This window comes from Phyllostomus discolor, chromosome 2, assembly GCF_004126475.2.
Source record: "Phyllostomus discolor isolate MPI-MPIP mPhyDis1 chromosome 2, mPhyDis1.pri.v3, whole genome shotgun sequence".
NCBI lineage: Eukaryota > Metazoa > Chordata > Mammalia > Chiroptera > Phyllostomidae > Phyllostomus > Phyllostomus discolor.
Genome location: NC_040904.2, coordinates 15,205,127 through 15,493,484, shown reverse-complemented (window position 1 = coordinate 15,493,484; position 288,358 = coordinate 15,205,127). Strand labels below are relative to the sequence as shown.

Here is a 288,358-nt window from a genome sequence, read left to right as displayed (position 1 = left end):
AAATTTTTATTTACTTTTCAATTGTGGTTTACATTCAATATTATTTTGTATGAATTTCAGGTGTACAGCATAGCAGATGGACAACCACACACTTCCCAAATTGTTCTTATCATATTTCAAGTGTCTGGCACTGTGCATGATATTTCCTTATTACCGACTATATCACATATGCTGTACTTCATATTCCTGTGCCTATTTTGTGAATATTAATTTGTAGTTCTTTGATGCCACCGACTGAGCTATTGAAGGGTGCATCCAATTTGTAGTTCTTAATCTCTTCACCTTTATCACCCAGCCTTTCAAATGCCTCCTCCTCCTGACAACCGTTAATCTGATATCTGTATTTACGAGTTTGTTTCTATTCTCTTCACTTATTTTGCTCTATAGATTCTATATAGAAATGAAATCATGTGGTATTTACCTTTCTTTGTCAAACTTATTTTACTTAGCTTATAACCTCTAAGTCCATCTATGCTGTTACAAATGGTAAGTGTTCATTCTTTTCTATGGATATACATATATCCATAGACTATATATATAGTTTTTTAATGAAGACACTGTCCCAATTGGGATAACAATCAAACACTAGATCATTGACATTCTCCTGTGGAACTGGAGCTATAGACACTGTGATTGGCTTTGATAAAGGTAATTTGCATCTCAAGACCCACAAAATGGAGGCAACTATCACAAATTTAAACTTAACTCAGCATGCACCTGTTAACAATTCCTAGCATACACCAATCACAAACCTCCAACTCAAGGTTAGCTAGCTCACCTTACCCTAGAAATAGTTCCTGCTAGTCCCATAGGGAAATCTCCAACCTTCTAGCCAATCATGCTCTATCTCTGATAGGTCTCATAATGCTCTATGAAACTGTTTCTTGTCCAAAATCCCTTGGGGGAAATGTGCTCCATTGTTTGTGAAGCACTGTACTCCCCCAACCCATGATTGCTTTCCCATGAGTAAAGGATATCCAACTTGGTACTAAATTGCATTATTTTTTTGTCATCTGACAGATAGTAGATAGAACAGAATAGAAATGGTTAACCACAGAACCGGTTCAAACTGGCCCTATCCTGTTGCTCACCCAGAACCTAAGTTTACACCATTCATGAGATACATTTGTGAATCCTTAACTGCTCTCCACCATGGGACAAAAGTCCCAAACATGAACAGAATCCCAACACCAGAATCCTTTCAGAAACAAGGGTCCCTTATCCAGGAAAATTCAATGCCAAAACCCCTTAAATCTCACCCCAAACCTTAGATCCAGGAGACAGATTTGGGCTTTGCCTCTTGTCTCCTTTGCTGGCCAGACTCACAAATAGACACTGGTTCTTTTCTCACAAGAAAGTTGATTTATCAATATTTGAGGGTTTATACTTATATTTATTATGCAGAACCTCTTTCTACTCTGGGGTACAGATTTGGAACAATTAATTTATATTAACTTTAAATTAGCCATCCCTCCTATATTAAAGACTGTATACTATTAAAATATTCCATTCACTATTAAAAAACTAGAACATTTCCAAATACATAAGCATTCAATAAATATTTGATAAGTGTGTTGTTTTCTAGTTACAAATTTCAGCACATGTAATTACATCTTCTTATTAGAGAAATGTTGATTGCAATCCAAAAGCTGAAAAATTTCCTTTGGTTTACAAAATGCATGGCATTTCAAGCTACATTATGATTTGCCTGAATGCTTTTATTACATTCTGTCCTGTCTAATTCTTGTGCCCTTATCAAATGAATGATAGAAACAATACTGCTTATAAGAAATAATGCCTTCATATATGAAGAGACTTGTACTGTTTATGTCAATGAGAATGACATTTAAACATTCATTATGATCAAATTTTTAAAATCCTTTAAAATTATCTACTAGTCAGTTAAATGAGTAGAAACAAAATACAAAAGGAAAAATTAATAATGCTTTCTAATAGTGGCATTAAACATTTATAAAATACAGTCTAGAAAATTACACTCACACTGTAAAAACTAAGAAAGTTCAGACATCCAGAATCAGTGATAAAAGTTATGCTATTCATATTGAAAGGAACATACTTCATTTATTAAAAGGAAATCTGCATAGGTAATATGTTTAGAAAAACAAGGATCTGTTATATTTCTACAACATTCCTAGAAACATGTCTTCCAGGCAGTGCTGAGAGGGGCAATGCTTGTGCCCATCCAGACATACAACTTGATCAACAGGGGCATGACTCTCGAATTAATCAACTCAAAGTAAGCAGCATACACAGACCTGCAGGAACATTTTTAATTTTTTTGTGGAGGAGCTAAAATAATATTTATTTATTTAATATTTACTTATTATATTTAATCTTTATTGCATTTTTTTATTAGCATTTAGTCCCCTTATACTCCCCTTGCCCCAGAAATTGCCACACTGTTGTCTGTGTCTGTGAGTCCTTTCTCCTTTTTGCTCAATCCCTCCACTCCCTAATCCCCCTTCCGAGTTGTCATCCTGTTCTCTATGAGTCTGTCCCCATTTTCCCTGAAAGTTCAGTTTGCTCATTAGATTCCACATTTTTTAAAGAATTACTAACTTTGCCAAAATTGGGCACATTAATAAACGTTTTGGGAAACGATGCATTGACTAGACTACACGTTTTTATCAAACTGTTCAATGCAATTACACCACAGATGTGACTTGGTCACTGGGGCAATTTGAATATAACCAGTTTATCACAGAGTATGTGATCATAGAGGAAAAAGTGGGAAAATAGTTAGCCCAAGATGTTGTATTATACAGTCAATAAAATTAAGTACATAAATATATTTTAATATCATGGATATTTGCTAATAGTACACTATTCTATAATACACCATCAGAAGCAATTTTACCTGAGGTTCATTTTTAATAATGTTTTGGGAGTTGGAATTGATATTTACATCACAACAGGATATTTTCCTTGAGAATTTCCTCAAGGAATACCAGTCAACAAATAATAAATAATTTTTTAAATGTGAAAAGGCAGTCGCCCAACTCTAACTAATAAATTCAGATCTCTTTATCATTCACCACTCACAACGGATACTGCTTGGACTCCCAGTAACTGGCCATCATTGAGTCACAAGCAGAGAGACTGGAAGATGATGGACTTGGAAATCGTATTTATTTTCTATATGGAAATAACACATAAAGTATCCACTGTGTCCCGACACATACTGTGCCCAATGGCCAGTGTTTGTTGTGACTTATTTTGTCACCTTCATTGGTCTCAATAAGAAAATGCAGCCAATGAACATAAGAGTTTCACCACCCTCTCCAACTGTTAAATCGCTTTCCTTTGGGTGGAAGGAGGAAAAGTTGAAGAAAAGGCTCAGTGTTCTCTAGCAAGCATTTCCCCCATAGAGTAGAAGTTCTGGCAGGTAGTCCCCTGCTACACATATGCTCAAGTTTTCAGTCATGTTTGTTCTAGAATTGCAGTTCATTTTTAAAACATTGAAAAATAAAATCATATATTGACAACAAATAGCCTGTCATTGAGCAGGCTTTAAAACAATGAGTGGTTGTGAGCTACTTCTTTATCTTGTACTGTGTTTTTCAAATTTTATACACTGAGCATGTATTGCAGTAAAATTTAGGGGGAAAAGATGGGAGAAAGCAAGTTTCCTGGTCAATAAACTTGTCAGTACCACAGGCAGGGCGGCTTTTCTGTCAACTGTTCTGTGATTGCCAGTTATTTGAATTCTCCAAACAATTACCTTAAAATCACTCTTAAAGATGCAGCTTTTGAGAAACAAAGAATATTATTTATTTTGCATACAAATAAATGTCTATAAAATAGACATATAAATAATTGATGATAGTTTTTTTATTCTCATTTATCTCTATCATCAAAAATCCACAATTGATATATACATACATGGATCTTTAACTCCAACATATTTATATAATTTTTTATAATATAAGGAAACTAAGAAAGTAAAAGTTGAATGTTTTTCTCATGCTTTCTCTTAAGGAGGCTGGTGACAAAGTTCTTTTTTATTTTTGTCTCATTTGTGTATGTGTATGAGTGTATGAGTGTGTGTGTGTGAGCACACACAGGTTTTTTAATCTGTTTTATTATTTTAGATTAAAATACATTGAAAACTACATTTTGAGTTTCTTTATTTTAATTTTGGTAGAATAACAAACTCAAGGAGTAACTGGTAGAAACATTTTTGATTGAGAATTTTTAAATGATGTTTGGAAAATAAACAAGATTTGTACAGTCAAGGTAATTCCCACCACCAAGGGAATACTTTGGGTGGAAAAGAGAGATTCCCAAGGGCAAATTTTATGACATCAAGGAAAATCTCCAGTTGGGAATTTAAGAAGAAAATTAGGCTTAATTAAATTATGTATAGGTTATGCAAAGATGGCAATTTTCTTGCTGATTACCATTGCAGTTTGGAATTGTAGCAACCTATCTTTCTACTGCAGTTGAAGATGAATTGGAAGTATGTCTTAATCATTTCCACATTTGAAAGGCCTTATTCCCCCCTCATCCTGGCAGGTCTACCTTGATGGGTAATACCTCTCTCTGTCCAGATGCACAGTATGCGGTCCCATGTATTTCATTGATCAACACAGAGTAATTGGCATGCCAGTTGTCTTTCCTTTTTCCTGGCTCTCAGCTGTGTTATTCACTACCATTCTGCTTGTTATTTTTAGTTTTTCATATTAATGCCAGAAACTGGTCATTTTTTCTTTAGTTACTAGGATAATGACACGTAAAAGCTTAAATAGAGAGCAGATATGAAAATAATCCCAATCCACAAATAATACTCCTTTTGTCCTAGATTAACAAGTGTTCATCTTTTAATGGATTATTTAACAATCCATTATCAGCCCTGGCTGGTGTGGCTCAGTGGTTGAGTGCTGGTCTGTGAATCAAAGGGTCGCCAGTTCAATTCCCAGGCTAGGGCACATGTCTGGGTTTAGGGCCATGTCCCTGGTAGGGGGCATGCAAGAGGTAACCACAATGATGATTCCCCCATCTCTCCCTCCCTTCCCCTCTCTAAATAAATAAATAAATAATTTTAAAACTCCGTTTTCAGGATTTAATGTGTACTTATCAGTACACATTGGCCAGTAAATGTTGTCAAAAGTGCATTTAACAATATATGGGAGAAACCTCATGCACATGTGCTCCAACAGGTTCCATGCCACATTTCCTCAAAGTACAATGATACTACAGAGGTGTATGTGGAATTCGTCTACAGATCCTTCTATCCCAGGGTTTTCTTTCTGTACATACCAATCACTTAGGGAAGATTATGCTGTGGAAGGGGAGAGTGGAAATACAAATGGCCAAGTGGGAAGGTCAGGTTGTCATTTCCTAGGAAGTGTGGATCCAAGCCAGCTCCACAACAGCACTGAGACAGGTGACAAGACTCACGCTGCCTGGCAGTTCTCTTGGCCTCAGACATTGGACTTAGACACTGGTGACGGTACCGAAAGAGTTTCGTCCACTGGGCCATGTGATTCACTGTGACAAGCAATAAGCTTTAACTGGAGAGGTTCAATGAATGGGACTTGAAAGTAGATTTCAACTGATTTAAAGAAAAAAGTGACGTTTCCTATCACATGATTCTCATCTGACAAATTCCCATTTGCTAAAAAATAATTGCAATGCATTCACCATTCTAAGTTCACTCATTTAACTTACAAAATGGTCCTTTTAGACTTTAGTGCATGTGTATATATATGCAAATATAAAAACTATTTAAATTATTAATATTTAAAAATGTATATGATGAATTAATGATTAGACATTATTAAACTAACACTTTAGAACCTGAAATTTATAAATTCCTAACCTATGTTCATTTTTTTAAAGATATTTATGTGTATTTTAGGTAGGGAATAAAGAGATTTTCGTGACAAATGTGATTGATTTTAATTTTAGTTTTTAATTGTTTAATGAAATTTAAAAGAAATGTTAAATGACAATTTTTTATTAATAACTCTTTCCCTCCATTTATAGTTTTCTTCTCCTGCCTGAGAGTCAAGAACTTGAAGTGGAGTTTCTGTTGACCATTCCAATGACCACATTTCTGCAAAACACAGAAACAATTAATGAAACTCCTAATAGAACAAATATCTTCTCTGAAATAAGGCATAATAGGATATTTTAAAAGAAGGGAAGTGTGCTACTAAATACACATAAAACCATGCATACACATGTGCATGTGTGTGCATATACATATGCTATGTTTAATTATTATTATGTACATGTAACATGCACTAATTTATTTAGCCTTGAGATAAATTCTCTTGTCAATGTTCTTATATATAAACTTGTCCAGTGTCACAGATTAGTAGGTTCTGGAAGAGATTACAACCTACAAACTTTGGCTCGGGACCACCTGCTCTTTACTAAGTTCTGTTTATTCCAAACAACAAAAAATCTCCCAAAATTTAGCAACTGCTTTATTTTTTCCTTGCCTCTTAAATAAGTTGTTTGAGAAATAATGTTCATAAGCTATTTTGATGCTTATATTCTTCAAGCTGAATGACTTTGAAAAAATAGAAGTGAATGATGTGGGCATTTAAAAGACACTGAGACTGTGTGAGGACAGAGACAAATCGGAAAACAAAGTAACCCTCCTCCACCACTTTGTATACTTGGGAAAATTTTCTAACAGCATATTACTTGCTGGACTTTTGCTAAAATCACTTTTTCTAAGTATGTTGAAGTTTTACAGTATTGTTCTGTCTATAAAGCATAAAATAGAGTTGTATAATACTTATTTATACTCTTTAATTTTATCATCAATAAAACTGTACATTATCTTAACATGGATCACTATTCATATAGAGAAAACAAATTTACTCAAAAATTTCTGCTGGTAACATTTTTGAGGCCATATTTCATACTTGGATATGTAATTAATGTTTCATCATTGAAGTCAGACTAGACTACTTCTCCTTGAAATATGAAATTCACTTAAAATAAATAACACAGATAAAGAAGTATAATATTGAGGTGGCATTATCAGTAGGTTTTTATCCAAAAGCTATAAATCATGTTTCACCTAAATGTATTTAACATATTCCAGTGCTCCCATTATGTTTGAATAATGGAGCAAAATCACATATATCCACTGATTTATTTCTCTTTTGGAAGGTGACAAACTTGAAAGATTACCCAGTGCATCATACGTACAATTTTATGCAAATATATAATTTAGTCATATAGGATATACCTTCAGCTGAGTCAAAATAGTTCAATAGAAAACATCATTGAGGATGCTGCCCTGCAGAGGTGTGACAGGTGAGCCATTTTAGTTTTTATTAATCCATCATGCTTATGAATTTAAACATTATTAAGTTTGTTTTTCACATGCACTTACTAAACTGTTATATTTTATCATAAGACCATCAAATTAAGACTAAGCAACATTATATTAATAATATTTTAAAAACCTCTTTGATATACCTAGTTTACTTTTTCTAATCCATGACTATGCAAACTAGAGTGGTGAAAATCTAGATAATTCAAGCTAAACTAGCTCTATTTGAAACATACAAATAAAGTCTAACAAAGAGTATTAGCTTCAATTGTTAATTTTCTCAATTTCCATATATTTCCTTGTTAATAACAGTTTTAGTGGGTATAGACATATATTTAAAAATACATGGTACATTAGAAGGTGCTAAGGTTAGCTGTAATAAGAGGCAATTATTACATAGGCATGGAGAAGAGTATTTGCAATTTTAAATACAATCATAAGGGAATGCTATCTGAGAAGCTTATTCTTGTTCAAAAATGGGAAGTGAATGAAGGAGTGAGCCACATGGTCACTCAGTAGAAGTAAGGCCCAGGCTGAGAGGGGGAGCATACACAGAGCCTGGGATGGAATTGGCCCCAAATTTTGCAGAGAGGGCTTCCAAGGAAGAGCAAGAAGGAGAGGCCTAAGATACGTGATTAGAATGGCAGTATGGGTCTAAATAGCACAGGGTGCTGTTGGCCTAACAAAGACGTTAGCAATGATTAAGACAATGAAGAATTTTCAACACAACCAAGCTTATATATTAATAAGTTCACACTGGATGCTGGTTTGAGAACAGAATATGGAAGAACAAGAGTAGAAAAAAAGCAGACCAGTTATAAGGCTGTTGCAATAGTTTAGGAAGGGAGGTATAGGGATATCAATAACCACCATGTTGCTACTTTGTTTTTAGTCTTCATCTTACTATACTCTTTAACATAATTGATTACTCGCTGCTCCATAGAATGTTTTAAAGTAATAATGCATAGCCTCTATGCCACCACCTTTACCTGGTTTCTTTCCTCAAAGTCTAGGCTAGTAATTCTCACCAGGGGGCTGTCCAACTCAGGACATTGGCAATTTCTAGAGAATCCTCCAGTTGTCATACCTGGGAAAGAAATGTGTTACTGGTAATTACTAGATAAGGGCTAATGATGCAGTTAAACATCCTACAATGTACAGGGCCATTTCCCACAACACTGAGTTATCTCGCCAGAACTGTCAATAGTACTGATGTTGAGAAATCCTGGTCTGCCTCCTTTGACTGATTCCTCTTCACTTCCTGGACATTGAACTGTTGACATGCCCCTGTGCTCAATCATCAAACTCCTCCTCTCTCCATATCCACCCATTTTCCAGGGCATCTCATTCATTCTCATAGTTTAAACATATTAAATATATTCTATAGTCAGAAGATCCCAACTGTCGACTTCTAATATGAACAACGTCCCATATATTCAACTGCCTATTCAACCCATCTGATACGTGAATGTTCCTCAGTCCTGGAAAATGAACATCACAAATTGAACTCCTAATTTTTTCTTTCTTTTCCAAAAAAACTTCTTCCATATTCTCCCCTATCTGTATACATAAAACATTCATTTTTAAAGTTACTTTAACCAAAATTACAGGAGTCACCATTTTTTTTCTTACTTCCTTCATTGAGTCTTTTAGTAAATTCTGTCTATGCTACTTTCAAAATGTGTCAACAATTTAATCATTTCTCACCAGGGCTACTATTCTTATGCTGGTTTAGTCCTGATCATTTTGTATTTGTAATATTGAACTAATTTCCTCACTAATTCCCTCAACCTTTGCTCCTGTACCTAATGGTCAATTACTTATTTACACAGCCATCAAAGGAATAACTGAAAGTATAGTTTAGAAATTCCCAAAATACTTCAATGGCTTCCCTTCCTACTAACAATAACGGGCACTTAAAGGTGACATTGACTCTTGCAAATCAGCTTGGTTCCAAGGCCTGAGGTACAGAATCTAGGATTTACCAGCCATGATAACAACCCTCAATATTCTCCAACACATAAGGAGTTGTTGATTAAACAGTGTGAGGAGAATATTTTTTAAAAAATATATAAATCTGTAGATCCATAAGGTCTTGTAAAAATAAAAGAAAAAAAGAGAGAGATAGGCAAGGATTTTACCCCAGTCTACCATGACTCTCTTCTCTGCACTCAAGGCAGAAAGTATAAATATAACCCAATACACTCCGGATCTCTAATGCTTCTAATGGAATCTCCCTGTAAAGTTTTCTCCATAGCTCTCTGGCCCTCAGGAAGCATCACCTCGTGCTCTGCATCCTCACTTGTCAACATAAGTTCATTTTCATTTAGAACATAACTACATTCTTTCAAATTACAAACAGCAATGGTTAAACCATCATGTTAATAAACTTTTGACAAGTTATGGAAAGACAAAGTATGCTTTCACCCCGTTGCAAAAAGGTGGCTTTCTTCATACATATCGGGTTGAAAATTTTCAGATGTACTAATGATCCAAACTGGGAAATACATTTTTGAAATATTTGGAGAAGATCAGGAAAAATTTAAACATTAACAAGGTGATATTTTTTATGAGGTAAACGTTCTAATGTGCAACTATTTAAAGACAAAACACCTGCTTAGTTTTGTTACCAAATATATTATTTGAAAAAATCTGATTTATTTTACATATGAAGCTATACTGCAAATAAGTATTTTATTAAGTAGTCATCTTAGCCTTAGATGAAATACATTTATGATGATCAACTGTATGATTACATTATATGTGTAAGTGACATGAAGTCTTAAGTTACAATGCAGATGTAGCCTAAATAAGCTCATCTAACAAAATACTTTCAGCAATATATCTCTTTCTTTGATTGTATATTTTTAAATATATATATATTTGTTATGCACCCAAGAATCTCAGTATATAGACATGTATTCCATGAGAGTAACATATAAAGATTATTGTGGTTTCCATAGCTTTGATTGTGAACTACTTTACAATGGAATAAGTCAAAATAAGCACACTGCATTTCTCTTTTGTTGCACAATAGATTAATTACTTTTGCACTACCCTGTTTATAACATCTTTAGGAGAGATGAAACATTGGAAAAAAATGAAAAGGGTCCTAATGAAGGCAATCATGTCAGTATTTAATTTAACTAATAGTAAAAAGTAGGACCCAAATAAGGCAATAACAGGTATCTACAAATGTCTTTAATACAATATGGTGTGTCCTTGATTAGTAAGCCTTGCAAAATTGTTTATATTTAATTAAGACAGACTGGGCAGAAATGCTTTCTCTTTCCCATGATGGCTTTTTAAAAAACACTATTCTTCTCCACATTATTTTTAATAAAAGCTGTTATAATGAACACCGATGTGTTTTGGAGTTTTCAAGTACTTTAACATAAAATATTCCATTGGTGATAAAGTCAAAGCCATGTCTCTACCAACAGTCAGGTTAACTTCTTTAAAAAAATACTCCAAACAAAAATTTCTTTTTTTGTAGGGCATATGGTTTATTCAAAACATCCATTTACTTACTGGAAGTGGTCACAGTAGTAAAGGTAATAAACTTTTTCCTCTTTTTAAAAATAGTAGCTATGTTCTCTTATCCATAAGCTCCATTACACCAAAGAACAAAGCGGACTTAACATTTAGTTTAATTAAGCACTATCTGTTTTTAAAGAAATACTAAAGATTTCTTTATGAAATGAAATTGAAAAATATACTGGTGTTCAAAACACTCTGATAAATTATATGATTGCAGGTTAGTCATCAAAATTTTATATACACACATTTCAGTTCATCATACTTTATTATATTTATGCAGTAATTTATAACTTGTAGATTTATTTTAATTTTCATTTTAATTTAATAGGTTGCATTCCTTTATTCTGTGCATAATCTTTTATATAAAGATTATAACCAGAATAGCATTCCACAGACACTCTTACATTATTTTGGCATTACAGACTAGTTCTTTCCTAATACATAAAATACTGACATATGATTGAATACCATTTTAAAATAATAATGAAAAATTCAAACAAAATAGCTATAAACTTAAGTATTATCAGGAGACCAAATGAATATTACCAGTAAATGTGTAATATTATAGTTAAAACTTAGAGTTTGGTTACTTCATATTTACTATTGTCCTTTAATCATGAGTGATATTAATTGTTCCTAACAATGTCTTATGTATTACCAATTTATGTCATTTATTCACAATGGTTTATTACAAGAAAAATGACTATTCACTATATATTTACTTTTCAGATTTTTATGTCAGTATGATTTTGCAGAAAATATGAATTTATCCAATAAGAGTGACTTACACGATGAGGATAGTTCTCTCTCGTATTTGGGCCAGAGCGTACACAGGCTAAGAGCACATGTTGCAACTTGCACAGTACCAGGAACACATTCCCATGGTGGCTGACAGTATTCACATTAGGTCTTGCAAACCACGTACTTTATAGGTTTGTGCAGTGGTAAGCTATGCAAATAACATGCAAATCTTATTAGTAATTTGGGACTAGGCAGCTGCAAATTTCTTGCTCAATAACAAGAGGGCAAGTTCAAGCCCTCTCATCCTTCCGGTCTACTTAACATCATCCCTGTGTATTCTCTCTGGATAGCTGCAGCAGATCAAAGCACCTCACTATTCCCCACACTAGCCAAGAGCAGAAATGGAAGGGGCTGGTCCCCTCATTTGCTTTGCTCTTTAAATGAAAGAAAAAAAATTGTTGAAGCACTGCTACAAAGTTTCACTTGCCTCTCATTGGCCAGAGGTGTGCATACACATTCTCTAGACCAATGATTAAACATAAAGGGATACAATTATAATGATATGCTTGGGGTAGACACTTGGCTGTAGAAACAAAATTGCACTTCCTAAAAATAAGAGAAGTGACTGTCTGGTGGGGTTCTAAAAGGATCCACCACATGCATCTCCATTTTTTATCAAATAATACCATCCCAGATGCTCTACTGATTTAATTCAAAATTTTTAAAATGTTGCATTCATTTATAAGAAATGTAATTTCAAAGAAAAGCTAAAAAAAAGGAGTTTCAAATTTACCAGAGTATATTTTTATGCATTTATTAAATTAAGCTGTCTGGAAAAGAGTAATTATACTCACTATATGCAAATAAAAATGCAGTTTGAAAAACCTGAAAGCGATAATATATGGTGAACAACTTTAAAGGAGGATATAAGAGCACCTGTTTTTGCTTGTGTTAAGAGAAATTGGAGACTTTATTCCCTAGGAAGTTATTATTTTTTATGGATCTGTTGTTTTCAAACAAGTATAAACACAATAAACACTGATGGAAAAGAAAACCACAAATATGTCCTTATTTTTTGGTTAGACAAAGCACAACTTTTTTCTGAATAATGAAGGTAAGAAAGCTATTTTGCAGTGGGACAAGTGTGCAATTTTCACTTCTTGTGATGTGCAAACAGAGGCAACAAGAGGACATTTGTAAGGCCTGAAGTGGGTCATATATCAATAAAAAAATAAAAATAAATAAAAAATTAGAAAACAACCTTGAATCACATTTCCACCAACATTCTCTATTGTGCAAAGTGATTGTTCTCACAGCAGAAACATTGGGCATTAGGCTTTTCTTGTTAGGAAAAAAAAGAGATGAAGGGCAGGAAACAAATAATGTCCACCGTATTCCATTTTTTCATTGTCCAACATCTACACACAGTTCTTCACATTTATGTATTCCAAAATTCCACTTGGCAGCCTCACATCACATGACTTCACTTATTTCTAGTCACAGCTTCCAAACCAGCACCATTTCAAGGGACATGGACACAGCAGCCAAGTTCACTGGAACTGGGGCTACCATGGTAAGGTGGTGGGTTTTGGAGCTGGACCTGAGACTGTGTTTGGGAGCCTCATCACTGATTATGCCAGGAACCTTTCTCTGAAGCAACAGGTCATCCCCTGTGCCACTCTGGACTTTGCCTTCTCAGAGGCCATAGGGATTTTTTTGCCTGATGGTGGCCTGTCTCATCCTCTTTGCCATGGCAAGGAGCCGTCACCACGTCCCATAGTTCTTGTCTGCCCTGTATGTTCCTGTTCCGTACCTCCCTAGGCAGCCTGGGGAAAGTTGTTGGCTCAGGGTTGGATAGAAGGAAGACAAATAAATACTGTATTATTAAGAAGAAAAGAAAATTTATTGATAGGAATCTGTATATAAGCTGGTGGGGTATGAAAATTTTTAGAAAATGGAAAATTTATGCACATGCTCAGACATACAAGTACATTACTATACTTCTCTTAGTATAGATGTACTTCAAGTACATCTCTTACTCTAAGGAAGAGAATGTGAGTACAGGCTACGCTTTTTATATATTTGTATACCACCTGAGACTGTTTTTCATGAACTCCACTCTAATAACCCACTCCATATTTACTGTGGTTTTACCCAGCGTATCAGATGATTCTATAGGACATTTACTTAGTAACAAGGAAGACCCAGGTTTGATTTCAAGGACCTTTGTTGCTTGCTTCAGTGTCATTTTCAACCATCTTCTGTAACTATGACGCTGGCGTGTTAGGAAAGAAAGTTTATCAATGCAACCCCAGACTACAGTCGGGACTCATGTCTGACACTATCTTGTAGCTTTAACTTTCTTTTACCTCTCTCATGTAATGCCCATTTACCTCAAATAATTAGATTAATGCTCAGCTTCCCTTTCAGTGCCTCCTTCATTTTCACCAGGTGCAAACACTGTTATTTGGATAATCTACATTTCTAAACAAGAGGAAAGACTCATTTTTAACAGAAGTTAACAACTATCATTAGAGCATCATTAAGTCAGCAGCACTGATCATTATCACTTTACCTCACCCTTGGTGCTTTCCTGCGTTGGGTATGTGTTTATCTTGTATGTCTTCCAATACATGTGTGCTCTCATTTTTCTCTACTTACTTGAAGCCTTCATTACCTTCTAATTATTTCATTTTCTTTCTTTTCATTTTTATTGAATTTATTGGGGAGATACTGATTAACAAAATTGTAGAGGTTTTAGGTGCACAATTCCACAATAACCATATGTACACTGCATTGTGTGTTCACCACCCAAAGGGAAGTCTCCTTCCATCGCCATTGATCCCTTCTGTGCCCTCCACCACCTCTTCCCAACCCCCCTCCCCAGCAATCACCACACTGTTGTCCATCACTGTGAGGGGTTTTTTTTTTGGCTCTTTCTTTTTTTCTTTACTTTTTGCTCTATTCTTCCACTGACCACCTAGTCCCCTTATTTTTATTATTTATAAAACATAGAATGAACATATTTATCAACTTGGTTTTTAATATAAACACATTCATTGGTCCATTTGAGCACACATATGCATAAATGAAATGTTATATTTCCATTTCAATCTATAATTCTGGGAGAAGAAGGCTCTCAATATTTTAATATCTCTCACTCAATCTAATAATGCATTTTCCAATTTCTGAAATTATTCTGATTTATATAAATAAATGCAATACACACAAATATGAAACAGATCACAGCATCAAGTGATGCAAAGTGGTAAGCAGGATAGAAGATTTATTAATATGCTGTTTCTATATGTATTTGGAAGTTAAAAGAAAAACAGTCCTCATGTTCAACTTGAAATTTGGTTCTTAAATATAGATAAGGAAAAGCTCATTAAAGTAATATTATAGCTTCTTGAGTTTTAGTCTAAGTGAAAGAGAAGCACCCTTAAAGTTCTCACTTGATAAATAATTTTTTCCTGTTACATTTTCAAGGTCAACACATTTACAATGTTGAAATGGAATTTAAAATGCTTTCCTGCAAACCTCACAAATATGAGAATTTATAATAGAGATTTGCTTAGGGCAGCAATACAGAATAATTATGTAAATGTATAATATTTGGCCTTTCACAGGACAAAATACTAATGAGATTCTTTGTCATATTTTGGACTGCAACAAATTTATAGAACATTTTGGGGTGGCTTAATTTTATAGTTTTGCTATAATAAGGAAAATGCACATAATCTTAAAAAATGAAAGGCCCAAACATGAGTTAGATGATCTTGATAATGATTTTTATTGTAACAATATATAAATTTACTTTTCATAAATATATCTTAATCTAGCAAAAATATTGTGTAATATATATTAATACCTAGAATTTGTACTTCCCAAAAATATCTTTGAAAATAGGTGGGCATATAAAAATTATCCTACACAATATAATTGTGATACAACATTTTTAAATTTAGGAAATAAATTGGGGTTTTAAAAACATGAAATGCTCTAAGTAGAGATCTAGCAGAATGTATATTTTTTAATTTATTCAAAATTGAATCTCACATTGTTTTCCAAATAAATGAATTTTGTTTAAAAGACATCTACATAAGCTATTATTATAATCACACATTTTCACAGGTATTTTTTCAAGTGTGATTTTTTTCTTTTTTACTAGAATGATAAGTTTATTTTTTGTTTTTTTTTTAAAGATTTTACTTGGTGGGTGGGCTGGAACGGGAGTAAATGGGAGAAAACTGTACTTGAACAATGATTAAAATAAAACTTAAAAAAATTTAAAAAATTTAAAAAAATATTTTACTTATTATTTTTAGAGAGGGAAAGGAGGGAGAAAGAGAGAGAGAGAGAAACATTAATGTGCGGTTGCTGGGAGCCATGGCCTGCAACCGAGGCATGTACCCTGACTGGGAATCGAACCTGCGATGCTTTGGTTCGCAACCCGCGCTCAATCCACTGATCTACACCAGCCAGGGAACAGATGTTTACGTTTTAAATTATTCTTTATTGTATTTTTCCATTATGACTCTGTCCTTTTATAGGCCCCTCCCTCCCACAATCTCCACACTGTCATCCATGTCCATGAGTCCTTTTTTTATGTTCAATCCCTCCACCCCCTCACCTCCCACCAACTAGCTATCACCTGCTTTCCATCTCTGAGTCTGTCTCCCTTTTCCTTGTTCAGTTTATTCATCAGATTGCACATATGAGAGAAATCATATGGTATTTGTCTTTCTCTGGTGAGCTCATCTCACTTAGCATGACGTTCTCCAGATCCATCTATTCCAGAATGTCAAACTCACTTTCACCAGGGGCCACATCAGCCTCACAGTTGCCTTCAAAAGGCCAAATGTAGAGCTCCTTGCCCCTAGATAAGGGGTCAGTACATTTACACAGTCCTAAAATTACACTCGGCCCTTTGAAGGCAACCATGAGGCTGGTGTGGCCCCCAGTGAAAATGAGTTTGACATACTTGATCTATTCTGTCACAAAGGGTAAAATTGTCTTCTTTTTTTACAGCAGAGCAAGATTCCATTATGTAGGTGTCCCGTAGTAGTTTTACCCACTCATTTTTTGATGGGCACTTGGGCAGCTTCTATATCTTGGCAATTGTAAATAACTCTGCAATGAACATAGGGATGCTAATGTTCTTTTAAATTAGCATTTTGGGTTCCTTTGGATCTATTTCCAGAAGTGGAATAGCTGGGTTATAGGGTAGATACATACAAAATCTGTGCTTCCCACAGTCGCTCCACCAGTCTGTATTCCCACCAGCTAGAAATACTTTAGGTGAAAAATTTTAAAAAGTGTTCTATAATTTCTTTGAGAGAAATCAGTGTTCCTAAAAATTTCCTACTCTCCAAAATACCTATAGTTGATCAATATACTGCAGGAGACACAGGAGATATTTTATGGCTAAAAGAATAAAAATGAAATATTATAATAAACTAAATCACTAACAATTATTTCAACCATATTTATTGTAAAACAATTCAGACTTATGACTGTCTTCACATACAAACTTAAAGACATTCACACAGAATGATTAATTCCTCTAGGAAGAAAAAATTATGAAGCACAAAATAAATATTTTAATGATTTTATAACTTTGTTCTGGTCAGTGAGTTTGTGTAATGACTAATATTTTATGCTTATGTGAAAATAAACTGACTATTTTAATAACCTGGTGTTCATACTAAGAAAAATCTCTGTACCTTTTCAACCCTTTATAAAATTTCTAATATGATTAAAATGAACCTACATAAAAGATATTTTCACTTTAGTGAATTTGAACAACAAAATTTATAATATGAAAATAACATTTAAATGCAGAATGAGTAGAAACCATAGACATGTACAGTCATGTAAGAATGATGGAGAATCAAAATTTAATTATACTTTAAGGTTTCAAATTAAATCATTGTGCAGGCAGTTTTTCTTATTTTTAATAGAATTAAGGTTATTTCTAATTATTGATGCTAAAGAAAACCAGAGGAAACATTCAAAGTAGTGGTATTTAATCATATTTTCTTAGGAAGAGTCCAACACATTGTTTAAATTAAATGTGCTCTACATTCACAGACTTATCCCTAACTCCTGAGCATTGCAATGCCATACACTCCAAAAGTAAAGATTAAGATACTAAATTGTGTTGAAAGAAAAGCATAAGGCAGTTAAGAGCAAGGGACAGTGTCAGCAAATATATCTGTACATCAACAGTTAAATCACCATTTTATTTGGGTTTTCTAGTCATAAAAATGATTCCCACTTGTGGATAATATCATTACTAGGTGCATAGAAGTTCCATTTATAAAATGTTATATTTTTGTGAGTTTGCATTTGTTCACAAAAACTGGAATTCTTATATAGATATTTTTTTTCTTGGTAACACTATGTTATATATTTTTTTTCAAGTATTCATCTAACATGTATCAGGTCTTAAATGGGTTTATTGTTGCTTTTCTTTTTAGAATTGCATTTAGTCAGCAGTTTAGAGTATACATTTCATCACCATTAAAATATTTTCAATGAAAATAATCTATTGCCATTGTCTATTAGCAATGCAATTGTGTAAATGTTTATAAATATACATGTATATATATACTTTCATGAATTTTTTAATTAACTTTTATCCTGAGAGAAAAACCCACATCTAAAAATGTTTGTCTTTTTTCCACAAAAAACAACAAAATGATTAAAAAATTCTCTACCTGACCTTGATTTTGAACTCTGTTGTACAGTAGAGTGACATGATTAAACTAAATCACTTTTTTTGTTAATGACACCTTCAAATATCTTATCCCCCAAATTCCATAAAAATAGGTTGTACAATAGAAAAGTAATTATCAAAATTGAAATATTCTAGCATAAACTATGATAATATATTAAAAACATGTAAATTCCTAGCACAAAATGAAAATAAAGAACATAGTTAAAATTGAAGCTATTAAAATTTCTTCCTCCCAGGACATCCAATAAAATAATGCACAGACATGAGGAATATGGGCAGTAGCTGTAACAACTACCAGGCAGCCAGCAATGTATATGAAAAAGCTACATGGAAAAGAGCCACAGCAGAGAAAATGAGAAACACTGTAAAGCCGTGCAATTTAAATATAGTATATATTTAACAGTCTTCTTGAGAAATAATTCAAAATTATATTTAATAGTGAAACAAATTTTGGAAACGAAATTACAGCACATTGCATGCCTATTAAGATTTTCTCCATTCTGACCAATGAAGTGGGCAGAAGTGCTTTGAATGGTTTTTCACTTTCTTCATCTTGCCTGAGCTCCAGCATATTGAGCTGAGCTCTGATTACCACCTCTCAAGAAATTCATTGCCCATTGCATTATTTTTTCCTCCTTCTGTGTTCTATTTGCCAGTTAAGTGGAGTTATTCTACAGAAAATGGTGCGAACCTAAGAAAGTGCACATTTTCCTCTCACGCTGCGGTACTGAGAATTAAAAAGCATGGTGGTAATTTGCATTTTTGGTCTTATTATAATGTGACTAATTCTGGCCTTTATTTATTGAAAAGAATTGTACATTTAAAAATTGACATGTGAAGCAGATTGCAAAAAAGTGTTTTCTGCAATCTGTGGGAACCCAGGCCCAAGTTCTGAGTACCTAACAAGTTATTTTTGTTCTTTTATTCAGATCCTTTTAAGAATATTTTCCTTTTAAGTTGTAGAGATTAATAGAACAAATTATGTTTATTACTTGATTCGGACCCTGGCCCACCGGGTCTGTATGTTGTGGCTGCAATGAACAAAGTCACATGGACTATAGAAGTCCTGTGGAGAAAAAGGGATGGCATGGCTGCTCTCTGAGAGAGAGGGTCCTGACCCTTGTCTGGACAGGCTTTCATTGCTTTTCTGGGCACATTACATTGAGGATGGCCCTCATTTACTATGCACAGGTTCGCTGTAGGCGATTACCTTGCATAGATAACACAGGAAAGAATGTTGCTAATTACTTCAAAGAGAAGGATGTTGCAGATCAAGGGGAAAAGTGGTTGAGCTGGGCTACATTTCCCATACCAAGCAGAATGGTTCCCTATAATTACTGATAGCTGTACTAAATAATTCTGATATCAAAAAATGTGTAATTGGAATATTATAGATCAAGTTAATTACTTTAGTTTTAAAAGGTCTTATAACTTCAACTTTAAATTTATATTTGTACTTTATTTTTCACATTTATCAAACCAATAATCAGTGAGATTGTTACTTTTAAAATAACTAGAGTTTTGGGGATTTGTGTGGACCATATTCATAATTTTACTGCAAATTTACTTTATGAAAGGTAATTAAAATAACCTCAAACTTCATACCTTAGATATAAACACCTATAATATTTTGTTCCGTCTGGCATTAAAAAAGAGTTCCTATACTCTTTATTCTGTTTTTTACTGAAAAATTAAAAATGCATAATGTATTTTCCTTTTGCCAAAATTTCTGTAGCATGCTTACAACAAATATGATATATTGAGTGTTAAGGATGAGTCAGAAACTGTTCTTGGCCATGACTTGTATTATTACACTTAATAGTTACAGCCACCTTACGGGATAGTTGGATATGGATATTTTCATCAGTCATTGCCTTTTACTCAGGAAGATAGAGAGTTGCAGACACATTAAGAAACTGGCCTCCCATCACCATATATTTGATCCCCTCTACCCTCTTTATATTCCCCACTCTCATCCTCATCCCCTTATAAAATATGATGACAGAGACTAGACTTTGCGTAGTATATGCACAACAAAATGTACAGAAATTTATTATAGAATTGTGTACCTGAAATTTACATAAAGTCATTAACCAACGTTGCCCCAATAAATTTCATGCAAAAAATAACTTGGTTTTGGACTCACAGTAAATGTGAAAATGAGGATTTAAAGCTAGGCCATTTGAATCCTGAGCCTGCAAAGTCGAAGCCGTGACTATTTCAGGTGGTCCTATATTTGATCATAGACCTAAAGTATAATTTATTTAACTCAAATCTTATATAAGTATAGTTGTACAATACTTTTATTTAAAAATAAAAGTATTTTGAATATAACTAAACATTTTGCTATCACAAAATATTAATTTTTTTAATTATATAAAATACATATTTTCAATTTTAATTTAATTTTCACTTGTTGAATTACAAGTTAGCTAAACTTTTAATGCAATCTTATTGGTAAATTTACTTGTTCTTTGAATATATTTTACAAATTTGAGTGGTATACCAGACATGGTAACAATATTAATTTTTCTCATCCATTTATCTGTATGTTCTTCAATTTTGTTTATGTGTTGTATCACATTTATTGATTTGTTATTGTTTCACATCCCCAGATTAAGAACCACTTGATCATGCTGTATAATCTTTATAATGTATTGCTGGGCTTGGTTTGTTAGTATTTTGTTGAGGATTTTTTTCATCTATGTTCATCAGGGAAATTGGCCTATATATGTATTTTTTTCTTTATAGGGTCTTTCTCTTGTTTTGGGATTAAGATAATCCCATAAAATAAGTTTGGAAGTCTTTCTTTCCTCTTAAATATTTTTGGAGTAGTTTGAGAAGGGTAGGTGTTAGTTCTTGGAGTGTTTGGTAAAGTTTACATCCAAAACTATCCAGTGCAGGAGTTTTGTTTGCTAGTGAAAAGTACTTTTTTCTTTTTTTTTTAATATTATTTTTGCAACTTGTAAATTTTTTGTAAAGATTTATTTATTTATTTTTAGAGAGGGAAGGGAGGGAAAAAGAGAGAAAGAAAGAAACATCAATGTGCAGTTGCTGGGGGTTATGGCCTATAACCCAGGCATGTGCCCTGACTGGGAATTGAACCTGCAGCACTTTGGTTCGCAGCCCGCTCTCAATCCACTGAGCTACGCCAGCCACAGCACGAAAAGTATTTCTTAATGAAGAGGTGCAAACAAAAACATGAAAGGACACCGACACTTATGTATCCTTTTGTCACATAATACAAACCATACCCAATATAGACAAAGTAGGTAGAAAGAAACACCTTTTACAGTTTGGAAGGTCATACAAATTGTTTTGAGGAGCCCTGGTCACCCAGAGAGAGGAAGACATCCCAGTGCTGACCTTGGGTGTTGGAGCCAAATGAAGAGCAGCCCATGCTGAGGGCAGAGCCCCAGCATGAGAGCTGGGGTTGCTGACAGCACCAAAGTTCCAGAGCCCAAGCAAGGAGAAAGGAAGCTGAGTTATTTCTTCAACCATTGCTTCTTGGGAAGAAGCATACATCAATCAGTCTTGTTTCAAACCTTTCTCAAATGCAGGAGTCACATATCTAGATGTTATCTAAATATTCCAAAAATGATAGTGTCTTTTATATTGCAGACCCTGTTGGGAACTAAACAGGAACGAAGATATTGGTCTTATCTTCTTAAAAATATCTAGTTTTACAAGCGGCTCTCTTAGAGCCAGCTTCTCCTCGGCTGAACCAGGAAAGGAAGGAAAGTCTTTCCCATGTTTTAAAGCTCTGAAGAGCTTTCTGTTTCCTTAAGGACAATGACGGAACCCTGTTCCCAGATCTTTGCTCACTTCCTCCTCTCAGGGCACTTCATACATTTTGGGAAGATTTAGAGTGTTGAGGCAATAGCTGGTAGTAGCAATGGAATTTCTTTTTTTTTTTCCAAATTTTTGGTAAATCCTTAGTTTATATGTGTCCCAGTCGTTTTCAGCTCACTTATAATGAGCAGTAGGTGCCAGCAACTTTCTGCAACTTTGGCTCCTAATTAATAATTTCTTAAATACAGAGTAACATAAATTTAACAACCCATTATTTACTGATCTTATTTCTATTATTTCTGAAGTACTAGATGTAGTGACATTAGCCATAGAGACTTTAAGGAAGAGGAGTTAGCACCAAGTGAAACGCAGGCTGCAGAGCAGAAGCGGGGACCTTGGCAACTGAGAACAGTCACCGTATATTTGCTTGTTCACCGTCTTGCCTGTGCTTGCGACCTGAGAATCGGTTTCCTGGCTTCTCAGTCTCCTTAATCCCGGCCTTGTTTACTTCTAACTTTGATATGAGCATGCCACCAGATGACTGCCAAATGTCTCCAAACCAAACATCACCTGATGCCCCGCTGCCCTCTGACACTTTGTGTGAGTGGACCCTACAAGGAAGCTGAATAAACCAAACCTCAGGAGAGTGCTTTTAATTCATGACTAAAGCCATTATATGTACCAAAAAGTTGGTTTCCACAAGAGGAAACATTTTCTTCCTAAGTTACACTCCCCAGTGACTGGTTACAATGATTTAAGAACAAAGCACAGTAGTATGAGAGTGAAAGAATAATTTTCTGTTCCTGTTCCCATTTTGACCCTGACAAGGGTACCTATGATATACTCAGTCATACAGCTCTGGTATATACACATATTGATTTTAACTAATGTAAAGAATTAAGATTAATTAGACATTGAAAAAAGTGTTTAGCACACAGTAACACATTTCAGATAGACAGGATTAGAGACATGAAGAAAATATTAACTGTCCATAAAAACTTTTTTTCTTTAAATAGAGAAAATATATATTTTGTTATTGTTTGGGGGTCATGCTGGAGTACACAGAACACAAAATAATGTAGCTTCAGGTTTGTATTTTTTAATTCTTTTTTTTTTTTAGATTTTATTTTTATTTATTTTTAGAGAGGGAAGGGAGGGAGAGAGAGAGAGAGAAACATCAATCTGCGGTTGCTGGGGGCCATGATCTGCAACCCAGGCATGTGCCCTGGCTGGGAATCGAACCTGCGATGCTTTGGTTCGCAGCCTGCGCTCAATCCACTGAGCTACGCCAGCCAGGGCAGATTCAGGTTTTTAATATTGTTTCTATCTGAAATTATATACAAACAGTTCTCAATTTGCATGGTGCTAATGTTTACAAATTCCAGTTACCATTGTTAGCTCATTAAAAGCTGTTCCCCAAAATAGTATATGGTTCAAGTTTATTACCTATGTGTATTAATTATGATGAATTGCATACAGTGCAAACTTCACAACTATTTCTTCTGTGCACAGATCATTACATAAGTATCCTGTTCATCAGGGGCAGCAACAACCTTGTACTTCAAAGTCTGATAGTGGTTGGTCACTGGCCTTTGTTGTTGTTGTTCAGTCCATGCAAGCAGCAAATATCCGTTGTGTTGTTTCCTTGTCTCTCAATAATAAACTCAAGTCACATTGTACAAAAATAAGTAATTGAAAAACAAATTGGCCAACAGAGATAAATATTCAGCCATGGAAATGAAAGCCATAACCCTGGAAGTGAAATTCAAATGCAATATAAATAGCATTTAAAAGAAATAAATAGCTAACAATGGGAACACTGACCTAGCCACTCTTCCAGCCACTCAAGGTAAGCCATCAGAGAACCCTGGAGAAGGCAATCTTACCAACCGTAATGAGGGGTGTGACTGTGGGGGGAAAGGAAGATGTACCAGAGGGAGCGAGGCCAGTCGAAATTTCATTAGAGGTATTCCCAAAGTTTTTGACAACTGTGAACTCTCAGAAGAGAAAAACATTGGAAGTTTTAGAAAGGACTGTGGCCATTTGCAAAATCACAGAAAAGGTGCTCACTTTACAGTGTAAATTATACAATGAGAAGAAGAGAGCAAGGCTGCTTAAACTACTCCTATATATCTGCTGATAAATATATTTGTATATATTTAACTAATAAATGTTGCCATGATCAATGCTTATATAGAGAATATAATCTAACACAGTAAATGAATAGTGGGAATTTTTCATTAAATGATATAAAATAAAAAAAAAAAACAATTGGATCTTGTGCCTCCCCCTTAATGCACATGCAGGATGACAAACTGAGAATCAGGTGAAAGCGGTAAGAACCAGACCTTCAGCCACACTGAATGCAGTAGCATAAATGAACAGAGCATGGCCATGCAATGACCTATGAGTTTTTCCAAAGTAATCTCCAAACAGTAGTAAGTAACCAATTTTAAATTTTATAACTTTTTAAAGCTTCTATAGAGAAATTCTGTTTAATGAGGAAAGTCTATCATATTTTCAGTTAATTTACTTGATTTGATTTCAAAATGCTGTGAACATGGCAACTTTTATTTTAGGGTGTACGGACTTAAAATAGAAGACAACTAAACCTAAGTTATTTTCATTACATGGAATTCCTCCCGCCAGCCCTGTCATTCCCCTTTCTATAATAAACAAGTTACAGAGTTTTAAAGGAGAAGATATCTGATGAGTCTGATGAAATGTTTTTACAGATAAACTTTACCAAATAATTAGATATTTACCATTGAAACTCACTTGGGCCCTGGCTGGCGTAGCTCAGTGGATTGAGTGCGGGCTGCAAACCAAAGTGTCTCAGGTTCGATTCCCAGTCAGGGTATATGCCTGGGTTTCAGGCCATGACCCCCAGCAACCACACATTGATGCTTCTCTCTCTCTCTCCCTCCCATCCCTCTCTGAAAATAAATAAATAAAATTCTTAAAAAAAAGAAACTCACTTGGTTGTCCAATTCAAATATACTTATTATTCTTCATTAGGATAAATTGACAAAAAGTAAGAGTAACTAATGGTCAGGCTTTCTGAGGTTCACAATTTTGTGTGGATTATTTTATGTGTGAATAAAAATATGGGTTTAGAATAACTTTTAATTACATTGAGTAATAAATAAATGATTTTAATACATTGAAAAAATCACTGATGAACATGAAAAATAAAAAGATAAGATCTGCTGAAAAAGATCTACTCTGTTTCATGAGCTGGCTGCAAAATGAGACCAAGAAAATAATTTATGCTTTGCATACTGTGAAACTTTCCGTTCCTGGCAGTCAGAAAAAAATGCAGATCTTCCTGCTCATTGCAGCATTGCATGTGAAATAGTACGTTCACTAAAGCAACATACACAGGGATAAAAGACAAGAAGATAGGTTCATTCAAACTTAGAGAAATATAGGGTAATTAGCTGTTTTATAAAGATAACGTGTGAAGTCAAATAACTATAGAAACTGACTTTTGATTGAGGAGAAATATTATTTTCTTATCAACAAATTAATTTTCAATGCCCACATATGTACTCTGTCTAATATAAATGAGAGATAAGTAAATTGTATCTAAGAAGAAAATATTAGTTTGAATTAGATATTTTACTTATAGTTCAGAAATATTTTGGACCTTTGACAAATATCATAATGTTCGAGAACTTTAGGTCTGAAGGCCATCAGGTGCCTAGATGCAATTTTATATGATAGTTAAAAAATTACAATTAGAATAAAATTGTCCTAAATTAACCTAATCTGCATTTCACTTCCTATCCCCCTTTGAGAGTCTTACTAGAAGACATAGGGAATGGGGTGAAAGCATTTAGTTTCGTTGTATTTGGAAGAATACCAGCTCCCTGCATTTTAATGAAATGTCAGTCCTAGAGCTATTTCCACCATGGGAATGGCTTTCTATCCATTTATAATGGCAGCAGGGAACCCAAGTGTGGCCATTGAGACACATGCCACTATTTCAGTGAGAAACAGAATACTACAAAATGACTGCTCCCCACTGATTTTTTTGATATAGTTTTAATATCCTTGGGGAAGGATATTATCTTCCTAAAACTGGCTTGCTAACCTGAAACAATTCAGAAATTCATGGAAAGCCAAAATGTAAAATTTGAGGCAAGTTGTTCCACTGGGTTAACCCGGAAAATGTACAACAAGCAGCTTGTGATAGGTTGCTTCTATAGTTAGAGCTTGAATGAGCAAATAAATTTTTACATGGCCTTGGAAATTTAATAGCATGTGTATTTTCATAATTTTTCAGACCTGAGTTCACATTCAATTGAGCAAAAAAATTATTAAATAAACATAACCTTTAATTTTTCTTAATTTATAGTATTTATGGCCACTTGCAGTTTTGCAAAATTATATAGTGACTTTTAATGTCACATAGCTTTTCTCATGGGTTATGCACAGTGGTTACTGTCTCCTGGCTGTGTGAATGTACATTCATTATTTATTCTTTCCAATAATAACTATGTTTCTTTCTCTTTACAAATATGTCCTATGCAACACCACAAACTTAAACTTAGATACTCTGGTCTAGAAAATACAACATTAAATGTTTGTGAGAATATTTCAAATAACTGTTGATTAAAATAGTAAGAAAACAGGTTCTGATTTACACTTTACACAATTTGGTATCTACTTGTCTATCTACTCATTCATCAAAAATAAATGAAATTATTTTAATTAGTAAGTCAAGGCAAATTTTCAGGCACTGTGAAGAGTTTAAGTGACAGTTTCAAACATTTAGAATAAAACACCCACTAAAACCTGTGAAAATTTTATTTAGACAAAGACTTTACAAAAAGAGAGAGAGAGAGAATGACAGGCAAGGACAGGTATAAATACAATCTTATTCTTCACACTATTGAAGATATTTCTTATGATCTATAATATATAGTACAATTATATGGATTTACTTTTTTAAGATTTTATTTATTTATTTTTAGAGAGGGAAGGGAGGAAGACAGAGAGAGAGACAGAAACATCAATGTGCGGTTGCTGGGGGTCATGGCCTGCAACCCAGGCATGTACCCTGACTGGGAATCGAACCTGTGACACTTTTGTTTGCAACCCACACTCAGTCCACTGGGCTATGCCAGCCAGGGCTATACAGATTTACTTTGACACACCGTTATTGCACAGAGAAATAGAAGAGACAGCCAAGTCACAGATTAAAGATATTCAGGTAAGAGACTTCTGACGTATTTGATATACTAAATTTTACGTTTTTACATGCATTGATACTGATGACAACAGAATGAGGAAGAGAGGGGGTCAAGGCCAGCTGGTAGATGCACATGCAGGGGCATCCTGTGTGGCCAGGACTCTGTGACTAGAAACTGCCACTCATAATACATGGATTGATCTTTCCATCAGTAACTGATCATGAAATACAAGTGAATGATTTTAGTTATTTATTCATGTTACACTCTTTTGGGAAACATACTGGTAAGTTCTCAAAACTAACTTTATAATTAGTAATTTATAAGCACATATGAACATATTTTTTGAACAGTTAAAAAATTCTTTTGTTTTTTCATTGTCATTTACCTCCCCATATCCTTTTCCACCTCTACCCCCCACAATCATGACACTGTTGCATATTGAAATATATATTTATTGTGTAATATATTGTATAATTGTAATATATTTATTGTGTAATATTGTATACACACACAGGCGCATACACACACAATTCTTACTTTAACAGACTTCTCAAACAACCCCCATCACTTTTCAAGCAGTTTAGGACATTAGCCAGTGTAAATAATGAAGCTAACGAGGGGTTTCCCGAAGTGTTAATATCATGAAGGGAAGTAGAATGTGCCACGCCCACATGTGCTTCGTAGGAATAAGGGTCATTTTGTGCTGACTTGTGTTGAGAGACAGAGGGGATGTGGAAACAGAGCAGGAGTTACACTTCTGTAAGGAAAACTTACATTATAGAGGAAATGTCCATTCGTAAGTGCATTCCCCTCTCTGAAACAGGAGAAGGAAGATGATTCTAAATCACAACAGAATCTTACCAATAAAAAAGGCACGGACTTAAGTCCGTGGAAAAACATTGCCCTTGTCCACCTTTCCTTTCCGGGTGCTGCTCTCCTAGTAACTGGCCTCCTCCGCACCCTATGTCTTTTGGCTTGAGCTGAAGATGGTATTTAAGCTGGTGCTCAGGCCATCTCAGGAAGTTACTCAGTTTTTCCTGGTCATCTGCAATGTATGTGTGTAACATGTATGAGGTGTACATGAAACACATATGGGGTATACATGTTAACAAACTTCTTTTTTCTCTTGTTAATCTGTATTGATTACAGGGGTTTCAGCCATGAACTCAGAAAGGTAGAAGTAAAATTATATTTCTTCATTTACAATTATTAAATAACAAAATAAGAAAGTGCTTTTTAATTTACAGTGTTTGTAGCACAGGAGCCCCAAACCAGGGAGCTTCTTAAGCGCTCATGATGCTGAAAAAAAAAAATCACCCGGTGGATTAGCCAGTGTGGACATGCTGTTTACTACAGTACACGGTGCAAGAGAGGCCACGCCTCTTTCAGTCTGAGGCTGATTACAACAGGGCCCAGACAAAGGCAGCAGGGGTACAGGTGGTAGAAACATGCTTGTGACTAGAGCTACGCTACCTCAGTGTGTACCTGCAGCAAGAAGTAGTCACAGGACAAGGCACCACTCCCAAAAGGAGATAGGGAGGGAGTTACAGTCTATTCCCCAAACAGTACCCATTCGCTCTGGCCAGGGGGCCCCTGCCAGCCCTCATCATGGGTGGTGGCAGGGGCCATGTCTTGAACTACCCCACAGTGTTCTTTCAAATATACTATTAATATTTTTCACATTCTAGTATTATCTATTTACCTTGAACTTTGGGCCCAGTGCATGTGTGTGTCTATATGTGTGTGCATATGGATATATGTGTAGACACACACATACACATATATAGTTAATTATGCTTCAAGAAACAATATAGCAGGTAATTCCTGTTTACAGGAAAGAATTGAACTTATTTATATCATTTACTTGTCGATCTTTTTCTTTTAAAACGCAAGTATAAACCTGAAATAGAATTTTGAACATACCAAGCAAGCAATTAGTAATTCTGTTCATATTTCCACTATATTTATCGATCGTTTTGTAAAAGATCCCTATGTACTTCACTGAAATGTAAACAATGAAATATTATTTTTCTTATGGTGTAAATGTTTTAAATAAAACTTTTAAGTATGATGTTTCCTTTCTTTCTATGACTTTTACACTATGTCCATGTATATGTTTAAATCTTCTTTATTAGAAAGGTGTCAACTTTTAGTATAAGGTTCTGTGAAGTGCAGTTGTAATGTATGGTAATGTTGATCTGTACCGTTTGTCAGGTTAGCTTAATGCCACATGAATGTGGCTGATTTACTTACATACTGAGGGAATATTTACTGCAAATGAAATTGTAATATTTCTATTTAAAATTACGTGTTTTTCTATTGACTTCCACTTATGTGTTTAAACTTCTATGAGGAATAATATAAACAGTTTTTTAAAAGTCCAAAACCATTTAAAAATATATAAAGAGTTGTCTATGTTTACCTAACACACTTCTTTTGCATAATATTTTTACATTAAATTTAATGATGTAATTTTCTATAATTATGTGTAAATTTAAAAGCACTGTGTGGGGTTTTCTACGAGAGTACATTAAAATGCTAACACTGACTACAATCTATGTATTGCATATCTTTAATTTTTAGTGCAATAGCATTTGCATTTGAGCAATGAAAACAATCAACTCAATTTGCCCTCCTAGAGAGCCTGGAAGTGGCTTTGATTAGAGTATTGAACGCTTGTGTTGTTCCCCTTAAGTTTGGATGCAGGGGGTAGGATTGCCAACACCCGTGCATCTCAGCAGGGAATAGGGGTGTCAGGGGCGACAGTTGACTATATTGAAAACAAAGGAGAAGGTCGTTGACTGGGAACACGCAGCTGCCTCTGCCTTCTGGAAATAATTTATTTATGCCATTTTGTTGTAATCACTAACACACATGTTTTCCTCACTGTTTACTTGAATATTTTTGCAAATGGCCACCCAAAGATGTAAAATAAACAATGCCGCAACAATTTTCTCACCAGCTATGCTGAAAAATGTCAGAATTCACAGGTAGTACTGTTAGCACAAGTAGCTAGATAGTAACGGTGCAAAAAGAACAAGACATCAGGCGTAATAAACTAGGGAGCTGAATCCCACGGCGGGCTTGTCTCACCAGGAAGTCTCCATGTTCATAGGCACCCGTGGGGATTGCAGTGTTGCTCCAGTAAGGGGATTAGCACCACTCCCTCCTCCTCGTAGGACGGAAAGGATGGCTTTTCAGTCTCCACGGGACGTAAGGATTATTTCAGGCAGATCATTTTAAGAAACAGAAGACTCAGAAAGGTTTTGTTGTTGTTGTTGTTGCTGTCTCTTTTTTTGTGCCTGTCTCCTAAGTGCCTCAAACATTTAGATAGAGGGCCTATTGCAAGGATGGAGCTATCACCAGAGATACCTATTAGGAGTGTGATCTAGGTGTGATAGACTGGGGAGACTCAGCGAGGCCTGTTTGTTCATTTTGTTTTCTGTGTACCTTTGTGTTTGTATGGCACGGCAAACATGTGTTTACTAAACTTTTCCTCTTCCCATTTTCCCGTGAACTATTTTTTTTCCTTTTTCAGTCACCCACCTCTACTATTGTCCTTAGCTCAGGTTGACAGATAAGCCTAACCTGCCTGAATGCTGGGGAGCCTTTTACCTATGGGGTACCTGTATATATGAAATTATCTTCATTTTTCTCCTATTAATCTACCTTATGTTAATACAATTATTTAATCAGGAAGACAAACTTAGAAGTATAGAGGAAAATTCCCCCCTACACACACAAGCATTATGTTTACATATATTAACATATAGATAGATGAAGAACTAATAATATATCTATTAGTATATATTTTTATTTCAAAAACATGGATTCTTTATGTGAGTAAGTCTAGTAACAGTGACAAACCTATAACAATGAACACACTGAAATCTTATAATGTGGTTGCTAAATACCATTCTACAACAAGAGCAACCAGAAATCTGATTTTAGAACTGAATAACAGGAACTTTTAAATCCAGAGTGTAAAATTTGAAACTAATCATAAGCGAGGAACTTTATGACTAATACTGACTCACAGAAATAAGTATCTTTGTAAAGAAGGTCACTGTAAATGTAGCAGTCCTCATAGTTTACATAATACTGTAGAGTTCACTGTTACATTGCATTATTTAGAGACCTAACCATCTGGAGTTAGGTAAAGGAAAGGAGAGTACCCCAAAATTCAGGTCACCTGGATTGCATGGGGCATTAAGTAGGACACTAGGTAATCAAATATTCACATTTTTCTAATAGTATTTTAAGTACTGGGATTTCCTTTCAAGCAGTAATGCATACAGGTAGACTTGAAAAGAAATAGTACAAATAAGACATGGATACTTGGTTGCACTTATTAATTGAAATGTTCAATAGAAAACAAACAAAAAAACAACTCAGTAGTAACCACTAGTACCCAAAGCCTATGTCTCAATGCTCTCATGTCAGTAATTTAGAATTCTTCAGCACAGACAATGTGTCATTGTGTATTAATTTGATCTCCAACGTGGATGAGTTATTTTCCTTATTCAGTAATTCATACTCCAAGGGTGAGCAGCTTGTACTGAATTAAAAAGTTACTTTCTGGGAGGTGGCTATAGGCGAGTGTCGTATATCTTTTTTTATGATCATCTCCATCGATTTTCTAATTTGTAAAATTAAATTTAGATGTGGGTTTTCTTTCATGGAATTGGTGACTACAAAGATATGTGGACTGGCTGAGATATTGTAGGTATGTTCTTTCCCCTTCCGTATGGAAGGATGAAGACACTGAGGGCTTCTGTGTTACCTTTGAAGAGTTGTGCTTTCATCCTGGTCTTTCAATGGTCTTATCTCTAAAAGACAATGAACCAATCCCTGTGCCTACAGTCAACGTGGCAACATTCACCTCCAGTAAAATGACTCAAAGTTGTGTGTGTGTGTGTGTGTGTGTGTGTGTTCATCAGAATACCCTAAAGCACAGCAAGATGCATATTCACCAAGTATAGACAGACAAGAAATTACAAGGCAGTTTTGTGCCCACTTGTTAATAAATGTCCACAAACATGGCAGGCATGGGGTTATTTTAACCTGGTAACAAGGTGCAGCAGAATATACAATCCTCAGTATCTTCTACATGTTGGTTATTGCCAATGTCTAGCAAAAATACAATACTTGTAAAGAAAAGCAATGGCTGGCTTGCATTCACAATAAACAATTGAATCAGTTTATACTTATTAATCTTCATTTTTCCTTTTATAGGTATATGTGTCTGTGTGTATTTTTCTAACATGCCTTAGAACATTTCCCTCCTTTCATTACTGTTTACATCATTGGATATTGTATAATCTTTGTTTCATTAAATTTACAATAAACTGAATAATCATTCTTTTGATTGAAATAATAAAGCAGTGCCATAGTGTGATTCATTATCTTTCTTCTAGAACTCTTTTACCTTAAGATTAGCCTCTGCAGTTCCCTATGATCTCTGTTTTCCCTATGCTACAAATTAAGCCCATTGGCAATTTCATCTGCTTCAACGTAAATGATTTTCTTTCAAGCAACACTTCTATTCAACAGCCTCTTACCTCTCATAGTCTTTCTAAGTGCTCAGGTCTCCATAAAAAGAAGTCCAATTGTGATTTCCTTCCATAATATCACAAAAATACACAATGGTTCTTGTTATTTAATCATTTATAATCAACTCTATAAAATATCAATAGCTCGTCTTTTTTTTTTTACTAAATTTTATTTTAATCATTGTTCAAGTACAGTTTTCTGTCCTTTACTCGCATCCCAGCCCACCCACCCTCCCTCCCATTTCCATCCCCTCCGCTAGTTTTTGTCCATTTCAGGGGAATTTCAGGGGAGAAAGGGAAGGGTTTACAGGAACAAATATAATAGCTCAAGTCTTTCTTTGAGTGGGTCACTGTATGTCTTCAGTGCATGTTTCAGGTTTGGACATACCCAAAGCAAGCAAAGTAACTATTCTGCACATACATCAAGATACAGGGACTCTCGTTTGGTATATTTTGAATGATTTTCTATCATATACCTAAATTGTCCTAAAATCTCTCATGTTTTTTATTTAAACCTGTAGACATACCATCTTTGTTTAAAATTCTTACTAAACATACAAATCAAATCTTCTCTTACATTATTTTCTGCCATGATGGTAAAAACCAATTTTTAAGCATTCTTTATTTTCCAGGTATTGAGCCTAGTCCTTTTTTTACAATTTTTTTCTGCTACATAGATTCTATTCCTAAGTCTACTCCCCAGGTTCTTCCTTTAAATACTGTATATTCATGGTGCCACTACGCAAGTAATGAAACTATTGTCTCTATTTTACGTTCAACTCTTCCATCACATCTTGCATATTGATACCGTAATGTGCAAAGAGAAAGGTAGTGTTGCTCTCACAATTGAGTTTTAGTTTTTTCAATGTGTGACTAAGATAATATTCACAAATCCACACAAACCCATACTAAATAATTTTGGCATTCCTGGACATACATATTTTTAATGATCCTTTGTCACGCACTGCCAAATAAATGCTTGAAGTGAAACCCCTGACCCATGGAGGTGGACTGGAGGCAGAAATGATTTTCAGAAGTTGGAACAGGCTTTGAGGTGGAAGAAAGGCTGTGATTTTAATATCACTCTTACTGCTGCTATGTTCTTTGTTTTTATTTCCCTTAATGTACATCAAAAAAGTAATAAAATATTAAAACTGCCCTCAACTTCCAAATAGAAAATTCAACCCTTCTATAGTAAGAAAGCAAAAAAAAATGCATTGGTTTTGTACCTGATTATTATCAGGGTTTTTGTTATTTTGTTTTTTATTTCATTGGCACACTTCAAAAACTTTTGGTCTTCCCAAATGCCTATAACTCAAAGAAAACTAAACAGACTCTCATTTTAATAATATTTTAGTCCCACATTTTAAATGAATTTCATTATCACAGAAGTTCTCAGGCTGACAGTTGCTCCTTCAGGCCAAAATGTCCGTGTCCAGGATCAAAAGGGAAAAATCAATGAACTATTTCCTGTTCATCTTATCTTATCTGAACAATCCTATGCCACTTCTTTCCAGGAAACTGTGGAAGTGTGTAGACTGAGCATTTTTAGGTAAATCAATGACCACAATTTTTATTTCACTGTAACAGCTAAATTCCATTATAAGACCAGATGACTCCCAACCCTGGGATCTGTGTTAATCACATTATGACACAGAAACACTATAAATGTCTAGTCCCTTATCACCTAACCATCTTCTCAGCCTGTCTCTGAGTCCTGCACTATGAGAGGAGAAAAGAAAAATAAATTGTAGTAAAGATTTGAGAAGTGTGTTCAAGCAACACACCCCCTGGCTAGAACATACAGAGTTGTACACAGTCACTGTGTGTCCAGCCCAGGAGAATTTTCTGAGAGTGAAGGAATAAGAAGGAAAGACCCTCTTTTCTTCTGCTAAATTAGAGGGTACATTGATTTGGCACTTGCGGAGTGCAGGAAAGAAAATAAAAGAAATAAAAAATTAAGAACTAATTTAAAATCATTAATCCCAGAAGGCAGACAAACAAATAAAAGCTGTGCTGTTAGCTACCATTGTTTTCGCTAAGTGGTAGGTACTCAAGTTTGAGAAAGTAGTTAGCTCGATCCAGGGAGAAACAAATGGGTCTTGAAAATTCTGTAAAAACTCCATCAGACTGGATGAGAGGCCCATTTGCAGAGGCGACTAATAGCATCCTTTTCACTGCGGATGAATTATTATTGATGACAATAGTAAGAAAGAACAAACATCAAGCCAAAGGCTGACTTTATTTTAAAATTACTTTGATTTGAAGTTGGAATGACATGATTTCAATTATGGTTTTAGTTTAATCCTTGTTAGAATAGCTTAATAACAATACAGAGTAATTTTAGATGCTCAAAACAATGTAATGTCATTGATATAAAATCTATTTCATATAGATAAATAGATCTATGTTGTTTGTGTATGTGCATTGAAGGCAAAAGCTCATTACCAAATTGTTGATTCTATACAATAATGAATTGCTTGTGTGCATGCACTGTACAATATAAACATAATCAGTAACTTTTATTCATTTATTGCATTATCTTTATTTTTGTAAGGTATAAAATATTATCATTCCTTGGGGATAAGTGCATTGGAATCATCATTAATGAACAGGATCCAACACAAATAACACCCCTTTTCTATTACAAAATCTCTTATTATAAAATCCTAAGCATGCAACTCTATAACATAACAACATCACACTGAAGAATACTATATGACATCTTAGATGAAATGTTCAAATTATAACCATAAATTATTATACTCATATTATTACCCTGCCAACCACACTCAGGTGGGCATTACTTCTGCTGGACCCTACAGAAGAAACCATCAAGATCAAAGTTAAAATAGGTAGTTATTTTTATATTTATAGCCTATATTTATAGCCTAAATATAGGCTATAGCCAGCTAGCTCAGGTAGTTAGAGCCCTGAGACTGGGATGGAATCAGGGTCCAATCCCTGGTCAGGACACCTCCTCATACAAGAAACGACCAATGAATACATAAATAAATGAAACCGCAAAGTGATCTTTCTCTCTCTCTCTCCCCTCCATCCATCTCCTCTCTCTCTGAAACTAATATATTAAAAAATGAAACAAAAAAATCATAAAAAGAAATCAGGTGTCTTTAATTTGGAAGAATTAAAATATTATTATTAGATGGTTTCAGGCATGCAAGCTTCAATAGCAATATAAATATTGTTTCATTATTTCAATGAAATAATATGAAAATTACTTAGGTTAACCTTTAAAAGACTAATGATTTGACCAATGTTTTTAATGAAGTCAAATAAATGTACATTTTTATAGTTCTCATACCAAATGGACAGTACTGGAATGATTTCTAAGTTGGTGGCACATGTCATATACAATCTTACTTCTACCAGGGACATCATGGCAGCGTGTTCACAACTGGTTAAAAAAGAAGGCTGTGATGTAATGGCTGTATCACTTAAGCATGAATGCAGCTAATTAACCACATTGAAACTACTACACTCCACTATTATTGTGTTCATCTTATGTGCTTACTTTCCATATGCTTTCATGGTCACAGAAGTGTTGTTTCTTGCTGGCATGCTGGCTGTTGTGTTTCTTATCCACCTGCTGTGTCTTGACTGCTATATTAGGATGTTGTGACTGTCATTCTCTTTTATGTTCAAGAATATTATAATTAAAGTCTATTATCTAAGTGAAATTCTGCTCCAAAAAGCAATTAAAAATGTTCCATCCCTCCTGATGTAAAAAGTGGAAACAATTAGAAGAATGCATTCACCAATTGCCTTTGAGTTATGTGTTATATTCTGACAATTGAGATTAGGTTATATTATGTACCTAAAACTTCCATTCCCTTTAATAATTTTCTGGCTTATCTTTGTTACCACCTGTTAATATTCAGGGCAAATAAACTTAGAAATAAAAATAAATAAGTGGAGATGGAAATAATTGTATTTTTTTGCCTTAATCATGACCAATTCTGTATCTCTTTAAATATATCATTTTTTTTTCTTTAGGATATCAGCTCAACTTTGCTTATTTTTTTCATCCTATCTGCAAAAGTCCAAGCAAATGTTTTGTTTCATGGAAATAACTATTTTAATACATTATAACATCATTTGATCCATATTGTAAAGATGTATCAACTAGAACACTAGAAGTCCTGCATTGTAACTCTGAATGACATTAAAAGTTTGACTAAAAGAAATGGATAAAAGGGGTAAGGGTTTTTAGGAACATCTCTAAAGGACACATGAACAAAACCAAAAGGAGGAAGGATCAAGGGTGGGAAGTGGGGATGGATGGCTGGGGTGGGGAGGTGTGGTGGGGGAAATGGAGAAAACTGTACTTGAACAACAGTAAAAAAAAGTTGAAAAATAAATGGATAAATTTCTAGAGACATACAGACTACCAAGACTGAATAATGATGGAGTAGAAAATTTGAACGGACAGATTACTAGTAAGAGGATTGAATTAGTAATCGACCACTCACCCCCAACACAGAGGTCAGGACCAGATGACTTCACTATTGAGGTCTACAGAACACTCAAAGAAGAATGAATCCAGTCTTTCATAAACTCTTCTGAGAAGAAGAAGGAATGCTCTAAACTCATTATATGAGGCCAGCATTATGTTGATTTCAAAACCAGACAAGGGTACCATGAGGAATAAGAAAAAAATGACACTCCAATATCCCTGTTGAACACAAATGCAAAAGTCATCAAAAAAATTTTAGCAAACTGAAGTTGACAATACATTAAAGGGTCACATGCCATTACTAAGTAGAATTTATTCCATGAATGCAAGGATTGCTCAACAACTACAAATCAGTCAATGTGACACACCACATTAACAAAATTAAGTATAAAAATCTCATATTATCATATTGATACATACAAAAAAGATATAGGACAAGGCTCATCCATTTATTATAAAACCCTTAACAATGGGTATAAAGGGACTCATTTGAATATAATAAAGGTCATACCTAACAAACCTACAACTGACATCATACTCGATGGTGAAAAGATGATAGCTTTTTATCTAAGAGTAATAATAAGGGTGCCAACTTTTGCCACTTCTACTCAATATTGTATTGGAGGTCCTAACCAGAGCAATTGGGTAAATGCATGTATATGATATCCAAATTGGAAAGAGGGAAGTGAAATTCTTATTATTTGCAGAAAACATGGTATTATGTATAGAAAACCCTAAAGAGGTGAACAAAAAACTGTTAGAGCTAATAAAATAACTTAGTAAAGTTGTAGGCTACATGCTCTACCTTGGTCTATTCTCTGCTTAAAGCAGTGCTTTTCAACCTTGACTACACAATAAAACTACATAGGAGGGCAGTGGAATAGAAATGCATATTTTACTTCTTTTAGTGCACATGAGTAGTTTTAAACCAAGCAAGAAAAATTATATATGCTTTCAATTAAAAAATTAAAATTCAAATATTGTAACATGTATAAAGAACAGGTAAACACTATATTTTATGTGCAAAATTCTCTGCTTTATACACTCACATAGTTTTCTCAATTTTTCTCACTTGTTTAAAGAATGTCTGTTATCATTAAAATACAATAAAAACATAATGAGAAGTCCTCATGCTAAGCACTTCACATTGTTAAATATTTAAGTTTAGAATTAATGTCCTTAATGTAATATAGTCAGCACATAAATGTTTATCCTACTTCTGTAAACTTTCAGAGTTAACATACATAGTAGTGGTGTTCAATAGCACTAGCATGTAGAAAAGTAAAAACTACTCAGTATATTTCATAGCCAGTGGTTTGAGTTTCCAAAACTCTTATGAGATCTACTTTATGGGGGAAATCTACCTACTTACTTTCCCCATTAAAATTTTTCCTACTCAACTTCCAATAGATGTAGATATATATACATAAATATATATGACTGTGTGTGTGTGTGTGTGTGTGTGTGTGTGTGTGTATAAACAACAAAATGAACAGTAAAATCCAGAACAGGCAGGAATAATTCTTAAAACAATTACTCACTGAACAAAGTATCAACTGCATGTAGTTTTAGACTCCATACATATGCTATAGAGATAGATACAATGCCATAATAGGAAATTAGATTGTCATCCACTGAACATTGTTTAATTAAATCAGAAGTTCAAACATCAGCAGAGGGCTGTGTCTTGGTGTCAAACTTAGAAATGTCATTGTCCCTTCATCTCACTGCAGGGTTCAAAAATCAGTAGTCCATTTTCACCATTGGGTGAGCTGCCTTACTGTAAATCCTCAAGAAACCACTTTTAGGTTCTCTAAGTTCCTAGAGTGATGTTAGATCTGCGAATTTGGATGATGCCCTATATTACTTTCGTATTAGCAGATGACAAATATCTAAAACAACATATGTTGTTTATTTGAACATGAGTTATTTAACAACAAACGAGAGTGGAAATAGGGGATTTTTCTTGCTCATTCCTCTGGCTCTTGTGTAGTAAATAAAGCATTAAATCTGTGCTGATGCATAGATTTCTGTTGTGACACTTCTCAGCCATCTCAACTTTGCATTTGAAGAAATGCAAAAGCAAACACTGTTGGTGAAAGCTGTTTCTTAAACCATCTGAGAGTAATTTATGCTCCTGAGAAAATAGTGTTCCAACAAAATTGTTAGGTTTATGATTAAAAGATATGTGCAACTTAATAAGGTTTGTAGGTCAGTGAGTTGGCTTCCGGATTTCAGGCAGGAAGGAAAATAGATTGAAAACAGCAGATCATAAAAAGTATAATAACAAAAAGAGGAAACCGTGACAAAAAATTGAACACTAAAACCGAATTGTTTCCTCAAGAATAAAATATAACATCATGATGATCACAATTTCCAATAAAATATAAAATAGCGACCGAGGATTTATGGTACATTATCATTGTCACATAGGATTTTTCAAGTTGTTATGTCATTAGAACCTCGTTCTATTTTCTACAATGCCAATAAAATATGGGTCTATAATTCTGGTTTATTGGTTTGTTTTTAATGAGATTTTCCCAAGTTTATGCAATTACAAGATCATATGAAAAGCACAGGCATTCACATCTAAGTTTTTGCTTTTGTGTGTGTTCTCTTTTGAGAACTGTTCACAGAAACACTTAATATAATAATAATTTATTAATTATAGCTAGCATTTTTGAGTCCTAGACACATTAATTGTCAGTGTGCATGCAGACTTAGAGTTAGAACATTAATATCAACCAATGTATAGCGAAACTTTAGGTGAATAAATAAGCATTCATACTATGAGTAATATTAAATAAATGTGGTCAAAATGAGCATTCAAACTAATTTTCCTGAACTATTTTATTTGTTGAACCTAGACTCCCAGTCAACTCTAACTCTAAACGTCCAGTTTCTCACCTGGAATTTGAACATGCCCCTATGATGTCTAAGGGGCAAGAGCCCACTGGTGCCCTGCCATCTGGACTTGTGGTTATTATTCATTTTCTAAATGTCCTCTGGTTGGAAGTGTGATGATTCTGCCCGTGTCAGTTCCATGCTTTTAACACAGAAGGTTTGCTAGAGCTGAGTGCTCATGCATCAGATCTCGATCTTCCCTAAGCCACTTTTTTCCCCTCTGAAGACTCTTGTCCTTAAGAAAAATAGTGTTGCTTTGGAATCAAAAGGGGTGTTAAGAATTCTCCTGTATTGGCTGATGGAAAAAATTGGTCCTCACCTATAATCTTGCTCTGTCATTTGCTTTCCCTCATAATAAGAATTCTTGAATGATTGTAATTAATAAAAGATACTAGAGACTTTGACTATAAAGCATATTTTCTAAGACAATATAAAAATAATAATAAAAGGTCATACTACATCTTAAAATATCTTGGAGAATTTAGAGGTATAGTCTCTTAGAAGAAATATATAAACAAATGTCATATTTCAAGAGGCATTTTGCCTTATATGAAGTGTGTGTTCTCTGGGCTTTTCTGGCAAACATAGCATACTCAATTCTCTGAGACTTCTAAGTACTTTTACAAAGGAGTTCTGTCACTTCCAGTTCAGGACATCAGGGTGTGGTAGAGTGCAACTGTCAAGGGACCAGACCAGACGAGCCTCACAGAACTGGCTCCACGTGTCCTGTGTATCACTGGTAGAGTTTTAAATCCTGAGACATTCACAGGGGCTCCCAAGACTGTATGTCAATTAATTATCTCTTATGTAGCTTTATAATCTGCTCCTTCTGATTTGGCATACTTAATATATGCTTTCATACATTTTATATCATTCTTATCAGTATGTATTATTATACTTGGGGTAGCAACTGTTTCAGGGAATAAGTGATTTTCACCTGGAGCAAAACAGAATTCTATCAGTGTTTACTGATACCTGACCACAGTTATTGGTCTAGATGTAGTAAAGTAAGCTGGGGAAGATCTTGAGAAATGCAGCCATCATCTAGGAACACCCACCCCAGTGCGGTCTGTACTATCTCCAAGCAAGGAGATAGCTGTGTTCTCTGGATCAGAAGTTTTAGAATCTGGGGTTGTAAGATTGTCTAATGCATCCTCACAGATTTCCCATCCCCAATATTAGGTTTCCTCTCTTTCCACATCAGTACATTGGCTCTAGAGTAGGTGATGCCTCAACATTATATATTCAGTTACCTGTTTTACTTTTCTGTTGTTATGGTTAATTCCAGGGTCTAATTTCTGACATTATTTGTCTGGCTGCCTTAGAAGATAAGAACTTTTTAAATTGCAATATGGAAGATTGCACTGTCCTCTCAGTTGATAATTGCCCAAGATGAATCTGTCACTTCACGTTTCTTTCAGACCAATGTCACAATTTTTATATGACTACCACATCTTACTGACCATGTGCTAGGGTTACTACTTAACCCAAAGGTTTCCCTTCACTTGAATGTAATCACCTTGGTAGAAAGTGAAATTATTAGTAGTGATGATCCTGCAATACATTGTGTTGTCACTGATCCATGTACCAGAAATGGAGTTTTTATTGACATCAGTCTAATGAATGATCAGTCATGGAATATCTTACTAAGGGTTTGGTATCTAGTTCTTTCAACGCTAAGAGCATTAGGTTGAGTTTACTAAAAGCAGAAACAGTGACAAGAATTTGAATAAAAACTTTTTTTTAAATTTGGAAAATGATGCAAGCTATAGAAATGAGGGACCAGAGGAGTGAGACAAAGAAGGATTAAAAGTCAGTACATGGTGTGTTTATTCAGCTGATTATGTGTCAGTGGCTGTCAGTCCCATTGGACACCCACCAAGGAACTGTGTGAAATGCATCCTGAGAATACGTCCCTTGGAGGCCAGGAGACTGTGATGTTTACTTAGTGACTTCTGTCACACATTGGCTGAGGACTGGTTCTGAGATATTATATACCCCACAATCCTAGGTAGCATCTGTGTGCCTTGTGAGAATGTTGCTGTGACTTGAGAGAAAGCTCTCAAACAGAAAAGCATAAAATATAGTGTAGTAGGTTCTCAATACAGGAAGCAGTAAACTTGCAAAGTACCATCCACCAAAAAATAATAAACATTTATTTACTATTAAACATATCAATAAATATATATTTAATAAATAAATATAATGTGAAAATATAATATGCAAATAAAACAAAAAGTTAAATATTACTTTTTCTAACTCCAAGAAATTTACATAGGTAACAAAACAATGTTTTTTAATATCGAGGCTTTTGTATTAATGCACCAAGAAATTAACAAAAATATCTACGGGTTCTTCAAATCCATCTGACCTACAAAAACAGCTTCATCTTAATTAAAAACATATTATAAATGTGTTCTTATTTACTTTATAAGATAACACCATAATCTTTATTGATAATTTTATTATGAAAATTTAAAATTACTTATTCAAATCAAAATATGTCTATTTAATGTACATTAAATATGTCTAATTGTACAACATATGTGTATTTAATGTATTGTATTTTGCTACACATAAATACACTTTAATATACTCCTGTCAATGTCATTGCAGTAATGGGTTTTACTAAATATTAAATAATCTGTCATTTTGAACAGAAATAAATTTACACTTATTTTATTGAAGGCCAGTTCCACTAAGACACTCTAAGATAATTGCCTTCTCTGATTTCTAGTGCATGTATAGGCATGCATCAGTAGTGTTGTTGCCTTTGTTTTTAAAACAATTTTGAGCCAGGTTTTCTGTTATTTGAAACTAAAAAAAAAAATCAGCTTTATTTTAAATCTCAGCTTCTCTGTTTTTGAAGATGTTTAATTTGAATTAGAAAAAAACATTTTCCATCTCCTTAAACATAGATAACAAATCATAAAATGTATGTTTTCTTTTCAATTTGATTAAAATCTCTTGGTAAATTTGATAGACCACTCATAAGTCTCTTTGGATAGACTGCTACGGGTTCTTACATGTTAGTTATGAAATGACAAATCTGCCTGGAATTTCAAGTTCTGTGGACTTGGAGCTATAAAACCTTGTGTGACCTTCGACAACTCTCTTATCTAATTTCTTTTTGAAAATGTGAGCATAGCAGAACCCTGGACCGAAGTCAATTAGTATCATGTTCTAACTTCTCAGAAGGCAAAAATGGGATTTCTTCCAAATGGTTTATTTATGACACTTGAGGAAAAGCAGCATATATTAGGGGAAGGAGGATATGGTATTTCCTTTAGATGTTTCTTCTAGTTTTCTCTAGAAGAAGCCATGAATATACCTGTTTTTTTCAGAGTTTGTCTAATACACCCCCCAAAAAACAAAACTTTTGAAAACTGTGTGTGTACCTATCCTTGTTTCCATGTCCTTACATTGACTCATAAAGAAAATATTGCCATCATTTGCCAACACTTTCTCCCTCCCTATGTGAGGCTTCCAATTCTCCATTTACTACTTCCTTGCCCTGTCCAAAGCACAGGACATCCAGTCTTATGAGAACAAATTTGGTTTGTGAATGTGGTCATCTTACCTTTTATCTAAGGAATACCCTGTGCCTGCCTGTTCAACCACTGTTTCATGAACCTCTAAGGAGGGCACTGTATTAACCTCTCCTTTAAAGATTCTCTTTATGAGTTTCAGGACAGAAATGCAGGGAGCCCCTTATAAGTGTTCTTCATATAATTAGGAGTAAAAAGCTGTTGCTGAAACCGAGGTGTCCTTAATTTTGAAGATATTTCAGATAGTATTCCTTGGACTAGAAGAATATTGGTATGGCCACTTAATGTGTCACTACTTGCTTCTAATTCAAGAAACAGTGAACCATGACCTTGACATAATCAGTTATGTGCAAAGCATTTTATATTTTGTATAAATTCTTAGAGCCTTTGCTATGAGTTTGAAAAAGAATCCTACATTCTGACAAATATTTTTTTCTGTTTTTATTCACTGTTTTTTTTTCCTTTGTGAAGTAGATGTTATGAGGATGTTTCTAATTAAATTTAAGGAATCTATTATTCACAAAATTTATGTAGTAGAAGACTGACGATTGAGAGAATACATGAACGATAAATGAACTACAGAGAAGATAGCTGATACCAATAAAATCCCTAAAAACATATTTTATGCCAGGAAAAAAATCATTATATACCACAGTATTTTAGAAAATATCAAGAATGAGAGCACAATTGTACTTTCAATATTTCTGTTTTAGGCTAACATAATTTTGAGTTACTTTTTTTATAGACTTGAAAGGTTAATAAATTCAGTTCAAATCTTTCAAAATTATACCTAAGAATAGGACTAAAACACTGAAAATTTGAGTGTAAACAATCATAATTTTAAGTTGATAATAATACACCAAGAGAATAAATTAAAATTTATTTTTTTCTATTTAAAAATAAATCCAATGGACAAAAAAATAATATTTAAAAATATATTAACTGGACAAAACATGCTATAAAATATAATTTATCTCAATAATATTTAATAGACCCCAATATTTTATATGGTTATTTTTTAAAAACTACTTTTCTTACTAACTGAAAATAGAAATTACATTTCCTTTTAAATACATAATTAGAAATACTTAGTTTGATTTTTTTAATTTTTGTTATTTAGTTTGTAAGCAAAAAATTTAGGGTTAAATATTTAATTGAAATAGTTTTAAAAATCTTAGTGCCGAGGAAAACCAAAATTTTCTTACTTTAAGACAATCTGGCAAATACAAATAACACCAACACATATCAGATGCAGAACTGATCTCGACTCATGATCTTGGGCACTTTTCCAGGAAAGATGTTATGTCTGTCGTCTCTCTCTTACAGGATGCTTCACAGGTGATGCAGAACACCGCGAATCAAATGCTGAAAATTAAAGCAACTTATCTGATAAGTTGAATTTGATAAAATGGGAATAACATGAAATACTTTTGCTTATCCTATTCATAACACATTTGTGTGTTGATGCTTATTATAAAAGTAATAAAGCTAGTAACTATTTTCAAATATACTTTATTTTAATTTGAAATGTGTATATGAATAGCTATGTCAGGATTTTGCCAATCTCCATTTCAATATTTATATTGTTATTTTTATTTCAGGAAGAGAGGATATTTTCCCATTTTTAAAAAAATATTTAAAATTTTAGTAAAATTATATTTAATTGATGTCAGTAACTTAATGATTGAAGACTTAATATCAGTTAAGATTCCAAATATTGAAAGCAGACTCCTGAAATGAATATAACATGTGTATGCTCAGGATATAAACCAATATTAATAGTACTTTATATGTAAATTACAGCAATTAGGAGTGACTTTGTGCATGAGGGGGATAATTAAACATGAACACTCTGTATTAATGCTTTGCTTTTCTCCTATGGCTCCTTCTTTATGGTCATCAAGTGTCTAAGCAATAGAAAGGACAAGGAAAAGCCACAAAGGTAGTATTTTTTATAATTAAATAATAACGTTTCTACAGTTCCATTTACTGGAACTACAGTAAATGGGTTACTACAGTAAATGGGTTACTGGTTACTACAGTTCCAAATTTCTATCAAATTTGAAATTTGATATTTCAAATAAGTCACCATGATAATGAGTTTACACCCATTTCACCCAATCCCTGTTTAGGATTTCCTCTAGGGTGAGAGGTAATGCATAAAAACAATAGGACTTAGACATTCACTTACATGCACTGTCATCACCTGTACTCTGAACACTTTAAGTAGAAGAAACTACTGAAACATGGAAACTTTCAAGCACACAGGCCTATTTAGCCCTTATCTAAAAGATTAACAACTTCTTTGTCTCTAGCATGAAATGTTTTTTGCTCCAAAACATCTGTGTACATTTTCCCTAAAATTTACCCCACACCGACTTTGGACCACATTTGCTTCACTGACATCTTCTAATTTATTTTATTGTAAGTTTACTAAAGTAAGGATCTCATGACCTACAAAACCCGGAGGGGCACATTCTTCTTTCAGAGCCCACTTTAGTTGATTAAATCTCTCTTTCTGTAATTAAATTAATTGGGATGACATTGGTTATCAGATTATATAGGTTTCAAGTGCACATTTCCGTGATACATGATCTGTGTATTTTATTGCAATGTGTGCCCAGCACCCAAAGTCTAATCATCTTCCATCACCATATAATTGGTCCCTCTTCATCCTTTACTACCTGCACCCCCTTCCCTCTGGTAACCCCTATACTGTTCTTCGTGCCTATGAGCTGCAGTTTTATGTTCCACATGTGAGTGAAATCATACCATGTTTAGTTTTTTGTGACTGATTTATTTTGCTTGGCATAATATTCTCAAGGTCCGTCCATGTTGTTGCAAATAGCAATATTCCATTCTTTTTAGGTCTTATTAATATTCCATAGTATATATGCACCACATCTTTTTTGTCCACTCCACTATCAAAACACACTTTGGTTTTCTCTGTGTGTTGGCCACTATAAACAATGTTGCAATGGACATAGGAGTGCATATATATTTGTGAATAAATGTTTTCAAGTTTTTTTGTTTTGTTTTGTTTGAGGGGGGTAGATACCCAGAAGAAAGATTGCTGGGTCATAGGGTAATTCTATTCTTAATTTTTTTGAGAAACTGCCATACCATTTTTCATTGTGGCTGTACCAGTTTACTTTTGCACCGGCAGTGAATAGGTGTTCTTTTTTCTTTACAACCCCTCAACACTTGTTTTACATGTCTTGTTGATAATAGCCATTCTAATAAGTGTGAGATGGTATCTGGTTGTAGTTTTGTCTTGCATTTCCCTAACAGCTAGAGAGGTTAAACATCTTTTCATATATCTGTTGGCCAACTGTATGTATTCTTGGGAGAGGTGTCTGCTCATGTCCTTTGCCCATTTTTTAATCAGACTGTTTATTTCTTTGGTGTTGACTTGTATGATATATTTTGGAATTGCTTGTTAGAGCTGTTGTTTAGAGATATCCTTTCCAGTTCAGTTGGTATCTTTATGTTTTTTTGTCATTTTCAGTGGTGTCTTGTACTGCATATGTTATTAATTTTAATATAATTTAACTATTGTCCCTTCCTTCTATGACTAATAAATTTCATACAAGGAAGGTATGAAAAAATGCCTTCCTTTATTTTTTCATTTTGTTAAAAAATATTTGTCTACTCTGAGGACATTAAGCTTTTCTTTAGTTTTCACAAAAGTCTTTATTGTTTTATTTTAAACACTTAGATCTGCTTTAGATCTGCTATCTTACTAGTATTCTGAGTGTTTATATGTTACTGGGTGTGTAGAGAGAGAGGGGAGAGAGAGAAATAAACTGAAAGAAAGGGAATTCTATCAGTGTGAACTTTAGGTTATCACATATGGTTTATAAAAATTACATGTGTATAATTAAGATACATTATTATATGAAGTTAGAAGGCATTAATGGGTATGGTGTAATCTTATCCTTGTTAATATATGAAAATATGTACATATTTGATCAATGTATCATTCAAAAGTTTGTTAGTAGGATGATAGCTAAGTTAAATGAATAGATCACCACCAGTTTTATAACCATTAAGTTTATTTAAAATATACACATCAATATTGCTGCTCAGTGTTTCTTTGGAAACATACACATTCTAATGGACTGCTTACTAAGCTGACTGTAACTTAATATTTTGAAATATGGGAGAATACATATTGGGAAACATTGGTTTGTAGTTTCATTTATTTCATTACTTTGAATATTAATATTTTTTAAGAAAGCAAAAACAAATGCAAAGCACTGATGATACAAGGGTGGGCAAAGCAATTTTATAGTTGTGAGTAGGCAAAACACAGAGTTAATTCCTGTATTAATATTTAGTAATTGTTATATTAGTTTCCATATGAACAACTGTAAACTTACTTTTGACCACCTTGTCTACTGAAATGATGAAATAAATTGAAAACGATGCTAAAAAATTTAAGAGAACACAGACACACAGATAAGTACAACAGGCTGTTCCTAGAATGAATGCTGAATCAGTTTCATAGGCTTGTAGTCTCCAATCACACATGGCTATTGACCACATTTTGAAAATATCAGCAGCACTTGTCCCTATCATTATTTATATGGAAACTGCAACAGTGACTATGGTTTCCTTTTTTCCTATATGATCAATAAAAGTAGTTCAGTACAGTGTAGGCCACTAAAGCTTCTAAACTAGCTGGTTTTTTTTTTTTTTTTTAGCAACAATATGCCTTTTCTAAGTATTCAAAAAAGAAGATAAAGCAAAATTTCAGTTCTAAATAAATCTAAACTATTTTATCAAATACTTACAATTCAGATTTAAATGAGCATTTAACTTGGGAAGCCTGTGGTCCCTCTCACACCCTGTCTTCAGTAGTCAGGAGGGAGGGGGCTGCCCGTGAAATAACATTGGTCCAATCACAGATCACACCATAGCTTTCTCACTATGTAGACTGTTATGACTTTAAAATCATACCACGACCTCAGTGATGCACATCAATCAAGAAAAATACAATACGAAATACTATAAAATGAAACATCACACTTTTTCTTAACAGTTCCATAAAAGAGATGCTCTCTGTTTGTACCTTATGTCACATGCTTTGGTTACAGCTAGGTTCTCCTGTCCAAGTTTTAAACAAATGACCCTTATAGCAATTTTTAGAACATCGGAATCTTAATGAACTCTTTACTGAATCTATCAAAGTATTCAATTCCCTTATTGTTAAATGTGCTAGATAAAAATATAATATGCACAAATTCCAATGCTAACCTTGTCCAGACATATCACTACAGCATCGGGCAGTAGATGAGGTAAACTGTGGCAAAAGAAGGCAGAGTTAGCATGAGAAACCAATAATGACAAGGAGAACTGATTACATTGTCATGGCACTGGATCTAGCCACACCTAAGGACATGCACACATGTACACACAAATCAAAGGCCTGTGGATTTCTTTCTCTTTCCCTTTAATTTTGTAAGACAAGTAAATTTAGTCAAGATTTATTCGTCTATTTCGAATTCTTAGTTTGAGTTGCTTATAGCCCAAAGAGATCAAATTAATATAGATATTGATACATGGCAAAGGATTTTTGCAAGTGAGAAACCTTAAAATATGTAATTAGCTCTGTTGAAGCAGGATCAGGAATGTAGACTGGACATTGTCTCTCCCCAAATTTCATGAATCATTCCATTGCTGTCCTTTGTGATTCAGACTCTCTCACCTAGGACTTCAAGGAACAGGATGCAAAACTGTCCACATGTTTGCGTATTTTGTCTATTTTTTGTGATTTTCTGTATATGATGAAAAGGACAAGCCTGATTGTACAAAGCAGCATTTGGTCACGCACACATTTACAACAGACAATAATAAGTGACATTATTGTCGCACACACAGAGTGGGAAGCATGCTTGTCACCATGCCACAGCCTCCACTTGTCTCAACCTTCCCTCCTTTCAACACGACACAGAAGACTCTCGTGTAGTTATGATTTCAGTGCCTAGAAAATTAACATTCACAGAATATATACTTCCTGAAGTATAACATTACAGAATTAACTTCTTTAAGTGGTAAAAATGCAAAGTTCATTTATTTAAGTATAAAAAATGTATCTTTATCTCACAGGGAAAATACAGTTCAATGACTAGATAGAAGTAATTATGAATGCTTACATTTCTTCAGTACAAAGTAAGGTGGTATTGGACTAAGTTCAACCAGAACCCAGGAAACACCTTTGTTACGACCATATTTATAACATAGCACTTTTGCAAGAATTTTTCAGTGATGTCTTCCCACTGACTGGTAACAGAATGTAGCCTTCTTAATGGACATACGAATTTAGGTCCTTTTGTGAGGAAGTGATGGATGGTCTTATTTCTTTTTGCTTTATTGTTCAGTATATCTCTTTGAGTACATGCTGAAGACTATAATAAATCCCCATTATATTTCCAGAAACTCTCCTTTATACTGAAGGTTGTTTGGATATGAGCTTGCCAGTACTTTCCAATCAAACTCCACTGTCAATGTCAATTAAAGTAAAATTCATCAAACAGCTTGTCTAAAAGCCAGATTAATGGTGATTTTGCCCAAAAATAGATGTTAAATTTCATGTGTAGTTTAAAAAATAAATTAAGAATTACTGCATTAGAAAGAATGTATTAATAATTTTCACGATTTTTTTTTCTCTAAAAGCTTTCAGCATAGCAAAATAAGAAACCCACCTTATTTACTCTAAAGTGAAATGTTTTTTTAAGTAGTAATGTAGTAAACAATAATTGAGATCCTGTCAGGTTAAAAATTATGTACTACTTTATCACTATCTAAATATAAATATGGACATGAATATAGGAATAGATATATAGAAATAGGTGATAGAGAAGATACGAAAGAAATTGTAAGTTTTCTGAATTCTTGCATCCTGGAAGTATTCTGCTGTTACAGTTTTGTCTGTCAGCAAAGCCAGAACAGTATGACCACATTGCTAGAGCAGATTCTGGTATTGCAACAGACTTTGAGCCTTGACTGTGCCACCAAACAGCTCTATGTCCTCCGACAAGCTGTGGGACTTCCATAAACCTCACTTTCTTTCTTCTAAATAATAGAAATATAACAGTTTCCTGTAGGGAGGAATTGAGATAAATTAGTTAAAGCTGTTGGAAAAAAACATTGCTTATCTAACAAACACCCATAAATGTTTGTTGGTTGTGTTGTTACCATTCTGATTCTCTCTATTGTTGTCATTGAATTGAATATCACTTAGGTGTACATCCAGAAGTCTATATAATTCAAGGATGTGGCTAGTGATTTTCAGTTATAACAAAATCACATGTTTACCTATTGATAATTCATCAAAGCCCTACATAGTTTATGGGTTGCACATTTATGTCGCTCTGTGAAATTAAGGTTGAATGCCCCAGTGAAATTTCAATACTCATGGACACATGTTTCTTTATATATAGGCATGCAGAATAGTATATAAGACCAAAGATTTCGGAGTTCTGTCAAATCGGATGGGAGTGCTGTCCCTGCTACTGCTTGGTTGTCAGAACTTAGGTATGCATATATCTTTGTTAAATCAAAGCCTCCTCAGTGCAGCCTTGGTTATTGCAAATCTGTCTTTATGGTATACAATTTCACACAAACTGTGACTTTCTACATTCATATATTTATATTTTTATTAAAAATCTCTACTGATAAAAACTGGAAATTTTTAGAATTATAAATGTTTAAAATAAAAAAAAAATTACTAATTCTTCCCACTAGTGATAACACTTGGGACCCACATAGTTCAGAAATAAGAAAGTGACTCATTCAATGTGAAACCAGGCATGCAGGAAGTCAGTGTTTGTATCACTCAAAAGTTATAAATGATTTCCAACTAAAAAAATTGCATTGCATTATTTAAAATTTCTGCTGCTCCTTTCCACATGCCACAGCTCCTTGAAGATTCATATTGCTGTACCTCCTCCAAAACCTTCTCCTTTGTTTACATATTATGTTTTTTTGTGTTTTTGTTTTGTTTTGTTTTTCTGTCTTCTCTCTTTCCACTCCTGAAATTTGTACCTTCTTGAGGCACATTGGATACATTTTCTTCTACTCCTGCCAAAAAGGACATACCATTGACCTTAAGTGTAGTGTTTCCCTCACAAAATCTGCTGTTTTGTCCTCTCACTTAGTCAAAAATCAGTGAAATTTTATATTTTTATTGAATTTTACATTGTGGGATGTTGCCTAATCAACCCAAATCATAAAAATAATCAGCAAAAACTAGCTACAAGATTCAAATGTGCTGAGTTTATGGGTAATATTTATCTGAATTTTCCAAATTTTCTAAAATTATTATGCATTGAATTTATAACCAGTAAACATATGCTTCAAAAATAAAGGTCAGAAATGTCAATATCCTTTTAACTAGCAAATTATCTTAGAAAAAATTGTTTCAAGAAGAAAAATATCAGAGATGCACACCATATTTCTGATCAAGGATGTTTCTATGGAAACCATCCAGCCCCACGATAAGTCAGTTCATAGGAAAGACAAAGTGACCCATATCAGCTTTATTTAAAACAAACAAACAAACAAACAAAGTCTTTGAATTTTAATCAAGAAGAAAGTTGCAAGAAGTTTTCTATAAATCAGCCTGTTAGCTCAGCATGCAATTCCTTAGAATGTTAACAGATTTTTTTTTCAAATTTTAATACACTTTAATATATATTTGTAAAAATAAAGCAAGTATATGAGTTGTGCAGAGCATTTGTAATTTTCATTTGCCAGGGAAACTGTAATTCAAGAAAATTAATGACCAAGGCTAGCATTGTGCCTTTTGCTCTATGTAAAGTTGACTGAAGAACAATGAAATAGCCACCCAAGGACATGGAGGACAGAAGGTGGTCCCACTTTTTCACAATGGGGCTAATTAATCATATCAGCAAAGTGGCTAAGTCATGAGGCTGAAGTCATCTTCTAAAACGTCAAAAAGAAAAGCTCAAGCCCTGGCTGGCGTAGCTCAGTGGATTGAGTGCGGGCTGGGAACCAAAGTGTCCCAGGTTCGATTCCCAGCCAGGGTACATTCCTGGGTTGCAGGCCATAACCCCCGGCAACCGCACACTGATGTTTCTCTCTCTCTCTATCTCCCTCTATTCCCTCTCTAAAAATAAACAAATAAAATCTTAAAAAAAAGAAAACATCAAAATCAAATCAAAGTGAAAGCAAACACAGTCATAATTGATAAGCATGTACAAGACTCCTGAAGCATTGAAAATATAACTGGAAAACTGAGGACTCGTTAATGAAATCCTTAAATTTGAATTTCCCTCCCAGCAGCTCTAGCTCTTTAGCTGTTTTTCTGAAATCAAATTAACAATATTCATTGGCTCAGAAATCATGCAAAAGCTAGGCCAAGAGGTGACATAACTATTAAGAAAGAAACTATTAAGCTGAGTCTGGAAATGTGATTTCTCAGTCCCTACTCTAAACATTAGTATTCATCTTTAAAATGAGAGTGTTCAGTTTGATGTCATCTAGAGTCCTGACTAGCCCAAAGGTTTCTATCATCTCTTTTTAATTTTTAAAAAGATTTTATTTATTTATTTACTTATAGAGAGAGGGGGAGGGAGAGAGAAAGAAAGGGAGGGGATCATCAATGTGTGGTTGCCCCTCTCACGCTCCTTACTGGGGACCTGGTCTGCAACCCAGGCATGTGTCCTAGACAGGGAATCCAACCCAGAATAAAATCTGTCACTCCTGGAACTTGAACGTAACATTTGCACACATCCAGGAGCCATATGTATGTTATTATAAGACAAGAAGAATGAAGAGAAAAAAGACATTACAAAATTATTTGCCTTAATATAACAGAACCTTGAAACAGATGTCAGCAGCTTCCTCTCTGGAATTTTATTATGTGAAATAATAAAACCTACACTTTAAAACTGTTAGTGGGATTTATTTTACATGTAGCCTAATCACACCTGTATCTTCTAATTAACAAAAAATATGTCATGAACTGAAGAAGCTGTATTTTTATTGATCTCAGAATATACCTGGAAATGTTAATATTTTACTAGTGAAATATAGAATAGTTTTGGTGTATTTCAGAACTGCTTAATGGAAATTAAAATTTTGAATTTGTCAAGAATTAGGTTGCAAAGCAGTTGAAGTAAGAGTCTCACATTTAAAATTCATTGTTAAACTTCTGAGATCACTCAAAATCAAACTTTTTTTATCTCATCAATCCTTTCTCCATGATAGGTCTTTGCAATTAATTATTAAGATTCAGCAAATATTTAAAGATATAATTGATGAAAGAATGTACAAAAGAATGGTGAGTTGGTGGATCATTAAATGAATGGATGGGTATTTAAACTGCTTTTGTTTGAGAGATGTCAGCAAAATAGTTCAGTAATAGAAGTGTGGTTGGTTGAAAGATAACATTAAATTAAAATAATCTAAAATAAAGTAGGTAGAATGCTCCCTTTAACCCGATTTACATTTTTATTGAAATGCATTATTCATACTTGTTTCATAGCCATACATTTAATAACCTGTTAATGTGGGTTCTGCCTTGGATATCTTAATAGGTATATTTAAGGAGGGTTTGGCTTGACAAAAACTCAATGCAATTGTCCCTTTTCCAATAGTATGGCATGTATGTTTTTTTGTTGTTTTTTTTTTTTTGAAAACTACTACAGTTCTACTGTGTGTTGTGATAATGGATGTTCAGATAATGAAAAGGAGTGGTTTGAAGGATAAGAGAACAAAGAGAGCAATGTTATTGTACTACCATATTGTTATATATATATATATATATATATATATATATATATATATATATATCTCTCTCTCTATATATAAATAATCTTTTCTTTCTTATTCTTTATATGTGTCACTTAGTATTTGTATGCTGGTACATCCATACCAATTCACATTTACTCTCCTCCCTAGTGCAGCTTCTAACACATGAATTAGAGAGAGAGAGGGAGGGAGGAAGGGAGAGAGAGAGAGGAAATATTGATTAGGACTGAGGACTTCTCAATTTTTCCAATAGGATTATTACAACAGAGAGGAGGAAACCCAGTGTGATTCCTATTGGCTTTTCAGTTTTAGGTAATGATGCTTCTGGCAATTTTCAATTGCATGATCAGCTCCACTGTAGTTTCTGTCTTACTTTAACTAAGCAAAACTCTATTAAATATTTGGGATGCATACTTTGAGTCCAGTTTCCATTCTGTTTTTTCTTCCTTTCTTCTTCTTCTTCTTCTTCTTCTTCTTCTTCTTCTTCTTCTTCTTCTTCTTCCTTCTCCTTCCTTCTCCTCCTCTTCCTCCTTCCTTTTCCTTTTCCTCTTCTTCCTCTTTTCCTTCTCCTCCACCTCCCCCTTCTCCCCCTTCCCTCCCTTCTTCCTCTTCCCCTTCTCCTCTTTCCCCTTCTTATTTCTTCTTTATTCTTTCTTTTTCATCTCCTCCTTGCTCTTCTTCTACTTCCTCTTCTCTTCCTCTTCTTTATTACTTCTCTTCTTCTTCCTTTCTCTTTCTTCCTCTTCTCGTTTTCATCCTCTTCTCTTTTTCTACCTTTTGTTCTCTATCATTTTATAATATATACCTTATTTATATCACTACACATTTGCTTAGAATATATGGATGATTCCTACTTCAGCTCCAAATTTATTCTGAATCTATAAATCCATGTCTCAAAATACTGCCAAAATTTAACATAAATATGATGCTAAACTATAATTCAACTTGTTAAATACTGAGCATATTGCCTTCTTCTCAAAATAAATTTGTCTTTTCATTTTTAATGTGACATTAACTTGGCTCATTATGTAATGATTTTCCAAAGCATTCAAGCCAAAACATTTAATATAATTTTCTAGTCATTTTTCCTTTATGATTATTATTTTCTCAATCATAAAGATATCTTAGTCTCTGAAATGTCACACTGAATTCTAAACCCCTTATAGCTTCTACTGCTAATATTGCAAATTCTGTGTATGTCTTTAGCATTCCTCACCAGGATAATTACAATAATTTCTTAACTGTTTTCTCTATATACTTGAAAATTAGCCTTGCTACTTTACTCTTAATACTGCTGGCAAATCTAATTAGCCTGCATGCATATTTAGAATTTCTATTGCTTATGAAGTATAGACTGGATTTCTGATGCAAGTCATTTTTCTGTTGAGCTAAATTAATACTATCTATGTATGAAGTATATCTCTCAACGGCTTACACATATATGTTCTTTTAACTTTTCATAATCATTGAGTCTAAACCATATGGAATTGTTTATTTATTTAAAATAAGTATTGCTGCCCTGGCTGGTGTAGCTCAGTGGATTGAGCATAGGTTGAGAAACAAAGGGTCGCTGGTTGGATTCCCAGTCAGGGCACATGCCTAGATTAAGAGCCAGGTCTCCAGTAGGTGCCACGTGAGTGGCAACCACACTTGATGTTTCTCTCCCTCTCTTTCTCCCTCCATTTTCCTCTCTCTAAAAATAAAATATTAAAAAAATAAAAATAAAATAAGAATTGCTTTTTACATATGCAATATTCTGAATACCTATGTTCCCCCAAGTGCATGTAATGAAACTTAATCTCCACTGTGATGATATTTGGGGGCAGAGTCTTTGGGAAGTGATGAGGTCATGAGGTTAAAGCCTTGATGAATAGCATTAGTATCCTTTAAAAAAAAAAACACTCCAGAGAGCTCTCTCATCTGTTCTGCCACATGAGGACACAGAACAAAGACATTTGTTTATGAAGCAGGAAGCAGTCCCTTACCTGACACTGATTCTGTGGGTGCCTTAGTCATAGACTTCCCACTCTCCATGACTGTGAAAAATAAATTTCTGTTATTTATAAGTAATCAGCCTATAAAATTATGTTGTAACAGCCTAGCCAAACTAAGAAAAATATACGTCACTTTCTTATAATTTGGCAAATCTTAAAGTTTTTATATTGGCACATTATAAAATTTATATTAGAATTTCTAAAGCTAGTTTATAAATCAGTGCTTTAGTACATTTTACTCAAAACATCTTATCTAATATTTTTCAATTCAAAATACTCTTTTCTTGCCCTGGCTGGTGTAGCTCAGTGGATTGAGCGCGGGCTGCGAACCAAAGTGTCGCAGGTTTGATTCCCAGTCAGGGCACATGCCTGGGTTGCAAGCCATGACCCCCAGCAACCGCACATTGATGTTTCTCTCTCTCTCTCTCTCTCTAAAAGTAAATAAATAAAATCTTAAAAAAAAAGATCATCTTAAAAAAATACTCTTTTCTTTTCAGGTTTAAAATGGCCTTGAGTCACATTGATTCTTAGAATGTGAGTTCAAATATAAACGATCTAACAAATCCAGGCTACAGACTTACAAAAATGTTACAAGATCGCCATAACGGGTCAGAAACTCTGGGAGTTTTAATCCTGGTTTTGTCACAAACCTGCTGCGTGACTTTGGCAAGTTAATCTATGTCTGTGTGTTTTCACAGAACAGGTCACTGCTGTGCCCAGACGCTTTGATAAACATGTCAACGCAACACAGGGTAGTAGCGCACAAGGAAACCCGCAGATTTGCTGAGTGCATAGTCTGATAGAGAACAGGATGGGGTATCCTGCTGATACTTTTAACCTCGACCAGTGCTACGCATACACCACTAGTCACAACATGTCAAATTTAATGCCAACTGTGGCTGGAGTCCCAGGCAAGGGGCATCTATTTTAAAATTTAAATTTAAAAAATTCAATAAAAATTATTTCCTGCACATTTTGATCATTAATTATTAAGTTTATTGAAATTATATTGTTTGGTATTTTTAAACATCATTTTATATGCATTCAATAAACATCTTTTTATATACTTGAAGATGGATTGTTAAGTTCATAGTTCTTCAATTTTTTCTTCCAGCATTTGGTTTCATTCCTTCCATCTTTGTATTTTTTCCTAATAACATCTAAGACTTGCTTCCTTTCACACTAGAACCCCAACCACAAAAGTACTGAATTATATATGACTACAACAAACTTGCTGAGTTCAGGAAAACTTATATTTTGCTCTCAGATATGTAGACTTTGAAGAAATTAAATCTTAGCGCAGTCTTATTTGGCTTAGATTCATATAGCCTCTTCCACTATACAGTATTCTTAAAAATGTGGCTTTGATCAATCGAATGTTATTTATCAACTACTGTACATATATTTTCTTTATCATTTTATAACACACAGCTTTATCTTAAACATTTTAAACATCCATTTAATTATAAGAAATATTGTAATATAGTAGAATTAATTAACTTTGAGAGAAGTACTAAGCCAATGGGGGAAAAATTGTTATGGGCGATAAACACCTAATTCCTGCTAAATTTGTTTGGCATTTGAAAATTGAACATTACAGCATTTTGTATTTATAAGAGAATGGTAACATTTGTAATAATCTTGGTTTTAAAGCTGCACTATTTGTGATAATATATATTTTGAATATAAGAATTTAGAGAACTACGCTAACTTACCAAACCTTCGCTACAAAGAAGTCACATTCATGAAATTCTTGGTATTATGTCATTTTGGAGACCTTATATACTACTTACAAGTTCACTAATACAACCTGCTAGAATCAACTTCAGCAAAGTATAACACATATGCAATAAGATGTATCTATTTTAGGTGATTAGTTCATTAAATTTGGACAAATGTATTCATTTTAAGGAATAGTCCTCTAAAGTTTCAGAATATTTAATAGACAATTGTCTCTTGCTCTGTTTATAGGCAATGCCTCACCCGTCCCTGCTCTAGGCAATCACTGATTTATTTTGTATCAGTCTAGATCAGCAATATTCAAGGCTTTTTATCTCATGGCACTCGTGAACTAATTACTAAACTTTGTGGAACATTTAAATATACATTTTTTCTAATCTGTCAAAAATATGTAGGTAGCATTTTGATTCATTCACACCAGATGTCTATTGGTGTTTTGGCTGTTGTCATTTTTTATTTGACAATCTAAGAGAAGAGAGGTCAGAGCCCCTGACTAAATAGTCAGATCTGCATGTTTTAGAAATTCTTGTAGCACAGCAGTTGAAAAATCACTAGTCTCGGTTAGTTTTTCCTGTGTTAGCATTTCATTAGCTTGTTGGATCTGCGAGTTTGTGATTTTAACCTAGTGAGGAATTTTAGTTGCCAATTGTCAGTACTTCAGTTTCATTTTATAGATGAGGATGTGATCACATCCAATGTTTCAGTAGTTTGGCTGCGATTCTATTACTGGTTAGAATCAAAGTCAATGTTAATAGATAATTCTTCCAATTCCTTGACCAGGGATTTTTCATCTTCATAACTTCAGATGCACTACAAAAAAGTGAAAAACACAACACACAAAAAAATTTTAAGTAATGATTTCTTCCTATACTATACTGCTTATTCAGGAAATAAAATAAAACTATATCTGCTTCCATTTATATTTTAAGAAAAATTTGAATATACTGAATTTACATTTCCATAGAGGCTGAGATTTCAAATATTATTTTGAAACATTTTAATTCTACCAATTTGAATTGTATTTGGAGTTACTCATGATTAACATGAAACTTTTCTTTAGTGATGTTACAAGAATAGCCACTAATCCATTTTCATGAAAATCGTCACTTATTTTTTAACCAGTCAAAGGATACCTGCCTTTCGTTTACATGATTTTAAAATGGATCAAATAATGACTTCTTCGCTAAATTGACTCTTCACTTAAAAAGAGTAGACAAATAATGAGATATGTTTTTTTACTTTGCTCTTACTTATCCTAAGTATGTTCCAGGTAGTGGCTTTCTCCAGACCTACATCTGCAGAAGTATTAACTACATGGTCAAGGGTTCCACTCCACTTCCAGAAAAATGGGCCCACACACGGAAATGACAATCCGAAGTAAGCATGCTTATCTGGTGCTTAGAGAAGATTCATGGTAAAAAAGAAACAAATTTGAAAATTAACCTCTAATTTGTATCAGAGGTCATAGAAATTATAGGAGTGCTTAAAATGTGAGATTTTAGCATGTGAAACAAACAACACTCAGTCCTTGGCCCTAAGGAACTTTACTAGTTAAAGGAGAGACAGAGTAGCAGAGGCCAGCTAAGGCATCTGAGAGAGAGGTGGCAGCGATGTGGGAGAAAAGCCGGTAGCAGTAGTGTGAATGGGAAATAAAAAAAGAACAGACATGCATGTTTAAAAAGTAAAAGTGAGCAACTCTGTGCAATGCTGTGGGAGGAAAAATGAAACAAAAAGAGCAAAATATGTATTATTCTTAGAAACTTGAAATTCTAAAAAATGTTAATAAGGGCAGTTCTGTGTAGGTGATATACACCAAATCAAGATTAGAGTAGATGGAGAGAGAGATAGAGACAAGGTGACAAAGGAGACACATGCTGGCGGGGCGGGGGGGGTGGGGGGGGGGGGCGGGACACAGCTCTGCCAGGCAGTCTATATGTTGGGGAAATACACACATGGAAAAAGGTGGCATAGTGCTAGGACAGTTTTAATTTGCTTCAGGAAGGGAGATCCTCTGGTGTGTCTAAACCCTGACAGATCGATCCCAAGGAAAGGAGGGTTGCATGTGTACACACAGGAGGGAATAATCGATGAAAATCATTTCTGAAAAATGAAGAAAGAGCGTAAGTGGAGGTTTTGATCTTGTACAAGAGGAGAAAGGAAGCAATGGAGAATTAAAGCAAAGCCATAGCTTTTCTGGTGGGATAAGCAGTGGTTATTGCTGGATGAAGGGTATTTACAGTGTGAAACATGAGAAAAAGTCATTCACTGAGGACAAAAGTAAATTTGGCAATTTTCAGTGAGAAGGTATGAAATCTACAGCAGTAAAGAGTAGTTTGTTTTTTCTTCAACCGTGCTACAACCTGGGACTTTCACGTTTCATGTATTAATAACAGCCCATTATTATTTGGCCTTCAATATGGTGTATGATGAAGACATTAAAATGAATGTAGGGAGCTAACTTCAGATACATACTCTCCTTCCCAAAGCCAAATAATGACAGAATCATCCAATGTCAGTCTAGGCATTTGAGTCTCATGCCATCTTTTCCTCTGGTTCCTTTGGAATTCTGCAGCAGAGATGTAAATGCAGGTACACACACAATGTAGGAGGACCATTGCACAGAGCCAGAGAATTTCCATAAGACTAATGATGTTATGCAGAACTGGGCAGCTAGTTATTCCTCATCCACTATAAAAATAAAGGTAATTTTTATATTGACTACCTCATACCCTTGAATCCTTATTCTTAAAGCGACTTACAGTTTTTACACCCATGGATTTGTGCTTTTTGAATCCAAACTGTCCCTTTCAAAACAAGACAGCGTGCAGGACCTTGTAATATCCCATTGGTGTTCTGTGTTGTTTCATCAGCTGTTCATTGGCCTGATTCATGGGTATTTCTGACCTAAAAAGAATGAACAGGTGGTGTGGAGGTAAGAAGTCATGTGGATGTTAATGTGGCATCACTTTATGTGGACCAAGAGAGAACATTTCCGAATTCTGGGCTGCCAATCTACTTCACTGGCACTTGCGGTGTAAACTGGAGCACTGTTTTGAGAACAGGCATGTTGCCACCATAACAGATGGCTATGGATATTGACAGCCAAGTGATCATGTATGTACATCGGTTGTGGGTGTTGAAAGCAAGATGCTCATTTAAGAAGGTCAAATAGCAGGCTGCCCAGAGCTTCCATAATAATATTAATTGGGATAGCTGTCTATTTCTTCTATTGTATTGATTATGTTCTTATGCTTTCATACGATTATTTAGATAACTCAGGCTGAGAATTTTATTGCAATCAATAGAACTCATAGCATATGCCCTACATCCGGAATAAGTAAAATGATTTATTTTGTAGGCACAAAACCTGAAAAGGCTTATATGTCACACAAAATGAGTGGGAATTGTAGGTAAATTGCATGTAGTATATTCTTTTTAAGTAGGTTTCTTGGTCTAGTAAATTAATTCACAAGCAGCTCTCAAGATTCTGCTAAACTACTCCGGCTTACTGTTTATTCATTTTTGAAAATAAGCACACAATTGCAACCCTATAAAAAGTCTATATTGCCTTGGCTGGTGTGGTTCAGTGGATTGCCAAAGGGTTGCCGGTTCGGTTCCCAGTCAGGGCACATGCCTGGGTTGCAGGCCAGGTCCTCAGTAGGGGCTGTGCGAGAAGCAACTACACATTGATGTTTCTCTCCTTCTCTATCCCCCTCCCTTCCCCTTTCTCTAAAAATAAATAAATAAAATCTTTAGAAAATAAATTAAAAAGAAAAGCCTATAGAGCATCATTTCTGTAATTTTTCCTTAAATAAGCTAAATTCATGTACTACCGATCTACTGTGGCATATTAATCATTCAATTTAAAATTAATCATCAAAAATATCACAAGTTGTACTAAAAATATGCTCTCTAATAACATATATTCAAGTTTTGTACACCAACATTATTTTTATAAAGGAACAAATGAATGCATGCTAGTATGTATGGGAGACAGATTCTGAATTGCCTTCACTCCAAGTATCATCATCTCCTGGCATCTATGACCTTGTGGGATTTCATCTTTTTGAGCACTGGAAGCACCTGTAACTTATTCTAACCAATAGAACAAGGCAAAGTGGATGTCACTTCATTTCCATTATTGCTCTGTATAACACTATAACTTCTGTATTGTTAGTGGACTCGGCTTTATTGCGTTTTGGTTTTGCCTGTTTTGAGAAAGCAAATGGCCATAGTGCAGAAGTCCATGTGGTAAAGAATCAAGACTCATGTCTGTCCAACAGCCCTCTAGGATGTGAGGGGGACCTCTGGCTAATAGCTAGCAAAATAATGAAGCTATTCCAGACTCCTACTCCAGAAGATGGTGAGGAACTGAATCCTTCCAAGGGTGGGAAGTTGGAAGCGGATCCCTCTCCAGTCTAATCTTTGGCAGACTCCTGCTTTTCCTGCTTCCTTGACCGCAGACTGGCCAGAGATCCTAAAGCCAAGTGCAGAGCTGATTCAAACTCAGATTCCAGACTTCAGAGACTGCAGTAACAAACATGTTGAGTTAAGCCACTAAATTTGTGATAATCTGTTACACAGATGTTAATTAATAATGAATATAATATGTTCATTAATAAGTTAATGAACAATGGGCTAGCAATTCAGGGAGTTGCATAAAAAAAGATAGTCTTCCAAATGACAGAATTAGTATTTTTTTGTAATCTAGAAGACAGAAGGAAGTGTGATTCATAAAGAAAATATGAATGCTAGAGAGAATGCTGATATCAGGGTAAAATAAAGATCTCTTCCCCAAAGGACCCCACATTTTATATATTTTTTAACCTTTGAATTCACAGAGATGTGTAAAGTGACTGGTGTGTAGTAGATTTTCACTAAATTTTATAAATAACTTCTAAATGATGAAAAATTGGTAGTATAAGTGAATATATGATAGAAAACAATAATACTGAACTGCTGGATATACTTGGTGAATAATTGATTATAAGAATGACTACTTTGGGGTAATAATTAGTGCAAGAGGAGCTGACATTTACTTTGTATTGCTTATGGGTGTGTAATAAGCAAGTACCAAAATTTTTTCGGACTGTAAGACGCACCAGACCATAAGACGCATCTAGGGTTTAGAGGAGGAAAATAGGAAAAATGATTTTGAAGCCAAAACTGTGGTAAAATATTTAATAACATAAATAGCATAAGCTGCCACCCTCCTCCCCCCCACAGTGAGCCAGGTTAGCTACATTTGGACTACAAGATGCACCCCCACTTTTCCTCCCAAATTTGGGGGGAAATGGTGTGTCTTAGAGTCCAAAAATACAGTATTTAATAAACATCATTATATTTGATACTCACAAGTTTAACAGTTAGCCATTGTTTGATTTCAATGTACATATTAACAAAGCTTAGATATGTTAACTAATGGTGCCATGTCTCTAACTCTTGTAAGATGGCGAGCTAAGTTTTAATCTCAGGGTTTCCTGATTTCAAAGACCATGTTCCTACTCACTACAATAGGCTAGACAAATAATGAAAGGCAAAGCTGGGTAATACAGTTTTAAATTAGCAATGAAATAAAATTAAGAATAAGGAACACATACCCGGGTTATAATCATGGCCCCATCACTATAGAATTATGAAGTTTAAAAAACATACTTTCATCTCTAAATTGAGAAATGTTCAATAAACTGTTCAAAATCTATTTCCACATTAAAAGGCAATAATTGTAGAAGAGTATGTGAGGTTCATTTTGAGATCTTTGAGTTAGAAATTATTACATACAAAACTTTCTTAGATTTTGAATTAAAGTTTACACTGCAGGTTTGTATTCTAGCTTGTTATTTAATTTGATAATCAGAAGGTAAATTTTAACAATTTTTTTCAAGTTCAGTAAAAATAAAGGATCTTATGGTCTAAGCAAGGAGAAGTGACTACAAGTGGTCCCTAAAAGAAGGGGATTGGATGGATCACAGTGCAGATGGAAATGTCGTACCTTATTCAAAGGAATGCTTGCCTCCTTGTTGTGGAAGAAGAAAAGAGAGTTAAAATGATCAAATTGAATGTTTGGGAAGTTACTATCTCATGGGTTTTATTTGCTTTCCCATATGAAGTAAGTACATCAGGTTAAAGGGAAGAAAGGAAAGGGAAAAACAAAGATCTAGTCTAAAATGACTTAAAATAATTATGAATAGTGAATAAAGAACCAAGTTCTTGATTGGAAAAAAATAATCTGAGAATACCAACTTGTTTTCATTATTGACTATAAATGTATAGTAAAGTAATATGTATTTGATTTTATTCATTAGCATTTAATTGTATGGGACAGGTTTAGGGAAGTTACATAGAGATATTTTATACATGAATAGGTACTGCTTGATAAGTTACAAAATGATAGAAAGGCAAGGAAGTTAAAATAACTAAAAAGAAATGGTCCACAAATTGCAGTTGTATATAAAGAAAGACATAGCCTATGAATAAAAAGTTATGCTTAGAAATTAGGATACTTAACACTGAAACTTCAAGGATCTTTTGCTTCCCAATGATCCAGCATGTGATCATAGGAAGGTATCAAAACTATAATAAAGTTATTTATAGAAGATGATAATTTTTATCAAGAACATGAAGACAGCCTAATAGATTGAGGAGTAATTCTGTAGATCAGATAAGATGATAGATAAATGAAGATAATATCCATAAAAGAGGACCATTACAGAATAAAGAACTGTAGAGAGAAGTATATCAAGATGGCACAATCAATAGTGAATTTTGCAAGAGGCTAGGAGAGAAATAGTTTTGAAATGAGGATCAGAGTAATCTTATATTTCAACATGAGTTATAATGGAATACGAAAGAATAAAAAGCCTCCATTTGAGGGCATTGAAAAAGAAGTAATGTACTCATTTAAGAAATAAAGTTAGAAAGAACTTTCAGACAAGAAAATTTAAGACTACAATTTAAGATTTTGACATTGGAACCAAAGATCCATTGTTCATAGCAGCCATGTTCGAGGATGGGGGAATGGAGAAGAAAGCTCATTAGTAAAAGGAAATTTAGAAGTGTGCTAAAGAGATAAGAATAAACTATAAACATACTTGTAAGAAACGTACATGTTGTGCACTGACCAAAAACAACAGTGATAAGTAGTATAATTGATTCAGTCTTGACATTTTCTTGCACAACAGACAGAACATTTACATCTAATGAAATACAGCAGAAACTTGGATGAGACTGCCCAGAAGTTATAGCATGGAGCTGGGCATTATTTTTCCTGAGTTAGTACGGTGCAGGATGTCACCGAGATACAAATATCTTGCAGGTGGGAATGGACACTGGCTCTATTTAGCCATTACTCAGTATAGCCTTGTTGGGGCAACACTCTGCCACATTGAATATATCGGTTCACCTGGTTTGCCATTTGTCAAGGTATTGCCTTATTTGCGAGAGATGCCACATCGATTATAAAATTAGCATTCAGTAAATAAGAATGATAATAATAATGGCAGCATGTAGGAGAGATATGCAGAAATGCACAGAAAAATCCTAAGGCTGAAGAAAGATTTGTGTACCATATGCTTCTGCTACTGAAGAAGTGGTGTGAATCTGGTTCTAACAGCCTAACCAAAAATGGAGGCATAACAAAAACAGTAAGCACAAAAGAAACAAAATATTTGTAAAACAATACATAGTCTGATATCAAAAGCTGATATTTTTGTTCTTAAAAATTGAGCTTTCTTTAAAAGAAGCTCATGGAAAAAAGTAAATGTATCCCCTATTATCCCTACAAATGAAAGAAAATGTTTTTTAAGTTTTTTTAAAAAATGCCTTATTTTCTTTCCATGCATTAATTTACTTATCAGTAAAAAAATGTATAATTATAATAGTACATACATTAGGGGATCATTGTAAGAAATAAACAATTTTTTTCACTAGATTAACTTTGGATCTGGCACATAAAAATTGGCCATTTTTATTGGTATCATAGACATTTTTCCTTCTCATTTACCATCCGTTAGAGTTCAAATGTAAAATATTCTATCACATGATTGTAGGTCAATTGAGATACATAACAAACACAGAACTAACATTTATAAGGTACTGATATGAAAAGACTGCTTTAGGAGAACTATACAGTGCCAGATTATAACTCTAAATATTTAGTACACATATACACCTTTATAGTTATTAGCAATGATATCTGCTATATGCATTTGAATATGTATACAGGAGATAAGCTTTAAACCGCTGTTTAATGGAATTTGAAAGTCTGTTTCACTGAATTTGAAATGCCCTCAGGTATATTTCCAATAAATAGCTGTACATATCAGTATTCTTCGTTTTTGACAATGTGTTTCCTTGCAGAGCATGTGGACATCCCTGCAGCAACCAGACCCTCCTCCCTTGGCACTCACACACCATCAGTCCCTGGCTGCTTTCCATGTGGAACAGTGTTTTTCCTCTTTAGATCCACAGGACACTCTTTGCTGGGTCCTGTGAGATCCCTACGCATGCTTAGTTCAGAATGGACTTCACACAACTACTCCTCTTGGAGCTACTTATTTCTTAAGGAATGGTAGGTAGCAACTGGGCAACACTGGCTACATAAATGGGTAATGATTTAATAGATATATAAGCTTAGATTCACTAATGCTATGGCAATTAAGAGACAGTGGAAGCACAGTACATGACCAAGTTAAGATATTATTTTTGCGAAAGGAAATTCTCAACATGAATATAACAGCTGATCAATAAATGAGTACTAACGTTGTCACACAGATTTGTTGAAAATAATACCTACAACAAAATGTGAAGAAATACAGAAAGATGTGAATATTTTGATAACTGCCCGATCAGGTTTAAATATTAAATGGTGCTAAATCTAAACCTCATTACATTTTTTTTTACCTTAGTTCTAACCTTTTCTAATATTCAACACTTCAAGAATTATGCCTGGCTGGTGTAGCTCAGTGGATTGAGTGTGGGCTGCGAACTAAAGGATTGCTGGTTCGACTCCCAGTCAGGGCACATGCCTGGACTGCAGGCCAGATCCCGAATGGGGGACATGTGAGAGGCAACCACACACTGATGTTTCTCTCCTTCTCTTTCTCCTTTCCTTCTCCTCTCTCTAAAAAAATAAACAAAATCTTTGAAAATAAAATAAAACCAATAAGCATGTCCTCAGGGGAGGATAAAATAATATTCAACACTTCCAGAATTAATGTTAATATTTGACTAAAATTATTAGGTGGGATTATGAGTCATCATATTAATGGTTATTTTACCTTTTATATATTAACATACAGCACTTCAGCACAATTTTAGAAAACAGAATGCCAATGCTTTAGAGAGATATAAAATAGTTTTTAGGAAATTCTGTCTCTAACATTTTAGCGTAATTTCTACAAGTTCAAATATAAAATTTGTATCAATCTTATTTAAAGTTAGCATGCATTTCTTTATACTAGGTGAGTTAATCAATTTTCTATTTTCACTTGTGATTATAAAATCATTTTAAAAAGTGTTTTTTAAAATAAAATAATGTGTAAGGTAATCTAATGATAACTCAGAATATAATTTTGCACTAAAATATTAAAATAAACTTTAATGAAAGTGAGACCATTTTAGTGAAAAATACACACATTTGAGGTGTGTGTATGTGTGTGTGTGTGTGTGTTCTTCCTAAATAATCTGAAATACTAGACTGGAAGTTTATTATTCATATAAACTTGAGGCATGACATTCTCCTTTATTCTTTTCCTCATCCTCTTTCATTTGTATTGTTGCTAAGAATGATTGTGCTAAGTACTATAAGTATATGAAGCCTTCTGATGGGAGAATTCAACACTGGGAAAATTTTGGTTTCTGATAATAGTTAATAAGCCTCATAGTTAACACATGTGGAAAGCTATTGTTTCAGGAACTACAGATACGGTCCATCCGACTCCAGGAGAGCACAAATGATTGAACTTTGTGTGTTCCAGAAGAGACCATAAGCAATCAAGGTGGTATCTGAGTCACTGTGTCCCTGGGAGAGACAGAAGGCTGCCCAGGACACAGATTAAAAAAACTGCCAAGGGCACAGGACACTGGACCCGGATAAAGGAAATCATGGATCAGCAGATGGAAGGATGTTAAGGAAATTGCCAGTCTGCAGCTTTTATCTGATTAGCCTCTTTCCTGAGTTCAAAATCCCTTGCCTACACTTTTTCCCCCTTATAAAAAGGGTGTTTTGAAAGGAAAGGTAAGATGGTCTGTTAGGGTACAAACTTTGTCTTCTCAGATGGCTGGCCATCTGAATAAAGTGTCCATAAAAATGTAATCCCTGTCTGCCTATTGGGTCTGGCAGGTGACAGGCAGCCCTAACTCCGGCTTTTCTGGTTTCACATCCATCCCTCACAATCTCACAAGTTAGGTGATACTATCATTAGCAGTTTAGAGGAAGAGAGTGACTTGCTGGAGATCCTACTTGTGATGATCAGAGCGGCTAAGATTTAAACCCTGGTCATTTGGGCCAGAGTCCCTGTGTCTCACACATACCCCTTTAAGTGCCATGGAAAACTAAAGACTAAGCTCTGGCAATGAATCTACAAAGAGTGAAACCTCATTTGTTCTCAAAGGAAAGATATGGTAGAAATGAGAATCACTGTACATGTTTTTTTAAGTCACAGAAACTATATGTAATCATAAAACTATAAAACTCCTAGAAGAAAACACAGGAGAAAACCTACATAAAATTGAATGTGGTGATGACTTTTTAGCTACAACACCAAAGGCAGGACAGATGAAAGAATCGAGAAGTGGATATCATTAAAATTAAAAACGTCTACTCTGATAAAACAACATAAGAAGACAAATCACAGACTGGGAGAAAATATGTGCCAAAGACACATCGGATAAAGAACAGCTACCCAAAATAAACAAAGACTCCTAAACCTCTGCAGGTGCCTTATCCCAACTTGAAAAGTACATCCTGCCATAAAATAAACAACATGCTCTTTTTTCCCCCTTAGAAGAAACCATTGGCTAGCACAAGTGGTCACTCAGGTGAGTTTAGAATTAACTCTTTGTCACATATGATACTGTAGGGTCCTTTACTAGAGAGCTAGTTGTTTATCTTGACAGCATGTATATAATGGGTTGATCTGCTTGGCTCATCAAAGGGTTTTTTCTCTTTCCTTGCAGCCCCTTAGAGGGTTACCTGAGATGCAAATCACATTCTAGCTTAATACTTATTCAAAAATAAAATGTTTATTTTTATTCTCCCTTTGTAGAGAGGCATTGTGGTTGATTAGGAGATTTTGTTTTTAATTATATTTTTTGCAACACTTACAATTACTAATTACTTTAAGTTATTGACATTATGACATAATAATGGTGAGTTAGTTTCTATTTTTTTAATTTCCTGGATTTGTTCCTTATGGAAACTTCCAGAGTCTCAAATATTTCCAAAACATGACTTTTAAACATCGAACTATTAGAATTTGTATATGCATCAGCCTAAGTAAGGTGCCTGACTTTCTATTTAGTACATTGTATCATGGAATCAAAACAATGTCCTGGAGGAAAAACATAAAATATCTTAATAGTAACAATGTAATAATTCACAGTGTAATGGGGTAAATCAGAGGAGAGCTTGCTGGAAAGCAGGGGAGGCAACTAATCCTGGGAACCCCTGGATTCCCAGGATTTGCACCCAGCAAATCCAGCAGAAATTTTCTCCTTCTACCAAGAAAAGGTGGGGGCAGGGAAAACTGCAGAGGCTGCAGATGAAGAGCACTTCTCTGAAGCAGGGAGAAGCCACCCAGAGCAAGAAAGCACAGCATAACAAAGGCAGGTGTCAACTGTAGAGGAGCCAGCTTGCTGACAGCCCTGCAACCTGTGTCTTTCCCACAGGGAGGGGCCTTGGGAGGAGACTTTGCTCCTTACTCAGCTGGAGGTGGAGCAAACGCAAATACGGCCGACACTGGTTCTCACTGGTTGGAAGGTCGGACACTCCCTCTGGCTTTTAGAGTGCAAGTAATTTGTGGAGAAAAAACTTCTTAATCAGGAGACGGGGAGAAGCTCTGTATCGTGGCTCTCTCGGAGCTCTAGGATCTTGCTTTGGTGCTTGGTTAGTGGTGCTTTGGCTTGGAACTTTTGGTCATAGCTGTGCTTGGATGCTCTGGGTCCCTGGCCCATGCCTCCTGCACAGACAGGAGCGCTTGTGGGATCAGGCAGATGTGGTGCCCACCAGGGGCTTAGGCCCCATGTCGTTAGAAGCCCACTCCTCGAGATTGGGTCCCGCACTGAGCGTCCTGCCTTGCCAGGCTCCAGCCTCTGGGGCACTAAGATCCAGTGCAGCATGGTACATGGGTCCTGAACTGCAACATGGAGGCTGAGACCAGGGCACCCCAGATCTTGAAAGAGAGAGCTGCTGCGAGAAGATGGCAACTGAAACCCAGGAGTGCACACTCCAGAGAGGGTAGGAAACTGTTTGTGTGGCTGGCTGAAGAACAAATAAGGAAATGGAAAACTTCTGGGTCTGACGGTTTTAGCCTGTAATCTTTGGGGTAGCGAGAGAAGTTCTGGGTCTCATGGGAGAGAAGGGCTCAAAGCAGGAGTGCTTTTGTTACAGAACAGAACCTGGCGGGGGTGGGGGGGTGAATGATATACTATTACCGAATAGACACCCCTTCTGTTCTGGGGGTGCCCCCCCATACTAGGTTCACCTTGCCCACCACTGGGGGAAGATATCTCTCAATGCCAGACACTGGTGAAAAGGAAAGGAATTATTTATTGAAAGAGTTATACATACTTAGAGTAATGACTTAATATCTTCATTAAAATACCAAAGTCCTTTAGAATACACACAAATGCAAATGGTCCTTCCTTCTCCCTCTGCCCAGTCCAGGGTACAGTATCTCAGGAAAAGAGGTAGAAGTCCATGGCTCAGGTAGCCCCTGCTGGTGGTTCCCGGCACCATCAGCTGGGTTGCCACTGCATCTCCAGTTAATCCAAAACCATGTGGCACCTTTCTCATGGCCCACCAGCAAGAGTCCTTTCACCCCTTTTCTTCCAGGCAAAGTCTCTCCTGCGTCCTAAGCCATGTGGCAAAAGAGATCACCCTAAAGCTGCGTGGTCCCGACTCTCACCAAAGTCTTGTGCTCCCCACTTACTCCAAAGTCCTATGGGCCCCAACCTTCTTTTTTTTCTCTCTCATGCAGGCACTATAACCAGAGGGAGTTGCCTCCCAGTTCCAGGATGAAGTCACTTCCATCCCCCAGTCTCAAAGCCTGCCCATAGCTATTGAACATATCTACAAAACCAGTTAAAGGTTACACATATGTTAAATGACCATGCCAGGGGTTAGCTACAAAACTGTTGCTATGCAAAACAACTAACAATGGCCCTGCTCCAAGTGTCCCATCCCCCAGTCCACACTTGTGGGGATGAGGACATCCTATATTTTAATATTTCCTGGACACCCTGAGTTCTGGACCCCATTACAAATCCCTGTTTGGGGCCTTCATTGGCTGTACCCTGTTACACTTTCAGCTCCCCTCAGATTTGGAATCTTATTAATAAAACCTGTTTCCGTCCTTACAAATCTTTGGGTCATGTGTGCAAAAGACAACAAGTAGCTGGACCCTATGCTGCAGGGTTACAACAGGACCTCTAGGAAAATATTGTTTTCTCTTAATAGCTAGGTAATAATGAGATATTCTAATTTATATTTGTTTTCTGTATCATTGTTAACAGTAGTGTGCACAGTTAACCAAGGCATCAGGTGTGATGTCCTCCTAAAAGAAAAAGTAAAATCACTTGAGACATGACTTTCCATTGTAATCATTTGTCATTTTTATTATTATGTTTGAGATAATATTACGAAGGTTTAAAATGAATGTTCACAGACAAAAGGTGAGGAACCATGGTGACAATAAAAAATATAAAATTTTTAAAACAAAAAAAAGCCAAAGTACAAGACTTTGGATAATAACTAATTGTGAAATCTAAACACATTTTGCTATGATCACAGACTTAAGAATTTGGTAATTGCATAATTAGAACTTCATGGATTTAAAAAATACTTCCTAATTATAGAGATTGTGTTACTGAGTTTTAGATGTAAAACCAATAATATATACAAATAATCAATATTATTTTTCATGTGTGAGTGGAATATATGTTATAAAGGAAACATGCATTTTACTTTATTAAATAGCTAGAATGTTAAAATTAATATAATTTATTTTACTATTTTCATTGTAAATAACTGTGTTTGTAGTAGAAAGATGTTCAGTCACAGTTCTCTCCCTCCAAATCTCTCCCTTTATCTTTAAACAAGTAAATCAAGGAAGTATTCAAGGTTCAAGGACAGGGATTTTAATGGGCATTTCTCTTCACAGCCTTTTAGCAATGTTGCATTTATTGTTGAAATAGTAAAATACATATGTATAAAAATCTTTTTTAAGTTTTATTTACTAAATGTACTTATCACCTAAGACATTCTTGTTATTGATGTCTATATTTTGTGGGTCACTAATGCTCTCAAACAGATCAATGTTAGTTGTTATTTGATGAAACTAAACATGACAGGAATGTATTTCTAAATTTGATTTCATGAACATTTACAATATGGTAAGTAAAAAATCTTGCGACAAATCATTTCCGATAAAATAATAAATGGATCATATAGGCTGTAAACCTAATAACCAGTAATGACTAAGTCAATTAATTTGCCAAGGGGATCATAAATAATGACACCTGGTAAAAAAAATGAAATATTTTAATTATACATTCTTATTTTGGAAAACAAATGACTGAGTGAAATAGTTTATAGTTGATAAGGTCAGTTTATTAACTGTGACTTATTTTTGTAGATTGATATAGGAACCCAAAATAAGAGTGGCTTGAACTTGATACTTGAGTTATCTCATTAATCTAAGTATGGAGATTCCAGGACTTTTATGGAGGGGACAGTACACAAGGCTGACCAGGGACCACACTCCTGCTCTGGGTTTGCTGTCACCCCTAGAAAGTTTCACACATCTGGCTAGTCAAGGTTACCTCAGTTGTAGCAGTCTCATGTAGTAAGGTATAGAAAGGTGAGGGAAGCACTGAATCTTCCTAAGGGAAATGCCAGAAAGTGAACCATAGTACTATCTCTTGATACCACTGGCCAGGTCCTAGTCACAGCGCCACATCTAACAACTAAAACAAGAGACAGTGTGGAGCAAAATCTTACTTTTCCCAACGGTAGTGTGACTAGTACCTCCCAATTCCAAATCTAAATAACAATACAGAAGAATGCATAATAAAAAATAAGCAAATAAAATGCAAGCCTTGATATAAGAAACACAAAGAGGGAAAGTAAAAGTGAGGGAACCTGAGCAATCTTTGAGACATCAAAACCAGCAGAGAAAATTCTAAAGCAAGTTGCATGTAATGCATATGAAAATTCAACAGAATTAGTTTAATATCAAGTACTGGCTTATACTACTAAGCCATCATTATGTATTTTCCTTTCAATCAAAAATACTAAAAGTAATCCTAATGTGCCTCTTACTTTGGAAATTACAAATATTGTGAAATATGTTATAATAATACATCTTTGTCACAGAGAATTAGAAGATGTTAGAGGGATAAGATTTTAGAAATAATAAACTTGAAAAATGCAGCTAATATGGTTGTTCAAGGTGACAAAATGAGTCAGTATGAGTCTCAAAATTATGACAATTTTTCTAAACTGATCCTAAAAAATGACTCAAATAGTATACAACTGATTATCATATGAAGCATTACAAAATATAGTTATGTTGTTTTTATTTCTTAAGTATATTTTATTGATTATGCTATTACAGTTGTCTCATTTTTTTTCTCCCCTTTATCCCCTTCTCCCTGGTACCCCCATTCCCTCCAGTGTTCCCACCCCTTAATTCATGCCCATGGGTTATGCATATAAGTTTTGGGCTTCTCTATTTCCTATACTATTGTTAACCTCCCCCTGTCTATTTTGTACCTAAAAATTATGCTTCTTATCGCCTGTAATTTTTCTCCCATCCTCCCCCTGCTTCCCTGCTGATAACCCTCCATGTGATCTCCATTTCTGTGATTCTGTGAATGTGGGACTGCCCACTCAGTCAGCCTCCGCCTCACCCAGCAGGTCCGCCAGCCACTGCCCTGCTGCTCATCCTCTCCAACCCCACTGCCTGTCTCTGCCCCTCCTGCTGCTCTGGATGAGTGTTTCTTCTTTAACTCCTTGGTTGTTGGACTTCCATGGAGTTCAGTTTTTTTGTGGTTCTGGTTGCTTTTTGTTTTTAAATTGGTTTCTTATCCTTCTTTTGGTTGTGCAAGGAAGCGAAGCATATCTACTTATGCCTCCATCTTGCCTGGAACTAGAGTTATGTTTTAACATAAATGGAATAAAAGCATCAAAATAAAATCTAAAAGTAGATTTTATATGATGTGTTTATTAATTAGTCAGCTTTATACTAAAGTTATGATTTCATCTCCTGACTAGAGGAAATATGAAATAAATATGAAATAAATATGCAGATGTGCACGGTCTAATTCTTCACCATAGCCTAGCAAAGACACCTGCAAAACCCATGCTAAGTTCTAAGTAGTTATATGAAAGTTATCACCAAATCAAGGTAACTTTTCCTATGGTGATGTTTGGGGAAAAAAGAAATTTTTAGGGTGAAACATTATGTATCTTGATGATAAGGTTTTATATATACCTCAAATGTCATCCAACTTTACACAAAAAATCTATCCATTATATATACATATCCATTATATATATATATATATATATATATATATATATACACACACACACACACACATATATATATATATATATAAATGTGGTGTTGCAGTGTAGGGAAATCTTTAAAAGGTATATTTTGTATTTTGCCTTTGAAATTTTGTTGACTAGAAAAGTAGGAATCTCAGATAGCAGAGAGATTTATTTAATAAAGGTAATAAAACTTTGCTATATATGATATTATAAAGGATTTTAATGTAATCATATTTCCCCTTCATGGTTATAGAGAATTTTTTATTGAATCAATAATCCTTTTAAAATGTTCAAAACTGTTTTTACTTGGTTTTAATATTTATAATGGAATGTAATGAAAACAATATTTTATAAACTGGGCCTTTATAAAAATCCTGTCTTTGAAAGTTCATTTCATGGATTTACCATGTAGGTGAAGGTAAACTGTAATGAGGTCCTCTGATAATTTCTGGAGCTAATCCCTTCTGGAGAGTCACCGGATAAACTGACCTTATGCAGAAATAGTCTCTATACTGCACTGCTTGTTACCGCTATTGATGTTTCATCACCAACAGAAATCACATCAAAGAAGAATAAAGCATAAATTTTAGGTCCCTATTATTTTTTACTTTCCATAGCTCAACATTTTTCAGATGTACATTTGTCACTTTGGACAGAAATACAGATGGAAGCTCACATCTAATTAACATACCATTAAGTACTGTATCTTTCATTTGCCCATTCAATATATTTAAATTTCAGTAAGAATGAGACAATATTCTGGATTCTGTGAGCAGACCAAAAACAAAAGTATATTTCCTGTCTTCATAGATCTAAATGCTTGAGAGGGAACCAATCAATTAAAATAAATACAAATTAAATATGCAATTCAATGTTTAAGTGCTACGAAGAAAAATAAAAATGATTAAAAATATCGGGGAGAATTAGAGGTATTATTTGTGAAAATGTCTCTAATTAACATGAGAAAGAAGGCATGCAGATATCTATATTATCCTGTTATACAACAGAATTAGACCAAGCATTCAATCTTCTGTGATTCAGAAAGTACAGGGTCTTTTGACCTTAGTAAAGACTTTGTATTTCATTTTGAGTGGCATATGAAATTATAATAGATTTTGAAGCTGTCCCATGAGATCTCTCTTCCTCTAAATTGGCCCACATATTGTCTCCTGGGTGAATACACTAACTAGTTCCTACTACTCATTTCTATTTGAGTGTTCCCTATACTTGCAGTCACCTAAAATCATGTTTATCTTTATGCTTTTATGTCCGAATAGAACTTTAGACTACAGCAAGCCTGTTGTGAAGTCACTGAATCTTTTTTATTTTTTTAAAGATTTTATTTATTTATTTTTAGAGAGGGAAAGGAGGGAGATAGAGAGAGAGAGAGAGAAACATCAATGTGAGGTTGCTGGGAGTTACGGCCTGCAACCCAGGCATGTACCCTGGCTGGAAATCGAACCTGGGACACTTTGGTTCCCAGCCCGAGCTCAATCCACTGAGCTACACCAGCCAGGGCTTAAGTCACTAAATCTTGAATGAAGAATGTTAATGTACCTGCTGACACCAAGTACAGGACTTCCTTTCCCACCTTTTCTAAAGAAGGACATCTCCTCTACCAACATATGGTTTCCAAGGCACATGCTGAGGAGGGGTAAACTCTTTCCTGGGATACAATTCCACCCTTCAACTCTCTGAAATCCCGCTGTCCTAGGCTCCAAGAACAAGGAGCCTGGTTCTAGAAACCTAAGTCACAGAAACATGATGTAGACAATCTTATCAGTACAATAAACTTCAGAAAACGAACAGAATACAGTGGATTTGATTGCTATCCTAAAGTTAGAATGTGATTAAATGTTTTAAATCTGTTATGTTAGATTTTTAAAAAAGGACTTTAAAGAATGGAAGTAATGAACAAGGTATGTTGGCAAATTGATTTTTTTCTCTTAAAAAAAATACCTGGATTCTTATTGCCTGGAAATTTTTGTTCCCCAATGGCTCTGTTAGTTGCACTACTTCATGTCTATGACACAGAGACCACAGTATTTTACATTTGTAGAAATTTTGGTACATTAACAAAATTATATTATTAGCCAGTGAGTGATGAGTCCAACGTTTTGGTCATGTGTGACAGCCCACATATCCCCTCCCAATGCAGCAACTTCGCTTCACAAAAACAAACACTGTAAAAAGTACAGTTCTATATATATTGAAAGAATCAAGGCTACATGTGACACAATTTATTTTCAGCAGTAAGCATTTGAACATTTTCTACCTACAAAAAGTCTAGTGAGAGAAATTAAATTATTGACCCTGAGCACTTGTTTTTAAATAGAAGAGTGAATTTACTTTCCTAACCATTAATCAAAGAGAAGTGGGAAGAACTTTTAAAGAAACGCATTTCCAAAGCAAACCTGCAGATTGAAGTTCTCCCAGCTCTCTGATATAAAAATAAAAACGGCCTTGCCTGTGTGTAGTCTGCCTTCGATACCAGATCCAACAAACTACTTCGGCAAGGCCATCGTCATAAACACTGACAGTAGGAAATGTGATTCTTCATCTTCTCTCCAGATTATTTTGCTGAGACAACCCAGTGTCATAGGATGGCATATTTCATCTCATGGGTGAAGAATGAATGGGAAAGTTTTCTCTCTTTTGCCCACATCAGAGCCTCTTAAAAAATAAATAAGTGAAAAAGATAGAGACAAAGAAAAAAAAGAGGAGCTAAGAAGGAAAATGGAAAGGTAAAAGGAGAAAATAAAAATAAAGAAATGAAAGCTAAAGAGTAAAAGAAAACTTAGAACTAAGATATCTATTGATAAGTGTTATTTGAAAAAAGTTCTTAACTTTATATGCAGGGATCATATGTTTAAATATAATTAAATGGTATACAATAAAGTATTGAATGTGGGTCAAAATATGCAAGTTAAAAATAAACAAATATGATAGAAAACATATTGTCATATAAAACTGCAATAATGAAAGAGTCTGATAGAATTCTCAGTTTTATGATTTCTTGAATTCAGAGTCACTTTCCCAGAAGTTTCTGACTTGCACAAGGAAGAGGTCTTTATCCCAAATTGGAATACCACTGATCATTCTCATTCTATGTGTACTTTAAACAAGTGAAACATTTTATTATTTCTATTCTCTCTGTCCTGCCTTTTTCTTATTCATTGTCTGATTCTTGTGTTCTAGTTCTCTTTCTGTCTTTTTTTCTGCTTTATGTCAAATTCTTTCCCAATAATCATGAGAAACAGGATCAAATTTGGACAACGGGGAACCTAGGACGTGATGGGATATTAAGGTTGTCATGATAATCATGTCAAATGTACAGACTAGATAACGCTTTCCTAGTGAATATTGATATGGCTCATTATTAAGAGATTAGGAGATTAGGATGATCAAATCAAAAGCAAAAGTTAGGAAAATTTTCATTTAGTTACAGTATTATACTAAAAATTATGAACGGTATGATTAAATATATTAGTAAAGAGGAAATGTTAAGTTATTGATACTCATATAAAAATTTCATACACATCAAATACACACAAATGCACTTCAGCATATTCAACTATATGCCATAAATATTTAACAATAAGTAATTATTCAAATTCTGTTGGCATAGACCCAATTCTTGACATCGTGTTTAAGAAATTGAATGTGACCATTAGGATTAAAATAATATAATAAGCTTAGTATAATAACTGTAATGCATAGAATGTAGAAAGAGAGATGATAAGAAAGTAATATCTATTTTTGAATAGTTGTTTTTTATTTTTAGTTATTTTATTCAAATTTAATTTTTAAAATTTTTTATTGTTTATGCTATTACAGTTGTCCCAATTTTTCCCTCCCCACCACCACCTAGACCTCCCTCCACTCCCACAGTCAACCCCACACCATTGTCCAAGTCCATGGGCCATGCATTCATGTAAGTTCTTTGACTAATCCCTTCACCTCCTTTTATCCAGTCCCCATCAACCCCACCCACGTACAGTTCTCAGTTGGTTTCATGTTTACATGCCTCTGGTTCTATATTGCTTTTTAGTTTATATTGTTCATTAGTTTGCTCTTATAAGTGAGGTTACATGGTATTTGTCTTTCACTGACTAACTTATTTCACTTAGCATAATATTCTCCAGTTCCATCCATGCTGTCACAAAAGGTAGGAGCTCCTTCTCTTTTTCTGCTGTGTAGTATTCTATTGTGTAAATGTACCACAGTATGTTTTATTTTAATTCACTCATCGACTGATGAGTACTTAGGCTATTTATAAATTTTGCCTTCTGCAAATAGCACTGCTATGAACCTAGGGGTGTATATATTCTTTTGCATTAGTGTTTCAGGATTCTTATAATATATTACCAACTGTAGGATCACTGTGTCAAAAGGCAGGTCCACTTTTAATTTTTTGAGGAAACCCCATACTGTTTTCCACAAACTGTACCAGTTTGCATTCCCACCAACAGGGCTCTAGGGTTCCCTTTTCTCCACATCCTTGCCCCATGTTGTTAATTTATTAAGGATAGCCATTTTGGCAGGTGTGAGGTGGATATCTCCTTGTAATTTTGATTTGCATCTCTCTGATGGCTAGTGATGCTGAACATCTTTCATATGTCTATGGATGTCCATGTATGTATGTCCTCCTTGGAGAAGTGTCCATTGAGGTCTTTTGCCCATTTTTTGATTGGATTGTTTGTCTTCCTGGATGTTGAGTCACACAAATTCTTTATATATTTTGGAGATTAAACTCTTGTCTGATGTGTCAATAGCAAATATGTTCTCCTATACAGTGGGTTTCCTTTTCATTTGGATAACAGTTTCTTTAGCTGTACAGAAGCTTTTAAATTGATATAGTCCCATTTGTTTATTTTTTTCTTTGTTGTCCATGCCTTAGGAGATATATTGGAAAAACTATTGCTGTGTGAGATATCTGCAATTTTACTGTCTATGCTTTCCAGTAGGATTTTTATGATGTTACATACTTATATTTGAGTCTGTCTGAGTTTATTCTGGTGTATGGTATAAGTTGGTAGTCTAAGTTCACTTTTTTTACATGTACCTGTCCAGTTCCCCCAGCACCATTTACTGATGAGGCTGTCTTTACTCCATTGTGTGCTCTTAACTCCTTTGTCATACATTAATTGACCATGAAGATGTGTGTTTATTTCTGGGCTCTCTCTGTTCTGTTCCATTGATCTATGTGTCTATTCTTATGCTCATTTCAGATTGTTTTCATTAAAGTTATCTAACAGTGTAATTTTGAAAGAATGAGTGAGCTACTTAGGGTAACATATTACCATTTGATAATGAGCATAATAGGAGTCAGACATAAAGACAGATAAACCATTTAAATTATTAAATCTCACTGATTATCATAATTGCAATCTACCACCATTTGTTTCATGATATGTAATATCTATGAAGTCAAAATGTGTAGCTTAATTTCAGCTTTTCCATCAAAACCATTTTTCATTGTTCAGCATTTGCACAAACTTTGAGCTAATGAGGTAGGTGTTACAGTGTTGCGGCCTTGACAGGAAGGAGTGAACAAGTTATCCACTGGTTTTACAATTTCTGTAAAAGATAATTCATGAGTTGAGTCATTCATTTAGGTTACCCCATTCTGTTTTGTTTCCTAGAGAGTGTCCACTGACTTATAGAAACTACAAGGGTTCTCTTGTTTCAGTCCTGTCCAAGAATTGCTTCATGTAGCCTTTGCTTTGATTTTCTAATGGCTGTCCCAAAACTTTCCAATCAATTATTTTGCTAAAGATAAAGATGGCCTGATATGTTTATATAGCTTATAAACAAATGATTAAAAAAAACATAGACAATGATTATTAGTTTTCATTGATTTAAGTACTGTTAAAAGAGTTGTCATCACAGTTCTGTATAAGCAGTTTGCTTGGGGAAATCAATGTAGTGTTTTGCCTCAGGCATAAAATCAAGTTAAAGGGAAGCAGGTGGGAAAGTGAAAGATCTTTTTATCCTTAAAATTATGATGATAAACAAACAATCAATTTTCTTGTCACATTACTATACAAGACCATTTCTATAAATCTATTATTTTACTGACATAAATTATCTTATAGAATACAACAATAAGACACAGCTACAAATACAATCTGTGAGCTCTTGGGTGGTAAAAATAAATACCAGATAATATTTGTACCTAATACTTTCCACTCTCTCCTCAAGCCTTCAACATTTCCTCACCTTTCTTCATTCCTAACAAGCAACCTTATTTTTTTTTTAATTTTACTGTGAAAATAAAACAGAAGGTCATTACAAGCTCCCATTAGTCCATTTACCCACCTACACATATCTGTCCCTGTGTATACTAAATTTCCTTCTGTTGCTTTGGTATGACTATCTACATTCTTTTGTTCCTGCATTCGAGCTCAGAACATCTCATGTCATTAAGACTATTGCCAGGCCATTTTTTTTTTCACTGTAGTTGCAGCGACAACTTCTCTCTCTCTATTTCTCTTTCCAACAGTAAGCATGCCATTATTTTCCCGTCTTAAAACAACAACAACGACATTCACTTGACTTCATGTGCCCCTTTAATTACTAATTTATGTATTTACATCCCTTTACAGAAAATAGGTGGCTTTACTTGCTAGTCACTATTGCTTTGCTTCAGTTCTCTCCTGAACCAACTCTGCTTGGACTTTGGGCCGAGGCACTCCACCAGAACTGTTCATTCATGTCGATGTCACCAATGACTGCCTGTTTCTGACACTTGCTAGTCAGTGCTCCATCCTCTTCATTTTATCCTATCGGCAGAATTTAACGCACATCATCCGTCTCTCCTTATCTATGCATTTTGTTCCCCCATCTCAGGAGGACCCTCCTCTTTCATGAGCAGCTCCTTTTAGTCCCTTTTATTTTTAGCTTCATCTCATTGCTTCAATTTCTTCATGTTTGCAAGTCTCCAAGGCTGAGTCCTTGCATCCTTTATTGTTCTATATACACTCTTTTTTGTGATATCAACTGGTTTCACAGTTCTTAAAAATAATTTGTACTTAGATGATGCCCAAAAGTTACCCCTTGTATGGAACCTTCCCGGACTTCCAATCAGCATGACCAGTTGCTTTTTGTGCTTTTGCACTTGAGCGTCTAATAGACATATCAACCTCAAATGACAAAACTTCACTATGAACTTTCTCCAAAACCTTCTTATTCTGCAGTCTTCCCCACTTTATTTAATAGTAACTCTTACTTTTATTCTTACTTTTCAAAATTTCAGAGACATAATAGTCTCATCTTCCTCTCACATCCCATATTTTATATTAGTGTGATGATTCACCTGAAGTTTTCTATATTTTCCTACTTCATCTGCTATTGGTCAGGTCCAAGATTTCAAAATGTCTATATTAACTCAATATTTTCCTAATTAGTCTTCTTACCTCTATCTACCTTCTTTTTTTCTTCTCAAAAAAAGTGACCATAGGCTGCCCTAGCCAGGTAGCTCAGTTGGTGAGCATGGCTTTCCAACTATGCACAGGTTGTGAGTTTGATTCCCAGTCAGGCACATACAAGAATCAACTAATGAATACATAAGTGAGTGGAACAACAAAGACCGATGTTCCTTCTCTCTCATTCTCTCTCTCAAATCAAAATAATTTAAAAATGTGAACATATAAACCTGTTAAGGCATACAGTGTGTCAGAATTCTTAGTAAGCAGATTCTAAAATGATTCATTATGTAGTATGATTATTATGGAGTACTTTTTTGCATTAATACCTCTTGGTGGGAGAGGAAAGAAACAGAATGGGCAGAGGGAGAAAGCAAGATGTCGGGAGATACAATGACAGACAGCCAACTCCACTGAGAGCTTTGTTCCTGGAAGTTCTTTTTAAGATCTGTCCCGAATTGCCCCGAGCTGAGCCCAGCGGCCCATCCCTGTGGGCCGTACCCTGAGAGAACACAGACGTGGGCGAGGACACTCTGCAGCTGTGGAAAACTCTGAAGTACCTGAAAGGCAAAGGCTGCCTGTGTGTCACCAGTATCCCAGTAGCCGGAGCACCAATATCGTCTTCATTAAATGTAATATGGTCTGCACATCACAGTGCTCCCCTTATTTGAACGTGTCACATTGTTGCTCAGAACTCTCTAAGAATTTTTTTTTTTTCTTCAGATTTAAAGCCATAAGATTCACAGTGGCTTTAAATAGTTTACAAAATCTGGACCTGCCTCAGACCCTGGTATTCTCTGTCATCGTTCACCAGGTCTTTCAGGCCACTCCATTTGTCATCCTCTGTGCCCTTTTTGCAAATATGCCAAACACACTGCTGCTTCGTGGACTGTGCAAGTCCTCTTTCTGCTGCCCTGCTTGAACTGCTCCTCCGTTTTCTCATGTCTTTCATGGCTTTACTTATTAATTAAGCTGATGCTATTAAAGATTTTGACCACCCAGGTCTAACTTTCCCTGTACCATATTTTATTTCTTTATATACACACTCACACATGTATGCTCTTTTGTAAACTGTCTTCTCATTATACTAGAGAATAAACTCTAGGAGGGCACATTTTTTTTTTTCCAGTCACTGCAACAGTGGTTAGCAGAAATTTATTATGCGCTGAATACACACTAATTTTTTTTTTTAAATACCATGAAAAACTAGTCCAAAGCCCTGGCTGGTGTAGCTCAGTGGATTGAGCACAGGCTACGAACCAAAGTGTTGCAGGTTCAATTCCCAGCCAGGGTACATGCTTGGGTTGCAGGCTATAACCCCCAGCAACTGCACATTGATGTTTCTCTCTCTCTCTCTGTCTGCCTCCCTTCCCTCTCTAAAAATAAATAAACAAAATCTTTGAAGAAAGTCTTTAAATAAAAAAAACTAGTCCAAAATATAATAAATACAGTGTAAATGGAAATGTGAGATGAGATTTTCTATTTCCCATGCAGAAGCTCATCCATTCCTTGAATTCATTTAGATGAACTAATTTGTCAGATATATTAATACTTGATTGTCTTTGTAATTTTGTTAGAAAATATCATCTTAACATTAATTAATTTAATGAATTTTTTAAATTTTTACTATGAGAAAGTTACTTTGTCAGAAACAAGAACTAAAGGCTATTACTGCCTGTTGTGTCTTTATCATCAATGATCGTGTTTATAACATGGGGGTAGGGAGCATATGTTATAAGTTCATAATGCTGAGAAGTTTATTACAAGAGGATTTGGTTGACAGATGGATGAATGGAGAGACAGGTGAAGAAATGGAAGGATGAATAGACAGATAGATTGATAGATAATGAATAAAGGAAATAGATATGTGTAGTTAAAAGATTTTTCATCTGAGTTTTTACCATAAATTAATTATATTCTCATGTTCCTCCAAAGTGAATAATAATTCATTCCTTGAGAATGAATAATGGCTGGATAATGAAGACAAATGTTAAAGATTCCTATAAAGCTATAATAATCTAGTTTCATGTTAAATACTGACCAAATATATGGTTAGATGATATAATATGAGTTTCAGGTTATAAATGGCAATTACTACTAGTAGCTAGAAAATATTATTCCAATGACTACTAAAATTTACAAATACTTTAAATTAGACAAAAACTTGCAACACAACACACACACACTCAAGTTTACATTTGATCTATGCATAGACTCTAGGATGTAGTTTAATTAACTACAAAATCGAAACACTTAAAAAAAATTAAACTTTACCATAGCTACATTTTTAAAAACAGAGCAAATCAAGAAACTTCCAGGATGTACAAAACCTCTCTGTCATCTTTTGAATTAGAGACTCCTGTGCTAAAGTACTCAAAAAAAATTATATAGCTATCATTCCGATGCGGGAGCTTCTTTTTGAAGTGACTAGAATATGTTGAGCTCACTTCCTATGACAAATTGCTATGTAATGGCTCTCACACCTCTGGTATTGGTAAAGAAAATTGTGTAGCCCCGTTCTGAATGGATAAATATTTTTCACATGGAGATGTGAGAACGGCTTGGCTGCTGAGCTTAACAAGGACAAGCAGTCATTAAAATAACTCTAACTCCATAAACGTGTTACATACTAAACTATGATTAATTATTTATTTACATTTTAATTCCTTTGCTTTATGACTAAACTTTGGCTGTCAATAAGGTAGAACCATGCAGCAATGGAAACAGATTAAGTTGTACTGTTTAAAAGCATAAAACCTGGAGAAAGGCATCTTGTTCTAAATCCTGATTGCATCCCTACCTTGTATGAATTAAAAAAAAATAATAAGTTAGCATCCTGGTAATACATATTCCCACCTGTGATATATGTATAATAATTATACATAACACATTGAGGTATCAGGAAGATTAAAGATATTAATAACAGTAAATTGCTTTTAGTTTCAAATAATTCATAAGCTCTCCTCAAGTTGATGTTTCAAGTATAAGATTCCTGAGGGGTAAAAAAGATCCCTCCTCAATTAAGCAGACCTCTTCAAGGAAGTATAATAGATCCTATGGACAATCGTGTTCTGTCACAATCACTGACCAGCAGTGACCACAGAACACTGTGGATGGCTCATCAACACATGAGAAAAACATACACAGAGACAGCCAGGTCCTGTGGGGAAGTAGGAATGGAATGACGACTCTCTCTGGTGGGGAGAGCGCCCCGTTCCCCTCCAGAGAGGCTTTTTACTGGTTTCGTTTGCATAAGAATTCAGGTAAAGCTCATTACTCATTGCTGAGCAGTAAGGATCAAACAATAGATAACAAGGAAGTCTGAGGGCCTATTTTGAGTCAGGGTCAAAGAGCTGTAAAACTTTGAGGAACAAACTTACTTCTTCCTTGAACCCTTATCATTCAACTGAGAGCATTCTAAACAAAGCAGGTTTCACAGGATTTTACATATTAGGCCTGATCACCGGGGAACCCACCCTTTTCAGCACAGAGCTGCACCACCCTGTCATTGTTTCAGGCTTAGGTGGAGCAAGGGAACTAAGGCAACCAAGAGATAAGGAGATTTTCTCCCAGATGATGAGGACTCAGGCTATGTCAAAGCCTAGGAGCAAGGGTCCATCACCCCCTTTTGCTGTAGCCCCAAAGTCCTTTCTTGGGGGCCTCCCACGAGATCATGCCTGTTTTAGATTGTTCCCCCCTTGGGGAATCTTACCCGTCGTTGGCTAACCAACCAAGCAGTGGGGGTCAGTTATGAATGAAGCAGAAGAAGCAGCGCTCCTGCCAGGGAGATAAGCTTTTGTCTCCTTGCTGGCTTACAGTCCAAGACCACTCCCTTAGCCCTAGCCTAGGTGGGGGTTACAGCTTCAGATACCAGGAAGGGAGGTCCCCAACAGTGTTCCAGTTCCAGAACCAAGATGGTGATTTTAGAAGTGTTCATACAGAGGAGAGTAGGAGGACCTGGTGGGGAAAATGACTCACTACTTGGCAGGACTGGGAGAAGAGAACATGAGAATTTCAAGGTGCCCCCAAAGAATCTGACTGACTGTTAGGAACAGAAATGACAATGGCAAGGTGAGTGGTGTGACGTAAGGTTGGAGAAGTAAGCAGCAGGCAGATCAGAGCCAATGATGCTGGAGCAACTCTTGGAGCAGCCCTTTTTCTCTCCACCAGCATTTAATCCACCTGACTCTGAGCCAGTTATATGAGTTTTCTTCAGGAAAACTCAAGTTCCCAAGCTTATTCCTGCACCTGGGTATTGACATCTGCTGTTGATATCTGCTGTTGCCGTTTGCTCAAAGCCCTTCCCTTAAGGTCAGGGGTCCCTAGAATGGCTACTTCTTGTCAGTCAGGTCTCAACTTGAACTCTTTACTTGTCACTGACTGTTGCGCGTGGGTCACCGGCCAGCAGTGACCATGGAACGCTGTGGGTGGCTCGCTGAAAAACACGCGAGAAACAAAACACACACATACACAGAGACTAGTTTCTGTGGGGAAGTAGGGACAGAATGGCCACCCCCCCTAGTGGGGAGGGCCCTGATTTACTGTCCATACCTGCTTTTATTGGGCTCATTTTGCATAATAATTCAGGTAAAGTACAGTACTCATTAGGGGGAAGTAAGGAACTATAGAAAACAAGGAACTCTGCTGGTCTATTGAGTCGGGGTCAAAGAGCTGTAAGACTTTGAGGAACAAACTTCCTCCTTGGACCCCTCTCATTCAACTGAGAGCATTCTAAACAAAGAAGGTTTCACAGTAATTTACATATTCTTTCTTAGGCCTGATCACCCGGGGAATCCGCCCCTTTTCAGCACAGAGCTGCACCACCCTGTCATTGTTTCAGGCTTAGCACAGGAACTAAGGCAATAAGGAGATTTTCTCCCAGATGATGAGAACTCAGGCTATGTCAAAGCCGAGGAGCGAGGGTCCATCACCCCCTATTGCTGCAGCCCCCCAAGTCCTTCTTTTGGGGGGCCTCCCAAAGTGATCGTGCCTGGCTTAGGTCGTTCCCCCCGTGGGGAATCTTACCCGTCTTTGGCTAACCGACCAAGCTTTTTGGGGTTCAGTTATGAATAAAGCAGCAGAAACAGCATTCCTGCCAGGGAGACAAGCCCTTGTCTCCTTGCTAGCTTATGGTTCCAAGGGCGTTCCCTTAGCCTTAGCCTAGGCGGGGGTTTCAGCTTCTGATACCAGTCAGGGCGGTTCCCAGCAACTGACTTTGGCTATGTTTGACCTCACCACGTAAGTTTGCCTGCCTTTGTCACTATCATTGCATTCTGCTGCAGTTTTTCCTTTTAATTAGCCACTCTTTGAACTTTTTAAAAATAATTGGAAAAAGTGTATAGCCAGCACACAACATAGTATAAGTTGTTAGTTTGTGATAAGAGGGTAATTTTTGATGCCTCATTTCAAGGCAAATTTGGAACAAGCTGTCCTAAACCAACGGTGTACTCTGTGTGATTGGAATGTTACAGACTGCCTGAATGTGTCATGATCTTTTTGTGAAATCAGTCTGCTCAATGAGCTTATGAGTTTTTTCAGGATTCTATTTAAAATACCATTGTTATTACTCTCATCATCATTATCTTCATTATTACCGTCACTATCATTACCATCAACATCATCATTTCTATAGCGGCCCCTCCTTCTACATTACATTGACATCAGCTTTTCCTATCAATCTTTTGTCCCATTCATAATAAAACATAGGCTTCCTTTTTGATCCCTTGTTAATACCATTCTCTGTTTTCTGAGTGTCAATGAGGTACTTTAAGGAAGTTAATGTAAGCATACTTACCCAGCCTATAATCCTGAACTGGATTCTCTATGATTTGGGACTATTAGCTGTTCTTTCTATACTCATTAGTCTTTTAAACCATTCTTTCCTGTGTTTTTTTCTCACTAAGTGGAATTATATTTTCTTTCTGTTTTCAACTCTAACTTGTTAAACTATCACAATATTTCTAGATATAAACCATATATATAGTGTGAAAGGTGAATTACTTGTAATATTTGAACTTCAGCACATTGTCCTCAATCACCATTATGCTACTCAAATTAGTCTCCAGTATACATCTTTTATTGCTAGAATATATTCAAGTGGATTAGCATGTTCTGTAAGGAAGCAATTCCATCTGTTAAAGAGCACCAATAACTTCAAAAATTCTGAACAACAAAAGGGATAAAGGGAGAGCATGCCCAATGAGGCAGTGACATTTAATACAAACATGCATTGCTTAAGACTCTGTGACAGAGGTATGGGTCAGATAGAAGTTTTATCGCCTCCCCAAGTATTTTAATACACATAATAATGCACATACATGCACTTGTTGTGACTTCAAATCACATTTCAAGAAACGTGACTGCTTTAAAGAAAAACATAAGTGATCTAGGGAAACTGGTTAAGTGTTGGAAGAAATCCCACATTAATTCAGTGTCATGAGATAAAGCAACATCTTCTTCCATGGCCCCTGGATGTCTCCCCTCAAATAGTGAAGCCATGAAGTGTCTCACCAGCTGACACTTCACCTTCCTGACCTCTGGCTGCCTAGCCCCTTGCTGATGTGCACATTTGCCAGGTATTCAGCATCTAAAAGCAGCATGGTTTTCACACCATCTAGACTGTAAAGCTCTGCATCTTATGACTTAGCCTATTTAGTCATGCTCCCTTCCTATACCAGAGATTCGCTGTCCCTCTCCTGAACTGAGCCCGTCTATCTCGCCGGTTCAAGTCTGGTCTCCTTGAGATGCCCAGAGTCTTGGGAAACACCAGGATATTAGAATCCTGATGGGCCTACGCTTGTCAATTTTTTCTTTTCATTTTATTTTTTTCCTTTTTTTGGAACTTGCAACATGTCATTTGTGGAGTTCAGCCTCACCCTTGCTTGATATCAATTATTTTAGAATGTGTAACAAAGTTATTTCAAATAGTGTAAGAGCTATTAAGCAAAGAAGGACAAATTATATTTTAATGATACAAAACTGTAATTATTTTATAAGCACAAAATCAAAGAAAAATAGCAATTTCATTTTTTAAACAAAACTACATGCTCTATAATAAAACACATTAAAATAACGCTGCATCTCTAAATGTATCACTAAAAATACTAAGAGATACAAGACTCACAGGAAAAGTACTTACGATGTAACTAACTGTGGTCATTTTTACCATTTTAGGTCAAATAATTCTTACTAGTGATGAGTAAAGGATATAGAGATATAGCAAATTGATGACAAAACAAATAGCTTACCTGGCCCCTTGCTCTCTCAATGCTATACAGCATGAAAATCAGAGGCAAGACTAGAATTCCAATAACTCTGCCAATTATTTAGTCTTGCAAAAGCACAAAGTATGAAAAAAAATGTTCAGTTTTTAACAGAATGAATGCTCTTTTGGGTCTATAAAATAACTGAAGTACTTGAGTCTAACATTCATTTTTGGTTGTTTTCTGCATGCAATGATGAGCTACTGTAAGTTCTTATTGCCCCAGTAGCTTTGGAAAAACCTTGCTGTGTATTGGCACACAGTATGTGGTCAAGGCTCTTGGCTTTGAGGTTCAAAAGAAGAAATAACAAAATTGGAGTTTGAGCCAGTTTCACTTGAATCTCATAGTAGTTTATTTCAACATTGGGGAACAGTATTATATGAATAGTAATAGTACTAGAAGAGATTTTAGTTCTTTTGCTTTCCTGTATTTTCCAAAATTTCAACATTGTTCAATTTCTAACTGGAATAAAATATATTGCTATTTAAAAAATAGCAAACACGTCATTTTCCCAAGTTCAAAATGAAGCATGCAAATGTAAAGTGATTTATATGGTTTAAATGGAATTAATATGGAGAATTTACTAACACTAATTAAGTAATTATAATAAAGAATTTAAAATGCCTTCAATATAAGAGTATTATTTACAAGAGATAATATTTTAATGGTATACTGTTGGGAGCCGACCAACAGCTGACCTTTGACATAGTCGGGTTGGGTGAGACGCATCTGCACAGCAGAGGCGACTGTGGCCGGATCTCCTGTCTGTCTCCTCCTGTATGCCTGTCCCTGCTAGCGATAGGGGGTGGGGTTTTTAGATACCTGTGTGTTATAACAAAAAATCTGCACAATGCCTCTGATTCTGCCCGAAATGACTTGCTGACCACAGAATTAGAGACCCCTAGCAACCCTAACGTTGCCTGCTTCCCCCACCTGGGAAGTTACGGACAAAATTAAACTATGGGCAGACCAACTGCCAGAACGCTGAAGGAAGCTATTGCTAGGAATGTTTCTTAGGGAGTCACCACTTAAAAGCTAAAGATTTATTAGAGCCACTACCCTTCGCATACTCTAGACAGGAGTGTATAGAAGCAAGGAGTTCTAGTTGAGAATAATAATCTCAATACATGGAAATGAACACAAAACATGCTGCCCCCCAAGGTGTATAAATCAAAAAACCTAGGCAAAAGACCAGTTACCTAACTGAGATAAATTTAACCTTAACGGATAATAGTTGATTACTATATACCTACAAATCACCTCTTGCACCCTTTTAATTTAGACCAATCCCTAGAATCTTAATAGACACCTAGTTACTAATTGACACCTGAAAGTTTGTGCCCATACAGCTTCGTTGACTATCTGATTAATGACCCTCTTGGTCAAAATAACCTTTCTTTAATACAGTTGATCTGTGGGACCTCCTGTACTTTTCGGTTATTTCTTTGCTTAACATGACTGATCTGTAAAACCTTCTGTGTTTTTAGAAATTATTTCTGTGGTAACCATTTTTGTTTTAACAATCACACTATGCATTGAATGTTGTATAACCTCCCTTATAAAAATAAAGATTGATTTTTCGCGGTGAGTCAGTCGGGCCCCAAAAGCCTGGCTGTCCTCCGGCACCCCACCGGGTGTCTCGCTTCAATCACTTCACCTTAGCCGTACATCCTTCGGGGACCCTGAGACCCCGCCGAGGCTGGACCCTGGCAGTATACAGAAGTACCAGCTCAATGGAATTTTCAAAACCTATTGTTATGATGATGCATTGTAATTACAGGTATCATTAGAAAATGGAAAACATAAAAGATGTCAGAATTGCATATTTTAGAACTAAAAGCACAGTTGTTGGGTTTTCATTGTAGCCTTCCTTTTACATATGTTTGTGGATCTTTTATTATTATGTTTTGAAAAAATAAACAGTTGTTTTCATTTGATTATTTGGAATTTGGACTTCCAACAGAGGGGAACTGTAAAACACTCATTTCTGTTTCTAAAATTGCATTTTACTTATCTCTTAAACTTTTCCCAGTAAAAAAGAACTTTCAAAAACTGTATTCTGTAGAATTTTATTTCATCACAACCCCGCAGGCCCAACCCTGAATCACAGATGATAGATTTTGTAGACAAGTGTCTGCATTGGAATACCCCTTTCTTTCATCACTCCTGAGGATATCTAAATATGGGAGAAATGAAACCATTTTACTATTTTTGCTGCTTCTTTCAATAAAAGTATTTTGCTTTATAAATGCATTAAAAGCACAGTTATAAATATATAGCAGATGAAACTAACAATTTTCCCTCCTTAACGATTCAATTGTGTCTGCTTTTCCCTCAGCACTTCAGTTTCCATGGTGTGGACAGTCTCTTCCTTCATGGTCTCTCAGGATATTTTATTCTCTGGGGTCCAAAGACCAAAGGCCTTAGTTCTGTGCCTCTCTCCATCTCTTATGGGAAATCACATTGAGTTTCATCCTGCCCAGGTGACAGTACCTACATTATTAAGAAACCTATTGTTTATACCTAAGGATTTAGCAAGGGGAAAGAGGTAAGAAAAACAACCGGCTTGCTTTTGGCTATTTATTTTTACTCCTCCAATTCCAAAGAATTTGCCTCATCTCATTTACCAAGGAAAAGATTGGCTCTATGTCTAGGACCTTTAGGAGTCTTACCCCATCGATCCAAACCCCTAGCTTACTCACTGTTAGGGGATAAATCAACTTATCCACATGAATACAGGCATCTGTTTACCCTTTTTACATAATATATAATGTATTAAATATAGATAGAAAATATGAATACATATCACACATTGATTTAAAGGCAATTTTAAAACTTCTGAAAAATTAATCATTTCTGAACTGGCAGTATATATAATTGAATAATTCCAGGGCATTAAACATTATGGAAGTCCCAACAAAGTCTCACTATACTATACAGGTGGCATCAAGCACATTTCAAAAACATAACTGGCACTAAAGAAGAGTTGTAAATAAATAGGTTTATGCATGAACGAATGAATAAATGAATGAGTAATAATCATAATAAAAAGTTAATGGCAGAAAGAAAAATCAACATATAAAAATGATTTTCTCCAACATTGGCATTGCATTTTTTTCCCTCTTTTTTAACTGATATTTTGGAACTCTTAGACTATATTCTTTTATATCCCTATAATTAAAGCTTCAGTGTTTTATTCTATTCGTACTAACTTCATGGAAAGACAGTCAGATTATAGTGAAGCATAAATTGTATTGGCAGAATAAGTGTGTTAAAGCAAATCAAATTTTCTTGGATTGGGTTGAACCTGTATTTATGATAATGGTTTGGATGTTTTATGTGCCAGCTAGAAAACAACTTTATGGAAAGCCGTTTTTTAATTTTCTGAAAATTGATTTGTTTTCTTTATCTGATATTTTCAAACTTTGAAATAAAAAATATATATATATTGTTAATCTTAAATTTGTTTAAAGAGTAACCTATATAAATGGCTTTGGTACTTTAGTACATTTAATAAAATATTTTGTAAAAAATGTTTTGCAAAATTATGCCACCAAAATATGTTTGTATTGTTTTGTTGACTTTGTAATAATAAGCACCTGTAATACATCAATAGAATATGTTTAAAATTATTGCTGAATTTTCAGTCTACTCATTTTGTGGGTAATTAATATCACACTAACAAATATTCAACACATGAACATTATAATTAATATTGTAATACTCCAGAGTTTTATTTATTTGTTTGTTTGTTTGTTTTTAGAGAGAGAAGAGGGAGAGAGAAAGAGAGGGAAAGAAACATCAATGTGTGGTTGCCTCTCGTATACGGCCTACTGGGGATCTGACCCACAACCCAGGCCCAGACTGAGAATTGAACTGGTGACCCTTTGGTTTGCAGGCCCACATTCAATCCACTGAGCTACATACCAGCCAGAGCCAGAGTTTTAATATTTATTTATTTATTTATTTATTTATTTATTTATTTAAAGATTTTATTTATTTACTTTTAGGGAGGGTAACGGAGAGAGAAAGAGAGAGACAGAAACATCAATGTGTGGTTGCCTCTCACGTGGCATCCACTGGGGACCTGGCCCACAACCTAGGCATGTGCCGTGACTGGGAATCAAACCTGCAACCCTTTGTTTCACAGTCTGCACTCAATCCACAGAGCTATGCCAGCCAGGTCCAGAGTTTTAATTTTTAAATGAATCAGAAAATATAATTATGATTTGTAGAAACCTACAGTTGGAGCATTTGCATGATAGATGTATGTTACAAGTAATGTGGTTCTTTTCCTATGTGAAAATTACCATCTATTCCTACATGCTGCACTGTTCTTATCTGGGAGCAACACATTCTTTTAGAAATGTTGACAACACGTCTCATGTGATTACCAAGCTGTTTTTATATCTTGATCTATGCAACTGTTCTTGCATCTAGAAAGTGACTTTTGTGTTTTGTTCAGATTTCATAGTCTACAACCGAAATAGCTTGAACTCCTGCCTGTGAAACTTGGTCAATCACTTAAACCCTTTGTGCTTTTATTTCCTTATAAGAACAAAGATCAGAATTAGGATAATACCAACATTATTGTATTAGTATGAGGAATGGATAAAATAATATGCACAAAGCATTTAGAACCCAGAATTTGGTGAATAATGCACAATTGATATTGTTATTCTCTAAGTCACTATTCTTGGCTATGCCCTTATCATGTTTTACTGAAGGTGCTGTAGTTATTTCTTCGGGGACCGCTATGCTTCCAGTATTGAAATGGTCTGTTACTGAAACAGCTCACAATTTAATATTTTCTAAATTAAAATTCAAGTGCTTTGCTTAAATACAAACAAGTGATTAAAGCTTTAATTAGTATATTTACAAAACTAACTAGGTTTTCTTTAACAACCTAGAACAATGCCTTATAATTAAATGTCAAAAATTAAAATGGAAAATACAAGAGTGTGGTTTTGTGTTATGATACCAGTGTGTTAGTACCTGTTTTTAACTAAATGGTGATTAGCCCATAACAAATTATTTCAATTTCCTAAAGAAAACTGCATCCTGTAAGAATGGAGGGTAAAAGCTTAGCTCTCAGATTTATAAATATTAATAAAATTATGTATTTTTAAAGTAAAACGGAGCAACTTACCTTTTAGGCAACAGTCAATGACTTTAAGTAATTATTATTATTGTTATACTTGTAGCTTTATTACATCTGGTATACATTTCATCAAATAATATGTGAACGTTTTCAAGTCTTGTTTGTTTATGTAGTCATTTAACAAGAGGTTGCTGTGTTGCACAACCACACTGCACTGTGATATTTCATAAGTAACAGCACTTTCATGAGAGTTTATATATATATATATATATATTTATATAATATGCATATGTTTTACACATGTGCTTTTGGAAAAATAATTGCATTTTTTCCAGTCTGTAGTCCCACCAACAGTGAGAAGGTGTTTCCTGTTCTTCACAATCTTGCCACACTTGTTTTTTGTTATTTTATTGATGATAGTCAATCTGCCAGATGTGAGATTATATCTTTAAATTTATTCTTTTTAAAAGATTTTATTTGTTTATTTTTAGAGAGAGGGGAAGAGAGGAAGACAAATAAAGATCAATGTGTGGTTGCCATTCATGCACTCCCTAACCAGGTACCCAGCCGCAACCCAGGCATGTGCCCTGACTGGGAATCAAACTGTCAACCCTTTGGTTCATAGGCTGGAACTCAATCCACTGAGCCACACCAGCCAAGACTAAATTTATTCTTAATGAATGTAGAATGTTGTAACAATTTTATGTGTGTGGCACATGATACAATTTGTTGTATAGTGAAGATCTTATAAGAATTGTTTAAAAGTAATTTCCTTTATATGCTACACTTGGAGCAGTCCTTCTAATATCTCTTAGTGTAATGACCAATACACACTGAGCTGAAGAAGGCACCTAAAATCTAACTTACTCCTGAGTACTGTTGACACTGATCTAAAAGGTAAAACTCCAGTACTCTACGTGTTTCTGCACTGATTACTACCAATTATTGCCAATATTAGCTTATTCATAATATATATAAGAAGGGAAGTACAACATCATAACATTGACTTATTTTTACAAAATAAAAAGAAAACAAACACAGAAGCAAAATTTACATTTTTACAACAGTATGAACACTTTCCAGTACATCTTCTGTTTTGAGGGTGAGCTTTGAAACTCAACAATGTGATCAGGTTCAAGTAGTAAATTTAACTTTCTATCTCTTTTGAGAATTAGAATCTCAATATTTATTTTAACTTCCATCTAAAAGTGTTCACTAACTAGTATCTCTGAAGTCAGCACAGAATTTGTGAAAAAAAAATTCATTGTCTAACTTCTTGTGACCTGAGTGCAGAATTAACTTCCTAATGAGTCATTATTCTGATGCTGACAGTGAAACCAACTTTGCTGAACAAATCTTCCCTAAATCTAATAATCCTGATTGCCCAGAGAGGAAGAATCTGAGGGGTTTTGTTTTTTTATGGTTGTTGTTTGGTTTGTGCCAAGTGCTAGGCATTACATCATTTATTTGATTGTGTCCTAGAGGTTTATAGTGAAATTGGGAAAGATCTGAGGTGAGATAAGTTATGATCAACAACACACAAAGACAGAGACTGTAGCTCTCATCTGGTCACTCCTACTGTCACCAAAGGAATGGAAGTGGCTTCTCAGAAAAGAGCTGGACGGGAATGGGATAGAACAGTCCTATTATAGCACAGCCCTCATGGGCATGGCTAATTCATTCTTTTCACAGTGATCCCTGTGCATTGTTACGTTTAGGTCTAACAACAGTTATGTGAGTTTCGACAGTGTGGTCCCAAATGAGCCCTGCCTCCTGGTATTCTAAGCCTGAAGTGGTCCCCTAAGAGTTAGAATCTGCCCATATAAATAATAGATGTTGAAAATAATGACATGAAACTTCCAAGGCCAAGGTATGAAAGATACCTCTGCTTTGAATTAACTTGGGGCACTCACTCTGGGGAAATCAGTTATCATGCGAACACTTCAGCAGCCTGTTAAGAAACCCATTTCCATAGTCAGTAATTGAGGAACCTGACAAATAGCCACCATCAAGTTGCCAAACATGCAAGTGAACTATCCTGAAATGGACTTTCCAGTCCTAGACAGTCCTTTAGATGGGAGAAGCCTCAGTCAATATCATGAATGAAGCCCAGGAGAAAACTGGGTTTAGTTAGGCTGCACCTTAATTACTACCCAGAGCTTTTTGTTTTAAGCCACTAAATAACAGGTGGCAAACACAAGGCCTACCGCCTTGTTTCTACCCAGGAGCAATGCCAAGCTCTTGCTTAACTGTTAGGGAGTAATTACATTTATACAGCCCTAAAGTTACATTCGACCCTTTGAAGGCAACTTCAAGGCTGCTGTGGTCCCCAGGGAAAATGTGTTTGTCACTCCTGCACTAAATGTTTAGGTTATTTATTACACAGTTATAGAAAACAAATGCAGGTTGAAAAAAAGATGGCCATTTCATTTTTTTTCAGATGACTAAACTAGGGTCTGACATGTTAAATCATTCTAATATAGAATTAGTTTGTATAGGACTGGGATTGGAGCAGAGAGACAAATTTTCTTAGGCAAAAAAAGTTTTACAAATACACAATTGGAGAAAATTACCTCTGAAGTGACACTATGTTGCTTTAATTGCACGCTCCTTATGTTCCCCACAGTCATGAAAGGGTTATCTAGAGAGATTCTCCATCTTCCCTAACGCTACACTTCGGCACTTAAGAATTAATCAACCCTAAACAGCTTTCTACAGAAAGGTAGTTAATCTCATACCTAACTCTAATACACCCTCACCAACTTCATACTGAAGAAGACACATAAATTACTAATATCATAATTTTAATTGTACCAGAGAGTTGTGAGAGAAACAAGGGGTTGATGATCAAAAATTCCAGAGACATGAATATGTTTCTGAAGTTAGCTAATAATCTAATGTCATTTCCTCTACTGAGTTCATCAACACAGACGTGATGAAAATATACAGATTCCTGGGTAAATATGAAAAAATGAGACAACTTTTTTACAAAAGACTGAAAATTGTAGCCTAACTACAATGGACCTGGGGTTGGGTTGAAAAGTGGATCCTGTGTAGTGCAAACACCTGATTCTCAGAATGTGGAGAGTCAGAATATGACAGTCCAGAATTAAGGAAGCACATCAAACAAAAAGGAATACTGTTATACGCATATTCAGATGCTAGATATTCAGATATTAGGAGACAAGCACAGATATTTCCCTTCCTCCAGCCCCGCCTCCTCTGCTCTTCTGTACTTACAACTTCTTACCTTGGTTTCCGGCCTGCCTCACAATTCTACAGGTAGGAAGAGACCTGTAGGATGTTAATCCAATCCACGCTTAGAGGAAAGTTCCAGATAAAGGGTTGTTAATGGAGCAGGGAAAGGAATAGGTTGTGCACATTGCTTTTTCCAGTGTTGAGTAAAATCCCTGCCCATGTCCCCAAATTAGTTGAGTAAACACTTTCTCCTGGGTAGCTGTATCCTGACATAAATCCAGGGTTTGTTGTGATATATTATGTCAATTTGATACAATATCAACAAAGCACATAAGGATTAATAGTTTTGGAAGTCAATGATTTCTCTGTGAAAAATATAGTTTTCCATATATTGAATATATGTGTGTATGGGAAAGTGTGTATATACATATACACATTTTTGTAAATCTACCACATAACTAAATATAGGCATATTTTCACTTATGGTTATATATCATATATGTGCCAAATAACCATTAAAATGAAAACATAATTATAACTGAATGCTGAACAGATCTGGACATAATTAAGTTAAATTTTTTGTTGTTAAGTAGGATATTTTAGTGGTGTTTTTGTATGTACATTTCTTTTTGTTTTCCCTACATTTATTGATCCAAAGATAAGTCTCAGGTTAAAATCTATTTTCCCTGTGTAAAAAAATAAAAATTGTAATAATAGTAACTCAAAAATAATGTTATGCTCAAAATCAAAAAAAGTTAAGAGAAAGTAAAAAAGAAAAAAATAGTTATTAAAATAAAGTGTATCTCATTCTTCAATAAAATGTAATTTGTAATGTATTAAAATATGTTTAGAATGACATATTTTATTTTCAATGTTAATTTATTCATATAGTTGAGCACACCATCTAAATATTAGGAGATAATTCCTCATTTTATGCTTTATATATGGTGTGTAATATTAAAGGTCACTTAATATGCATATGCATGTTACTATTTCCTCTTAAAAATCTCTTCATTCATAAACTTCCTTCTCCAAAATTTCCACCAACCAACCAGAAACATTACCACTAACATCACACTACCATTACCACTGCCAACCAGAAAGGAAGACAAGTCCAGAAAATAAAGTTTATATTGTTTAGGTTTCAAGAGGTCCAGGATTTGACATATACTGTAGATTTGGGGAAAAATATGGAATTTTACAATTTTTCCGCAACAACTTTATTTTCAACACACACACACATACACACATGCACACCTGTCTGTGGTGGATGGGGAGTTTAAAAGAAACTCCAAAAAAAATGGTAGGACATAGTGTGTGTGGGTTTTGCATCTTGTTTGCTGGCCTTCACCCCTATTTACATGTGAGCAGGGAGCAGCGTATACATATGTTTCTAGGCCAGGAGCTAGACTATTTAAGAAAGACTATTACTATCTCATACCATGGTGAGATAGCGGAGTACAATGCTGATGGATTCTGTTCCATCAGAGTTTGCTGAGAGTGGATTATTCTTCAGCCACCATGCCTCCAGAGTGTGAGGCTAGAGATGGCTTTCAGGAGTTAGTCTACGGATAGAAGAAGGGCATTTTAAGGAGGACCTTCCAGTGCCCAGTTTGGGCAGTTCTAAAGCCCCAACTGAATGAATAAAAACTTAAACATGAGAAAGGTTCTTTTTATTTGAGAAAAATAGAAAAATTCCTTTTTGTTTTGTACATGTTTTAGGAAATATTTTTTCTTTTTTTAAAATTATTTTTATTGATTATGCTATTACAGTTTTCCCAATTTTCCCCTTTATCCCCACCTCCACCCTGCCTTCCAGCCTCCAGCATGCCCCTGCTTAGTTCATGTCCATGGGTTGTACATATAAGTTCGAGTCCTCAGTTTCCTATACCATTTTTATGTTTCCCCATCTATTTTATGCCTAATAATTATGCTGCTTCTTCCCTGTACCTTTCCCCCCTGTTCCTCCCTCCCCCCTCCCCACTGAACTCCCTCTGTGTGATGTCCATTTCTCTGATTCTGTTCCTGTTCGGGCTGTTTGCTTAGTTTTTGGTTTCATTGTTTTTCTTTTCTTTTAGGGTTATTTGCTGATAGTTATGAGTTTGTTAGTTACCCAAGATTAAAGACAAAGAGAAAATCCTAAGGGCAGCAAGAGAAAAGAAGACAGTTACCTACAAACAAGCTCCCATAAGGCTATCAACTGATTTCTCAAAAGAAATGTTACAGGCAGGAAGGGGCTGGAAAGAAGTATTTGAAGTCATGAAAGGCAAGGACCTACATCCAAGATTACTATATCCAGCAAAGCTTTCATTTAGAATGGAAGGGCAGATAAAGTGCTTCCCAGATAAGGTCAAGTTAAAGGAGTTCATCATCACCAAGCCCTTACTATATGAAACATTAAAGGGACTTATCTAAGAAAAAAGATAAAAAATATGAACAATAAAATGACAACAAAATCATATCTATCAACAATTGAACCTAAAAGGAGTTTTTTTTGCAATAATTCATTGGGAGGCTTATTTATGATTATTTGTTTCATCTAAAATATAGATATTATCTTTGCTTATTTAATCTTAGTAGTAAAGTCATTTTGGATAATAGTTTTCTATCATTTGGTTTAATGAAAACTATTTTCTCTCCAAACCTGTCTAAAATGTGTGCTACTTTGTTACTATCCAACAAGTCAAATGCTTCACACTCTTATACTTTAAATCTATGTTATTCATCATGTATCTGGGCATTTTAGTGCTATAACTTATATTTTAAAGTGAGATTGACCTTACACCTACACTCCAGTAAATGTGTGTGCAGAGAAGCAGTGTTTTTATTATAGTGAAGTGAAACAGAAAGTTTATTTCCTCCTAACACTCATTATTTAAAATGCTGCTATTGATTTATTTACACAAAGTATTTTGGTTTATAAGTTTACTATGGATGTTGAACTTCAGTTACTGCATTTTTAATTTATTTTTCTACCTAGAGTATCATGTTTATTCCAGTATGATTTCAACAGTTATGCCAGAAAATTTTTCATCATCTATAAGTATTAGGCCACAAAACTACCTTAAATGTCTTGTTAGATTAAGAACATAGTTCAGTGAATGTCATTATGTCAGGGAAGTGAGTGAATTTTAAAAGTTAGATTTTAGAAACAAAAATTAATCTATCTTTTATTGCTTGGGTTTGGAAACCATTGGCCTCACTGTGTCTTACAAATTAGGTATTATCTATCCTTAAACATAAACGTGCTTGGGATCAAAAGAATTAAAGTGAGATGTAATGTGCAAAACGTGAGAACATCATGGAAGATGTATAAAGCTCCACATTTTAGTGGTTCTATAAACTGAGCAAGTCAGTTAGTCTTCATGCTTGTTTTATAAGGTCTTTGAGAATCAGGTTTTGTGAGTCAGGAGGTCCTTTGCAAAGGAATACACCCTGCAGCCTGGTGAAGCCTCAGGGCCCCTCTGTGCTCCTCCTGAGGGTCCCATGGAGTCAAGTGAGACAGGTTGACTTCTCTGAGTCTGAAGGTTAGTAACAGCCACCACTAGACAAGGGATACTTGATAGGAGAATTGATGCTGAGCAAGTCTTTTCCTTCACAGACTATACCTAGAACCTAAATACACTAGGGTTTCTTTTAATATATCTTAATTCTGTGGGTATTTGATGAAGGAATCGTGATATTCAGGCCACTGGACTTTTCTGCCACACAGGGAGTCAGTGTAGAGTGACCTAAGCAATTGATCTTACGAGAAGAGAAGACCCCTTTAAACTCAAGTAATTTTTTATCAACTTGCTTAATTATTGCAGCAAGAAACATATGTAAAAATGAAATGATCTTTCTTTTTAGTGTTTAAGTGCCCTACTAGTCACGTTATCTCATAATAAAATACGACACCTTGCCCTGTTCCACGAGAAATTGTTTTCTTTAAGCTGGTTTCTAAATGTCATAATTAAGTGGATGTGTTTGGTTATTTTGAGGAAAGCAGTGTTACTTTTTAAATGATAATGTATTTCTTTTCTCTTTTGATAGCTCTATTTATATGTATGCTTTACGCATAGACATCTTTTCTTGAGTTTTGCATTGTGTGATGTCAAAATTGTATTCATTTAATTCACTTACAGATGAAAACCATGAAGTAGACTCTGTAAATATATCCCTGTAAAATATTTTAAATATAAAAAGAAAAATTAGCATATCTAAATATACATTATTTTAGTAAGAATATATATTTTTCCACATAAAAGTTTTAAGTTCTCACTTCCGAAACACCTGTTCTGGCTGTTGTTTCCAGTTTAATGAGTTTGGGGAGGTTTATATCTCTGAACTGGGAGTAGTTCTATCATTTTGACATTTAATTTTGTTTCTCTTTTATAAATGTCTTGTAAAAAGAGAATCATTTAGAATCTGTTTTGTCATCTACCAACATCTGTCTCAGTTATCCTGTAACAAAATGTACATACTTCTTAAATCACAGATTGATCCAACTTTTCAAATAAACTTCATAATATTACATGTTTTTAGGAAAGTATTAATATAATACTATAAAAATAAATATTTTTCTCTCATTATATACTTAATTAGAGAGAGACATAAAACATTTCTTTTGGTAGTAAAATATGCAGGTAGGGCAAAAGTAGGTTTATTTTCGTGAGTACATGAAACACAGAGTTTATTCTTATTATTTGTTAATATTGTGTTATTTTTCATATGAACAAATGTAAACCCATGTTTGCCCCTCTCTGTGTATGATTGATATACATAAAATTCTGGATCTACATAGAGAAATTATTTAGAGATTTGAATCAATTTTAGGAGACATCCTTTGAAAAATAAAATCGGAATTGCACATATTTCAGCAGTGAATTGTTTGCATGCCAAGGTAAGGCTCATGCTGTAAAATTCCGTGGAAGGCATTTAGAAGTATGAAACCATTACACTAACTTGTTTCCTAAGTGAGGTTCTCAAAAAAATTCACCATCTATAAAACGCATTTAACTTTTATTAAGCCAAATATTCATAATGAGCTAAGCACCTTCATTCAGACTTATTTATATGAGGCCCTGATCGGAAGCGAGCAAATTAGAAAGAAAGCTCTAAGGAGAAGGGAATTAGTTTTTGGCTAAGTCAAGCTGCATCTAAATTTCAGGAGCAGCTGTGGTTTCAGTTCTGGCACAGAAGGGGCACCCGTGAGGCAGGCCAGCAGCGCCGGCCATGGCCGCGCTGCCTCTAGCGCTCAGTGAGATACAGGCACTCACAGCCCTTCCTTCTCAGGCAATTGTTTTCTTCTTCCATCACGTTGTTCAGCTTTGAGGCTTGTTCTCTGGCCCAATAAACAATTTTGGGAGTTGCTTTATTTTTAATGAACAATTTTTCTGCTTGATTAGCAGAGCCACTGCCTTTGGCTACAATTAAAGTATTAAAATTCTGAGGAATGTGGAAGAAATAAACAATGAACAGGTAGATATGTAATGTATTGTCAGTGTTCATATGTGTTATGAAAAATATATCAGGAAAAAAAAGTGGTGGGGACTACAGTTTCAAATAGGGTTTCCAGGGCAGGTTAGACCTAGAAATTTTTTTAATCATGTTTCCGATACTTCAGTGAGAAATAAGAAGGCAGTATTTCAAAAGATTTGATTGAATTCCAGAAATAAGTCCTAAAGAATCTGAGAAAATACCTTCTATATCCAACTAATGGAAATGGAAGTCCCTGAAGTAGAAATGCCATTCTCATGCATGAAAGGGTACACATTGTTCAGAATAGTTTTCAAATTATAAGACATTATAAAACCATTATAATGATGTATATATTTAGTGTAATATTAATCTGTTCAGTTAAAAATTGTAATGTTCTGCCCTGGCTGGTGTGGCACAGTGGACTGAGCACCAGACTGCAAAGCAAAGGGTTTCCTGTTCAATTCCCAGTCAGGGCACACTCCTGGGTTGCCAGCCAGGGCCCAGCGAGGAGTGTGTGAGAGGCAGCCACACATTGATGTTTCTCTCCCTCTTTCTCTCTCCCTTCTCTCTAAAAATAAATGAGTGAAACATTTAAAAAATAAATAAAAATCACAATGTTCTATGCAATAGATACTGCCTCTGAAAAATAACAAAGCTAAAGAAGAAATTTAAAAGAATTAGCACCATGTTTAGTGTAAAATTTATGTTACTGTTTATTTTAGAACACAAATACCTTTGACTTGTTTTTGATTATAGAATAATTAGTGTTTGCTAATATTTTTATATTTTTGAAACTAATTCTATTTTGGACCTGATTTACTTATAGATTTATAGAATGTAATAATCATGCTAAATATTAAAATACAGAGTTATGCATTCATTTTAAGTGGTTCAGAACATATTTTAACAATATTTTAAAATGTAAGTGTTACCAATCTTATCATAAAAAGTGACTCATGGTATTTTATTTATAAGTTGAAAGATGTTATTTTCAAATATTGCTTATGACTAAAGAAATATTGGGCACAAATGAAGAAGATTTCAGAGGGTGAGATATAGAAATGGAGAAAAGATAAATAGATGATAGATAGAATTACATATTGATTTGTCATATTTAACAGTTAATAAAATCTGGTGAATTTCCAGTTTTAACTAGTTTTAAAAATAGCGCCCTGGCTGGTGTAGCTCAGTGGATTGAGCGCGGGCTGGGAACCAAAGTGTCCCAGGTTCGATTCCCAGCCAGGGCACATTCCTGGGTTGCAGGCCATAACCCCCAGCAACCGCACATTGATGTTTCTCTCTCTCTTTCTGTCTCTCTCTCTATCTCTCTATCTCCCTTCCCTCCCTAAAAATAAATAAAAATAAAATCTTTAAAAAAAATAGCAAAAGGTACAATTCAATACAAAATGATGGATATTGTAACGATGGTACATGGAGAGTTCAGGGGGCTTCACAAACCGTGGGAGGATTCTCTCCTAGCCTTAAACCCACTGTCACTGCCGGTGCTGCTGCAGCAGCTGAGGCCACAGCAAAACAGTAACTATACTGCATAGATATATTTCGCTTTTCATGTTCAGAAAAACATAAAAAACATAATCTTCTAACTCTGAGAAAGTCCTCATTTACCTGACTTCTGCTGCCTGGCAATCGTTTGTACATGTTCTTCCATAGCCACAGCTGCTGAGCTTCTGTCTTTCCAAATCGCTACACAGAGACAACTTGCATGCTCATTAGCATTACACTTACATACCCATCCTTTTGAAAATGTAATAATACTGGCCAGAATGAAGTTGATGCAAACTCATACAAACAAGTTGTACATTAAATGTATTTCATGGCATTCACATTTAGGATTTCTTATGTTCAAATATAAAATTTTAATATGTGCTTTTACTCCATTATACATCAGAACTTGCAGAAAACAGGAAGAAGTGAAATGAGTCCAACTAGCCACATTAATTTATTTGAAGGGGATTTTTTTATTGAGATAACACTAACACTTAACATATATTATATTAGTTTAATTATACTATTGTCCAAAACCTATGGAATGTACCCTTGGTGAACCCTAATGTAAACTATGGACTTTTCTGTGATTGTGACGTGTCAGCGTACCTTTGTGAATTGTTACAAATGTACTACTGTCAGGATGGGGCAGGCTCTACATGTGTGTGGGCAGCGGGTATATGGGATATCTCTCTATCCTCAGTGGTATTTGCTTTCAATCTAAAATTGCTCAAGAAAGTCTATAAAAAATAGAGGCAAAATAAAGACTTTTTCAGGCTAAAAAGTAAATTAAAAATTGTGGGAACCCTAAGTAACAAAAGTGTAAGGTTGTTTTAACCCATGAAAAAAAATTGTTAAGTATTACCTGGCTATTGCAAACCTTGTGATTGTGAATTGGTATTAGTTGTTTTCTTGGCCCTTAAGTAAATATGATTATCTTCAACATTCTATACTTTATTATTAATGTCTATAAGAATAAGAAACATGTATTATAAAATTATATTTTAAGTGTAATGCTCTCTTCATTGAAGCATTTAATTAAATAACATAGTAGAGTTTTCAATATCTTGTGATTTCTGCTTAATATGAAAGAAAATAAACACAGTTTTGATAGAACTAAAGAAACATTTCTCTCAACATTCAAAAACTACTTCTTTGATTAACTCTTATTTTTGCAGCCATAGTTTCACAAAAACATTTTCAGCTATATGCATGATAATAATTGTGAATATCTAAGTAAAGTTTTTACCTAATAATATTATTTAAGATACCTGTATAATAATTACTACACTAAAAATTTTTTTAGATTTATTTTTATGAATGAGAATTCCCTTTTAAACAAGTAATTCTAAGTAAGTCTTCTGAAAATTTTGCTGTGTCTTTGTAATAAAACAGAAAACAACTTCCTATTTTGTTTTACATATTAATGCATCTTTAAGTGTCTAAATGATTGCAAATGCCTTAAGCTTTGACTTTGTGAATATGATGGATGAATTTTGTGGGGATAGTCAAGGATATTTTTTTCTTTTTTAGTATTGTTTGCAGATTGTCTCGGCAATAAAATATGATGTAGAAGACAGTTGGAAAAATAAATAAGTAAGTATGCTTCACTGAAGTAAGAAAAGTATTCTCATTGTCAGGCATCAAATACATTCCTTGATTACCAAGAAAATGCACTTATTTTTCTGACAGTGTTGTCAGAAGTTGTTCTTTTTTTTCCATTTTTCCCCAATGTCCTGATTTTCTCAAGAAAATTTAGAAATATATATTAAATACATCTCTATAATAGATTTATAATATTTTGAAAAGATGTTTCTAGTAACATGAAATTTTATTTACTTTATAATTGTAAACATAAGAGACGTTAGAAAAATATTTTAAAATGTCAATATGCCTGTATGTCTATCACAATTCTACATCCTATCATTTTTTCCTAACATAAGTTACAGACTGATGTTTGTTTGATCTTTACTGTATTTTTTCCATTACCATTTAGTCCCCTCATACCTGCCTCTTCCCAGTGATCACCACACTGTTGTTCATGTCTATGAGTCCTTTCTCCTCTTTGCTCAATCCCCCTTGATTTCAATTTCAATCTAAATAAATATTTCTCTCTTTTTTTTTTTTAAGCTTTGGTGAGGGAATCGAGAGATTCCATTCTTTTTAAAAAAAATATTTTATTTATTTATTTTTAGAGAGGGAAGGAGAAAGAGAGAGAGAGAGAAACATCAATGTGTGGTTGCTGGGGGCCGTGCCCTGCAACCCAGGCATGTGCCCTGACTGGGAATCGAACCTGCAATGCTTTGGTTTGCAGCCCACACTCACTCCACTGAGCTATGCCAACCAGGTCAATCTGAATATTTCTTTGTTCTACAGAACAGGAACTGTACAAGAAAGGTTTTATATTGTATCAAGTTAAACTAAAAATTGAGAACTGTACAAATGTATTATATAATCTCAAAAGAAATGGGTAGCGTATAATGTAAATAATAAAGGTGGAAAACTAACTTAGGTAATTGACATATTAAATAAAGTAAGAAAATAAACTCTGCTTAACTCTAGCCATTGAAGAGGACTATTCTTTGGTTTTGAAAAGAAGTGTGCATTTCTCAAAAAAAAAAAATCTCAAAATGGTACTTGTGTCTTAAAACCTGAACTTGTATACTTTTTATTTATTAAAATATGCATATTTGTCCATATTTTAAATGGCATTGCTCATTTATACATATTTTCAATTGAAAAATATATATTTTTTTAAAGAATTTTATTTATTTATTTTTAGGGAGAGAAGGGAGAGAGAGAGAGAGAGAGAGAGAGAGAGAGAAACATCAATGTGCGGTTGCTGGGGGTTATGGCCTGCAACCCAGGAATGTACCCTGGCTGGGAATCAAACCTGGGACACTTTGGTTCCCAGCCCGAGCTCCATCCACTGAGCTACGCCAGCCAGGTGAAAAATGTTTTTCCACAATTATAACTGGTTATTGCAATGTAATTAATAACTATTTGGTGGTATAGCTTAAAGCAATAAATACATTTTGAGAAATATATATTAAAATAATTTGTTTTTTCTTCCTGAGAAATTAGAAAAATTTTATTTCTACCTCTGTCATATATATTCTTGAAAGTAAGTGATAGTTATAAAAGTTTCAATCTTATTACAAAGGCAGAAGAAGGCATTTATCATTGTTTGTATTCTATGTAAAGTCACAATAAGAACAGAATTATTTCCATGAACATAGCATATACATGTTCATTGACAGGAACTAATATCATTAAAATATCCATACTACCCAAAGCAATTTATAGATTCAAAGATAATTTTATCAAAATACCAATGGGATACTTCACAGAACTAGAACGAATATATAAAAAAATTCTACAAAACTACAAAAGACCTCACATAGCCACAGCAATCTTGAGAAAGAAAAACGAAGTTGGAGGACCCATGTGACTGGATAGCAAACTATATCACAAGGCCGTGGTAATCAAAAGAGCGATGTACCGGCATAAAAACTGACGCAGATCAATGGGACAGAATAGAGCCCAGAAAGCAACCTGTACCTCTATGGTCAATTGTATTTGACAAAGGAGGCAAAAAACATATAATGGGTTAAGGACAGTCTTACTCAATAAGTGGTGTTGGGGAAGCTGAACAGATAGATGCAAGGAAAAAAATAAACCAGACAATTTTCTCACACTACACACAAGAATAAACTCAAAATGGATTAAAGACAAATGTTAAACTCAAAATCATAAAAATCCCAGAAGAATGCATAGACAGTAAAATCTGAAACATTTCTCATAGGAATATATTTTCTGATACGTGGTTTCTTGAGAGGAAAAGAAAAGAAAACATTAACATATAAAACTACATCAAACTAAAAAGGTTTTCGACAACAAAGAAAGCCATCAACAAAATGAAGAGACAACCTACTGAATAGGGGAACATATTTGCCAATACATCTGATAAGGGGTTAATATCCAAAATTTATAAAGAACTTATGCACCTGAACATCAAAAAAACAAACATTCCATTTAAAGAACGGGCAAAGGGCCTGAATAGACTCCTGGCTGATGAGGACATAAGATGACCAATACATATATGTAAAGATGCTCAACATCGCTAATTACCAGAGAAATGAAAATTAAAATCACAGTGAAATATTCCCTCACACCTGTTAGAATGCCTAGCATTGATAAATCAACAAACAAGTGCTGGTGAGCATGTAGAGAAAAGGGAACCCTAGTGCACTGTTGGTGAGAATGCAGATTGGTGCAATCACTGTGTAAAGCAGTATGGAATTTCCTCAAAAAAATTAAAAATGGAATGGCCTTATGATCCAGTAATTCCACTTCTGGGAATTAACAAAAAAAACACAAAACCCTCATTTGAAAGAATATATGCACCCCTATGTTCATTGCAGTGTTATGCACAATAGCCAAGATTTCGTAAACAACCCAAAAGTTCATCAGTAGATCAGTAGATAAAAAAAGCTGTGGTACATTTACACAATAGAATACTACTTGGATGTAAAAAAAGAAAAATTTTTGTCACAGCATGGCTAGAACTGGAGAATATTATGCTAAATGAAATAGGCCAGTCATGGAAAGACAAGTGCCCTATGATTTCACTTATAAGTGGAATCTAATGAACAAAATAAACTAACAACATAGATACTCACAGATGTCGAGAAGAGACTGACAGATGTCAGAGGGGAGGAGAATTGGGGCCTGAGTGAAAAAGGCAAAGGGATTAAGCAAAGAAAAAAAAAAAACACCTCAGGGACACAGCTCACAGTATGGTGATTACCAGAGGGGAAGTTGGGGGAGGAGGGAGGTAGAAGAGCATAAGGAGGGATAAGTAATGAAAGGAGATTTGACTTGGGGTGGTGAACACAAAATGTATTGTACAGGCAATGTTTTATAGGATTGTATATCAGAAACCTATGAAATTCATTGACAGACGTTGTCCCAATAAATTCAATAAATATTAGGAAAAAAGAATACAATCATTTCCCTCCATAGAATTAGATACCTTTGAAAGATGGTTAGTCAGTTAAATAAATGCCTGTGGCCATTTGAAGAATTGAGAATCTCATTGATCCTCTCTCAATCTGAAATAAATATTAATAATTTTATTTTCAAATTTCTTTTTTTTTTGTTTTTGTTATCCTATATGCTCATGGCCAAAAATACATGTGACGTGACTACAAAAATCACTTAATTTTTTTACTTCATATATAGCTAGCACGAAGCAATGCCATCTCCATTCCACTCTAAGTGGGCTAAATGATCTCCATCATATAAAGAAAAAAGAGAATAGGACATCAAGCTAGACACCACATCTATTAGCATTCACGTTGCTTTAGTTAATAAATATACTCAGTTTTACATATTATTTCAATATGCTTTGTGTGATGTTTCTCCCCAAGAGGAAAACTGTAATGCACATTCAGTTCTTGGCACACCTTGTTTCCTAAAACTCATCTAAAGAAAAGAATGGTAGTGGCAGTGCATTTATTTGACAAGCTAATTGAAATTGCACAATAAGTCAGTCTGATTTCCAAAGACAGGAAGGTTAATGGAGTGTGTTTCTCCATTCTTGTATAATAGCTGAATTTTCTTTACTAAAATAACTGTGATTTCCTATATCAGTAGTTACATTATTCAAGAAGCAAAGACATATTTGAAAGGGAATTGTAATCATTATAAAATATACTCATTTTAGAATATGCAATTCACAAACTTTCTCTGAACACATAATGTTATGTCCTTGTCAAATAATACAAAACATATTTTTTTATTTTTCCTGTTAAAAACTGTTGTGATTTCAACTTTGATGTATTTAGTTGGACAATACAACCAGAGAGCATTTTAGACAAGTGGTTTTTATTCTATTACCTTGCTGCCATAAGCTAGAAACATGAGCTTTTTTGTATACAATTCCATTTTAGTTTAAAATAAAGGAAAAGTATTTATGTCAATGATAAATTTTCTACATGTGGATAATGTTTAAGAACCAGGTGGCCAGAAAGTTCCTTTGAGAATTAAAGCAGAGTTAGGAAAGGACAATATATTATCTAGGAACTCACTCTAACCTTTTTTAGTGTAGTGGTTTTCATGTTGAAATAAGAAGCCAACTAGAAAATTAAAAAAAAAAATTGAGAGGAGAGCAAAAGCCTTTCGTTTCTGTAATCAGTTTAGTAATGTTTCATGTAAGTTTAAGTGTATTTGTAATGTCTGTGAAGATTACATCATGAGGTTTTATACAAACATTTAAACATATTATTTACTATATTCACATTACAAAAACAAAACGGTTCAATCACTATTTATCACTTACAAACATTTTCTAGGCTCTGCTACAGGACAGGCACAGCTGTAGACCATGAAGGTACATCAGTGGGCAAAATAGAAAAAAAACTTCTCCTCTTGTAATTTGTAGAGAGACTTTTAAGTAAGAGAAATAGCATACTAAACATCAGTAAGGACATAGTAACTGCTAACAAGAACAAACAAAGGAAGAAAGAAAGCAGGCTGGGTCGGAACTGGAGAGGGAGTTGTTAGGTAAGTATGGAGTTCCATAGTGAGGACTTCAGAACATAACAGAAATGGTTAGGAAAATAGCTTTCAAAATCCCCCAATTATATTTTATTCACTGTGTATATTTTTGAATTCTCTTATTTGATTTTCAGTATACACATGACACTTCACAGGATGAAAATCATACCTTACATGCAGTGGTTTTTGAAGAATTTTATTGAAAATATTCCCAGCATTTCATTGTCTACATGCACGTTTAAAGGTTTTATCAAATAATAAACTTTTTCTTTATTTCTTTTTGATTAAAATGTATGTTATGTTGATTTGTTTATATGTTACTTTTAGTAAAATTTTCACCCCTGAAATTATTTTCTTCTATTGTTTTCTAGAGTTCTTTTTCTAATTTGTTGCTTTTTAAAAGCTGTCATCAATTTTTAAAATCTTTTTAAAGATATTTTGCAATACTATGTTATAGTTTCAATCTGTTTTACAACCATACATTTAAGGTATGTTTTTATTTTTTATAGAATGCCATTTTCTGCTCATTTCCTTTTTTAATACCTGTTTTATAGTCATAACTTTAAGGTATACTTTTACTTTTTATAGAATGTTATCTTTATGTTTATTTCTTTTTTAAATATCAACTTTGCTTAGACTTCACCTTTCTATTTTATCCTTTATGCTATTACAGTTGTCTCAAGTTTTTTCCTCTTTGCCTCCATACCTTCAGGCAGTCCCCATGCCATTGTCCATGCATACTTGTTCTTTGACTAATCCCTTCACCTTCTTTCAGCCAGCCTCCATCTCTTCACTTCCCTTTTATGGCTGTCAGTCTGTTCCATGTTTCTATGCCTCTGATTCTATTTTGCTCCTTAGTTTATTGTGTTCATCACATTCTACATATAAGTAAGATCATATGAAGGAAAAAGTCACCCAAGTACAGGAAGCACAGAGTCCCAGTCAAGATGAACCCAATGAGACCCACATTAAGACACACCATAATTAAAATGGCAAAGCTTAAAGACAGAGAGACTCTTACTGTCAGGAGGAGGGAAACAATTATTTACATACAAAGTACAAGTGAGTTCCCATAAGTCTGTCAGCTGAATTTACAACAGAAACACTTCAGGTCAGAATATATTGAAATGAAATATTCAAAGTAATAGAAAACAAGGACCTGCAACCAAGACTATTCTATGTAATAAGGCTGTCATCTAAAATTAAAGGTGAAATAAACACCTTCTCAGGAAAACAAACAAATAAACAAACAAACAAATGCTAAAGGAGTTTGTTACCACCAAACCAGTGTTGCAGGAGATGTAAAAGGGATTGCGTTAGGAAGAAGAAGAAATAGAGAAAGGGGCATAGGTATAAAGAAACAAAAGGCAATAGAAAAGTACCTCTCAACAATACCCTTATATGTAAGTGAATTAAAAGCTCCAATCATAAGACACATGATAGCTGAATGGATAAGAAAACATGACCCACACATATGCTGTTTACAAGAGAGTCACCTTGATATTTTTAACAGTTCCCTCCAATTTTTTTATCCTCACCCAAAGGCAGGCCCACTGACTTTAGAGAGAAGGGAAGAGAGGGAAGGTGAGAAATAGTATGTTAGACAGAAACCTTGATAGGCTGCCTCTCATATGCACTCCCACTGGGGACCAAACCTGCCTGTGTGCTCACCAGGAATTGAACCCATGACCTTTCAGTTTACAAGATGATGTTCCAACTAACTAAGCCATACTGGCAAGGGCCTGTTTTTTTAAAAAAAATTACCTGAAATTAGCTTTCTTAAATTCTAGATTTCTAGAAGACATGCAAGCTAAGGTAGCCATTCTAACTACAGAGCTCCAGGAGTTCTTACATTTCTAGCTTTGTGAAGAGCTCAAAGTATTAGTTTAATTTTTTTTTAACTCTCCTGAACTGGTTTGTTCACAGTTGTATCTGGGCCACCTTTATATTTTGGCTCCATTAACTGTTTTCTGCTCAATTTTTATTTTTTTTTCTTAGACTTATTCATCACTGAGAGCCTTTGTCCTGAAGAAGGCTTTGGTTTATAAGAAATCATGGGGTCCAGATGTTGGCTTATACAGAAATCATGGGGTCCAGATATTATGTCCTTTCAGCCTTCATGTGAATTACTTGCAATCATCTGTGAGTGTTCACACAAGTTCAGAAAAGCACTGATACAGTTTCCAACACTGTAAATTAGTTTGGTCTATTCTAAAAGTTATACAAACAGAATGATACTTAGCTTGCAACTTAGGTTGTAGAAAATTAAAAAAACACACACAAAACTTTGCTTGAATGCCAATAGGTTAATTGGATTAATAGTAAATATATCTGAGAAGGAAGAGAAAATAATTCTAAAATATTGTAGAAACTGAGATTTTCTTTTAAACTAGTAACAGAATTCCTGACAACAGTTCCTGAAAACATAAAATTAATAATTTTAGCTTCTCTGTCTTTTATGTCATAAAATGATTCTGTATTATATTGCAGGCATTCCACCTCACCTTAGGTATTTTCAGAAAGTAATGAGAACTGTCATTCAAGGGTGTTTGAAGAACTAGAGATCAGAGAGCAAACAGCCCTTTGATCTTTCCCTGAGTAAAGGAGATATCGAATTGGAAATGTTACTATAAAACACAATAGCAATCCCATTAAATGAAAAAAAATTATATATTGGCATGATGCTCAGTAGCAAAAAAAAGAATTTATTATCATATAACCTTAATAACAATACAACCTCTATAAGGAAACTAAAAATTGACTGGATTATAGTCTTTCAAGTCACTGAAGACTGTAACTTCTCTTTACTCATTGCTTTAAAGTTGTGCTAAAAGATTCATGAAAATTTTAAAAAATTAAAATAATCAATAATATTTTGTGTAGTTTAGCAACAGTCATTTGACATTAATTGATAATAACAGTATTGGAACAACAATGATAGTTAATCAAAAACGCTCAAACCCCTTAGTAGCTCCCAGTGTGACAATAGCTGAGAAGATTAGCATATTTCCAAATAAATAGGCAGTAATGATGTTAGTCTCTAATTCTGCTTTTTTGTATTTCAAAATAACAGTTTATTTTTTAGCACTAACAACATATCTTAGTATACTCTAGTCAAACTTCAGATGAGTTTTACCCTGCAAAAAATTCATATTTTCATTCATTCAGCACATATTCTTTGAGTTTTTATTAGCTTCCTTGCAACATTTTTCAATACTTCTCTCAGAGATACCTAAAAGGAGACAGACAAAAATCTCTACCTTATGGAAACTATATTTTTATATTAGGATCAGACAATAAAAATTACAAAATTATATAGAGTATAGAGGCATGACATTTAAAGAAATTATTCTGGAATTGGAAATTGGCCACACCTAATGAGTTAATAAAAGCTGAATAACAGCTTTTTTTCCTAAGTTATATATATTTATTTTCAGATAATTCCATAAACAATATGACAGTATAGAAAATTAACCACAATGAGACATCACTTCACACTGGTGAGAATGGCCATTATAAACAAATCAACAAACAACAATATTGGGAAGGTTGTGGAGAAAAGGGAACCCTAGTGCACTGTTGGTGGGAATACAGATTGGTGCAGCTACTTTAGAAAAAAGTATGGAATTTCCTCAGAAAACTAAAAATGGAACTGCCTTTTAACCCGGCAATTCCACTGCTGGGATTATGCCCTAAGAACCCTGAAACACTAGTTCAATAGAATCTATGCACCCTAACATTCATAGCAGCACAATTTACAATCACCAAGTGCTGGAAGCAACTGAATCCATAAATGAATGGATTAAAAAACCATGGTACATATACACAATGGAATACTACACAACAGAAAGAAAGAAGGAGCTCCTACCCTTTGAGACATCATGGATGGAACTGCAGAGTATTATGCTAAGTAAAACAAGCCAGGCAGTAAAAGATAAATACCATATGATTTCATCTATAAGTGGAACCTAATCAACAAAACAAACAAGTAAGCAAAACATAACCAGAGACTTTGAAATTAAGAACGAATGGGACTTCCGGCCAAGATGGACGTATAGGTGGACACACTGTGCCTCCTCGCACAACCAAGACAGAGACAACAACAATTTAGAAATAGAATAACAACCAAAGCTGACAGAAAATTGATCTGAATGAAAGTCGGACACCCAAGAAAATAGATGCATTCATCCAGACCTGTAGGAGGGAAGGAGTTGGGCAGCCGGGTGCGGGTTGTGGCTCAGAGAGCAGACAGCTTGGGACTGGGTGCATGAGGCATATGGGGGCGAGCAAAACTATAGCGGGTGGACCCTGAATGTACAGGAGGCAGCTGGCAGACCCCGGATAAGGGGTGGCAAATGGCAGACCCAGCGAGGCAGCGATTGTGAAGCAAGGCACTATGAGCAACCCATGATTACAGCGCTGGGAAATAGAGCCTCGGGGCACTGATTGAAAACACCTGTGGGGGTTGAGGTTCAGGGAGGGACTCCCAGCCTCTCAGGAGAGGTCCTTGGAGGGTCCCATAGTATGCAAAAGCCCACCCACACGGGAATTGGCACCAGAGGGGCCCAGTTTGCTGGGGGGAAGCAGTGGAAGAGACTGAGGTCCCACAAAAAGTGGAGCAAGCACCATTGTTCCCTCTCAGATCCCACCCCCACATACAATGTCACAACCCAGGGACTGGGGTGTCCCGCCCTGGTGAACACCTAAGGCTCTGCCCCTCATATGTAACAGGCACTACCAGACCAAAGAGGGGGGGAGGGAAGGTGGCTCAAACAGAAGTGAAAGCTCTGCAAGTAGTACTTTTAAGTGACCAAGAGATAGCCAACCTATCAGATGCACAGTTCAAAGCACTGCTGATCAGGATGCTCACAGAATTGGTTGATTTTGGTCACAAATTAGATGAACAAATGCAGACTACGATAAGAGAAATGAAGGAAAATGCACAGGGAACCAATAGTGATGGGATGAAAGCTGGGTCTCACATCACTGGAGTGGACCAGAAGGAAGAAAAAAACAAAAAACCAGAAAAGAATGAAGAAATAAGAATTTTAAAAAATGAGGAGAGGCTTAGGAACCTCCAGGACATCTTTAAACGATCCAACATCTGAATTATAGGGGTACCAGAAGGAGAAGAGGAAGAGCAACAAGTGGAAAACTTATTTGAACAAATAATAAAGGAGAACTTCCCCATTCTGGCAAAGGAAATAGATGTCCAGGAAGTCCAGGAAGCTCAGAGAGTCCCAAAGAAGTTGGACCCAAGAAGAAACACACCAAGGCACATCATAATTACATTAGCCAAGGTAAAAATGAAGGAGAGAATCCTAGAAGCAGCAAGAGATAAGGAGACAGTAACCTACAAAGGAGTTCCCATCAAACTGTCAGCTGATTTTTCAAAAGAGACCTTACAGGCAAGAAGGGGCTGGAAAGAAGTATTCCAAGTCAAGGCAAGGACCTACACCCCAGATTGCTCTATCCAGCAAAGCTTTCATTTAGAATGGAAGGGCAGATAAGGTCCTTCTCAGATAAGGTCAAGTTAAAGGAGTTCATCACCACCAAGCCCTTATTTTATGAAATGTTAAAGGGAGTTATCTAAGAAAAAGAAGATAAAAAAACCACGTATAGGTAAATGACAGCAAACTCACAATTATTAACAACCACATCTAAAACAAAAGCAAAAAGAAACTAAGCAAACCACTAGAACAGTAACAGAACCACAGAAATGGAGATCACATGGAGGGTTAGCAACAGAGGAGTGGGAGGTGGAGGAGGGGAAAAGATACGAAGAATAAGTAGCATAGATGGTAGGTAGAAAATAGACAGGGGGAGGGCAAGAATAGTATGAGAAATGTAGAAGCTAAAGAACTTACGACACATGGACATGAACTAAAGGTGGAGGATGTGGGTGGGAGAGGGTGTGCAGGGTGGAGGAGAATGAAGGGGGGAAATGGGACAACTGTAATAGCATAATCAATAAAATAAACTTAAAAAATAAAATAAAATAGTTAAAAAAAAGAACAAACGAACAGTAACCAGAGGGTAGGCAGGAGTGGGTAATGGGGGGAAAAGTGTGAAGGGTCTTCAGGAACATTTATAAAGGACACATGGACAAAACTGAAGTGGGTAGGATGAAGGGTGAGAAGTTGGAATGGCTGGAATGGGGGGAAATTGCGGGTAATGGAGACAACTGTATTTGAACAACAATAAAAAATGAAAACAAATAAAAAAAGAAAATTCAATAGGAAAAATAAGGATAGACAGTTCCATGATTCAAGCTGATTACAATAGCATTAAAAACTAAAACATAAATCTAAAAATTCTGAGCCATGGAGAAATGCTTTCTTTACTAGTCTAAGCTACAAATCCTGAAGGGGGATACTCTCTTTGCCCTCTAACTCTGTATGCTATGCAGACTTAAAAAAATGGCAGAGGGACAGAAACACTCAAGCACCCTGGAAAATTGCCTTCCAAGGAGAAGATTTCCAGCCATAATGTTGGAAGGACCAACTGGTTTCTTCTTAATGCTTACAGTAATGTGTTAGAGGAGGGATATAAAATAGAAAAAAATTGTTAAAATATTAACACTTGATTACTTTGAAAGTTCCCAGCCATTTCAGATGGCAAAGCATGCTAACATCTTTAGGAAGGATCAAATCCATGCTGCTAAGACAACATAGGCCAAAGGTAAAGCTGAAGATTGTGGTTGAAAATCTTTTGTCGAGACCTCAGAAAGACCAAAGGCAATGTCAGACAAAACATGCTCTAAAATGATGAAACACTTGTCTCATATTTTTTCAGTCAAACATTAAAGTCTTTAAAAAGCTTAAATCCATGTTTCTCGGTCTTCCCAGATGAAATGAAGGTTAGGAAGGGTTTATTTCCAAGAGATTGTAAATGTGGGTGTTATGAAATGGTATGGACTTGAATAAAATTCACCACTTTAAAAAAGAATTCTGTATTCAGATACATTCCCAACTTTCACCGAAAAGGCCAGAGAAAGTATAAAGTAAAAGGAGGTCTTTTCACTCAAAATTCTACTGACAGCAAGCAGACTGAGAAGCAGTACATGCTATCTTTTATGAAAAAGGTAGGAGGACACAGAGCGGAACCAAAAGGCGAGAACAATGACATATTTGTGAGCCTCGAGACATGATGGGAGAATCTACAGCATTTGCTAACTTGGTTTTGGAATTGTTTTGGAACAATGTCTACTTTGTCTCTTTCTATTTTCTCCTTTTATTTAAAGAAGTTTTCTACACTAATTCCACCATTACAAACAGGATGCATTGGTCGCAGATAACTTGTCATTTTAGATTCACAAATGGAGAACTGCCTGTGAGTGGTTGTACTTAAGGAGACTTACCTAAGAAGAAACAGCCATAAGTGGACTTGATTTAGATATGGGTTTTAATTCATCTGAATTATTGGGATAAGAATTTAGTGGGGGATTATGAGGAGGTGAGGTGGTTTGTTTGTTGGAAGAACATAATCACTGAGGGCCAGACAGAACTGTGGTAGCCAGCTTCCAACCTGGCCTCCAAAATATCTGTCCTTTGGTCTCACATCCTTATATAGTCCCTTCCCGTATTATACCAGGGTTTGTCAATATGCCACGTAGTATAAGGCAGAATATTGCTTGCTCTGTCTCTGTCGCTCTCACCTGTCTCCCGCCTTACTCCCTTCATCTATCCCTGTCTCTCTCTGGCAAAAATAGGCTGTCATAATTGTGCAAATGAATGAAGAGCCCATGTGTTAAGGAGCTGAAATATGCAGACGGAGCCAATGAGGAACTCATATCTGCCAACAGTGAGGTGAGTGAGCCTGGAGGCAGATTCCAAAGGTCCAGTTAAGCTTGAGATGATTGCTGCCCAACTAAGACTTTAACTCATCCTTATTACAAGCTCAGCAAAAATAATCCAGCTCATTTTCCGCTAGATTCCTAACCATCAGAAACTGGGAAATAGTAAAGATTTGCTGTTTTTTTTTAAAGATTTTATTTATTTATTTTTAGGGAGGGAAGGGAAGTAGAGAGAGAGAGAGAGAGAGAGAGAGAGAGAGAGAGAGAGAGAAACATCAATGCGTGGTTGCTGGGGGTTATGGCCTGAAACCCAGGAATGTACCCTGGCTGGGAATTGAACCTGGGGCATTTTGGTTCCCAGCCCACCCACGCTCAATCCACTGAGCTACGCCAGCCAGGTTAAGATTTGTTGTTTTAAGCTACAGTTTGTTACAATAATTTGTTATGTAGCAATAAATGACATATTCACTTTTGCTTTTGTTTTTCCAAATTACCTTACTTCTAAACAGCAGTTATTATTTTAAGGGACAGATATTCTCAGAGTTATAGAAAATGTGAAAAATTTTAAATATTTTTTCTAATGATAACAGAAAATATTAGAATAAATGTCAGATCAATAAAAATCAGATTATAACTATTCATGGCAAAACTCAATTATACAGCTTATTAAAAAAGATCAGTATAAATCCTAGCCGGTGTGGTTCAGTGGATTGAGTGCCAGCCTGTGAACCAAAGGGTTGCTGGATAGATTCCCAGTCAGGGCACATGCCTGGGTTGCAGGCCAGGTCCCTAGTAGGGGGCTCTCAAGAGGCAACCACACATTGATGTTTCCCTTTCTTTCTCTCTCCCTTCTCCTCTCTCTAAAAATAAATAAATGAAATACTTTTTAAAAAGCAATCAATAAAAACAATTTTAAAAGGATCAGTATAAAATTATTCCAAATAGCCTTGAATATTTATTATTTTTATTTATTATTTGCTGTCGTTTTTTAGAACTGCTGATTCTGCTTTGTCTCTAACTACAAAACAAATAAACACTGAACTGCTGAGTCCATGAAACATTAAAATATGACATATTTTTGCCCTCACTTCAGAGAAAAGTAGTAATACACATATGAAATTTTCTGGATATTTTTTCAATTCATAATTGAATTTCAGGGAAAAACAAAGGTAAATTTATGTGAAATAAAGGGTGATATGAAAAAATAGATTAACATTTTTAATTAATTGAAAATCAGCCTGGAACATAAAAACAGATGACTGTTTTATCATTGTTTCTATAGCAGTTATAATACAGAGAGAGTAAAGCAAGAACTTTAGTTTTAAAAAGATAATTTTTCTCTCTGCAGCATGTTTTGAATATTTATAATGCTTGGATATACTTTATACATTCGCACTTTCATAAAAATTCAAAGTGCTCACTTCTACTGATTCTTGAAAAGCTCTCGATAATTCTTAAATCAGATTATTCTATTTCTACTAACAGTTATCAGTTACTTTTTCTATTAGATGCCATAATTTTATTAAACTTGTTTTAATGTCATTTTAATTTGCCTTGTAAGGCAATTTAATTGTCCCCTTTAAGAAGAAAAAAATGAGATAGAGAAATAGTTAAGTGAATTACCAGAATATGCATGCTATTTAGTGTCACAGGGAAAATTTTAAATGTCATTACTTAATGTTTAAGTTTTTCTGCTTTTTAATTACTCAGTAACTTAGAAACTCCTTCATGCATACTCAGTTTTTAAAAAATCGACTTTAATAAGTTCTAGGTGATCTAAGTAGATAGTCATTGCTTTACAGTTCTCTATATTTTAAACAATAGTACTTATGTTGTATAATAAATACATACAGTAGGCACACAAATGAGAAAGTAATTAAAAAGAATACAATTATTAAGTCATCATTATTTAAAATCATTCCCTTTGTTTTCCCTAGTTAAGTTTCTATATTGATGGGTTAATGCTATAATTTCTTCTTTTGATTGTGTCTCAAGTGAGTTCCCTATTTAACAAAAGTAAAATATTGATATATATGCATTTCTGTTTCATATGTGTTTATAGTGTCTATGTTTATTAATTAAGTAATGAGAAATCTATTGTACTTTAAATCTAATGTTTTCTTCAAATTTCAATGAATATCTACCTGTATACATTAAAAAATGTATAATTTATTCCCTGGTGTAAAGTAAGAGTTGTATCTTATTATAAAGCTCTATGAATAATCATATCTTTATTTATGTTAGTGCCTTACCCACTTACCAATGTCTGTTTCAGATTCAAATTTTAAAAGTAAGTTTGATGTTTTTTTTTTTTTCATTTTGGCATTGTGTAGATCTGTACCATGTCTTTTTTGTTACCTTAGCAGTCTTTCTTAGGAAGCTCTCTATTTTCTCTTCCAAATGAACTTTGGAACAGCTTTCCTGCTGAAAATAAAATCACCTAGAAATCTGCATGATGGAGATTCCAACTGCTTTCTGGACGCCATGCTAATCTCCCTCCGGTGTCGTGAGATGGAGATGGCCTGTGATTACATTCCTGCTCCTCGGAGTTAGAGCTTTGTTACTCTCTGTTGCCAATTGACTTTGTCAGGAAATAAAAATAAATTCATTTCTGGCTTGTGTTCACAAAGTCACCTGTGAGCTCTCCTTTGTCTCCTTTCCTTTGTCACAGTTTCCAGACAAGATTTTGTATTCAAGAGCAAGGATACACAAATACCAAGTCGCTGCTTCCCTACATGAAGGACAGCTTCCTTGCAGTGTACCCAGGTCCATTGGTTGGTATTAGCCAAAGCTATCCTTTTGTTATGGATCTTCTTGCTAATTTTCCAGTTCCATGCCGTTCTTTTTAGACTACAATTAGCCACTACTTGCAAGAATCCATGACAGGACACAGAGAACCTAATATCAGGCCCATGTGGATCTGAGTGGGCCCTTCTCCCACTAGGAGGTCGAACGTGGACAGATGCTATAAAACATGCATGTGGCTTTCTGCATCGTCTGCCCAAGGGGATTTTGGACCATTGCAATGCACTTGGAGATTGTTCCTGCAGTTCTGTGCATGTAGGAATTTAAGTCTCCACGGAAGTTTCTTAACCAATGTGATCTGTGAGCTGGTAGGTACATAGATAGCCCAGCTTTTTCACTTCATCACTGACTAAGTCACCATTTATTCTAAAATGAATGTTAGTGGTGTTGAGTCTCACTCAGTTTTCTTTATAGGAAACTTGCAATTATGAAATTCTTTATTCGTTTTCCTTTCTTCTTGTCTCATTTTCCCACTTTTTGAAGTGACCTCCCAAGTAAAATACTTAAACACAAATCCATGTCTCAATTTTCTGAATTTAGAAGAGCCCAGACTTATACAGAAACATGCTTAATACTTTCACTAACAACATACAGACATATTTTTGGCAGTTTTGTTCTCTGGGTTCTGTTTTCAATGTCAGCTTTCTTAATAACATCACCTTTTCAGTTGACACTCACTCTGCAGGAAATAAAACTTGAACATTCCGGATTCAATGGGATCTCAGAGAAAATGAAAGGTAAAGGATCAAGGGAGCACAATTATTGTCTAGGTGGCAGTGACATGCCTTGGCCACCTCAAACTTTTTTTTTTTTTAGTAATTTTAGATGAACAAAACATTAAATGAAAGTTCAGAGATTTTTCCATATACTTCCTTTCACATATTCATGCATAGTCTCCCTCATTATCAAAACCCCCTCTTTCTTAAAATTGATGAAACTACAATGATACGTCTTAATCACCTAAATTCATAGTTTACATTAGGGTTTATTCTTGGTGATGAGCATTCTATGGGTTTGGACAAATATGCCACAATTACAGTATGTTTCACAGTATTTCCACCATTATGTTGTCATAATACAGAAAGTTCGAGATAATGCCATGGAAAAGAAGAAAAAAATGTATACAGAATGGGAAAGAAGATATCAAACCATCATTGAGACTTAAAGGGAAATGTGTTAAGAGATTTCTGGGAATGATTCTCAACTTTGATTTTAAATGAGGGCCTTGGGTGTAAAAGTCAATTTTCTTTCCATCCTTTGCCTTCCAACCTTTGGGAAATGGCACAAGATTATGTGATATTTGGCACTGTTTCAGGCATCCTGAGACAATGAAGGAAAATCTAAAGAAACATACATTTATTTACTTGTCAACCTAGAGTTGTGATATCACTGAAGATCTAATAGAACCTAACATCTCCTTACATAGGACTTTTTGATCAGGAACTCTACTGTATCAGCACTTTTTCTCTTTGAGGTATTGCAACATACACAAGATTTACCTAAGCATAATTTATAGAAAATCCTTAGTTATATTTTTAATTTTAAAAAAATTATAATAAAAACTGATATACAAATTAGTATTAGTATTTAAATAAGTATATTTTGTTATGTTATAAGAATAGAAAGGAGAAAATAATTTTTAAAACCTCCAGCCCATGAAACTAAAAACAGAAAGATAGTAAGACAAATTTATCAAATCAAATCATAGTTGTTTAAAGGTCAATAAAAGGTATAAATCTTTAGGCAGATGGATCAAGAAAACAGAAGGGTGGCACAAACTACCAATATCTGTAGTGGAAAGGGGAATATCACTATAGATTCTAAAGACATTAAAAGGACAATAATGAAATATTAAAAAAAACTTTATGCCAATAAATTGAGCAACTCTGATGAAATGGACACATGCCTTAAAAGACACGAGATATCAAAAGTTATTCAAGAAGAAAAGACACATAAACTCTTCTGTATGTTGATGAAGTCAAATTTTTACTTAAAATATTACAACAATGAAAACTGAAGCTCAAGAAGTATCAATGGTAAATTGCACCAAATGTTTAAGGGAAGTGACGCTATCAATTCTACACAGACACTCCTAGAACTGAGAAGATAAGGAATTAAATCACAGTTCATTTTATGAAGCCAGGATGACGCTGAGTCCAAAAACAGAAACTACAAGGAGACAAACAACAGAGTCATCTACTGTGAAAACATAAACACAGAAAATCCTTCCAAATATTAAAAAATCAAATCCAGCTCTATATACACGTGATGATATGTTATTACCAAATTCACTTATATATAAAGCAGCCATAGCTCTGGGGATAAAATAAAGCACCTGTGACACTTTTTCCCTAGTGTCACATGATAGTGCTGAGATGCAAACTTTGTTTGTAGGGCACTGCTGTGCATCACCTCACAGAGAAGCGTGTGGTGTTCTACCTGAGGAACGTGCTGGAAATCCACACTCTCTGGGGCCAGCAAAAGCTGGACATGGGGTCAGATTTCCAGAAGTACTTCACTACAAAACTCCTTAGGGGATATCAGGGGAACTTTTGGATGTTCTTTGCCAGGGTGTAAAACCCTGAATCGAGAGATGATGCACAGGCTGGGTTCTGGAAATATCACCCATGCTATAGGACTAGAGAAGGTGCATGCTAGGGACTTGGCGCTGGAAATACATCTCTTACCTTAGGAACCTGTACCATAATATCCGCATACTCTATAGGAAACTTAGTGCTGGAACTACTGTCAGTGATACAGGACAGCGGTGAAACAGGAAATGCAAATGCTGCAGGAGCTAGGTTCTGGATAATCAAACTTTGCTCCCAAACACTGGTGCAATAGAAGCTGCGCATGCTACAGAAGTTTGCTGCTAGAAATATCACTTCTGCAGAACCTAGATGCTAGGGGAATGTACCTGCTAGGAAATTGGTGCTGAGAATGCCATGCATTGCAGAAATCTGGTGCACACGAAGCTTCTCTTGTCCTGCAGTGAGGATTGTATCTCTAGCACCAAGATCCTACACCACAACATGTCGGTTGGAGAAGTTGTCCATGCTGTAGGTGCTGGGAGAGGCATTCTATGCATTGGAGAAGCTAACCCTACACATTAGGAGATGAATGCTGGAGAATATAGCACCAGGGTACAAAAGTTATTTTCTTGTTCAATGTCTGCCAGTACTTTTTAATGATCAAGCTTAAAAATGTAACAACTAGCAAATGGAAAATATTTGCATTGTCCAGATCCATTTTACCAAAGGAAAAAATAAGTAGGAAAAATTTAATACAGTCTATTCAAATATTATACTTATGAGTTTAATGCTCTCAGATACATTTGAGATAGATTAAAGGTATAAGTAGAGAGATACAGTATATTGATGGATTACAACAGATAATATTTTTAAGATGTAATTTTTCCCAATGAACCTAGTGACTCAATGCAATCAAACCCCAAATTTTAACTTTTTGTAGAAGTTGTTAGGATGATTCTAATATTTATAAGGAAATGTAAATGAAATCAGATAACAAAATAATTTTAAAAAGAGATGAAAATAGCAGAATTTGCACAACCTAATTTCATGATCTATTATAAAGTAGTAATTAATGTAGTTCAGTAGAGCTGAAGAATAGACAGATAGGTTATTAGAACAGAAAAGTTGAGCAAAAGAAAATACAATCTTTTCAAAAATTGTGTTAGAAAAACTGCATATTGAAATAAACAAAATGAGAATCAAACTAAAAAAAAAAAACCAAAAAAAACCCCTTAGGTCTTTATATTGTGCTGTACACACAATAACTCAAATGCTATGGCTCCTAGATAATTCATAGGAGAGAAATCCTCACAAACTGGGGGTAGGCAAAGATTTCCCAGATGGCATAAAAACAATCAATTAATTAATGCCGAAATTAGACAATGAAAATTGTTTTTTACAAACACTGTTAAGAAAATGCAATGGCAAGCCACAAAGTGAAAGAAGGTAATTTGTTATATTGATTTAGAATGTGAAAAGAACCCTTTAACCTCCACAATAAGAAGACAGAAGAAGCTGGTTGAAATGGCAAGGGATTAGAACCTTTCAAAAATGTATTATATTTATATTGATGAAAATCTACTCACCAATATAAAAGAAGAAATACTGATATGCTTAAAAATATAAGTGAATCTAATAAACATTATGATGAATGAAAGGAGACAGACTTTATTTATATGAAATTCTGAGAGCATAAAACTAAAAAGGAAGAAAAATGCACAGGAAGTAGATAGGTTATTGTTTAGAGCATAGGATGGGAGTGACTGACTTTAATTGGTAGGTAGGAATTTTTGAGGTGATGGTTGCATGGATACCTATATTTGCCCAAACCCTTTGAATTATATGTTTAAAAGAACACGCGCTATAAAGATTATTAACAAAAAAAGGATTTTACTCATTTTATGATTAAGTACTCTTTAGCCTCAAAACATCCTTTCTGCATGTGCATTTCCACAAATATTTCCCAGCCCAGCCTTCACCACAAAGCAGCCTATATTCATCCCGTATCAGAGAATGACCTCTGTGCTGTAACACCTATTTTAATCCCTTTATTTCTGGAGCTTTGTTTTGCTCATCCAGGATTTTCTACAAGGTCTTAGGTATCAAATATAAGCATTAGTTTTTGCAGGAAAGAACAGCAAAGACATAAAAGAAGCAATCGCCTAAAGAATTTAGACATGGAAGTTTAGTTTTCCATTACTAGGAGAAGAAAAGAAATCTATATGTGGAATGAAGTTCACTACATGAGAAAAAAGGAAGACCTTATTCAATAAGAAAAATGCTGTGGTGCCTGTGTTATCTTCGAGAAATTTTAATATATGGAGTGTATTTTAGAATTATTTTATCACATATTTTTAAAATAGTAAAATGTTATTGTACTTAAAGATGTATCCTTTAAATATTTGAAGTATTCAATTATTCATAAGTTATTCTGGGACAGTACATGTAAGAATTACACTAAGTCATGCATTTGAGTATGTCAGTACATTGTGGAGCGCTTCATTGATCAATGCATAAACATATTATTAAATCAATGTAAACAGCTATGTGGGGAGTTAACTTAGCTATAACTGGTCAGCTTACTCTTAATAAATTAGAATCACACAAACACAAATGAAAGGTAATGTGTTTTAGAAAACTAAGTATACCGAAAAAGTCAGGTGATTAAAGTTATACACTTTATTAAAATCATGGATGCATCATAGTCAATTAACCTTTTCAACTAAATTACATGATCTAAAGATAGATGATGACAAGCATAATGTTAATCTTGAACTCTCTAGATTTACTAGAACTCTCTTTGATAAACATGTAAAAAGAAATATTATTGCCCTGGCTGGTGTGGCTCAGTGGATTGAGTGCCAGCCTGAGAACCAAAGAGTCTCCAGTCAATACCCAGTCAGGGCACATGCCTGGGTTGTGGGCCACGTCCCCAGCAAGGGGCACTCAAGAGGCAAATACACATTGATGTTTCTCTGCCTCTCTTTCTCCCTCCCTTCCCCTCTCTTTACAAATAAATAGCATCTTTAAAAAATAAATATTATTAATAGGAACTAGTTTAGATGTGCTGTTCTTTGAAGATACACTGGTTTTCTCATATCTGGTAGAGGACATACTCCCATACTTCTACCCGTGGGCTACTTTCTTAATAAGGAAAATTAAAGAGAGGCTGAATGGGGTGGAAGTGACAGGACCTCCTGTGATTACTTCTTCCCACTGGTGATACCAATTCTGAACAGGTGGCAGGAAAATGGTGGATATTGGAGTGTTGAATTCCTTCAGGCTATTCGGTAAAATAAGCAAGGCAAAAAAAATGCATCTTGGTAAATTCCCTGTTTTTTTGTACTATTTAGGGATGAGAAAGAGAAATCTGTTTTTTTTTCCCAAGCATTTAACTATCATATGTTATGTCAGATAAGAAGTGGAATTAGGTAAAGAATTACTAGATTTATGAAAATTCAAAATTTGGTAAGATATTGTATTGGTGAGGCTTAAATAAATACTCATATAATGCTGATGGGAATAAGGAATAATGCAGTTCCTATGGTTGGGAGCATGGCAGTAAGTATCAAATTGACACAGCAAGCCCACTTCTAGGAATTAATTCTCTGGAAATTACACCTTCAACAAAATAAAACCACAGCTATTCATCATAACATCATATACAATGTCTAACTCTTGGAAATAGCCATAATATTTACATATAAAAATTAGCTTAAAAAGATAAGGTACAATCACATAACTTAGTACAATGTATTTGTTAAAACAATGAAAGGTTTTCATAACTGATAAGAAGAACCCAAAATACTAATTCCAAAGAATATCTGCACCTCTGTTCATTGCAACATTATTTACAGTAACCAAGATGTGGAAACAAACCCAGTGCAAATCAGCAGACAGGGGATAACACTGTTGTGGTACCATTTGTGACAGTATGAATGGAACTAGAGGGTGTCATGGTAAGTGAAATAAGTCAGCAAGAAAAAGAAAAATACGATATGATTTCACTTATGTGTGGAATCTAAAGAATAAAATAAAGGAACAAAACTGAAATACTCTCATGGAGACAGAGAACAGACAGATGGTGGTCAGGTGGGAGGGGTTGTAGGGACTGGGTAGGAGAGGTAAAGGGATTAAGGAGAACAAATTAGTAGTTGCAGAACAGCCACGGGAAGGCAAAGTGCAACATATAGAATATGCTCAATAGTACCATCATAACTATGTGTGCTGCCTGGTGGGTACTGGAAATATCGGTGGGATCACTTTGTGAGGCACAATTGTCTAACCCCTATGCTGTACATCTGAAACGAATACAAACTAATACTGAATGTAAACTAGAATCAAAAAATAAAATGTACAAAAAGTATGTGTTTAGCAAACAAAGAGAAAAGTGCAAAGCAGTCTAAGCAGTGTGCTGTCCTTTATTTCAAAGAACTGTTTTGGCACGAATAAGCCCAGGAACGATAAACCAGAAGTTATGACACTGGAGATCCACAGGGAGTGCTGGACAGTGACGTGGGAGATAAAATGAGTGAAAGAGTTTCTAACATTGAAGTCATGTCATTAATGTATAGATTTTAACATAATACAAATTAACAAAGAATAAAAAAAATTTAAAACATAATGAAAAAAGAAACAAAGGAATCAAATGTATATCTAATGGTAACATAACCACAAGGCAAAAATTAATTAGCTAAAACATGTAATGTTGATAGGGAACCTCAGTTGCACTCCCTCACCAAACAAAAGGAAAGAACCTCATATATATTTTGATTTAAATATGAATTTGTAGTAGTATTGGTGTAACACTTCTGAATCAATTTTTAGCAAATGGGTAAATATATTAATCCTTTGGAGACAAGTTTTTCACTGTGACAGGAGAACACATATGAAATTGTGAAAGTTCATATTGAAATTAGATGTATAAAATAAATTTAAAATTTAATAAAGCAAAACCATGCATTTATACATATGACTACATATATGTACACATACATATATGCACATACATGTATATGTGGCTATATATGCACATATATACCTATATATATGATAGTGTATAAATATACATATATATAAAGTCTCAAAACAATATATAAGGCAGCTTGAAGAGGTTTCAATTGGCCAAATTAGGGACAATTTAAACATCATATAGATAATGATGTTTCATTATAAAAACTGAATAAAAATGAGCCCTGGCTGGTGTGGTTCAGTGGATTGAGTTCCTCTTTGCAACCCATAGGGATGCCATTTCAATTCCCAGCCAGAGTACATGCCTAGGTTGTGGGCCAGGTCCCCAATATGGGGTGCATGAGAGGCAACCATATGTTGATGTTTCTCTCCCTCTCTTTCTCTATCCTTTCCTCTCTCTCTAAAAATAAATAAAAATCTTAAAAAAATAATAAATTATAAAAGTGAAACCCATTAGTCTTTATTGAGATTAAAAATGTAATACAATTACTCCATTGACATGTGTATGGATACACAACTGTAGCTTGATCTTTTTGACCATGTATGATAAAAATGAATTAAGCTCTGTTTTATCAGAAATAAACTGAGTATAATTGATCCTAGACTTCTTTCAGAAGGCACATGTCATAAATGAGTGAAATAATTTCTTCTAAGTGCTCTGTAATTAAAAATGGGAATGTCACATGGTGCTCAAACCTCATTTACACAATTTTTGTAGCAGAACCACTTCAACATAAAAGCAGGCATTTAAAAAATATATTTATTGATTTCTTAGAGAGAGAAAGAAATATTGATTTGTTGTCCACTTATATATGCATTCATCAGTTGCTTCTTGATGTGCTTCACATTTTACTTACACTAAAACTTAGTTGGTTTGCTTACTGAAGAAATGTACTGACTTTGTACAAATGTTAAGTCTCTCTCCTCTGCTCCCCCTTCTCCCTCCACCCCTTCTCTGCCTGCACATTTAGTTTATTTGAAGTCTGTATTATATACTCTCTCTTCATGCACACAAGTACAGTAAATCTGGAAGTTTAGGGAACTGGCAGTAGGATGCCACGTGGCTTTTTTCTTTTGATATGCATTGAACTAATTTCCAGGAGTGTTAAATTGCAACTTTGATGCTCATTTTACCTGACCATTGACATCCCTGAAAACGTCGTTGAAGCTTATGGCCGCCATCTGCCAGTAAACTAATTCCCTGAAGGAAGACAGGTGACAATTGCTTCTCCTGCTTTTCTTTTTTTGATTAGAAGAATGTTTCATATATATATTTTCCTCATTAAATATTGAAATTTAGACATCCAGAAATCACACACTCAATAAAGTGTGTTAGGGCAAAATAATTCATTTCTGTTCAATGTTCCTAGGGCAACACTTCCAAAGAGCTTTGAAATGCTGATTAGCCTTACAAGAGGCAAAGGTCTTTGAGAACAAACCTGTCCTCACACTCTAGGGTCAGGAGCACCGGGATACTATTATCAAAGACACAGGAAGCTTCAATACAGCTGTGAGTCCGTTCTGGTTCTTAAGTGTCAAACCTGTTTAGACAAAAGCTAAACATTTACCAAAGCAGACCAACTAGGCTTTTCTTTTCTTTGCAGGTTCTTTGTACATTACTGTTTCTATTCTGCAGCCCATGTTCACTTTTGTCTCTTCCTGTGTATTACCCTTTTGCATTTAGCTGGACAAAGATCTGACCTCTCCTAATATATATTTCACAGTATGAGTTATTAAAGAAAACTTTGTCCCAATTGTTTACTTAATTAGAACTTGATATGATTCTTACTCTATATTTTTATAATATATATTAATGAGATTAAGCCTGGGCAACCAGTTAAGAAGGTCATGAGTTGTTTATCTTTTTGTCTTTGTATCTGGTCTGTCAATGATGCTTAGTCATTTTATTTCACTACAGCAAGAACCTACCTAGTACAATGTAGAATTCTCCTATAAAATAAAGTTGCAGATATAATATTGAATTGGTCTGTTATCGTGGGCCTTTCTCTTTAAAGATGATAATACAAGTTTAACAAATGCTAATAATCAAATTTACTTATCTGATAAGTAATTTATACTACAACAGTAAAAATAGCTTAGCTTATTATAAATATGTTTAAACTCTGTATTTATTTTATATATTTTATATATATACATATATATGTTAAGTCATACTTGGTTTATAATATGGATCAACTGTGCTCATAAGTGCCCTATGATTACAGAACCAGCCAATGGTGTTCTGGAAGAGTCGTGGAGTTTAATTGCTTGTCTCCAAGAAATGTGACTCCCAAGGCAAGAGTTTGGTGAAAAAGGAAAAGGGTTGTTTATTTAATGATTATACAGATTTAGAATAATGGCAGATTTCTGCCATCAAGTTCCCTCTCCCTTTAAAAACACCCACAAACAGTCCAGCCTCCCCCGTCAAATCAAGCTAGTTTCAGACTATGCCACTCAGAAGTAGCTTCTTTCAGAAAGGCAGAATTCTACAGCCTAACAAACATTCTTAGTCACAGTTCGGCTCCAAGCATCTCTCAGGAGTCTGGGTGGACAAGCAGGTCCCTGCAGCACCTCCAGCTTTGCCTATGTCTTCTGCTGGCAAACTTCCAGGCAGACCACCCAGGCAGACCTCCCAAACTCACCGCTGCCTTCTTTGCAGACCTCTCTTCGGGCCTCATGGAGGACTCCCTGGAAGACCAACAGGAAGACCTTGGAACTTTTTGGAAGGCCACTCTAATTTAAATGATTGGCTCAGAACTTCCAGAGTGATGTAATATCTGGCTCTTTCAATGGTGTGCTCTTGCCTGCCATTTTTGCCAGCTACTCAGTATATTTGGCAGCCTTTTTCTTGGCTGCCATCTTTAGTCAGAGCAAGAGTTCCTAGTGATGCATGGGCATCCACCCCTTCTACTCCCTGCTGTGTCACAGGTCACTGCAGGTTCTCACAGTCAATGCACACAAGTGTGCAGTTTCAGAGTTCTTCCTTTCAAGAAGGCAGGGCCTGATAACTTGCCTTTGTTATGCAATGTATCTTTTTTTAAAGATTTTATTTATTTATTTTTAGAAAGGGTAAGGAGGGAGACAGAGAGAGAGAGAAAAACATCAATGTGTGGTTGCTGGGGGCCGTGGCCTGCAACCCAGGCATGTGCCCTGACTGGGAATCGAACCTGTGATGCTTTGGTCTCCAGCCCAAGCTCAAGCCACTGAGCTATGCCAGCCAGGGCGCAACATATCTTAAATACTGTGCCTTCTGCTCTGCATCCTGCCACCAGTCCTGTGGGGGTGTATCCCTAATCAGGGGACCCATGCTCTGCACCCAGTTACACTGCCACAAGGGTCTTCCCATCACAATTCTTTAAGCGATGCTCTATTTATCAGACTGCACATTTTGAGCTTCAGTGATTTAAAAAAAATGAAAATAGCAAGGAAAAGAATAGAATCTTCAAATCCAAAAAATTAAAGGAAGTGTTGAATTAAAAAAAAAATCAAATCTAGCCATATAACAAAGTCTAGGAGGAAGGAGGAGAAGAAAAAGGTAAAAGCCACACTCCAGGACAGGCAGTAGATAAGCACTAGAAAGCTGAACAATTTGTGAGCAGAGTGTAAGAAGAGACGACAGGGGAACTTGAACCCAATAGAAGAAATGACACTTTTCATTATTTCAGAAAAATACAACCGAGGAACTGGAGACTTTTTAAATGAGTGAGACGTGAATGTTCCTGCCATTATTTGTGTTCATTTCTGTGTTTAAGGCAGGTTCAGCCCAGTGACCCTCATGTCCTTTTCCTCCCAGGACAGGACAAAGGGCGTACAATTTATACAGCTCTAAATATAGGTATTGTTGGGAAGAGAAAGGATTTATTAAAGCAGTTTACTGCTTATTTAACTTGTCAAATATTAAACTGAGCAGACCAAAATTAGAATTCTCTCAAGCTGTAAAAAAACTTTCACTTTTTTTCCTTGGAACCTCAGTTCTGAAATGTCTCACACTAACGTTGAATGTTATCACACTATCATTAAATACTTTTTAAAAAATATACCAAACTGATTTGCTCCTAAAATATGATGCAGAAAAGAAAGTATTGTGACAATGTAGGAAATGCCAAAGTCATGTTCTTTTACCATCCTGTGATTTCTTCTTATGCCTAGTGGTATTAATGAATTAATTAGTTTAATGGAAGGCAGGCTCTATATCTAAAATGGAAATATTTGATAACAGGTGGACTTGTATGTCGCTGTGTGTGTGTAGGTATGTACCTGTGTTCACTTATCTCAATGATTTGGTTTGGCATTCCCTGAGATGTTCCCAACCAACATTTACATCACTGTTGAATTTAGGAAATCATACACATTGTCTGTAAACAACCTTCTCTTACTTTTATTTATTTATTTATTTTACTTTCTCTGATGCGGGCAATGATCACAACCCTGCAGGGAGCCACGCACATTATGGGGAGTTCTGACACATCAGTGGCGGAGAAAATCTTAAACATTTCCAGAGGGAAAAATGCTTAACACCTAAAAAGCAGTGTGAGGAATAAATACGGCAATGCACAATGCTAACACAAAGTAGAGAATTATACTAAGTTACTATGTTACAGAAGATAATTACAGAAGATATGTATACTATGTTACAGAAGATAAATGAAGCTTAGAATTACTTTTGTAGTAAAATAATTATGTAAAATGACAGTGAAGACTTCAAAATAAAAGAAATACTTAGAAAATTTATGTAAGAGTTCTTTACTGAGTGGACGTTAGAGAAATTACTTAAGTAAAAGAGCAAATGAATCTGAGAAGGCATCAATGTGATATGAGAAGGAAGATAAAATATTTTCTTATTGGAATGTGTGATTACCTTGATAAGGTTAGCAGAAAAAGTAGAAGGGAGACAAAAAAAGAGAGCATGAATTTATTCATAAAATCAGAAATTCCACATGATACTAACAATTGGCCAATATCTGGGAGTGGAAGACAAAAAAAATGAGTGTATATTAAAGAAACTGTGTGCTTCCTTATTTGCTAAGGATATTTAGATATTAAATTCAGATTTGTTTTAGGAAAATAGGCAAAGAGGTCACTGGTTTTCTTTTAAAATAATGCTAGCCCTAACCCTAACCCTAACTCTAACCCTAACTCTCACCCTAACCCTGTTTTATTACTCTGTAGGGTAAAAGGCTGACATATAGGTTTCTGTTCACAGTATATGCAAATATTTTTTTTCTTGTGGAACAGATATTTCAAAAAGTTATGGTTTATGGTACTATAAATTAAATCTTATAAATCACATAACCATGTAAACTTCAAAAAGTGACAGCTGATACTTCACTTTGCCTTCAAAACATTTTACAGAATTTCTGTTCTGGCCAATTCTAACCTAGAACCCAAAAGTAAAGAAGACTTTGTAGACTCTTTTTCTGACTTATATAAACTGATATTATCTGAACATTTAACTTTAACTTTTAATAATTTAAAATTTTAACTTAATTTAACTTTATTTCACCTTGTTTATTTAGAATTGTACTTTCTGAAATGTCCATAATATTTAATATTTGATTATAAAACTGTGTTACTATTTATCAATTTTAAGCATTTTTAACATGCCACCGGTGCACTTTAAAATTATCTATATTATTATACACATTGTTTACTATATTCACTGACATACTGTAGAGGAAAATAATTATCCTGGTCAATTAATCAGGTAAGTTTTAAAATGAACAATATGTTTTATGCATCAATAAATGATCAACTGATCATAACATTTCAAAATAAAACCTTAACAACATTGCTAGTCATTGAGAAAATGCAAATTAAACCACAAGATACTTCATACCCATAAGTACAGCTATAATCAAAAAGACAAACAATAGCGTATGTTGTTGAGGATTTGAAGGAACCAGAATGCTTATCCATCGTTGATGAGAGTGTAAAATAATGTAAGCACTCTGGAAAAAGTTTTCTCAGTTTCTCCAAAACCTAAAAATAAAACTACCATATGATCCTGTAATTTCATTCTGAGATATTTCTCAGAGATAGATGAAAATATATGCCTATAAAAAACTTGCATGGAAATGTTTTCAGCAGCTTCACTCATAAAAGAGAAAAACTGTAAACACAATAAGAAAAACTATAAATGTCTATCATCTGGTTTATGTTTAGATAATGTATATATAGATATCCATAGCATAGAACACTATTCAAAACAAAAATGCATTTATAAGAAACATCCACAAAAAGCAAGGGAGAGGCAAAATGTAGGTTAGTGGTCGCCTAGGTCAAACTCAGGCAAGCTAGATAAAAATGTTCTGAAACTGATTCATGGTAATGGATTAATCACTCTGTCAAATAACAATAAATTCTTGAATTGCTCAAAAAATGGTCATGTGTGATATGTAAAATATACCTCAATAAAATTATTTAAAAATTAAACAATAATGCCTAGAATATTTTCATTTTGTATTTTATTTTTCTAACACCAGATGCCTCAAGGTGGAAATGCTAAGGTTTTGAAGAAAAAGGACAGGCTGCCATTCTAATCAATATTCATCATCACACCAAACTCAGTCGCTACATCATTTGTGCCTTAACAAGGAGACACCACGACCTGCACTCTTAAATGGAAAAAATCCTCCAACGGTACTACCATATGGACACTGAAAGTTGAATTTTTTAGATATGAATTTTATTTCAATAAAGATGGTTAAAATCCACTACCCAAATGATCTTGATGTTAATAGTAAAATATTCAAGAAACTTCTAAAAACCAACAAGAGAAAAACAGGTAATTAAAGGAAAAGAGACAAAAAGTGTGCACAAACAGATCACAGGAGGCAAAAATAACAAGTATATGAAGGCTAAAAAAATAAAAGAAACATATTTTAAAACAAGATAAAAATAACCTCTTTAATTTTAATTTTAATCATTTATTCATAGTAAAGCTTTTTATCTTCAAAATCCCTTTTTGTATTGTTGCATATAGGATTTTCATATTTCATGTGCCATTTGGATTTTTACATGGGAAGATTATCTGGATATCGAGCCTAGTGATACTTAGTATCAACCAAAAGATATAATTTATAAATCAGTTAGTAATATATAAAATAATTTTTGGTTTTGTCTGAAGTTTTCAAAATCATGTAATCCCACCTGTTCTACATGATATCAAAACTTAGTAACTGCTTCAAAATGCACACAGACCTTCTGTTCATTTGGTATTCTACTCTTTGGAAATATTATAATATATACATTCATGGTTTAAAAATTTCTAAATAATTAGCATTTAAAAATCGTTTTCTTCATAAACTAGTTTAATATTTTATTCATTAATTTTAACACTTCATTGAAATAGCAGAGAAAAAGAACTGTAATAACAAGACAGTCACTGAAATCTGTCAGTTCTGAGCACACTGCTGATCTATCTTTCACTCCAAACAACAAATTGTCCTCTCTAGGCTTTGGTTAGCTTTTCTAAATAAGCAATGATATAAGGGTTCGCAAATGTTTAAATGAATTACTTATTAATTATAATTACAGCAGTGCCAAGTACTGCATCTGAAAATTAAATAATAGTAGCCATATATATATATAATAAATATATATTATATATATTATATATATAAAGATATATATATATAAAATAAAACATAGAGGTATATCTGGTCTGAATTTGGATCAACAGTTTTGCATGTGGGACAGTAAGCAGTAGTCCTTACCTTAAATTTTGTTCAATTCCATAAGTTTTGGAAATTTGTTTATAATAATGTATGTGGAGTTTTAAAAATATTTATTTTTAGAGAGAGAAGAAGGAAAGAAGAAAAAGAGGAAGAAAAACACCAATGTGAGGAAAATATCGATTGGTTGCCTCTTATACATGCCCTGGCCAGTGACCAAACCCAGGCATTTGCCTTGACTGGGAATCAAACTGGCAATCTTTTGCTTTGCTAGATGACACCCAGCAAACTGAGCCACACCAGTTATGGCTGTGTGTGGACTTTCTGAAGCATTTTTCTACTTTAGTTCTTAATATTTTTCTAATATAAGTATAGAATGTGTATTGTTTTTATAACAATATATACTATAACATTGAGAAATTTGATATGCCACTGCTTGTATTTATATTATGGAATTAATATATTGATAAATTGCCAAAAGTGCATTTACATTTACACATATTCTGTTTATATTTATATATTGGAAACAAGTTCAGTATAACCATTTTTCAATATGAATTTTCTTATCAGAATTCTTTAAAAGCAGAATATTTTTATCTTATAAAATTGGTATTTTACATAAAGATATCCTTTTAAAGCCGTAATTCTAAGGCATAACATCCCATCTTTGATGTAACTTTAAAGAGGAGACCATGCTGTGACCAAAACAAAATTCGTGAAAATGTCTCATTAAATCATGCCTTTGTGGTCATTTATATTTGCAGTTTATACAATGGGATTATCTTTTAAGCAGAAATTCTAATAACATCTCCTGCTATCTTGACCTAATTAGAATCTGGAAGACAGGCTCTTAAAAGTTCCAAATGTACCTTTAACCTTGATGGAGGACCATTGATAGTGGGCCATTATTTTGAGTGTAACTAACTGTCAGAGCCCACAGACAGTGTTAACTCCATGTTGTGATGGGGCCTTTTTGCTTCATTGCTGAGAGTGGGGAGGATGTTAACACAAACCTTAAGTAAAAAAGCAAAACTATGAACTTGGTGGTAAATGCCTTGCTTTACAAATTGTGTTATAAAACATAGTTTATTACAAATAAACACCAAATATCTGTGTACTGTAGACAATTACATTACTTACCTTAGAGAGTAATTGGTGAGATTAGTGAACAAATATTTAAGAAGTATATAGGATAGTGAAAGTGTCCCCAAAACATCAGATCGATTTATATAATTAATATTGTAAGAATATTAATTTTTATATTTAGATCAGCAAATCATGGCAAAGATGCAGAACTATTGTTACTGTCTTTCTAATAATACAGGTCTCATGCTAGGTAATTTTTTCTGTGATGTGTTAATCACAGAGATGCTGCAGAATATGCATGGCTCCTGTTTTACAAATTATGAGACTAGAATGACTTACCCACGGTAAAAAAAATAGTAATGCGTAGTAATGGTGATACTATCCTGCACTAGAATGCCAATGTTAGTACTCTTGTGTTTTGCCAGCCTTGATAAATGTGCATAATAATATTGAAAACTACTTTTACTTATGTTTTCAGGAAAATAAAGTAAAAGTTTAATGTTAATAAATGACCTCAAATGAGGAATGAGAGCTCTACAGTTATTACTTTGAGACAAAGTATTCTATAACCAACTGTAAATAATTTTTTAAAATATAGGGCATTTTATTTTTAACCAGTCAAAAAAGAAGAGTTCTAAATAATGTCAAATCCCACACACAACAAAGCTATAATTACATATTAAATATAATTATTACCTATGCATATATATGAAAATATAAAACCCTTTATAGGAACCATTGTAAAATTAAACAGAAATTCTCAATTTATGTGAGTGAAAAGCTCTTCTATAGTTTCCTTTAAAGGTCTTAAAACAAAATGCTAGATCTAAAAGCAATGCTTCTTAGTTCCCACATTAGTGATACTTAAAAATTGGTAGCTCTGTCAGTCATATATGCCTTTGATATAGTTCAGGCCTCTCTAAAACCTTCCATTGTTTCAAGTATGAAAATAGAACTCAGGGACCTCCAAATCTAAACAGCAGGCAACCAACAGATTATAAGGAGGATGCATGGAGTTAATTCAGTTTTCCTTGGATTTACTAACATATATCCTATACCATATATGTCACATATCATGACTTCTCAGTCAGATTATACAGCCAGATCAATAATCTGTTATATGAAGGTAAAAAAAATTCTCACATATATTTGATCATGTTTATAATAGAATATTTTCTAATTAGCCTTTAAATTTGAATGTTAAACTTAAGAATCATATTGTATAAAAACAAATTTCCAGGACAAATAATTTCCTCTAAATTATAAGGTCTAATGCATAAAAGATTTCATTTATATTTTATTCTGTTTGCTTTCTCTGCTTCTACCCCAAGAGGACTTCTCATTACCCTATCATAAAAAGTATATACTTGCCTTTTCAAAAAGAAAACAAAAAATGTTATATTGCTTAATGCTGGAGAAATAATTGAGAAAAATGAATTAAAATTAATATATGAGCGAGCCAATTTTAGTTGCGTTGAAATTTTTTACCAATAATAATTCCATAACATTCTTCTCAATTAGTTTGGCTCTGAAATGTTTTTAAAAGCATATTTATGAATATTATTCTGGTAAATGCTTTCCATTGGAATAGAAAATGTAGCTAAATAATAATAAGTTACATAGTGAAATGACTTAGGGAATGCAGTGTATGAGTTTCTCTCAATAAAAAGTAGAACAAACAACAAAAACATGTGTCTGGATGTACACATAGAGCACACATTGTTTTCAATACTTGCATCATGGATGATACTTCATTTTATTTTATTTTTAAAATTTTAAAAAAGATTTTATTTATTTATATTTTAGACAACAGGGAAGGGAAGGAGAAACAGAGGGAGAGAAACATCAATGTGTGGTTGCCTCTTGAGCACCATCTACTGGGGACCCGACCCATAAACCAGGCATGTGCCTTTACCGGGAATTGAACTGGTGGCTCTTTGGTTCACAGGCTGGGTCTCAATCCACTGATCCACACCAGCCAGGGCAAGGATAATATTTTAATAGTCACTTAACTCTCTGCATTGAAATTGATTATTTCTATTTATTAAATATAGTTTATATGTAAGATAAAACACTTGAATTGAAAGTCATTAATTCGTCCCCCATTGTTTTCTCATAGTATTTCTTAGAGATAAAAGAGCCAAAAGGAAACATAACATAATTTTTAATAGAACTGATTGATGAGAGGGATCACAGAGAGGCAGAACTTTTTCTATGTACAAGAATATATGTTGTAGGGATAGGATGGTGGTGATGGTGACAATATAGAACACCTAACACCTAATACGAGAGGACTCAATAACAACACATTTGCCATCAGTTATAACCAATCAAATCATGAAATATTTGACATTGTATCAAGGATGGAGGAAAATGATCATAGGAAACAGGTACCACTTTCAACAATGATCATTAAAAACAATTAAATGGAAGAAATATATTGCATATTTGATAGTGAGTGAATAATTAGAAATCTCTACATGGTTGGTAATACAAAAATGTTGATAATCTGTCTTCTCCAGTAAGGGAGAGGGAAATCAAACCCACAATAAAACACTACTTCATACCTGCTAAGGTGTCTGTTTTTAGAATGAAAAAATGATGTAGCCACAGTGGAGAATGGTATGGTGGTTCCTCAAAATATTAAATATTGAACTATCATATGATACAGAAATTCCACTTCTGGGTATACGAGGTCTGTCCAGAAGATATCCAACCATGTAATATGAAAAATAGGAACATTTATTGGCAAAGATACAAAATATAAGAAACATTGTACATAGGACAATGATACCTCAGTCCCCTTCAAAGTAGCCCTTGGGACCTCACCCAGTTCTCCCAATCACCATCACCAGCCCCACAGTATTTTCTTAAACCTCGTCAATGGTCTGAAATCTCATCCCTTTCAAAGGCGATTTTAGTTTAGGGAAAGCCAGAAGTTGCAGAGCACCAAATCTGGGCTGCAGCGGGGCTGAGTCACCTGGGTGATTTGATGTTTTGCCAAAAATATCTGCATGAGATGTGATGAATGAGCAGGTGTGTTGTTGCCATGAAGCTGCCACACCAGTTGCCCATAGCTGCAGCTTCTGAATCATCTGAATAGTTTCCATGGAAGAGTATTGAGGCTTACCACACAATTTGAAGCAGATTTTTTGCTCTACGCACTTAGTCATTTTGAATGTGATAGCCACACAGTACATATGCTCACTCAATGACACCTGCCACCCCCACAGACTAGTACAGTGAAGTTGTCATTGTTCATGCAAGCTGATTCCAGTCCACTCTCCTTGGCTGCCAGGTTACATCAATGTTGTGCAAACCATTCTCATTATATTAACAATGGCCAGGCTTTTTCCCAGAAGACCTTATATATCACAAATATTTGAAAGCCAGGATTTAAATAGATATTTGTACTTCTATACTGATAGAAACCTACTTCACAATAGTCTTAAGTGGAAGCAACCTAAGTGTCCATCAATGGATGAATGGATAAACAAAATAAGGTACATGTTTCCTATAGAACATTACTCAGCCTTAAAAATGAACAAAAGTCTGATACAAGCCACAGACATCGATGAACCTCACAGGCATGATGCTGAGTGAAATAAGCCAGGTGCAAAAAGGACAAACGTTGGTTCCTTTCATACAAGGTACACGGAACACACAAATTCATAGAGACGTAAACTGCCGTAGTGGTTCTCAGGGGCCAAGGGAGGGGACGACAGGGAGCCGGTGTATAAAAAGTACAGAGTTTCCACTGAAGATGAAAAAATTCTGGAGATGGATGGTAATGATGGCTGCACAACAGTTTTACTGTGCTTAAGACCACCAAACTACATACTTAAAATGGTAAGAAAGGGACCTTTTATGCTATGCATTTTAACCACAAATTAAAAATTAAAAAAAAAAAAAAAACAGAGCAAAGGACACCACACACAACGATTTTCCTGTTTTCTAATTAAAATTGTAACTCTTTGACATTCAAAAAATCATACATTAGCTGGTCCTTGCCTGCTTCATTAAACTAAATTCATATTTTGTTTTTTCTTTTCATAATCTTGTCTTTGTTTCCAGTACTTGGGGACTTCTTTCTGTTTCATATCCTTGGTTTCTATTTTTTCTCCCCAAAGCACTAATTTTTTCTGGATGCTCTTTTAGTTGGCTCATTTTTAATTTTTATTCTCCTCTAAAGTACCATTTACATAGGGAGGGCATCGTGATCAACACCCTGTCCCACTCACCCGTCCATCTATCTCCCCCCTCACGTGTGAAACAGCACATGTCTCATATTGCCTAGTGTGTTTTCTCTACAGTGCTTATCACAGTGCAAACTGCTTTCATTTTTTTTCCATTTTTATTGATGTCTTTTCTAACACAAATACTATTACCGGAGTCTTGAAAATTTTGTTTATCCCCTTTGACAAATACCTTCAAATTTCAGAATAGACTGTTAGCTAGTATATTTCATAAAATATGTGTTTTATAAATGACATTTGCTACAGGTTATTTTTTAATGTAACAAACCCATATTTGTCCTTTTCTTGGCAAATCTTTTAACATAATCATTTACGTTAACTTTAAACTGAAAGATAATCCCAATTTATGTGTTTCTGGGTTTTAGCTACTTAGTTTTAACCAACAGACTTTCAATTATACTTTAAAACAAAAGCCTGATTTATTTTGTATTACATGTTTTTAAAAAATATATTTTGGAGTTTGTCCATAGGAAATTGATGATACATTTTTTAAGATTTTTATTTTTATTTATTTATTTTTTAGAGAGGGAATGGAGGGAGAAACAGAGAGAGAGAAACATCAATGTACGGTTGCTGGGGGTCATGGCCTGCAACCCAGGCATGTACCCTGACTGGGAATCGAACCTGCAACACTTTGGTTCACAGCCCACACTCAATCCACTGAGCTATGCCAGCCAGGGCTTATATTATACTTTTAATATGAATGTGAGGCCTTGAAATTAATGGTAGATTTTATTTTAAATAAAATCTGATTTAATGTTCATATTTCGTTAACATACTAACCTATAGGACACATGCAAAATTTTATTTTACATATGCATTATTAAAATCACATGAAAATGAATTCTGTCTGATTAAATGTGCATATATACAATTCTTATAAGACTACCTTTTCAGAAAGAAATAGGTGAAACAAGGTCTCTTCTGAAAGGAAGAGTACTGAGAAACTACATTCGGGTTTGGCATTTTGAAATGAAACCTATCTCACAGTAGCGATACTGGCATAGGGCCACAAAGTTATATGTCAAGGATGGTGTACTTCAAATCTATGTATATACAGTGGTCAAATCAAACTACAGCAGAGATTGAATTGTGGAGAAATAAAGAGCATATAATTGAAGTTATTACTGTTTGTTACACATATTCTGCTCATTAGGTAAAACTGGTCTGTAATGCATTCTATCATATCTGTAAACATATATATGGTAAGAGAAAAATTAATAGTGCTCTGTACACACCTGACACATGTGAATGTCCCAATAGCAAACGTGCCTCCTAACCTGGCTGTATTATGCACAGCAGTGCCTGGGGACTACAGCAGGTTGTCATTTTTAAGAAATGCACTAAATGAAGTCAATCTTATACATGAGTATTTTAATAAATCAATTCTCCATATTTTAAAAACTGTTAAATTATTTAGCTGGTGAGTATGGCGTTTGCTCATCTTTGACAAGTTTTCATTATTTTTCTTTAATGCTTTTCAACTCATTTTTCTTCTAAAATATTTCAAGAAAAATTGAATTTTGCCTATTTATTGCGTCAAATTGCTAAAAATTATCCAAGTTCCAACTGCTTGTAAGCAATCAAGCGCCCTTAAATAATAAAAGTAAGATTTTAATATTACTTATTTTCTCTCATAGATATTTAGCATAATAATGTTACTTTAAGGAAATGTCTTCTAATTTTCCTTGTTATGAAAGAAAACAGCTCTTCATAACTCCTTCTTATTGCTCTATGTAAGATTTATAAAGCAGCTGCCTATCATATCTAGCAGACCAAACAATATTTTCAGTGTCTCCTATGCTGACACACCAAAGGCTCAAGGAGTGAGTGAAACTCACTGAGATTGTAATGAATATTATGATTTAAAAAATAATAATGTAGGTTCATAATTAACAAGACTTATTAACATTTGTGTGTTAAATGTTAAAATATGATATTTAACAAAGGGATAGCAAGATACAATATCGATTGCATCACTTCCAAATTTTAAGATATATTCAAAAAATAAAATTTAACAGTAAATGTTATATATATATATGAAGAGGTTTACCATATATTACAATAGACCTGTGTGCTTATATAGAGAGAATAAAATTAACAGAATATATAATATATATTATATAATATACACAATAGAATGGATAATTTACTATATTTATTATATATTATATATTTATACATTATGTAGCACATTATATTATGTAGTATACATTATAGTTACATATAATATGTAAGTATAATATATAATATATTTTATCTATATCTAGAAAAATTAGTATTGGATCCCAATAATCTCATCATATATTAAAAATACCATAAGTTAAAGATGTATTTAATTCTATACTTTGAAATATCACTTTTTGTCCCCCATGATCATGTGGCTGACAGGTGACACCTTTAGCATCTGATAGTCCCCAAGAGCTGAGGGATGGATGTTCAGACCCTGAATTAATGATTTGGGGAGAACACAAAAGTCATCACTGCGCAAGTGATTTTCAGTGTAAGCCTGCAATAACCTCCCAGCTAGGGGCTTTACAAACACAAACTGCGGGGCCTCACCCCCAGGGATGACACTGTGTAAGGCCTTGGCAGGGCCAGTTCACTTGCAATTCCATGTAGTGCAGGTGCTGACAGCTGGGTATTACTTTAGCATTGCATTACTATAGTTATTACTATAACTTCAAGAAGTCATAGATAAACGATTTAGCAAATTTTCACAAAATTCTAAAGACAAGAAACAAATCACGCTTTCTAACTCCTTCCCTAATCAGCCATCCCCAATCAAAGGGCATTGTCTTGCCAACACCTGTACCCAGGACACCTGGGGCGGATCAGCAGGGTGACCCAGCCTCCAGGCAGGGTTTGCTACACGCCTTTAAAAACGCTTCTACCCCTTCCCTTGCCGCTGTGGTCTGTGTGGACTCAGCCAGCCTGATCGCATTGTCCGGCCTTGAATCAAAGTTCTTAATTGGGTTTTGGCACCCGGTCCTTTCTTAGCCACCTTGGCTACCTAACAATGACTTTACTTGTGAGTATACTTGAGTGTAAGTAAAGTGGATATTGAAGAGAAAGTCCTGTACTATGCTAGAGGATTTTGAAAATCATGGTGTTTTTCCAAATAACTTTCATCATAAATTAAATTTTGTTAAAGGGTTCCTTCTCTCCACACAGAATACAAAATTTCTTAGAGCAAACTGCAGAACCCCAAGGATCAATTAATTTTTTAAAACAGAGGATTTAAATTGTCTTTTCCAATAATGTAATTAGTTGTATAATTGAACATCAGCTTTTGAAGTTGTTTATTTATGGATCAGCCCTTAGAACTTTTTTCTCGTGAGGATTAGATATATATCATGAGTTCAATCTAGCACATAAGATTTCATTTTCTCGAAGTCTTTTCCACATGCAGAGTTGTAAGCCCACCCGTGTCTGTGCCTCCTCAGTACTGTGTGCACCAAGACAAAGGTATTCTTAATTTAAGCCAAATCAGTTGAAAATACAGGGCTAAAAAAATATAATGTTAGAGTTTAGATCTAGGAATTCTGTGTGCATTTTACCAAATCATACTGGATAACAAAATTTTACACATTTATCTATGTGTTGGCTAAAAGTTTGGCTTGATGACAAGAGTATAGGATTCCACAATTTGAGTGGATACATTTGGAAAAAATTCAGGTTTGTGTAGTATTGTGACCCCAGCAACCATAAGCAGTGATCATTAAGCCCATGAAATGGGTCTTGTTGAGTTTTTAAATTGTATTTTAATTATTTTCCCAGAGTTTTAGGAGTTTGTTTCTTATTAAAACAGTATTCAACCTATGAACTTGACAGAAAGCCATTAAAATTCTTTGGGTGTTTTACTACTGAGAAATACAAAAGCCTGTAAACAAAAGGATAAAGTATCAAAATCTGTATTGGTTTTCTACTGCTACAGTCTTAAATTGCTATAAAGCTAGTGGCTTAAATAACACAAATTTATTATTTTCAGTTACAGAGGTCAAAGTCCAAAGTACATCTAACTAGGCTACAATAAGGGTACCAACAGGGCTATATTCCCTTTTGAAGACTAGAAGATAACCCATTTTCTGGATTTTTCCAACTTGTAGCAGCCTCCTATTTTGTGATTTATCGCCTCTTTTAAATCTTCAAAGACAGTAATGGTGACTTAATCCCTTCTCACACTAAACCACCTTGCAAGGCTCCTCTTTTGCTTCCTTCCACCACTTTCAGGCCCCTTCTGATTACATCAGGCTCACCCAGATGATCCAAGTCAATGCCCCTATCACCAGCCTGCAAATTAGCAACCTTAATTCCATTTTTCATCTGAAATCTTAAATCTCTTCTCCTCTTCCCTTGTAACCTAAAATATTCCGATGTTTTAGAGATTATGATGTGGACATTTGGGGACATGGAGACATTTTTCTGTTCACCAAAAGGGACATTGCTGATTATCCAGATTCTACTCCATCCTTCCTTAACTGGTGATTTTCACAAGCCTGAGGAAGATTCCTATACAGATTTTAAAATATTTCTTGGAGGGTTAAACCACTCTGCTAATACTCTGTGTTTTCTTCTGTCAAGTCCTGTGCTGGAACCACAGTAATTTCACTCTCTGTACTTGGCTGCTCATCTCATTGGGATGAAAGCCAACTTGACATCACCATTGTGACAGAATAACAACCCCCCAAAGTTATCCACAGTCTAATCCACAAAAACCTGTTAATCGGTTGCCTTATGGGAAACAAAAAGGACTTTGGAAATGTGATTTAGTTGAGGTTCTTGAGATGGTAAGATTTTCCTGGATTATCTCTGTGGATCCAATATAATCACAAGGGTCCTTATGAAAGGTAGGTAGAAGGATTAGAGCTGGAGAAGAGATGTGACAATGAAATGATATATGATAGATGCTAGGCATAGATCTTTGTATATTTGTGGATGTATGTCTGTATATGCATATGTGTATATGTAATATGCAATATAATTATGTATTATATGCATATAAATCAATGAATGCAAGTGGCCTCTAAATTCAGTCAAGACAAGGAGAAAGATCCTCTCCTAGAACCTTCAAAAAGAATGCAACCTGGACAACCCACTTCAGACTTTTGATCTCTGCAATTATAATATAATCATTTTATGCTGTTTAAGCCACTAAATGTGTGGTGATTTTTCACAGCAGCAATAAGAAATTAATACTCCCACCCACTAAATTATAGAGTTTCTGTGGATGGCAAATAATTGGAATAGAATGAAGCTTGGAGCTAAGAGGGATGCTGTCTGATACAACCAGCTCTAAAGAGTTCTTTCCCAGCTTCCTAGATGTGTCCTTGGGCCAGTGCCCTGAGAAACAAAACCTCTAATTTTAGCATAAACTCCAGGATACTTTCATCAATGTTCCAGGGTCCATTTAAAAAGTGCATCCTGAATATTCCGGGATGTTTAATTCTGCCAAAAACATGTTTCAAAGACACAGACGTTAAGCCAGAGTCACCAAAGCCTTCCGGGTTTTGATTCCAAATGGAGTCAGAGATTTTTTTGTTTTTTGTTTGTTTGTTTATTTGTTTTTAGTGCTCACTTGGCTACCCAGTTTCCTGGAAGCAGGTACTTGTTGTTGCTACAATATTTTCTAAAACAATAACACATTTTGGTCTGGCTGAGATACCAATTTCTTTTTCCTTGGCAAAGAAGAACTGCATCTTTAAAAATAACCTTTTGTATTTTGCTCATGGTGGGTTAGCACTTACTTCATGTAAAACTTCCTTCCTTGGGTCACTGACATGATGACACCTTGACAAGCATGTCCAAGGCTATGGTTGTGTTTAGAACTATGTGGAACCTCCTTTCCTAAAATAAAGTCAGTTTCTGTGGACAGTTAATTTTGTTTTGTTTTGCTTGAGGCTATTCAGAGTCTAATACAGACCCTTAAAATGATCATTCTTAAGCCCTGGTTGGCATAGATCAGTGGATTGAGCGCGGGCTGCGAGTCAAAACATCACAGGTTCGATTCCCAGTCAGGGTACATGCCTGGGTTGCAAGCCATGACCCCCAGCAACCGCACATTGATGTTTCTCTCTCTCTCTCTTTCTCCCTCCCTAAAAATAAATAAATAACATCTTTAAAAAATTATCATTCTCGTCTATCCTTTCTAAGAAGTACCTTAGCATTAATAGGGATTATAATATTGCCCCTAGAACATAACTGGTGACATTCATAAACTCTTGCCTTCCTTTTGCTGGACATAGAGTGTTTAAAAACGTTCTGAAGTTATCTTTCAAAAGTGGTTCCGTCACCATCCATTGCAATTTGGAAAATGAACAGTCAGTGAAAATCCCACACTCATCTCTGCATCAAACCACTTCCAACAGGACGATAGCCATCTGTCAAAATGAACTGACTACAATTCCAAGAGTTTTAGTTGGCCCATTATGCAGACCCTCCTTGGCGTAAGTTCTTAGCAAACCCAGATGCAGTCCCTTCATCAAATGGGTACAAATCATAGTTTACAAGCTGTAGGATGTGAGATGGAGTGCTTTTTTTTATTTTATTTTTTCTGTTAGTTGATTTTATTTTGGCTCTAAAGGGAACATGTCTACAAGGTGATGGTGAGTTCAAACTAAGTCATTCCGGTGGTTGCTTCTGCCTAAACTGAGTTTGGTAAAAAAAAAATCAAAATAATACATGGATACAAGCACTTCTCTAAACTGAGTCCTAAATCCTAAAAGTTGGATTTTCATATCAATGTAAAATTATTTTACAAAATGTTATCATGTCAAGCCTGTAATAGTTCTAAATATTTATTACTAAACCTTTTATCTTTAGTTTAGTTTGGTTTAGTTTAGTTTACTCCATATGGGAAAGATTTTATATAGAGAGTATTCCTTACTTTGTGCATACTGACATTTAAGATTTTATTTGAAGTCACCTGCTTTAGAAGACAAGGTAAATGATATACACTAATAAGATTAAGCTGTAGTGTTACTATTTTGTGTGTATATTCAATCAACGGAATCTTGCCCTTTTGTTCCCTATAGGAATCAAATGAACTGAAATTTAATCTCTGTTGCATGCCGTGCTCCCTACCCTGCGTTCATCTCTGTCTCCCACAAAGAAGCATCACTCTGGCTTCTGCATCTCTGTCTCCGTTTGTGATACCTATGAACAAAATTAAAAATCGCACTGAGTTTAAAGTGTGCATATAAACCAGTAATGCTCACTGTGCCTTCTCCCTCACTTTTACTTCCTAGTCTTTCTACTTCTCTACGTAAGTTTTCTTTTCCCCCCTTTAGGCTCTGCTTTCTGGGAACTGAATCTAAGACACATGGATTTGGTTGTTAATGTTGTTGTCTGTTGCATTTTTCTAAAAGATCTATCCTTTCATGGCATGTGATATTAGTACCAGAATTTCATTAGCTTATTATCTCTCATTTTGAAAATTACAAGACTTTAAACTGCTTCCACTCTCCTCCAACTTAAAAAAAAAAGTCTTCCTAGCATCACTGAGAATTCTGGTTGAGTCAGAATGTGTTACTGTGTTCACCCTTCTGCTCAGGTCCAATCATGAGCACTGTGCTTTTCGACTCATGTTGTGATGCAGGGCCATTGGCACTCTGTGTGTTAGATGCGGCTGCTCTAATCCATGCACATGCAGAAAAATGCCCTCTCTAATTTCTTCCTCAACTCACTGTTTTAAAGTGTTCCATATAAAGTGTTGGTATTAGGTTCACCAATACCAATTGCAGATAATATGACTTTAATGAAATTACAGTGTATTTTTATCTTACATTTACAAAGGAAATCTAGTCCAGGGTTGGAAGAGCAGCTTGGAAAAGTTGTGAGAAAGCCACAACCCTTTTTCTCAATGCTGCAATAGTCTCATCCTCATCAATGTCTTCTGTCTCATAGTCCAACATGGCTGCTGAGTCCCAGACATCAAAGACTATTCCAACCAGCAAGAAAAGGATATGGAAAAGTAAACAGTTTTAATTCTACAGTAATCCAGGGGGTCTTAGATTCCGTATCTTTACTGATAAATCTATTGTCTAAACTTCAGGACTTTGAGAAGAGAAGAGTAGGATCAGGACACTCACATTAGAATCTAAATCCCATATTTTTTCTCTCATTTTTGCTTTTACCAGAATTTAATCCACCATATCTAGTCTATTGCAAGAAAAGTGTAGTAGGAGGAGGGTAGCAGGAGGAAAAGTTGCAAAATAAAAGAAATTTAAAAATCTATCTCAGCAAATATTTTTAGTAAAAATGTTTATTATACACTGAACTGGTAGGGTTTTTTTGAAAATCCAATGTTGATAGAATTGTTGTACGGCTCTGGTGTGTGCCATTGAAATGGTTAGCCTCAGTGTGCTTAGGGCACTCAGGCAAAGGAGTCTCCGATTTCTCACAATGAGTGAAATAGGCCGTTTAGAGGAAGCACTTTTATTTATTTCCTACCACATATATTGATGTCTCTGAATATTTGTAACTGCAGTGACATAGTACTGAGTTTGTATAATCCAAGCTGGGCCAAGCTTGCAAGTTCTCCAAAATCCGCAGATGAAAACTCATTTGGCTCTAGCCCATGCTGGTGTGGCTCAGTGGACTGAGTGCCAGCCCACAAACCAGAGTCACCGATTCAATTCCCAGTCAGGGCACATGCCTGGGTCTCTTGTCCAGTAGGGGACAAGAGAGTGGCAACCACACATTGATGTTTCTCTTCCCCTCTTTCTCCATCCCTTCCCCTCTCTAAAAATAAATAAATAAAATCTTAACAAAAAAAACTCATTCAGCTCTAAAGGTAATAGCATATATAATTAATTAATATTTAACAAGGGTGAAATATTATTGTTATTGTTCATTTGCATGACTGAGTTGCACCTCCCACAAATTTCTTTTCAGTGACAAGTAGCAGAGCTTTAGACATTTTCAATTTTGAGAAAGGAAATTCTAAAGAAAATTCTAAACTACCTAAGATGGCAGAGTAAAACGTATGAACACTTGTCCTTGACCAGCACTATCAGATGAACCTGAATTAGAAGGACAGCAGAAATATCTGTGAGGTAAGACTCTTATGGTGCTAAGAAAGATGGGTAACCCCACCAGAAAGTTCAGGTGCTGAAGAAATGTCTTCCATTAGGAAAGCTAATGCTATGGCTGATTTCTGGGCATTCCCTTTGCAATGATCTCTGCTATGCCCAGTGCAAACAGGAAGAAATGTGGCCTTCCACAGAAATGTGTGAATGAAAAGACAGGAGAATGTCCTAAATGATCTTGTAGCAAACAGACTTCTTGTGATAACCTGAGTTTTGTAGAGTTAGTTATAAAAAATTGTTCCATAAAATCAAGGCTTTTCAAATTCTCCTTTTGCCTTTGTTGTGAAAAACAAAGCTTCTCTCAACATACATGCACACATAACAATTATGTCCGTGCAAATATCTATTGCAGGCAATCACCCTCTAAATATCTTCATAGTTCTCATGTTACAGTAAAGTTGGTAAGACTCCAAACAATGATCGGTCACATTTGTGGTCTGAAAGGCCACGATTCATAAGATGAATTCTATTCAGCTGAAGTTCTATCTTCCTGAAGTACAAAACAACTTTCAAATGGAGTACTGAAAAAACCTGAACACCCTGCTCACATCAGGTTTAATGATTGTGCTGAAGGACTCTCCTTCAGTGAAACTCTCTCTCCAAGCCTGCCTGCCTCCTTGCTACGGACTATCAGAGAAAATGCAGAAGTCGCTAACAGCCTGTACCAGTCACAAACTATAAAGCAAGGCCAGCTAACTTTAAAAAACCCCAGCTCTTCTGATTTTGCCGAATCCCATGTTTCTCATTAGTAAAATGAGCATAATGTGATTAAATAATGTATTTTGAGGCCCTGATATAGTTTCTTCTACAACATATTCTTTGAAGAAATTATGGCTATAACTGTTTTATTGCTGTATAACATTGCATATCAGCATTTTATTATTTTCAGTTAATAGAGATTAGAACAGAAGATTGTCTGTTAGAGTAGAAGATGTAAGATCATCAGTTATAAGTTTCCTTTAAAATAGCCATTAGGTGACATCTTATAAACTCTGACAAATTCCAAAATACTATCACAAATATGGGTATTAATTTTGTAGAATACAAATATGTTATTATAACTTAAGAAGATCTTGCCCTGGCTGGGGTAGCTCAGTGGACTGAGCGCGGGCTGCGAACCAAAGTGTCACAGGTTCGATTCCCAGTCAGGGTACATGCCTGGGTTGCAGGCCATGACCCCCAGCAACCACACATTGATGTTTCTCTCTCTCTCTTTCTCCCTCCCTTCCCTCTCTAAAAAATAAATAAATAAAATCTTTAAAAAAAAAAAAGAAGACCTTAAAGAGTAATTATCTTGTTCAAATATTGCATGATACAAGTGAAGCAAATAATGAGAAACAAGTCAATGTTTTCAAGCAATGCCGAGCACATTTGGGCTTAGTATGTACTACTTTGGAAATACAGAAGTGGATAGAACACTTTTCCTTAATCAGCTCATACAATTACTGAAAGAAACATTCAGAAGTATAGCTCATATCTTTGAAATGGACCCAATATTCTTGATCTCATAATGTTGTATGAGGAAAATAATTATCTTAGTTGGTTTTTAATGAAAATGAATTGATTTTAATCTCTAGTATACCCTCTTATGGTTGAGAAATAATTTATTTATGGAGTCCTGTGTATAATCAGTACCATCCTTTTCCCCACATGGAATGAAATAAAATACACTTACTTAAAAATAACACTATAGTGAAAACACTTGCTTAACAACATGATAAAAGTTTGTACTATTTTACTAGGGGAAATTAGTTTAAAAGTTATATTATTTTTTTTATTGTTACTCATTGTTAGGGTGAATATGATTTTCAAGTCAACTGTTTTGATATTAATAGGCATGCCACTTTCCTATCATAATGGAATACAGTGTGTGTTTTTCTGTATTTGTGTGGTAAGAATAATATAATAAAAAATCAATTTAAAATTATTGCATTCAAATATGATGTTTGTTATATATTATTTTATGTCGAATATAGGTAGAATTTTACAACTGTCATTAAATGCCATTGCAAATAAATAAATATTAGAGAATGTGACTTAATCTCATTAAAATTAAAATAACTATGTATAAATATTTCACAAAACCTGTGCAAGCTCTTTAAAAAGACAATAAAACTTTTATTTATAAGCAACACTAAATTTAAAATATATGGGAAAAATAGAATGTTTCTGGCAGGAAGTACTAAATATTAAAATATGTTCATTTTTTACAAATTTATATATAAATATAATGATAAACTCACAATAAAACTTCAAAATTATTTTTGCAAAAAATCAGGAAGTTATTTTGAATATTATTCTAAAAGTTAGTGGGTGACACATAATAAAATATTGGTAAGGGAGAGGCATTGCACTTTAAGACATTAAAATTATTTATAAAGCTATAATAATTTAAATGTTAACACCTGTGTAATTAGATTAATGAATAGAAATACAAACAAAAAATCCAGATATATATTCACTTCTAATTTATTATGTTATACCTGAGGCATCTATTATTCATGAAATGAATACAACTCCTGTACATTTCCCAAATTGAATAAACATTTATTATTTATGTATAGTTTTAAAACAGGGCTATCCAGAAACTGTCTGTGAATGGCATGGTAGAAGTTCCCTTTCTGTTTTAGTAAAGGTGGTATTAAATATTGCAGTGATATTTGAAAACTTTAACCAATGATTTTAAGAAAATTGATTGTGTTATACTAAAAAATAAATTTCAGGAGAAATGTATGATACCGAAAATTATATAGTATAATTAAATGAAATTATATATAAGTAAAAATCACAAAAAAAATATTTCAGAAGAGTGACAGAAGGTAGCAATGTGTACATTTATGTGTCTTTTCTGCTAAAAAAAACAAACCTGCTGAATTCATAATCATTTTCATGACTCCAGTGGCATATCTTGCACATTGCTAATACTCAACTGGCCTCAGGTACAGTCACAGCTACAGCAGGTAAGAAACCCCATAATTCTGATTTTTGTATTCTAGATAAGCCTGCCCTTATTAACAGAAGATAGATTAAAAACACTTACTATGACAGAATCAATTAGGAACTTCTGAAAATTTTTCAGTAAGGGGAAAATGTCACTAACATAGAACAGAACATAGTTTAGAAAAAATATTCACCCTCAGAAGAATTTATTGATTATATGATTTCAATAATAACTCAAAACCCATTATTTCTAGTAAACAAAAATGAGAAAAATATAAGGCATTGAAATTGAGGTGATGAGATTATAAATTGATGAAGATTGTTATGTTATGGCAAGAATACTATCGAAAATTGAATCAGGTCAGTGTGTACAAACTTCCAGAATGCAGACATAAAGGACAAAAACTGAAAATGAATGTAGGGAAGATGATAGATAGAACAGATAGCATACAATGAACATTCTTTCTGAAAAAGATCCAAGAATAAAGTGAACAAAAGCAATAGACAGAAACAAAAATTATTTATGAGCTGTGGAGGAGATCGCAGGAGATCTAAATTTGTATATTACAAGGAGTTATTGCAAACCAGGTTATGACAAAAGAAACAGAGAGCTAGATATATGCAGATAAACTCCTGGCATTTCAAAGACAAAGAAAAAATTTACAAAAATGTACATATTATGGATTACTTACAGCTGTTCTTGGTGCTTATTATACCTCTACTGATCTGTCTATATTCCATCTATTCCTTTCTCTTTTTATTATTTTTGTACTATTCAAATTACCTAGATGTTAAATAGTAAATATCCCTCTTACTGCTAAGGTTTTATTATAAGTTACCAACTTCTCATCGGAAGAACTGTAAAATATCACTGGTGTGCCTGGCAAATCACTTTATGCCTACTTTATAACACTTACATACTATATTAGAATACACCAGAATGACGAAATATACAGCAGTCAATGACTCTCCATGGTCCTTAGTATGAAGTTCAACGGTATTACCCGTGCTGGGTCTTTGACCCCTCTCCAACTTCTTTCTTGGGAAATGTCATTATGTCTTGTTTCCATCGTATTGTGTTAGCATATTATTCAGAGGTTTTCATACTTTATCTAGGGAGAAGTTTTTCCTACTGGATTCTTTACATGTATCAGGTCAGCATCCCCTAATTATTTCCCGAAGAGTGAACACTGGAGCCCATTTCCTCTGCATGCCCTGCCATACTTCTCCTCTCTCCAGTACACTTTATACTCTAGTCTTGCCTTAGGCAATATCATCCACACCTTTGACTTCAATGACTATATGTCAGTGATTCTCTAATTCATATTAACTTCTGTGTATCTTTATCCATATATACATACATATACATATAGAATTGTTACCTAATCTTTTTAATCTACTTAGAAATTCTGACAATTGCATCAACCCAAGATTTGTAAAACACAGCTTTTATATTCTTTTTTCTAAAATTGTTCCCATTTAGTGGTGCTAATATTAGTCAAGGGCACCACCATCTATTTGTACAAAATTAAAAAAAATAATAACTCATTGTTAAAAACCCCTTTCCTGACTTCTTTTAATCCATAACATCTTTCAAATTACATTTACTAAACTTGTTCGAATTTATCTACTTTTTAAGCTTTCCGCTTAACCTTCACTACCACCACCTATTAATTGTACTTCTTCCAATTCTTTATCCCCACTGCTGACAGTTTTCTAATTCTATAAAAACTAGGTTTTGTGCTCCCTTTCTTTTCAAACTTCCCTAACATGGCTTTGAAAGTGCCAGTTGAACTTCCAGACACATTTTTTTGCTGTTTTTTCTCCCTATTTAAATTTTAGCCCCAGTGACCTTTGATATTTCAGGTCTTTTACCATTTTACACACCCTCTGAATAGCAATGCTACCTCTGTTTCAACTAGTTAATGTCTCTTCCTCCAACGGCTCTTCCAACTGGAACTCCTACCCTTCACGACAGCATGGATAGAACTGGAGAGCATTATGCTAAGTGAAATATGCCAGGTGGCAAAAGACAAATACCGTATGATCTCACCTATGAGAGGAACTGAGTCATCAAAACAAACAAATGAGCAAAATGGAACCAGAAACATGGAAATACAGAACAAACTGACAGTGACCAGAGGGGAGGGTAGAGGGGGATGACAGAGGAAAGAAGAGGAAGGGTTAAGAAACATGCATGAGGGACCCATGGACAAAGCCAGCAGTGGGGAAGAATTGAGGGTGGGAGGGTGGCGGTGGTTGTGCAGGGGAGAGTGGTAGGGGGAAATGGGGACAACTGTAGCTGAACAACAAGAAAAAAAAAGATAGAAAAAAGAGAGAATTCTTAAAATTTTTTAAAAAGACTTGTGAACATCTATGCCTTAAATTTTAAAAAATATGATATTTAACAAATGGATAACATGATACAATAGTTCCTATTTCAATTGTATGATGTAACAAATTTTAAGATATTTTAAAAACAGTAAATAAAGACAATAGTAAATATCATATATAATAAAAGAGGTCAACAATATATTCCATTACATCTGCATACTTATATATATAGCAGAACAAATGAACAGAATATATTATATAATATATAATATGTAATATATAATGTGACATATAATAGTAACAGAATATATAATATAACATGCATTATATTTGTATAACATATTATTATATACTATATACCATATTATGTGTATATGATGTATTATAAATGCATATCATGTGATATATATTATAAAGTTACATATAAATAGAAATGTAATGCATTATATATATATGTTGGGGCCCGCCCTGCCTGGTCTCAGGAAGCTGTAACCCCCTGTGACTTAGGCTGAGTGAGAGACCTCCAAACCAGGAGCCACTAAGGAGACAAAACTTATTTCCCTGGCATGAACGCTATCTGTTCTGGCCTCCTATGCTTCATCAGTTAGCCAATGATGGGTAAGATTTCCCACGGGGGGGAATTGCCTAAGACAGGCATGATCATGTGGAGGCCTCAGGGAGGAAATTCGGGGCTGTGGAAATGAAGGGGTGATCGACATCAACCCCTGCCCCCTCAGCTTTGTCAAAGCCTGAGTCCTTGTTCTTAGTTGTGAGAATTCCAAGTCTCCTGACTACCTTTGTCTCCTCTGCCTGACGCAGGCCTGCAGAAATAACAGGGGTGGTGCAGTCCAGACCAGAGTCGGCAGACTCCCAGGGTAATCAGGCCTGGGACATAGAATATGCAAGATCCTGTGAGGTCTGCTTGCTGGAGGATGCTCTTGAATTAGAATATGAAGGCATGGGCAGGAAAACAGGACTAGCCTTTTAGGTCCTGTAGTGATAAAACCCCAAATCCTGCCCAGAATCCCTCCCAGCAGGAGTTCTGTCAGCACCTTTGAAAATTACCTACTTGTTTGATCTTCCCTGACAGACTGGAATCCACAAACTGTGTCTGTATTCTTAATAAAAGCACTACTCAGGTGGGGGCTTGGGGCGCTCTCCACTAGAGAGGGTGGCCATGGCATTCTCCATTAGACAGAGTGGCCGTTTCTTCCCTATTTCCCCACAGGACCCGGTTGTCTCTATGTATGTTTTTCTCGTATTTTGACGAGCCATCCGCAGCACTCCATGGTCACTGCAGGCCGGGGCTGCATCATATATATGTCATATATATGTCCAATTGTATATCAAGAAAAAAATAATATTAGATCCCAATAAGCTCATCACATGTGAAAATACTGTAAGTTAAAAATGTATTTGATACTACATGTTAGCAATTGTTGCCCGCCCTGTTCGTGTGGCTGCCTGGGAGCTGAGTTTCCCTGCCACTGCTAAGCAATATGCAGGAGTGTTATATTGCATATAGCTAGGCCACAAAAAAATCAAAATTCAAAATTAAAACTGGAAACTGCACTCTCATCACACAGAGAAGTGTTGACATCTTTAACTTGGACTTTCCAGCCTGTGGAAGTATGAAATGTAAATTTCTGTCCCCCAGTCTTTGATAATTCCATTGTAGCAGCCCAAATTGACACAAAGAAGCTCCAGTGTTGTAAAGTATGCCCCAGTGTCAGTGCTTAATACAGGAAATATTTTTTTTTTGTTTTTTCTATTGTTCTAGTATACTTGTTCCAATTTCCCCCTTTGCTGTCCTCTGCCCTGCCCAACCCCCTGCTCTTACAGTCATTGCTTTTGTATGTGCTAGACTCTTTCACTGTTCTCAAAGCCATTGTATGTTTAATACTGAAAGTTTTATTGTGATTTCAGGTTTTGTGCTCACTCTTACTTCTCACCTTAGCAATCAGACACGAGACCACCAGAGCTGACCTTGAAGATGATTCCAAAAATGAATACGTTAATGAACTAAAAAATGCTTCTCTTCTTTGTTTTCTGAGCCAATGTCATACCAACTTGACTTACCTAGCTCACTGTTCTCTTAATATTGGTTAATTCTGATTTCTTTTCTGAAATTAGAGTTCCAATAAACTGTTTTCCATTGCTTATCCAGTAATTATAAGGGTTTTGATGGTCAGTGATAAACTCCATGTAAATTCATGTAATATCTCCATGATATGGGCTCTCTAGATTATTGACATTTAAATAGTGGGATTACACAACTTGTAAAGTATATAAAAAGCCAAACCTTGGGGGGCGGGGTATACTATAGTTTTTCCAAAAAGTATGAAAAAAATTTGAGTCTCAATATATTCTCTGAATACAATGTAATAATGCCTTAGTGAACGTAATGATCATGAACTTAGTTTCATAGTTATTATCATTAATAGTTTTTCTTGTTCACAGTTGTATGTGATTCAATAATCAAGTAATATTTACATACCTATTTTGTAATATTTTGCAAATTATTTTCTAAATTAAGAAAAACCCAGCTTTTCTTTCAAGGCATCTAATCTCTCCTATAATTGTTAGAGTATATACCATGAGTGAGTAAAATATTACATGGAATCTAAGGAGATGATAATTTCATGTGGAAACTTATATTGAACAGCGATGTGAAGAATACACAGCATTCTGAAAACCAGACTTGGGATTGAAATAACTGGGCTCTAAAGATACCCACCCATGTAAACAAAGTTTCAGTGTTTGATATTACAGGGTAAGTTTAGAATGAGTGAGTAGTTCAGTTTGACTCAAATATCCAGGAACAAAGAGTTACAAATGGAACAAGTGTGCATAACATAGAATGCTTTGAATCCGGCAATATGTTATGAAATAGGAAGTCAATCATTTTTAGGCAAAATAGGGCCCTGATCATAATTTTTAAAAATAGAGATAGTTCAGTATGTTCTTTAAACAAAGGTTAATATTTCATTTATTTGTTTATTATATGTGTCTTTTCATTGTATTAAGGATAGAATCATGGGGAGTGTGATGGTTTGAAATTATTATAAAGAAACTGTAGATCATGAAATTGAGTAATAAGTATTTCTGGGTTAGCATCACTCCTAAACTCTTATGCACTGTGATATATTTATGCAAGAGAATAAAGAACAACACCTTTTGTGCTGCATATATGAATCTCCTCCTCTGCGCTTTGTAAACTGATCCATATCTCCATGCCATAACCTACCAAAGGGCAGGGACCCTCACCAGGTCAGTTTCAGCTTACATACAGAAACATTGGCTTTATATCTCTCTTGGGGTGGAAAATCAAACACGTAGATTTGGATGTTATCAGTTTAGAATAGCTGAACTGAGAAGCAATTTATTCACTAATGGAGGAAGAAACAAAAAGAAAAAAGGAAAAAAAGAAAAGAAAAGAGCCTCGAAGACAGGCTTCAAATAACATTTTGGAGCAGGGAAAAGGAAGAATAATCCATAGCAAAGGGAAAACACAAAAAGTAGGAAAATGTGATAAAGGAGAAGATCATCAGTATGAGGGATAGTCGGTACAGCTACATACTAAAAGGAACAATAGTATTTCTAGGCATTGAATGCTGCCAAAGAGCACAGTCACAGGGATTGATGGCAGAAAAGAAGGGGAAATAGGAGGCAAACTGGTCAGGAAAAGAGAATTGCAGGCATTTTAATGTTGTCATTTCCATTTCAATTGCAAAATGCTCATGGGCTAATATTCCAAACTATATTACTACTACTTAACATGACAAACTTTTTTCAAGTAAAATAACGGAAAGAGATGTTTTTTTCCATGCGATTTAAAATATGAGTTGCGATCTCATCATTTGCTAACCTATTTGAGGAACTTATTTTCTTCTCTTCAAAAACAATTCCAAAAATAATGCATGAATAAAATTAGGTTGGCAAATGTACTGAGATCACTATAGAACACTCTTCTCATGGAAGTTGCCTCATGCGTGCCCGACGTTTTGACAACCACACTTATCTCTGTGTGTATTCCTCTCCGTCCTTCCCTTTGCCAACGTCTACAGACAGGCAGAGGTCAGGGTTAGCAAACAGCTTCTCCAGTGCTGCACATCTAGCTAGTAATCATCCTGCAATCTACAGGCAAAACAAAAACCTTCCATTTCATAGCTGAATAATTAATTAAACACTGGTAAATTCATTCTGCTGCTCTTACTGATATTGAAAAGAAACTCTCTTAACCTGCAAAAAATTATGCCAGAACGACCAAGGTCCTCATATAAATCAGCACTGATGCACTGATGTTAAGGTGCAGTGTACTCTCGGCTCTCCTGCGAGCCAAGTGCTGATGTTATTGTGGGGAAAAATTGCCCTTTGAATGTTTATCTTTGACATGTAGGATTTATTAAACACTGATAGAGGTTTATTGAACTAGGTCCTCTCCAAACAGGGTTTACAAGGTTTACAAACCCTGACATTTAAAAGCTAAGATTTTAAACCAGGCAATGTGGATAAAGTTGATTGTAAATTGCTGGTACAAATAATTGAAAATAACAAGTTAAAAAATTGGATGACCCTGGCTGGTATAGCTCAGTGGATTGAGCGCAGGCTGGGAACCAAAGTGTCCCAGGTTCGATTCCCAGCCGGGGTACATTCCTGGGTTGCAGGCCATAACCCCCAGCAAGCATACATTGATGTTTCTCTCTCTGTTTCTTTCTCTCTCTCTCTCTCTCTCTCTCTCTCTCTCTCTCTCTCTCTCTCTCTCCCTCCCTCCCTCCCTCCCCTCTCTAAAAATAAATAAATAAAATATTAAAAAAAAATTGGATGAAAGAAAGGATGTAATACAGAGGACAGAGCAAGGAAGAAAGGAGGAAAAAAACCCAAATCTGCAGTTTATCTCCAGGAGAGATAAAGATAAGTTAAACAAGAACTTTGTGTCTGTCAAGTATCTAACCCTTATTGGTATACCGTCATTTTCTAGGCAAAATCAATCAAAGACTAGTTTGTCGGAAAAGATAATGAATAGAAAGTTAAGATAAAACATGATATGCAAAGTACAGACACTCTAGCATTATGTTATCCTACAAAGAAATAAAATTGTACAAGTATTTGTGTATGGAAATGGTTTTGGGGAAATTCCTCAGACTTCTCTGGCATTGTTTGCTGATCACCAGTGTCACTGATAGGTATTTTAATTAAGTTTCAATACATTTGTTCATTTACAAACATCCAACTTCTTCTGCCTCTCAGAAGATAATCTTCATAGTGGCAGGATGGAATAGAAAGAAGATAAAAGTTTAAAATTAACCTAGGCTCTACTACTAATCCACTTAAACTTACATCCCATTTTAAGCATCTTGTATTCTTCTACATACCAAATTCTTCACACAAATTAAGAGAAAAACATGTCACCTCTAACAACTAAGATCAAATAGGTCAAGGGGGGATAGAGGGTCTTTCTTTCTTTCTTTCTTTCTTTCTTTCTTTCTTTCTTTCTTTCTTTCTTTCTTTCTTTCTTAATGAGCTCTTATTAAGACCACCATGCCCTTCTATTTGAAACTGAAGTGATTCTTGAAAACTTCTTTGAAATAGCTCAGGTAACCTTGCATCCTTTAACTGAAGCTCAACTCACAACAATGCTTCAGTGTCAACTTTTCTTATGGGAGTTTGTGATCATTTTCTAAAACAAACAGACAAACATTAGAAGAAAGTTTATTTGGCTTTCATAATGTATACTAAGCTTCTGAGTTGCTTCCAAATACTCATTGTCTGAAAGATGTAGGTATTACAGATTGAAAGTGTTGAGAGAGGCATTGTTTTTATTTGAAGAAAGCTTGCCAAAAGGCTTAGGGAAAACTTGTGCAGCATTCTTTAAATGAAATGGTATTAGGTAGGATAGCTAGCAAACCAAGGCAGGGAGGAGGAGGGAGGCATCTCACCCACTTAACTCGGCAGTCCTGAGTCTGGTCAGGTAATATTGCCAGGTGCTCCAACAACACAGAAAACACTGTGCTAATACACTAGGAGGGCAGCCCTTGAAATTCTATGAATCCTCTCCCCTATCTGGAAAGCAAGCCTTTGAAACTGTGCTTTCATCCCAAGGCCTGAAAGGCTGAAAAGGGCCCATAGTGTCCAAAGAAATAAGCCCATTAACACCTTTGGGTATTCATACCAACCTCCCTCCATGCAAAGCTGACACGACCTCTACCTGCCAATCAGTAGGTAACTTCTTCACAGCAATTCCACCAACTATATAGGTCCTCAGAACAAAATACTCTTGGCTTGCTGCTCTTGGCTTTCTTGGCTCTCTGGCAACCTTGCCTCGGGCCATCTGGCCTCTGGCCAAGCATGTACTTGCCACTCGGCCTTTGCCAACCCTTACTTTCACCACCCTCACCCTGCCTTGCCCTGAACCTATGCCTTTCACCCCAGACTCACTGTAGCTAGGCTGTTGTCTTCCTTGAGAACGGACCACCAATAAACCTGCTTGCATGCTAATAGACTTGCGGATCTGTAATTCTTTACTGTGCTGGCAAGAAGAACCAAGTGTCTGGGAGTTTCTCCCATAACCACAACTCTATCGGTCTGACAGTCAATTTTCTTAGCTATGATGGTACTCGGATAGGGTCATCCTTGTAAGAGGTGGCACCTATGACCGAAAGTCGCAAACTGTGTTCTAAAAGCAAGAATTTCATTTTTTTCTTCGTAATAGCCATTACCAAAAATAACCATTTTCTTATAATAATTATTGCATTATAAGCATTTATTTTCCATGCTAAGAAATCTAATATTTTGATGGAATAATGAAGTTACTATTCATAATGAAAATAAATCATACTCATCCACTGAAATGGCCTTTATGCCTGCCTCTTCCTGTCTCATCTAATGGGTATTGTCTTAACCTATTCCTTCACATTTATTCAGAATCAGATTGGTATGCTGGTTCACCAATGATCACTTGAACTACGAGTTTTTGCCCCTCATGCTAAATGATTAAACTTCCCTAAAATTCAGAAATTTTATTGTGCCAACACCACAGTTTAAAACATTCATTAATTTTAATAAAAGGCATTGTTAGGTCTCAATTTTCTGCCTTCATTTTAAGGTCTTTGATGGTCCTTATCAGTCTGTTCACCGTACACTATTCCACTACATTTTTTGCCATGTATCCAGTCCTAAGTTACAAACAACTACTTTTATAAGAGTTGTCTCTTAGAATACATAATATGCAATGGCTTTCTATATTTTCACAGCTTTTTCACTTCCTGCTACTTGACATTCCCCCTTGACATTCTCCTTCCAACCATCTCATCAATTTTGTCTGAACTTAAAGTCAAGCCTCCTTGAAAATATCATTGGAATATTTATATTATAAAACCCTTATTGTAGCTCTTGGAAGCTTCCCTCACTTAAGCATATAAACTGTATACAACTGTATGGTTTGTTGTGTGCATCTTTCTAAGTTAGACTGTGGGTACAGAGGCCAAGACTGCAGAGTAAGAGAGACCTATTGTACATACATTTTCCCAAGCTCCATGAAGGTAGGAAAGTCACACGCACATTTTTTATTTCCCTTGTAGAATCTGTTCCAGTGCAGAAAACATATTTTGGACTCTGTTTTTATTTCCTTGAAAAAGTGGTATGTTTTAGACAAAATGTAATTTAAAAGAGATGATGGAGGGAATAAAGCATGTCTACTCCATCACAGTGAATCTGCAACCACTCATTGCCTGTCTGTGCAGTATCTGATGGCATGAATCAGATTCCTCCTCAATGACTCCAAGCAGGGAGCAGTTCAGTTTGCAGGCTAATGCGACGGCACTGAAATGTGGTCTTATTAGAGCTAATGTCAGCGAACCTGTCAGATTCAACATGAGTTCCTGTCATTGTCTCTGGAGCAGTGAGGTATTACTCTGATAGATCTGCATAGTTGCCAACTGCTTGACATCACTCAGCATTTTCCTGGGCTTTGAATAAGTTCATGGCTATCAATCAAAATATATGTGCAAAATTCTTTATCTAGAAATTTTTGTGACATTAGTATTACTGAATCCTTGTGATCTGAGCCAAATGTATTGGCCTAGAAATGGATCATCTGTGATATTACAAAGAATATTTGCACTTCGAGTTACATTTCACAATTTAGTAAAGATTCATGCTTTCAGTAACAAAACTTTCAATAACAGTGTTTTCATGTCTTACTATAAAATATTTGAAATTTGATTTTACATTGTAAAAAAGAGTGACAATTGTAAACTCATGGCAGCATAAAACTTTTTACTGATAACGCATAGTGTACAATATTAGTGATGCTGTATACAAGTGACTTTGAACTGTCTTGATTGTTCTTAACTCAATATGATAAATGATTTTTAATATGAAAAACAAATTAAGTGTTGTCCTGGGAGAAATTAATTCATTTGATTTGATTGCCTTTTTTCTTTTTTTTAAACCTCTAAGAAGGAGTAATAATCTTCAAATCTATGATTTCAGAAATTAATTTGGTTTGATTGCCTTTTTTCCTTTTTTTTAAACATCTAAGAAGGAGTAATATTTCTTCAAATCTATGATTTCAGTCATTTTAAGACACACTATTATTTTATACATTATGAGTGAAAAAAAGATGCTTCCAATCAAACCAAAATTGCATTTTTAATAATATTCTAATAATTGTATGCTTGTTAAAATATCCAGCTCAGCCTTAATTAGGAAAATTTCAACATATTTTACTCCTGAGAGTTTAAAGAAGGAAATGATGAGTGAAATTAATTAGCTAACATATTCCTAAAGTTCTTCACGTTAGAAGTTAAATTCTGCTGAATTTAACTTTTTGACTCAGAGTTATTAATATTTGTAGCTTTCATATAACATCATCCCCTCTGCTTTCAAAAGTGTTCTTGATGAAACATTCTTAAAAGAGGGTTTACTTACTGCTCTGGAGGTTTCTTATCAATAGTCACACCCATTTTACAAGTTCTTGTGCATACAAACAAGTCATAACATCTACAATAATGCATGTCAGTAGTCCACTGTGATTGTAAGATGAACTTGTTTTCAGAGATACTGAAGTATGACAAAATGTGTCATTCAATTACTGAAATAATGCATAATAGTGTTCTCCATCCCCTCACAAAAATGCTAATCAAATAATTCAAAGCAATACTACCTTATCAAAGCACATCTGTTAAGACATTGTTTTGAGATTCTTTATAGATATGACCTGCCACTGTTATTTTTCTTAGTGGTCATTGAAGAGGCATTTCATTCTCATGAATCATCCCATAAATTGTCTATGGATGATTTGTTTTAAATCACCCTTGCAACCAGCTTGGAGTCATGTCATTAGTTCTGGCCAATGGAGAGTGAGCAAAGAAAGGGTATAGAGGGTATAGACTCTGGGTTAAGACTGTGAAGAGCTGATCAAGTGTGCCATCTCTTTTGCTTCTTTTCACAGAGATATTGAAATTCACATATAGAAAGATAATAATGATACAAGACCGAAGAAGCCTGGATCTCTCAGTTGTATGAGAGATGTAAAACCCCTTTAGTGAAAACGTGTCTGTTAAATTCAGATCTTTTTCTTTGTTATTCCAATCTTGGTAATAAACTTAGTGTCAGATTTCTATGTAAGCAGAGTCTTATAGTTTATCATTTCTGAATGGTGTTATTTAAACATGGGTTTATCTGGACCTGAAAGAAAAATACTCCTCTAGTAAGTGCATTGAACTAATTAATGAGCTGAAATACTCAGTTGTGAAGGAAGATAAATTATCACCAGATATTTATCTGATATTTGGATGCAAGAATGTCCCCATTGTGGCCTCATATGTGCTATCTCGTTTCTGCTTCTAAGTCAAGAAACAAAGACCTAAAACAATAAATGACATTATTTTAAAAGTTTAAAATACAAAACATTGCATAGGATGATAAAGTGTTCACAAACATGACAGAAAAATTTTTGTTGGCTTCTTTGTTTATTCTAACCCTCAAAGATTAACAAATATAGAATATAATGCAATATTAGATTATTCTTTTGGTTTCTTGGAAGATATGAATATTTTTCCTTTCTTATAGCAGCTTTACAATCGATGGTGTTAGAGGCACAATACGTCTAAAAAAAAAAAACTACAAATAAAGTCCCAGTAGTAGGGGCCACAGGGCAATAGCCCTTCTGTTCCTGCCTCAGACCAACTTCCATATAAACCAAAGGTTATGAGCAGATGAATGCCAATCCATGCCAAGAGTTGAGAGGCCACTACTGTCCTTCATCATCCCCTCATATTCAATAAAAAATAAACATGAACCCAAAACACATACACACACAAAGCCCAAGTGGATATTTAGATTTCAAATCTATCTTTCACACATTACTTGGTAATTGCCTACAGAATTTGAATATTAAAACACCGCCTAGATAACAGGTGTTTCACCAATAATTTAAAACTATTCATCATTTGTTTCAAGATTGGTTGTCCATTACACATTAACTTGTAAAATCTTTAAATTGATGTCAATAGATTACTTACACTACATAGACCATTCATTATTGAATAAGTTGACTCTATGAGAAACTTTGAGATTCATTTGAACTTTATAATAAGTTGGCAATAGGTTTAGAGTGTGATTTATGAAATATTCCTTCCAATATTAATTTTGTTGTAATATATAAAACAAACAAACAAACAAAAAATCCTTCAGCTTGGTAGTAATTTTTATAAAAGTAAATGTTTGTTTTAGGAAGATAGTATAGTCTTCATTTTAAGAAGATTATGCCAAGATAATTTATGATTTTTCTAATGAAATAATTTTGCATGAAAATTCTAGAGTAAACACATCCAACCTGTGTTGGTAGACATGAATTTTTTTATGGTGGACATACTAATTCTTCTTTGTCTCACAATTTTTTAAGTAGAATATTAAAAATAAATTGCAGTGTCCCAGGTTCGATTCCCAGCCAGGGTACATTCCTGGGTTGCAGGCCATAACCCCCAGTAACCGCACATTGATCTCTCTCTCTCTCTCTCCCTCCCTCCCTCCTTTCTCTCTCTAAAAATAAAAAAATAAATAAATAAAATCTTAAAAAAAAAATTGCAATTGCCACTTCAAACTTAAATGAAAAGAAAAGGCTGCTCTTTTATGATGTGTAAGACTAATTAACCACAAAGTATAAAAAAAATTCCTTTATCAATTGCTTCGATTCGAATTTTTTCAATCAAATTTTTCTTTGATTATAAAAAATATGTAATAATTTTAAGAAGATATAATTGCCAAAACATCACATTAAAAAGGCATTTTAATATCTAAATCAAGTTATAAATTTTCTACAAAAAATTTTTGAGATTCTATAAAATGAATTGTTTATTGAACTAATGATAGTTTTCTTAAAGTTGAGAATGGTACAGGTTATTAATGTTTCATATGCGCATCTTAAGATTTTCACAAAAGCCTAGAAACTTGAACTATCTTTGTGAGATATGCTATAATTTGTGAAAATATTTTTAAATCCTCTGAACTATAAAAAATTGTTTTGATTTAATCCCTTCCTATTTGGGAGCAAAAGTAAACAACTACTTTAAGTAGTAAATAAAAGTTTAAAGTACTTTAAAAAGTAAATAACTACTTAAAAACAGGCAAAGTAAACTGAAAATGTTAGTTTTAGGCAATTAATTAATTAACTAATTTATTTAACTATTAATTGAATGACTACTTTCTATTATCTGATTCAGTATTAGGTATAAAATCATACATGTGCAATCACCTCATAGATTGAATAAATATTTTTAAAATGTTATATTAAAAGTCACATGTTTCAATGATAACAAGCTCTCCCTAGGTGCTAGTAAAATTGAATATTAAAGATTTGTGTTCAGCTATCTAGAAACTGGTTATTGCTATACATATATGTCAAGTTCACAAAATGAGTTTAGGCTTATCTTTCCAATCACCTGATTCACAGCTGAATTTCCTCCTGTCAAATAAAACTCAGTCGTTGTATGCATATATACTTGTGCTTACTTCTGTCCATTTCTTTTCTAATTTGTTACTCCTATGTTCCTGATTTTTCAGTGGCTTTAAGCTCAGTCTCATGCCAAGCTTAGGCTTCTGGCCCTAGTGTGCCTGAAAAGTCCTCTAGTACTTGTTTCTTTGATTTCCTATAGACTGAATGCTTCATGAATCCAGTACAATTTTACATAGCATTTTTTAGTTGAAAACAAATGTTTGTTAAGTATAAAAAGCTTAGCATGTAAGACGAAATAAAAATGATCTATTTTCTTTGTAACATTGATTTAAGTATTGCTCTGGATGCTTGCATGTTTTTTGCTTCTTGCTCTCATTTGTAAATCTATCTCACTTCTTTTTTTTTTAATTTTATTTATTTTTAGAGAGAAGGGAAAGGAGGGAGTAAGAGAGGGAGAGAAACATCAATGCATGGTTGCTTCTCACACAATTCCCTTCTGTGGACCTGGGCTGCAATCCAGGCATGTGCCCTGACTGGGAATAGAACTGGTGACCATTTGGTACACAGGCCTGTACTCAACCCACTCAGCCACACCAGCCAGGGCTCACTTCTAAAAGATCAAATAAATATTGTAACTTGAATCTATACAATTCATATAACTTAATTTAAATATAAAGGTTTTAATGTATTCCACTTTATGAATACTTGCATAATATGCAATAAACCCTAGTTGTGAACATTCTTATTTCCACATGTCAACTGCTTTGTAAACCGTGATATATGACTTTTTACCCCCAACCATTCTCTCCTGCTGACATTTCCTGTCATGATTTTTTCTGATTAATTCTTAGAGTTCTATATTAGAATATATGAGCATTTGTGAAACATTTTTAAAACTACTATTTAGCACATGCTCAGTTCTGAAAACATAAAAACACACAGACTCAGAAAAGCTCAATGAAAGGGAAATTGACCCATTCGCATTTGCAGTCTTCATTCCCATGTTATTTGCATGCTCATTAAACAATGTCATATTATATGTGTGTTGGTGAGGTATTTTGTAACCTAATTTTTCATATTACACTGCTTCTTATATATTTACATGCCAGTCAATATTTCTTACAATTGTATTTTAACTACATAGTATCATGTCCATAGAGATAACTCTTTAGGTTATTTCCAATTTACCATTATGATTAATATGTTAAAACTTTCTAAACATTTATGATTGAATAATAAACATAGAAAATGTCCTTGTGGTAATCTAACTTCTCTAATACAATTAGCATTGTGTACTGCATGTAGATTTTCTGTGTACATGTTTAGCATATATTTACATATTTTAACAAGTACTGCCAAAAGTACAATAAAAAAGAACTTATAATAATTTACGTGCCTACCAGGAGATGGGTTCCCTGTTTTATCAGCAACACTGGTGAACATAAACCATTTTAAAGTGAAATAATTTATACAATTAATTTACTATGTTTGACTATATAATTATTAGTTAAATTAAACCTTTATATTTTATGCATTTCTTCATTTGTAAAACTGTCTTATTAGTGCCCTAGACTGAAACAGAGGATGTGTCCTAGATGAAAATTCAAATCAAATTGAATAAAAAGGAAGTTAACAAAGTATGGGCAGTGTGCAGGCAAACCATAAGGGATAGTGCAGAACCTGAGCACTAGTAAGGGAATGGGAGCCACCCCTGAGAGATCATAAGGATGGGAATCAGAAGAATAATGACCCACAACCATACTCTCCTGCTGGCATCTCCTTCCAGTTCATAATGGCCACAGTCAGTCTGAAGGCCATGGGTGAGAGCTCAGAGGCCAGGCTACACCTGGCTGAGTGTGGATCCTGAGTTCAACAGAAATCCACTAGGACAATTATTTTGATTTGGTCTTACGATGTTTTTGTCTTCTCTTAAGTGTCACTTGTAGTTAATTTATACATCAACTGTAATGACCTTTCTAAATATACAAGTGTAATAAATATGTTTTTTAAACATGTTATTTATCTTTTAGTTTTCTTGATTTCTCACAATCTCTACTCATATGTATGTCACCAACAGATCATTTTCCTTATGATAACTTTCTATGGTGGCAATAAAAAATAAAAATATAAACATACATGGAACCACACAAATCCACACCCCCACATGCATATCTAATTCTGACAATTTAGTTCATATATATATATACACACACACACATATACACATATACACATATTCATATATATATTCTTCTGAAATACATATGGTGTATGTTCTGAGTTAGTTTTTTCTCCCAAATTTAACAGTGGGATATGCATATCTAGATCCATATGTATATTTCTATCTGTTTCTAAGACTGTATCTTTATATCTCTACCCAACTATATCTCTCCACCTATCATCATCTATATAAATATACACTTTCTTTTTCTTCTGTCTTTAAGTGTACTGTTATTTTCAACCTGCTAGAATGAATTAATTGGTATAAATAAACATTTTAAATGGATATTATATTGTCAGAAATAATCAACTTATTTGTATGTCAATTTCAGTTTTGCTCAATGTTCCAAAAGTATGTATAACACAAAATACTTAATATTTGTGACAAGTTTAGAACTGTTTAATCTACTTCTGTTTAACTGTATATGGATGAAAAATGTATGTCTTTAGTTATCTACATTTGCAATTGATGATAGAGACAAATTGCAAAGCAATAACTGATATCAATGTATTTGGAAATGAAAACAAAGCTCCGTGTCTTTCACTATTTAATTCTCTAAGTTCTGTATCTGTTTTTTAATACAGTGGCTCTTGATGTATTATGTTTGTTGGACACTTTCTCATGACAAAAATGTATGAGAAAAATTAAATATTGATGTGCACGGTAAGATGGTTGCAATATTTCATAGAGTTTTACTACGCAAGCAATACTTCTACTTGCTAAGACATTCTTTGTTGATGAAAAATTATATTCCTTCACACTCCAAAGGAAACCAGAAAAGTCATTTTAAACTATATTTAGTTGTTATGGAACTATTTATTTCTTTTTCTATCAGGAACAAATATACATGAAATGCAATAGAATTGTTGACCAAGTTGGCTTTTCTTTGTGACAAATATGATGATTTATATGTTTTAAAACAAGCTATGTTTTATCTTAGAGATATGACGACATTCTATTTGAATGCTTAGAATATTCAATGATTGAAAGATATTGATATATTACTTAATAAATTTATCTTTCAATTTTAATGCAAAATTTGAAAGTGCATATACAGAAACAATTCTTTTGAAAGTATTAAAATTAACAATAAACAGATAAAACTATTACATGACTCCATAACTCAAAACATAACTTGTCATTATCTTATATTTGGCCAGAAAAATATGTGTTGATTCTTTATATATACTTAAAATATCATTTAGAGTTTTCTTTGTTACTATTTTAGTAAATATGCTCTGTGGTACATCCCTAAGACTTGGCAACAATTCAACTAAATGAATTATGTTGTAGATTCTCTATTATATTATAGGTCATTATTACTGAGGTGAATGGATGCAGACACCACTTTTTGTTTTTCTCACTGATTGACATTGTAAATCTCAAGAGATTCTCGATTAGTTATGATAATAATAATAATAATAATAATAAAAATCAGAAGTCAAGATTGAAGTCAAATATAAAACATAATTAAAATTTTAAAAGAAGCAAATGTATATATTGAGGTTTAAAAATGAATAAAAACGTTCAGAAATGTTTGATGGAAGAAACTTGGCTCTGTGCTGTGAAGGACAGGACGATGTATCATAGATGCCTTTTGTCCTTGACATTTAGGGCCTCCTCAAGGCTTAAGCATGATGAGAAACATACATATTTTTAAAAGATAAAATATGAATGTTTATGAATTGTATAAGAAATTTTACAACAACAGAAAGAGGAATAGTTTTAAGGAGGTAAATAAACCCTTCAAAAATAGGAAAGAAAGACACATGAAACTGTTTCATCTGAAGTAGCCTTTGAACACAAATTTAAATTACAATGAGAAGAAAAATGTACAGAGAGGTGACTAAAATAAAATAAACAAATACATTGTGTGTTCATTGTGTCAGTTGCTACTGTAAGCACTTTGCTTTTACTTTGATCATTAATATTTCCAACATTATTACAGGCATGGGCCATTATTCTTGTATTTTTAAGGTAAGTAAGCAGAAGCCTGGGGTTAAATGGCTTCTCTAAATCATAGAGCTATTAAGTGTTAGATCCAGAATTCAAAGACGGACTAACATGTGAGCCTGCTTTCCAAACCACACTGCTCCATTGTTTGAACATCCAGGAAATCAAAAGGACATCACCATGGCAATATAGAAGTTAAAAACATATTTTTGATTAACATTCGCAAGTTAGAAAAGGAAAAATAGAGGACAGGTTGCTGTCAGATTTTGAAGAACCATGCATTAAAAGATAAGAAATTTAAATTGGAATCTGCCATCAATGACAAAGATCTTTTTGTAAATAAATACAGAAGTATATAGGTGCATACATAGTTAGCAAGCGGGCTAATGATGATTAATACAACATATCATTAACCTTTATTTATCCACTTGTTCACTTGTTCAGTTGTTTAACAAGTTAAGTACTTCTGCAGAATGCTTTGTCATGCCAGACATTCTGCTTCACATAAGGATCCTGATGTGAGTTATAGACATTAGCCGCTGTAGAAAAATTTGCAGAAAGATTTTGAAAGCCAGACAAAAATTAAAGTATAATATTATAGTAGCACTTTGGAGTATGTTATTCTATGATTTATATTGTGCAATATATACTGTTATTTATATCTCAATAAAGAAAATGTCAGAACACATGAATGCATACATATATAAAAACCACACACACGTATGCACACATACTTGATTCCTCATAGTTTCAGAAATGCACATTATTTACACATAATTCTATGTAAATATGATTCCTAATATGCACCTTTTATTGCAAAGTTAACATTCTTCTTGTATGGCTCTCCTCCTTTCTCTGTCTTACTCACATGAGACCCATCCTCAAAACACTGTAAGTCACCCCAGGTCAACAAACTAGTTTTTTTTCTTATCTATTTTCATGAATATATGCTTTTTCATTTAGGTGTCCATGCATTTATGTATCAGACTGCTAGGGCTGCCATAACAGTACCACAGACTGTGTGGCTTCAGTAACAGAAAAGTCTTTCTCAGTTTTGGAGGCTGAAAGTCCAAGTCACACAGTGTCTGCAGGCTTGGTTTCTCCTGAGGCATCTCTCCGTGGCTCACAGGTGGCCACCTTCTCATTGTGCCCTCATTCGGCCTTTCCTCTTGCATGGGTGCTCCTGGCGTCTCTTCCTCTTCTGCCAAGGGCACCACTTTTATTGCATCAGGACCTTGCCCTCATGATTTCACTTAACCTTAATTAATTCTTTAAAGTCCATATTTCCAAAGACAGTCCTATTAGGGGTAAAGTCTTTACCATATTAATTTCATATTCCATATAAAATAGACTTGAAGCTTTCTAAGTTTCTAATAGGATTAGGGGATGATATATGCAATAATTTCTATTCACTTGTTATTCAACCAGGATATAATATAATGCAAATGTGTACATTTCTTTTTTTGCTACTTTTTCTTTTCTTTTTGTAGGAGGATACGTGCTTACTTCCATCCAAACCTCTCACCAAATATTAATTTATTTATGAAATAACAAAAAGTATATCTATGAAAATATTTTCTTTCCAAAAATTAAGTCAGTTTGTGCAGACTCTTTTAGCTCATACACACCTTGCATACCTTTCCATATCATGGCATATATAGTCATTGTTTAACACAGCATAAATTAATTAATAAGATGAGCTTAATGACCTGATGCACTTCATGAAAAGCAGTGTGAATTTGTATGTGTCTGTAAAATATAATGCGTGTAGTTTTTGTGTATATATGAGAGAGAGAAGAAAAGACATTAAGTGGAGGGGAAATAGCATACAAGAAAAACAGAGACAAAAGAAGGTTTGAAAAAAATTGGGGAGTGCAATTTGTGGTGTTGCTAGAACTTATATTCTTAACTAGTAACTTTGCCCATATTTGCTATTATGGATATGATTTAATGGAAAAACATTAATGGAAAAAAATTTATTTTAATGTCCTTAAAATAAATTTCTGGTGACTGGCTAGCCTAAATGGTATCAAGGAAGAACATGAAACAAAAGCTTTTCTACCTTTTTCCAAACAGATATCAAAATGTGTAATCTTGATTCACTTCACCAACTTTCTTTAAAAAATAATCTATGGGTACATAGAATCGACAATATTGTGAAATCTTTAAGAAACATTTTATTTATTGATTTTAGAGAAAGAGAGGAAGGGAGAGGGTGAAAGAGAAACAGTGACCCATTGCTCAATTCTTCCATGCCCCCATTGGTTGAATCAGGTATGGTCCTGACTCAGGATTAAAACTAATACTTTGGCATAAGGGGACAATGCTCTAACCAATTGAACTGCCCAGCCAAGGCTAATAGTGTGGAATCTTTACTAACGCAATTCAAAGGAATTTTTGCTAACTTAATTTTCTCTACGTTTTATATAAGAATTAAAAATTATCAATCTTTATAAGCTAGGATGTACTAAGACATGAGCAAAGCCCAAGTCCCTTCTCCTCAACCTTTCATAATTTAAGGGGTAGATAATCTTTCTTTCTTTTCCCCTTAGGGATTGGAGTTTCCTTGAAAAATTCCATGAAGTAGTGCCTATTTAAAATTAAATGCATGATCTGTTTTAATGTTCTAAAATGCAATTTCAAATGGTTGTATGCATGAAATTTTTTCCATGCCCTGTTTAGTATTTAGGCTTTCTGTGAAATAATTTTAGTGGGATCTTAAAGTTACAGTACATAACTAATTAGAATCTATCTACCTTCAAATAACATTATACCACATTGTATGTCACATAAAGGCATTATCAGTCTATTATCAATTGCTTTCTCTCTTTAGTTTTTCTGTTTTTGCCTCATTTTACTTTTATATAAACTATACACTCATAGTGAGTAAATGTAGGTAATAGGAGGTTTATAGTTGTGAGAATGTGAAGGACAATTTATTCTTGTATTATTATTATTAATTATTGTATTATTTTTATGCAAACAACCACAAACCTACTTTTGTCCCACTGAGCATATAATGCATTGCTCTCATTTTGGCTTTAGCCAGTAGATTTTCCTAACAGTAGTAAAAATAAGAAATTATAATATTCTTTTTACCTTTCAGCACTCTAAAGCTGTGTTTCCACTGTCTTCCAACTTGCTTGAAATTTAATGAGAAATCTGTTAATTTTATTTAGGTTCTTTAGTATGGAGGATATCTTTTTCTTTGTCTTAAAGCTACTCTTTATGGTACCCCCCAACCCCAGCATGCATAAGATATGCCTAGGTGCTGCTTTTATAATTAATTGTTGTGTTTGGTTTAGCTGGAGTGCCTGTGTGTATGTTCTGCCTATCTACTGTTGCCTGAGTTTTCTGGGTATGTGGTTGAGAGTCATTCATTCTGAAGGAGACTTGTCCACCACTTCTTTAAATACTACTTCTTCTTGTTCACTTATATCTCTGAAATTCCATTTATACATATGTTAGAACATATGATAGTGCCTGACAGTACTTGAGCGCTCATTGTTCTTCTTATGTTTTGTGTTTTAGTGTGATTAATTTTTGCTGTTTTATCTCTAGTTCACCGATGTATTTCCTCGGCTGTGATTGGTTTCCTAATAAGGCCATCGGGGGCCTTCTTCATCTCTGTTACATTTTTCTTTTCCAACATCTATATTTAACTCAGACAGTTTCTTTTTTATCTCTCTGATGAAATGATCTGTATTATCTTACATTTGTTCCATATTATCTTACATATCAATTATGGGTTTTCTAGAGGGTTTATTTCACTGTCTGTACTGCCTTCAGCTTTAGGCTGGGCCTTGGAGTATACCTCCTTCTCACTTACACTCCTCTTTTACCCTTTCCCTAAGGTATTTGCTGTTACTTGTAGATACCCGTTAGCTTTCCAGTGAGGGAAGCAGTACCAAGTAAATTTTGTTGCTCTGGTTAAAATTCTATGCTGGGTAGACACCGTGCTGGCTGGTGTGGTTCCTACTCTGGGGCATGGGGAGATAGAAAGAGATAGCGATGATAGAGATAGAGAGACAGGGATAAGAGATAGAGGTAGAGGTAGGTTTAGGGGTAGAGTTAGGGGTAGACGTGGAGGTGGAGGTGGAGGTAGATAGAGGGAATATATGTGTATTCCTGACTTCTTTTTGGCAAATTCAATGGTTTTTAATTTCAACAGAATTTTATTGTCCTTTTTCTACAGATAAAACATTCTGTCCCACACAGTAGTGGAGGAAAAACCTCCAATTGTGTTCTCATTCCTTTCCTGAAGCTGCTGTTTGCTATATCTGAACTACAAGTGAAACTTTCTTGCTGCACTTACCAGTCTTTTTTGTTAGCACATGGTTGGTTTTATTTAAAAAGATAGAGAGAAAAACCTATGAATAGGTATAGATTACCCAAGTATCAGTTATCCATGGGGGTTACATGTATTTTTGTCAGTGTACATTCACTGTCCTTATATTTATCGAAATGCCCTTGCTGAGTTATGTTAACTGTGTATAGCTGTGTGTACCTCATGTAAGCCAACACTTGTGCCTTACCTCACCCTATAAATTACTCATATTCCACTATGTATTTTATATATAATTTGTTTCTGCCCTGTAACCTGGCTTTGCCAAATAAGGTCAAGAATGGTCATATATATAGCCCTGGCTGGCGTAGCTCAGTGGATTGAGCGCGGGCTGGGAACCAAAGTGTCCCAGGTTCAATTCCCAGCCAGGGTACATTTCTGGGTTGCAGGCCATAACCCCCAGCAACCGCACATTGATGTTTCTCTCTCTCTCTCTCTCTCTCTCTCTCTCTATCTATCTATCTATCTCTCTTCCCCCCTTCCCTCCCTAAAAATAAATAAATAAAATCTTAAAAAAAAAAAAAGTCATGAAATACAGAAAATGAAAAAACATTCATTTAAAAAAAAAAAAAAGAATGGTCATATATTTGCAGACTGTACAGACTTTTATTTATTTATTCATTTTTAATATGAATAAATAAATAAAAGTCTGAAGAAGAGTTTTAACATTCTTTCTAGCACTTTACATCTTGAGAAGAAATTGGAAGTCTGCCCAATGACTAATTAACACCATGATTTTTAATTTGATAAAAGTCAATTGAATAATGGATGGTTATTATAGGAGCATATTGAGATCAAAGTTTCCATATTTCTTCACTGAGTAATCTTGGGTAATTGACTTTACCCATCTGTAAGTGAAATGACTCATCTGTAAAATGGGGAAAAAATATCATGTATCTGTAAAAAGGTTAGAAACTTCACAAAATTTCCTCATGCATAGTAGGTTCCCTATAATCTATAAATATTGATAGTTATTATTATCTAAACTGGGAATCTAACATTGGATATCTAACCTTAAGTTCTTCTAGTTATACACATTGTTTATCAATGTTTTGAGAAATTGCATAGGGAAAGGGAGTAGGGGGAGAAAGAAGGGGGTAAAGTGGGGAATGAATGGTAATGGAAGGGGTCTTGACTTTGGGTGGTGAACACACAATGTAGACAGTTGAAGTATTAGTATATAGTTGTGCATTTGAAACCTGTGTCATTTGATTAATCAATGCCACCTCTATAAATTCAATAAATGTTAACAAAATAAATTCATGTACATAAATATTATTGTTGCATCATAGAAATTATAGTTCACATTTTCTCTATATTTAATCAACAAATAATTATCAAAAAGAGAAAGGAAAACTACATGAAGTTGTACTTTAAAAAGTGAAAGCTGGCACTGGCTGGTGTAGCTCAGTGGATTGAGCGCAGGCCTGTGAACCAAGCATCACCGGTTTGATTCCCAGTCAGGGCACAGGCCTGGGTTGCAGGCCATATTCCCAGTATGGGGTGTGCCAGAGGCAACCACACATTGATGTTTCATTCCCTCTCTTTCTCCCTCCCTTCCCCATCTCTAAGATAAATAAATAAAGTCTTAAAGGTGTTCTTAAAAAAAAAAAGGGAAAGCTGACATATTTTACTAGTTATAAAAAATTACTTTTAACTGAAGTTATTTTTATATACTACTTGAATCAACAATGTTTCAACAGAACTAGGGAAATCTTGTTCAAAAATAAAGTTTTCAGCTTAATTTATGTTTTATTTTGTTTTTAATGCCAAAGTCATTTTCATTTTCTCCTCTTAATATAGTGAGAAAAATGAAGTAGATTATAATGTAGTATATGTTACTAATTCATGTATTTTAAAAGACATTAATTCTTTGCAAATCTTCCTTAAAAAATCTTTGAAACTATTTATATCCAAACACTTTTGAAAAAATATTTCAGTTTTCACACATTAAATATTGGCCATCACCAAACTATTTTTCTTTAACTAAATTATTTTCTTTTAAAAGCTGAAAGCAATTTTGTGTATATTTATAAATCCTCATTATTGAAGACTTTGATAAATAATTGATTTTATTATGCTTCCTATAAAGCAGCTCTTTTGTCCTTAACACTTAGAAATCAAGAGTTATAAGTATATTCACATATTTATTTGTTTAGTTGGTTACTAGCAGCTACAGTATGCACACTGCCAAATATATAGTTTGACTGCATGCAATGAACAGTCAAAATTGTTGGCTGCAAAGCTAATATTCAAGGTTGTACATTAAATGTAAAAAGTTTAGAGATTACTTTTTCTATTTTATTCCTCTTTTTATATTATTACCCATTATTTTTGTTTTACCTCACAGTAATCAAGAGTGTTAAAGAAAGAATAAAAATATTAAAATCTTAGGACATTGTAAAAAATTTGGCAGTGCTTGCTAACATGAACAACCCAGGATAACCCAATCTCTAAAATAAAATATTGGCACTGGAATTTTACTATTCCCAGCATTCCCAATATTTTGAAATAACACCTTTACAAAGATAATGTATTTTTCTGTGACTTTTAATAAATGACAGTTTCCCACTAATATTATCTAGTTCCAAAAAGTTGGATTTCACGGATTTGTAAGCTGTGAAATATATTATAAAATAGGTAGTATTTCATTTTTAGATTTTTGCGGATATTTCACGGTGTTTTCTTCAGTGTCTGCACCAGTCTGTGCACCAACAATGTACTAGGGCTCCTTTTTCTCCACAACCTTTCCAGCACTTGTTTATTAATTTGTTAATGATGGCCATTCTGATGGGTGTGAAGTGGTATGTCATTGTGGTTTTAATTTGCATCTCTCTGATGACTAGTGATGCTAAACATCTTTTCATAGTCTCCAAGCCTTCTGTGTGTCTTCCTCCTGGAAGTTTCTGTTCAGGTCCTTTGCCCAAGTTTTAATTGGATTGTTTGTCTTCCTGGTGTGGAGTCCTGTGAGTTCTTTATATATTTTGGAAATTCAACCCTTCCTTTTGACTTGGAAATTCCACTGCTGGGATAATACCCTAAGAATCCTGAAATACCAATTTGAAAGAACCTATGCACCCCAATGTTCATAGCAGCACAATTTACAATAGCCAAGTGCTGGGAATAGCATAAGTATCCATCCATAAATGAGTGGATCAAAAAATTGTGGTACAATTACACAATGAAATACTACTACACAACGGAAAGAAGAAAGGAACTCCTACCCTTTATGATGGTCTGGAAGGAACTGGAGAGCATTATGCTAAGTAAAATAAGCCAGGCAGTGAAAGGCAAATACCATCTGATCTTGCCTATAAGTGGGACCTAATCAACAAAATAAACAAGCAAGCAAAATATAACCAGAGACATGGAAATAAAGAACAAACTGACAGTAACCAGAGGGGAGGGGAGAAGGGAGTTATGGGGGAAAGAAGGAGAATGTTCATTAAGGAATATATATAAAGGACCCAAGGACAAAGACAAGGTGGGGATGAAATTGAATGGTGGAAGATAGGGGGTGGGTAGGGTGGGGGAGATAATGGAGGAAAATGGGAACAGTTATAATTGAACAACAATAAAAAATAAATAAATAAAATGGGTAGGATTTATACAATCCCAGGTAGAACAGTTTTTAATCTAAAAAGAGAAACAGACATTTATTTTTATTAGATAGGTCCTTCAAATTTTCAAGTACATATATATTTCAATAAAAAACAGAAAAATATTATATAACAACAGTATCTCTATTTTAGTTAGTATAAATAATCCTCCATTAGAATTTTAACTACTCAAAATCATAATAACCACATTTTCAAGAATCAAGTATAATTTTATCTAGTCAAACATAATTTGTTAGCCATTATTTATAGGCCATTAAGAGTTTGACATGGACAAGTGTGCTAAAAGCATTTTGAAGGTGCTGAAAGCCACATACTGTGCCCACTATATATTAATCATAGCTACAAAATAAGAGATTTCTCATGGTAATAGTAACAGTCAAAATAAAACACATTGAAAAGAATTTTACAGCTTTCATGGGGAAAAATAATATCCTATGGATGTGAAACCAGAAAAGACACCAGTATCCGGGCTGCCTGTCACTACCAAACCCAATACACAATGACGGCGATTGAATCTTTATGGGTACTTTATTCAGATGGCCAGTGATCTGAGAAGACCCAAAAAGAACCCAAAAGAACCCAAAAGAAACCTCTTCCCTTTTCTTTCCAGGCCAGACTTTTTATAACAGGGAATAAACAAGGTGTAGTGAGGACTTTTGAAATTCAGGGAGGATTAGGTGAAAGAAACTGAAATATCCTGTCCTAGGAGGTCAGCTGTTCCCAGGGGTGGGCGGTCATCTGTCTCTCCCTGGAACACAGCGGCCTCCACTTGTCCCCAGGTGGTAATCTTTAGCAGTGCCCCAGGAGGTCGGCTGTTTTCCCAGGAGCCCTAGATGGGCCTTATCTGTAGTTTCTGAAACAAAAGCTTTAACATCTACATTACTTGTTAGGCTTATGACTTTTTACCTTAAACTAAAATTTTCCAACTTTTGAGTCCCCTATCAGATTCAAGTAAGAAAATAATAGGGTTTTTTTTTCTATTTCCACTGTTTCATAATTTTTAAAATCTTATTGCACAGACATGTGAATGGTATTTTACATAAAATAACACATTTTCTCTCTCATGCATTTAGGTGTTTTGTTTAAACAGAGAAAAGTAATGCACTATATAATCATAAAGAAGGATGCTTTCATTTGCTTGAGGAAATGTGGTATAGTCCTCTGCTGTTTTTCAGTCATGCTTAATGATATTTATAAATAAATTTTTTCTCACCACACTTGGGGTCACTGGAGTAATTATACTAATGAGTAAAAGAAAAAAAAAGAACTAATGTGTAATTTCCCTGAACTGAAAATGGTAAGTGACTTTCTGTTCAAATGGTAATCAGTTAAATTTTGTTTCAATTTCAATAAAATAAATTACAAATCTAATATATTTCAAATATCTCAGAATAGATCCATTAGTATTTTTATTCTCAGTAGTTAAAAAAATAGTATTTGAATGGCCCCAAGGTATTTTTTTACCTTTTTTTGATTGCTGTTCAAGTATAGTTGTCTCCATTTCCCCCCACCACTCTGCCCCCACCCCAGCCATCCCCACCTTTCACCCTTGAACCTACACCTATTTGATTTTGTCTAACAAAAGCTAAAGTCTGAACTATGATGAGTAGAGACAGATATTGAAAAGATATTTTGTCAGGATTTTAAACCCTATGGTTTGATTAGTGAAATAGAAGGGAAGTTCAGTTGTTAGAGTCAAGGAAATAGAAGAAAAATTGCTAAGGGAAACTTAAAAGTCTGCATTAATATTCTCTGAGATTAAATCAGAAATGGAACTAGGGAGTTTATTTGACTGTTTTTGCCAAGTTGAATATTACTTGAGATCTGCTGTTGGAATCACTGTTATAATAAATAAACAAATACAAAATAAATAAAGTCAGAAAGAGTAAAAGAAAGACAGTCCAAAAAGAGTATGTTGTTTTCCCACACCCCCACTCAAACAGATTAGTTTCCAGAAACCTATGTTTCCCCAGTAACTACAGAGTGAATTACACAGTGAGGAAGGAAAAAGGGGCCTTCCCGGAAGCATTCTCACACACCTGCAACAATTTCGGTCTGACATTTCCTGCAGCTAAATCTTCTGGGAAACAGATCAAAGTCAAAGTGAATGATTTTCCTCACTGTCTGAGATTCGGTTTGATTGTGTAGCAATTGGTACAAAAACTCGCTACCAGCAGCGGAACAAAGAGATCTTCAAAGACAATTTAAACTTATCATGAAAAGCATAGACATTGTCGCCTTTATAAAAATTTTAGTTTTACACTATGCATTTTTGTTATCTTTTATAGAAAAAATTAGATGATGTGCCAAACTAGACAAATATATATCTACTGCATATGTATAGGTATAGGTATATGTATAGGTATATGTATATATGCAATAGATTGATTTTAGGTGATTTATATTCTATGTCACTCTTTTATTTCTCTGCTACAAAAAATCAGATTTTAGTGAACAAGATACAGAATTCCCCTGAGACAATGTTCTGTGTGGTAACTAATCATACAGGAGGCTGGAAGGCCTCACTCATTTAGTATCCCATGATATAATTTCCCTCACCCAATGTTAGTTAGTAGTCAATTTGCAAATAATATTAACTCATTAATTTATGACATCCATAGTACATGCATGTATTGTAGATCATCTCTTTAGTACATATTTGTATGCATTAACATACAAAAACTGAGTTAAAAATAAATTTCGTAACCAATATAAATCTCAAAGCCAATATAAATTTCAATATCAATACTGGGTTCACAAATTAAGAGATTTGGTTATTTATGCCTCCTCATGAACTCAAAATAATATCATGAATAAAAGATATAATTACATGGTGAGATATAACCTTGACTTTGTCTATGATATTGGTATCTCTTCCAGTGAAGTATTTTTGATTAAATTAATCGTATGCATACTGTTTTAGGCTATGGAATCTCAGGAGTAAATTATCATAATTTTTTCAAGGTATGCACATAATTTAAGAAGCAGAAAATGTGGATAATTTAAAGTGACTATTTCTCTATTTCTAGGTTTCTTCCTACAGACTGTATGTATACAGCCAAATTAAATAACAACACACACACAAGCATTATAAAAATGTGATTTGTTCTGAAGAAGGTGGATCTTTAGATGGTAACTAAGTTATAAAATATTGAATTGTATATAATGTTAAAAGTACAAAATATATTTTCAAGGATAAAATAGTTCTTTTGTGTCCATTAAATTTGGACAGTGAAGACAACACTTAGCATTGTTGGAAGTTGAGATGATGAAGCATTTTCAATTATAACATCAAAATCTAAAGAAAATTGGAAAACTAACACTAAGAGCCTCTGTTTGGCAAAGGTTTTCCATAGTTCTTTAATGCTTTAATAAATATTTAAATGCCAAAGGTTGACTGTTGACTTGTATGTTTGTATATTTTTAAATGAGCAATAATATTAAATCATGGCATACTTTTACACTTGACTTTAGATTGCAAATAAGTTGTATATATTGATTGAGGCACATTCGCCAGAAAGAATCTTATTTATCTAGAGCAGCACAACAGAGACAATGACAGGAAATGATGTATATGGGAGAAGGTATAGATTTATGAATTTGAGACAATCAATAATTTAACAAATACATTTAATAAATAAAAAATGAGAAATAAGAAAATACATTTAATAAACTTAAGTAAATGCCCCAATTTTTTAAATGCATATTTCTAATGTAATGAAATTGTCTGACTTATTGGGCCTAAATGGTTGCTTGTTTTATTATTGTAGTTTTAAAATTAGATCAGTATATTCAGATCAAGAATATATGCCCAAACCTACATTGGCACAGTTTTTAATCTAATTTAAATTAAAAAAGACCATTTAATTGTATTTTTGCTACTAATTAAACTTCTAATTTTTTAAGATTTTTTTATAGACAGAGGGGAAGGAAGAGAGAAAGAGAGGGAGAGAAACATCAACGTGTGGTTGCCTTCCATGTGCTCCCCACTGGAGACCTGAGGACAAACTTTCACAACCATGAAAATATTCTCTACACTGATGGGGTCATGGTTACATGACTCCATTTTTCAAAGTTATTAGCTATGAAAATTCAAACCTATCAAAAAAGTTTTATAAAAGTTTATTTGAGCCAAAACTGAGGACCAGCCCAGAAGCAACGGAATATTGCTTCTAAGTAGTGAATCCCTTTACAGTGTGTGAAATGGAACAATCAGCTCCTACTTTTGGAATTCACTGGTCTGTCTTCTCATCACTCTAAAATAGCATAACTTATACCTGATAGAACAGCATGCATTGAGACTCAGTCACCAAGTTGTCAATACAGTTTGTGGCACTCTTTATGTGGCATTTGGTTTGAATCAGTGTAAGCTGCTGTTCTCCCAGCACCAGGATTCATGTATCTGGCAATCAAAGGGAGAAAATATGAAGAGCTCCTCTCTGTACAAACTCCTACAATCTACCAATAAATTTTTTTCTTTCTTTACCTTCACAGATGGGATCCGCTGGCTTAGAGAACTTAGTTGGGTGTGCCACATGGCCATTTTGAAGTGAATAGGAAAAAAGAAAAAAGAACACAGTTACAATACTGGCTAGGCTGATTAATTATTAACCCTAAGCGGGGTAAGAGGAAGATTTTGTGGGACACCTATTTTTACCCTCATTTACTTTGATATGCCTTTATGGGAAATCACATCAAATACTTAAAACAAAAAGAAGTACTTATTGCTCAGACACTTTTGGAAAGAAGGTTTAGGTTATCCAAACCAGCCAGTCACCATGACCAACCAAGTTCTTGCCCAGGGCAAAGTGAATGTGAATTGGATGGTAGAAGATGACACTTATAAATACCAGTAAAGACTATGTTATCTAATGCAAATATGAAGAATTCAATAGTTATATAATGTTCTTCCTTAATTTGATATTATTTTATGTCCATCATCTATCAATATTTTCTTTTTTTCCTACTTCGTTCTCTTACTATCTAAGAAGTTATAAAAATGTGTTAGAAGTTTTTTTTGTATCTTAGTGTTTAAGTTATAGGAAATCAAACAGAAAGTGATGTTGAAGAGGAATGACAGTATCTCAAAGATGGATGAAGTTACACATGGGCAACTACCTGTAGGTAAATATTTAAGAATCAGCTCTGATTTAAAAGAAGAAAAGGCATTTGCAACTTTTTTTGGATTTACACAACTTCAGCACTTTGGTTTTCAGGTTTGAGTGTGATCCACTGAATGCAGAGTTGGTAAGCGATGCAAAAAAATCAACCGTCGTGAGCCAGTGCAAGGCAGCTCCAATACAACAGTATACATGGAACTTTATAGATTACATTCTCCAAAGACTGCCAAGATAATGCCACCTCTTCCATGTGTTATTTTTATAATGCAACTTTGATAGTCTTCCCTTTGAAGACTGGGGATCCCTTTTATCTGTGGGCTCATGACTACAGCAGAAGTAATGCTATGTAACATCTGAGGCGAGGGTCTAAAGGCAATTCAACTGCTTCCAGCATCATTTATGTTCTTGCTGTTTAAAGGCAGGAACCACATTGTGAAGAAGCCCAGGCAGCCACATGGAAAGGCTACAAGTGTGTTCTCACCAGCAGTCTAAGCGGAGTTTCCAGCTGAGAGCATCTACCAACAGTTATGTGAATGAATGAGCTTTTGGATGATTTTGGCCCTCAGGCATCAAATCCACTTTGGTTTTTGAGAGAAAAAAAACCCCACCTAGAATAGCCTCAATTTTATTTTAAAGGAGAATTTAAATACACTTAAATTATACCAAATTCAAATACATTTTAGCTCATATCCAAGTCCAAGTTTGTGCAGGAACAAGTATAATCCAGAAGTGTTTGGCTTTTATGAGACATACAGCACACACGGGCGCCACACTTGGCTGTTCTTATAATGTCTATATCTGAGCATGGCTGAACTCTTTCAACAGCCTGTTCATGCTTCTGTTCTGCCCAGCATGCACTTGTTCTGTTCCAAATGTGTGTTTCTTTCCCAGTAATATTCCCAATATGACCATTACAGAAGACATGCAACAAGTGTTACTCAACAGCAATGAGGATACTTAAGTGAAATTAAAAAGTGGTAAGTTCCCACCAGTAGATGAGCGTATAAAAAGATGTGGTACATTTACACAATGGAATACTACTTGGCCATTAAGAAAAAAGAAAAAAAAATGTAAATCTTACCTTTTGGAACAGCACAGATGGACCTGGAGATTATTGTGCCAAGTGAAATAAGCCAGTCAGAGAAAGATAAGTACCACATGATATCACTTATATGTGGAATTTAGCTGAGGAACAAAATGGAAACAAGCTCATGGATATATGGAATAGGCTGACAGCTGTCAGAGAGGAGGGGGTTGGGGGGCTGGGTGAAAGAAGGTGAAGGTTTTAACCAAAAAACACATATATATAAAACATAGACGTAGACAACAGTGTGGTGATAACCAGAGGAGAGGGAGATGAAGGAAATGCAGGTGAGCAATGGTGGGGGATAGCAATGGAAAGAGATTCTGTTTGGAGTGATGGGAGTACAATGCAGTGTACAGGTAATATTGTATTGCCTGTATTTGAAATTGGATGGTTTGGTGAACAAATGTCACTCCAATAAATAAAATTTAAAACAAAAGTGGTGCCAAGGTGAAAATGAGAGGACAGGTGGAGAAGAAAGAGCTCTTCTCAGGAAATCACTTTAGTTGCCCCGTGTTTTGGGACTGAATCTGGTGTCAGAGCAAAATGCGCTTGTACTGGGAGAATGTACTTTGTGGTCTCTTATACATGTGTACGTATTGGCATTGGTTGCCTTTCTTGTGGCCTTTCAAAGATATTTGTACAGAAGAACATCTTGAAGGTAAAGATAGTGTCTCCCTTCAGAACAAAGAGCTATTTGCTTACTCTTAATATTATACAATATTTAGGTTCTCTAACTCCACTGGGGCCCCATTCTTTTTGTAGTCTTACTTATACCCAGGTTTAGCCACATGGACTCTGTGAAAGTTGGGGCAAAGAGAGCTGACAGAATTATTTTTGCATGTATTCATGCTGCTTGTTGTACTGTGCGTGGGGCAATTCTTTTCTCTAAGGGCGTCTTGTGTCTTCTGCCATCTTCCATGAAACTGGCAACCTATCTTGATGGCTTCAAAGTAGAATGAAATCTCAGACCCTTCACTATTCTTGACAACTTGTAGTCCATAAGAAGGAGAAATTTGGATAATTGTAATACACTGAAATCTTTCTTTCCCAATTATCATAATAAAGTTTCCTTTTTAATTCCATAGAAATATGCAGTGTGAAAGTTTATTAGATTGTGTTTTAAAAGGTTGAGAGGGCACATTTTCCAAAGTTCTATTTGCTCTAAAGTTTCTTATCACTGAAAATGTCTACTGAGACCTTGTTAAACACATGTTTGCCTAAATAGTACTGAAGTTAAAATAAAAGATAATTTTCCTCTACTCACTAATACTTTGTTGTCTAAGCAAAACCAATTATTGTTTATCATTCTAATTTGCTTTTCATCAAGATTATTTTTGCTTCTTTTGGATGTTAATTATATTTCCAATCCATTCAATTTTATTTAAAATTTACTTTATATCAATGTTTGTATACCATTTAAAAATGCACATTTGAAAACATCTGTTTCAATTAAGCTTGCTTCCTCTCTTATTATCATATTTGCTGCAGCTGTTTCTACCATTGACTGTCTGATACCAGAAGTTTATTTTGCTTGATTTTTCTATTTTGTTTTCTCATTTTAGGATGAAATGCTTTTCAAAAAGCATTTAGATTTGGACAACAATTTTCTTATTATTTTCTTCCTGTTTCTGTTTAGTCGTCCATGTTTTGCTCCAAAGGAAGTCAATCAACCACGTTGACACAAGCCCAACAGGGAGCACCAACTATGAGTAGAGACTTCTGGGAAAGGTTTTTCACAGGCTCAGTTGTGAGCTGCACACCTGGCTTAATCTCCAGACACCAGGGATTACCACCACAAACAGGCATCTAAGAGAGGGGTAAGTAAAGGTGGAAACATGAAATAGTGATCCAATATTCTTCATCTGACAATGCCCATACTCTCTACCAGACCTCTTTTTTATATTTATTTTTGTAAAATTGTTAAGACCTGAGAAACACATAAGAGTAGATGTTGCCATTTTAAGCCATGAAGTTTTAGTTTGAATCAATGTGTATGGCTAAATATATTCCTATGTTTAGATGCTAGATTATATAACTTACATCTTTCCAACCCATAAAAGGGATTTTAAGCCCGCTATCACTAATATTTCTTGTACATATTATATATGTCATTATATTCATCATATTCATCATTATATTCCTCATTATATGTGTATGTCATATACTGTACTATTATTTCATCCATCAAAAATAAATATCTTGAACTAAATGACACATTAACAGTTCTATATTTGTAACTTTCTATTAGAAATATCCATATAAGGGAGAATGTTTATGGTACTTAAATAATGTTGCTTTATAGCCTAAAATAGCTTAATGCAATTTAATATGTGTTATATCTAAGCTCTTTACAACAAATAAAAAGGGATCCCTATGGTTTCCACTGGTGAAGTTCACAACATTTTAGGTAATCTAGCTGCCCAGAGTCACAGGCCTATGCGAGTAAAGGAGAACAGGAACCCTGGTCTTTGACTTAAATCTTAGCTCCCTTCCCTTCGGTGTAGAAATAAAAGAAAAGTTGCTGGTTTCAAGATTTGTATATATTTCACTGGAATTTTAACATTTGTTACTAGTCCTGGATCAGTCAACACTATATTTTTCAATGGGTAAGTGGTGTTGAACCTCAGGTATTCACTTTTTTTTAATTCTGATATGAAGTAAATAATTGTGTATCAATAATTTGCTAGATTTCTTCTAGTTTTAACAATTTTTGGCTTACATATTATTTTATGTAATTCCAAGTTTTCAAAAAAAACGATGATAAGAATCAGATATTACCCTGTTATATTATATATTTTTACACATATTTACATATGTATAAATACTAATATATTCTATAAAATATACACCCTTATGTGTGTGTATGCTGTGAATGTTATTTGATGCTTATAAGAAAATAACTAATATCAGCATCTACATATTTTCTATAATAATCCATATTGCTAGAAACATTTATTTATTTTTATATATCTCCCAATTTTATTTTATTAAACAATATAAATTTCATGAAGTGTGAATTATTTATATATTAAGGCATTTCAAATATGGAGTGGTAAAATTTAACTTAGGCACTTGTTTTAATATAATCTAGGAAATACTGACCTTTTTATAACAGATATTCTATGATAGTATATATTCTGTGTAGTTACCAGATGGATATTAGAGGAGATTATTTTGGATACCATGATGGATCTTTAATGTTAAATATCTTTTTTTGTTACCATTCTCTCCCACAATTAAAATTGTCATTTTAGTTTTGCTCTAGTAGTGATATTGTTAACTAAACTTAGAAGAGAGAATTTTTTTAAGTTTTAATTGTTAGGTTATAAATTATGCAGAGAGCATAAAATACTCTTGAATACTTTTGAATGAGTCAGTTATAAAATAGGAAAAAATCTATTTGATACATATAGCCTCTCATTTTTCTTAACTGTTTAAGAGTCTTGTTAGGAATGAGGTAATTGCTTCCTTTTAGATAGTTTATAATTCCCATAGAAACATATTTGAGGTTATTCATGAAATAGGAAATGAAAAATTCCTCTCATAAAACTAAGGAAGAGAGTAAAGGAAATTCATCATACTAAGATATCAAAATGATACTTGAAAAATTTTACATGAATAGCTACACTAATTGCTGGGGCCATTCCTTGCTCACATAGCTATTTATCAAAGACAGAATGATAAATATAGGCTATGGTTTATAAAATCCTTTGGAAAATATTAAAATAAATGATTCATATTGTGCACAGATGGCTAAATGCAAAAGTACCGCATTACGAATTCAGAAAATTTTTTCCTTTATGAATCGGGTAAGATTTTAGTGCACTAAATATGCACACTATCTTTAAATGAATTATTGGAATGATTAAGTTTTAGGATTTTGAGAAATCTTCATAATAAGTAGCAGTAGGGAGTTTTAGAGTGCATTTAAATGTGTAATTCACAAAAGGATGGGATTTTAGTTTTATGAGACTGAAGTTCTATAGGAGGAAAAATGATGAATGCTGATAGTTAAAGATGAGAACATCTTATTTTCTCTTCATTGTGTGAGCTCTTTACTTCTCAAGTTGTCAGTGCTACCCAGTGTGAAGGCTGTGCAGTGATTTCAGTCTTTTTGCTTCCTGATGCTCCGAGTGGTACTCATTGAAGACTACTTGGAACAGAGTATTTTCATAAAAATGAAAAATTACTCTTCTTTCTTCTGGCCAATTTTTATTTTATTTTACATAAAATGTACTGTGTTGCTCGTATACTGTTTAACAACATGAAGATTGGTAAGATAATGTTTCTGGAATTGATAGAATACAGTGGGAAGAAATAATTGCATTGTGGAAAATGATTTCAATTATTCATACAAATCCTGAGTATCTTGAAATTTGTTCTTTGGCAAGTCACGTCCAATATTACTTCTGTGCATCATTTTATTAGTCTTATCACAGTGATGCCCATTTTTGCTCCCCCATCAGCAGCATCGTTACAAATTAACTAATAAACCTGAAGCAATGTGTTTATTTTCTTATATCATTTCTTTGAGCAGAAATCAGCAAATATTTTTTTGCAAATGGCCAGATTCTAAATATTATAGGCTTTGTCAGTCACACATCTCTGTAGTAACTGCCCAATAGGCAAACTTGTAGCAGAAGAGCAGCCACGGACAACTCCTAAGTGAGTCAAGATGGCTGAATTCTAATGAAATTTATTCACACAAAGAAGTGGTCATATTTTTTTTCCTGCAGAAAGTAATTTGCTAACCTGTGTAAAACAGAAGTCTAAAACAAAGTTTCAAGCAAACTAAAGCCTGAATATGTGAGGAATATGCAATCTCTGGAAACATCTTGGGTGACTCATGTTCAATTAACCCTAGCAGAATATAGTCAGAGAAGTAAGTGTCAGGGCTGCTATTTTACTTGGACATAGTGGACAGGAAGATGTGTCGATAGAGTTTTCAGAATAGTTGAGAGAGTCCCAGAAGGTATAATTGCCTTCTCCCTCTGTGAACTGGGAGGAAAGCTTCCTGAAGCTCTGGTAAGATCCTTCTAGGTTGTGATAGTGTCCAGTGAGGATAGGAAATCTCCACGGGCACTTGAGAGCTGTAAATGATTGCTTTACCACTGGGAAGAAAATTGACATGCATTATGTTCTATTACTCATTAATTCACACTAAGATCGATCCTCCTTTAATACAGGATTATAAATGCCTCCAGAATCCACATGACTCTTTTCTCTGCCTCAAGCCCAGGTTTCTTAGGTGTCTGGATCAAAGAGCCTTTTTCTATAAGTCTGCCTTGTGAGGTGGGGCTGGAACTTACCCTAATTAGGGATAAAGACTCAGCTATTGTCTACAGCTATATATTAAGCTAAATTAAAGGTAGAAGAAGAATCAAGCTACTCTAAGTGGGATCTTTTCACTAGTAAATCATCTATTCAATAAAAAATAAAATATGTCAAATAACTGATCTAATTTTATTTATGCATTACATTGTACAACACTGAATTAGGTTTGTTTACATTACGTGGATATAGACTAACAGGAGAGGATTTGGTTTGTGTCCCTGATAAAACACCTTCTGCCACATTCATTGAAACAGCTCAGTAGTTGAGATATCTTAACATATATTTTTGGAAGATTGCTGTGTTTGTACAATGACACTTGAAAGTGCATTTGCTTGGGAGAAAAGATACTGGTCCTCTCCTCTCTGTTACTTGGTATCATCTGGTAAATAGTATTATCTCAAAGTTATTTGCGGGCAAAAAATATTGTGCCATCACCCCAAGTCAGACTTACTATCAATGTTTAGAGAATCTGCTGACGTACGCTTTTGCATTTCAGTGAATTTCATCGTACAAAGTATTTTAAAATAGACATTTAGTAAGTGGGCATTGACAGATATGCATTCTTAGGTTATGCTCTGGTAGGGGGAAGCATTTTAAATGAGATAGATGATGTCAGCATTACTGAATAATCCTTTTAGGTTAATTGTTTTCTATTTCCCTGGGCAGGCTATTTATTTGAAATATAGTCAAATACATTTCTTTGATTCTGTACTTAAGCCTTATTGTATGAAGTAGCATTCAGAAGTTGAGGATATTCATGTATATATTTACGATGATTTTACACATGCACTTTATTCAGCCATATGTTTATTTATTCATTTCCCATTCAGTGAACTTGAATGTGTTTTTAAATGCCCTCCTTGGATATGGAGAGCTTTCATTTTCAGAATTTCTATGTTTAGGTTTTTTTTTAAATAAAAGTATCTGTATATTTCCTCAGAAACATTAAACAGAAGGTCTATATATTATAATATGTTATAAACACAAAAACATATTATAATTGCATGTTATTATAATAATATAATAAAATATAATAGCATGCTATAATAATATAATAAAAACATATTATAATAACATGCTATAATAATATGGCATAAATTAAGGTGTATCCACATAACTAAACAGGGAAAGGTAGTGGAAATTAATATTACTGACTATCCACTGGGTATGAGACAAAAGAAACCTCACAAATTTCTACGAGCTGGGCTTTTTTCAATTTGCTTTCCTAGGAATAAAACAGAAAATGAACACATTTTCTTCAAAGGAATGACAAGTTTTACAGTCCTGAAGGGTTGTATTGCATTGATTAAGGAAAAAACAGAAAAAAAAATTGAACACTATTCCTGTTTCATCTTTCACTTTCAATCCCGTTTTCTACAATGAAGCCTTTAATACACTAAAGGATTTTATTGTTAGGTTAGCATTAAACCTCTTTGATTCTTACTCTTTTTATTTACTTATCTAGAAGGAGTAATTAGTTTTGATCAATCCATATGCAAATATGTTGAAGTATCCTTTGGGCAGCCACTTACTTTGCTCCAAATGAACAACCCAATTCATCTTTTTTTTTTTTTTTGGCTTTGTTTTTCAATTATCAGCATTTGTAAACCATACATTTGCACCCACCCTTAAAAGTCAAGGATGCTATTATAGTTCTTCCCTATCTAAACTTGGATTCAGGAAATTCATTTTGTCGCTGGAATGGAGGGTAATAGGGAGGGACATTGTAATATAAAACACGGCTAGCAATATAGTATTTTCTAAAACACTATGGGATATTCTAAATCAATAATGCCTATTCAAATTTGAGAAGATATCTCATAATTATATTTTAGATTGAAAGTAGAGAACAAAAAAATGTATATCAGGGGGATAGGAGTGTGAGAAAGCTGAAAACTCAGAAATAAGTTCCACGACCTCAACTTCACTGTCAAGGTTAACTTCGTCAGATTTAATTCTCAATTCCTCCCACTTACTCTCTAATGCATTTTTCACAACAATGAGAACAATTTTCTGATTTTCTCCCATAAAGATAAAACACATTTACATTAACCCGGTTCTGATAAAGCATTTCATTTCCCTGAAAGCAATTAGTAAATACATTTCTGGGCACCGAGCGTGTGCCAGCCCTACCTTGTGTTAGTACACTAGAAATGAAGTATCTAAGCCTTGCCGATCTTTCAATGCCAAGAGTGACCACGGGGACATGCCTCTGACTAACTTCTCAAACTTGCATTATTTTTCCTCTTTCTGAATTAGTCACCTTTAGTAATACAACAGTCCTCTCTTATCCGACGGTGATATATTCTAAGACCTGCTGAAACCATTGATAGTACTGAAACCTATTTATACTATGTTTTTTTTTCCTGTGCATACATAGCTATGATTGAGTTTAAGGCTTTTTTTTTTTTTTGGTTATATATGAATTGTCAGAATCACTATTTTGTACTTTGGGGTCATTGTTAAATAAAATAAAGGTTATCTGAATATAAGCATTGTGATATCAAGACAGTTTATTTGATAAATGGGACCACGTCTAAGTAACTGATGGACAGGTAGCTTATGCAATGTGGATACGCCAAACAAAAAGATGATTCACCTTCCACGCGGTGTAGAGCAGGATGGCTGGAGACATCATTACACAACTCAGAATTCCCCATGGTTCAAATTTTATGAATAGTTTTTTTTTTTTTCCTGGAAATTTTTACTGAATATTTTCAAACTGCTGTTGACCACAGGTAACCAAAACCATAAAAAGCAAAACTGAGGGTAAGGGAGGATGACTTTCCAGTTGATTATTTACTGTCTCCTGTCTTTTATTGTTCCTAGTCATGAAAATGTACAATAAACTAACCTTTTATTAATGTTCTGAAATATTTAGTGCTTTTCAGGCATTATAGTAACACCTGTGTATTTGTTTACAATTTCACTATGGATTCTTTCATAACTGATCCTGTGTGCTTATTCAGATCCTGCGGTCCTATTTTACACATGAAGAAAATAAACCTTGCCATGATCAGATGGCCTTCTAACTCCACTGACATTTTGGAACAGGAGAAATAGTTACGTGGTATTTTTTCTGATCCAAAATTTCAAATTCTTTATTAGCATTTAATTTGCTATCTTTTGAAATACTAAATTCTCAGGGAGGCTGTGCAGTTAAACTGCTTATGTTTCTCTAAACATATAGTATTTTACTCTATGTAAAGTAATTTTTGACCCACTATTATGCCAAATATGAAATTACTCCATTCCAAGAAACTAGGAGTAATTTTCTGTCAATATGCAATACTTTAAAACCCTTGAATTTACAAGGAGACTCTATGACACCAAATATCTCATTGATTTTATTACACTAGTGAAAAGCTCAAAAAACGTAAGTGCTGAACCTAATAAAAATGAGTGATTTAATGGTCTGTATTTTTATCATTATTATTTTACTTTTTCAAGTGAAGTATTTAAAGACATAATTTAAAAATGAGAGCGAAATAAAGTATGTTTGGGCTTCATGAGAACATATAAATGATCATTAGGTAAGTTCGGTCAGAAAAAAATGTTCTTTTGTATTCAATGTCTTGGATAGTACTCACCACTCAGTTCATACTGTATGGATTTATCTTGATGAAAACTGAAAGAAATAGGAGAAAGTAGGTGGCTATCAAATATGATTTAATGAGTGATGTTTAGAGTAACAGCTATTTGGAGGGTAGAGTACCGGACAATATTCTTTCCATCCATGCCATATAGTAAGTATGTCTATAGTTATCTTCACATGTTACATCATAGTATTTGCTAAATATTCTGGCATTATGTGAGGCTCAGCTGGGAATGTATACCCAAAGGGCACACCTTCTGTTTCATAGAACATGGAAGACATTATGTACACATACAGAAAGCATTCCAGGTTGCTGGGAAGAAAGTACAATCCTGGCTATAATAAATAACTTTATGACATTTAACACTGAGCTAGCCAAAGGATAAAGATGTTTTGAAACCCACAGAAATAAAGCAAAATTCATGAGCCAAAAATAAGCATCAGGCATACATTCAACTAAGGGTTTCTACCAATCACTGTAAAATCAAAACTCTGAGATGACAATTTCACTGAGAGAAGACAGGAAGGAAATCCAATGGCTCCCCCAAAAAGTTTGGAATAAACAGGGAATCCCACATTCAGCATTAACTCATAAAAATAACAATCACAACAAGAGAATGATTAGAAGACAAACCTAACTATGCAGAAATGGACAGAAAAAGAAATCACCTAATTGTGATACTGAACAGAAGATAACACACACACACACACACACACACATGGCAAATGGATAACTGCATGGTAGATGCCAACACAGGAATGTTACTGTGAATAAACCCATACCAATCAAAAGGAAAACATAGAGGGTTTGCTTCCTAAACATAGTATTACATAAGAAATGGAATGACTGAATGTTCCCCAAAACACTAATGCAACCTAATTAGAATTTAGAGAAACCCTTCACACAACGTGAGTTCTTTTTACAAGTGAGATCTACCATATAGTAGTTAACAAATTCTCATAGTCCAAAAACTCAAAAAATAGAAACTCTGGACATTCTTTACTACATTTTACAAAGGCATGCATAGCCTTGATACCAAAACAATTGAAATTAATTTTTTAAAAAAAGAACATTAATGTCACTGAAAATGTAGTGGTATCACAACTAATGTCCGGACAATGCATAAAAAATTAATAATTATGGTATAATTTCATTTATCCCATAAATAATTCAAATGCTTAATATTAAAAAATTAAACCTGGATTCCTCACGTTAACATATCAAAAGAAACATTTCATTAAATGTAGAAAGTATAATTTAAAATTATTTAATGTTTACAACTTTATCAAACCCAAACAGTAGGAAACTTTTAAATGTTAATATAAGCAGGCACAAAAATTCACCATCATAAATGATGAATTATTAAAATCATACCTTACATTAGGAAAAAATAAAGATTCAATTTATTACCATTTTTGTTAAGAAACATGTAAATTAAAAAAATGCCTGTAACCACACAAAGAAAAATAAACCAAAAGTGCATATCTGGAAAGGAAAATAATACTTGTAGAAAATTTACTAGAATATTTAGATAAATTATTAAAATTTGTAAAGTGATATAAAGTTTTGTGTTTAAAAATTATAAATTCAAGTGCATTTCTATAAAAATTAATGTAGTAAATATAGCTTAAGTGAATGATTTTTAGAGCTTTAAAAATTAATGTAAGTCTACAAGAGAGTCTAATAAAAATTGTGTGTCTGTTATTTAAAGGAAATTTAACAAAATATTAAAAATCTTTAAAAAATGTAGAGATGCATGCTAGCTTGTGCATAGGACTACGTAATGTCTTGAGTGTGAAAAACATCTCTAAGTTGTTCATTGGTTTTTACATCAAATTTTCAGCTAAGTTCTATTCACAGACAAGTTGGTTCTAATATCTGTCTAATACAGGTGTCTCAGCTTTGGTGCCATTGATGTTGGGAGTCATCTCATTCTTTGTTGTGGGGTGCTGTCTTTTGCATCCTTATATATTTAGCAGAATTCTTGGTCTCTACCTGCAAGATGCCATCCATAGTGATCAAACATGTCTCTAAATATTGTCAAACATCCCATTTGTGAGCAAAATCACCACCAGTTGAAAACCATTGACAAAGAGAATTAAATAAGTAAAAATAAGCAAGACTCTTTTGAATAAAAATTAAAAAAAAAGTAGGAGGACTTGTTCTCCTATATCATGGGTTATAATGCTAAATTTTAGAGATTAAGAATGTATACTACCTTTATAGTTATAGGATGAGTTATTTAATGATCATGAAACAGTCAGCTATATGGAGAAAAGTGAAACTTCATCTGCTACCCATGACCTGAAAACAATCAATAACAATTGAATACAGAAATAGACATAAAAAGCAACATTATAAAAGTTTAAAAAACAACATAAGATAATATTTTATTAATTGGATTGGAAGTTAGAGAAGACAAATAATTACAAACTATTTGGAGATAACACAAAATTGATTAATAAGAAATGTTATTTATTTAAAAATGTATAATTAGAATGAAAATATAAACCAAATACTGCCAGAATAATGTGCAAAACATCAAGGATTTTTATTCCAAGTATATTAACAATATCTATGAATCAATAAAAACAATTACTGAATGATGTGGTTGAAAACATCAACAGGATTTCATGGAAGAATAAGTACAAGTAGAGAAACTCAATTCCATGAATATCAGAGAGAAGAAATTTAAATTAATAATAAAATAAAATTTTATATTCACAAATTTAATAATAATTGAAATTGTATTAAAATCCATCTATGTAAGTGTATAGTAATGTGAGACACCTGAAGTTTCCATTCTACCACTAATGGGACTGTAATGGGAACATTCACATAGGGTAATTTTTTTAATTCTAATAAAAATGGGTGTATACATTGGTAGACATTTGTGATTTTCAGGAATACCATTCCCTGATATTTAAAGGAAATAAATATTCTTTAATGCAAACATTATATATATATACACACATATATATGATTTTTCTTAAATCAAAGATATTTCTTTCACTAAATTTTGTTTTTACTACATTTCATAATAAAAATGTTCAAAAATATGCAAAAAATACTGCTAATGAAATTGCCAGAGTACACTGCTACTGTTACATGCAGTACCTTTTAAATGTTCTATGTATTTTTTCCAGTTATGTGAACATATAGGGTTATAAGATATCCTACTCAAAAGAAGTTACAAATTCAATTGAAATAGTCAACTAATACTAAATTATACTCACAGTTCACTGAGCTTACTTCATAGGGTACGTAGAGCTTGCCACTAGTCTGCTGTCACAGGTTAGAAAAGAGTTGTGATAAGGCCACATATCCACAGTGATTTAATACAGCGATATGGGATGTAAATGAACTAGAAAGTAATGCAGTAGAAACTCCATAATATCCATAACATTAATATTCTCAGTGTTGGTAACTGCTAGCATTTTTCACTTAGGTAATTGCATGTATGATTATGTTTTTACATAAACCAAAATTATACCAAATTTAAAGAAAAAAGAGTTATTTAGTAAAACTGAACATAAATAGAAAGATATCCAACATCCTTAGGGATATTGGCAGAGGATCTTGGTATTAATCTTATATTTCAAATTTTAAAGGTATGTTTTCCAGTGTATTATGACTTTTAAATGTTTATCAAGTTAAACATGATCATTTATTAGATGATCTTTAAAAGACCATCTAAAATATCCTTTTTAATATTCTACAGTACCAGTGTGTTACTCTTGGTGCCTGGCACATGCATTTTTTATATAAATACATAATTTTTCTTACATAATCTTTAACCAAATTATGTGCTTTTTTCTACTCGTCTATCTTTAGATTATTTCATTTAAGTATAACATTTTGATGTTTAAACATTTCATCCATTTTAATTATTCTTTTCATAAGGCCATAATATTTTAATTGATCACTTATTAAAACATATCTGTTTTACACTGTTATGATTATTGTAGAAGGAGCGATGTCTTGTTTCCATTAATCTTACTTTCTAGTGAGAGCAGACAGAAATACAATTAATAAACAAGAAGATTAAACAGGTAGATTAAATAGATTATGTCATAAAAGATCCCCTACCCCCTTTCCTTTGGTAATCACCATAATGTTGTCTGTCTATGAATTTGGGGGAATTTTCCCCTTAATCCCTTCCACCCCCAGTCATGTTCACAGAGCTACTACTAAAAGTTCTAAGGATACTAAGATCCCCTGAGCTTCTGTGAATTCCTTTCTACTTCCTTTTTGGCATTGCCTTACTGCCTACCGGAAGTTAGAGTGTTTTATTTTGTTTGATTTCAGTTTAGTTTGTTTGTTTCTGTTTAGTTATTCCACTGAGAGAGAGGAAGTGAAATAAATGAGTAAGAGGCATGAGTTAGCTCTGGCTGGTGGTTGTCACACAGACAGCTCATGACTACTGTGACTACTGGTTTTTCTTCACAAGAAAAATGACCCTATAAAACAGAGTTTGACACACAGAGTTTAGGTGATTAAAACTATTTTCCTACGTCTCTGGGGTCATCTGACCTTTGCAAGCTCAGACGATGGACTGTCCTTTGTAGTTAATGCGTTTTTCATCTCAGGCAATTTTCAAGTTAACACATTTATTTGGTTCAGCTACAGACCCTAAAAATAGAGTGAACTGGGATGTGCACCCTATTAACCTAAGGATGGTATGTCCTGATAGAGAGTATGTGCAGAAGAAATGACAGCGAAGTCTACTGATGACCAAGGCATTTCTTTGACCCCAGTATCATCTGGGGTGGGGCCTGCTCTGTTGCTCTTGAAAGTAGGACATTTACGATTTTGAGGCATGAATGAAGTTTCTTTAGCTTCATTTGAATAATATATGCTTGCAGGGTGCTGTCATGTAATTAGATATGATGGATAGAAAAGAAAAGCTTAAGAACACAAGATTAGCTATTGTATGTTCTTCCACAGCCTTGGAAAGATGGGGGACCACTACTAGAAGTCTAAGTTCTGTGGCATTAAACTGCTTAGAAGTGTAAGAAGCAGTCTAAAGTAATTAATTCCCATCAAGGCAGTGAACTGGGCTTATCTAAGATTGATAGACATTGGCTCTAGTGGGTTGCACAAAGAGGGGAGTGTTTTGCATGGGCTCAGATAAACAGTTCTATAAGGTAAGAGATCAGCTGGGACTGGGGTGTCTTCACCAGTCCTGATTTATGTATGCACTATGGATCACTCACTTGACCAGCAGTTAGTGCTATTTGGGGCTGGGAGCTCATCTGTGGCAGTTTACTGAATCATACAAGTGACCTTGTCATGCAGTTTGGGTTTCTCAATGCATGGTGACTAGGATCCAAGAGAAAAAAAAAATAGAAGATGCCAGATCTTTCAAAGTATGGAAAAGTCCCAGAATGTCACTTGGCTGCCTTCTAATAAACTTAATCTCTGAGGAGTGGAATGCACATACAAGGAGGGGAGAAATTGAATGCAATCATCTATAAAGACTTACCAGAAAAAAGCTTTGCATTAACCACACATTTATTATATCTAGCACTTATCATTTCTTCAGTTAAATATTCTTAATATGTGTACAAATTAACAGGTCTTTTTACTGGCTGTGTATAATCCTTACTGTCTACATAGCAACATTTTCATTTTAGATATTGCTCTTTTCAATTCTATAATTTCCATTTGTTTCTCTTTTACAGTTTCGTCTTCCATTGAGATCCCCCAGGTTTTCTATTATTGTGTCTATCTTTTTCCACTATGTCCTTGTAACATTTGTTTTAACAGTTGCGTTCAAGTTCTTGCTTGCTCATTTCAGTTCTTGAAATTCCTGTATGTATATTGCTTGATAGTTTTGCTTTCACAAATTATCACAGGTTACTTAATACTACACAAATGTGTTGCCTTACAGATCTGTGGGTCAGGAGTATGTCACGGGTCTCACCGGCTAAAATCCAGGTGTCTGTGGGGCTGCATTCATTCCTATGAAGAGGCTGTTTTTCTTCCCTTTTCCAGCTTCTATAAATGGCCCCATTTCTTGGTTCATGGTCCTCTTCCTCCAACTTCAAAGCCAGAAAGGCAGGTTGAATCTTCACATCACATCACTTAAAACATCTCTTCTGTTTTCTGATTCCAATTTTAAGAATTCTTGTTATTACTTTGGGCTCCTTTGTATCATCCAGGATAATCCTTCTAATTCAATGCCATTTTATTAAGAATTGAATTTTATCTGCAACCTAATTCCTTATTTTGCTGTAATCTAGCACCGACGGATTCTACAGATTAAGATGTGGATTTTTTGGGTGGTAAGGGTCATTATTCTGCTTACCACACTCACCCAGTAGAAATTTTATTTCAGATATTGCCCTTTACAGCTTACAATTCCCATTTTGTCCTATTATACAGTTTTTATTTTTATGCTGAATTTCCCCATAATTTCCATTACTCTTTCAGTATACCCATGTCCTTAAAACATTTGTACTAGTTGTATAACATTCTCATTTGCTAATTTCAACTTTCTAAATTGTTTTTATATGACACAAGGTATACTTATCTCACACTAGAATTAAAACATATTTATAAGGTGTCAATAGATTATTTAGATTATAATAAACATGTACTCTCTAATACTTGCTTAGAGCATTTTATTTTTATTCATTTCATTGATGAATGTTTAAGTCAATACACTCTAGCACATTTGGAGTCTGTTTTGAAGGTTTTCTGATCCTTAGTGTTATTATGGAATCTTTTCCAGGCCTGAGAGTATGTCCTTATTCTCACGTTTCTCAAACCCCAGCTCTGTGTCCTCCATCAACAGCTTCTGCTTTGCCCCATGTGGTCCACAGATATGTCATTTAATTTGTCTTTGCCTCTTAATTTCCAGCCCTGAAATATCCACTTTGGGAGTAAATTTTTGACCTCTGATACATTATTAAAGTTATATATAAATAAGTCAGATATCTTAGATTGAGACCACTGGGAGAATGCATATTTTTTATTTGAGGCTTTGAAATTATTACTTCTTGATGCTTCACAAAATTAAAAGATGTAGCAGTACAAAATGTTCCAAAATGTGTGTGTGTGTATGTGTGTGCGCTTCTGTGTTTGTGCTTTGTGTGACCTGGAGCAGAATTCAAGAAAATGTACCTTTTTCCTGAAATAGAAGACTGAGGAATTTAAGTTGCTGCTGCTAAGTTAGTCCTATTTATTTTATTTATCTACACCTTGCTCAAATAATTAATCCCTAATATGATTACCAATTTTTATCATCTCAGAGATGGGATATTTTTGTATGTGCTTTTCCTATATAAATTTTAACTCTTTGCTTGTGGGCATGTGTATGTGTGTGGGAGTGTAGGTGTGCATGTGTGTGCTTTAGGAGTTTAGAAGATGCAAATTTTGTGTTTTTTTTTCCCTAGAGAATAAAAAGTGATTTATCCCAGAAGACTCAGTTAGCTCTTTTGTGTATTCCTATGGCACGCTGCACTCTCTCCTACAAGAATTTAATTCTCCCTTGTGAAGCAATGCTTATCTTTTGTATGTTACTAGTTTTAGTTTATTTCTTGTTTTATTTATAATGCATACAATAGAATAGCATTTGTTGGGATAATGCTAATGAGTAACTAAATAGTTATTAAGATGAAATTAGATTTATGAAGAAATATCTCTAAACATAAGCTGTATCAACAAGACAATAAACTTGAAAAAAATCAACTTCTGCTGTAATTTTGTTACAAGTTACCAAGATAGGTAAAGTTTAATTTTATTACATTTATTACATTACAAACTCAAAGTTTGTAAACATCAATATGACAAACATTCTTTTGCATATTTTCTAAGCTTATTTCTATCTAAAACATTAATAAAATCACTCATTTGACAATACAGATGATGGGAAAGATTTCTTTAAATATGTAATATTAAATTTGTCCTCTAGAAATGATTTTGTTTATTTTGCTTCTTTTCCATTCTAAAGGGCACGTTTCATCTAATGATTCATTTCCATTACCTCCTAATGGAAACATCTCTATTATGTGGCCTCTAGTTATAGCCAAAGAGCAGCCATGTGTAAACAACCATAGGATCAGCTCAGGGGAAGCAGGAGTGTGAGAAGTCATGCATACAAAGCACAATGACCTCAGTTGTAGAAATTGAACATAAAATTACCTTAGAAGCCTCCTTAAGCAATTTTAATACAAGAATAATATTATGTAGATAAGGAAGCAAAATATTTTTAAAAACCAGGCTCTAGAACATTTTAAAGTAGTCTGTTATTAGCTGGTATTTTTTTTTTTTATTTTTATAATTCAATTCACTTAAAGGGCTGCTTTTCTGACACAGAAATATATTAGTTGCTAAACTACTGCCATCATGTTTATTTTTCCTCTTGTCAGAGGGTGAATGTACCTGTATGAGAGCCAACAACTCCGGAAAGAAAAGGAGGTTTCAATTCAGGTGACTTTGTTGACGCCTTGCCAGACAATGATGACCGTGTCTATCGGCCGTGCCCATTGTGTTGTGAATCACAAACTAGCAGAATTAAGGGCGAGCGGTACGAGAAATAATTCAAACAGCAGGGAGCTGGATAAGTGACAGGCACTGAATGTTGAAGGCAGTAGTAACTAAACAAGGGGCAGGGAGAAGCCTGCATAGAATCAAGGGAAAAGTGCAGCCAGCAAATAGGACTTAGACATAGCAGACAGGCAAGGTAACTATGAAGAGGATTTTCACCTGATGTCATTATGGTACTACATTAAGTCAAGATTCTCGACCTTCATCTTACGGAACACCATGAATATTAATCAGTTACTATTTTTGTTTAGACATTGATGAATGTAGTATTAAAACATATTCATTTCATTCAGTATATACCATGTGCCAGAAACTAAGAATGTTTCCTTGATCTTTGGATAATCTCAAAAGGTAACTAATATTAATATAATTTTGCTAGTAAAAATTTAGGACCAGTTTAAGGAATTTGCACAATAGCAAACCAAGAACTTAGCAAAAGAAAAAAACAAAAATTTTCCCTGCAGTGCTTCACGGAATAAGGAAAGTTTAGAGGAGTGCATATTTAAGAACTATAGCCAGTGATTCTTGCCTTTTTCTGCCCTTTGACATTATTCCTTTCTGTGTGTTGCATCCATTTTCAATATCTGCTCATTGCTTTTCTTAGAGAAAAATAAGGGCCATCAGCAGCTTCTGGACTCATATTTCCCCTCTGAGGGTATGGGTATTATTCTCTGTTTCACTCTAAATATCTCCATGAAAAGATTCTGGGTTTTGGTTCAGGCAACTTACCCAACCCCTGGCACTGTGCTAGGAAGGAGAGACTATCCACATAGTCCTACACAAGAAAGGTGCCAACCCTCGTCCAAACACTGTCATCAGGTAGGCAGAATCATGTATGATAAGGATGGCGGTATTGCTTTCCCAGAGTTGCCATAGCCAAGGGCCACAACCTGGGTGGTTTTAAACAACTGAAATATATTGCCCCCCAGTTCTGGAGTCCAGAAGTCTGACATTATTCTGTCAGGGGGAGATCCCTTTTTAGGCCTGTGAATGATAGATTGTTCTAGACCTCTCTTATTGGCTCATACAAGACCATCTTCTCCCTGTGTCTCTTCACACGGCATTAGTCTTGTGTGCATGTCCCTCTCCAAAGTTCTGTCTGACATTGGGATGCCCTTTGCCTCACTTTAACGGGGTAACTTCTGTAAAGACCCTATCTCCAAATAAGGTCTTGTTCTGAGGTACTGGGGGGGAGGTTCAGTGTATGAATATTGACACAGCACAATTCAACCCACAATAGCAGTTCTATTTAGATATGTAACATGGTTCAGGTTTCCAAAGGAACATTAGATTATATAGTTATTTACTATTATTAACTATGATGCAGAAACACACTCAGCTCCAGCCAGATGATATGTAACCAGAGAAGGTTGTACAGCTGAGGTCCACACACTCAGGCAATCTGGTAATTTAGGGCCTCTTGATATTTTCTGCCTTTTTCTTTCTGTGTTATCCAGAATCTCTTTGCCTTTCAAAAATTTTACATTATATTACAATATATTATTCAACTTTCATTTCCATAAATCTCAAATAATTATACTTGTGTGTATATGTTTTGTTCACAATCTATACAACATTTACTTTAAAACTATTTGTTCACCCTGTATTATTGTTTACAATAAAAAAGAAATAGTCATCTGCAGATGAGGATGTTCAATAGTGTTTAACTAATTTCCAGAGTCAGCACAATAATTTGGATAGATGAACATGTTAAATGAGTCTGATAACACCAACCAGACACCATGAAAGAAACAGATCATTAAGCCTGTAATTTTAGGAGGTAATAAAGATCTGAAAATAATTATTGAATGCTTTGTCCCATTTATGATTATATATTTAACTCCCAAAGAGGCAAACAAAAGCCATAAAAGTGTCAAATATTTTGAAAGATGAGTATATAACATGCTTCAAATATACTGTCAACCTTATTTCGTCAAGTAATTACATTAATGAAATAACTAGCTTTATTTTAATGGCTGTAAAACTAACCTTTTTGGTGTGACTTCATCATCAACATGGTATTTGTAACTAAATGACAAGGCAAGGTTGGCAACACAGATTAAAACAGAACCAATACACCAATGTCAAATACCACTAGCTAATGCATAATTGGTAAACAATGCTACAGAAAGCAGGTTCTATACTATGAAGTCAAGTGGAAAGCCTAACGGTATACAATTGATGTACAGGCATGCTCTAAAAATCTCCTAAAACACAACTCAAAACAAAGCAACTTGTATAAGCCTGCTTAGAAACTGCTGGGAAAAATGCCTCTGTGTGGTTTTTAGCCAGTTTAAGGTGACTCTGAACAAAGACAATAATGCTATGATTCATGAAATGAACTGCAGACCCAAATTAGGAAATTGAGACTGTTAGAAACATATCAGCCTTCCTAGTTGCACATGTAGCAAAGAATCACTGCCAACAGAATCTGGTTATATCATTCTCCCTAGAAACATTGGGAAAAAATTAAGAAAATTAGTAGGAAAAAATCAGGATTATGGAATCTCATAATTAGAGGAAAATATAAAGAAGATTGATGTGAGTACTAGCCAGTTCTGAATATACATCATAATGATCCAATCATCCTTTGACATATTTCAATTCATGTCACTCTATTTTCCTTTATTGATTTGTTAAGTCTATATTGGTCTATCTGTTAGCATAGATAGTTAACTAATTATTAATAAGAGAGGGAAGCAAAGGGAATTACACATTGAGCTTAATAAACTGGGGAGCATGAGCCAGTGTGCATATCCAGAATGCTTCAGTTTCACACCAATGGGGATAATAGTGTTCTGCACCAAGAAGATTAACACTCCTCCTTTCACTCTTCTCCCACCTGATTGTTGGGTAGTACCAGGGGAGAAGCTTCACCATAGAGGCCTGTCAGTCTAACAAGGGGATGTAGATATTTCAAAAGACCATGGAAGCTTGGGAAGTTCATTGGTTATTTTGAATAAGCAACAGGTCCACCCCAAAGCCCAGTTTAGGTAATTCCAGTGGAACAAAGAATGACACACACTCTCTCTCTCCCTCTCTCTCAATGCACTCACTCCACTCATTCACAGGTTTTCAGCTGGCGCACACCACCATGCAGGTCTTGTGGCTACTGTGGCCCACAGCAGACTTTGTGGCCTCCAAAAGGACTAAGCTTGAATATAAAGCAGAAACTCTGGACTGGCTATTGTTTTGGTTTTGTTGAGGACATGGTTTGACCTCAGGATGCAGGAAGATGGCGATTTGCAAACCCAGGGGCAGGCTTTCAAACAAATAAACCATCTGCGCCACACCACAGTCTCCCATACATGAATCCTTGGAATGCTTTCCAAGCATTCTGTGGAACTCTGTGGAAGAGCATAATTTCTATGCACAACATTTGATCAATTAGCTGGAGGAGGGAGATCATGTAGACAGGGATCTAGGTGAGAAGTGGAACCTGCTTCCTGGGGCTGGGAGTACTGTTCATTATTTCTGTCTCTCTTCCCAATACTGCTGCTTGTGTGGCCTTTCCACTGTCTTTTCCCTGCCCTCCATCATCTCTATCACTGCCACCTCAGGTTTGAATCTAGGACCTAATTTTGGGGTGTGGGCTCAACACTTCCACAGCTGGTCCAATGCACAATGAGGGTGAGGCCTGCTTTTCTTCAGCCCATCCTGGGGTCTTTTGGGCAGCTATGGCCCAAGAGAAGTAAAACAGTCACACTTTGTTCTTGGCACTGCCTCCACAAATCCAAGTATCTTTTGGCTGCAACAGGACAAGAAGCTAATCAACACTGTGTAATGCAGAACATGGGACATGTTCATGTGCCTGCACCCTGTGCATTTTGCATCTAACACATGAAATCGTGGGCACACTTTAAGTTCCTTTGCCCATTTGCAGCTTCTATGCACCTAGTTCAGCACACAGAAGGGGGCACCCATTTTAACTGCAATGCCCAGTCAAGCTGTGTTGCAATATGAGAACATGCCCAGCTACCCCTCCTTGCCACCTCCATCCTGGTTTGTTCAGGTCCTGGGAGCAGCCAGCTGTCTCATGGCACTACCCCGGGTACTCAGGATGTGGCTTGCAGCCCAGAAGTTTGTAGCATGCATCTCTGGCATCACCCAGTTGCTCCATCACCATCCCCTGCAATGCCTCTAACTGGGCATGCAGAATGGAGGACCTCCTTTAGTCAATGCCAAGTCCAGCCAAGTTTGGGTAACATTGGCACACAGTTCAGTTTCCCTTTTGCCTTCCCCTGCCATCTCCCTGCTGCTCAGATCGTGCAAGCTCTCTGCCTCCTGTGGCCCAGCAGTGGAGGCCCAGATTCTCTGCCACTCAGACAGCATTTGGGTTCACTGCCCAGAACTCAGCTTGGGAATACCTTCTCTTCTGGCAGTCACTCACTCCCCCAGCCCCATTGGCTTAGGCCACCAATCAGTAAGTACTTGCCTATGTATCATGGTAGAGGTGGTGGAAGAAAAATCCTACCCCAGAGCTGCTGCCAAGGTGCTGCCCATAGCCAACTGCAGATTGCTAAGGCAGCAGGAGCTACTCCTGCACTCTGTTTGTAGCCACAGCCATGCAGCACAGCCTAAAGCCCAACAAATCCCAGCTTCTCCTGCAAACACAGCTGCTTGTCTATGTTTCTAGGACACCAAACTCCTAGTCCTCATTTGTGCTTTTACAGGTATATCTAATAAGTAAAAAGCCTAGGGATAGGCAGGGCTAAGTCCCCTTGAGAGCAAAAAGCAATTACAGGAGATGAGACCTTCATCCATTTACCCTTGTAAGATTACAAAGTTAAATATATCTGGGGGGACCATAGGTAGTTAATTAATTATTAAGAAAGGAGGAGCAGAAGGCATTAAACATCGAGCTTAATAAACCGGGGAGCATGAGCCTCTTTGCTTCACCAGGAAGCTACAGCTTCACACGCAGGGGATCATGATATTGCTCTACCAAGAGTATTAACACATCTACTTTCCCCCATCTCATACTAGAGTTGGGTGGCACAGAGAGAGAAGTTTGACCATAGAGTCCTGTCAGCCTAACTAGGGGGTGTGGACACATCAAAAGCTCACAAAAGCTTGGAAAGTTCATTGGTTATTTAGAAAAATCACCTGGTCTGTCTTAAACCGCAGGTAATATCCCAGGAGAACAAGAATCAATCTCTCTCTCTCTCTCATTCTTGTTTGTGACTCACGCTCCCACTGTTTGTGCACTCTCTCATTCAGGAGCATGTGACCATGTGGGTCTAGCAGTTACCAGGGCTCACAGCTGATTCGTGGGCTACAAAAGGACTAGATTTTAATTAAATCTGAAACTCTGGACACAGGCTTTTGTTTGGCCTTGCTGAAGACACAATTGGATTTTTTCCATGGCAGGATGGAAGGAGATGGGTCATTGGAACCCTAGAGGCAGTCTTCCACACACAAAAAACATCTTGCTACACCACCATCCCCCACGTGTGGCTCTTTGGAATGTCTTCCTTGTGATTCCATGGAAGAGCCTGATTTCCGCTGACAACATAACTTTCTACCTACCTATCAATCTATCTCTATCTTAGCTAATGTGGCAACGAAGCCACTTTCTTGGTCTGTGCCAAGGGCTTTAAGCTTTAGTTCTAACAATATGGAGCAGGGAGAATAATAATGTTTATATTTTATTGACATTAAGATTGAAGCAAGTTAAATAAAACAATGGAAATATTTTGCATGATTTTTGTATTAATTACGTACATAGAATAGATATTGCTTCAAATATGCTTTCCTTTCAAAAAATTATTCAATTTAATTAATTTACTAGATCAGTAAATAAATATGTAAGTGAATATCTGTTATACAACAGTCACTTTTAAAGTCACTGGAGGTATAAATAGGTCTTGAGTATTTAGAATGTAGGAGGTTCTAGTAACTGGAGGATATATCAATTCTACGAAAAAAATCTTGCATTAATGGAGTTAATGTTCTAGTGAGGAAGGAGAATTAAAAATATTCTTTATTATTAAGTACTGTTAAAATGCTACTGAAAACAGAAATTTTAGAGAAAAATGTGGAGATGCACCATAGAGTGGATGGTCCCCAAAGGCCTTTCTGATGAGTTGACCAGTAAACAGCGACCTTTATGGAATGAGGAAGTAATTTGCATGTCTTTAGAAAGTGAGGTGGGTCAGAGGAATTAGTAAAAGCAGTGGATCTGAGGCTCAGTCGTTTTCTGTGTTGTAGGAAGATTCTCAAGTCAATAAGGTTAACGCAGGTGTTTTAAAACTGGGAATAAAATACCTTATATTCTGCAGAATGCATATTGTTTGCTATAACTGAGGGAAAAAGGGTCATAATGAACTTGATCCTGCAACTAACATGCCCTAGGTAAATTTGTAAAAAGGAAAAACACAATGTTTATGGGACTTCTATGACAAATAAAGCTCTATCCACCACCCTCTCACTCTTTGCTACTCACAAAGACTAACAGAGTACTGCCTCATCACCCTTAATGTTCTTCGTGCAAATACACTTGAAGTTAACAACTTGAAGTTCCTGACATCATAATTAACCTCCCATCTATAAAACAGTAGTTTCAGAGTTCACCATAACTCTGAGCATGGGTTTATGATTCACATTAAGAATGAGAAAAGAGAAAAACTGAGTTCCATTCTCTTAAGTATTCATATTTATGATGCACAAGGGGAAAGCAAGAATAATATGTATACAATGTTATGGGAATATATTGTGTATAATATGCTATTCATTCTATTACCCTTTTTTCTATCATTCAGAGAAATCTAAGTTTCATTCTTGTAGGGGCAATGATTTGTATAAGAATATTTTTATGGAAAAATGGAAGAAGCAGTTTATGTATGGCAATTAGGAAGTTGCCTAGATACAAATTCATTGAACTAAAAAATATGTTCCGATTGCCATTCAAGCTTGAAAACAGCAAAACATCAGTTTGCAGAACCAGAAAAGGGCCTTAGAGAGCAATAGGAGAAGATGAAAATCATCATTCTGAGAGCACTGAAGAAATTAGCCCTGAGATAGCCCCTTCCTTCTGATACTCATTTACATGTAAAAAAATCATTGTAAAATGGATTTGTAGATGAAGGCTATTTTGGGGGGGAAATCGGGAAAAAAGAAAATATCATATGATAATACTCATCTTTCTGAAGGTAAATTTCACTTTACTTTTAGGAAACTTCCTTTCATTTTTACCTAGTTAAATTAATCATAAATGTTACTGCAACTATTAAATTCTTTGCCTGTAATTTATGTTTGTGAAATAATGAACTATACTTTTACCACTGTGTAAACTATACCATAGGGACTAAGAAACACTTTTAGAAGTTGTGAAAACTCTTTTAGGTCACTGGATACCACTTAAGAAATTAGCACTCATTACAGTAAATGGTACCCTAATGGCTTGGAAAGGTCAACATCACTTTCAAAAAAATTACAACTCCTTAAGAATGTATTGCTTCAACCATGGTCTCATTATTTGCAGTACTTTTTTTGTTTGTTTGTTTTGGCTAAATGTTTGTAAATAAAGATCTTTTTGTGGTTTGAAAAATTATAGGATATTTTTGCTATATATGAAAATAAGCTAACTCAGCTTTAAAGATGACTCTATATTTTTATGTAAATAAACCAAATATAGTTGATCTCTTTATTTTTAAAAATAAATATTTCAATACTTCTATAAAACATCACACTTAGTTGGTCTAGCTGAGCACAATTCTGTACTTAGGCATAATTATCCATGATTTATGTATATAGAATGACAAATACGTATTTGTAACTATGATGTGAAAGTATTAGTATGTAATTCATACACATTATCTACATCCTTATGAAAATATTTAGCAAGCATTAAAGTGACAGTCTTTGGATTATGATGTATAATAAATAATACATGTAACTTTATTTACTAAGATTGTAGTATCTGTCAGACATTCTTTTAAGCAACTTATTGTGAATTAATTTCTTATTCCTGCTATTGCTTCTATGAAGTAAGGTCAGGGGTGTTACATTATTGTGTGTTTAGACATATAAAGACATAAAATCCAGCCTTCTTGAGAGCCACCAATGGTACATAAAATTCTTCTCTCAACTGCAATATAGTTGACTTTCCTATCTGTGGCATTTCTTTTTCTCTTATCCCACTGAATCTCTCTTGGCATAGTCAGGGAAAATTCTTTATTTTTAAGGCAAATGTGATTATACTGGACAGCCCCTCACTTACACAATCTAAGATAATCTCTCTCTCTATTATAAACCCATAAATAGTATTACATCCGCAAAGTTTCCTTTGTGATATAACGTAACACATTTACAGATGCAAGGATTAGGATATGTATATCTTTGGAAGAGCTTCCTACTTTCCAAATATCTTCCACCACCACCATTACTTCTGTGAATTCAAAAAAGGTACCAAGGAACTATTCTTCCAACCTATCTCACTAAGTAAGCCATAAACCCTTAAAAGAATGTGACAACCAAAGAAAAACTTTGACAGGTAATAAAAGATAGGAGAACCGGTGTGAGATCGTATAACTTAGAGGAAAAACAAAGCAGCAAGGTATCTTGAGGTCCCTTTTGTCATCATAAGAAGGTGCTCAGAACCTGCACTTTGGGTCTTCAAGTTAGCAACAGAAGACAACCAGGTAGATTTAGTTCCTGCCAAACCAAACATGACTCTCTCCGACAAGATTAGACAAGCCTGGAATCACTGGCAAGGGGTATCATCACAAACTCTGCTTACGAAAGCCAACAGAAGAACAGCCATCCTTCCCTTTTATGTCTGAAATGCCCTCTCTGCCCTGAGACTCTGGAGTAACTGGCAGAGGGTACGTGCAGTGGTGATGCTAATCTGATAAACATTTACCCTCAAAAGCATTTGACATCCATCACAACCAAGTGAGGATACATACCACCAGAACAAGTACCATCCAAGGAAAATTCATCTCCGAATCTTGAGACTACCTTCTCCCATGGAGAGAGACAGCGGGGCCTGGCCTTGGCCAGTTCTAGCATCAGATCAAATCAGACTTAGTATATGCCTGGCTCAGTCTCAGTAGCTCCAGCGAAACCAAGTGGACCTGAGCAATGTTTCAAAGGCTATGAAAACAAATCTAACATTGGAAACACATCCCGTAAGAATAGGTCAGGATCTGTCTACCAAATCTACATAGGATGACCATCTCCTAAAATAAAATATTTTAGTTGAACCCAGAGTCTTCTAACATAGTAGACAAAGTACAGGATGCATTTAAAAATCACACCCATCATATTAAGAACAAAATATGTCATAATGTTACAGAGCAACAAGGGGGGCCAAAGGCAGCCGAGGCAATATACTATTACCTGAAAGGAATGCTCCCCCCCAGGTTCGTTACATCTGTCTCCAAAGGAAAGATATCTCTCAATGCCAGAGATTTAGTGAAAAGGAAAGGAATTTATTATTCATTCAAAATAACACAAACTAAAGTTCCCCACAAATGCACACAGTCCTCCCAGCACCCTCCATGTGACAAAGGGGAACACTTCCAAAGCCTCGTGGTCCTGACTCTCACCCAAGCCGCATGGTCCCAACCAAGACACCAAAGCCGTGTGGTCCTAAACAGATGTGTGGTCCAAAAAGAGAGATGTGTGGTCCCAAAAGAGAGATGTGAAATGCCTGCCTCACTGGGTTTAAATCCCAGCCCCATTTCCGGCTCCTCTCACAATCGGCCACAGCTGCCAGCATTCTGGGCAGGTGTGCCCTGTGGTGTGGAGCCAATTATCTCCAAGCTCTTCTGGACCCTATTAAAAATCCCTATTTGGGGGTCCCCTCTTGGCTATACCCTGTTACAATCACATGAATAAGAAGAGATACTATTTAATCAAAGAAATGAAGTTATAAAGAGAATGGAAAGAACACCAGAATGGGTAAAAATGAGGTCGAACTGTATTAGATTCTCCATCTTGTGAATTTCTAAATCATGTTTTATGATTTAAACAAAAATGTTTAAGATCATTTGATGTTATGGCAATGCATGTAGATCATTTCATCTTAAGATAAGTATATGTAATAATGAGAAGAAAAACACACCTAATACAAATAAGATTTCTGTACCTCACATGTGGCAAAACTTCAATATACTGTGATAAGTCATGCATATACTCTGTGATACTTAAGACAGTCACTAGAAAACTTTGCAAAGCTCACACTAAAACTTCAACAATGCTTTAAAGATTTTTTATGTATTTATTTATTTATAGAGAGAGGGATGGAGAGGGAAAGAGAGGGAGAGAAACTTCAATGTGTGGGAGAAACATCCATCGGTTGCCACTCCCATGCCCCCAGCGAGAAATCAAACTGGCAAGCTTTCAGTTTGCGAGATGATGCCCAGCCCAGAGTCACATCAGTAAGGGCCCAACAACACTTTAAATAGATCAGAATAGAATTCTCAAAAAAATTTAGTTTTTCACAGTCAATTAAAAAATTTAAAAGGTAAAGAATTACATGTGGAACAAACAGAAAGCAAATAATAAAAGGCAGACTTCAGCCCCAACATATCAATGAGCACTTTAAATGTAATGGCTTGTTTTTTATTTTTTTATTTTTTATTTATTTATTTTTTAAGATTTTATTTATTTATTTTTAGGGAGAGAAGGGAGAGAGAGAGAGAGAGAGAGAGAGAGAGAGAGAGAGAGAGAGAGAGAGAGAAACATCAATGTGCGGTTGCTGGGGGTTATGGCCTGCAACCCAGGAATGTACCCTGGCTGGGAATCAAACCTGGGACACTTTGGTTCCCAGCCCGCGCTCAATCCACTGAGCTACGCCAGCCAGGGCTTGTTTTTTATTTTTTTTCAGTTTTTCCAATTGTTTCATCATCATTGATTGAAAAGATTTTCTGTCCACCAAATCACCATAGCATGTGTGTTAAATATCAGTTGACCATTTATTTAGATGTGTTTTTTAAAGGACACTTCTGTTTCATGATTATTTATGTTTATATATTTTAAGTTTTGTTATTGTCATTTAATTACAGTTGTCCCATTTTCCTCCCATTACTCTCTCCTGCCCTACCCACCCCCAACTCCCACATCAATACCCTCTCATTTTCTTTGTCCATGTGTCCTTTATACATGTTCCTTGACTTGACCCTTCACCTTCTTTCCCCCTCCCCTCTGGTTACTGTCAGTTTGTTCTTTATTTGCCTGTCTCTGGTTCTATTTTGCTTGCTTTTTGTTTTATTGATTAGGTTCAACTTGTAGGTAAGCTCATATGGTGTTTGTCTTTCACCTCCTGGCTGATTTCACTTAGCATAAATGTAATGATCTAAAGATACTAGTTACTTTTATTTTTTCAGTATTTGTTTATTTATTTTCCTGAATTTATTGTGGTAACAGTTAATAAAATTACATAGGTTTCAGTTGTACAATTCTGTATATTTTACAGTGTGTTTGTTCACCACCCAAAATCGAGTAACCATCTAGTCACCATTTGTCCCTCATTTATCCTTTTCTATCTCCCCCACCCCCTTTCCTTCTGGTACTTACCATACTATTGTCTGTGATTTGTTTGTCTGTTTGTTTATTTGTTTGGTTTGCTTAATCCCTTCACCTTTCCACCCATTCGCCCTACCCGTCCCCCAACAACTGTCAGTCTGTTCTCTGTGTCTATGAGTCTGTTTCTATTTTGTTAGCTTACTTCATTCATTAGATTCCACATAAAAGTGAAATTATATGGTATTTATCTTTCATGGGCTGGTTTGTTTTACTTAGCATAATACTCTCCAGGTCCATCCATGCTGTTGCAAGAAGGCAAGATTTCTTTCTTTGTCTATCCCTGACTAGTATTCCATTGTGTAGAGACACTAGTTAAAGCAAGAAGAACTAGGTGGAAACAAGTTTTAATTCTATGCTATCTATAAGAAAATAAATTCAAATTGATAGTATAGATAGGCTGACCATGAAAGGAAAGATAATGATGTAGCAAGCCAACATTACTTTTGAAAAGAAGCAAGAAGGCTGTATAAATATCAGATTAAGTTGATTGTAGAACAAAGAAAATTACTAGAGACCAAGGGGCACATTAGGTAATGATAAAATAAGAATGCCACCAGGAGGACATAAAACCCCAAATGTATAGGCAAAAACTAATAGAACTGGAAGAAGAAATAGACCCAAAATTATAGTTGGAGGTGTCAACTGTTTTCTCTGATATTGATGGAACTACTAGACAGAAAACCAGTAGAGATGTAGAAGAACCGAACCACAGAGTCAACAATCTAACTGACATTTGTAAAAAAGCAAAATCCTCATTTTTAAGCAAGCATGAAACATTGAGATAGACCATATTCTCAGCCATAAAACAAACCTTAACAGATTTAAAAGGATTGTAATCACACACTTTTTATTTTCTGCTGATAATGTACTCAAACCAGAAATAACAAAAGCAACAGTTATATCTCTGAACACCTGGATATTAACAGCACACTTCTAAGTAATCCAAGTATCAGAAAAAAATTTCCATGAAAATTAACCATACATAGAATTAAATAAAGATGGAAATAAAACTCTAAAATGTGTTGGAAGCACCTAAAGTAGTTCTGAGAGGGAAATTTATAGCTCTAAAGCCTTACACTAGAAAAGAGGAAATATCTTAAATCAATAATCTACCTTTCTATCTCAAAAAAACTAGAAAAAGAGCAAAACAACCCAAAGCAAGTGAGATAAATAACCAATGTCAAGGCATAAATCAATGAAATTGTGAACAGGAAAACAATAAAGAAAATCAATAAAAGAGAATAAATGTAGCAAAAATATGTTTGGAATAGTTACCAACAGCTTCTGCAACATTGTGGAAAACCCTTGATTCCATCCCTATCAAAAATGATATATTTTCCTTGAGACTGAGAGCCCCTAACTTGTAATGACCAAATAAAACAGTATGGTCCACTTTGGGGGGACAAACATGGGAACTTAAAGTTTAATCCCCCATAGGCAAAATATGGAATAACAGCAAGTTTTTGGTGAGTAAAAGTGCTAAACAGGGTCCCAAGTGTTATCTTCCGCTCTTAAGCAAGAGTTAAATGAACAACAACGTTTCTGTAATGCAGTGATCTGCAGAGGTTCACTGCTGAAGCCTCAGGCTGCCATGCACATACTTTTATTCACATTATATTTTTATGGGATTACTTAATGGTAAATATGGTGGCATTTGGAAAAGAAACACACCACATTTAGTCTTTAGCAATCCAATTCTGAAGTTTAGGATGTAGATTGACAATTAATGGCAAAGGAGGTAAAATCATTGCCCTCTTCACTTGTTTTAGTATCATAATTATTTCCATGTTTTTTTAAAAGACATTTCTTAATTTAGTACTGTAATTGAACATCTTGGTTTAGCAGTTAAGGAGAAATTATTTATGACATTTATTAGCAATGTAGAGCAAATAAAGTTTATTAGATGCATGTTGTTGGTGATTAAATAAAATAGAAAATGCGAACTATGTAGTCTTATATACCTCATGCATTTTTTTTCTCAATTTGTGTTTCATTTTGAAATCATAGGGCTAAAAAAGAGGGGCATAATTAACCACATATGGGATATTAATGTATGCTAATAATGGGGATAACAGCTTTTAGAGATGGAATGATTACTTTTATAACCCAATTAAAATTTAAGAGATAGTGTTCCTCATTACTTAGATTGAATTTTCTTTAATCCAGAAATTTCGTATGTTTTGCCCCAGAGTTTATGTGTGTATGTGCACATTCCAAAAATGGAAGCACAGTACCAGTGATTTAATGGCCGTGTACTCAGAGGAAATTAAACATTTTCTTCCCATTCATTTTAAGCCATTAAAATGTAATACTTTTCTGATCGTTATTTGTTTCTTTATACAAAGGAAAAAAATAATATTTGTGTAACTGAAGGTCATGCCTACAAAGAACAGGTTCATTTAGTCGAATTAAATAAACCCAAACTGTGTTTGTCAAAATTAGTTTTATTTAGTTAGCATGATTTTACAATTTGGCAGGGACTGAAGAAACTATGCCATTTGTTTTGTGTCATGAATATCAAAGAAACTGAATTTGTCTTTCTGGGTGTGGATTAACTTTTAACTATGAACATGTCTCATTTCTTTAAAAAATAATCTTAATGTTAAAAAATTATGTCATTTTGGTTCATTTTGGAAATTAAATGAAGTAAACTATATTATTTCATAAAAATTAATAGGGATTTGTAATTTAAGCAAAATATGGATATAATGTTCACTTAGAAACACAGTGTCAAATATATGACAAGTATGTATGTATAAAAAAATGAGTCCAGATTCTAAATGTTATGCAGTTGTATCACTAATAATTATAAATATAAATGTATATGGATGTGGCTCAGCTACCTACACAAATATAAACATATGCACCGAAGTTGTGAAAGAAAATAAGGCAATATTTAATTGAGGTTGGAGTGGATGATCTCCAAATTAAAGAAAAATAAATAAGTAATTGAACTCTCTTACACTTTTATAAGGCTATCTTTAATTGTCTCTAAATACAGTAACCTGATAATGAGATTTTATCTGTTTGGGGATGAATTGGACCAATGACTGCCATTCTTTGTTCTTCCTTCTGTCATTGCCACTTGCAAGGTTGCTTTAACCTTCTCATCTCAGAAGTGCAATATTTGTCACAATTCCTTTAATATAAGTTGGCATTGTAACTTGCTTTGCAGTGGTTAATGGAATGCAGCAATTTCCCCGGGTTGCTCAGAACTGCACCAGTACATAAACACGCATAGTGGTTTGAGACACGTGGAGCAGAACTTACACGCCCCAGTTCAACCTTCCAACACAGAGGATCTTAACTGACACATAGCTGCTATCAGCCGTATACAGCCCTGCTGAGATCTGAAGGACCAGCCAGCTATGTTTAGCCTTAATTGCTACCTGGCATAATCAGGAACTAAAAACTGGATTTTGTTTTAAGCTACTAAGTTTGGAGTGGACTATTATACATCAATAGCCAACTGATAAAGTTCTCAACAAAGAGTTTTGAAAGCTTATATTTTAACACATTACTGTAAAGATTACTTAAAGATAAAAGCTTCATGAGTTTTCATATAAAATATAAGATAAACACCATATTTGGAAAAATATTAACATAGAAATCAGTGATAAATTACATTCAGTTTTATTTTAGGGTTCCATTCAAAGTTATTTGCATTCTTTGTTTGGATATAGAAGCTTTCAGGAATTATCCTCTCAGATTATACCTTTAATATGTTTAATATTCAGAATGATACCTTCATTTATATATATTTTATTTAAAGTATTTTATGAAATGTATTGTGGTGACATTGGTTAATGCAATAATTTGAATTTTAAGTGCACACTTCTATGACATATCACCTGCATATTGCATTGTGCGCCCACCACCTAAAGTCAAATCTTATTCCATCACCACGTTTCACCCTCTTTAACCTTTACTATGTTTTTAGTTTTATTGTTGTTCAACTATAGTTGTCCCATTTCCCCCTCATTACTCTCCCATTCCCTATCCACCCCCACCTTTCATTTACAATCCCCCCCCCCATTGTCCTTGTCCATAGATCCTTTATACATGTTCCTTGACTTGACTCTCCCCTTCTTTCCCCCATTATCCCCCTCCTCCCTCCCCTCTGGTCACTGTCAGTTTGTTCTTTATAAGTTTATTCATTTTCAGAAACTGTATTTTAATGATTAAATATCTGTTGTTGAGTTGTTTTTATTTGTACATTCTGTGTACAAAACTTCTTAACTTTCTGTAATAACACACTTATGTTTACTCCCATTTGTGTGTTCTTGAAATACATATTTTTAGAAATATTTTAGTCATCCATGTTACTAGATTTTCTCATCTGTCAGTTGGTAATTTTTCAAAATTATAAATTAATTACTGATGAGACTTCAATCTTATAATAAATTCATTATAAAGACACTAATGTATATAAGTTGAATTTAACCTATATCACAATGACAAATAATCAACATTGGCAGGCCCTAATTTCAGAGAAATCCACACTGGTGTTTTTATTTAGTTATAGAACTTCAATCTTTGTAATTGAGAATTCACATTTCAGAAGTTGCTGTATCTTCATCTAAATCTTTGCTAGAATGTGTACTAATAAGCATTTCAATAACAATTTTCTTTTATTTTTGAAATGCCCACTAGGTTTTAATCCTCACATCAATAAACTTAGAGTTACTTCTAATTTACTTTTTAGAATTACGTATTTCATCAAGGGAACACATTTACCTTTGTACACCTTTGTAAAAATGCTGTCAAAAGTAAACGTCTCAGAATGTGTTTTCATTTGTATGAGTCCTACTCTTAAAAATATTGCTATAAATCACAGGAGAAACTCTTGTGATATATCAAAACTAGTTTAAGAGGGACAACTTATTGATAGTGGTAGATGAAAGAACAGTTCATTTACCAGACTTGTTTTTATCATCTCAAATATTCCTAGGGGTATGTATTCCTTACTCATAAACATTGGATACTTCAGTACAAAAACATCTCCTCAGCAAATACATAATTATACCCAAAATACCAAAACATATACCTTTTTATCGTCATGGTTGTTATCATCTATCTGATTTAGTTTCAGCTTACTCCAGAGGCTATTAAAGAATGCATATATTTTGGCTGACATTTTATCACACCGATAAAATGAGATGGGAATACATACTCAGAAGGCCACTAAAATCAGTCAGCATGTTTACTGCGGAGAACAACTGCTTGCCTAAACACTGAAAAAAATTCCTTCAAGTATGACCAGATTTATGGTTAGGTACACTGTCATGCAAAGTTCTCAGTTTGTAGCATATTTTACATTATTAGAAATATATATCTATGAAAAAGCACCAATTATGATTATATTATGCTTACATTAGTGTATGTCAAATTACCTATGGGAAGTCAGAAGAAATTAAATTCAGTTTCAAATTTTTACTTATCAAATCACATAAGAAACCACATGTACAAACCAACTTTGATTACAGTCTCTGTACTAACCCATGTTTTCATTAGTAGGAATCATTGCACCTGTCAATGTTAGATTCTTGCATGAATGTTTTTACAAGTCCAGGAAACAATTGGAAATTATTTTAAATATACATAATTGAATATGTCATGATAAGGAAAATCCAGTCAAAATAAATCTTCATTAACAATAGTATATCATGGATGAAACTAAAAACTTATGTAGCAAGTGCACTGTATAATTTTAGACAAGTTTAAAAGTATAAAAGAAAACTAAATATTTCCATTGCAATTTGGTATAATTTCTACAAGTATTCTGTGGGATAATAAAAAATAAAGGGCAATTTGAATTTGAAAATTAATTAATCAAAGGATTAATAACCAAAAGTAAGTATTGTATTCCTTATAGCAAACATCAAACCAGTGCTGTACAAAATAACAGGACGGTTACCCGTATCTGCCCTATTCAATATTTCCTCACTGGAAGTTGAGTCAAGCAGAACGGGCATATTTTTTAGGTATCTACCATGACAAAACACTAACCCATATTAAAGCTAACTTGCTTCTCAACTGTGAAAATGGAGGGAGACATAAATTTATATTCAATATATAAAGGTGTGTTTCTGTTGTTGCTTTGGTGACAAATACAGTAATAGGCTTGAACACTAAAAACATGTGGATAGGGTAGGAAATGTTGATTCCCAATATGCTTTTCCAATAATGTAGAATTAGGTTCAGATGAGGTGCCAAGCTGAAATGACTTCAATCTAATAAAAGTCACATACCTCAAATCACAGCTATAATCATACTGAATAGTGAAATAGTGAATTTTTTTTTCTAAGATCAGGAAGAAAATCTACTTGTTAGTTTTATCAAGTTGTTGTTTATACATCATTCATTTTCATTGCTACACAATGTTCTATTTTATAACTGCAGTAAACCTAGTAGACATTTATTTTATTTTCTGGTATTGACTATTGTGGTCAACGCTGCTTTAGTATTTTGTATGTACACTTAGATATGCATTTCTGTGGGCATATATCAATGAGTGAAATCACAGCATCAGGAGGTATCCCAATGTTCAAGTTAAATAAACAAAGACAAACCATTTGCAAAGTTTTGCCATTTTTTATACTCCAAACAATAATGTATAAATGTCCTAGTGTATCTGGATCCTTATCTAAACATAATAAATTTATTTAATCACTCTTTTTATTTTGGCAGATTTCATGAACATATTATGGCATCTCAACATAGTTATAATTTGCTTTTTCCTCGTGGCCTGTAATATTGCACATTTTTAAATAAGTTTATTGATTATTGAATAGCAACATCTATGAAGGAACAGTTCAAATTTCTTGTCTGTTTTCTCATTGGGTATTCTAAATTGTCTTAATTATTTCTAGGAAATATTTACATGAGCCTTGTGTAATGCAAATATGTTATTCTGCAACTGAATAGTCTTTTCACTGTTACTATCCTCTATTTTAATGGACAAAAATTGGAAATTTTAGTAGTCAAATTTTCAACTTTAAACTTGTTTTGCTTCCAATCTCAAGAGAAAAATGTCATTTTTTGGAACATTTTGGAAGGATTTGCTTAATGCCTTCTAAGTCATATTAAGAAAATTTTTAATATTTTTAACACTTTGTGATGATTGTATTTGTGTAGTGATATGCATTCATTGTTATTGAATGCTAAACTGTTCTTAAATTGCTAATGTAAACCCATTGTGTCTTGATGTATTATTATATGTTTGTATGTAAATATGTTTTATTCAGTTTCATTTTGTTTAAAATATTTTTTTACCTATATTCTTGAGAGATGTTGGCCTATAATATTATTTTATGTAACATCTTCCTCGCTATTTTTAATTGTATTATCTTGGGGCAATAGAAGAGGTTGGTAAGTGGTTTTATGCCAGATTGTCAATTACTGGAGTCTATATGTTTTGGGGCGGAATTTGCTCACCGTAAGACCAAAGATATTAGTTAAAACAAAAAATGTGCTCTCAGCCGAGACTAACTTCAGACTGCTCCCACAGAGCAGCTATGCAGTACATGTTACATCACAGAGGAAAACCTAGCAATTGCATAGAGAACGGGACAGCTGTAAATTTCATTAGTCAACAGTGAGAGAAATTGGGTGATGGCTATGCCAACTGGTAAAAGGAACCCTGGTGAGTGATCGCACAAAGCACAATCTACTTCTTGGACCGCATTTATTATACTTTACCTAGGCTCAGTATCAGCAAGATTCCATTTAATTGTAATTTCTGGAAAAATTACAAGAGGAGGCTTAGCCATCTTGTGACAAATCTTAGGTTCTCTTGTTTCCATTGGTGCTGTGACCATAATCATAATCATATTCTCCATTCTATCACTGTCGTGTCATCTCCTGTTTGGTGACATTCTGCTGATTAAAAGTGGCTTGTCATATTCTACGACTCAGAACTTCATACCTGATATCATATTCCTGACTTCATACCTGATAATCATTCCTGATTATCATATTCTCATCAGGCTTTACTTGTTGCATTTGTTCATTTAATAGATAATAAGGGACAATGGAAAACCAAGAATTGCCCCAAAGAACTGCAGTGTATTGCTCCTTGTTCCATTACACTGAAGCTGACTTAACCACACCTACTGATTAGGGTTAATTATCCCTGTCAATATGCTCACTCCTATCCTGGCTGGTCTAGTAGCAAGAGTCACACAAAGCAGATAGGTAGCAAATGCAGATTTGAGGTTCTCGTGTAATTTTTGACCTTGCTATCCATTGTGTTGAATATATTTAAATATATTGATGTGATTTGTTTTAAATTCCATTATGATGACTTAATTTTCAGGATTACCTGTATAGATCAATTTCCTCTCGGTTTTTAGGTTTTGATTTTTGTCTCATGTTAATACTGAGGCTATTTCATTTCATATTATGTTTTATATGAAACACTGAAACAGCTTTAGACAATTTCATTTTCCTTCAGGGAAGAATTAACTTGCTCCCTGCCATAGTTAGAATAAGGGCATGATAATGTGTCTCAGTAAACAACCCAGATTTTCTGAGTCTGTGTGGTAAAGCTGAACTTTATCTGGTTCCCATTTCATTTTAGAGCGCAACTCCACAGAGATCTCAACCCCTCAACCATCCTGCAATGCAGTTGTGTCTCCCTGCAATGCAAGGATACTGAAAGGCCTTAGCTTTTTAGCCACTTAGCAATTTCTTTCTGACTAATTCTTTTGCCTCTTGCCCCCATGCTTTTTAGGATTTAACAATGATAGAGTTACAGCAATCAGAATTCTGGGATCACTTCTCAGGGTTAATTTTTTTCCAAGGTTTCTATTTCTCATATCCTGAATGCCTTAATACTTCTGAAAATAAACTTTAACCTCCCCTATAACAATACCTCAAACCCAGAGTTTTTGCTTTATGCTAGGCATTTATGACTTATCCTGAGATTTAGGGAGAAAAATTCAATGTAATTCCATTGTGATTTTTTTTCCCTACCCCTTGTGATTTTTTTTCCCTACCTCCCCCCAGTCTTATTGCTTCATGTCACAGTTACTTCCTGCTCTCTGATAGTGAGTGCCAGATGTTTTGGGGACTTTTCCGATTTTATGAATGTGCTTTTCTAATTCATGCTACTCATTAGTACCCAGTTGTGGAATACCACTTTATATGACTTCAGTGCAATGAAATCTTTTTGAACATTTCTTTTTTTTATAAAGCTTTTATTTATTTATTTATTTTTATTTTTATTGTTGTTCAAGTACAGTTTTCTGTTTTTTTGAACTCTTCTTAATGGACCATCATAGGACTGCCAATCTCTTTAGAACACATGACTACGTGATTGGGGGTTTCATTTCAACAATAAATCATGGGTTACTGTAACATTAAAAATTACTTTTTAAATTTTTTATTTTTATTGTTGTTTAATTACAGTTGCCCCCATTTCCCCCATTGTTCTCCCCTAACCTGCCCACCCCTCCACGTTCAATGCCCCCCAGTCCTTGTCCACAGGTTCTTTATAGCTGTTCCCTGAGTTGGTCCTTCCCCTTCTTTCACCCATTATCCCCCTCCCACCTCCCCTCTGGTCGCTACATTTATTTAGAAACAGAAACTAATCACTAAATAAAATCTTTGCAATAGATAGCTGTTATGGTTAGAATTATGTCCCTATAGAAAATGTTGGAGTCTTAACCCTCAGTACCTGTGAATGTGGCCTTATTTGAAAATAGTCTTTGCAAAAAATCAAATTACTATGAGGTCATTAGGCTCTTATCCAATATGACTGATGTCTTTACAAGAAAGGGAAATGTAGAGACAGCAACAGACTCCAGGGAGAAACAAAGGGCAACTCTTATTTGCAAATCAAGGAATGCCTGAAGCTTCTTCCTGGTAGTCCTCATAAGAAACCAATATTGAGCAAAATCTTGATGTTAGCAGTTACCTCTAAATCCAGAACCCAGACTGACTGCATATCTGAATCTCCCTTAACTCCTTTGTCACAGGATTCAAAGAAAAGAAGCCATTGTTTAGTTGGTTTTTGCATCAACTGCTTAGAAGAGTACATTAATAAATATAGTTAAATTATTTGAAGTCAATGGGATTTGAAGAAGCTTATATAAATAGAAATTGTAAATCAAGAGTAAGTATATATTTTTATCTATAGTTAAAATTAAATTAGGTCAAACAGTCTTCTTTCCCACCCTCTCCAGCACACAAAAATGGAGATATTCTGTATTAGTTAAAGATGTCTAACCCCTCCTATCTGTTTCCATCTCCTCACCTGTCACTTTCCCTGAAGTTAACACATGTTTATTCCACTGCCAGAGTCTCTGCTTTGGTCTCTAGCCTGTCTGCTCAAGGATTTGCCTGAAAGCCCTCCCTGCTACAGGGCCACTGAAGACCATGACTAAGACAGATCCTGCTCCAGTAGACACACCTCTTTGGCAGGAGGAGGAAGAAGAGAATGAAGAGGACAAGTTGGTCCCTGAGGTGATTAGCCTCACCCAGGAGCACCCACAGAAACCTTTTGCACACCCCTGGGCCCCTGCAGCCATCCCCAAGGACTATGCCTCCACCTTCAGTGACCTGGCAGTGTGCCAGGAGATTCTGTGCGACCCACAAACCATCATTCTCTGAGTTGTTTGCCATTGTGAGGCAGTGGGTGTCCCAGCAACAGCACAAGATCAGTGTCACTGGCAATGAAATTCTTCATTGAGACTGCCATGTTAATGGGCTGACTGACATGAAACTGCCCCATTATGTCTGCAAGGCTGGGGCCCAGGGAGTCAGGGACTGGGTGTGGCAATGCCCACACGCTACAGCTGTTGGTGCTTGGGGCAGATGTATCCTGTGCAGCCAATGGATGGACCAACATGAATGAGCAGCTCTATGTGGCCTATTTCAATGTACCTGACCTTGTGCTCAGGAATGTGCTGTTGAATGGTACTCTGTTATGCATGGAGAAATCCATATGAAGTGCCTTTGACCACAGCTCAGCCCTGAACATCACTGCCTGCAGTTCATGTCTGGGTGGAGCCAAATGTTTGCTACAGCACTGTGCCAATTCGATGCTATGGAACCGGAAGGGACAGGTGCCAGTGGAGGTCATCCCAGCACCCTTAGAAATGTCCCTCAGGGTCAAGGCAGGGGCAAACACTGGTTTGCCAAGAATCTACAAACACTGCCAAAGGAGGCTGTGCCACTCTCCTGAGCCTCCCTAAAGTCATGCTACCCAACTATGAAAACATCCATGACAATCTTTTGTTCAGTGCTTTGGGCCTGCGGACCAGAGGCTGTGTGCTGCCAAATCACCATAAGACTGCACACTGCCATTCTGTGGGGCCACAGAGTTCCCAGAGGCCAGTGGGTGGGTGTGGAACTGGACAAACCTAATAGCAAGAATGATGACGTCCAGTATTTCACTCACCTCTGTGTCCAAGGTCTCCAAGGCAGTGGATGCACCTGCTTCATCCATCACCTCTGCACCTCGCACTGCCCCAATGGACTTCTGCTGTGTCATTCACAAAGGCCACAGGGAACCCAAACAACAGAAGAAGCCACCATCATTCCCATCTCTAGGCAGCCTGCAGCAGAGTGAGGGAGCCAAGACTGGGGACAGAGACCAAATCCTTGTAGCAGGCCAGAAGGAAGGGGTTTTGTGCTTCTACCAGATGACAGATTTTGCTCCAGGTTACTGGTATAACATTGAGCTAGACTAGCCCATAGGCAAGCCCAGTGGCTCTATCTTTGCTGTCCCAGTACTTCACCAGTCCCAAAGGCATGGAGACTACACACCAACATCTCAAATTCAGAGGACTGGTAAATCCACTGATGTCCCTGGGGACAATGTCGGAGCCAAAAAAGTACATCAAGTGACAATGACACATCCTCAACACACCTTCACAACAGTCCAAACCACACATAAGATCACATCAGAGAAGTTGATGTCCAGACTGCTCTTCTGCTACTCTTTTCCTTGGGTGTTAAGGATGGAGATGCAATCTTAGAGGCCCTGGACACCCCACAAAGAGATGGCCCCCTCTAGCATCTCCTGACATAAGGAGCCCTCAGGTCACCCTGAGATAGATATTCTCAAAGACACATCCAGAATAAAGACCCTCATTAGCCAACCCTGATCACAGAGGTCCCATTATTAATGCATTCCCCCATGATAACCACCAAATACAAATCCCAGGCTGCCCGGAAGGAGATTCCCTAAGTGTAGCTCCTCCAGGCTAGTCCCTATCCTCCACCCCTCAGAGCAGAGTCCCCAATAACAGTTTCCACACCACTTCAAATGGTGACCTTCTCCACATAATACTCCACAGTAGAACATTCCTGAGTCACTCATCACAGAACCTTAATAAATGCTTCTCCAATGAGGCCATACAGATGGCCAATAGATATGTGAAAAGATGCTCAATGTCACTAATCATCAGAGAGACGCAAATTAAAAGTGCAATGGTCATGGATAGTAGGTCATGGATAGTGCTGACCATTACCATCTCACACCTGTCAGAATGGCTATCATCAATAATCAACAAACAACAAGTGCTGTGGAAGGTGTGGAGAAAGGGTAACTCTTCTTCACTGTTGATGGGAATGCAGATTGGTGCAGACACTGTGAAAAGCAGTGTGGGGATACCTCTGAAAATTAAAAATGGATCTGACTTTTAACCAGGCAGTCCAACTTCTGGAAATATATCCAAAGGCATCCAAAACATTAATTCTAAAGAACATAAGCAGTCCTATGTTTATTGCAGCATTATTTACAATCACCAAGGTATTGAAGCAGCCCAGGTGTCCATCAGTGGATGAGTGGATAAAATAACTATGGGACATTTACACAATGGAATGATATTTGGTCATAAAAAAAGTTACCCTTTGAAACAGTATGGATGGACCCAGAAAACATTATGCTAAGTGGACCAAGCCAGTCAGAGAAAGGCAAATACCATACGGTTTCACTCACACATGGAATCTAATGAACAAACCAAACTAACATGCACAACAGAGAACTCTTGTAGATGGAAAGTAGATGATAGCTAGTAGGTTGGGCCAATATTCTTCTATGCTACATGAGTATAATGACAGAGTGACATAAAGTAAATATAAAAGTTTATGTAGATTTTGTGAGACTCAAATGCAGTATCAGATGGCTCCAAATAATACAAATAATCTCTTTTTAGTTTTCCAAACAAGTAAGGTCAACCATACTATTTTGCAAGTCATCACATTATCAATTTATTCTGTATTGAATTATGTTAAGCATATGTAGTTTCTGTGGTCCTTGACATTAGGAGTTGAACTCAAACTGCTATAAATACATAATGTGAAACAAATGTCTTCCATTATCCAATTACATTTGAATATATAACGAGTATTTCAAGTACCAGAGATTTTAATAAGCAATTAAATGTATCTCCTCATTAGGAGTTGCTACTAGAACCATTCATTATGGTTGAACATTTGATTTTTCTAGATGACCAAGAAAATTCGCTCAAAGAAAAAAGGAATTAAAGATTTTCTAGGCAAAAAAAAAAAAAAAAAAAGGAGCAATGTTATGCCTCAGAGCCTGGAAAAAAGATTAAGATTTAAGAGGAATTTAGGGCAGGCAAGAAGGGCAGACTTGGGAGTGACACTGAAGATCATGAATTTGTGAAGCAGGAAGAGCTAATAAGCCCATAACAAGTACATTCATGTAGGTCATGGGTAGTGCTGACCATTATGAGAGACACATAATGACTTGACATTATACATAAAAAGGTATGTCTTAATTTACTTAACTAAAGCTCATTATAAGGTCTTTAATTTTCAATGATTAAAAAGAGCTAACTTGTTAAAATCTTGTCCAACCGGTTGCAAGTTGATATAGTGAAAATTCCACTAAAATAATATGCTAATTTCTTATTAAATATATCCCCAGCTTGTATGATTAGTTTATGAGACCCTTGATATCAGAAGTACTTTTGCATATGCATCTCTGTAATTACTTATTCATTGCTAAATTGTATATATATATATATATTCTTTAGAAGGCAGATTTCCATATCTAATGACACACATGTATATGTTTCTTTTTTGAAAATTATTTCAATTTATACTTCCATTAAAATTATAAGAGTAACCTTGTTTATATAACCTCTTTTGAAAGTTAATTTTTAAAGTATGTCTAGGCGATGAATTTTTTTCTCTGTGACTTGATTGCTGTTCCACGATTATATTAAGTAACTTTTTGTTTGTTTTAACTTTTTAAATTGTTTATTTTTTAGTGTAGATTTAGGTTTACAATAAAACTGAGAATAAAGTATAGAGATTTCCATCTCTCCTTTGCATAGGCTCCTCCATGATCAATATCCCCTAGCACCGTGGTTCTGTTGAAATTGACAAACCCACATTAACACATCATAATCATCCAATGTACATAATTCAATTTAGGATTCACTCTTGGTACTGTACTCTCTATGGGCTTGGGCAAATGTATAATGACATGTATTCATCATTGTGGTTTTATATAAAGTACTTTCAATACCTTAAGAAACCTCTGGGCTTTGCTAATCCATCCCTCCTTCTTTCCCAGCCCCTGGAAATCACTGATATTTACAATGCCTCCATGGTTTTGTCTTTCTCAGAATATCATATAGTAAGAATCGTACAGTACAGAACCTTTTCAGAGCAGCCTTGGTTTTTTCATTTCAGTTTTTTCATGCCTTGTCATGGCTTTATAGCTCATTAAGTTTTAGTGCAGAATAATATTTTATTGTATGGATTCATCACATTTTATATGTATATTCACCTACTAAAGGGCATCTTTGTCGCTTCCAAATGTTGGCAATTATGATAAATCTGCTATAAACATCATGCTACATCTGTAGATTTTGTCTGGTCATAAGTTTTCACCTTCTTTGGATAAGTAACAAGGAGCAAGATTCCTAGATTACTTGATAAGAATATGTTTAGTTTTATAATTAACAACCAAACTGTTTTTGAAGTGACTATACCATTTTGCATTCCTACCAGAAATGAAGGAGAGTTCTTTTTGTTCATATCTTCATCAGCATTTGGCGGTGTCAGTATTCTGGAAATTGGCCATTCTATTGGATTTAATTTGCATTTCCCTAAAGATATATGATGAGAAAATACATTTATACTAAAACTTTAATCATAATGAATCCCAGAAACATTTATATGTCCTTCTGTTATACCATTTATCTTATAAATCCTGGATAATTTTTCAATCTCCTACACATAGTAAAATCAGCAAAATTACTTCTTCCAGAGTTCAACAGAACCTCAAAGAGTGAAAGTCAGTTTAAAGCTAATGTTATAAGATTTTTTCATTTAAGTTTCAGACCCTATAAGTTTATCCATCTCAGATATCCTTAATAGAATTGTTTGCACGTTTTACTCTCAAACTGTGTTTTTTAGTTAGAAGTTAATTTACCACAGAATTAAAAATAAAAATTCAAAAAACATTGTTTTATGTTATTTTTTGTTTTTTTCTGAAAGTTTACTTTTTCCATTACCATTTAGTCTTCTTATATCTCCTCCCCACCTCTCCACAATCACCACACCATTGTCCAAGTTCATAAGTCCTTTTTCCTTTTCGCTCAATCTCACCACCTCCTAACCTCCCCTACCCCCCTTAGCTGTCATCTTGCTCTCTACAAATCTGTATCTATTTTGTTTGTTAGTTTAGTTCATTAGATTCTACATATGAGTGAAATCATATGGCATTTGTATTTTTCTGACTGGCTTATTTCACTTAGCATAATGTTCTCCAGGTCCATCCATGCTATCACAAACAGTGGAATTTTCTTTCTTTCTTTCTCTTTCTTCCTTCCTTCCTTCCTTCCTTCCTTCCTTCCTTCCTTCCTTCCTTCCCCTCTCTCTTTTTCTTTCTTTCTTTCTTTCTTTCTTTCTTTCTTTCTTTCTTTCTTTCTTTCTTTCTTTCTTTCTTTCTGAGTAAATGTGTAAATTTACTTATTTTATCCACTTATCTACTGATGAAGCCTTGGGCTTCTTCCAAATCTTGGCAATTATAAATACTACTGCAATATACATAAGAGTACTTATGTTCTTTCAAATTAGTACTTTGGATTCCTTTAGATATATTCCCAAAAGTGGGATCACTGGGTCAAAAGGCAGATCCACTTTTAATTTTTAAAACATCTCCATACTGACTTCCAGCCAAGATGGAGGCATAGGTAGACACACTGTGCCACCTTGAACAACCAAAATAGGGACAACAACAATTTAGAAACAGAATAACAATGAGAACTGACAGAAAATTGAACTGTATGGAAGTCAGACAACCAAGAAATTAAAATAGACCCATTCATCCAGGCTGGTAGGAGGGGTGGAATCAGGCAGCTGGGAGTGAGTCACAGCTCAGAGAGCAGAGAGCATTGGGACTGGGCGCATAAGGCATCCAGGGTGTACAAGACCACCGCGGGTGGACCCTGAGCATGCAAGCAGCAGCTGGCAGACCCCAGCCGAGGGGTGGCAAACACCCAATGAGGTGGAAACTGTGAAGCAAGGCACTTCTCACAACCCAGGATCACAGCACTGGGAAATAGAGCCTTGGGGCACTGATTGGAAACACCTGTGGGAGTTGAGGCGTAGGGAGAGACTCCCAGCCTCACAGGAGAGGTCCTTGGAAAGTCCCACAGCATGCACAAGCCCACCCACATGGGAATTGGCACCAGAGGGGCTCAGTTTGCTCGGGGAAGTGGTGGAAGGGACTGAGGTCCTACAGAGAGCAGAGCAAGTGCCATTGTTCCATCTCTGACCCCGCCCCCACATACTATGTCACAACCCAGAGACTGGGGTGCCCTGCCCTGGTGAACACCTAAGGCTCTGCCCCTCATATGTAACAAGCACAACCAGACCAAAGGGGTGGGAAGATGGCTCAAACAGAACTGAAAGTTCCTCAAGCAGTACTTTAAAGCAACTAAGAGATAGCCAATCTCTCAGATGCACAGCTCAAAGCACCAGTGATCAAGAGGCTCATAGAATTGGTTGATTTTGGTCACAAATTAGATAAACAAATGCAGACTACAATAAGAGAAATGAAGGAAAATGCACAGGGAACCAATAGTGATGGGAAGGAAACTGGGACTCAAAACAATAGAGTGGACCAGAAGGAAGAAAGAAACAACCAAACAGAAAAGAATGGAGAAATAAGAATTCAAAAAAATGAGGAGATGTTTAGGAACCTCCAGGACATCTTTAAACATTCCAACATCTGAATTATAGGGGTACCAGAAGGAGAAGAGGAAGAGCAACAAGTGGAAAACTTATCTGAACAAATAATAAAGGAGAACTTCCCCATTCTGGCAAAGGAAATAGACTTCCAGGAAGTCCAGGAAGCTCAGAGAGTCCCAGAGAAGTTGGACCCAAGAAGAAACACACCAAGGCACATCATAATTACATTAGCTAAGGTAAAAATGAAGGAGAGAATCCTAGAAGCAGCAAGAGATAAGGAGACAGTAACCTACAAAGGAGTTCCCATGAGACTGTTAGCTGATTTCCCAAAAGATATCTTACAGGCAAGAAGGGGCTGGAAAGAAGTATTCCAAGTCATAAAAGGCAAGGACCTACACCCCAGATTGCTCTATCCAGCAAAGCTTTCATTTAGAATGAAAGAGCAGATAAGGTCCTTCTCAGATAAGGTCAAGTTAAAGGAGTTCATCATCACCAAGCCCTTATTTTATGAAATGTTAAAGGGACTTATCTAACAAAAAGAAGATAAAAAACATGTATAGTAAAATGACAGCAAATTCACAATTATTAACAAGCACACCTAAAACAAAAACCAAAAGAAACTAAGCAAACAACTAGGACAGGAACAGACCCACAAAAATGGAGAACACATGGAGGGTTAGCAGCAGGGGAGTGGGAGGAGGAGAGAGAGGGAAAAGGTACAGAGAATAAGTAGCATAGATGGTAGGTAGAAAATAGACAGGGGGAAGGCAAAAATAGTATGAGAAATGTAGAGGCTAAAGAATTTATGACACATGGACATGAACTAAAGGGGGAAATATGGGTGGGAGGGGGTGTGCAGAGTAGAGCAGAATGAAGGGGGGAATGGGACAACTGTAATAGCATAATCAATAAAATATATTTTAAAAAATAAACAGAAACAAAAAAGGAAAAAAATCTCCATGCTGTTCAATTATTTATAACAATTGCGCTGATACTTAAAATATGAAAAATAATTTAAATATAAATTGCTTTATTTAATTCAAAATATTTTAACTCTGTGTAATTATGTTTCCCTAACTCAATAGAGAGTGACTATCTTTTTAACATTGTTGGTTATTAATTTTATTATCATTGAATGGCAAATGTCGCATAAAATTCATTCATATGGATAAAATCCTGGATACTTATCATCTTAGATTTAAGTTCATTAAAATTTGTATTCAAATATACCAAAGTCAGTTATGCATATAAATATTATGAACATGGAACTTTCACCGAGAACCAAAACAATGCTTATATTTTTCCTTAATGTTAATGATAACCTTAATAATAACCTTAATGATAACCTTGATATTTTACTCACATCTGAGAAAAGTAGTCCTTATGATTCTATGTGCTTCTACACCATTATAAATTACATATAAAGTAAACAGGAAATAGATTTACTTTTTACTTATTTTGGTGCATTTTTTAGCTAAAGAATATCTTTAGCTAAGATAAATATCTTAAGATATTACGATATCTTAAGATAGAAATCTTCTATCAAATGTTTGAAGCATGCTTAAAAGATAACTTTTGGTCCCTTAACAATCAAGCATGAAACCTTATCTCTAACAAAGATGGTATTCTTAAATTTATCAAAAATGCTGCATATGCAAGTTCTATGCTTCTGTAAAATTATACGGCTGTCACTTTAATAAGTTCTCTTAAATTACATAATAGTTTAATATTATATTCACTATTCTCTTCTAAATAAAGATGTTATTTATTTTTTTAAAAGATTTTATGTATTTATTTCTAGAGAGAAGGAAAGGAAGGGAGTGGAGAGGGAGAGAAACATCAATGTGTGGTCGCCCCTCATGTGTCCCCTACTGAGGACCTGGCCTGCAACCCAGGCATATGCCTGACCAGGAATTGAACTGACAACCTTTCAGTTTGCAGTCCAGAGCTCAGTCCACTGAGCCACACCAGCCATAGCTAAATATAGATGTTATTTCAACTGATATACAAAATATCTACACCAAAGCCAGGAAACCTAAACACAATTAAAACTTAATTTTGTCTATTTTTCTTTTTTTCCTATTTGCAAAACAAGAGTTTTGATCAGACATTAAATTCTACAATAAACTATTAATCCCAAGTAGTTATTAATTTCATTAAGATGTAATGAGGAGCATTGAATATTTTCTGGATAAATGAATGTCATCTTCTGTTTATGTTAAAATAAAAGACTAAGCTGTTCACCTTAGTTCTATATATCTTGTCATTAGTCTTCCAATAGACAACTCTGTTAAGTAGACTTAGTCTTGGAACACTGAATTTTTAATTATATGAAGAAATCCAATTTCATTTTCTCCAGGTTTCTAAGAAGATCAGTATTTTTATTTTTAATTTTAGGAAGTCATAATATTTCTTTATTTTTTAATGAATATATTGGGTGACTGCCTAGCAAATTATACGGATTTCAGGTGCATAATTTTACTGTACATCATCTGCATACTGTACTGTATGTTCACCACCCCAAGTCAAGTCTTTGTCCAACACCATTTATCCCTCTTACAACCTCTTCCACCTCTCTCCACCCCTATTCCCCCGGTAATCGCCACTCGATTGTCTATATCATGTCTGAAAGACAGAGAGAGAGAGACAGCCATGGGCAAAGACAACAGGAAGCTATAATATTTCAGTTATATATTATATATTTTGGATCATCACATTTTAAAGTCATAAAAAGGGAAATAACATATCTATGTAATAGGAACAGTGTAGCACATGATCTCTGTCCTAAAACAGGTAGAATGTCTTGTGTTTTACTCAGTATTGATCCTTCTAAACCTATTTATTGCCTAGGGCAAGATAGTGATGTTACAAAATATGCTGCTTTAAAAAAAACACATGTTTTCAATAAGAAGGTAGAGTCATGAATATATAATAAGTATGGTATTGCTATTCACAGCCTTCGTTCCCTGACATTAAATCACAAATATTCTTGATAGACTTCTGAAACATACCATCAAAGTACATTACACATAACTTAATTTTTATTTTTCCTGTTAGTTTCTTATCCATTTCAGTAGATCACTGTTCTCAAACAGTTTCTTTTTTTTTTTTTTTGCTTGGCATTTTACATATTTCATATCATTTATCATATTCATATGAAAAAATGGCTGATTGATAATTATTAGCTTCCTTAAATAAGATCTACAGAATGATTTTCTTCTAATTTGCTATTCAAATAAATATGTATTGTAAGCATTACCAACTCAAATTAACTAACTAGACATAATTAAAATTATAAAGTAATTCATGTTCCCAATTATCAATTAAGGGAAATAAACACTGATATTTCAATAGTTCTGATTGTTGTCATTCCTTCTTTTAGAACACATATTAAATCAAATTCACATTTCTGAATGACTAGATTTCACCCAGTTTAATCAACACAAAAATTATTCTTGGTAAACTATTTATTTCCCAATTGAAACATACACATTTATACAAAGACAGGAAAAATTTTGGTTTTTTCCTTCTGATCAAATCACTGCTTCTCTAACAAAACTAGATCAATTTTTCATGCTACATTTTTCCGAAATTAAATTGAAAGGGCAATATCAACCTAATATTAGGTAAGAGACAAAGAGAAACAAAATACAAGTCTTGGGAAAGGGAGTGACATGAACTTATACATGTATGTGCTTATGTATTTATTGTCAGTCTTCTATAGAGCCTGTAAGCCTTGCGTTCTATGGCTTGGTCTACTTTATTCTTATTATTTGAGCACCTAGGACAATAATTAGTACATAATATAAATCTAATACATTTTTTGTTGAACTAAATATCATTAAATGAGTAAGGAATGAATGAAAATTGATAATGATAAGGAAGAGATTGTAAGGATGGCAACAATATGACATAATTTTAGTAATATCATAAATATTAGTTACTGAGTATCTTTTAAGAGCCAGGACATCTGGTTAGCATTTTACCTACTAATCTCTTTCAGCATATACTTGTGTTTTGCATTTTAAACAATACATTCATATAATGCATCATTACCTTGTATACATATCACACTGTTATTTAATATTATTATCGTATTGCACAGTTGTTAAACTATCACTTGAGTAAATAACATAGTTAGTTATAGATTAAATTATTAGTAAATGGCAGAACCATGATACTACATTAATATTTTAAATCATCTACAGCCAACTTTCTCTGATTATTCCATCATGTAATATAAATTGTTGACCTCCATCCCAATTTTTCATATGAAGTCTACATCTTATGGTACATAGGGCAAGCTCAATTATATGGACATTAATGACTCCCAAAATATCCCTAGAAATATAATATGTGATGAATAGTTATTCCTAAGTAGTTTATAAAATCAAATTGGCTTTGGTTCAAATGTTTGTTTTTTCCGGCCATTCTGTGGGTTAATTCAGGTACTGTGTTTTTATTCTATTGCTGTCACAACAATTTGTCATAAACTCAGTAACTTATGACAATAAAAAATATATTACCTTATAGTTTCATTGGTGAGAAATATGGCCAGGTCTCCCTGGGCTAAAATTGAGCATTGGTAGGGCTTACTCTTTTCTGCAAGTTATAGGGGAGAAATCATGCCCTTGTCTTTTCCGGTTTCTAGAGACCACCTGCATTCCTTGATTCATGACCCCACTCCTTCATCTTTAAAGCCAGTAATGACAAGGAGAATCATTTTCACTCTATCATCTCCGGTTCTCTGCAGCTGGGATAGATACGCAAGTAACTCACAGCTTGACATAATTTTCTTCTTCTGCCCAGTGGTAAAAGCTATCACTTGTGTGAACTTACTTGGCAATCTGGAGGAAAGGCACATGACACATCTGGATTCATGGCAGTGAAGAAGTCAGGTTTATTCTTGGCATTCTAAGAGATTTAGGTTGCTTTTTAAGCCTGGTAGATATAAATTTGGGCATGGGTATGAATTTTTTTCTAGTATAGAATATATCATAGAAGAATTAGCCACTCATGGTCAGGTGAACTAAAAAATAATCCTTAACTGGTGGTGTCCACTGCTAGGGTCAGTAAATGACGCCTGCCAAATGCTGTCGAGTAGAGAGAGGAGGAACCGTGTCTAACTGGGCTGCAGCAGCCAGTCTCAACACGCTTTTGTTCACTGCAGCAGGGCAGGGAAGCCCATATTCCTGTATGCATGCGTAATGTCCCTTAGGGGCTCCCAGAAATCCTCGCCTGCCTTTGGGGGAAAATTTTGTGTATGATTTGGAGTTCTTTCTGGTGCAAATAGGGTCAATTAGGATAGTTAAATTACAAGGAATCATGGAATACGCAATCCAATCCATTGCTCCAACAGAGAATAGGTTAATTGCTTTATATATATATATATATATATATATATATATACACATACACACACACATATGCGCACACACACACTAAGGTCAGGTTTAGCATGGATATTCTGTACATTGCATATGCTAGGAAAATCTTGTTATAAGTACCAGAGGCATTGCTGAGTGAGCAGAGATGGGGAGATTGGTGCCAAAATTTATTTCCAGCTTGTAAGTCAGAAAATTCAATTGATGCTGTCATGGAGACAAAGGGTGCACAGCAGAAAGATCATCTGAGTCATAGTAAAGACACAACTCAGTGTCCTTTAGGTAACTGCATGCAAGGGCAAAGACAAATGGGAAAAACTAAACTGATAAGAGGTAATCATTTCAATTGAGGTTCATGGAATATATAACCTGAATACGTGTATAATAAAGTACTGGCATCTGACATATTCAATGTACCCTTAAGACGCAGCCCTAAGAAAACCAACAACTGAAGTAAAAAGTGGCAAATCCACAGAGTTCAATCACAGTATTTAGAATTCAGCTTTGGTCTTCCTCCCTGCAGTGCCCCATGTACAAGGGCCACGTTTGAGTCCTCTGTCTGCACTGTCTCTCACAGCCCTTGATCAAGAGGAGGTATGAAACAGGGAGCTCAAATATGTAATATATGCTGGATTTTATTTGGAATGAAAAAGAAAATGAATTATCCTTAATATGCCTTACAAATACATAATCTTCTATAACAAGAATTTTTAATTTTCAGTGTCCTGATTTTGATCACTAACCTCTTCAATAAGCCAGAGAAGGTACAGAAAAACATTTACATGTCATTAGATACAGGAGCCTACAACAAAGACAGGGGATGGGTGGGGGAAGATGTTTTTAAATAGGTCTATCTTCTGAAGGAGAAATAAGAAACTCTTAGCTTCTTCCATGCCATTCCTAGTTATTTTATTCAATAATGAACATAAAATCCCTTTTTAATTTCCTTGCACTATAACTTTTAAGGAAATACTTAAACTATCATACTTCTAAAATTTCAGCTACGGACTATGTTTATATTAGAAAATGTGATTAGTGAACGTGCTGATGAACCCCAGTAATCACAATATAAATGATGTAGGTTGTTTCATTATAAACATATCTGATTCTATGTCTATTTTCTTTCCTAAGAAACATATAGTAGAGTAGAGGGTGGAGGAACACATCTCCACCGGTTTTTACTTCAGACATAACACCAACCCTAGTGCCTTTAACATAGAAAACCAATTACAATTATTAAATGCAAAAATCAATGAGTCATGGACATCAGTAAGCTGGAGTCATTTGCAGTATCTATTCCAAGTTTGATTACAATCCCAACTGATATAAGTTCCAAAGTAAGGCCATGAAACCTCTATAGATCTTTAGCTCTCGTCACTTTATTTTTGAAATAGGGAGAATGTGGCATACATAAATAACAGTTATCTTCTGAACTTTAATTGTTGAGTTCCACTCACCCTGTTTATGGCATATAAGCTTAGGTTAAGATAGAGCCCTCTCACCTATTACCACTTAATTTGTAGTGCTGGAAACCAATTTCCCATTCATAACAATAAAGCTGTTTCCTCCCTGGAGAGTGCTGGCTCTCAGGGAAATGAAGCACTGCTAAGGGCAATTGACTTTTTGAAGAACCACATCTCTTTTGTACAATTCCAATTAGATTTGAAATAGAACACAACAGGTTTTTAAACAGTTATGTGCAACACTGCCATTTATCCACACTCTCCAAAAAGAAATTAATTAAATTAAGTGATTATTCATTTATACTATGTAATATTTCTCTCTTTTGCTTTCAGAAAGCCATGAAGACTACATAATGCCAGATGGGCTTCTGGGAGTGGCTTATCTTAAATTGGTCAATTTATTATCATTGTTTCAGTCTTTTTCCTCCATACTCAAATACTTATTTCTTAAACTCTGTGCTCTAGCTTACTCTTGATTGACATCATCGGTGATTTGGACATAGTAAAATGATTTGAATCCTTGAGTTTATTAATTCGGTAGTGCTTTCTTTACTCTCATTCGATTTTACTTTATATCTCATTACTCTTGCTTAACTTTGTGATTCAATGCACTGATTTTTGTGACTATAATCCACAGCCACAGAATATATTATTGTGTTTATTTTCAGTTTTCTTTATATGAACTTATTACTAATTTACTTATTACTAATTAAGGCTGAGGTACAGCCTTAATTTTCTATGGAGAAGATAGAGATGGAGGAATTTTAATTCTCAACACAGGACAAAGTAAAATAAAATATTAATATAAGAATCTAATATCTAATATAAATTTGTAAGTCTGCAACAAGATATTTGTTTAAAAACTAGGACTTTTGTAGGGAAAAGGGGCTTAAGACTTCATCTCTTCACATGACATACCAATAGCTAAACTAGATCAGAAAGCCCTACTCCAAGTGAGAAATAGGGAACATAGAATATGACAAAGAAGGATAAATGACACAATGGTGCCTACGTGTTCCCATAGGATGGTAAAAAGAAAAGATCCGAAAACAGAGTGAGGCAGTAGTCCCAGGGCCTCTGCTATTTCTATCCCTGAGCCAAACCAGAAATGGTCTTCAGAAGGAAAGAAATTTTGCAGAAAGGCAAATTGGCAGAGAGGTTCATGGTAGAGAAATAGCTCACTGTGGATTCAAGGGTTCAACCATGCTCTACAATAATATGGATAGCAACTCATAAAATGTACAGTACCCAGCACTTGATAAACCCTGGGGGGCAGTAAGTCATCCCCATCCCCAGGCATGGGAAAAAGAAAATTCATATTGTTAGTAGGCTTACTTGCACTGGAGAAAAGGGATCATTCATGCAGCACATGGAAAGGCTAATGCAGTTGATTATCCCTTCCTTGTCCTGTGCTTAGAGGGACAAATGGAAAGACTAGAGGTCCTGATGTACATCAGAGGGGTTACGCTGCCCCTCATGTTATACTCAGGCTAAAATTACAAAATAGTAACAATATTATAACATTTGCTTTGCTTGTATATTTTTTATTTTCTGAAATAAAACCTTGAGTTCTAATTTGAGCCATCTTTTTTCTTGATGTTTTACAGTATATGCCATTATCTATATTTATATGCAATATTATAAACACTGATTATATTGATCTAAATTGAAACAATATGTATAACTTTACATATCTTAATTCCCAAGACATAATTCAATTTAACTCCATCTACTAAATAAATATTTGCTGACTGCCTCTGAAGGAAGACACGTGTGACGGACAAACAGTGGAATGATAGCTGTAAGGAAAATACAGCTCCTAATGTGCACAGATCAAACACTTACCTTCTTGTCTTTTAACTTTTTGAATCCCTTTTTATTTTCTTTAAATCAATGACTGTGCCCTTAATCTGCTTTGCCTGCTATAATATAATTCCACAGACTGGGTGGCTTATAAACAACACACACTTATTTCTCAGAGTTCTAGAAGCTTGGAAACCTAGCCAAGGCTCCAGCACAGTCAGTTTCTGGAGACAGTCCTCTTTCCGGTGGACAGCTAGCACCTTCTCACTACCCTCACTTAGTGCAAGGAGCTAGAGAGCTCCGTGGTGACTCTTTGAAAAGTTTCATTCATCAGGATTACACTCTCATGGTTCTGCTGAAATTATTTTTTAAGAAAGTTTGTGGGCTTTCCATGGATGTTGCTGTCATTTACTCCATTAAACAAAAAGCTGCAATCCCAGATTTTTCTGAGAAAATATGTTCTGTGCCTTAGGCTCTCGCTGAGATGGCTAAAGAACGCTACTCCTGAGCTTCCTGGAAACCCTCTAGCTTGATTGAGAAGATTTGTTAAGTCATACCCTTAATCTCTTAGAGGGGCATTTGTGGGCTAAAATCTCTGTCCTTTGAATCTTACTTAGGTTTTATCAAAATGTTGTATAGTCATACAGTCTCACCGTCAGTCTCGTCACTTCCTGACCATGAATCTTAAACATCTTTTGTTGTCTCTTGTGGACAGGCTGATAATTCTTAAAATCATTTAGTCCTAGTGACTTTTTGTTGAACCATTCTTCCCTCCCTGTGTTTTTTACTTCTTTCATTTTGCTGTAAGCATCAAGAAGAAATCAAGTCTGACCCTCAAGGCTTTGTTTGCAAATCTCCTTAACTACGTGATCAAGTGCATCGCTTTCAAGTTGTGCTCTCCATGTAAGTGCAGGCAAGAATATTGCAAAGTGTTTTGCCACTACATAACAAAGATGTCTCTTTTCCCAGTTTCTAATAATATACTCCCTCATTTCCTTTTGAGCTTCCACCAACAGAGCTTTAGCATCCAAATTTCTACTAGCAAGCTGTTCATACGTTTTAAAAGTTTTCTATCGTGCTCCTTAAAATTTGTTCCTTCCTCAGCCCACTTCCTAGTTCCAAAACTTCTACCACACCTAAGACGCTTTCAAAATTCTGTTATAGCAGGATTCCACTCTCATATACCAACATCTGTATTTGTATTTATTAATTAGAATTAATTCCTAGATTTTACCTATACTCAAAGGGAAAGGATTATACAAGGACTTGGCTCATAGGGGGTCACTTTAAGAGTTTCTACCATACCCATATTTTTGTTTGTATAAAAGCCATTTGACCATATGCTAGTGGGAATATATTTGAGAACTAGATAATGGAAAGAAATTATACTGCAAAAGTATGATCATCAGATGTGCGGTGTTTTCATGCATTGTTATATAAGGACATAAACAGTGATAAGAAATTATACTAATCAGTTCATGGCAGCAGTTGCTACACAAACTAAACATCATATAAACTCTGATGCGCTTTGAAATGTGTCATGGTAAACAGACAATTAGCTGTTAATTTATGATAAGCTTTTTATCTCAATAGAAGAGATAATCTTTTTTCATATCTTGTCAATCTTAGTAAATACTGCTTTTTTCTATACAACAAAGGAAAACCTAAAGAGGAAAATAGTGTGTCTAGTGTAAATGTGGAATATGGCAGAAAATGCTTGATAAAGTAAGATGTTCTGAATCAAATGCAGTTAAATATTGGCACAGTACCTATTATTGACCAATCACTGTGCTAATGATAATTGGTAACAGGTAATTCAGTTATGGTATTGTCTTATAGGAGATAATAGTCAAATCAAACAGATGTGAAAAAATAAAATATCACAAGTCAGATATAAAGAAGATAAAGAAAAAATATCTTGGCATTGAAGAACAAATAGAAAGCACAATAGAGTATGTCTCTTCTTTGAAAAAAAAACATGTTTGAAAATAGATAAATGACTGATACAATCAGGACCCTCAGGAACTGCATGAGAGCTTGAGTGAAACATCTTTATATACAAAGGTAAATAAAAGAAAAACAATTTCCAAGAAACTGCTTATCTGTGAATTCTGTGAGGGCACTTGACAAGGGATGAGATTCTGGATTGCGTAACCGTTAATGGCTGGGTAATTGATCCAAACATATCCTTCTAGAATAGCCTGTCTTTTCTCCTCTTCACATGAACCGAGCCCAGGAGAAACCACATCTTAAGTCCTTACCAACTGTCATTTTATTGCCTGTTGATAACCCAATAGCATTCTGCTAGAAAGGAAGGAAACACAAGATCCACTCGTGTTCATGTTCAGATAGAGAAGATCGGGGGAAACAAAGTGAGACGGGAGCCTGGATGTCAGGAAAGGGGATATAGATGCTGAAAACGGAATTTTGAATCCATCCAAGTCCTCAAAATGTATATTATAAAGATAAATGCAAACATTTTCTTAACATCAGTAAAACACCAGCCCATTCAATGTGTTTCCATGTATAATCTCACAATAATTTTATTAGATAAATATTATTTTTATTGTTCCTATTCTTCAGATGGAGAAATCAAAGCATATGGAGGTTAAATAATTTACTAAATGTTGTATATCAGGTAAAAGATGAGCAGGACTTGAACGCAAGCAACCTGATTACTAAAGTTTCTTAGGGCTTTTTTCAGAGTATTTTTTCCAAATGTGGGTTAAGCTTAATTGAATTCTTTATTATATTATCCCTGGAAAAGAGTCTAGAATTCAACTAAAACCAAGATGTACGTGGAGGCATCATATCGTTGTAAACAACTTCATGTCCTACTCAGAAATTCTAGCTGCATGCTGAGGTTAGCCTCTTTCTGGGTGGTCTCTTTCATGGAGCTCCTTAAAGAGAACAATGAATAGAATGAAATCTCACCTCTGCTCCTGCATCTTGTCTTGAAGTCATGAGTGTTGTTTCTTTTGCAAGATTATAGGCCTCCTGCACGAGAACCTCTCCTGGTATTGAAGACTTAACAAGAGAGAGGGCCTAGATTCTCATCTTGAATGTTCTGAGCCTCTGATTAGCATGGGCTTCTCAGGCTGCTATACCACTTCATTAACTATCAAGATTCAGCAGGTTATTAAGAAAAGATATATTATCAGATCAACTCAGTGCTAAATGTAATATTTCATGCCTCCACTATGTAACAAATGCCTTGTCTCAATGACAAGGTAAATTGTCCCTTCTCGATGTTGTAATTTCTTTCTTTGACTCTTTTTCTCTTGGCATACAAGAGTGTATGTTAAGAGTCAGTAAACATTAACCTTAATGGGAATGTCCCCATGAAAGTTTCCCTGTTAGAAACCAAGGTGCCTGGGATCAGACAACCTAAAATTTTAGTCTTGGGAAGTATGCATTCTTCAAATGCATCCCCAAGGGGTTTGATAAATTGAGCCACTTACAGTTCTACTTCTTGTTTTTCTGACCCATTGACTCAACTTACTGGGAACGGAGCACCCTGCAATGCTCACCCATTTATGCTGTGAGGTTGTCTCTGGAGGATGCCTCCTCAGTATACAGTATATTAATTTATGATGACATCTCAGATACACCTTTAACAGGTCCTTTTATTTTCCTATTAGCAGCCTCTGAGTGGCATGGCATGTAATAAGATGGGAAGATCCAGCTCTGTGCTAGTAAATGTGTGGAACTATTGACACTTTGTGATAGGAGAAAGCCTTAATTTGTAGATTTTACAGTTTCCGTGTTATAAATACTACCACTGTGGCCAAATTCAAGTGACTCAAGTGACATCAACTAGTCTGCAATTTTATTAAACTTTAATTTTTATTTTTTAATTTTTATTTTTTTCATTACCTTCCCCATACCCTTGACCATGGGCCAACTTCACACGCCACCGAATGGATGTCAAGAGCATGAGCCTACTCCTGCATTCCTTCTCTAAGATGTGTCCTTTAGCCAGTGCAATACTGCACAGGTACTTGCATCGATATATAAACACCATGAACCTACAGAGAGTGGATTAGGAAAGGCAAACCTAACCCTGAATTCATGTTAATTTCAGGCAAGATGAATCACTGCTCTTTCTTGGTGAATGCCATTCCGGTTGATTATTTCTGTGATGTGAAAATCTGGTAACTCTCTTTGAAGAAGGGTGTCCTGTAAAGGCTCAGCAGTGATGATCGTCACTGGCAAATCTGACATCCAGCAGTGGCCATAGCTACAGCAGCCTCGGTGGTAGAACCCTCATGCAGAACCTCAATATTTAGCTCCTGTGTACTGAAGCCTTAACAAGAGAGAGGGCCTAGATTCTCATCTTGAATGTCTGGCTGACATAACTGTCTGTAGTTTTTAGGAAGCAATAAAATTGGTTTTGCACTGTGTTCCCATGTGCGTAGGTCAATTTGCGTGCCTCTTCCACAGACACCATCATCCCTGGTGATTCTTCCATCTTTCTGCTCCCAAGCCTCTAACCATCCAGGCAAGTCATTTAAAATTGCCCATGAGTTTGTATATATGTTAAGCTGTGGCCACTATTCCTCCCACACAAAGAGAATGAAAGGGAGACTGCCCACTGGGTGAGATTTTTCCTGCCATTGCCTCATAAGGCCACCCCAAGCAGCAGTCCATTTTTGACTTGCATCCACACACTGAATTCACATGTCAATGAAGCAAGCCTGACTTTTACACTTTTCTTAGTCATACAACCCAATAGAAATGTATTGACCCCACTCACTTTCACCAATACAGCTTTAGGTGTGAGCCCAGGGAGAGCCAATGGTCAGAAATGTGGGAGACATGGTCATCTGGACAGTCTGCTCATACAGCTCATTGTAAATCTGGCCAGCTGATGTCTTGGATATCATACCATCTTAAAACGAGCCAGCCCAAGTTATGACCTAGCAAGACTGACTATACTAAACTAATAATGGGCATTCCATTCTACATGGTCAGCTGTATCCTGCTCTTAGGTATCCTGTCTCTAGCACGGCACTGTAACATAACTGACCCTATTTACCCACTCTATTTCTCAGCTGCAGAAGGTGTGACCTTGTTCCAAAACTAGAGATCTACATTATAAAGCTCCTAATAAGTTTTTTCATTAAATTTTATTGTTTCAAATGCAGTTTATAATCAATATTATCTGTATTGGTTTCACATGTACAGCACAGCGGTCAGACAATCATACACTTACTTCACAAGGTGTTCTCAGTGATATCTTTAGTACACAACTGGCACCATACATGGTTGTTTATGATATTATTGACTGTACAAGGCAGGACCCCCCACAAAAAAGTGGAATTATCTTTTGGAGGGTGGGCCCCTGGTAGTACAGGCTTCTCCCACTAGGTGAGTGCACTAGGGACCACCTGTATCAATGAACCAGCTGGCATACTTGTGAGAGGCTATATTAGGCTTCAGTGAATTTTTCTGAAAATACTTTTAATGCATTTGCCACATGATTTAGGAGCGCACCTGCCTCACATGGCGCTGAGTGTCCAGTAGCTTCTGGCCAAAAATGGTATGACCCCCATGTACCACCCTCCCTATTCACCCAGTCTTGCCCCACATGACTTTCTTTTGGTTTCCCAAGGTGAAAAAAAAAAAAAAACCCTCAAAGGGAAACATTTCATGTGGAAAAGGTGAAACAGAAAATCGGAGAAGCACGAAAAGGCAACAAAATCAACAAGTTCAAAAAGTGTTTTGAGCACTGGAAAAAAAGTCTCAATAAGTTTACTGCATCAAAAGGAGGGTAGTTTGAAGGTGACTAAAGTTTCAACATGTGAGAATAAATGCACTATTTTTTAGAAACAAATACATTTCTTTTGAGCCCCTCTTTGTAGTTCCTATGCTTTACTTTAAATCACCATGACTATTTTGTAACTACCAGTAAGTTTTGTCATAAACCCCACCATAGATAACTATAAGATTATAGGATTTTCTGGGTTATACACCCTACATCCAAGGTTACATACACCACCCCACGGATACTCTGCACAGCCTTTTCTGTTTCTGGGTCCCCATAAATCTGACAGCCTTCTTTATTATTCAGTAAATACATCTGATGTGTAAGATGCTATCTCTAAAACCTCATAAGGCCTACCAGGTGTTGTGCTTTTCAGTTAGGGGAGGAGGCTTACAATGCAAGAATTTTTTCCTCTGCTTTGCAAGGAATAAAACAATGTGTCCCTGACAACTGGATTTTGAAAACATCAGTGACGTTTTGCGTACCTGAATATTTATAAGGTTATCTTCAGCCTTTAGGGAATATGTATCTCACAAAGGTCTCTAATGTGTTTGTCACATCTTGCTTTTCTGGCCCAGTTATAATGATGTCAAAAACAGAATGTGCCAATAGGATCTTCTGTGGACTGTCCAGGTGGTTTAGATCCCTTTGGTGTACAGTTCTGACAGAGGTTTGGAAAATTATTGCTTTTGGGTAGAAGTGTTAGCTCGTGTTTTTGCCTATCACACATGAATGTGACACTCGTGCTGGTCTTCTTTCTTGACAGGAATAGAAAATAATGCATTTTCCCGATTAAGGCCCACACACTACACTCTGAGGCTGCTGATCTGGACTAGCAAAGATGACACATCAGACCCCAGGGCTGCAAAAAGCTCCAATTTGCCACAATGTTTATTTAAATGACAATATTCTGGGAACAATCTCTGTTGCATCTTTCGATCAGGTGTACTTATCTCTGACCTTCCCCTGGCATGTGATATTACTTTCAATTTACTCTCTCGGGAACAACTGGGGAATGGCAGTTTCACTGGCTTTCCTTGGCCATCCTTACTTCCTCTCTACAGGCCTCAAAATTATGTGGCGATCTGCCAGTTACCCGCTTGTTCCTGGCAATCATACACGTTATGTCTGTCTGTCTGTATGTATGTATTTGTGAGTGTATGTGTGTTTGTGGTGAATACTGGATTCAGGTACAATCTGACACTCCCACGCTCCAATTCTAAAAGATGTTGTGATAACTCAGCATCAAGGACTATTTACATGGTATGTCTAAGAGCCCCCAAAAGATTATGATTTCAAGTACATTAAATAGCTTAGGATTCTTTGGAGAAAAACAGGAAGACTCATTTCAGGGTATTTTGCCTTTGTGCTGTTGGTTCCTTTCTCATGAATTGGGCCTTTCAGTTAAGCCAGTAAGTAGCACGGAATCTAACACTGATTGAACTCCAGCACCTGGGCATGGGGTGATGACAATTTATTAGAGCGACTTTCCCAGGCTCCCAATCATTCACTCTTAATTTCATTCATCTGGGTAGTTTTTTTTGAACAATACACCGTTGATTGCCAGTCTGTCTTGACCCTCAGAATAATATTTTAAATACCATCCCCATTGTTCTTGGCAGTTGTATGTACCCTCCCATCTGCTAATCTCTAGACCCCTCCGATTGAAAATGTGTCTACCTTTTTCTTATAATTTCACTATCAATATGTGTCCTCTAGTAGGTCAAGATTTTATCATCTTTTTCTCTCACAGATTCCAGTTCTGCCACTGGATCTGCAGTAAGGAGTCGTGGCCTGCAGAGAACAGCCAACGCTGAGCTTTCAAATGAGGCTTGTTTTATTTGAGTAATAAAGCCTCGGGACAAAGCTACATTGTGTGTTTGGAAAATCACTGAGGGGGGGGTGGCAATACTGAGAGAACATTGTCAAGGAATACCCTTTAGATTACACTAATGAAGATCATTCCAAACGTATTTCAGATACATATATTTAAGATGCACGTGTGTATAGAAGCACATGTGTATGTATGTATATGCATATATACACACAGGTATATACATATATGTTATATCTGTGTGTGTGTGTAAAATACAGGAATAGACTTTGTAAGAGCTTGAGGGCAATTGTAAGAATTCTGATTTTACATTATATGAAGTGTGTAGTACTTCTAGAATTTTAATAAAATGGCTAAGATCACCTATCTTAAAATAATCTGTCTCCTATTTTGACATTATGCTGGAAGAAGTGAAGGGTACAAAATTCAAAGTCAGTTCATAATTATGGCAGAAATCAAGTGAGAAATGATGGTGGAAGTACATTGGATGGTAGCATTGGAATTCTTACGTAATGTTCAATAGTAGATATATTTGAAAGTATAACAGGTGGAATTTGCTGATAGATTGAATTTATGTGGTAGAGAGAGTTTGTATTCAGGTAAGTTATAGACATTGATAAATAAAGGAACAATGGTGGGGGAGGTAGGTTCTGAGGGAAGAATAGTAATTTACTTTTGGGTAACTTAAGTTTAAGCTGCCTTTTGACATTTAATTAATGATAATGAGCATGCAGTTCTTGTAAGTTTATGGTTCTGATAAGTGTTCATGATTGAAAATGTACATTTGTATATCTTTCAATAAGATATTGATGTTATTTGAAACAAAAGGCTGGATGAGAACACACAGTAGTAAGCGGACAAAAAAGAATTAAGTAACAAAGGCTGTTCTGGGGGCTACAATGGTTGTTTGGGGGGCTTGCAGGGAATGCTAATCAAAGCAAATTCAAACTTGTTTTAAATAATTTTTCAAGGATAATATATTCATCTATTATTTGCAAATTTTTAAAAAATAGCTATATCTCTTTTCCTGATGAACAGAGCAGTATGTATGAAATGATAATGCATACTTCACAGTTACTGGGCCACTCAGTAGGTATGATAAAAGATCTTCTAAAAAACAAATAAATACACTGACTATAAGTTGCATCTCACACTATGATTGTGTTCACTTAACTCTTATACCCACAGTGTTGGTTAATAATACCCAGAGTGAACAAAGGCTCAGATCTTCCTAGGTAAGTAAGATATCAGATACAGTAATGTATTTTTCTGAGAACTGTTTTGGGCTTAACAATATTAGCAATAAAAATTGTAGAAGTCACTATGAGTTTTAAAACATAAAGTCTCAATATGCTTTGGCTGGTGTGATTAAGTAGATGGAGTGATGGCCTGTGAATGAGAAGGTCACCAGTTTGATTCCCAATTGGGGGACATACCTGGGTTAAGGCCCAGGTCCCTGGTTGGGGAGCATGTGAGAAGCAACTGATACATATATCTATCAGACATTGATGTTTTCCTTCCCTTTCTTTCTCCCTCCCTTCCCCTCTTTCTAAAGATAAATACATAAAATCTTTAAAAATATACAGTCATAATAAAGGACATACATGTAAGAAAAATATATTAATGGTGATATGCAAAGATTATTATACACACAAATGAAAACATAAGACTGTAAAGGGTACAAATAACACCCCTTGTATATTACAAAATTGTTTGCTACAAAATTATAAGCATGCAATCCTGTAACATAGCAATATTACACTCAAGCATGCCATATGACATTTTAGGTGAAATGTTCAAATTAAAACTGTAAATTATTAGACCCATATTATTGCCCTACCAGCCACACTAAAGCAGGCATTACTTCTGCTGGACCCTGTATATAGATTATTCTATAAACAAAATATATCTAGTTAGTAACTCTTCCTAAGTGTTAAAGACACTAAGAAATATTTATGTAACATTTACTATGAGCTATATATGGTTATTAACTTTTTTAGATCAAAGACATCCAAAACATATGTTCTGCCTTTGATAATCTTGTCATTTATCAGGGGTAGGGCATCTATAACTAACAATAGCCATATCCTAAATACAGTGATAAGAGTCTTTAGAGGCTTATGTAAATATTGGTAAACTCTTTTATGTATTAGAACCACTTATGTACAGCATACCTGAAAATGGATAAGACCTTGCCCTTGCTCATTCATGTGTGAATGTGCTGCAGTAATTTCAATCTTATTAGTCTTATTCTTTGTATCAGGAACTTATTATAGAGGAAAGAATAAAAGCATGGAGTAACCAGTTGAACCCGTGGGTAACATTTTAATCGAGGTCATAAGGTCAAGTTCAGGAGCAAAGATGCTGCTGGAACACTATAGAATAGGAGTGTGTGTGCTCACCACCAGTGACAGACTGACACTGTGGGGCTCACCTGCAGTTTTCTTTCCAGGAGAAACCTCAGAGCAGCTCAACAAATGAGCAACCACCAGTTGTAACCTGGACCTAACTCTTTCCCTTTCTAGTGGGTTCAAAGAAATGTCTACAACCAGTTCTTTGAAACTGGAAGTGAGCCCACTGTGAGAAAATTGACAAATGTTTGTTTACCTGCTGGGTGGAAAAATTGAAAAATACCAACCTGAGGACATATTTGTTTTGATCTTGTATTATGCTTGATGATTATGCAGCAACTGGAAACTGGCTATATGGCCAGGAATCACGAGGCAGCCACACACTCAAAAGATCTCAGAGCTGGTAAGCAGATATTGCTTCACTGCCAAAAATGCCTTGCATAGCACAAAGCTAGGTTACCCCAGGGTATTTATATACCCTGCAGCTGTAGCAAGGTTTGCAGCTCAAACACTGAAGAGAAACTTCACATCTCTGTATTTCAGAAACTCAAATAGAAAGTGGCTAAAGAGGACATCTTTAGATTTAATCCATTTTTAAACTAAGATTTAAACACTAAAACCCTTCACAAAAAAAGATGTTTGGAAAGAAAAAGAGACTTTTGCGCTATTGCAGGCTAAGTAACTCACGAGACTTCAAATATACTAGGAAGTTCCAAGTTTATCAGAAACCTCTTGGTGTATGTCATGAAAAAATTCAGCAATTTCTGTTTAAATACAACATAACTCAGTTCAACTGCATTGTCACATAGTCAACATCAGAAGGAAAATCTCTCTTAGGATGTTAAAAAAATAAGGAAAAACAACTTTAGATAGAAATGTAGCCATCAGACAGTAGAGCAAAAAGTTACAAGTCTGATGTATGCTGCAGATGGATGGTTGGCCACTGCAGACGGAAACAGTTATCATGTCTCAAGTAATGAAAATAAATACAATCCCAAAAGGGGGAGGTTTCATATGGCGCAGAGGCAGAGTCTATCAAAACTGAGTGCACTGCAATAGCCATGAAGCACAGAAAATAAAAGGTGATATATATGCTTTTTTTGACCCCAGAGAAGTGTCTCATTCAGCAGCCATAATTAAACATTGACACTTGAGAATGTGTCAGAATATAAATTCCGCATGCGCACGGAGCTCTGCTGGTTTTGCTGGTTGCTTTGTCAGCAACACTTCAAATCGTGTGCAACTCATATGGTGCTCCCTACATATTTATAGGAAAAGAATAAAGCCCAAAATAGAGTTTCATTGAAGCCAGAAATAAAGGAGGAAAAAACACAGTTTGTTAACAATGTTAAAAGCCTGACATTTTGAAAGTTATTTAAAACGAATGCCAAGTTGAGTTTGAGGAGACATTAGGTAAAATATCTAAGGTTTGTCTGAGGGGCCCTGATATTTCACACCATTCTGCTTCCTGACAGAGACAGGGAATCCATAGTTTCCCTGCACCCATGTCCCCCGACCTTAGTGCACCCCATTTCATCTACCTGCCTTTTGTGCAGTGTTTAAAATTCAAGATTCTATGTCCTTCTTAATTGTATTTCATTCACTTAAGGATGAGTTAATTTTCTAGCTAGTTAGATAAGTCCTTTTTTTTCTATATTGATACAACTGACTGAAAGATAGAAGTCAGGTCTCTGTGTTGTATGTCTATATATGAAATAAGTCCATGGATAGATATGTAGATATAGTTATAGAGAGATAAACAAGTAGATAAACAAGCAGATTTAAATGTTTAGAGATCTTCAACTGCCAAAACCAGAATGGAGGACACAGCCATCTCCAGCCTTCTAAAAGGATGCTTATAAATGCTTATTAAAAGAGGATCCTCTAGTTATTTCCAGACTGTATTATTAAACTCAAGTCATACCAACATTTTCTTATAAAAAAGTAATATTACATTAATAGTGATAGTGATGTAAGTTCCTGTTTCTCTTCAGATTGTTTTCACCCCATATAATGGAAAAAAGAACCACTACTTAAAATGTCAAGTTCTAGACCATATGAAGATTGAAATGCTTTTCCTGTAATAAGCCATCATAAATCCACATTGGGATTTTTTTTTAGGAAATAATTCAGTTACTATATATTATGGCTATTGACCATTCATCTGTTTCAATCCAATCATTCATTTCTATGATGACAGAATGTCATAGGGTTCTATCTGCATTTTTAATTTGCTCTGAGATACAAAGAATATGTATAATTATTGTTTCAAAAATGTCTAGATAATGAATTATGGCTATATTTCCTCTATGTATTTTATCATTTCAGATTACAGAAATTCATTAATTATCAAAGTCTTAAATATTTCCATTTTTGCAACTAATTATATATACAGAGATCATTCTGGCACAATTTCACAGCTCAGGAAGAATGAAGAAATCATCCACTTCCTTCTTATTCTCACCAATTTGTTTGACTAATGAAGAAGGCAAGTGTCACAGAGATCAACTGATTTGACAAAAAAAACACATAGTTTAGGGGGCTGTGTCATGATTACAGCACATGGTTTATATATTTGGGCCATGTCTTATCTACCCTACTAGTGGTTTTCAGAGATCAACAGAAAGAAAAATTATTTGGATAAGGATTTTTGAAGTTACTGAACACTTTGGCCCCAGTTCAACTAGATTAAGCAAAAACCATATACACATAACATAGATAAAGACAACAGTGTGGTGATGGCCAGACACAAAGGGGGGTGAAGGCTCAGTGAAGGCAAGCAAAAGGGGAGAAGTGAGGATGGAAAAAGACTTTGCTTGGGGTGACAGGCACACAATGCAGTGTTCAGATGATGTTTTATTGAGTTTTACACTTAAAACCTGTAAGATTTCATGAATCAATGTCACCTCAATAAATTCAATTAAAAAATCAAGTAAAATGGAATAAAATTTACACAAGAAAGAAAGTGTGGAACAAATGAGAGCAAGATCTTGTGGGTATAGCTTAAGGGGAGGTATGTGGTATGCTGGGAAAATTTGTGTGTGCTCACAGTATTTCATGTGGGCTAGGATGATTAAGGAGTGCATAAAGAATGACGTCTTCTCATTCTATATGGTTTGGATTGCACATTTTTCAAACTCTAGGCCAGATTATTGCCTTGTGCTCAAGTACTCATCTAGTCTTTTGGCCTCAGTTAATGGATAGATAAGCACTACAAACTCTGTGAAAAGCATAACCTACTCCGTATGACTTAATACTCACGTAAATGCACTCATTTGTTACAATCTTTCTTAAAAATATGTTTTATTGATTATTGTCCCAATTTTCCATCTTTGTCTTTTCCACTCTGTACCTAATATTTTTTTTGGCAATCCCCCACCTTAGTTCATGTCCATGGGTCATGCATATAAGTTCTGCGTCTACTCCATTTCCTATAGTGTTCTTAACATCCCCCTGTCTCATCGGTACCTACCAATTTGTACATCTGAATCCCTGCACCTTTTCCCCCAACCTCTGCCTTCCTCCTTGCAACTAACAATGCTCCAAATAGTCTCCATATCTATGATTCTGTTTCTGCTCTGCTTGTTTGTTTTTTAGATTCAATTGTTGATAGTTGTGAATTTATTGCTATTTTAATGTTTATAGTTTTGATCATATTCCTTTTCTGAAATAAGTCCCTTTAACATTTCATATAATAATGGCTTGGTGATGATGAACTCTTTTAGCCTTACCTTGTCTGGGAAGCACTTTATCTGTCCTTCCATTCTAAATGATAGCTTTCTTGGATAAAGTAATCTACATTGTAGGTCTTTGATTTTCATCACTTTGAACACTTTTTTTCCGGTCCCTTCTAGCCTGCAAAATTTCTTTTGAGAAATCAGGTAGAAGTCTTATGAGAACTCCTTTGTAGGTAATTATCTGTTTTTCTCTTATTGCTTTTAAGATTTTCTCTTTATCTTTAACTTTCGGCATTTTACTTATGATGTGTCTTGTGGTCTTCTTTGGGTCCATGTTGTTAGGGACTCTCTGAGCTTCCAGCTATATGGCTATTTCCTTCATCAAATTAGGGAAGTTCTCTTTCATTATTTTTTCAAATAAGTTTTCAACTTCTTTCTCTTTCTCTTCTCCTTCTGGCACTCCTATGATTTGAATGTTGGTATGCTTGAAGTTGCCCCACAGGCTCCTTTTGCCTATTCTTGTTTTTTTTTTATTATTATTATTGTTTTTCCTCTTGCTGTTCTGATTGAATGCCTTTTATTCCTTATGTTCCAAATCATTGATTTGATTCTTGGCTTTATCCACTCCATTGTTGGTTCCCTATAATTTTTTCTTTATTTCACTTAGTGTAAACTTCATTTCTTCCTGGGTCTTTCTTATGTTGTTAAAGTACCTGGTGATTTCCTTGGGCATCCTAACAACCGGTATTTTGAACTCTGCATCTGATAGATTGCTTATCTTCATTTTGATTAGTTCTTTTTCTGGAGTTTTAATCTGTCTTTCATTTGGGAAATATTTTTTGTCTCCTCATTTTGGCAGTCTCCCTGTGTTTGTTTCTGTGTATCAGGTAGAGCTGTTTTGACTCCCTGTCTTAGTAGCATGGCCTATTGTAGAAAAGTACATCAGTAAGTTGGATGAGGCAGAGCCTTAAGTAATCACCAGAGTGGAGCAACCCATGTTAACCAGATTGTTGGAGTATCTGATATGGTGTTGTTGCTCTGTGACTCTGTGTGTGGGAGGTCCCAGAGAGAGGACAATGTCACTGCTTGGCCTCTGGAGTTTTGCCTGGGGTGAAGCTGTCTCCCTGCACTCATCCTGATGCCAGACACTTCAATTTCTCCCATGTGCCACTGGTGCCCTTCTGCTGCTGCCTTGGTGCTTGAGCCCAGAGAAAATGAGTCTGTGTAAGTCCTAAGTCCATTGCAGCCCCTTTAAGAAGAAACTGCTAAGAATCCCACAGTTTCTTTCACTGGCCCAACCCACACTGGTTTTTATAGCCAGTAGTTATGTGAACTTATCTTCCTGGCACTGAACCCCTAGTGGGGGGTTTGGTATGAGGCTGGGATCTCTCACTCTAGAGTTATCCCTCCCAACTTTTATCCACAACATGTGGGTGTGGGACCACACATTCCTCATCTCTATGCCTTTCGGTACATTTTTGTATCTCCATCCCTCCAACCTATATGGATAAATGTGACTTTTTAAATTTTTTTGTTGTCAGAATTCCATACAGCCCAATATTCTGATGATTCTGGGTGATGGTTATTTGTGCTTTAGAAGTAATTTTTGCTGCGGTTGTGCAAGAAGGCAAACTGTCTTTACCTATGCCTCCGTTTTGACCAGAGACCTCACTTGTTATTTTCAAGTCAGATGAAATAGAAGGTCTTACCTCCTTTGGGGATTATTTTAATTGGTATCCATGTATTTAGAGAACTCTATAATAGATTAATTTTCCCAATCTTTAGTTAGAGGTTCAGGAATCCTCAGGGTGGTGGCAAATCAATTATCCATAATGATATATTTCATTCCACTTATGTGCCTTATAAAACTTCAGAGAATTCATTATGTATTTTCCTTAAAATAACTTTTTTTCAGACAGTACTTTATTATAGGGAATTCCTCTTCCAGCCATAACAGAAAAATTGACACCAGATTTACTGCCTAGCAAAAGTCAGCTACAAAAATGGATAAAACATAGGAAACAAGTACTTTTAATGATTGAACAACAGTTTTGCTGGACTGTATCTTTTGTCAAAAATAATTGCATGAGCAGATCTCCAAGGTCACTCCATAGTAAATCTGGCATTATCTCTGCAACCCTTTTGGAGGTGGAAACAAGAGATAAATTGTAAATTGTATACCCACCTCATTGAACTTTGGAGGTAGCTAAAACTAATGCAGTTGGTAAAGGGAGACCTCTTGATTAAATCCTGAGTTATAACTGCAGTTTAAGACTATGAAGACTTGTTGGTATGCTGAAGTCTTTTTCAAGGTGACATCCAGCTGAAGTTGAATGTCTCAATATAAAGGAAGCCCAAGTGTATTGTTATACCTAGAAGCTACAGTGCACCCATCTAACAAAGTGGTTGAGAAAGGATGAATCAACAATTGTTGTTATACCATAGGTATTCAAGCATAATTTGATCAGTATAAAGAATAGAAGGCATGTGTACAAATAAGAAAAAAGGAAGTAGGAATAAATCATGTAAGTAAATGTTAAAAATTTAAAATATTTACAAGTAGATAACAATATATCAGAATATTAAAATGAGATAGTTGGACCCTGGCCAGGTAGGTCAGTTGGTTGGAGAGTTGTTCTGATTTGCTCAAATTGCAGGTTTGATCCCACATCAGTGCATGTATAATAATTAACCAATGAATACATAAATAAGTGGTACAACAAATTGATCTCTCTGTCTCTCTCTAAAGTCAATTAATACAAGGAAAAAGGTATAAAAATTTGTGAAGGCCATCCTAGAATAAATCTGAGTAAAATAATTCTTAGAGTAATGAAAATAGCAATAATCAGAAACATGCCACAGTCTAAAACCTACAAAATAAAAAGGTGATTTTAAAGTGCGGTATAAAAACCTAGATGGAAGTAGACAGAATTCTCAGGTGACTCCAAGACTTATACAATGGTATGCATTCCACCGTATAATCCTTCCCCTTGAGTGTGGGTGAGGCTGTGAATTTAACAGGATATGATTACATTATGTGGCAAAGGTGAAGGAACTTTGCAAATGTAAGCAAGGTTTGCAAACAGTTGACTTTCAGTTCACCAAAGAGAGATCATTTTGTGTGAGGCAGACCACATCATCTGAGTACTTAAAAGACAGAAGTCAGAGACTGGAAATAGCATAACTCTCATCTGTTGATCTCAAAGAAATAAACTGCCATAATTTAGAGGGAGCCATGTAGCAGGGCACTGCAAGTGAACTCAAGCAGCTGAGTGCCTCAGTCCTATACTTGCAAAGAACTCATTTCTGCCAATAATCAGTTAGTTTGATAGAGGGCACAGATCCTCCAATGAAACTGCAGATTTGTCTGACACTTGGTTTCAGCCTGGTGAGATGCCGAAGAGAAGACACAGCTGATGTAAGCACTAATAAATTTGTGTTGCTTCAAGTCACCAAGTTTGTCATAATTTGTTACACAGCAAAGAAAAATCATAACACAGATTAAAGGTGAAAAGTTGTCCAAATATTAATTTAAGGCTCACAGAGCCCAAATAATAAATCCATACCAGGGGAACATTAAAAAAAAGGAAAAGAAAAATTATAAGGTGGAAGTTTATTAAGACCTAAAGCACCTAAGGCAATCAGACAATGTAATTTATTACGTTACCCAATTAAATGCTTTATCTTTATAGATGCCTGAAGCATCTTTTCATCTAAATTAATAATCATTTATGAGAGAAAATTTTCAATAGCTGAGAAACAGAAGTCTAATAGCCAGGAAAGTCAAAGTTATATTTATTAATAATCTAACCCCAAGTTTCAGTGCCTGAAGATAACAAAGGTAAATTCCTAACACGTGCAAATTCTGGTATGAGTCAAGCAGCCCTTTGAGGTAAATGTTCTTTCACATGACAACTCAGGTATCCTGGCCACTTATTTCTTACATCAGGGCAGATCTATACAATGGACATGAGGGTGTCATCTAATCGTTATACAATGTTAAAATTTTCTAACATATACAGAAAATGTGCCCCTGGCTGGCGTAGCTCAGTGGATTGAGCGCGGGCTGGGAACCAAAGTGTCCCAGGCTCGATTCCCAGCCAGGGTACATTCCTGGGTTGCAGGCCATGACCCCCAGCAACAGAACATCTCTCTCTCTCTCTCTCTCTCTCTCCCTTCCCTCTCTAAAAATAAATAAATAAAATCTTAAAAAAACACAATTAAAAAAAAAGAAAGAAACTCAATGTCATTTATAAAAAAAAAAAAAAAAAGAAAAAAGAAAATGTATTACTTGAGGGTTTTTCTCCAGTAAATGGAGATAGCCATTGGAATTATGTGTCATCCATTAGAATTATTTCAGCATTAAATTTCAACTTTACAAGTATTTATATCTCTAGAAACTCATTCAAAAACCCAAGTCACACTAGGAAAAATATTTATATATCATAGATAATAGAAGAAATATACCTTGATATAAAAGAATTCCAACGAAGAATTTATAAGAAAGAGTCACAATCTACTAGGAAAAAGTAGCAAAAACATAAGTAGAGGTTTCAAATAAGAATTATAAATGCAATGGTAGAAATATTTACGTACTTTCATGATTCATACACTGCAAAGCTACTGCCCAAAATGATGGTCTGAGGAGGTGGGGCCCTCAGGACACGATTCAGTTATGATGATGGAGCCATCAGGGATGGGATTAGTGCCCTTATAAAAGTCACCCCAAAGAGCTAGCTTGCCTCTTTCACCATGTGAGAACTCAAAACTCAGCGTCTGCAACCCAGAAGGGGGCTTTCACCAGGCATCTGATTTGCCGACACTCTAATCTCGGAATTTCCAGCCTTCAGACCTATGAGAAATCAATGTTTTTTAATAAGTCACCAACTTATGATATTTTGCTATAGCTGCACAAATGGTCTAAGAAAATAAATATAGAAATGTAAGTTAAACAAATCATAAGATATCATTTTCACTGATCAGATTAACAAAAAAAGACCCAAATGTTGAAATACACAATCTAATAATTTATGTATATCAGATATATCCGTTAGAACTGCTTCCAATACTGAAAAGTGGGAGCAATATACCTAGTGCAAATGACTATCAGCAGAGGGCTCATTAAAAAGTTGAGACTGATAATTAATGGAATAGTGTGCAGCTATGTGTAGACAGATGAAAAAATCTCCCAAGGCATAGTGTTATGTGACATACAAACAGATCACTCCACAGTAAATAAAATATAATCCCAAATAAAATAGACAAATGAGTACAAATAGTATAGTTATATAGAAAAATAAAATAAATAAAACCTATCAAATTATTCATAGTTGTTAACTCTGAGGGATATGCAGCTTTATTCAAAACACTTCCGTATGAGATTGGACCTCTTAAACAAGAATGCCCTGATCTGTTACTTGAGTAATTTCAAAGTACAAATAATCTAGAATTATTTTAAACTTGCAAAGATTCTTTTCAACCATTGAGTAGATGAAATACTGTCAAGTTAGTTAGCACATTGCCAAAGAAAAACAATAACCTTATATACCATGCCCTATGGAGTAAGCAGTTGTCAATCAGCCCTTAGCCTAACGGTGGTCACGTTTGATGTTCATAATCTCTTTGAAGGATTGCTTATTCACTGATGTAGAAAACAAATCTAAGTAAATATGAAACATACATGATGCATTTCTATCTTATTTAGATCGATGCTCCAATATTACCTATGTATTTATCTTACTCTACTCAAAATCTTAGTATTAATTAGAAATTCTTGGGACAGGCCAGTGTCTACATATATTGTGTCCTAGTAGCACATGAGGTATTGTTAAGATAGGTAGATAAATATTAATTCCCATAGAATTAAAACATCAAAATATGAAGTATATACTCAGAGAAAACAGTACCAAGTCTCAACTAGTCAAATAAACATAATGTGAGAGGTTGTCAGTACTGGTCATATGTAAACAATTAAGAGATGTCTAGATAAACATTATGGGCCAAGAACCAAAACAATGCAGTACAGGAGTCCTGTCTAGGAACCTTGAAATATTGGAAGAAAGGCAAGTCAAGAGGAAAAAAATTAGTGTGCACAATATATTTCAAAAGTCTTTCAGAGAACAAGACGTAGACAGGGTCCAGTATATTCTTCATACAGATAGAGACAAAATCTTCAATGGTCTTCACCTGGGCATTAACAAAATGGTAAAACTGATTATAGTCACTTACCCTAGCGCAAAAATTATTTTTCCTGGCCTGGAATTTTGTTCCTTACTTGTGAGGTTTCTCATGGGTGGTGACTGTTTGCTGATAGTGGATTGCAGCAGATATTTGTAACTCTTGGTCTCTTGAAGTGGAAGCAGAGGCATGAGATGAGATTTGCTGTGAATTTTGATTTTGGTGATCATGTTTCTTCTACAATATTGCCAACTAGAGCCTGAACCTGTCGACTAGATTCTGACTATGCTGAAGAAAAGAGTAGAAATTATGTCTATTCCTGATTTGGCGCAATGAAATATACACAGGTTCTCTGTCATACTATGGAAGGAGGAGAGAAAAATGGTCATTAGTTCATTGCATTTCTTAAAAAAATCTTAGCAAATTCCCATAGTTGAAAATATTACTCATATTTAGTACATAATTTCAAACAATTTTAGTATCAGAAATACTTCTTCATGTTAACATTAAAATTATAAAAAATCAAAGGCATATTTGGATTTTATCTGTAAAACATTATAGAAAATAGTTTTTATAACTCCTCAGTGCTATAGTACATAATGATCTAACTACATGTATAGAGGAAAGCATTGTTTCATCAAGATATAAGTATTTATATATTTTTCTGTTTCCTCTCTTTCGTAAACCTATGTCAGAAACACATCACCACATATCAAATTCTTCATGTTGTACCTTTGGGACATTTAACAGCATTTCAGTACAACAATATGTGCATTACGGTTTTGGCTCCCATGATAAGGAATGGATAGCTTCTTCATATAAATAAACAAATAAATTAAATAAATAAATTCATAAATAATAAGTAATAAATAAATAAAACCTTATTTGAGTAGTAAAATTCTGATTAAATGATGAATGTAAAACGTTTCTTGTTAAATATGAAGAATGTTTTTCCTAAAAGCTTCAAAAATTTCAGCAGTACCAACAGTGAGAGATATGAGCAAGACAGAATATAAAATGGTTATCAACCGAAACATTTCTGATTACAAGCTTTGGCTTCAGAACAAGTTCAAATGGCTTTTCAAATTCTATATTGGCTTTTTTTCTGTGTGCCCTCTGCACCTCAAACTATCAGAACATCTCATAAGAAACGGAAGCACCGAGCTCGTATGTCCCGATTTTTGTGTACAGTTTTTTGTTGGAGAAAACTGCTGCCAAGGTTTATGCTCAGAAACAATATTTTTTTTGCTTTCTCTGAGTAATGAAGATAAGAAATATCAACTAAATAAATAAGTGCTTTATGCTTTTCAAGTGTTATTTATTTATGTTGAAATAATACTTCATTTAAAAATACTTCTCTAATGTTTCAAAATGATTACAATTTTAAGTAAAAATAAATTGAATTATAGCCAAAAATATAAACAAGATGGCAGTCAGCTGGATTAGAAAGAAAAATGAAAGAAAAAATATTGTTTATTGTGAAAATCAAATAGGCAGTCAACTCTTTTTATAATTGTATTTTTTAATTACAATTTACATTCAATATGATTTTGTAGTAGTTTTAGGTGCAGTCAACTCTTTATTACCTTCCTTAAAGGGACAAGGTAGTGATCTAGATGTCATCAGTGGTATAACATGTCATCCAATGGTTCATTTTATTGGCCTGGTGATATATTATGCTATTTCGCTCTTGCATATTTATAGTTTTAATTTATTTTTAATAATGTGCTATTAAGTTTTTATTCCTTGAGCACACACTAGGCATTGAGGAAAGAATGTGAAAGAATATTTAATGGAATGTAGATGATATTTGGTTATTAAGATTTTATATTTTAATCCAGGATACAGATGACCAGCACATTAGTAACCATGAGACAACAATATTATTTTATAAGTACATTTTTGCTCAATTAGTATATTGAATGACTTTATTTAAACTGGGAACAAAAGTTTTATGGGTCTTATGAGAATACCTCTTATGGTTTTGAAAGGAAAATTAGAGTGAAAGACCATTTACTGTGTTAAAATATGCATCACTTTCATACATAGAAACACATATGTAGGCAAAAATAGTAATGACTTGAAGTAGTAAACTAAATACAGTTTCCAAAAGTCATAAGAGTATAGACACAGAGGGAAGGCGACAGGACAATGAACTGGGGAAGTAAGCAGGAGGTCAATCACACAAGGTCTTAGATATCATTTAAGATGTTTGAACTTTATGATAAAAACAATATATGAATAAAATATGATTCATGCGAGAATCATCAAAAAATGTCCCAAGTGAAAGAAATGTATAAATAAGCTCTTAATAGACTCTTAATGGGAAATGAAAACAAAAACCAACATTTAATGAGTAATACAATCTTAATGTTGTCTCAAATGTCTCTCCTAAAATTATTTATTAACCACAGAGTAGAGTAATTGAATAACCCTTTAAGTACATTTTCAAAATGAACATGATGGATAAGACTGATGGAATAATGTGTTTCTGGCTGTATTACTTTGAAGACAACACAGTATCACTTCAGTTAGTATTTTAGCCAAAAAGTAATAACTTGGACTGTATCTTGAGAGAAATATCAAAAAACCCAAAATTAAAAGAAAATCATTTTTAAAACCTAGTCTGAAATTTTCAAAAATGTTATTTTATGAAAGACAAAGAGAGGTTGCTGAAATTTTCCAGATTATAAGAGACTAAAATGAAAGACAGCCAAATGCAGTAAATGATTTTAGATGCAGATACATATTGGAAAAAAACAATTACTTCACAGGACATTATCAGGGCAAATGACATGTAAAATATGTCTGTACAGGATAGATGCTCATATTAAATTAAGCATACATTTTCTGACTTTTAAAATTATACTACAGTTATACAAGAAAATACCCTTATGAGGAAATTCACAGAGAAGCACTAAGGGGTAATGATGCATAAGGCAGGCAGTCTGCTCTAAACATTTTCAGAACAAATAATATGAAAAATACACATGGACAGGGAGGGTGGAGGGAGAATGAGAAAGGAGGGAGAATGAGAAACAAATCTGGCAAAATGTTAACAATTTTGAGAATAGGCTATGCAGCACTCAGTTCAGGGAGGGCCAGGAATCAAAGATTCATTCTATCTGGGTAAGGCGGGGCGGTTGGGAAGGTGTAGTAGATACCTAGGGGAGTGATGATGGTGTCCTTCTATGGTGCATTGGAAGAGTAATGGAAAGAAGCAGTCTAGAACTTGGTGATTGACTGGTCATAGCAAAGGGGGAAGGAAGTAAAAGAATGTGCCCAGGTGTTTGATATATACTCAGCTGTTTTGTGGGTGATGACAAACAATGCTCTCCTGAACCAAGGGTAGGGAGCCCAGGAAGCGAAGGCACTGGGTTAGTTTAGGATGTCCAGTGCCTATGCAACTGTTACATGAGAAGATTTAATAGGCTAGACATGGATTTATGGAGAATATGCCTGGATTTATAACTGAAGAGGTTACAAATCTCAGGAGGATAAATTACTGTATGACCATGATAAATTTGTATAATCACTCTGAAGGTAATATATATTATTTATGAAAAATAACATCAATTCTTCAGTACTGTATTTTTTTTGTTTCTTACAGTTAAGCTATAATGGGAAAATTAAAGCTTGTGATGTTTTAGAATCTTAAACTTTCACTCATAGGTGACCATTATTTTAATCACAACTGTGTATCAGACATTTATTTTCAACCAAAATTCTAATCACCCACAATATCAAGAATAGCAGAAGCAGGTAGAGTCAGTTCTCTCCTCCTTGACTTCCAGAAATTTTGCATGATGACCGCTCCATGTATGCAAAGGTCACGTAGCTAGTTTTACACAAGCAATTAATTACAAGTGCAAGCAACATGCATCCCTTCCAGTTTGAAGAACTATATTGCTGATGTCAGATTCCCCAGTGGGTATGTGTGTGAATATGTGTGTGTGTGTGGGTGTGTGTGTGTGTGGGTGTGTGTGTTATCCAGGAAAGCCTGCACCTGATTATATATATTTAACAGCATGATCTATCCTTCCCAAAGCTTAATACCTAAATTGACCTTCAGAAGATGATTGCCTGGAGAGTCTCCAACATCTTCTCTGGACTGTACATGGGTTAAGAAAAAAAAACACTTTGTTACATGAAGCACCAATGGTAAAATTCACAGCAAAGAACATAAAATCTAAGGAACTTAGTTTAGTCAACAGCAAGATGCTGCCACATTAACACATATCAGGTCTGGGAGAATTCTAACGCCAAACACCCACTGAAAGGTAATTTGCAAATGTCTAAGACTAGAGAAACAATTATATTCCACATAAATAGAATCATTCCGCCCCTTGAGAAAATGTCATTATTAGTTATTATTCTCTTGGAAGTCACATCCAGTTGACTACAGGGAGCTCTCCATTGCTTAGCCCACTTCCTACTGTGACCCCAGGAGTCCTGCCACTGCCCTGGGAGCTCTTTCAAAAATGGCATTTCCCAACAGACAACATTGATTTTTCAGCCGCTTGGTTCTGATTTGAATGCATGCTCAAGAAGTCAGTCAAATTTGCTTGAATTTTTATTTTAAAATAACTGTAAGCAATGAAATTAACATAGCCAATTTTAATTTTAACATATGGTTCAGAAATATCCCCAAAGAAGTTGATGAATATTTCTCTTTCCTGATATCTTTGAGGTAGAGCTTTACACAAAAATTTTAGTAGCTGCAATGCTTATGAATATTCCCACTGAAGATAATTATAGTTTTAATTCATTTTTGCTCTTATGTAAATAAACTTGTTTTGGTTAAAGTACGTGAAACTTTATTTATTTATGAAATTCTAGATTTTTTATTTGATAAACATAATTAAGTGTGCCAGAAGAGAATATTTCTTTACAAAATTCAGTATATAAATTACTTTCTTTTACCTTCAGGAAGAAAGTAAAAATGTGTTATTTCCAGAAGCCAATAAATTATGATGAATAAATTAATCTCAGAGAACTATTCAGCTTAGGGCATTTTATACTCAGAGAGTTGAATCTTTCTAATTTTACTTTGGAAGAAGGACCAAGAATAAAATATTTTCCACGTGAACACTATTTACATTCTTCGGGAAAAACCTTCACAGTAGACCATTATATGTGAAGATTTCTCAGCCAAAAGCAATTTTCTTCACAAGGCATAAAGTCTAATTTAAGTTATGTCTGTGATTATTTAGAATTTATTCCCATGAACTAAATCCTCTCTAGAATCCAATGTAGGCAAGAAGTAATAAGGTCATGAACAAGGCAGTAACAAAGGAGAGAAAAATAGATATCCACATATGATGTGATTTTTCCCTTCATAATTTGGAAATCTACAACAAAATTAAAACCAGTGAGGCTGGATAATTCTGTTGGGCAGGCCTATATGATAGTCATTGCAAATCTGGTCTAAGGTTACTAATCAAAACTGGTTTTATCACTCTTGTACAAAAAAGAAGGGACTCTTACTTTTTGAAACACTGTGGATGGATCTGTAGAGTGTCATGTTAGGTGAAATAAGCCAGAAGTGTTTGAAGGAGTGAAAGTGTTAGAAAAGACCTTTAAAATTTCTCTGCACATGATAATGGTCCAAGGAGCATACATATCAAGTTCAAGGAGATGATCTATAGTTTTGAGAAAGTATGACATAAATTATGCTATAAAAGATTAATGTTTTTAAGAGAAGAAATAGTGCTTGTGACTTCCCTGGCTAATACCACTCAAAGTTACCTAGAAGAAGATTAACGCTTCTTACTAGAGCATGCAGGGCCCATATAAGCCCAGTTGGTCAATCTCTCCACCCTCATTGCCTGTCCTGCTTACTGTGCTTCAATAACAGAGATCTCTCATGTCAGTAAAAGCATCATTCAATGTCTTGCTTCCAGGGTTTTCACATATTATTCAACTTGCAGTGGACACCTTCAACTTGCATCTCCTTCTCTTTCCTCTTCTGATTATATTATAGATAGTTGAAGAGCATGCAGCCACTGCTAGGGTGAATACAGCCTGGTAGGCTGTGTGCGGACCTGGTGTACTGGGGTCCGTGGGTGCTCTGTCAACTACGACCAGCTCCCCTGGATGTACAGGCACCGTGTTCAGCCTCTGCAGGCTTCCTGATGGCAGATCTAACAGCATCCTGCCCCTATTCCCCACTAACTCTGATACCCAGAGACAGTGAGGAATTGCCAGGGAGTCTTTTCCACTGGTCAGGAAGGCACAGGGGGAAGTTCTTATACCAAGCACCTCCAAAGCTAGAAAGATAAATTGACAGGGCCAGAACATGTCAAAAACTAGAAAGATGAATGAACAGGGCCCAGGGCCTCAAAAACTGGAAAGATGAATGGACAGGACTGGGACAGTTAAAAGCTAACAAGATAATTGTATATATAAAAAAAGCCCTTCCTTCTCTGTCCCTACAGGAATGAAGAGCTTGGGCAAGAAAGGAGGGGTGGTCTTTGAGATGGGGGTCCACCATTCTCCAAGGTAGGGCACCTGAATAAATCTCTTTTCTTTAGCACCAGCACCTGTCTCCTGAATGTGACTTTCATTGTGGCAGGCAGCCAAACCTGCATGGTAGCTACAATTCTTCAAAGGATCTTTAGGTGTCTAACTATATTATATTTTCCTAGAGAAGCTGCCACTTCCTCCCAGATATTTCTATGTCAGTCTCTGGTATTTCTCTACAGAATTTATTTGAATTTTTAAATCATTTCCTTCTTTAGAAATTTTATTTCCAGACAAGAGTATAAATGACATGGAGGCAAGCGTTTTACATTCTTTTTTATATTAAAATAATTTTATTAAGTTTCTTTTTTCTTAAATGGTAGTATTTCACATATTAGTTGGACTTGAAGATTACAGTATGCTCACCAAAAGGAACATCCCTGAAGGAAAGATAAACTTCAGGCTCACCGGGATGCACACTCATGGGGAGTTTATGTAGAAGTACTTTCTCTAAAACTTCAACATGCTATTTCCTTGTCACTCAACTCTGCTACCAGAGTTTGATTATAAGAAAACAAATATCTATTTCTCTGGGGCAGCAGCTTTTAGCTCTTATGAATGGAAAACACCTCTAGTAATAAAAGCAAAAAAATCAATGATCCAGACTGTCCACAACAATTATTACTTATCTGCATCAACAATATGGCAGGTGCAGAGTTTATTTTTGTAGTTCAAAAGTACTTTTAAAGAGAGTAAGTGGGAAGTCATATAGAGAGAAATTAAGAAAATTCGCTCTTGATTCCCTAAACCCTAACACATTATTTGGTATATAGTAGGAACTCAGTAGATATCAGTTGATATTTTGAATAAATAAATGAACAAATAGTAACTTAAAATACATAAGCAACATTAATAGTGGTGGTGATAGTCTTCTAAGATAGCCCCAGTGTTCTGCCTTTTAGTATTTGTGGCTTTGTGTAAATACCTTTCACCTTGATTGGAAACTGGACCTGGTGACTCACTTCTAACCAATGGAACATGGCCAAGATGATGGGTTGTTACATTCATGTTTAGAAAAAAAAGACTGTTTTGCTGATCTTGCTGAAGCAACTTAGAATGTTGAAACAAAATGTTAATATGAAAAGCAACTGAACATAACCTCTGTCTAACCATCAAGAAGGACTGGGTGCCCTCAATAAAACACCACTTGAGTAAATACATCTCACCAACAGGCACATGAATGAGCTTAGGAGTTGCTTACTCCCCAGTTGAATGATCAGATGCAATCCCAGCTCCAACCCACACCTTGATTTCAGCCAATGAAAGACCCGAAGCAGAAGACCCAGTTAACCTGTGCCTAGATTCAGGACCCACAGAAACTGTGAGAAAATAAAAAATGTGTAGCTTAAAGCCTGCACCTCCTGAGGAACAGGTATAGATAAAAGACAGATTTTGGCTATTAGAGAATCTTCAAGGGAGCAAGTGTCACCATTATGTAGAGAAAAGCATGACACTGAAGTACAGAAAAGGGCAAATGGGAGAGAATGGTGTTTTATATAAGAAGATGAAGTAACTTCTCCTTTTCATTAGCCTTTTCTTTGTGGTATATGACTTTATTTATTGGCCTTGGATCCCAATGACATTTTCTGTTGTTCTGATATACAAATCCTTGCTTCTCTGAGCTAATTTCAGTAGGTTATTATTTATTGAAAACAAACATGAACTAAGACAATGTGAATATAATGGAAACATAGGCGATGTTTAAGTGATTAACTAAGGGAAAGAAGATAGAAAATGTAGGTATTTGGGATGGGTCATTTTTAAGGGTTAAATTGTAAGTTTAGAGAAAGCTCAGAAGCGGAAGTCAGATTTAAGGAAAAAAAGGAGATGATAATAAACAAATGAAAATCAGAGTGATGAAGGGATGGTGCTTGTGGAAGGTACCAGGAAGCAATTATAATTATTTAACTCACAGGATAAATAAAATCAACACAGTAGTAATTTAGCTGATTAAGCATCACTTTCATTTTAATGCTCTGTGTAGCTCACATTAAGCCATTATTAGTTAGATTCATTTGTATGCATAACAAGAATCCTCAACTTGACTTAGCTTAAAAAACAAAGGAATACGAATTTCTACAGCGATTTTACTTAGTAATATATAAGTTTAGTGGAAGAAAACTGAGGGAAAGAGTTGGGCCTCAGGGATCACTGTAACCCAAGGCTTGAATAATCAGGACTGTATCTCAGACATTTGTCTCTTATTTTCTTTTTGTACTAGTGTGATTCTATCTAACTGCAGACTTTCTCCTTGGGGCAGGAAATATGGCTGCCAACAAGATTATCATTTTATATTCCACATATTCCAGCACCACCATTGACAGTGTCTGACATGTTCAAACTCAAACCAAGAGCCCCACAGCAGGTACTCATTGACCAGAGTGAGTAAGGTGTACACACCTGGAGCAATCATCAGTCACACTCTACAAACACAGCATTAAGGGTACCCATGGAGATGAAGAATATGAGAGATCATATGAAAAAGTAATTCTGCTTTAGAAGTAGCATTAACTTCCAAGGCAACAAAAAGAAAAAAAATAGATGAATTGGATTTCATCAAAATTTAAAATTTGCATATTAAAGGGAACTATCAAGAAAGTGAAAAAACAGCCTACAGAATGGGAGAAAATATTTGTAATATAGTGATAAGGATCTAGCCCTGGCTAGTGTGGCTCAGTGGACTGAGCGCCAGTCTGCGAACCAAAGGGTTGCCAGTTTGATTCACAATCAGGGCACATAGCTGGGCTGTGGGCCAGATCCCCAGCTGAGGGTATCTGAGAGGCAACTTTACATTGATGTTTCTCTTCCTCTCTTTCTCCCTCCCTCCCCCTTTAAAAAATAAATAAAATCTTTAAAAAATGATAAAGATCTAGTATCTAAAAAATATAAAGAACTCTTAAAACTCAACAACGAAAGTCAAACAACCCAATTAGAAATGACTAGAATAGAACATTTTCCAAGGAAGAATATGCAAATAACTAACATGCACATGAGAAGATGCTCAGCTTTATAAGTCATTAAAATATGCTAATAAAATCATAATGAGATACTAATTCACAGTGGGGTGGCACACGTCATCATCATCACCATCCTCACCACCATCAGAAAATAAGTAGTGTTGACATGGATGTGAAAATTTGGAACCCTACACTTTGTTGGTTGGAATGTAAAATTTTGCAGCCATTGTCAAAAAACATTTGGTAGTTTCTCGATATATTAAACATATAATTGCTACATGACCCACTACATATGTGTTGGGTTGGCTAAAATGTTTATTTGTTTTTTTCCATAAAATGGCTCTAGTTGTGTTTAGTTGTTTCTAACTTCATTCAAAATAATTTTGTGAGGTTGTATTGTGACAGCTGCCATAACAGCATGCATTAGACAAAAAAAATTGTTGAAGTTTTGTGTAGCCATTTTAATATAGAAGGAAAAATATATAATGTTTTTGGTATATTATGCTTTATTGTTTTAAGAAAGGTAAAAATACATACAACTGAAACACAAAAAAAGATTTGTGCAGTTTATGGAGAAGGTTCTGTGACCGATTGAACATGTCAAAAGTGGTTTGCAAAGTTCTGTGCTGGTGATTTCTCTCTGGACGATGCTCCATGGTTGGGTAGACCAGTTGAAGTTGTTAGCAATCAAATTGAGACATGAATTGAGAACATTCAATGTTATACCACACGGGAGATAGCCAACATACTGAAAATATCCAAATTGATAAAATTATTAGTGAAAATGACAAATGTATTTTTATTTTACAGAAAAATCTAGATAGACTTTTTGGCCAACCCAATAGCCAAAATAATTGAAAATAGATATTTAAGCTAATGCTTTCATACAAATTTTCATAGCAACAGTAATCACAATAGCCAAAAGGTGATATCAAGTGAAATGTCCAACAATTGATGAATGGATAAACAATAGTGGTAAACCTATACAATGAAATATTATTCATTCTTAAAATAAATAAAGTGCTGCTATGCTACAATGTGGATGAGTCTTGAAAACATGCTAAATAAATTAAATTACAAAATGTCATATTACGGTAAGATTCTGTTTATATGAAACTTCCAAAAAAAGGTAAATTCATTGAGACAGAAGGCAGACTGATGGTACCCAGGGGCTGGGGGAAGGAGACATGAATAAGGACCCTGTAATAGGTACAGACTGTCTGAAAGAAGGGTGTTCCCATGAAAACTTTCCTAAGCTGAAATGGTGAAACACAAATAAGCAATTGCCATTAATTTATATGGAAACATTTTTTAGCTTCCCCAGATCTCAAATTTAATGCACACTCAATGCCTATTACATTCACCATGATCAAAACAATTAATTCCATCCAATTTTACACTAAGCATAACACCCTGATGTGCTCTCATGCAAGTTTCTAATATCCATAGACACCTTTTGCTAACAGGTGCACACAATAAATCAAGAGAAAGCACAGATGCTCAAAAGTACAGTTCAAAGCGATGGCGGCTTGATGCTGCGATGCTGAGTGTAACCCTGGGGAAGGGGGTTGGTGGGGTCACTCGCTGCTCAGGCCTGTGCTGCCTCTGGAACAGCTGCTGCAAAACCAAAGCTGAACTCCAATTTCTCTTTTTTGCTTTTTATTGTAAAAGCAAAAATCTTCTTTAAATCTCTTTCATTAGTGAAAGCAGGTTAATAATGTCTTTTGTAAAAGTGAAGTGGCATACCAAGAACTTTCAAAAAGTGGGGGATACCTGCACAAGGTTTCCTAGGGGAATGTTGTAAATCTCCAGGAACTAGATAGAGGTGATGGTTTCACACCACTGCGAATGTACTTAATGCTGTGAAGTAATACACTTGAAAATGGGTTAGTTGATAATTTTATGTTATGTGAGTTATTTTTCTTTTAAATATTTAAAAATAACTGTTGTGAAGACTAACACATATACATGTAATAAACACATTTTAGTTAATTCTCCTTAAACTATTTGGACATAATCTATGTTTTCAAGTAAAAATATGCACATATTTATGAATCAAGTAATCACATATATATACACATTTGTGTATTTGTGTGCTTTATGTATTCTAGTATTTACAATAAATTTTATCTCAGTTAAAAATTATATCGGGGGTGGGGGAGGGGAGGAGAAAATACAGACAACTATAATTGAACAACAATAAATAATTTAAAAAAAGGAAAAACTGGAGAAAATAACATCAGATAATCAGTATTATTCTGTCCAATTATGCAGCCTCATTGCCACAAACTGTACCCTTGTTTCTAATTTATATTTCCCTCTTAATAATCATAAGATAATGGCAAAGGTAAAATAGCTATATGACTTAAATCCAAATGGCCAGTTAGATACAAAAATCTCATTGGATTCTGAGGTTGATCATTACTGCTGTAATAGCACCCCACTCTTAAGGGAAAAAGTTAAAACACCAATATCTCTCCTACTATGAGATATGCCATGTTCCACAGCGCAGTATATTTACAGTAATGTAGTACAGCTAAATAGAAATGTGATTTAAAATTAGGCCAATACTTATATTCTAAAGGAAAGTTGTTATTTCAAGCAGTACTTCATGCTATTTGAAAGATTCATAGTTCACATTTTTGAAGAAAAGATCCTGGACTACCATATAATTTAAAAACCACTGGTACAATAATTTAGCAAAGCAGAATATATTTGACTTACAATATTTTTTCTGAATATTTTTAAAGCAATAATAATCTGGCTATCACTGAGGGAAGATACTTTACCAAAATGCTGAAGGCATTTACCACAACTTGTCCTTCAAGCTATTTTGAGTTATACCATAATTATGGAAATACAACACCCACATACAATTGCACATATAAATGTTTTGTCCACATGTCTATGTGTTTTTGGGTGTAATGCTTATATTATTTGACAGTCCTGCTTTGTATTCAACAAAAGTAATGAACAACTTGGTCTAAAACGAATATGATCCCCATATTTTGTTGATGCACACACAGAGTGTGTATTTTACACACACAGTGTTTGAATTGCTGAGGCCTGAAGGGCTGCATTGCTAACATCCTCACTGAAGAATCTGATTCCAGACCAAACTCTTATGTGCGATTTTCCAGGCCTGACCACAGGCAACTTCAAAGGCTTTGCCTGGCAGACCTCGGGGGCCAAGCTTCCCACTCACCACCACATCGGTGCACTGCTCATGTGCTGCGGTCTCTCAAGGGAGCTTCCGCCAAGCACTCAGGCCCCTGGTCCACCGTTCTCTTCGTGTGTCTCCGTTTCCAGCTCCATCATATCCATTCACTTCTATTTGGAGGCCCGTGTGTTTGGGGACCCTCTGTCAGGATCTTTCCCAGGCTTCCCCGAGAGATCTCATTATGGATTGGAGGGAAGCTGGGGGAAACTTGAAGCACATTTTTCTACTTGCGACACAGGACTGTTCCACACTTAAACCTTTCACTTTTTCTTCCTCCCGGCTGGAACCTTGGGCCTCTTGTTTGAGGCTTCCTTGGCAGTGAGAGTTCCTGTCTATAGGTCTTAAAAATGTTTTGAAAAATAAGCACCATAATTATGATATCAAAATGAGATCAAGGCATCTCAAAAAACACACAAAAGTGTAAATTAATCATATTTGGCATTACAAGCTAAAATTTTAAATAAAATATTAGCAAGCATGTGCATTTCACTATTTTGAAAAATAAGACACCGAGTTTTTGTGGGAATAAAAATAATTAAATTAGAAAATGTATTCATTTATTGTGCTAAAATAATGAACTAGAAGAGAAAATCCTGGTCATATTGACATATGGATTTCATAAAATTCTACATTCATTTTAAAGAAAAAGAAATTTTTTCTTAATTAGAATAGAGAGATTCCTGAACTTGAATAAGATCATCACTGAAACTGGCAATAAGAACACTACCTGAATGAACAATTAAAACTTCACATCAAACTCAAGAAAAGAAAATGTTTCCACTTATCAAAAATAATATTCATAGTTTGGGGATAACTGTAGGGGTGATGAGAATGTACAAAAAAAATAAAAAATGATATACAAGTATTGAATAGTTAGAAGAATACACTACAATTATTCCTAAATAATTTCTACTCAAGAAACCCAAGAGAATCGAAAGAAAAAATCATATAGCACTAATGGAGAGACTAATATATAACATGTTGAATAAGAGATAGGTTAAAGAATATGCCAGCTTTTAAAGTGCTATGAAAGAAATGTAGATGTACTAGATAAAAAGAATTTAAGTAAAAATTAATGCATAATAAAAATGTATAGTCTATAGTACACTTTTCTAAAATATGTAGCACCAACTAGGAATGGAAAAATTAACCTATAGATGAAATAAGAAATCTTAAGAGAAAAATGTGTGCTCATTCATTCAATAACTATTTTGAACACTTGACAAGCACTCTTCTATCCCTAAGTATGTGGAGCTTATTATTTGTGTAATAGAAGCTTAAAGAAGCACTTCAAAATAATGTGCAATGATGTACATTTTAGTATATGTTGTGGTAGCAAATGACTATTGACTTTACCTAAAATATTGGTAATGCTCTATAATACACCACTCACCAAAAATAATTCTCACATGATATACATATCATGCATAAGCCATAATGAAAAATTATAAGAATAATTCGACAAACTAAATGTCAGAAATAAAACTCCATGTGAGATAGAAACCAAAATGTTCAAATTACATGGCCATTCCATTAATAAATATAGAAAAATACATTTATTTTTTATACTGGCACTTCTAACTTTCAAATTTGCCCTGTGATAATGATGTTATAACATCCTTTATCTTAATGTTTAGTACTGAAATATTTTCAGTTATTGACAATTATACTGAAGACTGAAGATGTTATTTGAAAAAAATGTTGTTTTTAAATTCATCAGTTATATATTGTCTTCTTAGGTGTTTTATTTTTAATTTATAGTTTTATTGTTGTTAAAAATACAAAACAAATGGATTCCAAACGTAAAGTTTCCTGGAGCAGGAAGAAACAATTTAACAATAAAAACAATGATTAATTTAGCTTATTTTGCAAGATTAACTTACCTGGTTCTTGCTTATACCTCTAGAAATCATAGACAGAACTTGAGCTATTTCCTATGGTTGATATGAGGTAACCACTGAAAATTCTAAGTTTGTAATCAATCTCTAAAACAAATAAATAGTCACTGTCTTCTTACTATATAAGCTGCTTTATATAAATACACCCCTAAGGCTCATTCCATGTTTCAAATGCTCCTGGCTTGCAAACTATTCTTTCGGATATGCACAATAAACTTCTACTAATTACTACCTCAGTGACTTGCTGGTTTTATTTGGCTATTTCTGATCCTTTGATATTGTTAACATGTATCAGTATATACTAAGTAAAATGTACCTGAAACTGCTAATTGCATAATCATGAGGATATGTTTATTTTTCTGATCTCATTGCTGTATTTTTTCCCTAAAAACAAAATGTTTGGCACAGTCCTCAGAAATAACTATACTTGGTTATTTTCTTTCTTTAGGCATAAACGAAGAAGGAAAAAATTATAGCTAGCATTGTCCTAGAATATTCTATACTTGAGAAATAAAAGGATTAAGATTTTTTAAATGAAAATAATAAAAATGGCATTATACATAACTTCTAATTTGACTCATAAAAGACTAAGGAATGTTTATATATTTGTAATTAATAAGTGACAATAAGAGCACATATAAGAATCAGTGGAATTATTGTAGGAATTTTTATGATTATCAAAGAAGCTGACAATATATTTTATCTTCTGGACAGTAAATAACCAATGTGTATTTTAAAAGTCTGAGAAAAGTAATGGGTGTGTGTAAAATGGCTTATGAATTCATCTTGAACATTAAATATCAGTCAACTGCTTTGCACAGTTTATTCCAACGGCATTGAATAGTTTTCTTTCACATCAGAAGTAATAGAAGTTGGCACAGCCAGGGAAGGAAATGGGGCCCCAGATGACAGAGGCCGCTACATAACAAGTTACAATCTGATTCTTTTCATTATTTTCCTAGGCAGAAATTGGTACAAGTGACTATCATCCCAAATCCTAATTTCTAGAATGTATTGGATATGAAATGTTTGGAGTGAAACACATAAATGAGTAGAACACATAGCTACTTAGGAAAACAAACTACAAACAAAACAGTATTTAGAAAAATCCACATAATACATATCACAGTTTATCATTTTGATTCTTTTTTTCTGACACTCCACACATAAAATGTATCCAAGGTATAAAAACACCTCTCGTATTACTCTTTCTTTTTATTATTGTTTTTTCAGTGATCCACAAATGCATATTTCTTTTTCTGTTAGCAAGTTATTTCAAATGCATTTTTCTATTTTTATTTGAAGCTTTCTTCTCTGAATAATTAAATATTGCAGGAAAGGAAATATTGTTGCTTTCTAAGTTTCCCTTGCATTTAGATGTGGAACTAAGTACATTTTCCTTTTCAATTACTATGGTGAGAAAATTATATGGCAGTGCAGACTTTTTATTTTGCCACCGGTAATTACCTACCAGCAGAAAGCTACACTATGTCCCTGAATGATAATTGAATTGGGATTTATGAAGATTTTGGTATGAAGAGATTTTTCTAATTAGTAAATATAATTGAATGTGATAAATCTATATTAATTTCAGCACCCAGAATAAACTATAGTTAATTAAACAATAGTTTATTCTGGGTGCTGAAATTAAATTAAATTTTATTATATTAAATGTGACTACTAGCAATATACATACAAGTAACTTTGCATGCATAAATTGCAATGGGAACAAAGTATATTTTTGTTTCAAAAATTGCTTTCACGAGTAACGGAAAGTCAAAGTAAGCCAATAACTTATAAGAAATGTCTCTTCTTGAAATTTATATTAATCAACCCACGTTAGTGATATATCTGATCACTTGCATGTAGGTGAAGTTTACCATATGGCCCCCTGAGGAAATAAATAGTATATTTGTAGTGTTTGCTGGTAAGACTATTCCCCTCACAGGTGATTTCAAACTTTCAACATGACGTCACTGAACGTGGAGGTGGAAAGACATGCTGAAAAAGGGCCAGTACGAGCCAGCTTCAAGATACCATAGTCACAAACGAAATTTATTGTTATCAAACGACAGCAGTTAAAGAAGGGATAGGAATTATGCTTGTAAAGTACAGAATAAATACAGAGCAACCAAAACATAAAATAAGAATGGATCCCTAATGATCCAATTATAAAATTAATGCATAATACATGAGAAACACAGTATCATTTCTAATCATTCCAAAGCTCAGTCAGAAAAACAAAATGTTACCAATTGTCACTGACTCCCAACGTATACACAGAAGATTGGAGCTTTTGGTACAATTCTATGTAAAGTTAGATATAACAATTAAATAGTCCACTGAGTGAAAATAAAATTACATCACCAACATTGACTAAAGGAGCAAAATAAATATATCAGCAGAGTCTGAAAACATGGATCAGCTATCAGAATTTTTTCTCACAAATGGTCAAATACTTTTAAAACTCTGCAGAAGATATGTCATTTAGTCTGTTGAAAGAGTTCTGAAAAGTAGAAATGAATTATTCTCATGTGTTTTCATTATCTGATGTCCTCTTTCTCATCTAGACGTCTCTACTATCAGATTTCTTTCTACACCTTCCACTTTATTCTGCTCTGCTATGCACCTTTTTTGACTCTTTTTTACAGTTTGATGAGTCACCCTTCCCATTTCAGGACAACGAGGCTTCTTGCAGTGACTGCCTGGTGCCCTCTTTCATGATCGTGTCATCATTGGGACATGATACACCTGCCCTTACACACAACCTATATTGGTGCACTTCAAAGCCCTTCACTTCTGAAATTGCATTATTTAGCTGTTTTTCAGATATTTATTATCACTCTTCCTCAAGAACAAGCAAATTAGCATTTAGTGCTCTGTAAGAAATTACCTCTCAGATATTCCACTCAGCGATATTTTCACTGATATGTCCCCTAGAGCAAGGGACATAAAGGAAAGAATAAGCAAATGGAACTTCATGAAAATAAAAAGCTTCTGCACGGCTAAAGAAAACATCAGCAAAATGAAAAGGAAATGAACTGCATGGGAAAATATATTTGCAAATGATACTTCAGATGAGGATTTGATTTCCAAAATATATAAAGAACTCATATGACTCCGCACTAGGAAGACAAACAACCTAATTAAGAAATGGGCAAAGGACCTGAACAGACATTTCTCCAAGGAGGACATACAGAGGGCCCAGAGACATATGAAAAGGATGCTCAGCACCACTAGTTATGAGAGAAATGCAAATTAAAACTACAATGAGATACCACTTCACACCAGTCAGAATGGCCATCGTAACCAAATCAACAAACATCTGTACAGAGGCTGTGGAGAAAAAAGGACCCTAGTGCACTATTGATGGGAATGCATACTGGTGCAGGCACTGTGGAAAACAGTATGGAATTTCCTCAGAAAACTGAAAATGGAACTGCCTTTTGACCCAGCAATTTTACTCCTGGGATTATACCACAAGAATCTTGAAACACCAATTCAAAAGAACCTATGCACCCCAATGTTCATAGCAGAGCAATTTACAATAGCCAAGTGTTGGAAGCAACCTAGATGCCCATCAGTAAACGAATGGATCAAAAAACTATGGTACATTTACACAATGGAATTCTATGCAGCAGAAAGAAAGAAGGAGCTCCTACCCTTTGCGACAGCATGGATGGAACTGGAAAGCATTATGCTAATGAAATAAGCCAGGCGGTGAAAGACAAACACCATATGATCTCACCTATAAGTGGACCCTCAGCAACAAAACAAATAAGCAAATAAAATATAAACAGAGAATTGGAATAAAGAACAGACTGACAGTAAACAGAGGGGATGGGGGAGGGATAACAGGGAAAAGACGGGAAGGGTCAACAAGGAACATGTGTAAAGAACCCATGGACAAAGCCGAAGGGGGGTATGGTTGAGGGTGAGAAGTGGGGGTATATGGGGCAGGGGCAGGGGATAAGCAAAAATGGGGACAAATGTACTTGAAAAACAATAATAAATAAAATAAAATAAAATAAATTGTCACCCACAGTATCTTAAATTAACACAAATTCATTATCTCACAGTTTCTTTGGATCAGGCTTCTGAGCAGGAGTTACCTAGGCTCTCTGGTCAGGGTCCCAAAGAGGTTAAAATGATGGTACTGGCCTGGACTGTGATTTTGTCATAGGGGCCTAGTATCCTCTTCTAGGTTCACTAGGTATTAGCTCAAAGAATTTCTTTTGAGATACAGGACTGAGGTTGCTGCTTTCTTACTTGCTGCCAGATGGGGCCATTCTTAGCTCCTAGAACTCGTAAACCATCCCAAGGCCAGCTGGAGAACTCTTCCTTCAGTCTGCTAAGACAGAGTCTTAATATAAGGTAACACAATCATTGAAATGACTACCTGTGGCATAACAAAACTATATGTTTGGCTTGTCTCTGTTTTCTGAGTCAATACTCAAAAATCCTTGGAATTCAGTGAGTTATATATGTTAATGTCAAGATTCAGGTGTGTTGATAGAGTAGGGAAAAAGGGGGCAGGTAGTTTCCAGACTGGGGACTGGTTACCAGAAAATCTAACCACATGATTAGCAGGTCAGTACATTTCAATCCTCTTCCCCAACCCCTGGAGAAGAGAGTGATGGCAGAGTGAGTTCAATCTCCAATAGCCAGAAATTAAATCAACCATGTCCACGTAATGAAACTTTGATTTAAAAAAATACTCAGAATGACATGATCTGAGAAGCTCTGGATTGGTGAGCACATCTGCCTGCTGGGAGGACAGTGTGCCCTGATTCCACTGGACAGAGCACCCTGTGCTCACGACACTCCTGGACCTTCCCCTACATACCTCTTTGTTTGGTAGTTCATTTCAGTTACTCATAATAAAATACTGACCATAAATATAGTGCTTTTCTGAGTTCTGTGAGTCACTCTAACCAGTTATCAAACTCAAGGCAGGTTTGTGAGAACTCTGAATTTGTAGCTGCCTGGGCAGAAGTGTGGGTCACCTGAGGACCCACCCCACTGGTGGCTGGCTCTGAAGGTGAAATAGTCTTTTGGGATTCTGCCCTTAATTGTGCTGGTTCCAGGTACTTAATGTCAGAATTGGTTTGAATTATAGTGTATCCAGCTGGTGTCAGAGAACTGGAGACTCAGTTGTTGTATGGTATAAACCGAACAAACACTCCCATCACCTTTGCCACCTAATTGTATCTAATCAAATCAAAAGAGTGAGTATTTTGTTATATTAACAAGCCCCACTCACAGCTCAAGAGCACTGGATTTTGCAGAGGGTATACAATAAAGGGAGGGAATCGGAGGCCTTCATGGAATTCTTCCAACCACAGCAGAAATGGTACATGCCTAGCTACACTGCATGGTCTAAAACAAGGCTTGACACGTGTGAATAGTGCAGTATGGATTTACTTATCCACCATGATCTTTTTCCATTTGGCTTACTGCTTATATAAGCCAGACAATGTTACACAAATGTAGACAGAATAGTGAACTCATTTATAGGTAGGCATTAATGATCTACATTCAGGTCATTGCTGTCTTGCCCTATACTAGATTTTAGGTTCTGGTTTCACAAAGGTGACCAAAGCATCACCTAGTTATTTTGTAATCATTATAAAATTTTACAGTTGGTGACTTGAAACATGCTTTGTTTCTATAACTGTAACCTTGTAACAATAGGGAATGGGAGATAACCATGTACAGATGGCCAGTGCCTTTATAAATTCTCTTTTCCTAGTTGTTGCTGTACTTTAAAGTCCTCAGAAAGTCAGTGGTTGGGTGTGAGCTATTTTTGTTTTCCTTGGAAGGTATGTCAAATAGCTCCTGAGATACCATTTACTTGCAAATGAAACAGCTTTTGCATGCATTACAGTCTCAAGTTCAAGGTTAACAAATGACTATATACAAATGGAAAAATCCTCAGCAATAGGTATCATTTAACCATTCACTAAAAATGTTAAATAGCTGACATATATAAAACTATTTCATGTATATGATATGCATACACGCATACACATGCACTATATATAATTTTATCTGGTCAGGTAATCTTCTGCCCTCCGTTAAAAGCACTGTACGTTAAGGATTGATAGTTTGGGGTTGATGATATGGCTGAGTGTTTTCTGAGGTTGTGAATCACCTTTAAACCTAAGGTACTGCTCTGAATATGTGGCTACTGACCCTGGGGCTGAACCATAACTCAGATTTTCCTGATCCTCAGCCACTAGGTCCAGTGACAAATGGAAGAGATTCTACAAACTGCCTCGCACAAATAATGCTTCTGGATTGCTTGTTGTGCTCACTTGTAGCATTGAGAGAACCATTTTTCTTCTAATCCATAAGACAAAAATGCATTAGTTTTCCCACCTCTAATCCAATCAGTGTCACTTTCCTTCTTGTGAGTAAATGGGTTTGTGGAGTCTCCACTGATCAGTACAAACACTGGCTTATGAAAGCTTCAGTTCAATTCAGAACTTCTGTTTTCCTGTAACCTGCAATATAAGACGTTGCCTGCTTGTAAATAACAAGTTAGTTCAGGATAAAGATGTTTTAACCTTAACTTTATGTAGCTATTTTAAAATAAATGTAATGCATGAATAGCTCTAGATAGAAAAATCAGAATGTCAAATAAAATTTAAAATATTTAAAATATGTCTATATTATCTATTAGGTATAAGTAAATATTATAATTTTAACAAGAAGCAACATGCTACATTGTTTAAGAGTGGACTGCTAGGCAGTCTGTCTTGGATCCATCCTCTTAACAATGTGAAACACTGACCACTGAGTGACTTCGAATTTATATAATCTTGCAGAAGGTCACTTTCTCCCTTTAAATGAAAATGTTATAATATATCTATGTTTACTTTTACATTCATCAGAACTTCATTCTGATGAATAACAATGTAATTAATGTTGGTTTGATCATGGTTTTGTATCCAAAATAAATGGTTGATTGTTAAATCATTTACAACATACACATGAAATTATTTTTCAAAGACCTTAAGGAGTTACAGATTTTTTTTTACCTTACCTGAAAGCTAAGCAGTTACCTTGCCAAAATGTTATGAATACTGTAATGATAGAACACACAAGACCCCTGGGACAGACATGAAGGACAGCTTATTACTATCAGCAATTGCCATAGGCAGAGTATCAACATTTTTACATCAGCTTCCTGAGATGCAGTTCTCGATGTGAAGAGGGTGAGTTGATACCCACACACACTGTGAGCTAAATTACTGGAAAAAACCCTGAGTTAAAGTGTCACTAATGTTTTAAACTGGGCAGTAAGAATATGTACACATACACACACAGCTATGGACTTCCTAAACAGAGAACTTAAACCCATTGGGAGAAAGCCCTTGGGGTCATCAGTTATGTGTGGCTCTAGTGAGGGGTGGATAAAAAAAAACTACTACTAAAATCCTAGATCAATGTAAGATAAATGTGTAAGACTGATATATTATATGATGGAGATCATATATCCATCTTTGCTTTAGGGACAAATGTTATCATAATCAAATGAATTTACCTGAAAGGAATATAATGGACTATTTACTATAAATATGTCACTGTTAAGGCATCCAACAACAAATGGTCAGACACCCAAGGACAAGCCCAGCTCCAATCCAGTACTTCCCTTATGTCTAAAGGCAAAGATTAGACAACATTGCAGACCTATAGTTTTCATCCCTACTGTTCAAAAGCTCTTTGTCATTCGACTTCGCAGTCCATTGTATTAAAAAAAAGAGTCTACCTCTTTGCCCTTGATTCTTAGTTGAACCATGTGACTTGCTTTGACAAGTTGTTAGGAGGTGTGATCAATGCAGTGACTGGACAGATCACCGGAGTGCACCTCCGCATTTGTTCTTCTGCCATCACTCTAAGAGCATTCATCAGACAGCCTTCCGGAGGGTGAGAGACAAGAGCAGGACGGAGCCGCCCCAGACGTCCCTGCAGGACCCTCCTAAATCATCTCCTGTGCAGTTTCATTGACGCTTGGACCTGGTGAAGCATGATTGACAGGGAAGAGCAGGAATGAAAGATACAGAACTTGGTAATTGAGGGAATCTGAAAAGGAAAACAAGATTTTGACTTAATAGAGCATCTTAGTTTAAAAAAGTGCATATTAATGCCCAATATTTTATCCAATGTTATTATTGAAAAATGCTATATCATACCTTTGGAACACTTAACTGTTTTTTTGCTTCAGTCTTTTTCAAAAATGGCATGGCATAATTAGTCAATTGAAATGCTTCTCCTAAGAAGAGTAGAAAGGGGGGAAAATAATTTGCAACTTAGTCACATTAATCAGCTCCTTCAGATATTTTATTTTTATACTGACTTGCATTATTTTTATCACAGACCATCACCTTTGAATCAATATCTGGTTTTGAACTCCAAAGATAATTAAATATATAAATAATTCAGATGAAGCACTAACTGTTTTTTCAACATTATTTTGTCAACTATTTTTTTAGTGAACCATCTATCCTTTTAAATTAAAATAAATCCATTTTTCTAAATATGTATAACTACCCTGACCCTCCTTATATGCCTTAAATGTGTCCTGGGGATAATCTCTAGTGTCAGTACATTAATTGTTTATTACCTCATAATTTTTCTGCCATAATTAATGAGGTCTTACTCTCACTTGCATATGCATTTGAAATGTGTGCCACTTTCTTCTCCCTCCTCTCGTCTTCTATACTATGCAGAAGTGGTCCCTTCATCCTTTTTAAAAATAATTTATTTATTTATTTATTTATTTATTTATTTTTAGAGAGGGAAAGTGGGGGAGAAAGAGTGAAACAGTGTGTGGTTACATTTCACGTGCCCCAAACTGGGCACCTGGCCGGCAACCCAGGCATGTGCCCTGACTGGGAATCCAACCAGCCGTCCTTTGGTTTGCAGGCCGGTGCTCAAGCTACTAAGCCACACCAGCCAGGGCCCTTCATCCTTTTTAAAGACAATTGGAAGATTGTAGTTCGGTAAGAAACACAATATAGCAGCAGAGAATATCAGATCAGCATTCATGTCCTCTGAATGTAGGAGACAAGTTACTAAACTTTTTATTTAATCTAAACACCTACTAAGTAGGGTTAAACAGTGTTTCCTATAAACCTTCCTGATTAAAGGCACACTAGTCTTCTGCTTTTTGTCCCTAATTTTATCATTTCTATTTTTTATTCCACACCCAAATTTATAATATATTTCTTCATTATTATAAAGTCTTTTATGTTAAACTGCACTTTAAAAAAAATTGCAGTGCGACAGGTAGGTCTTTCCTAGTTCTTTACCATGGATTCTGATCATAGTTTTAGTGACCAAAAAAAAAATATATATATATATATATATATATATAATTAGTCATTATTGGTGCTACTGTCATGGAAATTTTAAAATTATTTATCATTACCTGGAAGTAACCTGAAGACAGGGTAATTATGAAAGTTAAGTCCATTTACTTAACTGAGTCAGTCATAAGTACTGTGTGGCTTTATAGTTTGAAAAAAAAACAGAATAATCTTTCTTGATTTCCTTCCAAAGTGTAATATATCCATCTATATGCACATTATCTGTTTTCTTCATAGGCTTTTGGGTCAAAAACAATAGGACAATAGATATTTGCCTATCACATGACCTGACCTGAACCAGTATGATTATGTTGAGCCATGGCGTATAAACACGGGAGTTGAAAAATAGTGGGGATCATTTCTGAGATGAAAGTATGATGTGGTTGTACAAATTCACAAGGGTCATTTTTAATAAAGAAAACTAAATATTTTAAAACTCAAAAGTTCTTGATTTTGAGGACAACATTTTCAGAAGTTTAAAGCTTCATTGCAAATGCTTCTAGATTTACATAATGTAAAAGGAAATAGTCAGCGTCTCCAGTACGAAACAATGAAGACCTGTAGAGACTAAAGCAGAAGTAGAAATAAAGGGTAAAGCCTATATAAATTGATAAGCAATGCTAGTTTTCCCATCGTCACACATAGGAAAATGTTTTAAAAATAAGCAAGAATAAAATAGAGTATGACTACATGATTGAGAAAATATAAGCTGAGATGACCAGGCATCTGAAAAGTAAAAAGAATTCAACAATGGGATTTATATGTAGTCTTTATTTATTTGTTGTTTTTAATTATTAGATCATCACGAGGACCACTTGTCCCCTTTCCTTAAACTGTATGATAGTGATCTGCATAAGAGCTACCTTAACACAAAGCATTTCACAAAATTTCTTTAAAAGTCCAAATCAAATTTCTGAAATAGAATTTTTCTTAATTGCAGGCTTTGTTGAAGTGACTAAAGGAAAACAAAAAAAAAAACAGAAGATATTTTGATTAATGCCAATGTATGGAATATGACCACTGTGTATAACAAATTTGAAAGAGATTTAATTTAGACATAGTACAAGGGAGGAAATTGGAACAAACTCACAAAAAATACCAGGTCACCACTTCTCTTGAAAATAAATTATTGTCATTACAAAATAATTCAAAAACTGAATAAAAAAAATACCATGAAAACCCCAGATTTAGAAGCATGAGGCAAGAATTTATACAGGAAAGGTGAGAACCTTTATTCTTGTTGTTGTTTAATGCTGACCCATAACATATTTAGGGAGACAGGTACAAGCATAAGAACCCCTGAACTAAAAATAGAAGGCCTTGGAATGCGTCAAGTCTTCCCTTAATCAAGCCCCTTGATATAGCTTGTATCTACTCCTATCTGTTCGAAAGAAATTTTGCCAAAAGTGTGTTTATAGTTGTTTGTATGGAAAATAGTACAATAACTAGTAAGTAATAGGACAAAAATCAACTCTGTGTTTCAAGTACTCACAAGTTTAAACCTGATTTTGCCTCAACCTTGTATATATTGGCACTTCCCTAAGGTATTTTCAATTGAGCTTATTAAAATATGGATTTACATTTTCAGTTTGATGAATATTTCAGGATTGATTTTTTAAAATTTGTCTAAGCTTAGTGATTTCTTATTTGCCTTGCATTTCCTCTAATGCTTTTAAAATAGTTCATATCACAGAATAATATTTGTCTAAACTACTCACATGTCAAAGGATAAAAATGCTGCTTTAGCAAGATTAGTAATTTGGGGATATAACAATGTAATAATAATTCTCAGTGTTTGTTTTGTATAGTTGTATTAAAATGTAATAAAAAGAAAAACAACTCTGAACACAAAATCCAAGGCACATAAATTAGGACAGAATATCTGAGGATGGGAATAGGAAGAAGAATATGTTCTAAAGCTTGGTAATGTTCTATTTTTGAACTCATTGTTCATGGTTGTTTTAATACTTTCACACACTTCATATGGCATATATAAGTTTTATTTGGACTCTGAAATTCAGCATGGCTAACCAAAGATTATTGCAACAAAATATGCAAATATCAATGATGTTATTGGCTTTATAGTTTCATAGCTAGGACTACGATTGGATCAACATCCCAGTAAAAATTAAGGTGAAGAAGTACACAGTTGTGATGGATCAAGAATTTCCTTCCTTGATAGTAGTCAGTGGGTTGGAGGCAATGTAATTGAGTGCTAACATGGTTTTCTGGGAGCAACTACAAGCCAGCTTGAGCACTCTTGGCCAGTTGAGCTGATGCTGTTCAAATCTTGGCAGGTTTCTACAAGAAACAAGAGTGGCATCACAGTCAGG

General features: G+C 34.9%; 1 pseudogene; it reads left to right on the top strand.

The window, feature by feature from the left end:
- Positions 1 to 226,794: 226,794 nt before the first annotated feature.
- Positions 226,795 to 228,398, top strand: LOC114491134 (annotated as a pseudogene).
- Positions 228,399 to 288,358: the final 59,960 nt, after the last annotated feature.